Source organism: Hippopotamus amphibius, chromosome 2, assembly GCF_030028045.1.
Source record: "Hippopotamus amphibius kiboko isolate mHipAmp2 chromosome 2, mHipAmp2.hap2, whole genome shotgun sequence".
NCBI classification, from domain to species: domain Eukaryota; kingdom Metazoa; phylum Chordata; class Mammalia; order Artiodactyla; family Hippopotamidae; genus Hippopotamus; species Hippopotamus amphibius.
This window is the reverse complement of record NC_080187.1, coordinates 63,708,733-63,962,103: the sequence shown is the minus strand read 5'-3', so window position 1 is coordinate 63,962,103 and position 253,371 is coordinate 63,708,733. Positions and strand designations below refer to the sequence as shown.

Here is a 253,371-nt window from a genome sequence, read left to right as displayed (position 1 = left end):
AAAAAATCACTGAAATTATGAAAAAAACTTAATCTGTAAGGGTGTACTTTTTGAATTACCCAGCACTATTACAAGTTCTGTTTTATTTTCAATTAAAAAAAGACTTTTAAAGATCATTATTAAAATGCTTATAGTTGAATTTAGATTCAATTCTTTGCAATAAAATCAAATTGCTTACAACACAATAAAGGCCATATATGACAAGCCCATAGCTAATGTCATAGTCGTTGAAAGTGTTTTGTCTAAGATCAGGAACAAGAGAAGGATTCCCACTCTTGCCACTTTTATTCAGCATAGTAATACAAGTCCCACTCAGAGTAGTTAGGCAAAAAAAAAAAAAAAAAAAAAGAAGAAGAAGAAGTCAGAAGCATCCAGTTGGAAAGGAAGAAGTAAAATTGTCAATATTTGCAGATGACATGATATTATATATAGAAAACCCTAAAGACTCCACCAAAAATCTGTTAGAACTAATAAACAACTTAAGTAATGTTGCAGAATACAAAATCAATATACAAAAATTTGTTGCATTTCTATACACTAATAATAAAACAATCCCATTTCCAATTTCATGAAAGGAATAAAATACCTATGAATAAATTTAACCATGCAGGTGAAGGACCTGTACATTGAAAAGTATAAGACACTGATGAAAGTAACTGAAGAAGACACAAATAAATGGAAAGATATTCTGTGGCTCATAGATTAGAAGAATTATATTTTAAACTGGCCATAATATCCAAAGCAACCTACAGATTCAATTCAATCCCTAACAAAATTCCAATGGCATTTTTCACAGAAATAGAGCAAAAAAATCCTAAAATGTGTAAGGAACCACAAAAGACCCTGAATAACCAAAGAAATCTTAAGAGAGAGCAAAGCTGGAAGCATCATGCTTCCTAGTTTAAGTTATATTACAAAACTATGGTATGGTATTTGTGCAAAAATAGGTGCATTGATGAACAGAACATAATAAAGACCTCAGATATAAACCCACATATATATGGTCAACTAATTTATCACAAAGGAGCCAAGAATGCACAACGAGGAAAGGATAGACTCTTCAACAAATGGTGTTGGACACCCACACAGAAAAGGATAAAACTAGAATACTATCTCACACCATACACAAAAGTTAACTCAAAATTGAATACAGGCTTGAATGTAAGACCTGAAATCATAATACTCCTAGAAGAAAACATACACAGTAAGCTCCTGGACATTGGTCTTGGCCATGAGTTTTTGGATATGACACCAAAGCAAAGGCGTAAAAAGAAACAAGTGAGACTACATCAAACTAAAAAGCTTCAGTACAGTAAAGGAAACTATAAACAAAGTGAAAAGGCAACCAACTGAATGGGAGAAATATTTGCAAATCATATATCAGATAATGGGCTAATATCTAATTGTTATATATAAAGATCTCACACAACTCAAGAGCAAACAAACAAGCAATCTAATTAAAAATGGGCAGAAGATCTGAATAGACGTTTTTCCACAGAACACATACAGATGACCAACAGGTACAGGAAAAGATGTTCAACATCACTAATCATCAAGGAAATGTAAATCAAAACCACAATGAGATATCACTTCACACCTATTTGTATGATTATCATCAAAAGATAAATAGCAAGTGCTGGCAAGAATGTGGAGAGAAGACAACACTTGTGCAATCTTGGTGGGAATGTAAATTGGTACAGCCACTATGAAAAATAGTATGAATTTTCCTCAAAAAATTAAAATTAGGACTACCATAAGATCCAGCAATTTTACTTCTGTGTATTTATACAAAGAAAATGAAAACACTACATGCAAAAGATATATGCACTCCCATGTTTATTACAGCATTATTTCCAATAGCCAAGACATGGGAACAACCTAAGTGTCCATTGATGGGTGAATGGATAAAAAAAAATGTGATACACACACTGGAATACTGAGCCATTAAAAAAGGATATTTTGCCATTTGTGGCAACATTGATGGACTTTGAAAGCATTACGCTAAGTGAAGTAAGTTAGAGAAAGAAAACCTATGATCTCATTTATATGTGCAATCTTAAAAAAAAAAAAAAAAGCTCATAGATACAGAGACCATATTGTTGGTTGCCAGATTGGGGGTGGGGATGGGGATGGAGGTGTGGGGGTGGGAAGTAGGTGACATGAGTGAAGGGGGTCCAAAAAGTACAAATTTCAAGTTATAAATAAATAAGCCATGAGGATGTAATGTATAGCATGGTAAAGATACTTAATAATACTGTATTGTATATTTAAAAGTTGCTGAGAGTAAATCTTAAAAGTTCTCATCACAAGAAAAAAGAAAAAAAATCTGTGACTGTGTATGGTGATGGGTGTTAACTAGACTTAGAGTGATGATTGTTTTGCAATATATACAAATATTGAATAATTGAATTGTATGCCTGAAACTAATATAGTGTTCTATGTCAATTATACCGCAATAGAAAAATCCTTACATCAAGATCAGATATTGATTTTAATTTTAAGTTAAAAAAGAACTTTTTAGGATACACTTAACTCTGCCTCCCTCTTCTTACCCCAAAGAAGTGAAGAAAAATTCAGTTACATTTTATGCCTTTCATAAGATTAGAAATTTTGTTTACAGGGTAGAATATATCTTAATAAAAAAATTTAAAAAGAAAAATTTTTTTTTTTCCTGGACATTCATGTAGTTGATTCTGTGAATTTATCCTTTTTCATGGTGTGATCAAAGGAAGTTCTAGAATCTCCCTTTTCTCACATGTATGCAACTCAGCCGCCACCAGCGGTGGACATGTGTGCGAGGTGATATTGGAGACTATGGTGCTTGAATTGGGTGGAATACTGGCCAGCTGACTCTGCACTTCATTTTAATTTAAGCCTCTCTGATTCTATTTGTGCCAGAATGTCATGAAAAGTGTCTGTGTGTGTTTACCTGTGTGCAATCATGTGAAATGTTTATTAAGCACTTTTGGAAATATCATGCAGTATTGCTTTTACATTTCAAGTTCTCAGCTGTGGTCTGTTCTATCTTAGATACCAATATCTATCTTAGATATCAGTGTTAGTCCCCCAAAGTCCTACTGGGTTGGAATGGGCTGAATTGGAAAGAAATATTGTAAGCAGATAAGGTAGAGGATCTGTGGAAAAAGAAAACCAGGCATGGCTTTCTTTACATAAGAGAAGCCATTTTTGGTCCATGCCATTTTGTGACCTAAGCCTGGCCACAATACTTGCCCTTGAACAGGTCTCAGTAATTAAGAATCTTAAGGGGAAAAAAAAATGCATACTCTTATCAGGCAAGAGAAGTAACAATAGCAAAGATAATGTATCAGTTGTAAAGACTTCCAGTTCTGTTTCAATAGTAAAAATTAGCCTGAAGCAGGCAACCAACAGGTCAAACGGAAACTAAGGATGATGGTGTTGATCTTTCCTGACCCTTGGGATTTCAATCAACTAAAGCCTGGACTCTTCCTACCTCTCAAGCCCCTTCACGCATATACATATACCCTTAGCTTAAAACTTCTCCAGTTTTGCTGTTCAGGGAGACACTGCTTTGGGAAAGATCCCTGGTGTTCCACTTGCTGCAAGTTAACAACTGCTTCCTTCTCCCACTCTTTGCTTTGGTTGTGTCTTTTGGCTCAACATCCACCAAGAGGCGAACCCAGTTTTGAGGCTGACTATTCCTGTAGCTGAGATTTATGTAATTAGATGCATAATCCTTTGGTTGTTAAAACCCAGGCTTCCAAGGGCTAATTACAGAAAACACAGCTCATCAGAGAGAACCTGCAAAGATGCTGTGCAGTGTGTGTTTTATATCACACACGTGACATTTATTCTCTCTGGTGTCTGTCTTTCCATAATTGTTCTTCAGGATTTGTTGCCTGGGGGCTTATGGGAGAAATTACTCCTATTAGAAATACTATTATATTTTATTCACAGTATTCTAACTTTCAGAGGATTTAATGACAAATCTGTTCCCATTACGAGAGTAAAGTTAAATGTATTCCCAGATTTAAATAAAACATGCAGAAATACTTTACAGGGAGAAAACTGCTGAATGAGGAAGAAAAATGAACGGAGTCTTTTTTGATGTATGGAGAGCACTGAGAAAGGATTTCATTCAGTTGGGGTGAATTGATCCTTCCTCCTCTCAGGGTAGGGAATCCTGAGTGCTGCCAGGTGAGCAGGAAAACCGAAGACTTTGGTCAGGAACTGCCACCAGTGTAGTTTCACTTAGAATATACTTTCCTAGGCAGCCTGTCTGCACTTACACATGAGCGTCTACACACTTCTAAACATCAGCAGTTGATTTCTTGTCTTTTATTTGTGACTCGTGCTGATTTCAAGTTCTCTTTTATGTTTGGTGTGAACTCTGCAGACCCACAAACACACACATACACACACATGATTTGTGGGGTTTGAATCATCACAGAAATGTGCAAGATTATGCCCACACATTTTCTTTATCTTTCCTTGTTTTGATTTTTTAAAATTTTATTTTATTCTATATTGGAGTATAGTTGATTTACAATATTGTGTTAGTTTGAAGTGTGTACAGCAAAGTGATTCAGTTATACATAAATATATATCCATTCTTTTTCCAGATTCTTTTCCCATATATGTCATTACAGAATGCTAAGTAGAGTTCCCTGTGCTATACAGTAGGTCCTTGTTGGTTATCTATCACCTTTCTTATATAAAAGGGCAAAGGACTGTGGAAACAGGCGGACTGTCCCTGACCTGCGGGGATTTAGCTTGGAGGCCTCAGTGGTGCCCTTCTGAGCCCACAGCTCTAGCATCAGTCTACCTGACCAGTGCCCAGTGGATGGGCATGCTGCTAAGTAATTCACATTCATTTTCTCATGTAACCCTTAGATCAGTCCTCTGCTGGTAAGACTTCTATTATCTTATGAAACAGGAGACAAAGCTGAGGATCACAGGTATGGAGCAGCTGTCGGGGCCTCACAGGTGGGTACCAACTCCCAGGGCAGCTCTGTGGCTGGTACCTGGAACGCTCAGCAGGTTCCAGCCCTTTGTGGGGGTTTCAAACCTGTAAATTCACAATGGCTCTATGACCCACTATCATCACCATTTCACAAACAAGAAAAGTGAAGCATAAAGCCACGGAGTCTCCAAGTAAAGAAGGCAGCTGGAATGGGGTGAAAACAAGAGTCACATCAGCTGTCTGCTAGCAAGTCCCTGCTTTGCATGGTCTCTTCAACCCTCCTCACCTGGGGTTGCCCCTGTCTTGGGAGATCATGGAGTGGCCCTAGTCCCATCTAGCAATCAGTGCTGTGCACTGCACAAAGTCATCTGCCTGCAAATCTCAATCCCTCATATGCTGTTTCATCTTTGACTTGTGAAAATCCACCCTTAATGCTTGCTCAAGTAATTTACCAGCATTGTCCTTTTTGGTTTTAATTGACATCATCTACTGAGGTGCCTACTAACCCATTTTAAATGGATTTCCTGTGAACAATTGAAGAGTTTTCACAGATGACAACTTTACTGTTTCAGAGACCTGACGACCTGGGAGAAGGGGTCTCAGAGCTCAGCTGACCTGGCTTCAAAGTCTGGCTTGCTGTGTGCCTTTGGACACATCCACTAAACTCTCTGAGGTTAGTCTGTCTTTCCATTAAATGGGCAGAGTAACATTTACTTCAAAGGAATGCTGTGACTATTTATTTAGATTACACACATAGACACATAGACATACACACACACACACACACCAGACTGTCTGGTGTATAGGCTTTAAAAAATATTAGACACAATGTAAATCATTAATTTATATTTGCTTTAAAAATTAGAAATAAAATATTCAGGTTCTGGGACATGTAGAAGGCACTGGAAAAATGTCTAATAAATGAAGGTCACTCTGTTGCTTGTGGCTTTTTTCAAGGTTCTAAACACACCCTCCAAGCAAGCTTTGCTGTCAGTGTTTCCCCAGGACTGCTGATTGATGGGGTGGGTGGGACAAGTTCCTGATTCCTAGGGGCCCTGAGTAGGCATGGAGAAAGCTGGAAAGTTGGGATCAGAATCTACATTTTTGGGTCAAATTCTCAGCAGTCCCACTTGTAAACTCTGTGTCCTTGCCAAGCTATTTACATTTTCTATTCCTGTTTTTGTTTTTTACCCAGGTTGCAAAATAGAAATAATAAAATCACCTTTTCTGCTTTGTTCTCCAGCATATGATGTCCTGCTAAAAGTTAAAGTTCCTTTCATATTCTGATCACTTTGGTTGGTGCAGGAATGCCTGGAGCCTGTAACTAGGTCTCAGCACATTTGTCATGAGTCTGGTCACAGTTTTAGGAGAGTATTGATCCTAGTGATGCCACGCTCATACCTCCTTCATTTACACCTGCTGGCAGCCTCTTTAGGAAGTAGAGGAGGCCAGCAGACTTAGTTCAAAGTTATAGATCTTGAAATCCTTCTTCCTCCATGGGCCATCAGGCTTCTATCATTATACTTGGAAACTATTTATTTATTTCTTTAAGATGCCTTTTATGCCCCATCATTTTTCACTACGAACCTTTGGGAATTGTATTAAACAATCTGAATGGAAAGCAATACACATACTCACAGTATATAGAAGTTGATTCAAAATTCTTTATTCATGAATTAAATGTACTCAATTTACCTACTTAACATAAGGTCAGTTCTGTGATGATGTTTGGAATAAGATTCCTTCTCCCAGGGTGCCAGTTTTTAGTTTTATATATCTGCTGATCGTAACTCTCAAATCTCCAAGTAGGAATATACATAATAAAATGCTGACATTATAGTAGAAATGGGGTCGGTTTTTAAATTATTTTTTAATTTTTATTTTTTCCAGCTTTATTGAGATGTATTTTGACATATAACACTATATATAACCGTATATTTTTCAAAATGATTAGCATGATAAGGTTCTTTAGGATTTTTTAAAATATGAATCATTAAATGAGTTGAGAAAACAAAAACAGTCTTTTTTACAACAGTTCTCAATACAAGTAAATATTTTCTTCAAACCTAATTAGTTACTTGTCCTAACTTCTTTCCAACCAGAAAAACCATAAAATACTCACACTTTTCCTAGCATCAGTGTTAATGCTCAAGCATCATCACGGTGGTGAAGCTGGTTCTCCTCAGATTGAAGCCCACTGGATTGCTGAGCTGTTGAGAGTTGGAAACCTGCAAGTGGAGTTAGGACCACGGATTCAAATTCTGACCTACTTGCCAGAATCTGCAGGAGCTGGGGTTGAAGACCTTCACCAATCTGACTCGCACTTCCGCTCGCCACCGCCAGGGGCGCCCAGGCTGCGCAGAGCTCGCAACGCGGCGGGAGAGGGTGGGGGGTTGGGGTGGGGGTGTGGCTGTAGGCTGGGGCTCCTGGCCCGCGGGCTGCGCGGGTTCGCTGAGCCAGGAGGAGGCAGCGCCGGCAATCCGGAGAGGGAGGGAGCAGGCGGGCTCCAGCTCAGAGCTGCTGCCTGGACACCTTGGGTTTTGGGGTGGGGGAGCCCCGGCGACTGTGAACATGGACCCCGTCGCGGGAGGCTTTCTCAGGATGCTCTTTCTTTTGTCTGCCCAGCCCTGGAGTACATTAGCAGCAGGGAATACTTGTGAGTACCGCAAATTTTTTAAAACTTATACTGACAACTTAGAATTAGTGTATTTTTTTTTTTTATTGAATTTTACAAATGGAATCGCTGGCCTCTTTCTGAAAATGAGGCATTTAAAAAACATCTGAAAGTCCCAACGCTTGGGTAGGATGGTTTACAATGGTTTTTCTACTTGTCAAGTCTAATAGACAAAGCCTGTTTTGACTTTTTGTCTGTGAGCTGAATTTTGCTTGTGTGATGTTGTTTTGAATATTCATTGAGAAAGCTCAAGTTCTAGTAAAACATAAAATTAGCATGAGAATATTGAGGAGGAGAGAGACCAAGGAGAGAATAGCTGGAGATGAGGAGAAAGGAGTATGCGAATGTGCTCATTTATTTCTTTTTAGTATAAATGCATTTTGTAGGATTTGTCAGAAAGGAAATCGCTGGCCGAGCTGGCCAGGTCCTGCATTAGCGTAGTTGTTTGCAGTTGGCGCTCTGCAGAATCAGGTACCAAGAACTCCGGCTCTGCACAGGCGGGCTGGTTCCGCAGCAGAGCTCGAATGGGAAACCGGGATAGTCCCCAGAATTCCAGGAAGGATAGACCCCTCAAAAGTAGATGGCTTTTGCCTAAAGGAAAAACATAACCAGCCATTCAGGTTCATTTGCAAGTGTACATGCTTGTATATTGTGATCTGTTGTATTTCTGATTTTGTTGGTTCAGTGAAGTATTAACGTCTCAGTTCTGGACTAGCAATGTGAATCTGATCTAAAGATGCTAGCCAAATTGATTCAACTGACCTCAAGGCATTTTAATCTGGAAATCAGAAAAAGTTTTTGACATGTTATTCAGATTGAAATCTCCATCACAGGACTTTTCTTTCCTTGCGGGGGTTATAAGAAAGTCCCGCTTGTCCTCCCTCCACACCCCATACCCCTCGAGAATTTTTTGAAAATCAGATTGTAGGGGGCAGGGCAAGCTTGTATGCATTTCAAGAAAGTGCTAGTAGGCATGTTTAGAAACTGACCTTGCTGCTGGGTTTCCAGATTTAGCTGGGGTGGGGGTGGGGAACAGCTCTGCCCTCTCCGGTAAGTTTGCGCTAAAGTGAAACATATTCTGTACAAATAAAGTTACCCTTCCGGCGTTCATCCATGTATGCCCCGAGGCTGTGATAATTTTGTGCTGTCAGCATTTAGTATCAGTTCATTTACTGCCACAGTATGTGAGTCACTCCTGAAAATGAGCCTTAGTTGCCTTTAAGCAAATACTGCGCTGTGTTTCAGACACAATTTTAATTTAGCTCTGTGCACCACTGCTATGAGTTAATTAAAATGGGGCATTTACATGAAATCCGTAGGTCCTGCAGTACAGCATTTGTCCCTTTGCTAAGAAATTAAAAATGACTAGTACTAAATGATTTGCTAGTATAAAAGAATTATAGAATAATTTAGCATATTACACTGAGGTGCAATTAAAAAGTCACTGGAGGTCACTCTTAAAGGAAACATGGCTTCAAAAATCCTTGCCTTGCAAGAGAAGCAGGATGCTGTGCTGCCTTTCTTGTTTCTTTAATTGTGATTACAGGATATTGGCGAAATCAGTTGTTTTGATATTTCTTTATTTTCTGTTTGTATTTTATTCCCTGAACTCCACAGAGGTATCATGTTCTTCAGATTGAGCATCTTTTGGAAGCGTCACATGCTCTGAGGTGCTCCGTGTCTGAATATCCAGGCAGGTGTCCCTTCTGAACTGGATGTGTCTCTAAGCTCAGTTCCTCTGGGTCTCTGGCTGACTCTTCAAATGTCAATGCTAGTTTTCACTTTTCAGCCTCTGCTTTATTTAGATGTATTTAGTACTCTCATTAAAGGTTCAGTAAAATTACCCACGTAAATTTGCATTGCTAAGAACATTTTAGATACTATAGTTAGAGCCCTTGATCACCAAAAGATGGCTATTATAGTTGTTGAACTGTCAAGTATGTGTTTAAATGACTTTATAGACAAAGATTCATAGAGGCTACACAAACTGTGTTTGACAATTTTTTAAATTTTATTTATTTATTTATTATTTTGGGGGGGGTACACCAAGTTCAATCATCTGTTTTTATACACATATCCCCGTATTCCATCCCTCCCTCGACTCCCCCCCCCACCCTCCCTCAAGTCCCCCCCACCCTCCCTGTCCCAATTTGTTGGTAATCTCATTTGACAGTATCCTTTGTAATAGCAGAAGTATTGGTGAATGAATCTCATTATAGTCTAGATTAGCTAATTTGACCAACAGGGTTATTCCTTAACTCTTGAATTTTTGAGAGGTGTTTGTTTGTATGTGTATATGTATATATAAGCAAGGTATTTCAAACATGCATTTGAAATTTGTTACTACTTAGGTCAAGGTAGAGGGTTTTTTTAAGTCCTGTCCCATCATTTGAGAAATTCTAAAGAGGACTTTGCCAGCAGGATAGATTTTAGGCTATGAACAAGAAATCATGAACATCAGCATTGCTCAAGTCTATTGATGGCTAACCTTTTTTCCCAAGAAGTGTTTTAAGAACTCAAGCAATCCTTTCAGATAAGACTTTAAAACTAACAAAAATGAAATACTCTTAAGCCCTAATAAGAGAATAATGAGGACTGTATGTAAATTTTTAAAAAAGGTTAATAAAGATCCTTTCCCCAAAAGGATCCAGTGACATTTTTACTCCATTTATAGCTGGTTCTCAGGAGTAAATCAGTCAGACACGGGGGTCAACCTGGGTAAGGTTCTGGCATAAGACATCCTCTCAAGATATAGGAGTTGCTTGAAATATTTGACATATCAGAAATTATCTTTATTTTGACATGAATCTTTATAATTAACGAGAAATTTTAAGTCTGGAGGAGTCTGCATAGGGAGAGATTAATGTTTCTAAATAGCCAAAACCATGGGCTTGTTTGTTTTTGTGTTTGTTTTTCTCTATGTTCTCTGTCTTTTTGAAGATAAAACAAATTGAATGTACAGCCTCCTCCAAATTATGGCCTAGGACCTGATATTTAAAAATTGTGCACTTCTACTCGGTCTGCCTTCTAGAGCTGTTTACTTAGCCAAGATGAAAATGTTATTCTAGTTGAGTTATCCTCTTAAATGGAATGCAATAGGAAAGTTAGAGTATAGATTCCAAGTTAGAGTCCTGTTTTCCAGAAGTTGTTGTGGTCACAGTGGTTGGTTCACTCACATCCTAACGTGAGCGGCAAGTGAAAGAGGGCAGTAGCTCTCTTCCACTTGCTTTAGGATTCTCCCTGTGAATCTACTATTTCTTCAGTATTTTAGATTTTTAGTTGTTTAGAATTTTCAGGTCTTTGGGGTCAGAGCAAGAAGAGATGTAATCTGAATAAGAAAATGTCAATATTTTGATTGTGTATTTAGTGTTGTAAATCTGTCTCCTGGATCGCATGTCACTTTGAGGAGTAATGTTCACTCTTTCCTGATTAAGGAAGAACACAATGGTAAGTTAATTTACAGCTGAATTATTTTCCCGATATAAGTAAAGTATAAGCTGTAGCTAGTAGCTGCTCTCCTCCCTGACCCTACCCCCAATGAAAAGAAAAAGACTGAAGCCTGTGTTAGACATTTCAGCCACCCTTGATGGTGATTGTTTGATGTAAATGATGACATTTATAGACCCAGGGATTCAGTTTAGTGAGTATGACCCACTGGTCCGCACCTTGTTAAATCTCAGTACTTGTAATTTTCTCTAGAAGCTTCCTTTTGTTTTCTTCTCCTGTCAGAAGTATCCTTCCTGTTGTGAGGAAAAAAGATGTATTTCTGGCCCACTACCAGTGGGGCATTCAATTTGAATCACTGTTCTAGGAGTGAAAATCAGGATTTGTTTTTATCCATCACTGTCTCTTCTTATCCCTGTTAACTCCTGCATCTATATGAGAGGTCTCTGCCCTCAGTTGGGGGTTGTTGGCCAACGTGGGAAACAAACCGTGATCTTCATGTAATACCTAGTGCTTGATCTAGGCAGTATATATATTTGCACCTCAATTGAAGATTTATATCAGATCTGAATCCTTTCTTCACTGGAGCTTTGGCTTCCTTAATGTGCTAAAATGTTACTGTATCATCTTTAATGAAAGTTTATTAATATACTCTTGTAATAGAAATTATCACACAATATTATTCTTTTAAAATAAAAATAACATGCATAGAATTATAGTGAGACACTTGTATAAATTATCGTAACCCAATAACATGATAAACCTTAAGAACTTGGTATAAAAATATATGCATGCAGAATGGAGGAACTGAACACCATGCTACAGCTGCTGAGAAGTATAAAATCGTGAGAATTAAGTGAATGTCTAATAGTGTCTTTACATATGTCTCTACTTGAGGATTTTGTTGTGCAGAACTCGTCATTTCAGTGGGCACAGATTCTTTATAATTATTTGCTAAGTGTCGTTGACATACTTTATTGCTAAGTGAGCACAATCTCAAGTAATGCCATGTGTGCTAAGACAGTATAGTCCATAAAGAAGTTTTCGTCTTGGCTACTGTGGACTGAAATTCTGCTAATGTTTTAATTGGCGCAGGCTTCTGTGCCTCAGTAGTGTGCTTTGTGTTTATCTAGAGTGAGTCCAGTCCTCCAAGTTACTCAGGATTATCACTGAAAATCTACTATTTCTTTATGAATTTCCAGATCTTTGGGGAGGAAGAGGAGTTATAATCTGAATAAGAAAATGTCAATATTTTGGTTGATATTTAAATTGAATTATTTATGTCTGCCTGTTTCTGAAGGGCATTCGACCATATGTTCCTGGGTTTAGGGAGGGAGCCTCTCGGAGGATGTGGCCCTGGAGCAGGTGAGCGGGGAATCAATTCATGATGCAGTGAAAAGTGTTGGAGAAAATGAGTGTGCAATATAGAGAGAAGTATTTAGTAAGCACCGGAGCTCGGAGTTTTTGGAAAGAGTCGTCAACAAATTAGTAAACAGACACTTAAAAAAAGTCATATTTGAATAAACTTCCCAGAAATACTGAGGTCAGGATGTTTTTGAAAACTGATAAAAAACAACCACCTTTTTTCCTCCAAAAAGACTTATAAAGTCCATTGACTATCAACACGGAGTGACAGACAAGGCTAGAGCTGTGCTTTGGGGGGTCCTGAAGTTTATGCACTTTAAGCAAACAAACAAAATGACCCTAAAGACACATTTTCAGTGATCTTCCCACACCTGAAAGCATGTTCTGGGGAGAAGACTGGAGCCTAAGAATATCTGCTCCTTTGAGTTGATTTGGTAAAATAAAAAACCCAAATCATTCAAAAGTACTAAATAAAGGACATATTCACTAACAAAAATCTCAATTAACTGGGCAAATTTTAAGTTGAATATTTCCCTTTAAATCAAAATTAGAATTTGAATATAAAAATATAATTATAAAAGTATAAAAGAGTGCAGACAATTTGGAATGAATAGATCCAGGGTTTACTTGCAATTCTAATTCTAATGCTGAAAAACACATAGGAAATTAACCTCTGGATCTTCTCTCCACTTACTTTTTAGAGCTTTTAAAGGCTTTGCTTCAACTTTTAAAGTTCTTCAGGGTGCCTTCTGAAGTGTTCCCATTCATCTGTCACCTGTGGCCCACTAAGGCGTCTGTTTCATCGTGTTGAATAACTTTTAAAAACTGAATTATTTATGTCTGTCTATTTCTGAAAGGCATTAAACCATATGTCATATGTTTGTTTTCTCAGTTTGAGTTTTATGGCATAAGGTTAAAATATACATGCTAATTAAAATTATACACAACTTGTAAATACTGTAAAAACTAACACAACATTGTAAATCAACTATACTCTAATATAAAATAAAAAATTTTAAAAAAAGGTATGATAGCATGACCTTTTGACATTACGCAGGAACATTGTTTAATATGCCCACATAATTGTTTAATTATTTAGAAGAATGCACCCATGTCTGACTTGGTCATTTACTATTTGATTAGAGTTTACACACTGAAATTGATGATTTTTTTTTTCAGGTACATATGGTAACTATAAAGGTTTTACTGCCCTGTAGGACATTGATCAGTTTTTATGTAACCTAGCAATCTCATTCTAACGTTCTTCTATAAATGCCTGTAAATTCCTAGTTTCTCAAAATGCTCTTTTACTGGATTAGTCGTTAATGAATTTATAACTCTTTTGCATGCATTTGTTCTATATCTGTACGTGTTGTGTTTTTAACTTTTTGAAAATAGTAGATACCTGGTAGGTGTACACATTACCTTGTGTGATAATAAATGTGCTTAGTTTGGTTGTTGCTTTACAATAAATTTCCTTTCTGGTTCATTGGAAACTAGTTTTCAATAATAAAATAGGGAGTCTGGCTCTCCATAAAAAATAAAAATATTCCCCTTAGTTTCCAAGTATTGGGTTTTCTCAGTGTACTGATTTGAAATGGAATTGAAGCATAAAGTATTTGAAATTTTGAGTGGTTTAAAATTAGAAAGTATATAATTTTTATTTGAATATATACCCATTTAATGGACCAGTTTAAAAAATATAAACAACTCACTCCAAGGCTGTTAATCACAAATGAAAAAAAAGTTATGTCCTCTCTGGGCTATGGCTTTTATTAAGTTTTTACTCTGTAGTACTTCAGGATAAAATACATATGGCGGGTGTGTTATTTATATCTAACGCCTGAAGAGAAACATGAAAAAACGTTTGCTTTTTTAACTGGCAAATATATTTTCTGATGTGTCATTTTAGGGATATGATAAATGGTGTATCAGATATTTAAATTTATGTGTTCCTAAGTTTTATTAACATGTGGCTTTGATACCGTATCACTTGTGGTTCCATCACTTGCCTTAGTGACTGTCACCTGTGGAGAAGGAATTTTTATGCCACATGTTCAGTGGACCACTGTGAGAGGAAGGGGCTGGTGAACCTTGTTTGGAATCTGTGGCAGTGTCAATAACCTCAGAAGCCACTTAATGCTGTGGCTTAGACCTAGTGTCCCCACATGCTTGTGTCAGTATCATCTCCTTATTTGGGGTGTTCAAGACCCAACAGAAGGTTTCTCTGGGTTTTAGGAGCAAGCAGTGACATTGCTGCTTGGATGAATGCAAGAGGGACCTGCTGCCTTGAGACATGAGATCAGGTGCCACCTGCACTTCTCAAGGTTGTAATTAGTTTTTTATTTTAACATTTATAAATTTTCAGGAAACCAAAGAGCTTGAAAAAGTTAAGCTTAAATACATTATTTCTCTGAATGGTGAATTGGTGGGAGATGTGGCAGAATGATCCTTGCGTATCTACATATGTTTGTGTGTTTTAAGGGAGGCTGGTTGGGTAGAGAGAACTGCTGAAGGAATTAAAATCCACTGTCAATAGTTGAAGAGAGGCACAGATTGGATTAGGTGACAGTCCAGTTCTGTGGGATTAAGCTATTTCCTACTTGCTACCCTGCAAAACAGATAGTCTCTACTTTGGCTCTCTGACCATGTGCGCAATCAAGAAATACAACATCTGCCCTCACCCAGCTGAACCCCAGCTGAAACTATTGCCTTCACGGGTCTGAGGTGTTTTGTGGTCTAGGATATTGGTATGCAGCCACCGCTAGAACCAGCAGCACTTAAACTGCCACTGAGGCCTTCCCAGGCCCTGGTTCCTGTTAATATAGTATCAGTAGTAAGGAATGGCTGGTAGGATTTTGATTTAAAAGCCAGTAGACATGATAAAGGGAATCCAATTAGCATTGGAAAATAATTCAATAATTTGATTCAGGTCAAAGAAAGTCATTTTAAATCTAAACTTACATTGTGGAAGAAAATATGTTAAGAACCGTTAACTATTTTCATGTCTCAGATTTGGTTGATTTAAGAAAAATAATATGTGTCTATAGACAGCTGTTCAAATGTTTGGAGATTATCAAAATTAAGGATTTGTCATATAGCTTTATGTTTGTTGTGTCTGATGTTTTGATGTTTAGAAACTTGAGAATAAGGACATTGCTACACTAAAAGTATAATACAACATAAAAAGAGAAAAAGAGCTGTGTAATGTCATCAGCCTAGCTAGCTGCCGTGTGTCTGAGATTCTTAGGCTTCTCTGCAATGTTGTGTTGATTCGTGGAAGTTCTGGTAAGAAAACCTATGAGCCTTATACTACAAGGCTACAGTGATCAAGACAGTATGGTACTGGCCCAAAAACAGAAATATAGATCAATGGAGCAGGATAGAAAGACCAGAGATAAACTATGGTCAACTAATCTCTGACAAAGGAGGCAAGGAGATACAATGGAGAAAAGGCAGCCTCTTCAATAAGTGGTGCTGGGAAAACTGGACAGTTACATGTAAAGAATGAAATTAGAACACTCCTTAACACCATACACAAAAATAAACTCAAAATGGATTAAAGACCTTATGTGTAAGGCCAGTCACTATAAAACTCCTAGAGGAAAACATAGGAAGAACAGTCTTCGACGTAAATAACAGCAAGATCTTTTTTGATCAACCCCCTATAGTAATGGAAATAAAAACAAAAATAAATCAGTGGGACCTAATGAAACTTCAAAGCTTCTGCACAGCAAAGGAAACTATAAGCATGACGAAAAGACAGCCATCAGAATGGGAGAAAATGTTTGCAAACGAATCAACAGGCAAAGGATTAATCTCCATAAACAGTTCATCCAGCTCAATATCAAAAGAACAAACAACCCAATCAAAAAATGGGCAGAAGACCTAAATAGGCATTTCTCCAAAGAAGACATATGGATGGCCAAGAGGCACATGAAAAGCTGCTCAATATCACTAATTATTAGAGAAATGTAAATCAAAACTGCAATGAGGTATCACCTCACACAGGTGAGAATGGGCATCATCAGAAAATCCAGTAAATGCTGGAGAGAGTGTGGAGAAAAGGGAACCCTCTTGCACTGTTGGTGGGAATGTAAATTGATACAGCCACTATGGAGAACAGTATGGAGGTTCCTTGCAAAACTAAAAATAGAGTTAACCATATGACCCAGCAATCCCACTGCTGGGCATATACCCAGAGATCACCATAATTCAAAAAGACACATGCACTCCAACGTTCATTGCAGCACTGTTTACAATAGCCAGGACATGGACGCAACCTAAATGTCCATCAACAAACAGATGAATGGATAAGAAAGATGTGGTACATATATACAATGGAATATTACTCAGCTGTGAAAAACAATGAAACTAGGACATTTGTAGAGACATGAATGGACCTAGAGACTGTCATACAGAGTGAAGTGAGTCAGAAAGAGAAAAACAAATACTGTATATCAACACATATATGTGGAATATAGAAAAATGGTACAAATCAACCAGTTTGCAAGGCAGAAATAGAGACACGGATGTAGAGAACAAACATATGGACACCAAGTGGGGAAAGCAGGGAGGGTTGGGGGGGGGAATGAATTGGGAGATTGGGATAACAAATTGTATACCATAAATATATGCAGTTTATTGTGTTAACTGTATCTCAATAAAAGTTCTAAAAAAAAAAAAAGAAAAGAGAACCTGTGAACCTTGACATTTCAGAGCACATCTTTTTCTATGGTGTGAACTGTGCCGTCACTGCGAGGGGTTAAAAAATTGGGGGGACTGAAGGAGGAAATGTCGAATAGAGTTTAGTTAAGGTATATTTAAGAGAGTTTAAAGGAACAAATACCAAATTACTCTTTGTTTTCTTAAAGTTACAAGGAACACCCCTGAAAAAAATTCTGGCATAGAGCACAGTTGAATTGACAGATCTCAGAGTGAATTACCTATTAGAGAAAATCAGATTGTCTATTTTGAACTGTGGTGCAAGGATAAGAAAAATCATATTTTTTTCCAGCTCTTTATTTAAGTATAATTGCTTTACACTGTTGTGCCAGTTTCTGCTTTACAACAAAGTGAATCAGCCGTATTTATACACATATTCCCATATCCGTCCCTCTTGAGCCTCCCTCCCACCCTCTGTATCCTATACCTCTAGGTCATCACTGATCTTTGAGTATATCTCCATGTGTTATGCAGCAGCTTCCCGTTAGCTATTTTACATTTGGTAGTGTATATGTGTCAGTGCTACTCTCTCACTATGTCCCAGCTTCCCCTTCCCTCATCATGCCCTCAAGTTTGTCCTCTACATCTCCATCTTTATTTTTGCCATGTCACTGGGTTCATCAGTACCATTTATTCAGATTCCATGTATATATGTTAGCATACGGTATTTGGTTTTCTCTTTCTGGCTTACTTCACTCTATATGACAGACTCTAGGTCCATCCACTTCACTACAAATAATTCAATTTCATTCCTTTCTATGGCTGAGTAATATTCCATTGTATATATGTGCCACATCTTCATTCATCTGTTGATGGGCATTTAGCTTGCTTCCATGCCCTGGCTATTGTAAATAGTGCTGCAGTGAACATTGTGGTACATGTTTCTTTTTGGATTATGCTTTTCTCAAGGTACATGTCCAGTAGTGGGATTGTTGAGTTATATGGTAGTTCTATTTTTAGTTTTTTCAGGAACCTCCACACTGTTTTCCATAGTGGCTGTACCAAATTACATTTCCACTAACAGTGCAGGAGGGTTCCCTTTTCTCCACACCCTCTCCGGCATTTATTGTTTGTAGATTTGTTGATGATGGCCATTCTGACCGGTGTGAGGTGATACCTCATTGCGGCTTTGATTTGCATTTCTCTAATAATTAGAGATATTGAGCATCTTTTCATGTGTTTTTTAGCCATTTGTATGTCTTCCTTGGAGAAATGTCTGTTGAGGTCTTCTGCCCATTTTTGGATTGGGCTCTTTGTTTTTTTTGATATTGAGCTGCATGAGCTGCTTGTATATTTTGGAGATTAATCCTTTGTCCATTGCTTTGCTGGAGAATATTTTCTCCCATTCTGAGGGTTGACTTCTTGTCTTATTTATGGTTTCTTTCACTGTGCAAAAGCTTTTAAGTTTCTTTATGTCCCATTTGTTTATTTTTGTTTTTATTTTCATTATTCTAGGTGGTGAGTCAAAAGGATCTTACTTTGATGTATGTCCTAGAGTGTTCTGCCTATGTTTTCCTCTAAGAGTTTTATAGTGTCTGGCCTTACATTTAGGTCTTTAATCCATTTTGAGTTTATTTTTGTGGGTAGTGTTAGGATGTGTTCTAATTTCATTCTTTTACATGTAGCTGTCCAGTTTTCCCAGCACCACTTATTGAAGAGACTGTCTTTTCTCCATTATATATTCTTGCCTGCTTTGCCAAAGATGAGATGCCCATATGTGTGTGGGCTTACCTCTGGGCTCTCTGTTCTGTTCCATTGATCTATTTTTTCTATTTTTGCACCAGTACCATACTGCCTTGATCACTGTGGCCTTGTAGTATAGTTTGAAGTCAGGAAGCCTAATTCCACCAACTCCGTCTTTCCTTCTCAAGATTGCTTTGGCTATTCAGGGTCTTTTGCGTTTCCATACAAATTGTAAAATTTCTTGTTCTAGTTCTGTGAAAAATGCCGATGGTAATTTGATTGGGATTGCATTGAATCTGTAAATTGCTTTGGGTAAGATAGTCATTTTCACAATGTTGATTCTTCCAATCCAAGAACATGGCATGTCTCTCCATCTGTTTGTATCGTCTTTGATTTCTTTCATCAGTGTCTTATAGTTTTCTGCATACAGGTCTTTTGCCTCCTTAGGCAGGTTTATTCCTAGGTATTTTATTCTTTTGGTTGCAGTGGTAAATGGGAGAGTTTCCTTAATTTCTGTTTCTGCTCTTTCGTTGTTTGTATATAGGAATGCAAGACATTTCTGTGCATTAATTTTGTATCCTGCTACTTTACTAAATTCATCAATTAGTGCTAGCAGTTTTCTGGTAGCACCTTTAGGATTTTCTATGTATAATATCATGTCATTTGCAAAGAGTGACAGTTTTACTTCTTTTGCAATTTGGATTCCTTTTATTTCTTTTTCTTCTCTGATTGCTGTGGCTAAAACTTCCAAAACTATGTTGAATAATAATGGTGAGAGTGAGCACCCTTGTCTTGTTCCTTTTCTTAGAGGGAATGCTTTCCGTTTTTCACCATTTAGGATGATGTTGGCAGTTCGTTTCTCATATATGGCTTTTATTATGTTGAGGTAATTTCCTTCTATGCCCATTTTCTGTAGAGTTTTTATCATAAATGGATGTTGAATTTTGTCAAAAGCTTTTTCTGCATCTGTTGAGATGATCATATGGTTTTTATCCTTCAATTTGTTGATATGATGTATCACGTTGATTGATTTGCGTATATTGAAGAATCCTTGCATCCCAGGGATAAACCCCACTTGATCATGGTGTATGATTTTTTTTAATGTACTGTTGGATTCTGTTAGCTACTATTTTGTTGAGGATTTTTGCATCTATATTTATCAGTGATATTGGCCTGTAATTTTCTTTTTTTGTGACATCTTTGCCTGGTTTTGGTATCAGGGTGATGGTGGCCTCGTAGAATGAGTTTGGGAGTGTTCCTCCTTCTGCTGTATTTTGGAAGAGTTTGAGAAGGATAGGTGTTAGGTCTTCTCTAAATGTTTGATAGAATTCGCCTGTGAATCCATCTGGCCCTGGGCTTTTGTGTGTTGGGAGATTTTTAATCACATTTTCAATTTCCGTACTTGTGATTGGTCTGTTCATAGTTTCTATTTCTTCCTGGTTCAGTCTTGGAGGATTGTATTTTTCTAAGAATGTATTCATTTCTTCCAGGTTATCCAATTTATTGGCATATAGTTGCTTGTAGTAGTCTCTCATGATCTTTTGTATTTCTGCGATGTCTGTTGTTACTGCTCCTTTTTCATTTCTAATTCTGTTGATTTGTGTCTTCTCCCTTAGTTTCCTGATAAGTTTGGCTAATGATTTATCAATTTTGTTTATCTTCTCCAAGAACCAACTTTTAGTTTTCTCGATCTTTGCTATTGTTTCCTTCATTTCTTTTTCATTTATTCTTATCTAATCTTTATGATTTCTTTCCTTCTTCTCACTTTGGGGTTTTTTTGTTCTTCTTTCTCTAATTGTTTTAAGTGTAAGGTTAGGATGTTTTTTCAATATTTTTCTTGTTTCTTGAGGTAGGACTGTATTGCTATAAACTTCCCTCTTAGAACTGCTTTTGCTGCGTCCCATAGGTTTTGGGTTGTTGTGTTTTTGTTGTCATTTGTTTCTAGATATTTTTTGATTTCCTCTTTGATTTATTCAATGGTTTCTTGGTTGTTTAATAGCATATTGTTTAGCCTCCATGTGTTTGTATTTTGTATATTTTTTTTCCTATAATTGATATCTAGTCTCATGGCATTGTGGTCAGAGAAGATGCTTAATATGATTTCAATTTTCTTGAATTTCTGAGGCTTGATTTGTTACCCAAGATGTGATCTATACTGGAAAATGTTCTGTGTGCCCTTGAGAAGAAAGTGTATTCTGTAGTGTTTGGATTGGTTGGCGGATTCTTAACCACTGCGCCACCAGGGAAGTCTGACAGTGGGTTCTTAATATATATTTGTTGGGTAAGTAAAAAGGTGAATGGTTTACTTTCCCAAAACATCCAGCAAGACCCCCAGATTTGACTTTCACTGTTTTGGCTATGTCATGACTGTTCTTATCCAGCTACTGTGACAGGAAAGTGTGTGCTTCTCATGACCAGGGGTGGAGCGAGGAAGTGATTGCTACTTGATCCTTGACCAGGTCTTTTCACTGGATCACTTTGACAAGAAAGGAAAATGCAACATCCATTTAAGTAATTAGATTAACATCTATTATGAAAATCACTAGCTTTCAGGCTCTTATCTGGTTCATAGAACAGATGGTTGGTTATGTGTCTCCCTCCTTAATCAGATTTTAAACTTTCTGAAAACAGAACTACACTTCTTTGTCCCTACAGTGCTCTGCTGATGGTACTCAATAAGTACCAAATAAATGGAGTAATTAATATATTTAAAATATGCTATATTGAAAGTATATGGTAGATCTGCAGAATTCCCCTGTGTCTTTTATAAGCATTTTGGGGGTGGCCTAATAAAAATGAATTTTAATGTGACTGTCCCTGAGCTGTCTACCAGCCAGCTGATTTGTTCATGGAAGGATCCATTGGCTGATTTTGAGTGTTTTATTTTCTTTCAGTAGCAAAATGCCTGACATAATTTCTAGCCCAAGGCTTTGATAAAAAGCACGGTGCCTGTTCTAAGAGTTGCTGGGAAGCCCTGAGGGTGAAGTTGAAAAGGCCAAGTGTCAAGGGAGCTACCAAAGACCAACAAGCAACAAAGAGGAAGCCTTCCAGCAGGTGTTATTAGACAAGATGACTGTATCTAGGGAGATCTTGATCAAGTCTGATCTCAACCAGGCTCCATATTCAGCAGGAGCCTGAAATACAGGTGCCTGGAAGCATTGTGTAATTGGCATTCTCCACAAGCCTAGTTCATAGTGTCTACTCGATACTTGAAGCAACATCTAATCCAGGTGGAGAGGTTGGCTGCACATCAGGGCAAAGGACATGCAGGTTGATAGGTGGCTATTCCACTTCAGTGTAGGTGTCCGGTTGTGTCCTTGATACCCATGTAGTTAAATTCATTTGGGTCACAGCTGCCTCTGGGAGTGGGAGCCTTGAACTCTGTGTCCAGTAACCTGCAACATCAAGAGGAAGCTCCTGTTGTCCTTGCAGACTTGACCCCCCTGGTCTGGGCTGAGGGATTTCTGAGTCTGTTCATAGCTGGTCATTATTGTCAATAAATCCTGCTATTATCTTTGAGAAGTTTTATGACTTGCTAGCTCAGGGGCATGACAACATACACATGCTGTCACTTAACAAAAATCTCTATTTTCAAATGAAGGTTGTTTATATTTTCAGAATTACAAAGAAGGTCACAGTAGAGGTACAAAAATGAAGATGATTCCACTTACACTCTTTCAAACAGCATAAAACCACAAAATTCGACACGACGTACTAACATAATGAATCACACTTTCAGATAGGAAGTGGAGTGGAATGATTATGAAAGAAATGTTTGGATTAGGTTTCTCCTTCCACAGATCAATGCCAGCTGTGTGACCTTGGATAATTTGCTTATCCTTTCTGTGCCTCAGTTTCCTTGTCTCCAAAAATATAAGTAATAATTATGACCCATCTCATAGACCTGTTATGAAGATTAAATTAATTAATATATGTAAATGATGCCTGGAGCATAGTAAATTCTCAGTGAATTTTAGCAACTATAATTGCTCCTGTTGACCTCAAGTGTAAAATCAGAAATGTGGCCTTGGTCCATGATTTTGGGTAGAATAATCAAATAAGCAATTTTAGGGAAAGGCATTTATACTGGATATTTCCATCATCCAAAGTATTATCACTAATAATGCATGATTAAGACTTTTACAAATGAAGAATATTAAAAAATAAGCTTATGGCATAGAATTAGAAACTCAAATAGTACATTGATATGTTTTAGCTTTCTGTAATATTCTCTCTAAACAATAAAGGTTTTCAGATTTAGAATTTGGATTAAATTTTCACTAGCAACTTTAATCTTTAACTTCTTTCAATTTTATATATTTTTCCATTAGCTGAAAAGGACTCCCCAGATCAAGACAATATGCCCCTGAAACATATACTTCTTGTAATCTTAATCTGGCTGTTTTTTATGAAGTCTTCTAAGATATATGGTGTCTGACCATCAATATGGATCATTGGTACCCCCCAAAAAATAATAAATAAATTAAAAAAAAATATGGATCATTGGACATTTATGCTTGTGAAATGAGTTAGTGTCCAAGGCAAACATATTTTGGATGCTTTGGGATGTCGTCTCAGTTAGGATGGATATGAATATTTGGTGTGGGTCCTTGGAAAGAGAGCATTACTGTTTGATTCTGAAAGGTTAGGTTTAGCCCTATCTCTTGAATTTTCTCATGTACCCTTTTCTTCTTATCCCATCACTGACTTGTTCAGATGATCCATATCTCAGGCATTTACTGTTGTTTTCATGGTGTTCCTGTCTCTCTCCTCACCTCCTTCTGATCAGTTTTATATCCTGCTGCCAGAATAATCTTTGTAAACATCACTTACTTGACGATCTTGCTTTTCTCAGTAAAGCTTTTCAAATCTTCCCTCACATCACACACACAACCACACACACACACACACACACACTCATTTATTCCTTGAAAGGTCCCTTCTCTTCGCTGACTGCCCCTGTTCCCTCTTTTAACTGACCCTAAACGACAGCCAGCTGGTGACACTGGCATTCTTCCATCAGGAGTTTCACTTACCCCTGCCTCTACTTCTGGCACTTTCTCTTCATGTGTTGTCTCCCTGTTGAATGCAGTCATCTAGGCCTACAGATCCATTTCTGGGAAACATATGCTGACATTAGAAATAAAAACATAAAATGCATGAGGAAACCAATCACCATGAGGAAAAATCATCAGAAATAATAAACTACAGAATCAGACCAAAATAAATGTAGATATTGAAATAGATTTAGGGTATAAAATTTGCTCTGTATGCATAAAGAAATAAAATATTAGAAGAATGGAAACAAAAAGAGACTATCAAAATGATCAAGTAGAATTGAGAAAGAATAGTATCAAGAAATGAACAAATGGAATCACTGAAATAAAGAATTTAGTGGACACTGAAACAGCAGATTAGACAGGTGAAGAGAGACTCAGCAAATTAGAAGACAAATTTGAAATAAATAACCAGTATACACCATAGAGAGATTAAGAGATGGAAAATATGAAAGCTTGGTTAGGGGACAGGGTGAAGAGATTGACAAGATTTTAGTATCTGATCTGAGTTCTAGAAGGAAGAGCATGTGGGAAGAAGAAATACTTAAGAGATGATCTGTTGGAATTGCCCAGAAGTGAAGAGAGTCACCAATGTTTAGATTCTGGAAACCTGTCAAATCCCTGGCAGTACAAAGGAAAAGAAATTCCCATGCACAACAGCACTTTATATTTGAACTGTGGAACACAGAATCAAGACATGTTAAAAGCAGATAAAAGATAAGATTAACAAACGATAAAATCAGAGACAATAAGTTATAAAGTTCTGAAAAGGAATAATTACCAACCAAGAATTGTAGACTCCTTGACTTTCTCTATCAAGAATGAAGGTAGGATATAGCCATTCACTGAAAGATAAAATCCGAGAGGGTTTAAAACCACTTAACCTTCACTAAGGAAATGTTAATGGATACATTTAGGAAGAAAGAAAATTATTACAGAGGGCAGTTATGAATACTTATTTTTTAAAATTTATTTATTGGCTGCGTTGGGTCTTTGTTGTGGTGTGTGGGCCTCTCATTGCAGTGGCTTCTCTTGTTGCAGAGCATGGGCTCTAGGTATGCAGGCTTCATTAGCTGTGGCTTGCGGGCCCTAAGGCACAGGCTCAGTAGTTGTGGTGCATGGGCTTAGTTATTCCACTGCATGTGGGATCTTCCCGGTCCAGGGATCAAATCTGTATCCCCGGCAATGGCATTGGATTCTTAACCACTGTGCCACCAGGGAAGTCCATGAGTACTTATAATCTAGTAGCTAGTAAACAAATTGCAGATCTGCAGGTATAATCACATATTTGAACAATAATAAAGCTGTTATGTACAATAACAATTTATGAACTTGATAGAATTAAAAGAAAGAAGACAAGATAAATCTAACTGAACAGTTGAAAATATAGTTGGAAAAGGCTTATCAGACTTAAAGCATTCTAAAGTCCTTGCATTATTTTGTTTAGTTTTAGGCTTTGTTAAATTGTTAAGCAGAGTGCACTGTAAAATTTTAAGGGTGACCACTAAAAGAAGAGTAATAGGACATACACATTTCAAACCAGTAGAAAAAATGGAATGGTATGGGGTAGATTTCAGTCTGTTTAATAGAAAGCAAGATGAGAGGGGAGGAGAAAAAAACTTTGAGAAAAATAGACAAATAAGCATAATATGAAGTGATAAGGATATGGAGACTAGAATAGTTATTTCCAACTTTGATCTTTATGGATACGTGTGTATATATATATATATATAAAACACAATTAGAAAATATGCAGGCTTTTTCAATTACATGTGGAATATTTATATTTTTACTTAATCATAAAACAGCAGTTTCAATAAATGTAAAAGAATTAGTAACATAAAAATAAAATTTCTTAAAACTGAAAAGGAATAATGTGTCTCAATTATAAAAACTCATATTGTACTGAGTTAGGTGAATGGAAAACAGTAATTAAAAAAAAACAAACCTAGAAACATGGTCACATTTTAAACTACCAAAAATAATGATGTAGACTGATTTGCTATAAAGAAATGAGAGCTAGATTGACTTCAGCAGAGCAGTAATACCAGAAGCAAAAAAAAAAATTAGAAATAAAGTTCTGAAGGAAAATAACTTTTATACTAGAAACTATTATTTAAACCATCATAAAACATGAGTGGAGTTGAAGAGGAAGACTAAAATCTTGTTAAAATTCTTTGAGAAATAAGTAAAATTTAACCATAGACATTTATAAAGAATTGAGATTAAGTATTGCATCATAAATAGAAGGATGATCAGTAGAAAATAAATTAAATGTGATATTTTGTGTGCTTTTCAAAATTATGAAACTGATTTTCCTCCTCAGAAAAAAGTCCGGTTTTCTGTTTCATGTTTTAATATGATTGCATGTTTTCATTTATTGTTCTTTCATCTGATAGTGAGAATATTCTTGGTTAAATAAAGAAAATGTATACTTTAAAATGAGTGAATGAGGGCATTTAAACATGTGGATTTTTTTTTACCTAGTCTGTTTTTTTTATAGACTACTGTTGGCTTGTGGGAGCTTACCTGCGAAAACTGCGAAGGTTGATAAGTAGCATCGCTGGGTGTATTTGGGAGACACAATTTAATCTATGCCCTTAATATCTTACTAGTATACTTAGAAAGTTTCACCAGTTATTGTTGCTGATAAATAACTGAAACATTTTTCTGTGAGTGATTAAAATATTTGTCTATTTCTCAGATTTTTAAATAGAATGAAATTGGATCTTATGCATTTTCTGTAATCTAGAGTTCCCTTGAAGTTAACAGATTCTAATCTTTTATAAACTAATTTTGTTCTATAATCCTACATAATGCTTATATGCAGTCTTATATATAGCATAGATATAGTCAGGTTTATGGAAGAAAAGGCCATTTCCATGCCTGGTATAATTCAACAAACCCTGTGAACTTTTAATTTCTACTTGCTGCTGAATTAAAATGTTTCACCTTCTATTTGACATGAGTGCTGTACACCAGCACAGTGTGGAACGTTCGTACAGAAAGAGAAAAAAACACCCTCTTCAGATAAATTTTTAAGGAAATGTTTAGTTGTACCTAAACATTTACCTGTACCTTGTGAAAATAAAATAGGTATTTTATCTTTATATATGTATCTAATGAGATATCTGAGAATGCACTGCCTTTATTCAGTAGTAATCTAATTTTGTATTTACTTCTCAAATATACGCGCTCACATGAGCACATGCACACAACACACACACACACACACACACACACACACACATCCTAAAATGATTGGGTTTTCTACTGTTAGGACATCAGTGGCCTATACTTTTGAATAAACGTGAACAATTAAACAAAATGATTGTTTTATGGAAATTTTGGGGGCAGAGAACCGTTTTCAGTGAACTGTTGCTATTACTATTTAAATAGTTTTTAGGTAAACATTACATTAAACAGCAATGCTATATTACAGTAGTGTATGTCAGTAGATTAAACCAGAAAATGTTTACCAGGAATTGTATTAAAACTTTAAGTATCATTTGAATCCAAATTCCATAATGTAAAATTTTCCTTTTTCCCTTATATATTTTGTGCATATTCTTGGAACTCTAAAAGAAGTTACTGTCTTGTTTTTATTTTCCCCTCCAACAAAATGAGAAAAACGGTGTTTTATGGAGGGATCGTTAACAAATACCTGTGCTTTGAATAGACTGATTGTACTTGCTGCCATCAGCTTGTGGACATTGTTATGACAACTGTCCCCTATTGAATCTCTTGGTGAAAAGAAGGAAGAGAGGGAAGGAGGAAGACAAGGAAGAAGGAGAGCGTGGGGGGTGTGTGGAAGGACAAAAGGAAAGGATATCCAAATGACAAGGCAGCATGTGAATGGATTTTATCAGTAATCAGACAAGCTTTATGAATCTCCCAGTTGATTATTTAAAGCACCAAATACACATTTCTTTGCAATGATGTGTATTCTCTTTTCTCATTCTACTACAAAGCATTGAATCTTTAGCTTTGGAATATGTTATTTTATTTTAGATTTTTTCCAGTGAAAATGCCCACATTACCAAACATAGTATAAAAATTTCTTGTGTAACTTAAATTTTGTCTTAAAATTTTAACAATTGTTATAGTATTTATGGATCAAATATTTTAGTACAAGTGAAACACTCTTGTAAATATAAACGAACATCTAAACCCCTTCATGTTCATCACAGGCTTTTAAAAAATTTGTGCAGCAGTGTTTAACTATTCTACAATCATATAATACAAAGAGAAATACGTAATTTTGTCTCCAACTTTCAGTGGAGAAAATTGAGAAATTGTTGGATAAAAAATATATCTAAAATTTCAAAATAAATTATTCACTCAAAAATATTTATTAGGTACTTGCTCCATGAAACAACTTGTATAGAAGCAACATTTGTAGAAGGAAATTATGTGATTTTGACAATTACAATATTTTGATAATTCATGTGACCAATGTATGAACAGAAAAATATAAAATTGCACACTTTTTCATTGAATAAATTTGATATGTAACAGTGTGTATGTTTAAGATATACAATGTTACTTTGATACATTTATATATTGTTAATATGGATTGCTGAAGTAATATCACATTAATTATGGTATACATGATCACATTATATAATTATAGTACAATGTTATTGTCTATTCATTATACTGTTCAATAGATCTTTTGTTTGTTTTTAGCAGACAATAAACTGCATATATTTAGAGTGTACAATTTGGTATTTTTTTTCTTATTAGTACTGTATATATGGCAATCCCAATCTCCCAGTTCATTCCCCCCCAACCCTCCCTGCTTTCCCCACTTGGTGTCCATATGTTTGTTCACTACATCTGTGTCTGTTCATTAGATCTTTATGGCTTATTTACTACTTGTTACAAGTTTGTACCCTTAAACACCATCCCTTTTATCCCTGTCCCCATCCCCTAGTAACCACCATTTTATTCTGTTTCTCACAGGTTTAACTTTTTTAGATTTCACATGTAAGTGACATCATACAGCACTTGTCTTTCCCTGTCTGACTCTCTTAGCGTAATGTTGTAGCTAATGGAAGATCTCTTCCTTTCTCATGGCTGAATAACATTCTGCTGTGTGTATATACCACCTATTTTTATCCATTCATCTACTGATGGTCTTTTGGGTTGTTTCCATACCTTGGCTATTGTGAGTAATGCTGTGATAAACATGATAAACAGCATACATCTTGTCGAAGTCCTATTTTCATTTTCTTTGGATATGTATACCCAGAAGTGGAATTACTGGATTGTATGGTAGATCTACCTTTAATTTTTTGAGGAACTTCCATCTTGCTTTCTATAGTTGTTAGACTAATTTACATTCCCACCAATAGTGTGTATGGGTTCCTTTTCACACATCCTCGCCAGCATCTGTCGGACTTTGTCTTCTTGATGATAGCCATTCTAACAGGTGTGAGGTGATATTTCATTGTGATTTTGATTTGCAGTTCCATTATGATTAGTGATGTTCACATCTTTTTATGTGTCTGTTGGCCATTTTGATGCCCTTTTTGGAGAAATGTCTATTTACTTCTTCCCATTTTTAACCAGATTGTTTGCTTTTTGTTATTGAGTTGACTGAGTTCTTAATGTATTTTGGATATTAATCCCTTATTTAATAAATGGTTTGCAAAAATTTTCTCCCATTCTGTAGGTTGTCTTTTCATTTTGTTCATTAATTCTTTCTTTTGATGTGCAGAAGCTCTTGACTTTGATATAGTCCCATGTGTTGATTTTTTTCTTTTATTGTTTGTGATTTTGGCATCATGCTACTAAATTATTGCCAAGACCAGTGTCAATAAACTTCTCCCCTAATGTTTTCTTTTAGCATATTTATGGCATTAGGTCTTATGTTTAAGTCTTTGATGCATTTTCAGTTAATTTTTATGAGTGGTGTGAGATAGGGGTCTACTTTCATTATTCCGCTTTTGTTTCTCCAATTTTTCCAGCAGTATTTGTTGAAGACTTTATCCTTTCTCCATTGGGTATTCTTGGCATCCTTCTGAATACTAGTTAACCATATATGACAGGTATTCTTCGCTTCCTCTTGAATACTAGTTGACCGTATATGCCAGGGTTTAATTCTGAGCTCTCTGTTCTGTTCCAGTGGTCAATATGTCTGCTTTTCCCCCTAGTATCATACTGTTTTTCTACTATGGCTTTGTGGTATAGTTTGAAATCCAGAAGTGTGATACCTCTGGCTTTGCTCTTTTCTCTCAAGATTGCTTTGGCTGTTTGAGGTCTTCTGTGGTTCCATGCAAATTTTAGTATTGTTTCCTCTATTTCTGTGAAGAATGCCTTTGGTATATTGATGGGGATTATGTTGAATCTGTAGATGGCTTTAGAACTGTTGATATTTTAACAATATTAATTCTTTGGATCTGCGAACATTTGTTTGTGTCTTCAGTTTCTTAGATTTTGTTTGTATCTTCCCATTTGTTTCTGTCCTTGATTTCTTTCACAGTTTTGTAGTTTTAATTGTACAGATCTTTCACTTCCTTGATTAAATTTATTCCTAATATTTTATTATTTTTGATGCTATTGTGAATAGGATGGTTCTCTTTATTTCTTTCTCAGATGTGTTATCATTTGTGTAGAGGAATGAAGTTGAGTTCTGTGTGTTAACTTTGTATCCTGCCAATTTACTGAAAGTGTTAATTAATTTCAATAGTTTTTTGGCTGATTCTTTGGGATTTTCTATATATTTAATCATATCATCAGCAAATAATGACAGTTTTACTTATTTATTTCTGATTTGTATATGTTTTATTTCTTTGTCTTGCCTAATTGTTCTGGCTAGGACTTCCAGTACTATACTGAATAAGAGTAGTGAGAGTGGGCATCCTTGCCTTGTTCCTGGTCTCAGAGGAAACACTTTCCATTTCTCTCTATCAGATATAATGTTACCCTTGTATTTGCTATATATGGCCTTTATGTTGAGGTGTATTGCTTCTGTACCCAGTCTGATAAGGGTTTTTATTATGAAAGGATGTTGTTTTATGTCAAATGCTTTTTCTTTCTGTATTGATACGATTATATGATTTTTATTGTTTATTTTATTGATGTGATGTGTTGCATTTATTGATTTGCATATTTCGAACCATCCTTTCACCCTAGGGATAAATTCCACTTGGTCATTGTGTATAATTCTTTTAATGTGTTCTTGAATTTGGTTTGCTAATATTTTGTTGAGAATTTTTGCATCTATGTTTGTCGGGGATATTGGTCTACAGTTTTCTTTTCTTGTGGCATCTTTATCTGGTTTTGGTATCAAGATAATGCTGGCCTCATAGAATGAGTTTGGAAGTTTTTTTCCCCCTCAGTACTTTGAAAGAGTTTGAGGAGGATTGGTATTACTTCTCTTAATGTTTGATAGAATTATCCAGGGAAGTTATGTGGTCCTGGAGTTTTCTATGTTGGGAATTTTTTAATTACTGATTCAATCTTTTTACTCATTATTGTTCTGTTTATACTTTCTATTTCTTCTTGATTCAGTCATGGTAGGTCGTGTGTTTCTAGAAATGTATCCATTTCTTTTAGGTTGTATAATTTGTTGGCATATAATTGTTCATAGTAGTCTCTTATGATTCAATGTATTTCTGTAGTATCAGTTGTAATGTCTTCTCTTTCATTTCTAATTTATTTATTTGACTCTTCTTTTTTTTCCTTAATCTAGCTAAAGGTTTGTCAATGTCCTTTATCTTTTTGAAGAAACAGTTTATAGTTTCTATTGTTTCTCTGGTTTCTATTTCATTTGTTTGCATTCTGGTACTTACTATTTCCTTACTTCTGCTAACTTTGGGCTTAATTTTTTCTTCTTTTTCTAGTTCCTTGAGGTATAAAGTTACACTGTTTGAGATTTTTCTAACTTCTTAATATGTTTATTCCTATAAGCTTTCCACTCAGAACTGCTTTTGGTGCATCCCTTGATATGTTGTGTTTTCATTTTCATTTGTTTTGAGATATTTTGTATTTCCTTTTTGATTTCTTCTTTGACTCAGTGGTTGTTTAGAAGTGTGTTGTTTAGTTTCCACATTTGTAAATCATCTCATCTTCCTCTTGTTGTGGATTTCTAGTTTCATACCATTGTGGGCACGGAAGATAGTTGATATGATTTCAGTCTTCTTAAATTTGCTGATTTGTTTTGTGACCTGTCATATGATCCAGCTTGAAAAATGTTTCATGTGCACTTGAGAAGAATGTGTGTTCTGCTACTGTTGGATGGAATATTCTTTATATGTCTGTTAAATCTATTTGTTCCAAAGTGTGGTTCAAGTCCAACATTTCTTTGTTGATTGTCTGTCATGACAATCTATCCATTGCTGATAGTGGGGTATTGAAGTTCCTACAATTAATGCATTGTTGTTTATTTGTCCCTTAATATCTGTTCTTACATACCTATATATTTCAGTGATCAGGTTTTGGGAATGTACATATTTGTTATTATTATATCTTCTTGATGTATTGATCCCTTTACTGACCTTCTTTGTCTCTTCTTTCCTTTTTTGGCTCAAAGTGTGTTTTGTCTGACATAAGTATGGCTACGCCCACCTTCTTTTCATTTCTGTTTGCTTGGAATATCATCTTTCATCCTTTCACTTTGAGCCTATTTGCCTTTAGAGCTGAAATGAGTCTTCTGTAGGGAGCATATAGTTGGACATTGTTTTTTTAGTAATCCATCCACTCTGTGTCTTTTGATTGGTGGGTTCAATCTGTTTATATTTAGGGTGATTATTGATATGTAAGAATTTACTATTGTCATTTCATCTTTTGCCTTTTGCTTATTTTGTCTCTCTATTGTTTCTTTTTTCTTCTGTTTATAAGTTTGTGGTTTTCCATGGTGATTTGCTCACTGTCCCCCTATTTATGTTTATGTCTCTGCTCTAGATTTTTGCTTTATGGTTACCATGAGGTTTACATAAAACATCTCACAGATAAAATAGCCCCTTTTCTGCTGATGCCAGTTTATCTTCATTCATCTATAAAGGTTCATCCTTTTGCTCTTCCTTTTTTATATTTTTAATGTTAGAAATTATCTCTATGCTGTGATTTCATTAGCAAGTTATAGTGTCTATAGCTATTTTAAATGCTTTTTTTCTTTAATCTTTATATTATAGTTAAGAATTTAATACAGTATTCTAAAAAAATATTTAGAGTATTCTAATTGAGTATTTGTCATCTTGATCAAAGTTTTGTGTACTTTTGTCTTTTAGTTTCAGCCTGAAGAGCTCCTTTCAATATTTCTCATAAGGCAGCCCTTGTGGTGGTAAACTTCCTAAGCTTTAGTTTGTCTGGGAAAGGCTTTAATTTTCCATTATATCTGCAAGATAACTTTGCCAGATAGAATACTCTTGGATGGAAATTTTTATCTTTCAATATTTTGAATATGTCATTCCACTGTCTCCTGACCTGCAGAGTTTCTGCTGAGAAATCTACTGGTAGCCTAATTGGGGGTATCTTTGTAGGTTGCTGTCTTTTTTTTTTTTTTTTTCCTGGCTGCTTTTAAAATTGCTTCTTTATAATTGAATTTTGACAGCATCATTAAAATGTGTCCTAGAGGTCTTTTTGTGATGAGATAACAAGATGTCCTGTTAGCTTCGTGTATCTGTATATTCATTCCTTCCCCAGGTTTGGGAATTTCTCAGCTATTATTACTTTAAATAAACTCTTCCCCCTTCCCCCTTTCTTCTCCTTCTGGGATGTCCATTATTCTTATGTTGCCCTTTCCAGTAGAATCAGATAGTTTTCATAGGCTTCACTTTTTAAAAATCTTAGTTCTCTCTCCTCTTTCACCTGAATTATTTCTATATTTCTATCCTTGATCTTGCTAATTCTCTCTTCTGTCTGATCTGCTCTATTTCCAATGCATTGTAATGCATTCTTCATCTCATTTATTGAGTTTTTCAGCTCCAGAAATCTGTGTTATTCTTTTTTGGAAATTTAATCTCTTCGGTAATCCTTCTACTTGTTATTTTTATTCTTAATATCATTGCATTGCCTTTGTGAGTTTTCTATTGAATTTCTTCATAACAGCTATTTAAAACTCTTTGTTAGATAACAGTATTATATATCTTTGGGTTTGGTTGCTGGAAAACTGTCATTTTCTTTTTGCAATACCATACTACCATGATTCCCTTTATTTAGGTAAGACTTTTTGTTTACTTTGATTCTAAGAATTCAACAGGTTGGTAGTTAGGAGCTTTCCTGTTGTGTTCCAGAAGGTGGCGCTATGGCACAAGTTTTTGGTTTCTTTTACCAGAGTTAACTAGCGGCTTCTAAGATTGAGAACCAACACAGTTAAACAAAACAAAAGAAACAACAACAACAAAAAAAAAGCACGGTGGCTGAGTGGGGGGTGGTGGTGAGGTGTGTGTACTTAGCACTTGGGGCTTTGTGGGTGCCCATGGCCTGGTAGAGATCTCCTCACGTTGGGGTGGTGGTGGAGTCCCAGAGGTCTTTGGGTGGTCCTCTTACCTCCAGGGGCAACAGCAGAAGACACTTTCCTTCAGTTCTCTTTGTCTACTTACCTTTCATTTCTCTCTCCCCATTCACTGCAGTCTCTCCTCAGAGAGAGCAACTCGTCTCTCCAGCTGTAGCACACGTGGCTGGGCAGACTTCCACTCACTGCCTTCATCCTCCACCTCCTCTGCCAGAAAGGTTGTGCTGGCTCACTGCCAGCCCAGCAGCTGCCTTCTCTGCTGGCACCACCTCCTGCCACCAGCTCTGCTGCCACTTCCCCCGTTCTGCTACCTACTCCATGGTCCAGTCCACCCACTTTTGGTACGTGGATGGATGGATCTCTTGGATGTCTGTGTATGCTGTGCAAAAATGCCTTTTTCTTTTTTCTTTTTTTCTGGTTATGGATGTCCTAATAGTTGTAAATCAAAGGAGAGAGAGAAAAAGGAATGATTCACACTGCCATGATACTGACATCATTACAAAACTGCATATTTCATTGCTCTGTGACTATTTCAACAATTTGAGAAAAGTGTGTGGACTATTAGACTTTGCCCCTTAAATGGATATTTCAGATTTATATACAGGGAAGGCATTTTTCCCGTTAATGAGCTATGGATAGTTAAAATCTTTTTAAACTAAATATTTAAAGTAATATGAATACTACTATGAGTCAATAACTGAGTTTCCCAAATGCATCTTTCTGGGCACTAGCTTGATAGGACTTCAAATTTTTGAAAGTATGTCTTTCACACTGCCCAGCTCTCCAATTCTGGTTTCATAACCACAGAACATAATACAGATACCAGGGTTACTCACATGAAAACTGCAATTTAGTGCATACTCCTGGTGGCCACCTTGAGGATCTCTCCTGGCACAGTTGAGGTTTTCATCCACTGCAGAGATCTCTCAGCTTCTGCCCCAAGTGGTATACATTTCCTTCCTTGAAGAAAAAAATGTGCCTGCCTTAAGTCCACAAGTGAATCTTCTCACTAAATCAGAATTTCAGGGGGAGGGGTTGGGAATTGCCCTTTGGGTATCCGTGTCTGAAAAACTGCTCTATTTCTCGCCTGAATTTTATTGCACAAAATTATACAATCTTGATAAATCTAGAGATATTACTTCTAATGCATGCATGATCTAATCTTTCCATTTGTGAATTGTTTCTGAAAAATATCTGAGTGTGTTGGATTCCTAAATTTTATTAACATGCCCTGTTTAAGCAGGAACAAGAATGCCTTCTGAAATGAATGCTTCATTGGCAGTCCCTTCCTATTAGTGAGAACTCCTCTTTTCTATCTATATTTTCCTGGGTCCCACTATCATATACCTGCCCCACACCCAGCCTGGAAATTAAGACTGCATGATTTTTCTGTTAGGATGAACTTAGCTGTTTCAATGTTTCAAGCTCAATATGTGTCAGGCTTGACATATAACTTAGATATGGAGATTAAAGAAAGTTGCTCTCAGACTTGTGATCAATTTAACTCAGCAGATGTTTATCAGATGCCTACCATGTGCTAGGCACTGTGATAGAAGCTGAAGAAATAAAGATAAATAGTGGTTCTTTAAAAAAAATGTGCTGAGAAGCAAGATGATTCATTAAACTGGCACTAGTTATAATTTAGAACTACTCCCATTGTTGGGAATCTATTCCTTTTGCTGAATATAATTTTTCAGTGGCCATGGGTGAATAATAATTGGGATAATTAAAACTGATCTTTCAAACAGGTCTAAATCCTCTTGTCCTTAGTGTGCTGAAGCAGGATAATCCATGAAAAACTGGAACCATTCTCCATTCAGATATTTGATTCCTCTGAATGCTGGTAGAGTCACACAACCTTGCACAATTTAAAAACTATGAGATAGACTTGATTCTTTCAGTTGCCAGGCCAAGAGCAGGAACTAAGTTTTATAAATAGGCTCCTGAATGTATATGGGAAAAAAGCTGAAAGGTTCTCTCCTTTCTCAGTAAGTTAAGTCATAGCATTTATTTTTAAGTGAATACTCAGGGTTGTTTATAAAGAGAAAGCCCTCCTGCCCTTTTTAAAAAATAAGCTCTATTTTTTGAGCAGTTTTAGGTTTACATAAAATTGAGCAGAAAGTACAGAGATTTCCCATATACCCCCTTCCCTCACATATGCTTAGCCTCCTCCCATGCCAGGATCCTTCACCAGAATGGTATTGGTATATAAATTTATATATAAATATATGTATATTTTTAACAATTGATGGACCTACACTGACACATGATAATCACCGCAAGTCCATAGTTTATGGTTCACTCTTGGTTTTGTGCATTCTGTGGATTTGGACAAATGTTTAATGACATGTATCCAGCATTATATTATTATACAGAGTAGTTTTACTGCTCTAAAAATCCCTTGTGCTCCTCCTATTCATTCCTCTTTCCCATCTAAACACTGGCAACTAGTGATCGTTTTACTGCCTCCCTACTTTTGCTTCTTCCGGAATATCAAATAACTCGACTCATACAGTAGGTGGCCTTTTAAGACTGGCTTCTTCAAAAAAAAAAAAAAAAAAAAAGTTAGGGCTTCCTAGGTGGCGCAGTGGTTAAGAATCTGCCTGCCAATGCAGAGGTCACGGGTTCGATCCCAGCTCCAGGAAGATCCCACATGCCACGGAGCAACTAAGCCCGTGTGCCAAAAAAAAAAAAAAAAAAAAGACTGGCTTCTTTCACTTAGTAATATGCATTCAAGTTTCTTCTGTGTCTTTTCATGGCTTGGTGGACCATTTTTTTTTATTACTAACATCCCACTGTATGGATGTACCGCAGTTTATTTATCCATTCCCTACTAAAGGATGTCTTGGTTGCTTCCAAGTGTTGGCGATTAATGACTAAAGCCGATATAAACATTTTTGTGCATGTTTTTGTGTACACATAAGTTTGCAGCCCCTTTGGGTAAATACCAAGGAGTAGATATTGGATTGCATGGTAGGAATATATTTAGTTTTGTAGGAACTGGCCAGAAAGTCCTCCAAAAAGACTCCGCCATTTTGCATTCCCACCAGCAATAAATGAGAGTTCCTGTTACTCTACATCCTCGCCAGCATTTGGTGTGATTAGTGTTCCAGATTTTGACCATTTTCACAGGACTGTAATGGTATCTCACTGTTGTTTTAATTTGCATTTCTCTGAAGACGTTTGATATGGAGTATCTTTTCATAAGCTTCTTTGTCATTGGTATATATTCTTTGGTGAAATGTCTGCTAAAGTCACCTTTGGAACATTTTTTAAGTGGAGTTGTTTGTTTTCTTATTGTTGAGTTTGAGTTCTTTGAATATTTTGGATAAAAGTCCTTTGTGAGATGCACCCATCCTGTGGCTTGTGTTTTCATCCTCTTGACAGTGTCTTCTGCTGAGCAGAAATTTTTAATTTTAATAAAGTCCATCTTGTCAGTTCTTTTCTTCACGGATCATGCCTTTGTGTCTACAAACTCTTTGTGGAATACAAGTTTGTCTAGATTTGCTCCTATGTTATCTTCAAGGAGTTTTATAGTTTTGTGCTTTACAGTTAGATCTGTGATCCATTTTGAATTAATTTTTGTGAAAGGTGAAAGGTCTTTGTCTAGATTCATATTTTTACTAATGGAAGTCCATTTGTTACAGTACCATTTGTTGAAATGACTATCTTCGCCCTATTGTATTGCCTTCGCTCCTTTGTCAAAGATCAATTGACTGTATTTGTGTAGGTCTACTTCTGGGCTCTCTATTCTGTTTCACTGATCTGTTTGTCAGTTCTTTTGCCAATATCTTGTCTTGATTACTGTAGCTTTATGGTAAGTCTTGAAATCAGGTGGTGTCATTCCTACCACTTTGTTCACTTCTTCAATATTGTGTTGGCTATTCTGGGTTTGCTTGCCTCACCACATAAACTTTAGAATCAGTTTGTTGATATCCACAAAATAATTTGCTTGAATTATGATTGAAATTGCCTTGAATATATAGATCAAATTGGGAAAAACTGAAATTTTGACAGTATTGAGTATTACTTGTCCATGAACATGGAGTATCTCTCCATTTATTTAGTTCTTTCCTGATTTCATTCATCAGAGTTTAGTAGTTTTCTTCATTTAGATATCATACATATTTTGTCAGATTTATACTTAAGTATTTTATATTTTTTAGGTGCTAATGTAAATGGCATTGTTTTTCAGATTCTTAATTCCACTTGATCATTGCTGGTATGTAGAAAAACAATTGACTTTTGTATATTAACCTTATATCCTGTGGCCTTGCTATAACCACTTATTAGTTCCAGGAGTTGTTTTTTTCTGTTCTTTTGGAATTTTTACATAAATGATCTTGTCATCCATGAACAAAGACAGATTTTTTTTTCTTTTTTAATCTGTATCCCTTTTATTTCCTTTTCCTGTTTAATTACATTACTAAGACTTCCAGTAGGATGTGGAAAAGGAATGGTGAGAGAGAAAAATCTTTGCCTAGTCTTGACCTCAGTGGGAAAGCTTTGAGTTTCTCACCATTAAATGTGGTATTAGCTGTAAGGTTTTTTATAGATATTCTTTACCAAGTTGAGGAAGTTCACCTCTATTCCTAGTTTACCTGGAGATTTTACCATGGATGGGTGCTGGATTTTGTCAGATGCTTTTCTGCATCTGTTGATAGTATCATGTGATTTTTTCTTCATTAGCTTGTAGATATGATGGATTACATACACTGATTTTTGAATGTTGAACCAGCCCCGAATACCTGGGACAAATTCCACTTGTTTGCATTGTGTAATTCTTCTATTTTTTTAAAAAAATCTATTTGTTAAAATTTTTATTTTATTTTTTCTAGTTTTTTTGGCCTTGCCATGTGGCTTGTGGGATCCTAGTTTGCCAACCAGGATTGAACCCAGGTCCCCTGCAGTGGAAACATGGAGTCCTAACCCCTGGACTGCCAGGGAATCCTCTGTAATACTTCTTATACATTGTTGGATATGATTGCTAATATTTTGTTGAGGATTTTGCATCTGTGTTCATGAGAAATATTGGTTGGTATGTTTCTTTTCTTGTATTATCTGTGACTGGCTTGGGTATTATGGTAATATTGGCCTCAGAGAATAAGTTAGAAAATATTCCCTCTGCTTCTATCTCCTAAAAGGGATTGTGGAGATATGGCATGATTTTTTCGTTGAATGTTTGGCAGAATTCTCCAGTGAAGCCCTCTTTGGTGCTTTCTGTTTTGGAAGGTTATATTATTAAAATAATTATTTGAATTATTGTTTCAAATTTTTTAATAGATATTTGTCTTTCTCTGTTTGACTTACTTCACTTAGTATGATAATCTCCAGGTCCCATCCATGTTGCTGCAAATGGCATTATTTCATTCTTTTTAATGGCTGAGTAATAGCCCATTGTATATATGTACCACAACTTCTTTATCCATTCATCTGTCCTCAACAAAATACGAGCAATCTAAATCCAACAATAAATTAAAAGAATCATCCACTATGATCAAGTGGGATTTATCCCAGGGATGCAAGGATTTTTCAGTATCCGCAAATCAATGAGTGCTAGATCATATCAATAAATTAAGGAATAAAAACCATATGATCATCTCAATAGATGCAGAAAAAGCCTTTGATACAATTCAACACCTATTTATGGTAAAAACTCTCCAGAAAGTGAGCATAGAGGGAATATATCTCAACATAATAAAAGCCACATAGGACAAACCTACTGCTAACATCATACTCAACAGTGAAAAACTAAAGAATGTCCTCTAAAATCAGGAAGAAAACAAGGATGTCCACTCTCACCACTTTTTAAAAAAAATATTTATTTTATTTATTGGCTGCATTGGATCTTCGTTGCTGCCCACAGGCTTTCTCTGGCTGCAGCAAGTGGGGGCTACCCTTCCTTGTGGTGTGCAGCCTTCTCATTACAGTGGCTTCTCTTGTTGCAGAGCACAGGCTCTAGGCACACAGGCTTCAGTAGTTGTGGCACGTGGGCCCAATAGTTGTGAGTAGTGGGCTCTAGAGCCCAGGTTCAGTAGTTGTGGCACATGGGTTTAGTTGCTCCACGGCATGAGGGATCTTCCCGGCCCAGGGACCAAACCCGTGTCCCCTGCATTGGCAAGTGGATTCTTAACCACTGTGCCACCAGGGAAGCCCTCTCACCACTTTTATTCAACATAGTTTTGGAAGTCCTAGCCACGGCAAACAGAGAAGAAAAAGGAAAGGAATCCAAATTGGAAAAGAAAAAATAAAACTGTCATTGTTTGCAGATAACATGATACTTATACATAGAAAATCCTAAAGATGCTACCAGCAAACTACTAGAGCTCATCAGTGAATTCAGTAAAGTTGCATTTTCTTTGTTGAAGAATTTTTAATCTAGTTCAGAACATAATGCATACTGAAAAGATGCCATTTAAATACAGTTGTGTACAAACTGGATTTGAAAGTTCTAAAGAAACTAAGACCATGCATCACCAGTGAGCTGTAGTAGTCCAGAGAGGTCTGTCTGGGACTGTTTTTTATTTGTGGAGAGGGGTAAATTTAAGTAGTTTTAGGGAGAGGTCCAGGGCCTGGAAAACACTTAGATAGTGTCACTTAGATTGAGAGGATTAAGACAACTATGTTTTCCCCAGATATGGGAAGTTCCAAATTTCTAAGATTTTACCTGGAGAAAATATATATATAAAATTTGTAAAAACAGAAGCTGAAATATCGTTTCATAATTTCAGTCTAAAGCTGTTCTGTTGGCAGGACAAATAATAAGCTATTGATTAAAGTGATGTTGCAACAGGTACAAATACTGAGACAAGCTTTGAGCATTTTATAAATATGAATTTATTATATAAATATGCACACAAGGATGTTCCTAGCACTCTGATCTGAATCATGCGTAAATCATGAACAATTATAGTGTGTTTGTATATTCTATAAGACACATTACAATGGATCATCAGTTTCCCTTTACAGTTCCTAAGCTTTTCTGAGAACCTGACCCTGAGTACCTTTGAACTTCTGAAGTAGTAAGTGCATTTCAAAATTGAGATTATTTCATAGAGTAATTTCTTATTAATATGAATGGTTATTATGAAGAGAAATAAACTTACTTTAGCCTATTTAACTTTAATATTATCTGTCTATTTCATTTGTTCATTCTTATAAGTTTGTTACTTGTACTCACCTCATTTTCCCCCAAGTGGTAAATAGTTGTACTTTTCAGTTGTTTTGCCATCTAATTTATTAAAAACAATTATTTATGAATAATTCTTGTAGCTTTGAAGCATTTCAGCATTCCTCTTTTTTGGGAGGATAGAAATAGTATTTATCAGACTATTGATAAGAATAATACTAAGTGAAAATCAAATATTTTTTGATGATTCCAGAAAAAGAAAATTAAATTGCGTCTTAACAATTTTGGCTCCAGGAAATGTAGTATAAAATATAGATATTTTAGATTGAAAGCAATCGCTAAGGAGATTTTGAATGGCATTTGAGACTTCACCTTACTTGAATGTAATTTAGTTAGAAACACAGTGAATGCATAGAAAACACTGTCCAAATACAGAGCCACTCTTTTCCAAGTACCTTATTGGACACGGTCCCATTTTTTTGATCACATGCATTCCTTTTTTTTTTTATTTTTTTTATTTTTAATTTTATTTATTTATTTATTATTTTTTGGGGGGTACACCAAGTTCAATCATCTGTTCTTATACACATATCCCCATATTCCCTCCCTCCCTCGACTACCCCCCCACCCTCCCTCGAGTCCCCCGCATCCTCCCTGTCCCAGTCCTCTAAGGCATCTTCCATCCTCAAGTTGAACTCCCTTTGTTATACAACAACTTCCCACTGGCTATCTGTTTTACAGTTGGTAGTATATATATGTCTGTGCTACTCTCTCGCTTCATCTCAGCTTCCCCTTCACCCCCCGCCCCCTCCCAAACCTCAAGTTCTCCAGTCCATTCTCTGCATCTGCGTCCTTATTCTTGTCACTGAGTTCATCAGTAACATTTTTAGATTCCATATATGTGAGTTGGCATACAATATTTGTCTTTCTCTTTCTGACTTACTTCACTCTGTATGACAGACTCTAGGTCTATCCACCTCATGACATATAGCTCCATCTCATCCCTTTTTATAGCTGAGTAATATTCCATTGTATATATATGCCACATCTTCTGTATCCATTCATTTGTTGATGGGCATTTAGGTTGCTTCCATGCCCTGGCTATTGTAAATAGTGCTGCAATAAACATTATGGTACATGTTTCTTTTGGGATTATGGTTTTCTCTGGGTATATGCCCAGCAGTGGGATTACTGGATCATATGGTAATTCTATTTGTAGCTTTTTAAGGAACCTCCAAATTGTTTTTCATAGTGGCTGTACCAACTTACAGTCCCACCAACAGTGCAGGAGAGTTCCCTTTTCTCCACACTCTCTCCAACATTTGTTGTTTCCAGATTTTGTGATGATGGCCATTCTGATCGGTGTGAGGTGATACCTCATTGTGGCTTTGACTTGCATTTCTCTGATGATGAGTGATGTTGAGCATCTTTTCATGTGTTTGTTGGCCATCTGTATGTCTTCTTTGGAGAAGTGTCTATTTAGGTCTTCCGCCCATTTGTGGATTGGGTTATTTGCTCTTTTGGTATTAAGCTTCATGAGCTGCTTGTATATTTTGGAGGTTAATCCTTTGTCCGTTGTTTCATAGGCGACTATTTTTTCCCATTCTGAGGGTTGCCTTCTAGTCTTGTTTATGGTTTCTTTCACTGTGCAAAAGCTTTTAAGTTTCATGAGGTCCCATTTGTTTACTCTTGATTTTATTTCCATGATTCTAGGAGGTGGGTCAAAAAGGATCTTGCTTTGATGTATGTCATAGAGTGTTCTGCCTATGTTTTCCTCTAGGAGTTTGATAGTGTCTGGCCTTTCATGTAGGTCTTTAATCCATTTGGAGTTTATTTTTGTGTATGGTGTTAGGAAGTGTTCTAATTTCATTCTTTGACATGTTGCTGTCCAATTTTCCCAGCACCACTTATTGAAGAGGCTGTCTTTTGTCCATTGTATATTCGTGCCTCCTTTGTCAAAGATAAGGTGCCCATATGTGTTTGGGCTTACTTCTGAGTTCTCTATGTATTCCATTGGTCTTCCTTTCTATTTTTGTGCCAGTACCATACTGTCTTGATCACTATGGCCTTTAGTATAGTTTGAAGTCAGGAAGCCTAATTCCACCAACTCCATTTTTCCTTCTCAAGATTGCTTTGGCTATTCGGGGTCTTTTGCGTTTCCATACAAATCATAAGATTTCTTGCTCTAGTTCTGTGAAGAATGCCGATGGTAATTTGATCGGGGTTGCATTGAATCTGTAAATTGCTTTGGGTAGTACAGTCATTTTCACTATTTTGATCACATGCATTCTTAAATTTGACTGTGTGGAAGTGAATTGGAACAACCAATTAGGGTTGTAAAGAAAATTATCACTTTAAAAATTGTTTCTCAAAAGCAATGATAATATCATAGAAGCAATTACGCCTTATTCTTTTTTTTTAAAGACTAAGATTCATATGCCTTCTCTTGAGCAAAGAATAAAAAAATGAGAATATGGCTTGGAATGTTAAATGCTGCCTTCTATATCTCTCTATAGGGAAAATGTCCTTAGAGAGTATTTTGAAGAAGCTTCTGTGATGACTTGTCTTACCATAGTGAGAATAATAAAAACACTTTTATTAGTTGTGTGATTCCCTTTGTCCAGTTGTGTCATTCAGCTGTGCGACATCCTCATTGTACAGAAGAGGTAACTGAGGCTTAGTCAGGGCCAGTGACTTCCCAAGAGTAGGCAACTTGGTAAATGCCATGCCCACACCTTGTCTGGCTCCAGAATCTACACTTGGTCCTCATTAAGTTTCCAATCCCAGTAAGGACAGACCCCAGAATGGTGAAATGAGAAAGATGTGAGCAGAGGGGACTGAGTGGGGAGCATCTGGGGAGACTCAGAAAGGAAGCCATGCTGGGGTGGAGTGAGGGAAGAGCTGGGAAAGGAGTAGCCTTCCCAAGTTAAACAGTTGATGGAGATTATCTTCACTTGCCCTCAACCAGCTCTGTGACTTTGAGGAAGTTACTTAGATCCCTGGGACACCTTTACCTAAAGGGGGGAATGATGCAGGCTGAGTCTGCTCAACAGGCTGTCACCCCTGAGAAACCGTCACGTTAACATGCGAGGTAGCACAGCTGACTGGGGATTGTGGATGATCCCAATCTTCTGGAATTTTCTGAAAGGCTAATAATGACCCAGTAATATCTCACTAGCTTTGTACTTGCAGTGCACACACTCACCACGGGTGCCTCTTTGCTCTTCCTTATGCCACAGACTCTTCTGGCACTTTGCTGAAGCTGTGACCCCTTCTCAGAGCAATACTTGTAAATGCATAAAATGTATACATCAGGTTACAAAGTAAATAGTTATATTGAAATGCTGATATCAATATACTAGAAACTGAAAGGAATGTCTTCTTAGTTACTAGCGCGTTAAATAACAAGATCTAGTGGTGAGATTAATAAATACTGTTATTTTGAAGTAAGGATATCTGTGATAATGATTGCTATTAAAGTATCGGTAACTTATGTTGGTAACAAAACAGGGGCGCTGGTGAATATAGTCTGGTTTGTCTACGTTTGTGACTGAAGAATATGTTGAATTTTAGCTAGAGGCTAGTGAAAATAAAGATGTAATTTTTTTTCTATTCATCTCAATGGATCCCCTAAATCATATTTGCACTGCATGTTAAGAACCCCTGAGCTGTGTGGTCCACTGCTTCAAGTTCTGTGAAAAATCCTCCCGGGCTTTTGATTGAACTTCTAATGAATCTTTAGATCAAACTAGGGAAAACCAGTATCTTAAAACTACTGTCTTCCTATTTACAGTCATTTTAGTCTGAACTTAATGTCGTTTTTCTTTAATGTCTTTCAATATAATTTTTGTAATAATCTCCATAAATGTCTTGCAAATTCTGTAAGATTCATTCTTAGATACTTTATATGTTTTGCTACTATTTGCTATTCTATTTAATTTATTTTCTAACTGTGGATAAGTTGAGAAATACTATCAGCTTTTGTATAATGAATTATTAAGCTAGTCAGTGACGTTCAGAGTTTCTGTCTGCATAATCATATCATCTGGAAACAGTAACAGTTACTTCTTTCCACCCAATTTTGTGCTTTTAATTTTAAAATTTTCTCTTAGATACTGATAGGACTTTCAGTGCAATGTTCAATAGACAGTGGTGCCTATAAAAGTGTTCTTTCTGATTTTCAAGGAAATACTTTTAATATTTTCCTGTTGAGGAGTGATGTGCTGGAACCAATTTTTAGCAGCTAGCAAGAGCCAATCATTAACTTTTCATGAATTTTGCATGAAAATTCAATCATTAAAATTAAATTATGTAAACATAATTAAGTGAATCCCATTAAAAACAAAAGTAATACATTCTGAAATGTATCACCACTTCCTACTTTACTTTATGGCATCTTATTGTTATCTATGCTCTTGAGGTTATTTACATACCTTGTGTCTGTGGGGTGAAAATAACTATATAATGATGTGATATGTGCATTCTCTTTCCAACTTCATGGTCTGTGACATTACGTTGATAGCTTTGAATTGGCCACAGTACAAGTATTTATGCCATGGAAACTGGCAAATGCTACCAATCAGAGTTTTTATTTTCCTTAGGAGCCTGTTGTTAAACATTTACTAACACACCACTGATCAAGAGTGATGTTTGCCACAGGCTCTATCTAGCATTTTCCTAGCCTGTTAACTAAAAAGAAAGGAAATTAAGGAAGAAAAGGTGGGAGGGTGGGAGGGAAATAGGAAGGAAAGGAAAGGAACGAAAGGGGAAGGAAGACGAGAGGAAGAGAAGACAGGAAAGCTGTAATCAGTGTGTTAACCTGAACGTGGTGTTTTCCCCGCAGATAGCTGTGATGCTCCTCTGGCATCCTCCTTGCCCCGGGCTTCCTTCAGCAGCTCCTCAGAGCTGTCCAGCAGCCACGGCCCTGGCTTTGCAAGTCTTAATCGCAGAGACGGTGAGTCTGCAACTGTCTTCTTGTTAATCCATCCTGATTCAGAGAGAAAATTACTTTCATTTTTAGTCCATATTCATTCTTACAGCTCAAAAATTAATTATGTTGAGTTTAATGAAATTGAAGAAGACAGAAGGTTAATCATATTATCATCTGCTAGCTTTCTTCTTGCTTGCCATCAGTGTTTTTTGTTTGTTTTGATATCTTTCTTCCCTTTTGATTGTCAGCAAATGCTCATCAATAAGATTAAGGAGAAGGGAATCTTTGGAGTCTAGATTATTTCCAATGTTATCATTCCTTTTTAGTTTTAGGACTGGCTATAAAAGAGTGACTAGTCAAGTGTGCTGGTCATGAATAACTAAAACAACACATAAGAAACCAATGCTGCAGCCTCTGGGGAAAACTGAACAGGCCACTGCATGATGTTTGTGAGATGTGAAGCTGCCAAGGGATGTGATGGGAAAATGACTCCATCCCAGGACTTGGCCTGGGAGGAGACCAGGTTGAAGGCTGCTACTGAAAGTAAAGATTCCCTTCCTATTAGTGGGAAGAGAGTTAATGAGTTACTTTTGGGAGAGATATTAATCCATTTTTGCTGCTTAAATGTCATTGAGTAAATTACCTTTTCTATCGCACAAATAATAATTCAGTGGATTAAAAAAGTGAAAACATACACTTAAAATTCAAATATTTTACTACTTTTTTAAGGGATAGATTTTTTTAAATGAAAGATTAATTCAGAAAGTAAAAGTTAAAGTTAACTGTGTCGCATGTAAATGCAGTGTTGTAAATTCTGGAGATACTTCTAAGGAACTGAGTGTTTTTCTCCCTTTCTTTGACATTTCTAAGATGAGAGGATAAGTCTAGCTTGAATTTTACTGTGTCCTTAAGAATCAAATTCGGGAACCTAGTAAGTGATCAACTAGATTGGCAGGGAAGAGTAAGAACACAGGTGAAGAAATTCAGTGAGCTCAGGGTGGGAAGACATGTTCATTAACTGTCAACCTTCATGGTCTTTTCCCAGGAAAAAGGTTTTTGTGGCCAGATATTTACTCCTCAATGCATCATTCATAATCGTTTTTAGCACCCTGGTAAAAATATATTCTCACTGAAGCCAGATTTCAATGAGATCAATTAAATTATCAAATTACCCATTTTTAGTCTGATGGTTACACTAATATCAGCTTAACATTTAAACTTTCCAGTGGTTGCCCTAAAGTTGTAAAAATTAAATAAGCCATATTTAATTAGTTTAAAGAAACCCAAGGGCCTTGTGTGTTGTGTTTCTAATTTGCATGTGTAGAATATCTTTAGGATTCAGGTCTCCAGTGCAGTCAGTATGGTGGCACTGGGAAGTTTATAAATGTTAGAAGGGAAAATCCTGTAGTTTAAGATGAACTTATTTCTATTATATTTAATTTAGAAAACTAATAACTCAGAATATTATAAGCCATCATTATAAAATGGTAAGTACAAAGCTTATCTTCTATATTTAAACTACTCTCTTTGCAAATTTAAATTAATTATTTTAAGGGAGTGGCAATCAACTGATGAGGTTTCTTTGTTAACGGTTGTTGCTACTCTGATTGCATATAGTGTACATTTCACTAGGTATGCCTAGATATTACCATCTGATTTCAGACCCATTTCTAAAGTGTGCTTTAGATAGCACAACTTATCAATATTCCTTCTGGAGGATTATCTATGTGTGTTTTCTGATAAAAGCCAGCATCCCAGAGCCTTTGTTAGCATTTCCATTGCCTTGGTAAATGCTGGAGAACATATGAGTTCACTTTAGGTGATTATGATGTAAAATGTGGATAGTATAAAATATGGGTGACTGTAATGAGGGTGGTGATTCTTCATATATAATAGTTTTAGCATTTTTGAATATTTTTTGTATGATCTAGTGATGAAAATCATGTTAGACTCCCATTTTAACCATAAAAGGTTAAAATTTTAACCATTATATGGTTAAAATAATGGTTAGAATGGTTATAATGGTTAAAGTTTCTTTGGTCTATGTTGTGGTGTTTGGAAGTTTTAAAGAAGGTGGTCTCTCTTACATCCCTAATTTCTTATTTTGCCCAGAAATCATTGAGCTTCTAGAATGTTCATTAAGAATTAGAAATGTCTCAAATATCACAGCTTCCACTAAGAACTTTATATGTAATAGTTGATCACTTCATCTGCCTGATACATAAAGATAGTGAGAGAATAGTCCATACATAATTTTTGATTGTATGCGTGTATATATATAAATTTGACCCACCGTATAAACCTCCAAAGCCAAATAATTCAAACTTTAAGGCCATTTATGATTTTAAAGTACTTCACTGATTCAACACATACCAAATATTAATGAATTGATTAGAATTTATTGCACATTTCATGTTTTCTCTTTTACATGTTTTTTACTTACACAGTTTATTTATGTATTTATTTTGTTTTCTATTAATTTATGAAAAGTAGTAAAATATTTCTTAGGAAAGACTTTGCAATAAATAGGAGAAAGAGGTCTATGAAGGATATTGAGGGGGATGAGTGGAGAAGTTAGGGGAGATCCATGTATTTCTAGGGACAGGCTGGCCAAAGCAGAGAGATGGGGACCAGAGGCTTTGAAAACCATGATTCCTGAGCATGTTACCACCTATTTGCCAGTGTTTTCTGTGAGCTCCCTAATGGAAGTGTTGGTTATTGTAGAGACAGTAATGGGTTAGTGTCATCACGCAACATTGGACTAAGTGCTCCTGGAGTTTCTTTTTGAAATCTCTAGTCTGGTTCCTCTAGTATTCCCATTCTGAAGTCTGAGGTTGGGTTCCAGATAATACATTTAACAGAGTGTCCACTCTGATGTCATACACCTTATCTTTTTATACAAAGAAACATAAATTACTGGAAATGCCTGAATGTTTAATTTTTCAAAACTGATAGATTTTTTAAAGAGTAAAACACACATACATTTATTCATAGACCTATTCAAGAAAATTGATGCCGTTAGATAAAAATGTAAAGCTCTTGAAGCTTTACATCTTCACAGTCAGATTGGGTTTGACTGTTCATATTGGTTGAATTTGTTTCAATCAATATTAAATTGATATTTCCTAGAATTGCAAGCTGCCAATATTTATCATATAAAAATCAAGATTGCTGAAATCTGTGTATTCTAAACAAGAACATGCTGTAATATTAACTTCACTTTTTTCTTCTCAAAAATCCCCTAAAGAAACTTTATCCCGTTTATCCAGGTTTATTCAGACAAAAGTTAAAAAACCAAAACCAAAACTAAGAAATTATCTTAGAGTAAACCATGCTTGACTTTCACTCTACATCTTGTAGGTGAAAATAGCCTTTTGTTTTTACAATTATTGTTACTCTAGATGACCCTTCGTCAAACTGGCTTTAGCATTTCAGATCCTGCTTTCCAACTCTGGATACCATGTTCTCTTTAGTCACATGACCTGTACATGCAGGCGTGGTGGTAGTCTGGCCAGAAGCTAATTGAAATTGATTAGTATATACACATTTTGTTCTCCTTTTTGGATCCCCCAAAATGCTTGCATAAACAACCATTCCCAGAAAGAGGCACCACTCCATTCATGGTCCAGATGCTGAAAATCAGGCCCTTTAAGGCAGCAAGCCACTCAGCGCAAATGAGACTGCTTTAAATTTAACCTGATCAAAAATGACATTTCAGATTACTATATTGTGTATTGCAAACAGAAAGTAGATGGAGACAAGCTGAACTGACTGGATGTTTTCTTTTCTCTTTGTAATTCTTCACCTTTCCCATACTGAGACATTGATCATATTTCCTCAAAACAGACTTATGTGTTGATGGAGCCAGGAAAGATTTTGTCCAATGCTTCCAACTAGCTGAGCATATTAGAAACAATTCTCAGCATTAAGATTCTTATTTCTCACTTTAGGAAGTATATTTACTAGTAAAAGTTAATGCTATAGGTTTTCTTAGAAAATAGACACATGATTAGATTAGGAGAAAATGCTTAGACCTGGGCGTTAGATACTGAATGTTTTCTTATAACCTGGCACATCTGATTATTTGGACTCTGCAATATCCCAAATAAGATATGATGTAAGTTCACTGTTTTTTACCAAGAAATGTTAAAAAAAAAAAGGAAAGAGTGAATAATGATTTAAAATATCTAGAAGTATGTCAACTCCTGATATAAATCAGAAAATTATTGAATACATCAAAAATGTTTGATGCAAATCTTTTAATAATAAACTTTCCCCTCATATTTTTTCATAAAATCAGATTTCTCCAATATTCCTCTCTTTTATTCACAGGCTAGGAGCCTGGTAGAACTGGTCAGTATTCCCAAATAGTAGTATGAGAATTCAGATTCCAGTAAAAGGGCTTGCAAACCAGATTTTTGTAACAGCATATGAATGTACTGGGAAATTTTTGCCTTTGGATGTCAGACCTTTCATTCTGTTTATCTGTGCTTCCTAAAAGTTTTTAGACCTATTAGGGCCAAAACACGTTCTTTTTTTTTAAGCCACCGTTTTTTTTATGATTCTTTTTAACAAATGATCGTGCAGATGCAACTGTGGGTGTTGAGTGCAGTGGACAGGCCATATGTAATAGCGTCTATGTAAAATATGCCTATGTACTAAAGCACAGTGCACTGTCTTGGCAACCATTCAACTTTATTAAATTATGGCATGATGGCGGCATATGAGAGGAGAAGCCCTCACATCCCAGGGTTCGTGCAGACCCTGCCATAGTCATCATATGGAATCACACAGAACTCAGCTGTTTTGATTCTCCCAGGGTCCTTTTCAAGGTCTGGAGTCTCCAGGTTCCCTCCATAGAGCACTTTAGGGTGCTAGATGAGACAAACCAGAACAAACCAAATGCGTTTTCAGTGTTGTCAACCACCTTCAGGGAGGCAGTGTTGTCATTTCTCTCTACCAGGTAGCCCAAGTGATAGCAGTACCCCCAGAATAAGGCCATCTGCAGTCTCTTTTGGATTCAGTAGCCTCTTTTGAGTGGGTGAGTGTCTTCCAGGGTTGCTCATATTTCTTTGTTTCTGCTTCTTTCCAAGACAGTATCTGGGTTTACAGGTGGGTTCCTGCCCTCATGGAGCTGGATGGTGGAAGGGGTTCCCCATGTGGGGTCTCGGCTCCCTGCTCTCTGCTGAGGGGAGTTTGTCTGCTTTTAACACTGAGGATTACTAGGCACCTGCTCCTGTAACCTGGGGCAGATATTCATCTTGGTAAGATCATGTTCCCAGGGAACAGGTCATCTTCCTTTCCGGAATCTTTCCGATGTCACTTCTTGCATCCCTGAAGCCTGACCGTGAGTCTCGTTTGGTTTCCAGCCTGAGCACCTTGGTTACAGGTTTAATTTGCCTTTGCCAAGTTGACCTTCTGTTCAGATCCAGTCAGACTCTCATCTAACTTCCATGCCTCCTTTTGTTGGCCTTTGGGGAATCTGGGTCACCAAGCCAAGAGGAAAAAGACCATCAGATGGTTCTGTCCTGGCAGTTTAGCCCAGAAGTAACCCCTCACTTCCACTCGGAGCTTGTTGGCCAGAGCTGGTCACATAGCCCAGGGGTCCCCAACCGCCCAGGGTCACGGACCAGTAGCGGTCTGTGGCCTGTTAGGAACTGGGCCACAGAGAGCAGGAGGTGAGTGGTGGGCGAGCGAGTGACGCTTCCTCTGCTGCTCCCCGTAGCTCGCATTACCACCTGAACCATCCCCCCGCCCCCAGTGGAAAAATTGCCTTCCAAGAAAACCATCCCTGGTGCCAAAAAAGTTGGGGACCGCTGACATAGCCCCACCCAACCACGAGAGGGTGTGGAACGTGCAGTCCTCCAAGTGACAGGAAGGTAGAAAAACGGAAATAATTGGCAACGATTGGTAAAGACTGCACAGCCCCCTACAAGGTGATCTCCCCAAATTCCAAATGGAAGCCAGGAGAGCCCCCTACAAGGTGATCTCCCAAAATTCCAAATGGAAGTCAGGAGAAAGCCTTTCCCCAGCTTGCTTATTCCTCTCACTTTTCTGATCCCCCTGAGACTTCGTTCCTGAGCGAGGTGTCTGAATCACCCTCCCACCACCTTTTACCCTTCCTTCATTTCCTCTCTTTCCCCCAGTCCTCTGGGTTCCCATCTCTTCTTCCTGCTGAAGAGGGAGACGTCACACGTCCTCTTTCCTATTTTTGGAGTTGGTCTTTGCCCTCCCTGGCTCCTCCTGGGCATCATGGGATGATGATCAATGGCTAACAGGATTTACTGGAGGAGAGGAATGAAAAACACAACAGTTTTTCTTTGCAAAATTATGTCTGTGTTTATAATCTGCACAGTAAGTATCTCATGGTGGCCACAATTTTGCCGTAGTATTTTTCACCAAGAGTAAGTACTGCCTATAACATACTTGGTAACTTCCCAAAAGGTGTGTGGAAGCCCTTCTAAGCACTATCCAAATTCTAAAATAGTTGTCTAGCAAATTCTACTCTGTTCTTTTCCAAAAGAACATGTAGTAAATACCTCACTCATGACTGAATAAAATGTGTGACCAAGCTTATTTGTTCATCTCCTGTGAAATCTCCATGTTTACAAGAGATGCAGCTTTGAGATCTGGTCTAATTCTATAAAAGCATCATTGTGCATCATTCAGAGGCCCCCTGAGTTATTCATCATTATATCATGCATAATATACAAAAATATTCATGAAAGTTATTTATTTAACAGTATGTATCCTTGACATACACCATGGTATCTTTGTTTACTCCACTTTTAATAAATATTATTGGCATCCCTATGGAGGTATATTTTGTTCCATCACCTCATTCTTTGTCCCATACCGTTACTCATCCAACACAATTACATCGGCATCTTGTAGGGATATTCCTTTTTTTTTTGTTTGGAGTCACTGATATAAGACACACCAAGTGAGGTGAACTTCAGTCTTGCCAAAGGGGTGATGTTCAATTAGCAACCTTCCATGAGGCACCTGAAATCACTCATGATACATGGATCCTATGTTAAATCAAAGCACACAGGAGTCCTGAACTTCTGGTTTACCTTGTGGCACAGAGACTGGTCCAGGAAGACCATAGCCAGTGACAAAGGCTAATGGAATATCTCAGTGGACCCTCTGGTCAGCTGCTCCCACCTTTGCTTTGAACATTAATGAAGAGCTTTTGGACTCGGGGCTGGCTGGAAGATGGTATTTCAGAGGTTCCCTATTCTTTCTGTCCTGGGATCCTGGCAGTGGACTCTTCCCTTGTTGCCATGTTTCCTCCAGGTAAATCCAGTGGAGCAGGCTTTGCTGCGACACATAATAGTGCCATACTTTGCTGGGGATGAATGCCTACCCACCCCCCAAAAATGCGCCTTTGTCAGTAGTATTTGCATTTTGTGATGCTTAGACTTCATCCTTTTTGCATTCTCATTTTACTGCTCTATTTTGGGTAACAGGTGGTCTGTACATATCTCTTTTTAGCCAGGGCTTTTACAGTGTGCTTACAAATTGTGATGAATTCAGCTACATAACATCCCTAAAGAAAATATAAGTTTTACTATCAAAGCCTTTTTCCAAAGGCTTCTGGCTGAGTGAGCAGTGAAGTATGGTTGGATAACTTCGTTCTCATGGTTTTATTTCTGAGCATCTCACCTTTGCATTTCCTGACATGATCCTACACTGCATTTAATTAAAAAGAAAAAGGAGCCATTGCCTTAAGAAGAGTAACGGGGTGTCCCTGGGAAGTGGTGGAGGCCTTGGGACAGAGTGCCTGGCCTCCTGTCCTTCTAGGCATCCTGGATTCCCCACTGTTCTATATATATCAGAGGGAGATGCTGCTATTCTGAGTGGCCTCAAGGATGATCTGGAATCATATCTGTTCTGAATAACTCAGGGGGCCTCTGAATGATGCACAATGATGCTTTTATAGAATTAGACCAGATCTCAAAGCTGCATCTCTTGTAAACATGGAGATTTCACAGGAGATGAACAAAGAAGCTTGGTCACACATTTTATTCAGTCATGAGTGAGGTATTTACTACATGTTCAGATGGCTTATAGGCTTGCTGAGCAATTCTTATTTTATTTCTAAGGTGAGAAACTAGAAAAAGCATCTTTAGCCTTGTCAATACAGAACTTCAAACAAATAAGAATGCAGAGCCTGAGATCAACTCAGATCTGAATGCCTCTCTAACTGTATGTTTCTTTATAACTTAGTCAGGAATTTGTATGAGAGAAGCAAAACAAAACACACAGTAGCAATGGGTTTTTGTTTATTTTATGCAGAAAGAGCTTCAGCGATGAATGTTAAATGCTGAGGGCGTTGAAAGTTGTCCCTAGGGACACTACACACAGAACTTCAGGGAGTCACACATGAACAGTCACACTGTGCTTTTTTTCTTTAATATTACTGGCATTTAATTCGAATCACAAATTAACCAGTATACACTTATTTTTTATTTGATTTTGAATTGCCTGTTTACAAAACCATTATAGGGTATGTGTGCATTTAGTACAGGAATCTGCTTTACAATTAGGCAACTGTGTGTGATTTTTTTCCTTATGGATACACTTTTTGGAAAACTGCCTGTTCTTTCCTGCTCGGGATGCTCGCAGATTGTAGGAAGCAGAAAGAGAATCAGAGGTTACCTAGACAGGTCGAGAGGCAGGATTTCTGCATTTTTTACATCCTGATAGCCAGAAATGGTATATGTAGGTAGTCGGAATTGCTTCTTAAGAAATCAGAGCTGGAGCAAATGCTTAAATTTCCCTCAGCTGTGTAGGCGGGGTTGTGATAAAAGCATCAATATATAAAACCCAGAGATCTCTGATTGGGATGGTCAGGGAGCATCCCCAGGGCCTGCCATCCCAATCTCCCCTGTTTCCTGGGAATATCTGTCATTCCTGCTTCTCTCACCATCTCCTTGCTCACCCAGTCCCACCTGGAATCTGTAATGAGTCTTCTGAATTAAGATGCATTTAAGTGAGGAAGGAAACACACAGAGCTTTATGAGATCCCATTTGAGACAATGTAATGAAGATCTTGGAGGGAAACTTCCTTTGGTGACAATTTCAACTTAGTCACTTACTTGCTTGACATATAGATGCCCTGGAGATGGGTGGGTCTGTTCACTTCAAATTAACCTATTTGACTTTGCTCCCTTAGGTATCTTTCTGCTCTGGATCTTGTTGAAACTTGAAGAAGGCATGAGCTAATTTCCTTTTCACCTCTGAGTAATTTCTCTCTCTGCACAAAGCTGACACTATGACAGTGCATGCCCCGTGGCCACCAGGAGCAGGGGTCATTGTCATCGTGATCAGTGACCAGAATAATTAAGGCCCTAGCTGAGAGTTTCCTGTTCAACCTTTCCTCTCCCCCAAAGACACAAGTCACTGCCTGTGTCTGAGCCAACCAGCGGTGGGGGAAACAATCACACAGGGATAACTAGAGACAGAAACCTTCCAATATATCTGCCAATATATCAATATAAAATACAGTCTGGCTGTCGATAAGCAAACAATACTAAATAACTGGCAAATCACAGAGATGTGTTCTTAGAAGGGGTAGAGAATGGAAAGGGAGCTAAGCTTTAATAAAATACCCTCACCTGAACCTAAAATGATTATTATTTTCCTTGTCTGCAAAGCAGAGACTGCGATGCCCATCCTACTTCCTGGGTGCGTGGAGGTGATGTGACGTAACACTTGGAGCATCGGGGAGGGTCCTTAGCACATCACATGCTTATGACAGGTTTTGGCTTTCTTCATTTTCTCTCCTTTATCTAGTGTAAAGTGGCAGGCAAGAGGCCATTCAGTAATGAAAAGACTGCAAAGCTGCACACTGCAGGTAACCCCTCTTTCAGCATGACTGTCTCCCGTCTCGTGACAGTGTATGGGAGAGAAAGTACTAGATGCTTTAACACAGCTTCTTGTTGAATTCTCATTGCAGCCCTAAAGCATACCTGTCACACTTTGCTGGGAGGGATGTTTTGTGTTCAGTGTCCTAAACTCTGGATCCTTGTTCTGCACAAGTTGAACCCTCTGGACATGTTTTCCTTTGTATAAATTGTTACACTTTATTCAGCTAAGGGGCTGAGGTGGGAGAAAGGAAGGTGACAGTGCAAAGTCTGTGGTGTGAGCAAGGGAAGAACTGGGTAGGAGGGCAAGTGCCTTTCTTGTGAGTTAAGCACTAGTGACTCCAGAATAGTAATTACAAATCCCTGGGCTCTGTTTCAGGGGGTATTGATTCCCACATGGAAATTATGCAAGATTTGCAACATTTAATAATGCAGCCTGATCAGTTTCAGAACCACTTCTCTGTGCTGCCAGCTTGCCAGGCAGCTGCATTCAAGCGCACCCACTTTAATGTTGCTTTAGTGTACTTTGTTTTGTTTGCCATTACAGAACAGTGATCTCTGTAACTGGTCACTAAAACTGCTCCTTGCTCCCTAATGGTCCTCAGGTTATACCTGTGCATTTTCCACTTTTTCCAGGCATTAGAAAAAAGGGCATCCACCCCAGTGTTCTGCATGCATGAGCAAATGCACAGTAACTCACATCATCACCCTACAGGAGTCTGGGGATTATGCCCTGGCTGTGTTATCTGGCTGAAATGAATTGCCCCACAGCACAGGGGATTCTGCAGCTTCATTACTTTATCAGAGTACCTACTTAATCAAATAGCTTAATTTGCCTACCAGTAGCACCTCCTCACCACAGGCAAGGAATATGAAATGTTCAACGTCCGTCTGGTTACCTGCAGATGTTGAAGACTGGTTGATAGAGATGTAGCTGTATCTATGGGAGAGGCTGGTCCCAGGGCAACGTGCTGGAAACATGCTGATACTTTTTACTCTGTTGTGCTTCTGTACATGTGGTACCCTTGTTAATGATAATTCTTGGCTTCAAGAGAAATAAAAAATGACAGAGAAACGTGAAATGCAAAAAAAAATAAGTGTATCAACAGTACATTCTTTACAACTTTGATACTAACTAATATGAGTCAGAACGCAGGACATTTAGCAGTTTCTTAGAGATTTAAACTGATTCATGTAAAATTTCAAATGTAGAACTTCTAAATTTAAATGATCAGCTAAATGCCAACACCTAATGTTTGACTTATCTTGGCAATGATTATAAAATTACAGGCAGTTGCAGAGTAATGTTTCTTGAGACTATTAGTTAACCTTCAGCTAGAGCTCAGAAGGACTTCTCATTCATCAAACATTAGATGGGATCTTTGCACAAATCAGTAGAAGTAGCAGGAGGGTGTTGGGTGATGATCAATCTTGTTATTAAAGACAAGGAAAGACTGAGAAACTGTCACAGGTTGGAAGACACTAAGGAAACACGGTGACTAAATGCAACGTGGGATCATGGGTGCGATCCTGGAAGAGAAAATGGGAGTTAGTGGGAAAACTGGGGACGTCAAAATAAAGTTTGTCATTTCATTAACGTTCTACCAGTGTTAACAGCTTAGTTTTGATCAAAGTACCATGATGATGTTAGGTATTAACATTAGGAGACACTGGGTAAAAAGTAGACAGGAATTCCCTCTCCCATCTTTGCAACTCTTTTGTAAATCTGAAATTATTTCAAAATAAAAAGTTAAAAAATGCATTACAGAACAACCAAAATTGAGGCATATTTAAGATCTGGATCAAAGGAAAAGACAGTGTGCTTGTGGCCATTGAGAGGAAGTTTTGAAATATTGGAATAAAGATTTACTGCAGAAAATGAGGACATCTTAGAAAGAATTTGTAAGCTTTAGATTTTATGAAAGGTTATACATGTAGTGCTGTTAGGGGAGGACATGGTGAAGCAACACATGTGCCCACTTGCTAGTGGCACCTCCACACCCTGATGTAAGTGCTCCACTTCATTTCCCTTTGAGCTGTCTTGTAACCATGTCGCACACCTCCTGACATGCACTTGGTGGTAACAGCTTTAGTAAACAGGCCATGGATGTTAATAAGAGCCCCTAATAAGAAGATAATAAATGTTGTCTGAAATGTCAGACCTTATTATGAGAGCCTCAAATTAGGTGTCAGAACAATGGGGAAGTGTTTTTAAAAGCTAGTTTTTTTTTTTTTTTTGTATTAGGGATTGTTCACGCGACACTGTTTTCTAGACACAGACAATTAGCAAAATATCAGTTCCAGAATGCATTTCAAACCTATTTCCCAATTTTTATATTGCATAATAATTTAAATTCAGAAAATTTAAAGTGACATCTAAATCCTATTCAAAACTCATGTTTCTGTTAAACTGGAAGAACAAAATACATCAATTACACATTCATAGGTATCCCTAATTCTTTGGTTTCTCACAGGCGATGGAAAAAAACAAAGCACAGTAATTTCCACTCTGTATCTATTGTCTTGAATACCTGAGAAACTCCTTATCATTCACTTCCTCTGGGTTCTCTCGCACTCTCCTTGCTGCCTTTTTAGAACGCTCTCTCCCTGCACAGAAATCACTTTCACCTCCACCCCTCCCATGTTGCATTTCAGATTGCTCTTTGAAATGTCTGCTTCTATGAGTCTGTAAGCACCTTGAGTGTAGGGCTATGTCATAACCATCTTTGTTACCCCAGCATTCAACACTGTACTTCCTCATGTCGGGAATCTAGAAGTAAGGTTTTCTAGCTCTACCGTGGTCCAGCAAAGGGCAAGTCATACACTGAAGACAATAAAGACACTTGTTCCAAGCACCGATGGTGTTTAGCTGTCCACCTGTTACATTAAGCACTTTCACTTAGTGGGGCATCTGAATACCAGCAAGTCAGGGGTTATGAACTAAGAAACAACAATTAATATGAGCTTCATCCACTTACATTTAACTGTGTTTTTATTTTGTGTTTGTGTGTGTGTAATTATGAGGCATTATATAATGCAGAATGTGAAACTATGACTTTTATAAGTTTTATTTATGATCCCATTCTTACAGGTTAATATAGATTTCAAAGATTTCTCCATCGTTACCATTTTTCTTATCTCTATCCCCACAAAAAGGAGCTGGTGGCTGGTCTCCACTTGTGTCAGACAAGTACCAGTGGCTGCAGATTGACCTTGGAGAGAGAATGAAAGTCACTGCCGTGGCCACCCAGGGAGGATATGGGAGCTCCGACTGGGTGACCAGCTACCTCCTGATGTTCAGTGATGGCGGGAGGAACTGGAAGCAATATCGGCGAGAGGAAAGCATCTGGGTATGTGTATGTATTGAAAAGCAGTCTGTTGGAGTATGAATTATGCCAGTTACTGCGTGTTGCTGCCCATCTGTCAGATGAAGTACAAAAAGAGAGCCTCCTAAATTACGTGAAAATGTTTCCATTGAGTGTAAGCCACATGTGACATTCCAGAATGCACTGTCCACGGCTAACTTATGAAATAAGTAAAACAATTTTATAATGTAGAGAAATATTGAAAATGTCTTCCCATTATTCCTTTAAATAGTGTAAAGTCTAAGGAATAAATGTCACATACAGCTGATTTTATTTTTGTTTAATAACAAGCACAATAGTTTATATTGCCTCAGCATTTTTTAATAAAGCAAATTCATTTTCTCGATGCCCTCTGATAGAAAGACCCTGAACATTTAAAAATAGATGTAATGGAGAGTCTCTCTATGGAGGACTTGTTGACGGCTGTGTTGAGTTCATGCTCCAGTAGGAACTTGGGCACCATGTGGCCCCTTGTAATTGTGGGCAGTAGATCCCCAGGATTCTTTGGAATCACAACTACTTTATTTTATATCACTGACATAGTTTCTACTTCTGATTACATATCCATGTTTCTTTTAGAAGAATTAAATTTTGTTTGCTTAACTTTTGGAACATTAAAATATATGTAATTTATTACATATTTAGCACTTCATATCTTTAAATCACAGTGTGCTCTGAATGAGACGCTCTAAAGGTAGAGTGTTAGAAAGATCTGCACAGGGTTTGCAGTTGGCTGATGGGGCAACTAATGGAGGGGTGTGGCCTGAAGATTTGTCAGGTGGAGAAGAAATTACTTTTTTCTTTTTATTAAAAATATAATTTAGATGATTGCCAGGAGCTGGGAGAATGGAGGAGTGGACTGTAAATGTTTTAATGGGGACAAAGTTTCAGTTTGAGAAGATGAACAAGTTCTGGAGATGGAGGGTGGTGGTGTTTGCACAACAGTGTGAATGTTAATGTCCAGAATTGTACACTTAAAAGTGGCTAAAGTGCTAAACTTTTTGTTATGTATACCTTACCACAATAAAAAATACACAGTGTATCTTCCATTTAATTTAGGCTAAGGATATTGTATAACTTAAAAGTTTTTTTTCTTAATTGTCAGTGTAAGAAGAAAATTGTCAGCTAAAAAGCTGTTATGTCAGCACATAGCTTATCTATTGGGTAACAAATTGCTCTCATTTAAATTTCCTTAGAACTCTGTTGTGGTCTACTTAATTTCTTATCCCTGGAGCTATTATTAGTTTGTCAATAAATGTTGATGTAAATTGAATCAAGAAGAACTAGTTAGTTGTTTAACACTAGATAAAAGAACAAAGTGGGATGGGATATGTGAGTTTTTAGGGCTGGCTAACCTGAAGTTTCCAAACAAGCAGTTGCCATGTGTATGATCAGAAGCAGATATTAATGTTACACTCATTCTAAGAACACCAAGTCCAAACCAAGGTTAAGTTCTTGCTTAACAGAGAGTAAGTTAAAGCTTAATGAAGCATCTACCTATATAGAGAACTTTTGTTTAAAATTAAATATTATTTTTCAAAATTAGGTAACTAATAGTTAATGTCTTCTCATTCTTCGTGGTATTAATTAAGGTTCATATTTCCCCCCCACCCCAACCTCATTTAATTGAGCAACTGTAAAAATTCTTGTTTTTCAGTTAAGCAGGTTGGAGAGGAATCATATGTAAGCATTACCATCTGCTGATTTCTTTAAAGGTCAGGCACCCTGGGGAAGTAGGGTCAAGAATAGGGGCATTATTAATCCTAGATCATGCAGGTGAGGACAGAAGTGGATCCTTCAATCCTATCCATCTTATCACACAGTAAGGATGGGAAAAGTGGCCTGCCTTACACTCTTGCTGAGCTTGCATCCCTCCCTGCATCCCCAGCACTTCATGGTATCTGGGGTCAAGCAAGTTGGTAAATATTTGCTGAATTAATGAATGAGTGGAATCTACCTTCTGGCAGGATGCCTTTCTTGAGCTCCCTGCTCTGGCTTCCCTGTAGCCCTTGGTCTTGTCTTAGTGTTCCTTGAAGCTCCAGTGCAGGTGTTTCTCCTCTCTTACATTTTGAGCTCCTTTAGGAAAGGGACTCATCCTCACATCTTCTGCATCCACCACCATGGGTTAAGTGAATTCAACTCCTACTCTGGGCCCAACTGTACACAACTGGCATTGACAGCAGTAAATCACACAAGTTGATGATTATGACACTATACTTAGTTTCTTTAAAAAGATCGGGCTGGTTTGGCTGCTTTCCAGCCTTCATAAATGTTAGCTGCTCTTAATGGTCAACGACACACCTTACCAGAGGTTCTACACCTTCTTCAGGTGGTTGTTTTATATACGAATTGCTGCTGTTAACTTGAGAGTGGATTTAATATTAAAAAAAAAAAAACTTTCTGGAGATATACTCTTTTTTTTAATAAATTTATTTCCTTATTTATTGGCTGTATTGGGTCTAGGTTCACTGCTTGCGGTGGCTTCTCTTGTTGTGGAGCATGGGCTCTAGGTGCACGGGCTTCAGTAGTTGTGGTGCATGAGCTCAGTAGTTGTGGCCCATGGGCTTAGTTGGTCTGCGGCATGTGGGATCTTCCTGGACCAGGGATTGAACCCATGTCCCCTGCATTGGCAGGTGGATCCTTAACCACTGCGCCACCAGGAAAGTCCTGAGATATTATACTCTTCATTAGTGAAAGTAGTATGTGTTCATTCATGGTACCATTTACTTAATATCCTATGACTGCTTTAACAGATTTTCATGGAATTAGTCACCTAATACAAGGCAGTTATTATGTCACAGTTCTGTAGGTCTGAAGTACAGTAGACTTGGCTGGATCATCTGCTTAGGGCATTTTTCCTGGAGGCTCTGGAGAAGACTCCTCCTTCAAAGTGTCTGGAGATTCCTGAAAACTTCTCCAGGTTCCGTGATTTGTTGGGAGGACTCACAGGACCAGTGTGTAATCATACAGTTATGATTTATCAAAGTGAAAGGACACAGAGCAAAATGAGCAAAGGAAGAGGGTGCATGGGGTGAAGCCCAGAGAAAACCAGGCCTGTTTCTATAGTCTTCTCCCAGAGAAGTCATACAGACTAGCTTAATCCCCCAGCAGTGAGTTATAGCAACCCATGTGGAATATTACCAACCAGGGGAGCTCATGTATTGGGGGCTGGTCATGTAGGCACCTTGCATGTAACAAAATTCCAGACTCCCAGAAGAGTGGCAGGTGTTGAGTATGAACCACACTGTTTGAACAAACATTAAGCACAGTGAGCTACCTTTATCATTTAGGATCTTGGGAATGGGCCAACCTTGCAAGCAGGACTTTCAGAGGGCAGCAGTCAGGACTGCCCTGCTGACTGTTCTGCATACGTGCTCACTCACTTCCTTGTGGGTGTAGGACTGAGACACTGATTCCCTCCTGCTGTCAGCTGGGGTCCAGTCTTTGCTTCTGGAGGTTTCCCACATCCCTTAGGCTTTCTGTGTGGCCTACTCTTACAACAGTGGGTCAGGTCCCTTTCATCTTTAAATCTCTTTGTGTTCTTGCTCTCCTTCTGCTGCATCTCTGATTTCCTCTTCTTCTAGCTGGAGAAAGTTCTCTACTTTAGGGCTCATGTGGTTAGACTGGATTGACCTGGGTAACCCAGGACAGCCTTACTAATCTTAATCACATCTGCAGAGACCCTTTTGCCATGCAAAGTAACATATTCACAGGTTTCAGACATCAGGGCTTGGATATCTCTGAGGCCATTCTGCTCACCTCACTGTATTTATACATCTCTGATTTTTTTTTTTTCTTTCTGTATTTGGTATCCTTTACTACCAAACCATTTCTCGTTGGATCTGAAGAAGTTTTCTGGAGTCAAATGAAATCATGTTGCAGGGGTATCTGAGCACTTGCTCACAGTTGGCATGTCATGGGTGGGCCCCATGAGAGGTTGCTGCCCCGCCCTCACTAGTGTGGCTCTCACCCACAGCAGTGTCCCTGGCTGGTGGCCTCACTGATGTAACCTTGACCCCCAGGAGGCCTCCTTCTACTTTTATAAGAAAGTCCAAATCAAGCACTCCTTCTCTGGCCTTAAAAGTTTAGTGGGTATTCTCCCTGTCGTAATTTTTTTAAATGACTCTTCTTGTTCTTTTGGGTCTATCTACTGTCTGTGCTAATTTTGTCTACTAGTACATGTTAACTGTTTCATTTATAATTTCAAATTCCAAAAACTCTAAGAAAAAGGTTTGTCCTAACTCCTTACTGAAAATAGACATGAGATGATGATAAGACAAAAGATCTTTACTTTTCATACTTTGGGCAAGTTGTCCATATGCTTTGCCATGTGTTTGCTATGGGATATTAATTAATATGTGAAATGTAATGTATGCCTTTCTAAATTCTCAAAATTCTAAAATTGAGACATAGCTGGCCACAAAGTCTTTGACTAAGGGATTTGAGGACTGCAGGTCCAGTCACTGAAGGTTAATTATCCAAATTGATTGATTTTTTAAAAAGAAATTATATTCTTCACTGGTGATATGTTTCACATTAATATTTTTTCTTAATGAGTGACTGCTTCCATGGCTGAACTGGATTTCTGTGTGAAAATAACCAAACAAATTAAACAAGTACTCAGATCTGTGAAATATATACCATGATGGTTTTATTTAAATGGAAATATGGGAATGAGTCTTACATGACAGAAAAGGCATCACCATCTCTTACCAAGGGATGCACTGCATCTCAGGACACGCAGAGTCTTTTGATGTGTAGAGTAAATGTCCTCTCTTGAAATGTAGTGGAAGCAGTATCACTATTTGAACAAGGTTAGAAGGGGTGTGTTTCCTATAAGATGTGAACAGTCATGGTTTACATCAGTCATTCAGTAAACTGGGTGGCTTGACAAGGCTCGATGGTGAACATCCACAGGACTTAGAAAGATGAGATTGTAAGTTCAGCCCAACTAAATCAGAAAATGGCCATAGTCTTAGGACGCTGAGGATCATAGAACAGCACTGAAGTGAGCAATGCAATGGATCGGTGATCACTGACAAAGTTCACTAATGTTTATCTTCTACTGTGTCCCTGAGAATACAGATCAGCAAACACATCAGTCTACTGTGACTCTAAGATTCATTACAAGAGTTTTGTCGGGCAGCCCTTGAGAACCAGGATTCTTACCCAAAAGCTAATGTGAGCTCTGAGCATCCCTGGGGGGCTCTGGACCAGGCCGGGGAGATGTATGGGCTCCATTCACTGTCCTGCTCTGAGTCTGGGGTCTGTGAGCATCCCTGGTGGGCAGGAAAGGTCTGTGGATGGGCAGTCTAGAGCTCTGACGGTATTCCGGCGGGTATTGGGGCTCCAGCACAATCACCGCTCTCCTAGGCCCCTATTTGGTCTTCTTGGGACCATGTAGCAAGCCTTGTCCTTCTCAGGCTACCTGCGTGCCCTGATTCTGTTTCTTCTCACTCCACATTCCAGTTGTTTGAGAACAATGGGCCAACTCTATGAAAGCCAGGCCAACACCCACCTCTCCTCTAGGGAGACAGTGGCTGATAGCGTCCACTGCAATGGTGTCCTCTGATGAAGTTCATCCGGCCCGATGACTACTGGGTCCCTGTTGGCCATGGGGCCTTTCCTCCTGCAATTCTTAGATGTTTTTTTCTTCTATTTTGTCAATATTTTGGCTTCACACTCATCTCCTTACTATTTCTTCCACTTCTCCTCTATCCTTCTATTCTTTCCTTATCTATTTTTTTCATCTATCATTAAATTTTTTTCTCCTCATTTCTCCCTTCTCTCTTCATTTCCCCCTGTATCCCCCTTCTATCTGTATTGTTAAAAATTCTAGAAAATCAACTCAAATCTGTCTAGGTAATTTGGGAATCCAACCACACTGAGAAGGGGAGGATTTAGCTGGGTCTCTGGCATGGCTGTAGTTAAGAGGCAGCCCTGCCCTGTGCCTTCTGTGGATTAGCTTCTGGCATTCATTTTCCTATACGGGTTCAAAATTCTGAGGAAACACTCACTTACCTGGCACTGATTGAGGTGAGTCTCAGATTCACCACTGTGAAGAGCTGATCTGATCAGGACAGCTCCCAGTCCACCCTGCACTAAGCACTGAAGCCCCTGGGGTGGTGAGTGGGGCCACGTAAGGACTTTATGTCCACCCTAATGGGGGGCACTTAGAAGGGAGGGATGCTGGGAGGGCCATATTATCAAATTTCCTGTTCTTTGTCTCTCTCTGTCTCTCTTTTACTCTCTCTTCATGACCTTTTGCTTTCTTTTCTATTTCTCTGGTTTCCTGTTCTTATGCCTCTTATCTTTCCACTCCTCACCTTCCCGTTTTCCCTATGAAGGAAAGTGTTGCAGAAATTGGTGCATCGAGAAACCAAGCACCACACGTGGAGGGTTGGAGAAGTCAGGTTTATTAAGCTGGTGGCCCCAGATGAGCTAACGCTCCAAAGCTCTGGGCTCTGAGCTCAGGGTGAGCTTTACTTTTATAGGGGTCAGTGCACATGGTTACAGTTAGTATTGGTAGATTGGTTACTTGGTTTATAGAGCAGGGAAGTTTCCAAACAGAAACTTCCAAGAGCAGGTGCAGAACATTCCATATTTAGTAAAATATCCTATGGTTACATTTGATTGCTAGGTCATCCTGTTTTTGTTTTTCCTTTTTGGCACAGCAAGCATATTTTACAAAAGCAGAACGAGCGTGGAGTTATTTTTAGCTGAGTGCAAGTTTCTAATTTTCCTCTTCAATTCCCCCTCTTGATGCCCCTTAAATCTTGTAAGGCATCAGTCTCTTGATCTTTTAAGCCCAGGGGCCGATAACCTCCCAGTGTTGGGAGGTGTGCAGTGGCCCTCCTATCTGCGGTGGCCTCAGCTAGGCTGTAAACTATCCTCATGAATAATGGCAAGAGGCAAGGTGAAAGAAGGCAGGTCCCAATAAGGAGTAGAACTATTTCCATATGAGTTTTGAATCCCCCTAGGTAAGAAAACCAAACTGGGATTGCTTTCTGAGATTCCATTCCTTCCAAGTCTGGACTGGGACATGAGCTGTTTTAGTCATCTTGTCAGTTATTTATTCTATAACCTTGCCCTTATCATCTATCTGTAGGCAACAATTACTGAGATTGTACTTCCCACAGACGCCCCCTTCTACAGCCAGTAAGTAATCTAGGGCTAGGCCATTCTGATAAATAGCATTACACATCTTGGTTTGTTGTCCTGTCAACAAATTAAGAGCCTTGGCCGTTTCATTAATAATGATTTCAACCACTGCCTGGAGCCAGGTAATTCTGTTAAGCATGTAAATTGGGGTTCGGTAGCCCCAAGACCCATCTTCTGCCCAAGTGGCTGGCCCATAATATTGGATTATACATTCAGGAGGCCACTCATCATTTTTTTAGTTTCCAATCTGTAGAGACCTGCGCTTCCTGGTGAGACCTCTGCCTTCATAAACTGGGACCCCTAATGATTCACCTTGGGCTAAGGGAAGTAGGAAAAAGGAGGAGCAGATAGTCCCCAATATACGTGCCCCTGACCAATTCGCTGGCAAAACTGAATATGCGTTAGCCCCACATATCCAATATAATCTTTCTGGAGCAGGCCACTGGCCTTCGGTGGACAAGTCATTCCATCTGGTCTTTAAATTGGGGAAGCTTGCTAGAGGGTGAAGATTAGGCTCTGTATAGTTTGGGCTTCCCACCAGTCAGAAGTGTGAGTAGTTGTATTATAGTGTTTTGGGCCTAGGCAAGTGAGGTTTCCTACTGGAACATTGAATAATGGGCCCCACCACGCCAGACAGTTCCTGCCGATTATGGAAGTCTTTAAATGCCAAGCCCCGACCCTGGTTGTCTTGAATGCCCCTGAATTGTTGAAGGGTCTCTGGGGATCTAATTCTTTAGCTTCCCAGGGTCATTGGTCTCCCATTTTAGTTCCTCCACACACATAGCAAGAAGTAATCATCAATGTCTGGGCTACAGTTTCTGCTAGGGCTAAGAATAGTGTTTTAGTTTTGACTGAAATAGGAGAACTGCTTTTTATCTCTTCATAAAAAGAATGGAAGAGCTTGTGTGTGGAAGCCCAGAGTGGAACAGAAATACTCTGGAAATATAACACAGTTCCCGTTGATATAAGTACCGATTTTGAGACCAGTTTTGCATTTTGAGTCTCCAGGGTTGAAGATAGTGAAATTGACAGGAGTATGCGTCCCTAATTTACAAGCGGGGTCAACAGTTTCCTCTTGAAGAAGAGCTATTTTGCTTTGCTTCTCCCAGGTTGCCCATGTGACACAGCTCCAGTGAGAGCTATAAACCCAGCGGTCACCAGAGCAGGAGGAGTGGGCTGGGGTCTGTTCACACATGTATTTGTCATTGAGCCTGTACTCCCGTTCCCACAAACCCCCGCATCCTACAGTTACCCAAGGGTTCCTGCTAACAGCAGCACACACAGCAGTGTGTACTGACACCGGACGTTCTAGATTTGTAACTTGTGTCCGATTGATCAGAAGTCCCCCTTGTTGGTGCCGGACCTCTAACCAGTTTTCACTGGGCGGAGGGCGGGGGTCAAAACAGATATATTGGCCTGCTCGTTGACAAGTAGAGTAGGTCATTTTGTTATGTTCACAGGTTCCTTGGACCTCCCCTTGGCAGGAGAAGTGAGTATGGTAACGCAAGGTCCAAGTGACCCCCTGACCTGATCTAGTCATGTGGATGCATGGAGTACACGAGGGGTCTGTTTTACTTTCCAATGTACTACAGCTCAGTAGGCTATAAATTGCTACTACATAAAACTTTTGATCCCACTTAATAATTCTATTACTTTTGGGTAAATTGTAGCCAAAACGACCCCTTATGTTTGGCCTGTAGAAAACATCAAGGCCGGTGGTGCAATCAGTCCCTACAAGGCAGGGTGTCATCGTAACCCTGACTCTCAGATGTCCCTCATCGAATTCCTCAAGCTTCCGCCATGCGTAGACCAGTCAGCCCTGGAGTGACTGGAGCAGGGCTGAAGATCTTAGACGGGACTCGGTTGTCTCCATAGGAAGACCCGAAGCGGCTGGTTTGGATGAGCTTTGGCAGTCCAGGTCCCTCGCCCTTCTAGAGGTGCTGCTCTCTTCACCCGGGTGTGGTGGATCCACGGGGTGACTCCTGTAACTTTAACAGCAGTAGGGGTTGCCAGGACGACTGTATGAGGGCCAGTCCAAACTGGCTGAAGTGGTTTCTTCCTCCAATCTTTTACCCATACCTCATCTCCTGGCTGATAGGGATGAACCCCGTTGCCCAAGGGAATGGGAGTCCTTTCTATGGTTTCTCGAGTAATACGGCGGAAGACCTTTCCCAGGGCCTGGAGGTGTCAAGACATCTCCAGGTCCGCTAGTTGTTGGGGGTTTCCCTTGAGCTTCCCTATCACTGGAGGAGGTCTCCCATATAAGATCTCAAATGGAGAATAGCCTGAGGACCTCGTGGTGCATTGGGCTCGAAGTAAGGCTAGGGGTAGCATGTCAACCCAAGATAATTGGGTCTCCCGACAGAGCTTAGCTACCATAGTCTTGAGGGTCCGATTCATGCGCTTGACTTTCCCTGAGCTTTGTGGTCTGTAAGTGGTGTGGAGCTTCCGTTTGACTCCCAATATCTTGGACAAAATCTGGACTATCTCAGACACAAAGCCTGGCCCGTTGTCAGGCCCTATGGAGAGAGGTAGTCCATATCTGGGGATTATGTCTCTTAGCAGGGCCTTGGCCACCTGTCGTGCCTATTCAGTGTGCGTGGGGTAGGCCTCAGCCCATCCCGAGTAGGTGCAGACTATCACAAGCAAATACTCATAGCCCCGGGAAGGCTTGACTTCTGTAAAGTCCACTTCTGAATCTTCAGAGGGTAATGTCCCAACCGTCTGCACCCCTGGGTTGGGCCTTGGTCTTTGGCTGGCATTGTTTCGTGCACAAGTCATGCACCTAGCACTGATCTGGGCACAAAGGGTTGGGCACTTAGGAGTGAAATAGTAGTGGCTTAGTAGACTTTCTAGTGCAGTTTTCCTTAGGTGAGTTGTCTCATGGTGTTGCTTCACCACTGGACTGCTGTAGCACTGGGGATGAAGAGTCTTTGGTCTGGAAGCTTCCACTAGCCCTTTTTTCCTTTAGTTCCTCCCTCACCTAAAGCCCATTGGTTTTCTTCTTCTTTGGTATATCTCGGGGACGGGGGCAATTCTGGTACCAAGAGGACATTAGAGATCGGCTCCGGGCCCAGTGTGGGACTCGGCTGGGTTGCCGCCTCCTTGGCTGCCTGGTCAGCCAACCAATTTCTTTTGCTGACTGGATCAGTTCCTCTTTGTAATAGATGACTGCCACCTGGGAAGACTTCCAAATTACCTCTAACAGCTGAAGGATTTCTTCTCTGTTTTTGATCCTTTTTCCCCCTGCTGTTAGTAATCCCCTTTATTTATAGATGGCTCCATGAACGTGCACAGTAGCAAAGGCACACCTTGAGTCTGTGTAGATGTTGACTCGCTTCCATCCTGCGTGCCTCAGCGCCTGGATGAGTGCCCACAGCTCAGCCCGTTGTGCCAGCCATCCCTGTGGCAAGGCCTCAGCCTTTATTATCTCATCTGTTGTCGCTGTTGCATAGCCTGTTTTGTGTTGTCCTTCCTGGATGAAACTGCTTCTGTCAGTGAACTGTTCCAGTTCTGGGTTCTGGAGGGGAGTGTCTGTCAGGTCTGGCCTGCTCGAGTAGATTTCATCTAGGACCTCTTCACAGTCGTGATCGGGGGTTCCTGCCTCCGTAGGCGTTGGATGTGGTCCCGAATTCCCAGGCGTGCCTCTCGCGGTACTGGATATTGCCTCTGCCTGACAGGAGTGGCCCCTGGCCTCAGGTCCACCACGTTGGGTGCATGGGTTTTGGCCAAACCTGGGGGCCCTTTTTCTGCCCAGACAGCAGGGAACTCTTCTAGCAGACTAGCTGGATTCGTTTGGTCTCCTTCTGAAGAATAGAGATGCCACTCATCTTCCCTGGGCACAGTCACAGCCATCATCAGAGCTGGTTGGCTCCCCAGGGTGAGGGTTGTGGGCTTCCCGGGGACAAAGGTGATCTGTGCCCCAAGCTTTATCAGCAAGTCTCTGCCCAGCAAGGGAATGGGGCACTCTGGTACGTACGGGAATTCATGAGTCACTAGGTGGCCCCCTAGCTGACATGAGCGGGCCTTGCAGCATGAGCGGGCAGTCCTGTCCTGATGATAGCTGCTGTTTGACCTGTGAGGGGAGCCACAGGTGTGGTTAGCACAGAGTGTTCAGCTCCGGTGTCCACCATAAAAGTCATTGATTGGCCCCCTACTTTCATTGCAACCATAGGCTCCCAGGGGCCCAGGATCAGGGACCCCGGTCCTCCCTATTGTGATTCTGTTCTGGCCAGGCCGATAAGGTCTTGGACGGCTGGCTCAGGCTGGTACCTTCCTCCGCTGGGTTGACTGAACTTCTTTGACCCTTCAGATGTCCTTCTGCGATGGGGGCATTCATTCTTCCAGTGTCCGGTCTCTTTGCAATAGGCGCACTGCTTGCAACGTAGTGGCGGTCTCCTCTTCGCTTCCCCTTTCCGCGGGGGAGCAGTCTGCTCTACCGGACCTGGGTTCCCCAGTGTGGCAGCCAGCAGGGACACCTTCTGCTTCATGTGCTTGTCAGCCACCTTTTGGGCTTCTTGGTCGCCATTCACAAACACCTTGTTTGCGACTTCCAGCAGCTGGGTGGCATTCATTCCAGCGAAGCCCTCAAGTTTCTGAAGCTTACAGCGGATGTCAGCATAAGACTGGGCCACGAACGCCACGTTGACCATGCACTGGTTCTCCCACGCTTCAGGGTCAAATGGGGTATAAACCCAGAACGCCTCACACAGTCTCTCATAGAACTCCATGGGTGATTCACCTGGCTTCTGGTGCATTTCTGTTGTCTTGGACATGTTGGTTGGTTTTTTGGCTCCTGCCCTCAGTCCCTGCAACAGGGCTCATCGATATTTATCAAGGGAGTCCTTCCGGTCCAGGGCGTTGAAGTCCCAGTTGGGTTGATCGTCCGGTGCAGCCCCCAGGGCCCAGGCTGCAGGATCTGCTGTACCAGCTGGTGCCTGCCCTCGGAGTCATGTCTGTGCCTCTGACAGGATCTGGCAGCATTCTTTGGTGTTGAAGAGAGTCAGGAGGAGATGGTGACAGTCATCCCAGGTAGGTTGGTGGGTGTGAAAAATGGACTCAAGGAGGTCAGTCATTGCTTGTGGCTTCTCCGAATAGGACGGGGTGTGGTGTTTGCAGTTGAGGAGGTCGGTGGTACTGAAGGGCTGATAATAAAGGACCGAGCATCCTGGCTGGATGGAGCCGTCCTCACTGACCTGGGATGGGCCTTGGGCCTCTCACAAGGCCATCTGCAGGGCTGTGGGCTGTTGAGCTGGTTGGTTGGCCAAGTGAAGTCACCACGGGCTTGGAGGGTGCTCTGGATTTGGAGATGGTGGAGACACAGATGGCGGAGAGCTGTCTGGCAAAGGGTGAGGAGGCTGAATGGAAACTGGCAGAGCAGCTGGCATATAGGGCAGAGGCACAGGGGGCTCTTCTTTGGGGTCCTCTTGGTGGATAACCTTTGCCAGCTTTTCTTTGCCTTTTCTTGGAGCCGGTTGGGCCACGAAGATCCTACACTGTCCCTGCCTATTCGCACAGAACCGAACCCAAGGAGGCAGCTGAACGGCGATTTGCAACCAGGAATCTATGTATGGAAACTGGTCAGGGTGCCTGGGGGTCCCTGTCACCACTCGGTACACAGCTCTAACTGTGGGAAGGTCTGGAGTACCCTCCGCGGGCCATCCCACCCTGAAGGTGGGCCATTCTAACTTGCACAGGGTGTGGAGCTTTCCCGAGGTCATCTTAACCTCATAGTCTCTGGAAAAACCTTTCTTAAAGTTTTTTATCATGTAAAACAGTCGGCTTAGAGGAACTTCCCCTCATGTTGACAAGTGTAAACTACCTCTTTGACCAGGGAGGAGAGGGGCGCACACGGGAAGGGCCTTGTCTTAGGGCCTGATAACCCAGGTAGTGCTGATGTTGCTGCTCCTGGAAAGCCCAGTATTCCCAGACAGCACGAGTACGGGCCTCCTTGAAGATGGCCCTGATCGTTACATGTCTCAGGGAGACAGGGCTGAAAGGAGGCGGTTTCTCGTGATGGGGGTTTGCAGAGGAATAACTTCAGGTGGGGCTCTGGAGGGGGTCTGGGGTGATTGACCCTCTTGTGGGCACTGAGGTGGAGGGAGCAAGTGTGCGTACCCCTTGCCTAAGTGTAGAGCCTGGAATCCTTGGGGAGTCAGGGGATTATGAAGGAATGGTGACAGAGGAAGGCAGCCTCGTAATGAGAATCCGAAAGGATACAAGAACACGTCAGAGTGTGCCGCTCTACACAGACTAGTGCAGGGGACCACGAGAGAGGGAGGTACAGGTCTGTCTGGCAAATAGGACAAGTCTTTCAGGGAAAACCTAATTCCTGAATAAGTCGGCTCAAAGAGTCAGCTGATGGAGGGGGAGAGTGAGCCTTAAAATTTTAAGAAAATAATCTTGGCAGAGGGTCCTAGGGCAAAAGGGCTGTTTCTAAATCAATTTCTAAATCAAATCAGTAATCAATTGTTTCCCCCTCCCTGTCTATCCCGCCCTGTGTCAGTGGCACAGAAACAAACAAGGGTGGGTGCCCCCTCAAAAGAGGAGACCATTCATGTGCCCGCCTGGCCGCGTCCCCGTGGGAAACTTAGGTGCCTCTTAGCTTTGGTGGGCTAGTGTAAACTCCTGGCTTGGATCTGACTTGCAGGGAGGGACTGGGTCCCCCAGAGACACACACTGCCCTGAGCCATATGAGGTTACCACAGAACCGCAGGTTAGGGCCCACTCAGATTCCATGGCCACCAAGGCCATGGAACCACACAATGGCCCTGGAGCGAGCACAAAGCAGGGCGCTCACTCACACACACATTCAGATCAGAGTTTATCACAGTGCCTCCCCCCTCTGGGAAGGTCCCTAATTGGTGGTCTTCTTACTGAATACCGTAGGAGGTGAGCAAGCTCCTCTTCCGTCCGGAGATGGGACCTGACTGGGTTCAGTGCCCCGGGGACTTACCTGATCCTGTGGCCATTCTTGGTGAGTTGGTCTGTCCCTCCACTGAGTCTGGTCGGGGCCCGGCCCTCCAGAGAGTCAGAGCACCAGTCCGAAAGAGAACCCAGAATACCGTCAGGTGGCACGCCTCCTCGTTCGTCTTGGAGCTCCTCCGCTCTGACTCTGCCGAGCCACGGGTCTGGCAGCTCAAGGGGCCAGAGTGGTTGGAATCTCGCTGGGGCCTCCAGAAATGTTGCAGAAATTGGTCCATTGAGAAACCAAGCACCACACGTGGAGGGTTGGAGAAGTCAGGTTTATTAAGCTGGCGGCCCCAGACGAGCTAACGCTCCAAAGCTCTGGGCCCTGAGCTCAGAGTGAGCTTTACTTTTATAGGGGTCAGTGCACATGGTTACAGTTAGTATTGGTAGATTGGTTACTTGGTTTATAGAGCAGGGAAGTTTCCAAACAGAAACTTCCAAGAGCAGGTGCAGAACATTCCATATTTAGTAAAATATCCTATGGTTACATTTGATTGCTAGGTCATCCTGTTTTTGTTTTTCCTTTTTGGCACAGGAAGCATATTTTACAAAAGCAGAACAAGGCATGGAGTTATTTTTAGCTGAGTGCAAGGTTCTAACTTTCCTCTTCAAAAGGACCTAGATTGCTGTGAGCCCTGCTACTCAACATATGACCTATGGACAAGCAGCATCACCTGCAATCTTGATAGAAATATGGAATCTCAGCCCTCTCCCCAGCCTGTTGAACAGAATCTGTATTTTAATAAGATGACCAGGTGATTCCAGTACAAGTTACGTTGTGAGAAGCACTGACTAGGATGACCCAAGTCCCATTTGTGGGAGAAATTGTTTTGTCCTTTAACTATCCTCCAGCTGCCTGGATCAGAGGGGACTGTGCCCCCTGCTCAAGGACGCAGCTTATCCCACCACATGTTAGCCTGAGCTCTTGATGCTCTCTGTAACAGGACCTCAGGAACCTTGTTCCAGTGCCCTTTTGACTGCAGCACACCCTCTTTCTCCCTGATAGTCACCAACCTAGTGGGGTGAAGCCCAGCTGTTTTCTTATTGTTATCAATGAATAACAATCAGGTGGTTAAAGTTTTTCCTGAATCTGTGCACTCTGCATTCATTAGGGGTTTATTCTTCATGTTAAAAACTCATCAGAACTCTAATTTAGAAGTTATATCCTTTATGAATTTAAGATGGATGTTGTTATACAAAATGCATTGACAACTTAGAATTTAAGTGGGTTTTTCTTCCTATGCAGGCCTTTCTGTGAAAAAGGCATTCTTCTGAGAAAGGACTGGCAAAATACATTTGAGAAAAACAAAAAAAGAAATTATTTGAAATAAACATACGTTCTATTATAAATAATTCTATTTAATAGATTTCTTTAGCTTTGAAAAAATAGGTAGCAGTAGGTCCTTAAATGATTATAAAATAGACATAGCAAATCGTTTGAAACTTTGGATCATTTCCAACCTAGAACACCAAGTAGGCTAATTAATGAGGCTAATTAATATTGTATTGAAAGATTCACAGCAATCTGATTGCTTTAAGAGAGCAACAAAGGTGACCCCAAAGATGTAGGGTAGAAAAAAGACAGGGAAATACTGGAGACATGAGGGTTGGGCTGGGGGCCTTTTGTTATATATGCACCACTTTATTTATTTAAGAGAAAGGTGTGATGCACATATGGCAAAATATTTACCTTGTTAAAATAAATCTAGATTGTTAGTACATGTATATCTGTTTTGGGGGAATGTTTGAAATATTGCATAATCAAATTAATAAAGAATATTGGATTCTGGTTTAAAAGGATTATGTTTACTTGGTTTAAAAGGATTATGTTTACTTGGTATAAATAGAAAGATCATATGCCTGTGTAGTTTCAAAATAAAGAGGGATAAGAACAATGTCAAATCATAATAAGAAAAACTGGACTCAGAGGTAAGGAGGAGCTTTTGTATGTAAGGAAGCAGACACTCTGCCAAGTGTGAAGCTCTGTTGCGGGGTATAAGGAGCTGAAATTGACAGAGATTCCTGCTAATTCAGTCATTTCAATATGTGTTGGTTTATTTCGGGTCTAGGTTAATGCATTTATTGCTAATGAGTTGATGACACAACAAAGCCAAGGCTCACATCAGGTAGGAGGTTGCAAAGAAGGGTCTGCAGAGTCTGCCTTGGCTGTCTGAGGCTTGTGCCAGCTCCAGGCTCATAGATTTCAAGTTTGGCTCTGAGACTGGGTGGTTTTGAGCAGAACAGGAGCAATACTTCAATGATTCTGTATCGATCCCTTCCATGTACTTGGCCTTGTCGGGGACATGGCCCTCTGCTTGCTAACTGTCCACCTCATTACATCGAGCTCATTGATCCCCGAGGCAGTGACTTTGTACCGTGGACAGTCTTGTTGATTGCACTTACCATCGTGGACTGCAATTGAATTTTCTGTACATGTCTCCCCCTCCTGGGCTCTGAGAACCATTAGGTCAGGGACTGATGCCCCCAGAGGGCCAGGCCTATTACAGTTTCTCAATAAGGAGTTGTTAGATTGAGTTAAGGAAAAGTTGCTATTCTCAAACAGACCTCAACCCAGATGGTTAGTTAAGTTAAAACTTAGCCAACTATGTGATGCTGCTTGTGTGATGGGAGACTTTCAGTGCCAAGTCTAAGTGTAACAAGAGGCTTAACAGTTTTTTCCCCTACAAAGGTGTACAAGGATGATGCTCTACTGAACCCAAGAGAGAGGAAGTGGTCCCATTTGCCCTGCATTGCAAGTCTCAGTGACAATAGAGGTAAACGGTGGATTTGATCTGCTGAAAACTCTCAGAGCAGCTGAAAAGGTTGAGGCAGAGAAGTGAATGGGACATCTGAGCTGTGACCACAAAATAACTGATGGGTCCCCAGAAGCCCGGGATCCTGCAACAACTACCTCTTGCCAGGGCTGGCTGCGTTCAGTGGGTGTGGAGCATCCGTCCTTCCATTTGTCAATTACAGTCCATCCCAACCCAAAACCTTCACTCAAATCCCCTTCACTCTGTATTAAAATTGCTTAGACACTCCCTTATTTTTCTACTCCTGGGATTTTTCATTTTTATTTCTCATGCATTACTTTTCTTTCATCATATTTATTCATCTCATGCCTTTTTCACATCAATTCTGACATCGGGCACTATGGCTTGTTTATACCTGTATCCTTTGTACCTACTTTATTGCCTTGCAAAAGTAACGATTTTGCTCATTTGAATTGCCACGTGTTGTTGGGTTCAGAGGGAGGGATGTGGTGGCAAGTAGAATTTTAAATAGTTAGCAAGATAAACAGCAACCCTTGAGACATCTTACAAATTATAATTTTACTTTTCATAGAATGAAGTTGTTGCAGAAGGGGTGCTATTAGAGATATATGGAACTTAGGATATATTTTATGAAAAAGGTAAAACTTAAAACAGTAATATGAACAGCGTATGGCAGAGTTGTGGGGGAAAGAGCTTTATAAGTAGAATTTTTTATTCATTTGGGAGAGGACAAAAATACTGTTTTTAAGCAAGAAAAGTCAATGATGGAAAAAGTAAGTTTTTGCAAGAAACATGGTGCTACGGCAGCATGCTCATTGAAAGAAAATGTTGCTGAGCCAAGTTTTTGGACGTTGGACGGCAGGGCAGCTCAGGCAGCATCTCACTAGGATTGCATGGAGATTCTTCCTCGTGATTGCAGTTCTGGCAGGTTAGCTTCACAGGATGTTGTACTAATAGTGGGTCTTATAGGGAATGGCAGTCAAAGTCCACATAAATATAGAGAATGCACAGATAAGGTGTGTACTTAAGGCTCTTCATGGGTGATCTCCTGGGTCTGTAGTTTTGACATAAAAAAGTGGTTTGGGACCAGACTAATTGGGATCTTGAGAAAATGGCCCACAGTAGGGCTTCCTAGGTGGTGCAGTGGTTGAGAGTCCGCCTGCCAATGCAGGAGACACGGGTTCGACCCCCTGCTCCAGGAAGATCCCACATGCCGCGGAGCAACAAAGCCCGTGTGCCAAAAAAAAAAAAAAAAAAGAAAAGAAAATGGCCCACAGTAGAGGTGGAGTATTTGGAACACTGCTGTGTTCACAGCTCTTGGTATCTCCTAAAGTTTCTGCACACTGCAGTCCCATGCCACTTACAGTTAGAACAATTTTCTGCCTTTGAGGCAGACCACATTTTATAAATTTATGTAGCCAAAAGCAATAATGAAATTGTAAAATTTTGCAAAAGAGAAAGACATGCTTTGAGTATTTTTTTAATATTAATATCACAGTATCAAAACTCTGAAGTGATGATAATTTCTGATCAGCAAACCTCAAACTTTCAGAGCAGTTAAGGTTAGGGCAGCAGTTGAGAAGCTAGATACTGTTTAAGCATGTTTAAAGGTCTCAGAGGGAAATATTGGTTTAGACCAGGGGCCAGACACCTTCTTTGTAAAAGGACAGATAATAAATATTTTTGGTTTTGTGGACCATACAGCCTCTGTTGTGACTGCTCAACTATGCTGTTTTGTGAAAGTAGTCAGAGGCAAAATGTAAATGAATGAGTGTGGCAGTGTTCCAATAAAACTTTATTTACAAAGTCACACAGCCAGCTGGTTCTGCGTTTAGGTTGCTTAACCCTGGTCTAGTCCATTTTGTATCCATTTAAGCTGTGACGTAGGGATCCAGTATGAAGAAATGAAAATTACAGCATCAGTGTGACACAGTGTAACCTCTTACACTTGATCTCCACAAAACCTTTGCTAATACTCTTGCTTAGGACAGTACTTTTCAAATTGTGTCCTAGAAAAACTTTTTTTTCATTTTAAATGTATGCATGTAATATGATGTCTTTCAGAATAAGATATAAATACTACACATCTGATCTATGACATCATTACATAACATTCAGCATAAAATAAGGTTAAAAAGAGAATCAATTTAAAGAAAAATATTAACTCAATAAGAAGTGTTATACTGAGTGCTTAGTGAGTGCCTGGCACTACTTCGTGTCCTTTATACATATTTATTAAACACATCCTCATGACAGACCTCTTATGCCCAGTTTACCGAAAAAGAACACAGAGGCATGAAGAGTTAAGTTCACTATCCTCAAATCACAGAGCTAGTTAGTGATGTAACAGGGGTTTGAACCCCAGCTGTCTGGCTGCAGGACCCACACTCAAACCACCTCACCACAGTACAGAGGATTCATGTTGGAGGTGAATAAAATGATGATGCAGGATGGGGATCCTCTTCCTTAGGGCATGGGAAGCAGGCAATTGCAGACAGTGCTGGTAGGAGCATAAAATTGGTATATGTCTAAAACAGGATCTTGAAGGGATGTTTGTACACCTGTGTTTATCACAGCATTATACACGTCCTTGGAGGACAATTTTTATAAACTTAAGTGTTCAAAAGCACCCACTGTTTAGAGCTCTGAAGATGACAGTCCAAAAGAAGCAATGCTTTTTTTTTTTTTTTGATCTTTATTGGAGTATAATAGCGTTACACTGTTGTGCCAGTTTCCACTGTACAACAAAGTGAATCAGCTGTATTTATACATGTATCCCCATATCCTCTCCCTCTTGAGCCTCCCTCCCAAGCATCCCTCCTACCCTCCCTGTCCCGCCTCTCTAAGTCATCAACAATCATCGAGTTGAGCTCCCTGTGTTAGGCACTTGCTTCCCACTAGCTATCTATTTTACTTTTGGCAGTATATAAATGTCAATACTACTCTTTCACTTTGTTCCAGCTCCTCCTTGCCCACCTCCCCATGTCCTCAAGTCTGTTCTCTACATCGGCGTCTTTATTCTTCCTCTACCACTGAGTTCATCAATACCACTTTTTTTAGATTCCATATATATGTGTTAGCATATGGTATTTGTTCTTCTCTTTCTGACTTCACTCTGTATGAGACTCTAGGTCCATCCACCTCACTACAAATAACTCAATTTCATTCCCTTTTATGGCTGAGTAATATTCCATTATATATATGTGCCACATCTTCTTTATCCATTCATCTGTCAGTGGACATTTAGGTTGCTTCCATGCCCTGGCTATTGTAAATAAATGCTGCAATGAATATTGTGGTACATGTGTCTTTTTGAATTATGGTTTTCTCCAGGTATATGCCCAGTAGTGGGATTGCTGGGTCATTTGGTAGTTCTATTTTTAGTTTTTTAAGGAATCTCCATACTGTTTTCCATAGTGGCTGTATCATTCCCACCAACAGTGCAGGAGGGTTCCCTTTTCTCCACAGCCTCTCCAGCACTTATTGTTCAATACTTTTAAGTCCCTTCAGTATATTGTCTACACCAAGTAACAATTCCACTTCTAGAAGTTAGTCCTGCAGGAACACGCAGAGATGAACAGAAAGTACCTGTGAGAAAATAAGTGCATTGTTTACAGTCGTGATACAGTTTTCTGTCAGTAGGAGAACACATAAATAAATTATGATACTCCATTTTATGGACTAATATAATAAGTAACTTGTTCCTTTGAAAACAATGAGGTTAATTAATTAATCTATCTACCTAGCTCTTTATTTATTTGAGGTAACATTGGTTTAAAACATTATATATGTTTCATGTGTACAACATTTTCAAATACACTTATTGATAATGAGCTTTAAGAAACATTTTTTTTACAGCAAGGAAAAGGGATATATTTATTGTTTCCATTAGAAATATCCAAGATGAACATATGCATATATGTGCATGTAAATATATATAGACTATTTCTGGAAGCATACAAGATAAATTATTAATAACATTTCTCATTCTGGGTAAAAATATGCAGTGAGTATGCAATGAATGCTATTTTTAAACTACATACATATATTGCTCTTCAATTAAATACCAGATTTTGAAAGGATTAAAGGAAAAAAACGAAATACAAAATAGTTTTTTAATTGTGGTAAAAAAATAACATTAAATTTACCATCCTTACCATTTTTAAGCGTACAGTTCAGTGGTGTTAAGTATGTTCACATTGTTGTGGAATAGCTCTCTAGAACGTTCTCAACTTGTAAAACAAACAAACCCTCTAAACACAAATTTCCCTCCCCATCCCCACAGCCCTTAGCAGCCACCTCTCTACTATCTGTTTCAATGATTTTGACTACCTTAGATACTTCATATTAGTGGAATCTTACAGTATTTGTCCTTTTGTGATGATTTATTTCAAGTAATGTAATGTTGTTGAGGTTTATCTGTATTATAGCACGTCAAAATTTCCTTCTTTTTAGGGCTGCATAATATTCCATTGTACATATATACCAGGTTTTATCAATTGCTGTGGTCTGAATGTTTGTATCCCACCAGAATTCATATGTTGAAATCCTAACCCCTTAAGGTAGTAGGTAGTTGGTGGTAGGTAGTATGTAGTTGGTGGTAGGTAGTAGGTAGTAGGTAGTAGTTAGGGGGTTTTGGGAAGTGCCTAAGTCTTCCACCGAGAAAGGGCTTAATGACTCATAAAGAGCTCCAGAGAGATCCCTACCAGATTCTGACATGAGAGAATACAGCAAAAGTCTGAGACCCAGGAGAGGACCCTCACCCAACCTTACTGGTACCCTGATCTGAGACTGTCAGCCTCCAGAACTGTGAGCAGTAAATTTCTGTTGTTTATAAATCACCCAGTCCGTGGTATTTTGTTATATCAACTTGAATGGACTAAGACATCTATTCATCCATCTATGGGCACTTGGGTTGTTTCTGCCTGTTGGCTGTTGTGAATAATGCTGTGATAAACATGGCTGTACAAATATCCCTTCAAGATCTAGATTTCAATTGTTTTGGACATATACCCAGAAGTGGAATTGCTGGAGCTTATGCTAATTCTGTTTTTACTTTTTTGAGGAAACTTCATATTGTTTTTTATAGTGGATGCACCATTTTGCATTTCCATAAGGGTTCCAGTTTCTCTGCATCCTCCCCTAAATAGTGTTTTTATTTGGTTCCCTTACCCACTGAAATACCCTCAAGATATGTGGGGAGGTGCAATCCACATGGACCCTGAGTGCCTGTGTGCTCTTGCTGAATAGGCTAAGAGTGAAGGCTCTGGCTGCATTTTATCCAGGCCATTCTCAGGGTGTGTTAGAGAAACAGCAGTCCTGAGAGATGAGAGGCCACCTCCCCAAGACAAAGAGCAGTTTTGCATCTTCTCACTATAAGAGTAGTGAATCCCCCAGGCGTGGTGCTCAGTCCCCTAAAGCAGCCCACTGCCTGCAGCATCATCCATCCTAGACCCTTTGCATTACCTGTAGCACATAGGGAGGCTCATAGGAAACTGAGCCAGTATTCACTAAGCCATGCCTCTGCCATGTGAACAGCTTCCAAAATGATGCTGTTTCCCAGGTGCCTTTCTGGGTGACCGTGAACTACATGATGCTCAGTCTCTCTATGCCAGTGTTTGGAATGCTTTCAGTTATTGTCTTATCTCTTTCATGGTGCTTTTGTGCTGAAGTTTGCCCCCAAATTATACCCTCGACATAAATTATGTCAAATAGAAGATCTATGTGCTAATCGCCAGAAGTCATATCATTTATATGGCCTTTTCATTAAACATAAAAATATAAAAATATGCTCATTACTTATTTGAGATTTTCAGCTCAAATGGGGATTTAGAATTGGGTTTCCTTCATGTAGATAAATTCTAAGTCATTTCCACAGTGAATATATTTCTAATATGGGCTTTTAGATGATGTGGATAAGAATAAGTACTGTTTCAACTTAAGGAAAACCTTTTTAGGTGACTTTCTTCTTTTAAAAAAATTATTTTATTGAAATATAGTTAATTTACAATGTTGTGTTTGTTTCTGCTGTACAGCAGAGTGATTCAGTTTTACATATACACACGTTCTTTTTCATATTCTTTTCCATTATTTTTTATCACAGGATACTGAATATAGTTCCCTGTGGTATAAAGTAGGACCTGTTGTCTATCTATAACAGTTTGCATCTGCTAATCCCAAACTCCCAATCCATCCCTCCTCCACCCCTCCTCCCTCCTGGCAACTGCAAAACTGTTCTCTATGTCTGTGAGTCTGCTTCTGTTTCCTAGATAAATTCATTTGTGTTGTATTTTAGATTCCACATATGAGTGATAGCATATGATATTTATTTTTCTCTATCTCACTTATTTCACTTAATATGATAATCTCTAAATCCATCCATGTTGCTGCAAATGGCATTATTTCATTCTTTTTTTATGGCTGAATAGTATTCCATTGTGTATGTGTACCACATCTTTATCAATTCATCTGTTGATAGACATTTAGCTGGTTTCCATGTCTTGGCTATTGTAAATAGTGCTACAATAAACATTGGGGTGCACATATCTTTTCTAATTATAGTGTTCTGTGGATACATGCCCAGGAGGGGATTGCAAAATCGTATGGCAACTCCATTTTTAGTTTTTTGAGGAACCTCCATACTGTTTTCCATAGTGGCTGTACCAATTTACATTCCCACCAACAGTGTGAGAGGGTTCCCTTTTCTCCACACCCTCTCCAGCATTTGTTATTTATAGACTTTTTAATGATGGCCATTCTGACTGGTGTGAGGTAGTACCTCATTGTAGTTTTGATTTGCATTTCTCTAATAATTAGCAATGTTGAGCATCTTTTCACCTGCCTGTTGGCTATTTGTTTTCTTTGGAGAAATGTCTATTTAGGTCTTCTGCCCATTTTTCAATTGGGTTGTTCCTTTGTTTGTTATTGAGTTGTATGAGCTGTTTGTATATGTTGGAAATTAAGGCCTTGTTGGTTGCATCATTTGCAAATATTTTCTCCCAGTCCATATGTTGTCTTTACATTTTGTTTATAGTTTCCTTTGCTATACAAAAACTTGTAAGTTTGATTAGGTCCCACTTGTTTATTTTTGCTTTTATTTCTATTGCCTTGGGAGACTCATCTAAGAAAACATTGGTATGATTTAAGTCAGAGAATGTTTTGCCTGTGTTCTTTTCTAAGAGTTTTATGGTGAGGTGACTTTCTTCTGACTTATAAAAGGATAAGCCCTCTTTGGGATTATATTACAGAGTTTTGGATTTAGGGTGCATCTGTCTGCCATGCACCCTAAATACCTATCAGGTGAGACCCAGACCTGAAGCACATGACTCATCTTCCATCATATTCCCAGTTACCCTGTGGTGTGCTTGAAATTCTCTGCTTATTTTATTGGCATAATCCGCCTTTCACTTTGTCCTCGAGGAGGAATCAGTTAAGAGCTAAAGAAGAGCAGTTTTGAAAAAGAGTCGAAGATCGGGGCATTTTTCTAGGAGGAACTGTGAGTAAGAAAGAAGAAAGGCAGGCAGTGGAAATACCAGAACTTAGCCTCACACTACATCAGTGAACAGGAGAGAGAAGTTCAAAATAAATCACTTTTGATGTGCATTAGACAAGTGAATTTTATTTGGATTTAAACTCCTGTCTTCTCTTTTGTGTTTTTTAATGTTCTTAATCTTTCAGCCGGAGTGGCCTACTTCCTTTCAGAGCTTTGAACATTTTAATGATTCAGTATCCTTCTTTTTTAGCAGAGAGTGAAGAGAAAAATTACATGAGCAGTGGAAAGAGACCCCTGAGGAGGTCTTGTGTACGCTGCCACAAAAGCTTTATTAGCTGAAGTTCCCATTGATGGAAAATTCAGACATAGGAAAAGCTCTTACATTTTGTAAGAAAATTTGAGAGTTACCAAAAAATTTCTTCAGAATGCAATGCAAAATTACTGTGGCAACACTTTTCATCCGTATAACCCCAGGTAATAATAAGTGAAATGGTCAGTGAATTATATTGCCAATAGGTTTTCTATCCTTAGATTAAATAAATAAATAAATAAATACATGAATCAATTATTTAAGGAACCTGACAGTGATATCCAGGGTCTTGAAAAACCTGCCTGTCAGACACTCCAGGGCACCTTTAAACTGAAAGGAATTAAATCTATCCCTGTATTAGTTTCCTAGGGCTGCTCTAACAAAATACCAGAAAATGGGGGGCTTAAAACAACAGAAATTTATTCTTTCATAATTCTGGAGGCTAGAGGTCCAAAATCAATCTTGGCAGGGCATAGGCAGGGCAGGGGTCTCTGGAGAATCTCTTCCAGGCTGTTCTCTTAGTTTATCATAATGTCAGTAATTCTTTGTGTTCTTTGGCTTCTCATTAGTCACTGCCTCCATTGTCATGTGGCAGTCTCCTTCTGTGTCTTTATTTCATCTTCCCTCTGTGTATGTCTCTTATCTTCTTATAAGGACTCAGGTCACATTGGATTAGGGTCCACTGTCATGACCTCATCTTAATTTGATGACTTCTGCAAAGGCCAGATTTCCAAATAAGTTCACATTCACAGGTTCTGGAGTGGGAACTCCAATATATCTCAACATGAACATGACAATGGCCTGGAAGGACAGAAGTGGCTGTAGTCAAACGATGCTTATTGAAAAGCAAAAGAGGTACTTTCTCATTTTGTTTGTTGTGCCTACTTTTTGTAAGGGAAGAGGAGGATTAATCTGGAATTGACAAGAAATTGATAAGAAATGTTTCTGGACCCCATGACAAATGGAATGTGAGAAAATGAGCAAATGGCATTCCTGAGCGCTACAAGGAGTGGGATCTAGAAAGGGAAGCTGGAGTTTGAGTCAAGGTGAGGAACCCTGGTTTATAACATTTACTGAGTGTTTATTGTGAGCCAGGCACGCTTGTAAGCATCTCAGGTGTGTGATATTATTTAATCTTTCTCCATGAGTGTCTTCATTTTACAGATGAAGAATCTGAGGCTCACAGTTACACAATGGTCGATTTCTTTGTTACTCTGGAATATTCTAAGATATGATTGACGTAGCCATTTATTATTCTGTTTTATTATTATTATTGTCATTATTTATTACCTGCAGTGAGGTATATTCCAAGAGCACACAGAAGAAAGGGAGGAAGACTTTACAATGCAATCGTGTTCTTGGTGCGGCAGAGGCAAGTCTGGGTAACCTGAGGGCTGGGTTTAGGAGGTGAGGGTGCACCCAGGAATAGTGGTCAGAAAAGGCCTGGATAATTGCGGACCTCAGGATTCTGAATGGACATCTATGGGATGTGGTTTTTCTGCATTCCCAGGCAAGATTGTGGCTCTGTTCTTAGAGGTCTGCCATCTTTGTTCAAGGTTCCAAATAAAAACAAAGAGGCTGAATTGTTCAGTCCTGCTGTGAATTCCATCTCCTTACTGGGAGTGAGATGTACACTAGACACAGATATTCCTGTGTTCAGTGTTGCACAAAATGCATTCCCTGCCTCATAAAGGGGTGTGGACATATTCATCTCAGGACCTGGGGCATCTTGGTTCAGGGAAATGAGAAACAGCAGTTCTAGGCTGGGCTTTGCTTTTCTGCACTCTTGTCTGGACACAACCTCTCTGAGCATCAGTTTTTCCTGCGTCTTTGTCATTTACTGGTCCTTTCCTCAGTCTTAGGAAGCCCTCAAGATGCATCAAGATGTGTATTATTCCCTAAATCAATCTGAACCCAATGCCTGGTCCTCAGGAACTACCCTAGTCCAAGAATCAACAAAGGAAGGGGAGGAAGGATGGAAGGAGGATGCAGGAGAGAGGTGTATAGGTAAGGGTCCTAGCTCAGCTGTCACCTGCAGAACAGAAGCAAGTTGCCTTGATTGTTCACACCTCACTTTACCCGCATCCAGGTTAGAACCTGGAAAGCTTGACTAGATTCAGTTCTCTCTATTAAAAAGTTATTAGGTCATTTTCAAATTTCATTTTAATTTATTTTTTCATTTAAACTTACTTTGCAGTCGAGTTTAATTGGGTTTTGCTTTCTGCTTTTTTCTTCTGATTTTGGCTTTATTACTTTCAAATAATACTTTTCTTTCAGTCACCATTTTCTTCTTAGTAATGCCAGTTTACGTTGTTTGCTGAGGGCTGATTTTGTTACCTTCACTCCTGTTTTGTGTACTTGGCAGCCCCCTGAGATGATCTGTTTACCACACTGTGTTCCCAACAGGCAATCTCCTGGGAGACTTTCTGTTACCCATTTTCAGTGGGAAGCAGTTCCAGTCAGTACTGGCTCATCACAGCTGGGTAATATATGCATCCAAATCATAAGGGGTGGGAGGATGTGGACTCTGAGCGTTTATCTTGATTGAATCATGGGTGTGCAACTTTCCATCTTTTAGCTCTTTATTTGGATTAATGATTCAGAGTTCATTACCTGAAGAGAAAAAAAGTGGTTGTGCTGACAAGAGGTAGGGAAGATGGTGGGCATTTTGAGACTCTCACTGTGTGAAGTTGATGATGATATATTCCCTGGTAAGGAATGAGAAATTCTGCCATGTGTCCTGCCACCACGTGACACCAGAGTGCAGTTGTCACTGATATGAAATTGAGGATGGGCGTGGTGGCAGCCTTGCAGAGTGCCCAGGAAGTCTGTACCCATGGCCAGGATGAGTGGAGTTTCCCCTTGCCACAGGGAGTTCATATGCAAGAAATCTTGTGTTTCTCATTGTGTCTGTCTGGGTTTCGTTGATGACATTCACATAAATGAAACTGCACTTTTGGTTAAATTTTTATTGTTGTAAAATATACATAACATATAATTTACCCATTCAAGTATTTTTTTATACTTTATTTATTTATTTATTTATTTATTTATTTATATTATTTATTGGCTGCATTGGGTCTTTGTTGCTGTGTGCGGGCTTTCTGTAGCTGTGGAGAGCAGGGGCTACTCTTCATTGCAGTGCACCAGCTTCTTATTGTTGTGGCTTCTCTTGTTGCGGAGCACGGGCTCTAGGCATGCGGGCTTCAGTAGTTGCGGTGTGTGGGCTCAGTAGTTGTGGCTCACAGGCTATAGAGCACAGGCTTAGTAGTTGTGGCCCACAGGCTTAATTGCTCCATGGCCTGTAGGATCTTCCCGGACCAGGGCTCGAACCTGTGTCCCCTGCATTGGCAGGTGGATTCTTAACCACTGAGCCACCAGGGAAGCTCCCATTCAAGTATGTTAAGTGGCATTAAGTACATTCACATTGTTGTATCACTGTCACCCCACTATTCATCTTCAGAATTTTTTAAGAGAGGTAAAACAAGTAGTATTTTTTTTACAATTTGTACAATTTTTTTTACAATTTTTACAACCAAAATTTTTATACAGTTTTTAAATGTTACATTCCATTTACAGTTATTACAGAATACTGGCTATATTCTTCGTGTCGTACAATACATCCTTGTAGCCTATCTCACACCCAGTAGTTTGTACCTCCCACTCCCTACTCCTATTTCCCCTCCCCCACACTGGTAAGCCCTAGTTTGTTCCCTATATCTGTGAGTCTTTTTCTTTTTTGTTATGTTCACTAGTTTGTTGTAGGTTTTAGATTCCACGTGGAAGTGATATCATACAGTGTTTGTCTTTCTCTGTCTGACTTATTTCATTCAGCATAATGCTCTCCAGGTCCATCCATCAGAACTTCTTTCATCTTTCCAAACTGAAACTTGCTGCCCATTAAAAACTAACTCCCCATTTCCTCTTCCTCTCCAGGCTCTGGCAATCACCATTTTACTGGCTTTATAAATTTGAATACATACCTCATATAAGTGGAATCATAATTTTTGTCCCTTTGTAACTAGCTTATCTCAGTGTAGCCTTCTCAAGGGTCATTCATGTTGTGGCATGTGTCAGAATTTCCTTCCTTTTAAGGCTGAATAATATTCCAGTGCATGCATATCCCAGATTTTTTTTAATCATTCATCTTTTGGTAGATATTTGGATTGTTTCCACTTTGGGGCCATGGTGCATAATGTTGCTGTGAACACGAGTGTGCAAATATCTCCTTGAGACCGTACTTTCAGGATATATACCCAGAAGTGAAATTACTGGATCATATGGTGATTCTGTTTTTAATTTTTTGAAGAACTTCCATAACTGTCTTGCACAGTGGGTGCACTGTTTTACATTCCTGCCAGCAGTACATGAAGTTCCAATACATCCTTGCCTACACATCTTATTTTCCATTAAAAATAAAAAAATAGCCATCCTAAAGGGTGTGAAGTAGTATCTTATTGTGGTTTTGATTTGTATTTCCCTAATGAATGTCTTTTTCTGTGCTTATTGGGCATTTGTGTATCTTCTTTAGATAAATATTTATTGCAGTATTTTGTGCATTTTAAAAACAGATTGATTTTTTGTTGTTGTCAAGATGTACAAAGTTCTTTATATAGTCTGGATATGAATCCCTTATCATATATATGATTTGCAGATATTTTCTGTTGGTCCATTGGTTGTCGTTTTCACTCTGTTGATAATGTTTTTTTGATCTATAAAAGGTTTAAATTCTGTTTTTATGTTTTTATGTTTTTTCTTTTTCAGTGTAAACATATATAGCTATATGTTATGTTGTTACCTATTTTGACTTATGTTGTCTGTGCTTTTGGTTTCATATCCAAGAAATCATTGCCAAATCCAATGTGATGAAATTTTTGTCCTATGTTTTTTTCCTAAGTGTTTTATAGTTTTAGGTCTTATATTTGGAACTTTGATCCATTTTGAGTTAATTTTTGTATGTGGTGTAAGGTAGGGGTCCGATTTTATTCCTTTGTATGTGAATATCCAGTTTTCCCAGCACCATTTGTTGAAGAGACCATCCTTCTCCATTGAATAGTCCTGGTACCCTTGTTGAAAATGATTTGTAGATCACTTTGTGAAACATTGACATCTTAAAAATATTAAGTTTTCTAATCCACGAACACAGTGGTTTTCCATTTATTTGTCTCTAATTTCTTTTAGCAATGTTTTGTGGTTTTCAGTGTACAAGTCTTTTGCCTTCTTGACTAAGCTTATTCCAAAATATTTTATTCTTTTTGATAATGTTGTAAATGATATTGCTTTCTTAAAATTTTATATTTGGATTGTTCCTTACTAGTGTATTAATTTGGAACTGACTTTTGTGTATTGATTTTGTATCCTGCAACATGGTTCCCTGATTAGTTCTAACAAATTTTTTTTTGGTGGCGCGGGGGGAGTCTTTAGGGTTTTCTACTTATAAAATCATGCTGTCTGCAGAGATAACTTTACTTCTTACTTTCCAATTTGGATATCTTTCATGCCTAATTTCTCTGGCTAGGACTTCCAGTGTTATTTTGAATAGAAGTGACATCCTTGTCTCATTCCTGATCTTAGAGGAAATGTTTTCAACCTTCCACCAAAAAGTATCATGTTCAGTATGGGTTTTTCATATATGGCTTTTTATTATGTGGAAGTAGTTTCTTCTGTTCTTAGTCTCTTGAGTGCTTTTATCATGTAAGTGTGCTGACTGTCGTCAAATGCTATTTCTGCATCAATTGAGATTTCCTCCTTCATTTCATTAATATGGTATATGGCATTGCTTGTTTTCTGTATATTGAACCAACTTTGCATTCCAGAAATAAATCCCACTTGGTCATAGTGTATAATCCTTTTAATGTGCTGCTAAATTTGATTTACCAGTATTTGGTTTTTGCATCATTGTTTATAAGGGATGTTGGTCTGCAGTTGCCTTTTCTTGTAGTGTCTATGTGGCTTTGGTATCAGAGAAATGTGGCCTCAGAATGAATTAGAGAGTGTTCCCTCTCTAATTTTTTTGTAGGAGTTTAAGAGAATTGGTGTTCATCCTTCTAATAACTTAGTTCTTCTAAATATTTGGTAGAATTAACCCATGAAGTCATCAGGTCCAAGGCTTTTCTTTGCCAGAAAACTTTTGGTTACCAATTAAATCTCTTTACTAAGTCTAATCAAATTTTCTGGGTTTTTTTGGTTTAGTTTTGGTAAGTTTTGTGTTTCTAGAAATTCATCCATTTCACTTGGATTATCCAGTTTTTTTAGTGTACAGTTGTTCATAGTAATTTCTTATAATCCTTTTATTTCTGTTAAATGTGTAGTAATGTGCTTGTCTTTATTTCTGCTTTCAGTTATTTGAATCTTCTTTTTTTTTTTTCTTTTCCTTAGTCAGTCTAGCTAAAGATTTGTCAATTTTGTTGAGTTTCAAAGAAGAACTCTTGGTTTCATGGATTTTTTGTATAGTTTTTCTAGTCTCTGTTTATCTCTGCTCTGGTCTTTATTGTTTCCTTCCTTCTTTGAGCTTTCAATTTAATTTGTTCTTCTTTTTCTAGTTCCTTAAAGTGTAAGGTTAGGTTGCTGATTACGAGGTGTTTCTTCTTTTTCTTTTTCTATTTTCTCTTTAAGAACTTTTATTGAGATACAATTGACGTACAATAAACTGCATATATTTAAAGTGTACAGTTTGATTTGTTTTTTCTTATTAGTGTTTCTTCTTTTTCAATGTAAACATTTATATTATATTTTCCTCTAAGTACTACTTCCCCTGCATCCCATGAGTTTTGGTAAGTTGTGCTTTCATTTTCATTTTCATTTTCATTTCATTGTTTTCTTGATTTCCTTTAGTTCTTTGTTCGTGTTTTCCTTTAACCTTTTGAGCATGTATAAGAGAGTTGTTCTAAAATCTTTTTCTAGTAACTCCAAAACCTGTGTTTCTTGAGGGATGGTTTCTGGATATTCATTTTGTTCCTTTGAATGAGCTGAGTTTTACTGTTTCTTTGTATGCCTTGTGATTTTTTGTTGAAAACTGTTTTTAAAAAACAGCCACCTCTTCCAGTCTTTTTTATACTGGCCCTATGCAAGGGAAGAATCAGCCTGGTGATTTATAATCAGCCTGGTGTGAAGTCTTGGGGTCTTTTCAGGCCTGTGTTGTCTCTGGACCAGTGCATGTGTTTTTCCCCCAGTTCTCCCATTTATACATCTACTTTTAAATGTCTTACTTTTTCTAAGAGTCTTACTTTGCTTACTGTAGGGGCCTTAGCTGTTCTGTTGTACCCCTCAATCAGTAATCTCTTGTCCTCGGCGTCTGTGGGTCTATAGTTACCTTTGCAACAGTTTTTACAAATCATACCTGCTGTTTCCCGTGGTTCCCTTATTCTGAGATCTGAGCCACTTTTGTTTGTCTGAACTCTGAGTTAGGTGTCAAAAGACCAATTCCTTAGGCAACCCACAGACAGGTCAGAACATTGCGAATCAGTCTGCTCTCTCTCAGGTTTGCAGAAGGGGCTGGGGATCTGGATGCTGAAAAATGACTAAAAAATGCCACAAGATTCCTACCCTTTTAAATGTGGTGTCTTTTTGATTGCTGGCTTGCTTGGATGTTGTAGATCTTTAACTCATTTCCATAGTCTGTTTCTGGTTGTTTACTTAACGCTTCTGTAGAGGATGAGACCTTCGGTGTCTTTATCTATCCTCTTGCTGACATCATTTGCCATCATTTTAAAAATCAGTTCTTTAACCTAGCAGATATATTTTAAAATGTGCTGAGGTGTACAGTTTAGTATTTTGTAATTTTGTTTGCTTTTTCCATATTTTTAAAATGAAAATAAAAACAGGAACATATTCTAGTCACTTCTGGAGGAAAAGAATCTTGATTCTGCCAACCAGTTATGTGTGATGTCTAAAAGGGCCTTTTAAACTGCATGTGGACAATATCACTTTCTACAGAGAACCAATTGGCCTGGTATAACTGAAGATGCTTCCCCTCAAAGACAGCTCTGCTCCCTCTGCTGAGGGTGGTGTCAGTTTCTCCAGATGCTGCTGGAAATGGAACGCTGCAGGCCTGGACACCCCACCGAAATAAAGGGTACTGACAATGCTCCCTGGCCAATACTTGTTCAAGAAGTGAGAGAAGTGCTGTAAATATAAAAACATGCCAGTTTCTAAGGCAGCCTTCACTCCACACAGGAAGTATGTCTCCAGGATTTGATTTGATAATAAATTAGTTATCACAGTTAGATGCCAGCAGTGACCCCCTGCTCCTTTAATGACTTTATCTAATGTCTCCCTGTTGACCCACCCAGGCCTTGTCTTATCCTGTTTCCTGCTGTCATTGGCTCTGCACATCCTCTAAGCCCTCCCCTGCCCCAGCATCTCCTCCCTCTAGGTGCACTTCTGGTAACCTACACTTACCAGTTTCTATCAGATATTTCCTGAGGACCATCTGGATGTGATCCTAACAACCTGGGCTGAGTGATGCCACTTTGTGGACTCACTAAATGACACATTTCTGTGGGTCACGTCCTCCCAGCCCAGGGGCCCTAACAAGCAACAGCCTGAAGCTGCTGGCAAATGCTGGGAGGAGCCGTAGGTACCACAGGGAGCCGCCCAGGACAGCATCTCAGGGGTCCTTGCCTAGGGCTCATCCCAGGAGACCCTCCCAAGGAGGGGAAGACAGGGCTCTGCCCATGAGGAAGGAGGGACAGCGCACCTCTCTGACCTCAGGCTGGAGAAGGACGAGGGCTCAGGACTGTGGAAGACTGCAGGGTGCTCGCCCCCCTCCCTGAGAGCCGTGGTGAGCTGCATCCAGGCAGGGAGGTGAGACCCTGCTCACTGCCTCTCCCTCGGGAATGGGGTCACTGCTACTGGGAACTCTACCCCCACCCTGATTTCATTGTGGCTGGTTAGAAAGAAGGGAAAACAAACAAAACCAAAACCAAAACCTGACTGTGCACCAGAAGATCAATGAACCTACATCTGCATGTAGCACATTCTAAGGATTGGTCTAATTCCAAATGAAATGATCTCTATTTTAACACATTACTGATTGCTAATTTTCTTCATTTCAGATACAGTCTATAACAATAGACTGCCATTCTGTGTTCTGAAACAAACCCCCCAGCCTTGCCTCCCACCCCTGTGGGACCTGGGCGGGGGGTGGGGTGGGTGGGGAGGCATCTTCCCCAGAGAAGGTGGGCGTATTCCCCCCTCCTCCGTACCTCCCTGGGTGCCCCCTTGCTGGGGACTGCGGTCTCCCTTTCTTACTCTGACACTCAGGGCCCCTCACAGTGTGGCCCTGACCCAGCTCAGGAGACTCTGCTTATCACCCTGTTTCCTAAACTTCAGCCAAGTTCCACCCAACATCCTGCTTGTCTGGAGAGGGCACCACCTTCTTCCAAGTCTGGGCCTTTGCGTGGAGGTTTGCTCTACCGGAAGTGCCCCCACCCTCATGGCAATGTTTAAATTCCTCGTTATTAAAATTGCAAATCTGCAGCCTTCTCCTTCTTAGGCATTGCCTGATTTCCCAGCAAACGTGTCTGCTGCGGTTCCCTGCAGAATCGCATCAGGTCAGGGACCGAGTGGTGCTAGTTGTGGTTCCTGCATCCCAGCCTGCGCATCCCTGAGAGCACAGCTCCGTCTCATTGGTCTCCACCTTGGATGTTTCCTCACCAGTTAGTCTTCGTAGACGTTGTGACTGACGTATTTTCTACATTTCCAGGTGTAAGCAGATGCTATCTCCTAAGATAACTTTTTTAAAAGAAGTGATTCATGGTGTATAGAAGTATTGTAGTTTAACCAATGGTGGGGGGCAGGGCTGACAGAAGTTTCTTCTCATTATTCCTAAAACCAGCTCACCAGAGTGATATTTAAAGACAAAGGCAGCTATGCTAATTTTTGCAGAATAATTTTTAATTCACGAATCCATTCATTCTAAGACTGAGATAAGCATATGGCTAATACATCTACAAGCAAATTTTTACGACCCTGAGACATTATGATGCACTTAAATCCTCTTAGAACAGGTTGAAATTGAAGCTGCATTGAGGACTTCTGAACTGCTGATACTATGATATACCATAGTTCTATAGTTCATCTAATTTAATAAAATGAGATTCGAAAATCACATTCAAAACTGAGCAAAAGCCAAACTAACTCTTTTCATATTAATTAAATGATAATAGTGAGAAGTATGATTGTCCCTTTCATAAAACATACCAAAATTATGTTACATTATATTCACTTAGTACAAGATGTCTTTAAAAAATGGATTGTAAGCACTAAACAATCTGAGGGAGACACCTGCATAGTTTTCATTGCGTACTTGCCTGTGCATGACTGACATCCTGACGGCTTGTAATTCATGTTTTAAAAAATTATTCAGCATTTTAAAAGGATATCGTGGAAGGATGGCTTCTTATGCCTGAATCACCTGTTGTGCAAGATGCTCACTCTAGTGCATTTTACACAGTAGGGTTCTATTAGTCATAAACCATGGTTGATGGTCACGAGCACCAGTATAAGTGGGGGGAATAAAAATAAAGATGGGGCCTGAGAAGCTGAGCTACTGGGAGCCAGCGTCCAGGAAACAGACGCTCTAACAGCTTATGAGAGCCAACAGAACCTTCTAGACAGCCTGTGTAGGAAATGATCTAGCTTTCGCAAACTGCATATATTTGAAATTACAATTCCATCTGCTGCCAGTATCATTGTAAATGGGGGAGTAAGTCATCCTTGTAGGCTCTTTAAGGATCACTGCAATATTTCTGCAAAAGAAATGAAAGGCTTTATTATACCCACAGGTCTTAGAGGAGGAGGCAGGGCACACCTCACCATGCAGTGGCCACCTAGCAGGGGACGGGTCGAGAGAGAGTAAGGACCTTGAGCAAGTCTGGGTGGAGCAGAAACAAAGGTTTGAGGAGATTTCATTCTTTCTTGGAATGTCTAGGTCACAGTCAAGGAAGGGCAGAAAGGAAATCTTGTGGCAGGAACCAGCCTCAGCACACTGGGGCACCTGATCCCCTGGGCAGGAGCTCACAGCCTGTTTGTGTTGAGGTAGCAGGAAAATAGAAAATTAAAAAAAAAAAATTTACAATCCAGTCATCTTCATTCTTTATTCTCATTTTCAACCTTATTTTCTGAAATATATAGTCCTTAGTTCTCTGAAAGTTAGGGAGAAAAAACAGGCTTCCTGTTAGTTAATGGTGATGCGGCATTGAAACATTGGACATCCCGCTGAGGTTTCCATGGTGTCCGCTGGGCTCAGGAACACCCAGTTCCTGGCACTTTTCAGACTCCTCAGTGCATCCGTTGTTGTTTAAAAGAAAAGAATACCTCGTCTTTCTGTTTTTGTTCCTTCTGTCACTGCTTTCATTCTACCTTGCCTCATTCTACAAACTGCGGGCCATGGAACTCTTGTATAGTTTTTCATCGTGTGTAAAAATACCAGTACATTTTCCCTCCTTGCTGAGGGTAGTCAGGGCAATCACTCTCACCTCTATTTTGCAAAACAAATGTAGGTTCATAGAGATTAAGGGATTTACCCAAAGTTGGAATCACAACAGGTCAAGAACTCTGTTAGTTCTTCTGACTTAAAAAAATATTGTTTTCTCCACAAATCCATCACTGCCTCACTAAGTTTATACATGCAGCAAACATGGGCAGAAGGCTTCTAGGTGTGGGCATTCATCACTTCCTCCAGGGAGAAAGCCCAAGAGCAGCAGTGCTGAGGGTTCTCACTGCCCTCAATCTCCCCCTTACTCCCCTGAGTTGAGGTGGGGCCCTGTGGGCAGCTCATATGGTGCCCCAGGGCTCCCCTAATGGGTCCAGCATTGAAGCCAGGACATAGACCCCATGGGGTCTGTAAACTTCTTGCTGGTTTGCATGAGGATGACAGCTCAACTCAGTGATGGGACAGGCAGAGACTGTACAGAAGCAGAGAGGAGGTCAGCTGCTCCTCTGTGCTTAACTGAACCTTTGAGAAACAGGCATGGAACCAAAAATGCTATCCTTGTATCAGGACACCTACCACGCTTATGCCACTTTCAATACATAGTATACTCAAAACCACAAACTAAAAGCTTCTTCAAGGCAGGATGACAGGAGAATTCTATCTTTGACTATTACTACAATATTTGTAGGGAATATTTAAAATGAAAAAAAGTAGTCGAAGTATTTTTCTTAAAATCACCTCATATGCAGCTATAAAAATCCTTAAGAAAAATAGCACAGGATAGAAATATAATAGAAACTGCACACATTCATGAATTTATCTGCCTCCTAACAAGCCCAACTTGTGAAGTGTGGAGCATTTTATATGTTAGAGGCGTAATTATAAATCGCTAAAATACCCACTTGATCACACTGCAATACATTTTTATTGCTTTACTTGAATGCTCACTTAAGATTTTTCTCTGAAATGTACTCAGAGCAGAGACAGTTATACAATAAAAGTGAGAAATTGTAAGAGCGTAACACTGTCTTAGAAATAGTCCATGTAGAAACCACTTACCCAGGGACAGTCTTTCCACATGTTTTATGTTCTATCCACAGAGCCAGCCCAGGGCAGAATAGTAAGGCGGTCAAAGAAATGTTTCATCATTTCCCTCTTAACTACACAGATATCAACATTTTCTCCCACTCTTTCTGTGTCAGCTGCACTCAGGTAAGAATAAAGGAGGTGAAAATGAAAGCTCTGCCTCTGTCTCCCATCCTCTACAGAGCCTTACAGGGCACCTGCTGGCAACTGTGGTTCAAATGATATTGTTGGATGAATAAACGGATGAGAGACCCTGACTTAAAAGAATGGCACAAAGGGTAGTTCCATATCAGAAAGATGCTTCTTAAAATGGAAAAGTCTTAGATTCACAGTAAATCAATATTTCAATGCCATGGTGGCCCCTTAGACACTATGGGGAGGAATAGAAGGGACATTTTGAGAGACACTGACCATTTCTAGTATATTTCAAATCACACCTCCTAGTTGGCCCAGTGATTACAAATTTGGTGCTGTTCATCACATAGTCCTCCTTTATAGTTCATCTTCTGTAGACCTTTATGCATCTGCAGTGGCCTGTAGTAGTCAGGTGTTTGGTTTAAATCGTCATTTCTGTTATCTTGCTTTTTTAGCATTTTCATGAATGAGATAAATCTTCCCTTTTATTTATTTGTAAAGGATACATTATCTTACGTTGTACCTTTGTATTTCTGAAATTTTATAGCTAAGACGTGATAAAAATATGGGAAGATCTGCTAAACTTAAATGGGGAGTTTTCTTCTAAAACTTCAGTCTAGTGTCTGTGAAATAATCCAGAAGAGAAGTAATCGCAAGCAGTTTTCTTTATAAACCAGGGAACATCAGTGAACGCTTCCTTGCATTTCAACCAGTCAGACGGATTGAATTCATGTTTATTTGGTGAGAGTGATTATGTTGTTGAGATGGTTAAGTGGGGTGATCTAAGCCAAGTGCTTGGCTCAGGGCTTCATTTATGGGAAGCACTCCACAAACACACAACATCATCATTATTATTTCATGAATACCTTGATAATGTATTTTCTCCTCTCTTGGATTCTTCTCTCTTGGATAGTTCTAAAGTTAGCACAATATTTTTTTTAATTATTGTAAATTTCATTAAATTTTGGAAATTGATAATCTTTTGTTGCCTGGTGGTAAAATACCATCAGATTCTGATTTGAAATGATGCATAGAAAAACTCCTCTCTCATACAGTTAAGAAGTGATTAGTTAGCAGTGTGCAAAACATTCAGGTAGAAATAGTGCCTCCAGGAATCTCTCTTTCAGAATTCCTCAGATAAGGGCAAACTCCCTAATCCCTCATACATACCAACACGCTCACGTTATTGTAGCATGGTTTGTCATCCTAGTTTGGAAGGAAACTAGGATGGAGGAAAGAAATATGTAGGAAGATGCAATCTAACTTAAGTAGAACTGCTTTAAAAAAAAGTGACTCTGTGATACTAGCCCATTAAAAGCTCCCTTGGAAACCTCTGCCGTCCCCAGGATCAAATGTGCATCATTCAGTGGCTATTTCGTTATCTCAGTCCAGTGTCTGTCATCCTAGGCACATGCTCCATCGTCACCTTAATTTCTTTGCTCTGCCCAGATCAGAAACTGCAAGATGTTAGGAAACCAAAAGTGCAGCCCCACCAGAAATGGGTAACCCCCCTGCCAAATGTTTGGTTAGGTGGTACTATCTATCAGAGCCGGACAGACATGAAGCTAATCACGAGAGAAGAGTTTCTGCTGTATGTTAATGCCACCTTCGCTGGAACAATGTGCCCTCTTTAGCTTTTCCACATGTCTAATCATTAGGGACTTGTCTAGCTACACCAAAAAACAAAAACAAAACCCCTACAACTCCTAGAAGTTTATCAATATCAGAAGGGTAGATCATTTTAAGTCCATTCGGTATATCATCATGCAGCTATTAAAACAAATGAGGAAGACTGAGATGTTCTGACATGGAAAGATCTATAGGGCTTGAGTGGTTTAAATGGAAACAGGAGGTTGGAAAATAATTTGCAAAATACGATTCCATTTCTGTTAAAAGGCATGAAGACAACTCATGAGTGTTTGCACAAATTAAAAATATGTATAACTACGATATTGAAGGACTAGAAACACATCCATTGATGGGGACCCTTGGGAAGAGGGTGGGCAGGTGGGTAAGAGATGATTTACATGTTTTACTCTGTATACTTAGCCTTGGAATATTTTATAAGAATGCATTGATGTCTACAAAGTAAATAATAAGAGCAGATACTTAGCACTTACTACTGTGCCTGGCACTGTTGTTCACAGCACGCTTCTGAAGTGAGTACTGTAATCACTTTACAGATGGGAAAACCAAGGCACAAATGGGCTAAGAAAATTGTCCAAGATCTCCCATTTAGTGATTGAAAGTAAGGTAAACAGATTTGATAAATAGCATAAAGAGGGTTAGATCACAGGAGCTCTAAGATCTCCTGAGTGATCGTATCTCTAAGGGCTAAGAGGCTGGGCTGTGGATTCACGTGGCCCTGGTAAGAATCCAGCTCTGAAACTGGCTAGTTGTTCACCTGGGGCAGGTAAGAGTCCCTCTGAGCTGGTTTCCTTATCTGTGTGAGGTAGAGTAGGCACTACCTCACAAGATTGTAAGTGGGAAGAGCCAGTGGTGAGGACACACGGGGAGGAATGCCTAGTGTGGGGACCCACCTGGAACCCCACAGTTGGTATGGAGATTATTTTAAGCACAAAACATTTGGGAATCAACAGATGTAGAAAGAGTTTCTCTTATTTCACTAAAAGCAGACACTTCTGAGAAATGAGACTGCTGTGATTCCCTCTTCAAGGCAGGTCTGCTCCCAGGAGAGAAATCAAGAGTAAACCTACCACAAATCCCTTCTCTGGGGAGGTTCGAGTAGAAGGAAAGACCACTTGAACCTGCAGACACAAAATAATCACAGAATTTCTTATCTTTAGTTTATTCTTCTAAAAACCCATTTGTCTTCCCTAAAGAAACCTTTTCATTCTTTCCATAGAAGTCCTTTCTTTCACTTTCCTTTTCTCTACTAAGTTAGATATATAAACCACTAACTTTAACCATTGTTACTGCTTTTGTTAGCTCCCATATACATGAATAAACTTTTTCTCCTGTTAAATTATCTTTTGTCACTTTAATTTTCAGACTCTCAATTACTAAACCTAAGAGGGCAGAAGAAAAGTCTGCTTCCTGACGCTAGCAATTGATTGGTGAATAGTACCGTCATTGCCTGTGACTCTAAAATCACAAGATCATAGATGAATCTGTATATTTAAAGAGTCCAAAACATACTCTGAGGTCAAAAATAAGATCATCAAAGGATTCTGAAGTATTGATATAAACATTTTGAAATGAAAAAGATCTGGCTGTACACATAACATAGTACAGGTTACTTCAGTTCCACAAAATTTGATGCATGTAGAAATTTTACTGCAGAAACAAACTCAAAGACTGAAAGCACATGAATAGAATATAGTATAGCAAAATTTAGAGCTGAGCAAATGTGACATATAGTTTATGAGATGCATGCTATTTATTATGTCACAAGTAATTAAAAATGAATTGTAATCAGTTCATAAAAGTAACTTCAATTGATCCTGCTTCTAAATGTTTAAAGCAAAAATAAGCTTCTGATCTGCTCTTCTGAAGATTAACTGTGACCATGGTAGATCTTTTTCAGTTTCCCTTTTGGAAGAGAAAAGGGGAGGGTGACTCCAGGTGACAGGGACTGGAGTCTGGTGGGCCCAGCACACTTCCCTGTTGGGAAGAGGAATGAGGAAGTATTTGCAAACATTTCCCCCAGTGCTTGGGACCTAGGCTGGAGCTTCCCTAGAACCTTGTTCATGATAAGAAGGATCTCATGGCAGAGGGATGGTGGCTGCTGCGCCTACACTGGAAACCTGATGCCTGCCCTGTCTCAAAATGTGGAGTTTCCTACCAGAAAATCTGAAAAGAAAGGATTTATGTTTGTGGGAAACAGTAAATGCAGACGTAAAAGACAATTTTAATAAATCATAAAAATGGTTAAGGTTGGTGCTGGGGGAACGAGTGGCTTTTGCATTCTTTAAGCTTTTCTGTACTATTTGAATTTCGAGCCAAGCGTGTCTATGTCTATTACTTATTTTTTAATTTAATTTTTTTTTAAAAAACAGGGACTTTCTGACTAGTGAGACCACAGACTACATTTTTTCATTGTTATTTTCTATCAAAAAAATAATGCAATACATACCATTTTTAAAAAGGAAATGAAGAATTTCCAATCATGCATCAATAAAAAATGAGTAAAAACATATAAAGTAGCAGATCAATGTTAAAATATATAAATTTTTGCATAGTGACTTGAATTAAATAGATTATTTAGTCACAGACCTTTTCTTTTTTCTTTCTTTTCTTCTTTTTTTTGGGGGGGGGGGCACCTTGTGGCATGAAGGATCTTAGCTCCCCTACCAAGGGAATGAACCCACGCCCCCTACAGTGGAAGCACGGAGTCAACCACTGGACTGCCAGGGAAGTCCCCAGTCATAGACCTTTTCATACACATTCTCTAATAAGTCTTCTCGGAGATAAACTTTAATCTTTCCAATCAGAACCAGAACTTTGGGGTGTCTGAGATTTTGCCCTATTTGCAGCAAGTTAGCCTGCCATGTTCATGGATGTGGGTAGAAGACAGAAGACTTATGGGTCAGAAACAAAGGACTCTATTACTTACTTGGTTACTCAGAAACCACCTCAGGCAGCATGGGCATCAGAATATTTGCCTTGGTTCTCCTTGACCCTGAGTCACACAGGGGCTGTGTCAGTAGGCCCAGATGGATGCCTGCACACACAGTGGGTTATATATTACAAGAGTTCAGGGAATCAGAATCTTTTGGAAGGCAAGCATGCTTGCCTTTTGCTCTGCAAGAAGACATTATCTTACAAGGGTGTTTGCTATATAAACATCCTTGGAAAGATAGCTGGGAATAAAGGGCAGTTGGTGCTTTCTCTTTGTAAGATGTGCAGAAATGTGACTCCGACCTACACGCAGCCTTTTACCTTTCTTTTTTTTTTTTTTTTTTTTTATTATTTTATTTTATTTTTTTGGGGGGTACACCAGGTTCAATCAACTGTTTTTATACACATATCCCCATATTCCCTCCCTTCCTTGACGCCCCCACCTCGATTCCCCCCCACCCTCCCTGCCCCAGTCCTCTAAGGCATCTTCCATCCTCGAGTTGGACTCCCTTTGTTATACAACAACTTCCCACTGACTATTTTACAGTTGGTAGTATATATATGTCTGTACTACTCTCCCGCTTCTTCTCAGTTTCCCCTTCACCCCCCGCCCCCTCCCATACCTCGAGTTCTCCAGTCCATTCCCTGTATCTGCTTCCCTGTTCTTGTCACTGAGTTCATCAGTACCATTTTTAGATTCCGTATATGTGAGTTAGCATGCAATATTTGTCTTTCTCTTTCTGACTTACTTCACTCTGTATGACAGATTGTAGTTCTATCCACCTCATTACATATAGCTCCATCTCATCCCTTTTTATAGCTGAGTAATATTCCATTGTATATATATGCCACATCTTCTGTATCCATTCATTTGTTGATGGGCATTTAGGTTGCTTCCATGTCCTGGCTATTGTAAAGAGTGCTGCAATAAACATTATGGTACAAGTTTCTTTTGGGATTATGGTTTTCTTTGGGTATATGCCCAGGAGTGGGATGACTGGATCATATGGTAGTTCTATTTGTAGTTTTTTAAGGAACCTCCAAATTGTTTTCCATAGTGGCTGTACCAACTTACAGTCCCACCAACAGTGCAGGAGAGTTCCCTTTTCTCCACACCCTCTCCAACATTTGTTGTTTCCAGACTTTGTGATGATGGCCATTCTGATTGGTGTGAGGTGATACCTCATTGTGGCTTTGACTTGCATTTCTCTGATGATGAGTGATGTTGAGCATCTTTTCATGTGTTTGTTGGCCATCTGTATGTCTTCTTTGGAGAAATGTCTATTTAGGTCTTCTGCCCATTTGTGGATTGGGTTATTTGCTTTTTTGGTATGAAGCTGCATGAGCTGCTTGTATATTTTGGAGGTTAATCCTTTGTCCGTTGTTTCATAGGCAATTATTTTTTCCCATTCTGAAGGTTGCCTTTTAGTCTTGTTTATGGTTTCCTTTGCTGTGCAAAAGCTTTTAAGTTTCATGAGGTCCCATTCGTTTATTCTTGATTTTATTTCCATGATTCTAGGAGGTGGGTCAAAAAGGATGTTGCTTTGATGTATGTCAAAGAGTGTTCTGCCTATGTTTTCCTCTAGGAGTTTGATAGTGTCTGGCCTTACATGTAGGTCTTTAATCCATTTGGAGTTTATTTTTGTGTATGGTGTTAGGAAGTGTTCTAATTTCATTCTTTTACATGTTGCTGTCCAATGTTCCCAGCACCACTTATTGAACAGGCTGTCTTTTTTCCATTGTATACTCGTGCCTCCTTTGTCAAAGATAAGGTGCCCATATGTGTTTGGGCTTACTTGTGAGCTCTCTATTCTGTTCCATTGATCTTCCTTTCTATTTTTGTGCCAGTACCATACTGTCTTGATCACTATGGCCTTGTAGTATAGTTTGAAGTCAGGAAGCCTGATTCCACCAACTCCATTTTTCCTTCTCAAGATTGCTTTGGCTATTCGGGGTCTTTTGCGTTTCCATACAAATCGTAAGATGTCTTGCTCTAGTTCTGTGAAAAATGCCATTGGCAATCTGATCGGGATTGCATTAAATCTGTAAATTGCTTTGGGTAGTACAGTCATTTTCACGATGTTGATTCTTCCAATCCAGGAACATGGTATATCCCTCCATCTGTTTATGTCATCTTTGATTTCTTTCATCAATGTCTTAAAGTTTTCTGCATACAGATCTTTTGCCTCCTTAGGCAGGTTTATTCCTAGGTATTTGATTCTTTTGGTTGCAATGGTGAATGGGAGAGTTTCCTTAATTTCTCTTTCTGCTCTTCCGTTGTTAGTGTATAGGAATGCAAGAGATTTCTGTGCATTAATTTTGTATCCTGCTACTTTACTAAACTCATCAATGAGTGCTAGCAGTTTTCTGGTAGAGTCTTTAGGGTTTTCTATATATAGTATCATGTCATCTGCAAAGAGTGATAATTCTACTTCTTCTTTTCCAATTTGGATTCCTTTAATTTCTTTTTCTTCTCTGATTGCTGTGGCTAACACTTCCAAAACTATGTTGAATAACAGTGGTGAGAGTGGACACCCTTGTCTTGTTCCTGTTCTTAGAGGGAATTCTTCCAGTTTTTCTCCATTGAGAACAATGTTGGCTTTTGGTTTGTCATATATGGCTTTTATGATGTTGAGGTAATTTCCTTCTATGCCCATTTTCTGGAGAGCTTTTATCATAAATGGATGTTGAACTTTGTCAAAAGCTTTTTCTGCATCTATTGAAATGATCATATGGTTCTTATCCTTCAATTTGTTGATATGATGTATCACGTTGATTGATTTGCGTATATTGAAGAATCCTTGCATCCCAGGGATAAACCCCACTTGATCGTGGTGTATGATTTTTTTAATGTGCTGTTGCAGTCTGTTAGCTAGTATTTTGTTGAGGATTTTTGCATCTATATTCATCAGTGATATTGGTCTGTAGTTTTCTTTTTTTGTGACATCTTTGCCTGGTTTTGGTATCAGGGTGATGGTAGCCTCATAGAATGAGTTTGGGAGTGCTCCGCCTTCTGCAATATTTTGGAAGAGTTTGAGAAGGATAGGTGTTAACTCTTCTCGAAATGTTTGATAGAATTCGCCTGTGAATCCATCTGGTCCTGGGCTTTTGTGTGTTGGGAGATTTTTAATCACTGCCTCAATTTCTGTACTTGTGATTGGTCTGTTCATGGTTTCTATTTCTTCCTGGTTCAGTCTTGGAAGATTGTATTTTTCTAAGAATGTATCCATTTCTTCCAGGTTATCCAATTGATTGGCATATAGTTGCTTGTAGTAGTCTCTCATGATGTTTTGTATTTCTGAGGTGTCCGTTGTGACTTCTCCTTTTTCATTTCTAATTCTGTTGATTTGCATCTTCTCCCTTTTTTTCTTGATGAGTCTGGCTAATGGTTTATCAATTTTGTTAATCTTCTCAAAGAACCAGCTTTTAGTTTCATTTATTTTTCTTATGGTTTCTTTCCTTTCTTTTTCATTTATTTCTGCTCTGATCTTTACGATTTCTTTCCTTCTGCTCACTTTGGGGTTTCTTTGTTCTTCTTTCTCTAGTTGTTTGAGGTGTAAGGTTAGGTTGTTTATTCGATCATTTTCTTGTTTCTTAAGGTAGGACTGTATTGCTATAAACTTCCCTCTTAGAACTGCTTTTGCTGCGTCCCATAGGTTTTGGGTTGTTGTGTTTTCGTTGTCATTTGTTTCTAGATACTTTTTGATTTCCTCTTTGATTTCTGTAGTGATTCCTTGGTTGTTTAAGAGTGAATTGTTTAGCCTCCATGTGTTTGTATTTTTTGCAGTTTTTTTCCTGTAATTGATATCTAGTCTCATGGCGTTGTGGTCTGAGAAGATGCTTGATATGATTTCAATTTTCTTGAATTTGCTGAGGTTTGATTTGTGACCCAAGATGTGATCTATCCTGGAAAATGTTCCGTGTGCACTTGAGAAGAAAGTGTAGTCTGTCGTTTTTGGATGGAATGTCCTATAAATATCAATTAAGTTGAGGTGGTCAAATGTGTCATTTAAAGCTTGTGTGTCTTTATTTATTTTCTGTTTGGATGATCTGTCCATTGATGTAAGTGGGGTGTTCAAGTCTCCCACTATAATTGTGTTACTGTCGATGTCCCCTTTTATAGCTGTTAGCATTTGCCTTATGTATTGAGGTGCTCCTATATTGGGGGCATAGATATTTACCATTGTGATATGTTCTTCTTGGATGGATCCCTTGATCATTATGTAGTGCCCTTCCTTGTCTCTTTTAATAGTCTTTACTTTCAAGTCTAATTTGTCTGATATGAGTATTGCTACTCCAGCTTTCTTTTGACTTCCATTTGCATGGAATATCTTTTTCCATCCCTTCACTTTCAGTCTATATGTATCCCTTGGTCTGAAGTGGGTTTCTTGTAGGCAGCATATAGAAGGGTCTTGTTTTTGTATCCATTCAGCCAGTCTGTGTCTTTTGGTTGGAGCATTTAATCCATTGACATTTAAAGTGATTATTGACATGTGTGTTCCAATTACCATTTTCTTAATTGTTTTGGGTTTGTATTTGTAGGTGTTTTCCTTTTCTTGTGTTTCCTACTTAGAGAAGTTCCTTTAGCACTTGTTGTAAGGCTGGTTTTGTGGTGCTGAATTCTCTTAACTTTTGCTTGTCTGGAAAGCTTTTGATTTCTCCCTCAAATCTGAATGAGATTCTTGCTGGGTAAAGTATTCTTGGCTGTAGGTTTCTCTCTTTCAGGACTTTCAGTATATCCTGCCATTCCCTTCTGGCCTGCAGAGTTTCTGTAGAAAGGTCAGCTGTTATCCTGATGGGTTTTCCCTTATATGTTGTTTGTTGCTTTTCTCTTGCTGCTTTTAATATTTTTTCTTTGTGTTGAATTGTCGTTAGTTTGATTAATATGTGTCTTGGTGTATTTCTCCTTGGGTTTATTCTGTATGGGACTCTCTGTGCTTCTTGGACTTGCTTAATTATTTCCTTTCCCATGTTGGGGAAGTTTTCCACTATAACCTCTTCAAATATTTTCACAGACCCTTTCTTGTTTTCTTCTTCTTCTGGGATGCCTATAATTCGAATGTTGGTACGTTTAAGGTTATCACTGAGGTCTCTGAGGCTGTCTTCTAGTCTTTTTATTTTTTTATCTTTTTCCTGCTCTGTGGCGTTTATTTCTTCCATTCTATCTTCCAACTCACTTATTCGTTCTTCTGCCTCAGTCATTCTGCTGGTTAGAGCATCTAGAGTATTTTTAATTTCAGTTATTTTGTTATCCATTGCTGTTTGTTTTTCTGAGTTCTTATGAACTGTTTCTTGTACTTTCTCTAATTTGTTATCGAGATTTTGTATCATTTTTACTATCATTACTCTAAATTCTTTTTCAGGCATTTTTCCTATTTCCTCCTCATTTATTTGGTCTTGTGGGTTTTTTTCCTGCTCCTTTGCCTGCATGGTGTTTCTTTGTTTCCTCATGGTTGTCCAAGCTTTTGGGGTTGCTTGTCCTGGTGATAGAGGTGTTTATAGAAGACTGTCCAAGCCTCAGACTAATGTCCAAGTATTGGATTTGATGAATATTCAGTAGCGTGGTCCATGAAGCAGCAGCAGCAGCTTCCTCTGGCAGCTCCTTAGGACTGCAGACTCTTAGGCGCTCCCTGAGAACTCTCTGCTGGTGTTGGAGCGTTGCCTGCAGTGGTAGGGGGCAGCTGTGGCTCACCAAGGAGACAGGTACACTGGTGGCAGGGGTTCTCGGAAGTGCTCATTGGTGTGAGTCCTCGCAGAGTCCACCATCAGCCCCAGCAAAGAGCCTGTAAGCTCCAGTGCTGGGTAGTCTCAGGCCAAAAAAACCTACCTTTCTTATGAAATGGCAATTCTACATTGCAAAGGACTGATTTCACATTTACTTTAACTTAGTTTTCAAATACATATTTCTCTATCCTATTCTAAGATTAACTCCTTTTGTGTAGGAGTTAATTTTGAACTAATAGTGTGAATCATATGACACTAATCATCTTGGTTTAACAGTATTGCTGACTCAAATTTAAAATGCTGGGAAAAAAGCATCTCTATTTTGTCACTAAAACTAACAAAACAGCTTTAAATATACAATTAGTTTAAAAACAGCTATTTGATCTTGACGTATTTTTAAATATATTTGGCTAAATCCTATTTAACACTTCCTTTAAAAAAACAGAATTGTGACAAACACTAAAAGCACTTATTATTTTTTGCATAAATAATAGCAAAATCTTGTGGTAGTGAGTATGTTTCTTGTATAAACACAGTGTAGGATACATCTAAATATTCTGATTTGAGAAGAAAATTTTGAATGGAGGAATTTTTCATTCCACTGCTGCAGGATTGTCTACTTTTCCGGAATATTAAAATGGACAGTGGCCTCTTGAAAGAAGCTACAAATCCATACAGACTGTCTCAGAAGGATTTCGTTGTTCAGTGGCTTTCACTCTCCCTCATAAATTATTTTAAAATGGAGTTTTTGTTCAGGATGGCTATCATTAGTGTGAAATTTATTTTCCAGTTTTATTGAGATGTAATTACCATGATATTGTGTAAGCTTAAAGTGTACAACATTAATGATCTGATATATGTATATACTGTGACATGATTACCACAGTAAGTTTAGTTAACAAACATCACCTCATATAGTTACAGATTTTTTTTTTCTGGTGACAAGAAGTGTGAAGTTTAATGCTTACCTGGTTCTCTTCTTTTGAACTTTGAATCTAAGAATTAATCCTACCACACATAGCCTATACTAGTCTACCAAAATCTAACAGTGAAGACATTAACACGTTTATTTATTTGTATGTTTTATTGAGCACACGATAATAATCTCATTCCTAAAAGCAATGAAATCACCAAAAGAGCCAACTCTTGAGAAAGCCCTGTAGAGTTGCCTTGTTACTAGATAAAGTCCTTGGAATGTGTAAACATATTGTGTCATGAGTCTTCCTGTGACCTGTGACTGTTACTTAAAAGTGTGGTTGTGCAGAAAAGATCTCCTATTAGTCTGAAAGGCCCATGTGTGACAGATGGAAAGGACAGATGTGGTGTTAAGAGCTTGTTGTGTGCGATTCTGATGGAGGTAACTTGCGTCTCCTGGCTGCATTCTGCTCTGGGTTCTTTGCCTCTGGCAGTTCTCCTTGGCGGGTCCTGTTTTGGGGTACCGCAGGCCACTCTCAGGCTCCGTGATTCACTGGGAGGACTCACAGGACTCAGTATAGGGTTTATTCATGGCTGTGTGATTTATTACAGCAAAAGGATACAAAGCACAATCAGCAAAGAGAAAAGTCAGATGGGCCAAAGTCTGGAGGAAACCAGGGGCAAACTCCCCAGGGTCCTCTCCCCATGGAGTCACACAGGACGTGCTTAAGTCCTCCAGCCATGAGGACAACATGTGTGAAATGTGGCCAACCAGGGAAGCTAGCCCCAGCCTAGGAGCCCAGGCGTTTATGGGGAGTGGTCATGAAGGCACCCTCTCCTTGGCACAGGTCAGAATCCCAGTTTCCAGAAGAAAAGCGAGTGTTCAGCATCAAGCACATTGTTCAAACAGCTTAGGCAGCAGTTAGCCACTCTCATCAATTCTGGGAGTGGTGACAGCCCTCCCCAAATCCAGGTTCTCAGACACCAGCAGGCCTTTCTCAGGATGCCAACTCAGGATGTTATCACTGTTCTATACAGGTCCATGGATTTTCTCTTTTATTTCTGATGTTTCATCTCCCTTTTCTTCAGTCTTTCTTCCCTTAGAGCTTTCCTTCAATCTCATAGTCTGTTATTTAAATAACATGACCTGGTTTAACACCCTTAGTTTCTTACATGAAAACACCAACATGATCCTGTGCTGAGGTGGACAGAACACACCAAGTCCTCCCAAAGCTCTGGAGGCTCTGCTTCCAAGGAGGGCACAACCGAGGCCCTTATTCATTCGTTAGCTAAGAAATGGTCATTCCCTGGCTAGGCTTTTAATTTGTCACATTTCAAAAATAAGTGGTGCCCAAGAGTGGGAAATTACCCTGAGCTCTTAAGAGTGATGAACTCGTAGAAGACACTGCTGCACCAGTCCTGTCTACAGGGAAGAACAAGGAGCCTGCACTAAAGAGGATGGAAAGGCCTAGAATAGCAGATTGGCCCTGAAAATGGAGTCAATTCACAAGTGTCTGTTAGACACAGATGGTGTGGGAGGTGGTTTAAGGAAGGTCAGAGTTAACTAGGAGGCACCATCATGGTCCTTCTCAGCTACATACTCTTTTGGGAATTCAACTGGCAAACACAGTTAAACTTGAAAAATTCCTAAATTGCAACAATGGCACCGAGTGCCTTCTACTTGCAAGAACTAGAGTGGTCAGTGATGATCTCTGAAGAAATTTATTTTTTAAAATATTTATTTATTTGGTCGTGCTGGGTCTTAGCTGCAGCATGCTAACTCTTAGTTGCATAATCCCAAAAGAAACTTGTACCATAATGTTTATTGCAGCACTATTTACAATAGCCAGGACATGGAAGCAACCGAAATGCCCATCAACAAATGAATGGATAAAGAAGATGTGGCATATATACACAATGGAATATTACTCAGCTATAAAAAGGGATGAGATGGAGCTATATGTAATGAGGTGGATAGAACTACAGTCTGTCATACAGAGTGAAGTAAGTCAGAAAGAGAAGGACAAATATTGTATGCTAACTCACATATACGGAATCTAAAAATGGTACTGATGAACTCAGTGACAAGAACAAGGACGCAGATACAGAGAATGGACTGGAGAACTCGAGGTATGGGAGGGGGCGGAGGGTGAAGGGGAAACTGAGACGAAGCGAGAGAGTAGCCCAGACATATATATACTAGCAACTGTAAAATAGATAGCCAGTGGGAAGTTGTTGTATAACAAAGGGAGTCCAACTCGAGGATGGAAGATGCCTTAGAGGACTGGGGTGGGGAGGGTGGGGGGGACTCGAGGGTGGGGGAGTCAAGGAAGGGAGGGAATACGGGGATATGTGTATAAAAACAGATGATTGAACCTGGTGTACCCCCAAAAAATAATAAAAATAAATAAATAAAATAAAATAAAATAAAATATTTATTTATTTGGTTGTGCCAGGTCTTAGTTGCAGCATGCAAACTCTTAGTTGCGGCACGTGGGATCTAGTTCCCTGACCAGGGATCAAACTTGAGTCCCCTGCATTGGGAGCATGGAGTCTTAGCTACTGGACCACCAGGGAAGTCCCTCTGAAGAAATTTAAACTACTCTGGAAATAAGGCAGACTTAGACAGTGATGGATAACACAGCATCAGCATAACATCCAAGAGAACCTGAGAGTTGTGAGTATAATGGATTGTGGCTCCTTAGAGCCATAGTGGACTCACTGGTCCGAGTTACTCTGCAATCCCACCACAGGCCAACCCAGAAGCTAGGAGTACCATTTTGCTCGGGCAACAGTAATAAAATACCACATCCAGATGGTTTAAACAACAGAAAATCTATGTTCTCACAGTTCTGGTGCCTAGAAGTCCCAGGTCCAGGTGCTAATAGGGTTGGTTTCTGCTGAGGCCTGTCTCCTTGGCTGACAAAAGGCTGTCTTCTTGCTGTGTCCACACAGGGTCTTTCCTCCGTGTGCACACTTCCCTGGTGCCTCTCTGCATCCGGATTTCCTCTTCTCGTAAGGATACCAGTCAGATTTGATTAGGACCCAGCCTAATGACCTCATTTTACCTTAATTACCTCTTAAAGGAACCTTTCTTTAAATACAATCACATTCTGAGGTACTGGGGGTTAGGACTTCAACATAGCAGTAAGTTAAAGGAATTCCCTACCCTTTGAAGTAGTTTAATGTTGAACTAAACACATATTGGTATCACTTTAAGTCAGTGGAACTTCTTAATGAGAAATCTTCCTAAATGTTCTACAAATCACCCAAATTGCATATGACTATTTTCAACATATATAGGAGGCCACTGGGTTAGTTCTATTCTCCCAACAGTCTCAAAATGGTCTAGACTCACAGTTAAATACTTTATTTAATTCCTTTAATTTCATTAATTTATCTAATTCCTGGAAGCTGCTGATGGAATATGCGCACGACCCAACACTCACCTGAGGCATTCTTTATAACACGACACTTCATTTCATTCTTTTGTGTTACTCTTGAAGTTCAGAAGCTAATTCATTTGTCAAAACTAAATTTGTGTGCATGTATCAAATGACATATACTTTTATTTGTGGTGTTCTAGCACTGGTTTCAACAACCATGCACTGATTTTGAGATGGGCTGGGACCTGGGACTCTTTGCTGCAGTGCTGCCGTGCTGCAGTGCTACAGTGCTTGTACCTGGACACACCTCTCCTCAAGCAACAAAACACAAAGAAACTGTATGGGACTGAAAATAACTAGGCGCATACCCAGTTGGGGCACATTCTGGACAAAAGATACAAAGAGACCAAGAAACCCATCTGCCACTTTCGAAGAGCCCAGAGGGTTGGGAGCAAGGGTTGGGAGCAAGAGTAGGGTACTGCACGTGCCTGCTGCACACACCACCACCTGTGGGGTGGGCAAACCACCTAAGCCACCCCTCTGGCCCAACCCCTGACATGCGCCTACCCTCACCCCATATAAGGAACAAGCTCACTGCCCTGGCTTAGGGAGTGAGCAAGCAAGGGAACCTGTCACTTGTTCTCAGCCCCCAGCCCTGTGCATAAGGGGCCCCAATAAAGCCTCGCCCGCATTTCTTGTCTGGCCTCTGATCAACTTCTATTGAATAAGGAGGCCAGGAACCCTGGTTGGTAACAATTTTAAAGTTTGATCTTGATGTCTTTGGAAATATTTTTTGTGTGACTTTTCCTCCATTTTCAACCTCTTTGCCAGCAAAAAATATGTTTCCAAATGTCTTCTAAAATGTTTTCTTCCTGATCATTTAGAAAGATTGGGAAAGGAAGACTATTGAGAAACTTGAGCTATACTTTTTCTACATAGGAAGGGTGAGCTGTCTTCCATCCTAGAGTAATAATATTTCAAGCAGGAGGAAGAAAAATGTAAAAGCCTGTAACTTAGTGTGTGAAAAATACTTTATTTCAGTATTTCTGTACTGCTCACGCTGCAGCTCTCTAAACAATACAGATAACAAAAGCAGGTCAATTAAAAGCAGCATCTAGGACCCAGTTTCACATATGTGTATTTGCCCTGGTTTTGGATTATTTCAGGGCCAGGTGCTATGAGTCTCTGTGTGGTGTAGCTGTGCTCAGCCATGGGGCAGGTAGGTTTCCTCTTGCTGTAGGAGAAGGTGGTGGGACACACGGAGATGGTTGTCTCTTTTTTGCTTTGACTCTCATAACTTGCTCCCACCAAGAGGCTGTAAACCAAAACTAAGTGTGTACTTTTTCCAACACGTTGACCACAATTTGAGATTTTCATGACAGAATTTTTATATTACATAAATACCTGGAAAGCAAATGTTTTAAGTGCGCTTTAGGTAGATGTTTGCTTATTTTAATCAAGTAAAAGGAGAGATTATTCTTTTACTTTCTGGAACATGTTGAGGTAAACTTACCTCACAAGCGAAGACTTTAGCGTTCACCTGGTAGAAAGCACCCCCATCTGGATAAACTGAGGTCTCAAAGAGTGAGTGATTCACTCCAGGTCACATATTTGGTATCACAAACAGTGTTACTGAATTTTCAGTTCACTTGATAAAACTAAAGTGAAAAGAGGATACTTTCCTTAATTTTATTCATGTATAAATATTGTAGTATTTTGCAGCTCAAGAAAATATTAAAATAATTAACAAGAACATTTGCTTTAACACAATTGATAACAACTTTTTCATGGACTAATTATAGGAAATAATTTTAGTATACTTTTTCATGGTCCTTGAGACTCTGGAAATAATGAGGACAAAGTATTATTTCTGATGATAGTGCTTATTACTATTTCCACATTATTTATGAATAAGCTGAGAGTTGGGAAGATAAAATGTTTTATCTAAGAGCTTCATGGTCTAGCAACCACAAAGGCCAGAATTAGAACTTGGGGATTCTTGTGTGCCCTTTTAATCCCAACAACATCCTACCTCTCATTCAGAGATGGTAAAATATGATTAACAGTGTGCTTGAATTATGAATCCCTGATTTCCTAGTGGCACAGAGTAGAGACAATCTTCATTTATTTTTAATGAGTTGAGAACTATTTCTATAAGCAGTGCCTCTCACATTTGGAAATAACAAATTGATGTAAAAGTGTTTCTTGAGACACAAATATTTCAAACTTAAAATGATGACTGTATTATAGGCATCTTGAAGGTCATTCAGCACAGCATTGTGATGACTCATTACACCAGAGACCTTGTCCCTACACGAGCCTCATACCAATCCTTTCTCACGGTTATTTAGGTGCCAGTAATGTGATCACTACAGAAACTAAATGAGGACTTGGCAGTTTTTTGGAAATGTCATCAATTTCTAAATAAATTATTTTGGAAATACATTTATAGGATGTTATTGGACCCCAAGCCACAGACTCCAGTCACTTTCACACTTAGCTAAAGAACATACTTTTGGAAATGGAAACTTTATCAAACAATGTTGGTTCCTAATACTGGATAAAATGTTCAATTGTGATGCCCTTAAGTTACTGAATATTGAATCTACATCAAACTAAAGTGGTTCTGGTGATCAATAGTGGGAAGAGTTTTGTTGTTTTTTTTTTATATATATAGTTAACAGAAGAATGCTATAAAGAAAATGGTTAGATTATAAGCATATAAAATCCCTTACACTAACTCATCAAAATTCCAAGAGAGTCTGATTCCTACTTTACACACAAAAATGCTGGATTCCCCGAGGTCATAGAGGTAACAAGATGGAGAAAGATTTTGTGGAAGCTGGTTACCACGTGTTAACTCTGCATAGGACTGCCTCATCCACTGTTGAAACTCTGAACCTAGAGCAGGGCTGCTGAGGAAGCACCAGTGGCTGTTCGCTTCCATTGAGGACTTTTCTTCCTATTCTGCGAGCTTCATTTTTTCATTTGTTAGGACAAGGCAAGAGTGCGCCTTTGTTCCTTACATTCTGTGCTCAGCCTGTACATTTATGTCTGTTCTGGAAACACCAGTGCAAAATTATATAATCCAAATAATAGAACATGCCACATTTTTTAAAGATAAACATTAGCTTAGTAAAAATATATGAGATCATTTCAGTAATAAGCCCCAAATGTTAGAGTAGCATGCTAGTAGAGATCCCTCCTACTCCAAACTCATTTCATTTAAATTTCTGTGTCTTTAAAGAAATGTATCATTTATATACATCATTTATATTCAAAGGAACTATTGATAGTTCTGCCTAGGACAAAAATCATGTAATTTCTTAAAATTAGAATGAAGATAATCACATAGGGGTACATATATGTATACATATGTGCGTGCATTTCAAATATTTGATTATGATTAAAATCACATATAATGAATGTTTTATATGCATAACTTGGAAGTTGTAGTGTGTGTTCTTAATCTTCTGTATTCGTAGACTATTAACTTTGATTATTCTCACTTGAAGTATTTCTCTTTTTTTGGCACACGGGCTTAGTTGCTCCGCGGCATGTGGGATCTTCCTGGAGCTGGGATCGAACCCGTGACCTCTGCATTGTCAGGCAGATTCTTAACCACTGCGCCACCTAGGAAGCCCTGAAGTATTTCTTAAAGAGTATTCTGTCTTAAATTTCATTAAAACAAAAAGAAATTCCTTTTACTCTAGGGCATTGTCATCACACCAAGCTGAAGTACAGTTTTCAGAATTTGTATTCAATAAACAAAGTACTTCAGAAAGAAGTAATAATACATAAGGAAAATAAAACAATTTAAATATCATTCCTAGGAAATAATTTCATTATATGGTTTATGCTGATGTTTACAATTTTTGTCAGCCACACTAAAATAAATATCAACTTTACTTTTTACCTTGAATTATAACGTTGAAACTGCAGTGAATGTAGGAGGCGATGTTCCTCTCCTGACTGTTTATCTGGGTGTCTTGGACATTGAACCTGAGATAAAATGTAAAGAACGGGGTACAGAGTCTGACAGATGAACTGTTTCTTCCAGATGCACCAGTAATAACCAAAACACCAGCCATGGCCACATTCACAGCAGCCACCACTCCTGGAGCATTTACCTCCAGGTGGGCAGTGGGTGGGTTACATGTCAAACATTATCTCACTTAATTAGTACTCCAACCTTTAGAGTAGGTTGTACCAAACTGGTTTTACAGACAAAGGAACTGTGACTTGCAACAGATAGTACCAGCTTAAGATCATGCCCTGGTCAGTGATGGAGCTGGGAAAATGCTGCTTCTACCCACGTCAGCCTGGGGTCCAGTATAAAGACAAGGAGTGGACACTCTTGAGTTATTCTTTGGAGCATAGGGACAATGAAAAGAGTTTACCTGATCTTGGCATAACAGTTGTTAACACTTGAAAGAAAAGATGATGTAGGTCAAAGATTCCACTTTCACTGAACAAGAGAAATGATTGAGTGCCTCCATGGTGGTGCTTCATTCATGAACCAAGAAGAAGTACTATATAATGTCTGGAACATGCACTCTCATTACATTTGAGTTTTCAATTTTTTTTTTTTTTTTAGTTCCATCTGTTTATATCAAGGAAATCTCCCTGGTGGTCATGATTCACAAACTCGTTTACAAATTTGGCTTGGTTTGGTCTGGTTGTTCAACCTGGCTTAGCATTTCACCAAGCTAGGTAATAAGGCGGGTGCCATTTTTGGTAGAATTAAGAAGAGTCTTGCTCCTAGGCTGTTTGTATTCACTGCATGGCATGTAGCTGGGTTTGTCCCTCTAGAGCAAGTGAGCATGAGAAATCATCGAGACCTTTGGTTCCCTAATTTTATTACTATTCAATGGAGGACTATTATGTGAACACCTTTGGCTTCTGGATAATAAAAGTCTGTGCAGTAAAAGTGTGTAGAACTTGAAGGTGACCCCCAAATATACTGCATTTTCTGTTTTCACTGTGGATTCCAAAAAAATTGGTGAAATTTAGATAGTTTTTACTTTTGAAAGTAGATTTCCAAAGAGACACACATACTTGAGTGCTTACTCTTTGTTTTCAGAACTTGAACTGGTCAGGTCCGTGGATGGGGCAGCATTTTCTATTAAGATACTGTGCTACAGTTAGGAACACCTTAGGTGGTTATGGCTTCCCTAGAGCACTGACTACCTGGGAAAATTGGTTAAGAATATGATGAAGAATCAACGGAACTGGGTTTAAAAAGGGATACAGGAGGAGGAGAGGGAGGAGGAGGAGGGAGGTGGCAGCGCAAGTCGGGGGAGGGGAGCAGGAGCAGGAGGGGGATGGACAGGAGAAGGCTCCTGGGTGGCCTGGAGCTCCTGCTCCTCCGGGCGCTGCCCAGCCTCCTGTCAGCCAGGGCTGAACTCCTGCAAGATAAGGAAACCTGCGGGGGTAACCAGCTATTAAAGCTGCATCTGTGACACAGGACACTGCTGTGCACAGCCTCAGTGCTGCAACTACTGTGAACTCTGGCGGTTCTGGCTCTTGTGGACCATCATCACCATCCTGAGCTGCTGCAGCGTCTGCCACCACCGCGAGCCAAGCACCGCCTGCAGGCTCCACGGCGGCAGCATGCAATCAGCCTGATCGCCTACCGGGAAGCCCTCAATGACTCAGCGCTGCCATTTTATTTCCGGTTTTCGCCAAACTATTTACCACCTCCTTATGAGGAAGTGGTGAACCGACCTCCAACTCCTCCCCTACCACGCGGTGCCTTCCAGCTCCAGCAGCAGCAGCTGCCTGCACAGTGTGGCCCTACAGGCGGCAGTCCCCCCAGGCGCCGATCCCACCAGGGGCTCCCAGGGGGCGCAGGGCAGCTTTGTCCGGAACCAGCAGAAGCAGCACACGACCCCCGAGCATCGCTGACCCTGAGCCCTCCGACGTGTCAGCAGACCCAGCAGCCACCAAAGCTCCTGGGGTGGAGCCCAGCGGCTCTGTGGCTGGCCTGGGGGAGGTGGACCCCGGGGTTTTCCTGGACAAGGATTCCGAATGTGTGAGGAGGAGCTGCTGAAAGAGTACAGCTCCGAGCAGGGCAGCGCCCTCCCTGACAGCAAAGACAAGACGCCCGGCAGACATCGCTGCTTCACGGGTGACTCGGGCCCCCATGACGACCACCTCAAAGAGTTCAACGCGCTCATCGACGACGCTCTGGACGGGCCCCTGGACTTCGGCGACAGCTGCCATGTGCGGGCCCCTGGCGACGAGGAGGAAGGGCTGTGCCAGCCCTCTGAGGAGCAGGCCCGGGAGCCCGGGCACCCGCACCTGCCGTGGCAGCCTGCCTGCCTCCTGCTGAACACCTTCAAGGAGCAGGACTCCCCAGACTCCCAGAGCAGCAGCTCCCCCAGCTAGAGCAGGTCCCGCCTGCACCCGAGAACTTGGTGATGCAACCAGAATAGGGGAGAACCATGAGAGAAGCATGAAATAACTGTTCCTTTTCTCCCCTCTGCTCCTGTGTTTTTGTGCATCTCCAGGTACAGTTTGGGGTGTGGAGGCCTCGCCCCCCACAGAAGCTCAGTGTCATGGACAGCCAAGAAGCTTTCCTGTGACTCGTTCCTCATACCCCACCCTGTCCCCCTTTACCTCTTTCCGAGTCATGTCTCACTGCCTGCTTGGGTCAGAGAGAGGTGTGTTTCAGAAGCCCCCAAGGAGGGGATGAGACTGTGCCCTGAGGTGACTCTTGGTGATGGCGTGGATTTATGTTCTGGTGTTAGTTTATGAGAACCTCACTGCGTCTCACTCTGGGAGAGGTGGCAGGTCTCAGCCCTGCGTGAACCCACAGAGGCCCAGGGATTGTCGCCCCTCGCTGCCAGTGCCTGTGGAGCCGGAATTGGGCTCCTCCTGTGGGAGGATGAGAGCTGACCAGCAGTTGCGTGGAGGGTTGGTAAGGGGCTTGTGCTCTTAAATTCCAGGTGATGAGATCGAGGTGTGACGATGGATCCTGGAGGGGCCCCTTCCCAGCAGGTTCTGGCCGGCCGTGGACTGGTTCGAGTGTGGAAGTTTACACCTGCCTTCTCTTTGGTTTTTTCCTTTAACAACAACAACAACAACAACAGAAGCAAGCTGAAAACAAGAACTTGACCAGTGGGCAGGCAAGAATTCTGTTTTGGAAAAGGGAAGTTTGTGGCTTTTTCCCAACTTGGCCTTCAAAGAGTCCTGGCTACAGCTGAGCCAGAAGACGTTTTGTGTGCAGGCTTGGGGCGGGGTGCTATCTCTGGAACTTCCGTGGGTGAGCAGGAGGCCCTGCACCGGGCAGCGGATAGAGGTGCAGCTTTCCGCATCTCTGCCCTTTGATCTGTGCCCACGGGTGACCAGTACCCTCCCTCATCCCAAGCACGTGTCTGCCCGCCTTCACGTCTCACTGTTCTCTACGAACAAACGAGGAGGCTGTGGATCCTGAGAAGGGACAGTTCTGCAGCCTGACTCTCACACAGTATTTTCTCTTGATACTGAATAAGTTGTTGTTGTTGTTGTTGTTGTTGTTGTTTTTCAAACTGACCACTTGGAAAAATTGCCTTGGTTGTCTGTGGTTTTCATGCCCTTTCCCTGCTCTGCGCCCCCTTGAGTGGGGTAAATAATTTTGTGACCTATGTAAAGAGTCTAAGTGGCCCAGGTAGGAAGGTGAAGGCAGCCATCCTGAAAGACCACAGGATCCTATTACTGTAGTTTGGCTTCAAAAACCAGTTGAGCTTTGATAGGAATAATCTGAATGGAGAAAGCAAACTGCCGAAACTAACATTCCCTGTCCAGCCCTGTTCATATGAAGAGTTTGGTTTTTCCCCCACTCGTGAACGATGATATTCAGACTAGGCATTGACGTTATGGTAAGAAAGGTAGGTATATATATGTATATATATGAATACACACGTATATATGTGTATGTGTATATATACACATACACACAAAATAGACAATTCCAGGGTTGTGAGGTGAACGAGTGTCTGTGTTTGGAGTCCACAAAACCAAAATCCGTGTTGAACAAAGGGTAGTCTGTATATGATGACTTTTTGGATAACCTGTGTCTGCTGTGTGTGAGCCCCCAGCCCTGTTTTCCTGTGAATATACTTTGAACGGCAGCCACTCTGCTCACGTTACCCACACGTTTGGAGCAGGCGCAGCCCTCTCAAGGTAATTTATTTTATGCCTTTACTGTTTACTAAGCAAATGTCTGACTGTGCACTCGGGTGTACTCGGCAGCTGTCAAAGGCAGTCCCCACATTTGCCAGAGTTACTGTGCTCCAAGTCGAGGTTTTACTCTGCCCATCGCTGCAATTTGCACATAGCTCCGTGGACACCCGGAGGCCTGTGTTCTGTTCCCTGTAAATGGAAACATGCTCTGAGCCAGTCGGCCTCCCTCAGCTGCTCCTGGCCCTCGGCTTAGCCCCTGGGGGTGTCCACAACCGCTCGGGACAGAAGGCCAAGGTGGAACCTCAGACAGAAGCTGGACTGGATCTTCAGTGTCAAGCTCAGACTGGCTGTGGCCCAGACATCAGTCCTGCCCAGAATTGCCAGGAGGGTTTGGCAGCCACCACAGTGCTGTAGGGCTTGCCTTCCTCTGCTGAGGTCCAGCGCGTGGCTGTTGCGTGGCGAGAATGGGCAGGAGTGTACCAGCAGCCCTCAGGTGCCTTTCCTGCTACCTTTTGTTTTGTTTTGTTTTTGTTTTGTTTTGTTTTTTTAATCCCCAAAAACTCACTGAAGTGTCTCAAAGGAGATCAAGTTTTACCAAAACGAACCCTGCTTGAGTTAACTGGTCAGAGGGATGGATTCTGGCCCTCTCAGGATTCCTCCTCCAGTCAGAGTGAGGAACTGGGCCACGTGTTTACTGCTGGGTTCACTGCAGTGTCCGAAAGGCACAAGAAGAAGAAAACTCAGCAGGTGGAGCTGGGCTCAAGTCCAGCGTCACAGTCTGGCCCCTGCAACACGAGGCTGCCCTGCACGACGGAAGTAGGGAGCTGAAGTTCTCGTGAGGGGACCGGGGAGATTTAGGGAGTCCGGTGTACCAGGTGAATGAGAAAAAAGGGGTTGGTCGAGCATTTGGTGCTACAGTTGGAAGATTTGCAAGTGCTAACATGTTCCCCTGTGAGACACATCACCCTTTGTCAGTTACTGTGGATACGTGTATTTTAAGCAATAAGATTCAGCTGGTCAGACTTTTCTGGGCAGTGTTGGTGACGCACTTCCTGTGCTGTGATTGTTCTGAGGACAGAGTGGGTCTAACCACTGTGAGAAGCCCAAATAAAATCGATCCCCGCCCTGCAAGAAAAGGGGGGCGGATACAGAGTTTCAAGCACAGAAGCTGGGCTTTGTGGCTCTAAAATGCTCAGCGGGAAAAGAGCTGCTGGAAATCCTGGTCTGTAGGAGGCTGTTGCAGGCCCCAGGGTTATGAGAGAGGGGAGCCCTGCATTTGAATGTGTTACCAAACCCAGGTTGGGTCCACTTGCCCACGTGCAGTAAAGGCAACCTACTGACTCAGGGTTGTGGAAAGTGCAGTGTTTATTGCAGGGCGCCAAGTAAAGAGTCCAGGTAGCTAGTGCTTCAGAAGTGCTTAAAAGGCCCCAAATCCCTGATGACTTTCAGGAGAAGATTTTTAAAGATGGGTTAAGGGAGGGGGGCTGTGGGGTATGTGATCAGCTCATGGACATTCTTCTGATTGGTTGGTGGTGAGGCAGTCGGGAGTCAACATCATCAACCTTCTGGTTCCAAACGGTCTGGAGACTATGTGCTTGTGGGCAGCATACAGTTAACTTCTTCCACCTGGTGGGGGTCTCAGTCTCTGCAAAACAGCTCAAAGGACATGGCTCAGAATATTATCTGTAGCCCTTGAGAGGAACTAAAGATCCTTGAATTTGTTTAATGGCTGAACTGTTATTGCTTTTTTCTTTTGTTTAATTGTTTTTGTTTCTGCATTTTCTCACTTCTCTGATTAAATTTACTCTTTGAAACTCGGGGAAGGCCTAGGAAGCTAAAGTTTCTCTACAGACAGGATGCAAGTGAAGGACCTGGTGCAGGGTTCTGGGTTTCTCTTCCCAGAAATCCCCACAGGGTCCTGCTTGATTATAGATGGACTTTGGAGGCAGAGACAACAGGAGTTGTTTACAGATGACTTGCGATGATCTTTCAACCTGTCCTAAAACTTCCTGGATAATGATGTACAGTTGTAAATATTTACTAATATTAGCAAGACAGTAGGGGTGAGGGGGATGTGGATTCGATAATAGGGGGTAACTGAATTAATTTCATCTGAAACCACCTATCATTTTTCCATGTGAAAGTACAGAACACTTTAGTAAACACTATTAAAGATAGGTTTGCCAGGATGGGTGGAGAGGCTGCATAGGAATGCACTCCCTGTGTGTTGGAGTTTGTGCTGTGTTTTTAAAATTTTTCTCACTTATAAGTTTTCCCTTTTTAAAATGATTAAATTATTAGTAACATATCTATAATTGATGTGTATATGTACAGCAACATCATGCATTCTTTGGTTTCCCTTTTTGCTGATATTTACATTAAAAAGAACACCATGAAAAATAAGTCACACTTCTTATAACAGTCTCCTTTGCTCTCGGCTGGCCCCTTCTAGCATGAAGCCAGATGCCCATGACTGAGAAAGCACCTCTCTCTTGTTGTTGGTGACACTGGTGTGTTTCCCCCAAGCACCCCCTAAATGCTGATGACTTGGGGCAGCCTGAAAACACACAGTGAACACTGGGAAATCCAAAGCTCCAGGATTTTGTCCTGCCCATGTTGGATAATAGCTGTCCAGCCGCCACAGAATCTTTTCACTTTCTCAGGCTTGAGTTTTGCATTTATAAGTTAAGGGTTTTGAACTAGAACGCTGGTTCCCCCCTAGCTCTCAGATTTTAGGGTCTAGGATTCTTATTGCACATCCTAGAAGTTACCATTGTCTTTGATCTCCCTGGATGGTAGGTTGTTTGTGAGTGTCTTGACTGCTTGGAGATTAGGAAGTGATATAGGGGCTGAGCAACTTTCTAAAAACAAGTCTTCGAAAGTAGCAGGTTTATAGCTGGTTTAATGGTGTCATTGAAACTTAAACTACCATGCAAATAAGGAAAATTTAGATGATGGTGACTAATTCAGGCATTGAAGAGAGGTTGTCACATCCTCTTAACTGTTAGCAGAGTTTCTCGAAAGCAGGCAGCCATTTGCATATTAACGAAGTGAAGCATTGATTGCTCATTAGTGTGTGAGTGTGGAAGACTAATCTGCAGACACATTGATCTCTTTCTCAATTTTATCCCAGGGTTTTCCAGGAAACACAAATGCAGACAGTGTGGTGCACTACAGACTCCAGCCTCCCTTCGAAGCCAGGTTCCTGCGCTTCCTCCCCTTAACCTGGAACCCCAAGGGCAAGATCGGGATGCGGATTGAAGTGTATGGATGTGCATACAGTAAGTGGTGGTTATTCCCCGACTGAAATCCATGACGGTGTGATGTGTTCTGAACACCAAATTGAAAACTGAAGTTGACTTTTCCAACCTTTTAAATATCTGTGCATGTAGAACTGGTTTATGGAAAGTCTTGATAATATTACAGTTATTTTAAGGTTGAATTCAGAGAAGGACCTGAGCAGAGCCTTAGAATCTTAGATTCCCAGAGGTTAGCCGAGTACCTGTTTTATAGCGGGCACTTCATAAAGTGAACAGAGTTCAGATCAAGAACAGTTATTTATGGTGATTGATGGTGCTGTCTTCTGACCCTGAATGAGCCTCCTGTGGGAACACAGGTGAGTGCTGGTGTCCCTGTGTTCCCTGTTCCCCATGGTGACTCACTTCTTCCTCTGCTTGCATCGCTGTGGAACCTTCTTTCGAACATCATTTATGGTTAAGTCTTACCTCTTTTCTCTGCTGATGATAAAAGTAAAAAAGCTGGCAGCCAGTGTGAGCATAGCCATGGGCATAAAAGCATTCGATGAAATATATGGGGGATCAGCTCTACAGCTGCCATTTGAAGGTACAGAATATAGTGGTATTTCTTAAATTAACACAAAATGAAACAATTAACTTAAAAAATAATCTTCTAGAAAACTGGAGAATAACCCAAAGAATAAGTTGGATGAGAACATCTTGGGTTTTTGGTTATACCTCATTCCATACCTGATCACAGCATTGACTTTGCAGAAAAGTGTAATCATAGGATCTACCATATACAGGATATTTAATGCGTCAGATCCTACCTCCTACAGAGATTTTCTCATTCAACTCCCCCACCAACCAGATGAATTCAGGATAGTAGTAACCTCACTGCTTCAGAGAAAGAAGAAACTGAACCTTGGAGAAATTAAGATGTTTGCTGGAGCTATTACATATTGGATCTAAGATTTAAAACTGCCTTTTTCCCTTATTTTGTTTTCTTAACTACCATACCATTCGGTATTGATTTGTTTATTCCCTCACTTGTCATATACAGATTTATTTGCAGAGAACTGTATTGGATGTGGGGGACGCTTCTAAAATTATGTCTTTGTCAGGATTTTATGAGAAGTCATAAAATTGTACAAAACAAATATGAAATATTGTAACATGCACATGGGGCATGGGGAATAGAGTGGTCAGCCAGTTGGGCTGGCAAAGAACCTTTCCAGCAGTCGATTTTCAAAGTAAAGGGCCTGGGTAGTGAGACAGGAGGTAGGGATGGTGCTTGAAGGAGGAAACAGCGTGCATAAATTGTGGGAGCAGGAATTTAGTGTTCTCAGGGTACAGGGATGGCGGTGGACATGAGCTGTTGAATAGCAATGGTATCATTTCCACTTTGGTAACCTCGCAGACAGTGGGTGCTTCTGGAGGTGAGTCTCGCCCAAGCAACCCATCGCACATTCAAGGGTCAATTTCAGCCTCTGTTTCATACCCCTTCCTAATGATGTATTCCACTTTGGCTCTGCTTCCTAACCCTGCCTCTGGTCTCTGGTATTTATGAGTCCATGGAACATTTAGCACAGGTGGTGTTGCAGTGCCATCAGCCTGTTTTCCCTCTCGCCATTGATCATTTCCTCCCATCTTTTTGTTTCTGGGATCTGTAGGTGTGCTCACTGCTGCAGTGGCTAGGACGCCTGATATTTAGAGTTTCTCTTTGATCCCATGAAATTAGCGTCTCCTCCCATTACTCTGGAAACGACTTCAGGTTTACTGACTTCAAAGCAGAATGTGCTCTTTGATGGAGATTTGCCGTTGGCTTGATGTTCTTCATAAGGAGATATTACTCTAGTTTCTTGGGTTAGAGGTCAGTACCAGGAATATCAAAGCTGATTGTCTGGTCCCCGGAAGGGCCAGTTGGCTGTGCAGCTCTCATGGAACCTGTGTGCATCCTGAATTCAGCAAACACGAGCTGTTGGGCACGAGGGGCTCCTCGCGTAAAAATGCAGACAGAAAATAATTACCACTATTTGTAAAACAACACAAAATACATTCTTCAATAATAGTGGCTCTGTTTTGTCTTCATTCTTATTATTAATAATTATTCAAGTGTAGCACTTTGCATTTTTATTTTTGGCAGTAATTTAATATGATATGGTTTATAGCTCAAAGTGATAATTATTATCATTTTTTCATGTGTACTTCCACTGCTCTGTTGATAGTGAGAAAATGTCCAAATTGCTTATCTTGGCATTTAATGCCTCTGAGATGCAACTTCTTTTTCCGGTTTCATCTTTTTACATTTCATTTACAATGATATTTACTATTCCTATAAACATTGCATATTTTCATAGCTTCCTGGCTTGACATATATATTTTCACTAACTGAAAAGCCCTTCCCCCATTTCTAGGGTAGAATTGGAGTGTGTGGGGTCTTCTTAGAGTTCCTGCTGACCTGCACACCAAGGCCAGTGTCTGCCACGGCGTTCCTCACTTTCCCTCATCCCGCCCCTCTCTCGCAGTCCCATCCATCCAATATCAGCATTCCCTATGTGCTTGTTCTAGGCTTTGTATTCCACTCTAAAAGGGTCTTTGAGTTTTCATCCATTTTCTTAAGTTTTCAACAACATTTACATACTGTCTGATCAATTCAAAGTTGACATCCTTGACACAGGCCTTTAAAGCCCCAGACATCTGATAATTCTCCTTAGGTTCACCCTCATTTCTTTAACGAGATTGTTAGTCCTCTTTTGGGTCTCTTCTGTCCCTTCTTTTCTGCCATCTGCTTGGACTCCCTGTGTTTACGCTGTGTCATTCTCAAGTGTCCCCTTGTCATATTGTGTTGTATTAGCCCCACTATTGTAATGTAATTTTATGTTTATCACTGTGTTTGTTGTTTGAATAAGAGAGGGAAGGAAGGAAGAGAGGAAGGGAGGAATGTAGAAAGGAGAGAAGGAGTGCATGAATTATTAGAAGCATGGAATAGAGAGGCACAGAATGGTGAGCCCGTGGGGGTCTACCAGTCATCCATGTGGCACTTCAGTCCTGTGTCAAATCAGGCATTGAAAATCAGATGGGTTAGGAGAGAAGAGAAGAAAATAATAGAACATGTAATTGTCTATTTTAAAATCTTCTGTTTATTTTACAAAATACATTGACTGTGGCAGTGAAGAAAGTTTTATATAACAACTTCACCATGTGTCAGTACTTACAAACCTATTGTTACATTCTATAAAAATAAAGGATGTGTATTTTGAAACATTTATGGAGACTATTGAGAGAAAAGTCTGCATATGGAACTTCCTTCTGTTCAGTACTGGTTCTGCTCTAAGTAGATTTCAGTTTAGAAAATGCATTAATAGGAATAGAAGAACGTAGGATGAAAGGAGAAGCAATCATCATGACAAAGAAAAACTCTGGAAGTTAATAATGGTCTTTAGTCATATGAGAGAATGCTGCTCTGTGTTATCCGTTCCAATTATGGAAAAAGTAGAAAATACTCAAACTAGATTAGAAAAAGTCATAGTTCAATACGTGTTTATAGAACTTTTACCCCATGCACGGCACCCTGTTGAGTAAAATTACTAAGTCACAATTTCTGTCCTCCAGTTACTAAGGAGCTAGTGCAGGTGAGGTCTACTCTTTGTAGACCAAGTAAATTTGGGCGTGGGTTTCTCATTCTCAAGTTATGTTCAAGTATAAATAGAAGATAGATTTTTATCTAAGGGTAAAAATGATACATTTTGCTAACCTTTGTTAATATAAACTTAGGGTTTTATCTGATATTAAGTAGAAAAATATCAAAGTTAAAATAATATTAACCCTAAAATCATATGAGACAGAACAGCCTTCTCATATTTTTGTATATAATAGACATCTGTTTAGTGCTATTTTAATTTATTTAATTTCAATTAAAGTTATTACACAATTCCTCACTGGTTTATTTTTAATCACCTCCTAAATTATTACTTATAAAGGAATATATCTAAGGCTTTTGCCGAAAGTAAATATTGAAAGACATACCAATACATATCTAATAAAGTGCAGCAGAACAAGCAAAGTGGGTTATAATAACTAAATTAGTCTAAAGGAACAATAACTTCTAGGCATTTAAAATATTATAATTTGTTACCAGAATTTTAAGCCTGACATGACCTGTGATGTTTGAAAAACCTCGGAGTTGGACAATAGGACCAATTACTGAGAAAACGGAATCTCTTATCAGGAACATAGTTCTTTCACAAGTACATAAAACTTAATGAGTCCTGAATTGCTGTCTTGATCTGATTACCCCACCCTTTAACCTGCTCTTCTAGTTTTCCTTGTTTTGGCTAGTGATTCTGTCATTCACAGGAACTTATACTAGACACATGGGAGTCACTTTTGACACATGTGTCCCTACACATCTAAAGAATATCAGCTTATGAATATGCTATCTTCAGATTTTACCCTAAGTCATTTCAAATCTCTCCAACTCAACTCACCCACATAATGCAACCCTAGACTTGTCAACAAACTCTCTTCTTTGCATAATTGGTTTACTTGGCTTGAAATGCTTCTTCCCAAGTTTTTCACCTGCCTGTTTGCATCCGTTCATTCAGGTCTCCATTTAAATGTCTCTTCCTCAGAGATGTATTCCCTGATCACTAGTCCAAATTTGGTTCCTCCAGTTTCCTCTGAATTTGTTAAGTGGCTGGCTGGTCAGCCTGTCAGTGCTTTACCCCAAACAGCATTGAGCTCTCAGGCTGGCTGCAGTGTTGGCCTTCCCTTATTGCTTGTCACGGAGTTAGCTGTTGTTGACAGTGTTCCTTGGGATGGAACGTGCTGTGTGCCTGGCTCCCCAGCCCTGGTAGAAGTTCAGTACCAGGGGGCTGGGGGTGGAGCAGCCTCTAGCTGAAAGAACACAGATTCCCACTGTCCTTAATGAGGTTCAGTAGATTTTCTTGAATCTATTCTTCTAGGTTTGTTGGAAGTCTGTGGTCAGTTTCCAGTGTCCTTCCGTTGTTACCCTTAACACTTTTTCCCCAGTTTTGTCATTGCTTTTGGGAGGTAGGATTTGCCAGGCTTCTCATTCAACCATTTTAGAAGTCTCACCCTTTCAGTTATTTTTTAAAGGCATTTAAAACCTACATAATAATTTCCTTGTAAATTCTGGTATTCTTCGTTCCTTTGCATTGATCCATATTTCCATGCACCCTTTTCTTTCTGCCTCAAAGACTTCCTTTCACATTGCTTGTAATGTGGATCTGTGGCTGAGAAATCCTTTCAACTTTTGTATGTCTGAAAAAAGTTATTTCACCTTCATTTTTGTAAGTTGTTTTCACGCAATATGGAATTCTAGGGTGACGTTTTTTCATTTAATACTTTCAAACTGTTGCTCTGCTGTTTTTTCACTTGCTTTCTTTCTGATTAGAAATCTGCGGCCATCTGTGTCTATGTTTCTATGAGTGTGACATACCTTTTTTCTCTAGTTGAACAATTTGTTTCTGATGTTCTTTGGTTTTGTCTTATTCTGTTTTTGGTGTGTGTGTTTGGAGTTCATTGGGCTATTTGGGTCAGTGGGTGTATAGTTTTCATTAGATTTGGAAAGTTTCATTCATTGTTTCTTCAAATATTTTTTCTAACCTTCCCCATCTCCTTCTTAAGGGACTCAGTAACCACATATGTGAGTTGAAGCACATATTAGGTTGCTTGACTTTGTTTTGTCACACACCTCACTGATGTTTTATTTATTTTCTTAAATTATTATTTTTCCCTTTATTTCCTTTCAGAATATTTCTATTGCTATCTTCAAGTTCACTAATTTCTTCTTCGGCAGTGTTTAACTTGCCAGTAATTCCACACAGTATATTTTTTCACCTCAAACACTGAAATTTTCACATTTTAGTACCTTATGTGTATCTGTTTGACTTTTTGAACATATGGATGGCTGTTATAATAACTACCTTATTGTCTTTCTTTGCTAATAACAATCTGTGTCAATTCTGTGTAAGTTTCAATTGGCTTTATTTCCCCTCAATATGAGTCATACTTGCCAACTTTTTTGTATGCCTGGAAATTTTTGATTAGATGCCAGACATTTTGGTTTTTAGCTTTTTGGATATTTTTATATTCTTATGTGCTTGAGCTTTGTTCAAGGATACATTAAATTGAAGGGGATGTGATCCTTTTAGGTCTTGCTTTTAAAATTTGTTAACCCACACCAGAGCAGTGTTTAGTCTAGGGCTCACTACTGAGGCAAGACCCTTCTGAGTACTCTACCCAAGGACAGTGAACTATGAGGTTTTCATTCTGGATAATATATGAATGGGCACTATTCCCCAACTCCAAGTGCATGTTAGCAGTATTTCCCAATTAATCATTCCAGATGATTCTTTTCCCAGCCCTATGAGTTTCCTTATTTGCATGCACTGATCAGTGCTTTGCTGAAAGCTCAGGAGGGGTATGAGGGGTGTGTTGCAGATCACCAGTGTTCTCTATGTTCATCTTTTCCTCTCCAACCTCTGCCTGTGGACTCCAGGTGCTTTGCTCTTAGCAGGCTCTTGACTCTGTCTCCTCTGCTCAGGGAATCTTCTGGGCTTTGCCCCAGTTCCTCCTTCCTGTCTCTGAGCTGGAAACTCTCTAAAGGCAGTGCCCCAAGATGTTGTAGGGCTCATCTTGTCTGTCTCTCTTCTCTCCAGCATCACTCTCCTTTATTGGTTGATGTCAAATATCTTGAAAACTATTGTTTTATGTTATGTCCTCTTTTTTTTTTTTTTTTTTCTTGGTCGTTTCAAACGTGAGAGTAAATCTGGTCCCTGTTACTCCATCTTGGTCAGAAACAGAAGTCATAAATGGCAGTTTTAATTGCTGTTGCACCTCCTTTTCTTTGCCCAGTGCTCTAACAAAAATCATGTAGCTAATGCCCATTGTGGATTTGCCATGTTTCAGGCACTGCTGTACACACTGTATAGATACTAAGTTGTTTAATAATTGTTTTAGTGCTGTGTGGTAGAGACTTATTTATCCTTTTACAGTTGAGGAAACTGAAGCACAGAGAGGTTAAGTGAGTTTTCCACTAAGTATTCAAACCCTTACAGGACAACTCCACAGTCCTTCTCTGAGCTACTACTCTGTGTTATGAAGAGCTGTTTGTGGGAACAAATCCAGAGGCTGTAAATATATCAACACAAATGTAGTCTCACTGCTGGTAAAATGGATTTCCTGCCCTAATTGGCAAGTATGTGTGGGGTTTACTTTAATAATATCGTTGGTGATACAGTTATCAAAATATAGCCTCAGTTAATAAAACTAATGATTATAAATTTAAATCATGTAAAATTGGAAAAACACTTTCTCCTTTCAACTAAGTATCATGTTTCCTCCTAGTCTTTTTAGAATGTAGGTTCTGCACTCTTACAGTAGGGGAAACTACTGCTTCCTATTTCAATGCATAATAAGTGACTTCTATGTCAAGTACCCCAATTATTTAAATAGTTGAATTACATACAAGAACATTTTTCATGAGGATTTCTTGTAAAAGTTGAGTATGGTGCTAAGTGGTAATTTAATGCATTATTTTGGTGGTTTCATTCAAATAAATATAATAGATTATTTGTATTAATTGTGGAGATATAAAATTTTATTTGCTCTTACAATAGTCCAATAGCAAAAATCTTACTCTAGTGAACTGATGGAAACAAGGTCACCTTAGCATTCATTACCAGTGACCTCTGAGACTAGAAAGTTGGCTTCTCTAGATCACACAGTGGTCAAGGAATCCTCTACTTAGCGGAGATTAAACTCAAGGAGGACCATCTGTGCCTCTCTCCCATCCACACTTGGAGAGCTCACTGCTGATGACCTACTGAGCAAAATGCTCTCTATCCCAAAATATGAGTATTTTTTAAAAATTTACATTTTTTATCTATTGCTTTTACAAATCATGTTCAAGCACTTAGTGCTAATTTTTTTTAATTGTATTTACTGACTTGCCAATTTGTTTTCAGATATTCAGGTTAATTTATGAACCTTTGTTAGTATGTGGCATTTTATAAAATGGATTCTCTTTGATGAGGCCTATAATTGTTTCCAATCTAAACATTCTTGTTATAAATCATCTTGTGATAATATATATTCTTGTTTATTGTGTGGGCTTAACTGGAGGCTTCTTGATTAACAGTGCAGCCTATTTTTCGAACCATGGTGGTCTACTTCCCAATGACTATGTGTAAATTTTATGTGAAGGGTATTTTGTGATGGTATGGTACCTAGATTACTTTGATTCTTTGCCTTCTTTCTTTCCAAATACTTTCACCAGAGAAGAGCCTTTCTTTCTGCTACTTCCATCCTGAGCTATAAGCTATTTCCTTGTCACTGTAGTTTCCTAACAATGCACCATAAGACACTAGGATGTTACAGGTGCAGTATGTTTTTTCATGATCGTAGAAATGAGAAAGCAAGAGAAGAACTGTTAGCTCCAGTAGGGCCAGGCCATGTCTGGACATGTTTTAGCCCAGCGTCCAGCAGAGTTTGTGATACTTAGAAGGTGCTACATCAATATCGACTGAAAATAAAACTGTACTTGTGGAATGGATGGAAATTAGATTGTGGTTGGGGTTGGGAGAGAGGGAAGAAGGAAAGAAAATGGTCTTTTAGTAACAAAACTATATTGCAATAAAGCAAAATCCTTGCCAAAGTAGAATTTGAAGCTATGGAAGACTGTCTATATAGAAACCAATCTTTTATATTAATCATAGAAAAATATAACCAGGAGCAGAAGTATTGACCTTTTCTTTACCTTATAAAATGTATACTCAAGAAAAGCAACAAGGTGTATTGAATTATGCAACAGGAAGGTCAACAAAAATAATGAAATTTGTGATTTCTTATATGAAATAGGGTTTTCGATTTTTCAGTCATAGAAAGATTGCAGAATGTCTGGTTGTGAGCTCATTCTTACCGCTTAACCATCAGAACCATCAGAAACCAGTCACAGTAATCATCGCTGGATGGTTCTGTAGATTGGAGGACAGCAAGCTTCTGTAAAGGACTGGCCAGCAAATATTTTAGGCTTTGCAGGCACATGTGCACTCTGCCACCTATTCTTTGTTTTTAAGCTTGCTTTTAAATATATCTTTAAAAATTAGCTCGTAGGACTGTATAATAACAGGCTGCAGAGTGATGTGAATGATTTTAGATAAAGGGAAGCTTAACATTCCAGACTTCTAAAGACAGTTTCTGAATTTTATCTTTTTTAACCTCTTGAATTGAGCTTAATTTTATTACCATGTAAGATTTTAGTTAAAATCTCAGGACTATTACAAGATATATTATTTTTAAGTGGTTTTGCTTTACTTGGTTGGCTGCATATCTATATTATAATTTAGTCACTTTAGGCTTTAAAAACTCTGTCAAAATACATGTTGAATCTGCCTCATAAGATATAATTTGATTACTCACATCTGGTTAATTGTTCTAGGTACAAGTGTTATTGATCACATTAGAAAGAAAGTCAAAACATTAGGACAAAAGAGTTTTTTTAAAGCTATTCTTTTGTATTTCTATCACCTAATAAATTTTTTATGACTCCATTGTGCCTGAGGGGAATATTCCAGGAAATATAATTTAGGTGCTTCAGAGCAGTGGTTCTCAAAATATAGTCACAGACCAACAGCATCAACATCACTAAGGGACTTGTTAGAAATGCAAATTCTCAGGTCCCACCCCAAACCTGATTAGTCTGAATGCTGAGATGGGGCCCAGCAATCTGTGTTTAACAAACACTCCAGGAGATTCTGATGTCTAGAAGATCAGTATTACTATTACAAAGCACAACAACAACAGGGAGGATGAGGACAAAAATTATTTGATCAAAAAAATCCTGGCAAAACCATTTACGGAAAAAAATTTATTAGCTAACTGCAATAATAAGTCTTAATTATTCTCATTGCCTTTCAGTAACACATAAACTATACTGCAAAAATGTGAAAGCATTGAAATTCTTTATTATCAAGTTTTCATTAGTTTATTATCATCTAATACTCTAAGGGACATCATTTGAATTTGACAGATTTATGTTTTTATCAAGCATGTTTATTAGAAAATGAATAATTTTTTGCTTACACGACGTAGACAGAGTGCAGTGTTTGTATATTTTACACTGAGTCAAACTTCTGAATTTTCAAAAAGTAGGTGCATAAAATGGATGATTCTTCTAAGTTATGAACATTAAGAGTTTTCTGGAAATATTTTAGTTAATTTGAATAAAATGCAGGTCCAAGTATACATTAGTCACAACTTTTTGTGAATTTAAATAAACGATATCCTATCATTGTCTTGAAAGATGTCAGCTTCATATTTTATTGGCTTTCTCTTGGACCTTCATTTATGACAAATTTATTATTAAAGAACAATTATATCTTTTCTTTTTACTTGTGAAATAGGAAAAATATGAGTTTTTTCTGGGTAATAAAAATGCCTTTGTGTATGTCTTGTTCTGTCTTCAGTTGGTTTGACTCTTTTATACTAATGATAAAATATAACTACTTAATATAAACTGAATGCAAGTGACCTTGATAGATAGGACACTGTCAGAAAGTTGAGAGAACATGGCCGTAGTGTAGCAGTGGACTGCTGCAGCAGAACAATCTTTATAATATGCTTCAGGTACAACAGAAAATAAGTGTGCACTTTTGTGCTGTCACTAGGCCAAAATGTTTGGAAAAAAAATACATCCCTGTTTACTGAAGACACTTTAATATGACTTTACAGTAGTATTTAGTATGTCTGGTGTTTTTATGTGTCTTTTATGGCCAGACAAAAGTATATTAAAGTGACTGCTTATGTAGGAACATTTATATTGAGTGGCACTGGTATTTTACCTCTTGCCAGTGTGTGAGAACTATTATAAATTTTCAGAAAAAAGGAATGTTGAATGACTGTTAAATATACACGGAGACTGTATTCAAGGGAGATTGACTTCAACTTTTTCCCTGATCTTTATTATTTACAAGATGAAAATAGGCCAATAAAAGACAGTAACAATTAGAATTATTCAGTGAAAGTATTTCTAGATGGTACATTTTGGGGGAAATGGCACAAAAGGCTAAGAGTAGAATTTAGGTATACCAACTACCAGTATCGAAAGAAAATTGACAATAGCATTTTTCCCCCTATATAAAACAAACCAGAGATATACTATGTATGTATATGTGTGTGTTGACTTAACACATTTCAGTGCACTAATAAGAATATATGATATTTAGACTACTTTTTAATGTCTTCCACTGTAGGATCTGAGATGGTTCATTTTGATGGGAAAAGTTCCTTGCTATACACATCTAATCAGAAATCCATGAATCCAACTAAGGAAGTTATTTCTTTGAAATTTAAAACCAGAGAGAACGATGGGATTCTACTCCACAGAGAAGGACCAAATGGCAAATACATCACCCTGGAGTTAGTTAAAGGAAAACTCATCTTATTTTTCAATTCAGGTAAAAAACTATAAGGTGGTGTTTTTGGAAATACTATTTAAATGAAAGTATCTTTTTTTTCTCTTCACATTCTTATTGGAGTATAATTGCTTTACATTGTTGTGCCAGTTTCTGCTGTACAACAAGGTGAATCCGCTGTATTTATACATATATCCCCGTATCCCCTCTCTCTTGAGCCTCCCTCCCACCATCCCTATCCCATCCCTCTAGCTTGTCACCAAGCATTGAGTTGACCTCCCTGTGTTATGCAGCAGCTTCCCACTAGCCATCCATTTTACATTTGCTAGTGTATCTATGTCAGTGCTACCCTCTCACTTGGTCCCAGGTCCTCCCTGCGCACCCCCTCCCCCACCGTGTCCTCAAGTTCATTCTCTATGTCTACGTAGTGAAGTGGATGTACCTAAAGTTTGTCATACAGAGTGAAGTAAGTCAGAAAGAGAAAAACAAATACCGTATGCTAACACACATATATGGAATCTAAAAAAACAGTACTGATGAACCTAATGGCAGGGCAAGAAGAAAGTAACTTTTTATGATGAATTTTTTCACAGTTAAGTAGTTAACTTAAAACCAGAGTACTTTTGGATGTGAGGGTGTTCTGGCTGCGACATTTGTCACCCCATTGATCTCCAGGGTTGATTCGGCTGATCTGGCTGGCTAGGCAGGCGTCCCCTTCCTCCCTCAGCACTCCACGTGCGTCTCTCCTGAAGCTGTGGGCTCCGTCAGAGAGGGACTTCCCCAATAGAGGAGGACCATTCTTTGGTCAAGGGTATACAGGTAGCTGTGCTACCCTGCTAGAACCTCCAAATAGGCTCTCAAGGTCCATTTGTAGGCAAGTGTAGGGTAGTCAAGCTTCCAAGACTCCAGACACACCCAAATGAGGCACTGCATGTGACAGTTTGCTTTTCTTTAAATTAAAAAAAGAAATTCTTTTGAAAAAAGAAACCAGACCCTATAAATAGTTACTCTGAAGACCAGAATTGTCCAGGCATATGGAAACATGGTCACCAACAATTGAGCTATACTAAGAACAGCATGTGTGTATCCTGAGTATGCTTTTATGTAAAAAATTTTATAGGTTGATAATTGTATATGATCAGTTAGCAGATGCTCAGTAAATAACCTGATAATATCATAAAGACAAGAGTGGCTTATTGTAAATTTTTGAAGTAGTCCTATGAATGAGGTCCTAGGAAGAAAATATTTTCAAGAAAAATGAAAATTCAGTGCATAATAATAATAAAACAAGTAAGACGCAATATGTTATTCAAGATCAAAAGAAAATTGTATTTAAGATTAAGATAAAAGCAGCTGACCAGTTCTTGGGATAAAGGGATGTCAGGAAAGTGTAATTGTGAGGACTAGCTAAACTTCAAACTATTGTAGAAATCATGGTATTGAACTGGATGGAACGGTGCATTTACCCTTCCTCTCTTTCCAGGTGATGCTAACCTGCCCTCCCCTGATGCCCTTACACTGGGCAGCCTGCTGGATGACCAGCACTGGCATTCTGTCCTCATTGAGCTCCTCAATGCAGATGTCAACTTCACCGTGGACACCCACACTCATCATTTTCGGGCAAAGGGAGAGTCCAGCTATGTGGATCTTGATGATAAGGTGTGAAAATGACTTTTGAAGTATTACAGATTTTATCATTTAAATGCAAAGTAACCTTCTAGAGAAAATACTACTACATAGAGAAATTCCTTTTCTTAGTAATTCAGAATTCTGGTAAAATATTTCCTATGAGTGATAATTGCACAGTGGGAGATGCATGCTCGAGCTTTTGAGACATTTTATCCCTTGCAGATGTTAGTCTTCACATGAGAGTAAATAGTCATTAAATTTAGGAATCTATACATGAAGAGCTACCAGTTCAACAGGGAACATTTTTAAATGCATTTGTTTGCTCAGTTCTTCTGTATTCCATCTGGTGTTTGGCTGTGAATATTACTTTGGAGATTTCTTTGTGTTTTAGGGAAATCCTAAATAGAAATAGCTACCTAGGATAACCTGGAGAAATAATCAACATGTATTCCAACCTGGTTTTTTAAAGTAACAAGAAAGCCAAATGCACACAACTCAGAATCCTGCTTCCTGGGATTTTTCAATGCCTAATGACATTTGCAGCATGCTGCCTATGTTTGTCTAACCTGTACTGAAATGCAGCTTATTTTCTGCTAGTTCTGCTCAGCACATCTATCTATCAGCAAGCAAGATTTCCTCATTCATTTGGTATGAGTGGCCTCAGCAGCGGAGACCAGCTGGAGATTCTGATATTGAGTGATATTATTCGTGGCTTTGTTATTCTAACCTATCAGAGTCATGGCAAAGACCAGGACCTTACAGTCTGTTTTATAAAGTAGAATATCATCGCAGTAGGCTGCATTGTCACACAAATCAAGATTTACCATGGGCATAAGGATGCAGTATTCTTCATCAACAAAAATGACAAAGCCATATGAGTAGCAAATTGTAAGAAGGGTAGTTAACTTATTTGTCTAAATATAATAAATAAAACACTGGTAAATCTGTGTATAAAGCTTCACTTGAAATTAACATGCTAATGTAAAATAATGCCAAATAGATTTGAGACAATTACCACTATACCTGCTAATCATACACATTCAGGCAGATAATCAGAAAATCATTAAACAATATTATTTATGTCATTTGTTTCTTTCTAAGATCAGCTTCGGAGGGATTCCTGAACATGGAAAATCAGTGGCATTCCCACATAAAAACTTTCATGGCTGCTTTGAAAATCTCTATTATAAGGGAGTGGATATCATTGATTTGTCTAAGAAACACAAACCACAGATCCTCATCATGGTAAGAAAGTCTATATGCAAGTTCAAGAGAAAAGAGAGCTGCAATTTGTTTGATTGATTCAGCTTTAAAAAATACCTGGAGGCAGGGAAGGTACAAGTCATATGCTTGGTTATCCCTATATGTCTTTGGGGGATTGGTTCTAGGACCCCACACCCACCCACCTTTGAAAACCAAAATCCGAAGATGCTCAAATTCCTTTTATAAAATGGCATAGTGTTTGTGAATAATCTAGACACATCCTCCCGTCTACTTTATTTTTTAAAATATTTATTTATTTATTTGGTTGTGCTGGGTCTTAGTTGCAGCAGGTGGGATCCTTAGTTGTGGCTCCAGGGCTCCTTAGTTGTGGCATGCGAACTCTTAGTTGCAACATATATGTGTGATCTAGTTCCCTGACCAGGGATCTAACCCAGATCCCCTGCACTGGTAGAACAGAGTGTTATCCACTGCACCCCCAGAGACATCCCACTCCCATTTACTTTAAATCAACTCTAACACAATGTAACTGCTATGTAAATAGTTGTAAATACAATGCAAATGATATGTGACTAGTTTTCAGTGCAGGGAAAATTCAAGTTTTGCTTTTTGGAACTTTCTGGAATTTGTTTCTAAACGTTCTCCTGATTGGTTGAATACGAGGACGCAGAACCTAGGGATACGAAGAGCTTACTGTATTTTTTAGTTTGTGTTTGGTTTAATTTTTATATAGGTGTGGAAACAGATGAATAACTTCACAAAGATGTTAATGTGCAATCATATTAAGGCTTTTGAATTCAGTGTCTTTCGTTTTGATTGGTTTTCTCTTCCTTCTTTCTCTTCTCTCCATGTGGCTGCAGTCCCTCCATCAAGTTGGGATGTTACTAAGCTAGCATTTGTCTTTCCTTGTTTGCTCCCTAATAATGGGGTGCTCTATAGATAGGTAGACTTATACTCACACGTGTTTATGAATTTATATGCTTCCCCATTTGGCATTGCTTACCAAAAAAAATCATTTTATATAAGCTTTTCTCCATCTTGATTTTCTGATTCAGCAGTACCTTATAGGAATACTTTTCAGTGATCAGGAGTAGTTCTACATTAGAATGTCTATGTCACTAACCATTAGAAAAATGTACCATTATTTATCTAGTCATTTCCTACTCAGCGCATCTGCTTTCTCTCTGCTTTTTTACCACTATAAGCTGACAGTGGTACCTGTGTTTGCAGATACTGGAGGCTTTCCTTTTGATGAGATAAAGTTTCAGAAGTAGAATTTCTTGGTCAAAACTTTTATGCAGTTTTACATTTTAATAAATGTTGTTGGATTGCCTTCCAAAAAGGTGTAACATGACACTTTCCACCAGCAATGTATGATAGAGCCCTTCCATCACATCTCAGCCAGCCACACATTCTTCATCTCTTAGACTCTTGCCAGCTCAAGGAACATGAACTAATATCTCAGTGATTGTTACCTCATGCTTATGTGACTATTGGTGAATTAAGCAATCTTTTTACCTGTTTCTTGTCTATTTGGAGTTGCTTTTCTGATCATTGTTCATTCTTATTCTTTTGCCTCTTTTATTTTATTTCTTTACATTTTGGTCAGTTTACAAGAGGGTTTAATATTTGATAGATAACCCTTTGTCATTCATGGTCCATATATATTTTTTTTAGATTTATCACTCACATTTAATATTATATGATATATTGAGTATATAACTTTTTATTTGTATATGATCAGTATGTCTGTATATTTCTTTATAGCTTTAGAATGTCTCTAAAACCGTGGTCCCATGGATTTTCCTGTAAGAATTTTTCATTGGTTTTATTAATTAATTAATTAATTAATTTTAATTAAAAATTGTCTTTGAAGTGTGTTCTTTATGTGATGTGTGATAAGGATTAATTTTTCTATTCGGCCTTATCAGTATCCATTTGTTCATACACTATTTAGCATCTAATGCAATCTTTATCCCACGTGGTTGAATCATAACTTTCAATACATACTAACTTTACATACATTCTCAGATCTTTTTGTGGGTTTCTTATTCTGTTCCACTGTTATGTCTGTTCCTATAACGGTAACACACTGACTTGATTACAGTGACTTCATGGTATGCTTTGCTATTTGGTGAGTTAACTTCCATCTCACTGTTTTTCTTTGCATAATATATTTCGGAGAGAAAGGAGAAGGCCAACGTTTGGGCATGTATTCTTCCATCTGAAATTTATGAAAAATTTTCAATCCCAGGGAAAATTCTTTTAAGAGCTTAGTAGGAATTACGTTGTCCTTCCCATCCTAACACTATGATTAAAAATAGTTTGTTCCACGGACTTCCCTGGTGGCGCAGTGGTTAAGAATCCACCTGCCAATGCAGGGGACACAGGTTGGAGTCCTGGTCCAGGAAGATCCCACATGCCATGGAGCAACTAACCCCATGTGCCACAACTACTGAGCCTGTGCTCTAGAGACCTCAAGCCACAACTACTGAAGCCCGTGCTCCTAGAGCCGGTGCTCCACAAGAAGAGAAGCCACCACAATGAGGAGCCCGTGCACCACAAGGAAGAGTAGCCCCCCACTCGCCACAACTAGAGAAAGCCTGTGTGCAGCAACGAAGACCCAGTGCAGCCATAAATAAATAAATAAATTTATTAAAAAAAAAATAGTTTGTTCCTGGAGCAATACAAATATCCTAGGGATTAAAAATGTATTTAAAAACCGAATTATATAAAAACAAAAACCACCTGCTAGGCAGGTCAGATCTTAGGCTTGCTGTTCACCTGAGTGATTTGACTTGTGAGAGTTTCGGGGACAAGACTAGCCTACCTGTGGCAGGATCAGCCTGGCCACATCCTTTTCTTCAGACACACGAAAGCACATCTCTTACCTAGAGTGAGATGTATCTGTCACCTGAATGACACACTTATAATCATATTTACATAACCAAGGCAAGTACAAGAAAGTTCTTGGAGTAAGTTATGCTTGGTGCTAAACTTCACACTGGATAAAAACATCTAGCACCTCAAGGAAAGAAAACTGTCTCTTCTACCGTTGTATCCCACACCCAGCATTAGGCCTGGGAAAGATGTGGCTCAAGATTCCTTTGCAGATGCTGAGAAATGGAGAAGATGGACAATTCCTAAGAGACTCAGAAATAGGTTTGCCCGGCTGAACAGTGCTTTGAGGGACCTATTAGGTAAATCTGGATTTAAGTTTGATGGGGTAGCCTAATGTTTAAAGTCCTAGATTGTTGAATCATTGATAAGAAATTCTGTAAGTCTTGGAAAATTGGTTGTCAATGAAATGGAAGCATTCCTCCTGCGCCTACCTAAAGCCTCTTTCACTGCATTCACAGGGAAATGTGTCCTTCTCCTGCTCACACCCTCAAACTGTCCCCGTGACTTTTCTGAGCTCCAGGAGTTACTTGGCTTTGCTAGGCACCTCCGGAGAGGACAAAGTGTCTGTCATCTTCCAATTTCGAACGTGGAACAGAGCAGGGCTGTTGCTGACCAGTCAGTTTCGACACAAATCAGGAGCTATCATCCTAGTTCTTAATGATGGGAAACTCAAGCTGAGTCTCTCCCAGCCTGGACATCCAGCGAGGGACGTCACCGCAGGTAATAAACACCCTCCCTGAGGCAATGCATAGGCATTTGCCATGACTGTACCTCCTTCCACGTAAACCTAAGATGAGTGATCTCTAAAATAAATGAATGACTGAATCCGTGACATATTCATAATCCTATTAGAGGGAACTAGATTCTTTTTTCCTTCAAAATAGGTAACTGACTCCAGGTCGTTGGTGTGTTGGTCGATGTGACACGAGTTTACCTACATCAAAAAATAATTATAGAAAAGCTTAAAAATAAATGATTATACTTACGGTTACCAAAGGGGAAAGAAGTGGAGGGGTAAATTAGGAATTTGAGATTAACAGGTACACACTACTATATATATTGGGTTGGCCAAAAATTTCTTTTGGGTTCTTCCATAACACTACGGAAAAACCTGAAAGAACTTTCTGACCAACCCAATAAAATAGATAATCAACAAGGACCTACGTATACCACAGGGAACTATACTCAATATTTTGTAATAACCTATAAAGGAAAAGAATCTGAAAATGAATAGATATATATGTATAACTGAATCACTTTGCTGTATACCAGAAACTAACATGGCATTATAAATCAACTATGTTTCAATAAAAAAAAAATTAAAAAACAAAAGATTATAAGTTTGTGGTTAGTAACTAGAAGTAAACTTGAAATGCTAGGAGACATTAGCCTAATCCTAAGTAGTCTTGAGAAAATGGACTTATTTGAACTGTCTCTCTAAGCCTATTTACACATTGATTTTCAAAATATTGTAAGTTATTTTTCCCTCTTATGTCAGAGCCACTGCTTCCTTTGGGGGCTGTTTGTTTTTAATAAGGTCTCTTACAACCAGGTGGATATTCTGTAGTTTTCTGAGAAGAACTTGTTTATTTCTAGACTCCTTTCTAGAGTTATGTTAGATTTGAACTTGGGGGACTACTTTGCATTTAAAACTGATGAAATTTAAACATAGGCAGACGCACAGCATGTCATTCCCTGAATGTTCAATGTGAGAGGAATATCTTGCCTGACCTATGGTTTATTAGTCTTGGATTGAAAAGATGGGAATAAAAATTAAATTTTCCTTTTTTATAAATAAAAACATATGTGACTGTCAGCATGCAAATATACTGAGTTGATAGTGTCAACTCAGATTCAGTAAGTTGCCTAAATCTTGGTTTTGGATAGATTTATAATTTACATGTAATATGAACATGTAATATGAAGGGATAGCTTTTTGCTGTTGTTTCATGTGGGTACACATCACCCTTCCTCCCAATACACATATATATTAGGTATTGAATTTTTTGTAAGCTGGCACAGAAACATCACATAAATATTTTATTGCACCAATTTTTAAGGTTTTATAGTGTAGTATACTATTTTTCAGAAGCAAACCAGAGGTAAATTTCTCATGCTGCTTGCTGCTTGCTTTAGCAGCATTTGAAGGGGAATCTTTTACACATTTGAAATCAGTGAAAAGTAGAACAGGCTGCAGTTTTTTTTTCACTTTAAATCTTTTATCAAGTACTCAACGGTGTTCCACACTGAAACTTAAATTTCATTAAATGACAATGAAAATACATCTTTTGGCCTATTTCCAGGTTTTATATTCTTTTTCCTAATAGTCATCTCAAGAGAGTTCTGAAGAGATTGAGAAATGTGCCAAAGGTGTATAATCTGATGCATGTGTGTTCATGCAGCTGGGCCAAGGGAGAAGGTCATGGAAATAGAGGAAAAGTGGGAGCGACAGAGGAAAAGGGAGAAAATGAGTGTGCATGTTCTACCGATGGGGTGACCTTTACGTAAGAAAAGACACAATTCCACAATTCCAAATTGTCTCTACTGCAGTGGTCAACATCCCCTGTTATTAGAATAAATTACTTGACATGAGCAAGTGAGAGGGGTGCATAAGAGGACTCCCCTCCCACCCAAGCTTCCAAATCTGCCCCTGCTCCTTTGATAAGCAGCCCACTTGTTCACCTGAAGCCTCAGGGTCCTCATATTTAAAATGACACTAATACAAGTTATGGTGAGAATCCAGGGATATGATGTATATAAACACTTAGCACAGTTGTGTTAATCAGTAATAACACAGCAACTTTTAGTTATAAATATTTCAACACTAGTCCCACAACCATGGCAACCCCCTCCCCCACCAGACTGAGGCCTTTCAAGGAGCTGGAGGGGTGTGGTAGAATTAATATCATCTTCATAGTAGCACAGATCAAAAATACAAAATCTATTCTCTGGTCTCCATCCATCCTTTGACAATTATGTTGCCTGGGAAACAGGCTGTCCTTTCATCAGAAGTGGGACAAGTTGAAACCACACTAAAGAAAAACAAAGGATGAAAATTATAATGGATAGATATAGAAAATGAATATAAATGCCTGCATTTTATTTTTAAATTAGAATGACCAATTTTACTAAGAACAGTCTTTTATTATATAGGCGAATGGCATCTATTACAGATTCAAGGAGATGTTCTGGAGTGCTTTCTGCAAGTTCTCCCATGCAATAACTCTATATGCTAGATAGGTAGGTAGGTAGACAGGGAGAGGAAAAGAGAGATGGTTGGGGAAGGGGGAGAGGAGGAGAGAGAGGGAGAGAGAGAGAGATGGAGAGAGAGACAAGAAATAAAATATTTCACAAAATAAAACTAAATATTGGGTTTTAATGACAGATTTCAAGTGAATGTAGTTATCATACTTACAGGTATACTATGTAACCTTTAAAAGAAAACCAATAATGATAAGACTGAAAGGAACATTTAGAGTTTTATTTTGTTTGGTTTTGGTTTTTTGTTTTTTTGGGTCATTCATTTTAGCTCTAGGGTTACAGAAATTCTTTCAAAAGTTTATTTCAGGTTCAGTTTCATGAAATATGTTATAAGTGTCTAACTTAAATCCTCCATATTCTAGTTTTCAGCTTTTCTCATGATCTTTCATGAACCAGTGTTGAGTCTTTGAAAATGTTCCTGGCTTCACAAATAGAAAACCGAAAGCAAGCCTCTAGCACTTGTATTGTCTGCACGTGGTGTAGTACCTAGTGACCTTTAAACTCTACCTTCCGTGAAAGTGAGAAAGTGTGGGGAAGTATCATAACTAATATGTAACAGGCCGAGAAAAAGTTACAACTGTTTTCACAACAGGATGTTTGACCTTCTGGGTCACGTTAGAAACATTTCCCGCTCAGGTGGGTCTTGAGTCCCCATCAAAGTCACTAATGAGAAATCAGGCAGAAAAAAAAAAGCTAGTTTGAAGAACATTTGAGGGACATGGATTTACATGGTCAATTGGACTGTAAATACCAAAACGTGGTATTAAATTAGATAGGACTGGTTAACTTTCTACCAGAAATATGATCATATTTTGTTTGGGGCTAACATCCCCACTGGGTTCTAACATAACTTCTGATTCCCACAGGTTGACTTCTAAGCTTATAGAGCTGTAAACAGTCTGTACCTTTATCATTCATAAAATGTACTAGTTAAATATATTGGGACATTCTGGAAGATGCTCAGAGTCATACAGGCTCACCGGCATGCATAGGCACGGCATCAAAAAATCAATCAGTCATCCCACTGTTGTTTTTCAGTGAGTGAAAGTATTCCTTTATGACCCTCTTCCAAGAGGAAGAGAGTCATTAAAGATTCCAGTTATTCCCTAACCCCACCCCCACCCCCGCCAGTTGAAACATGCATCTCTGGGGACTGCTGTGGGCGTTGCAGTGACCTCCTGTGGAGCGAACAAATCCCTTGCTCATTTTGGCCAATGGCATGTGAGCAGAAGTGACCTGTGCCACATCTGAGTAGAAGCTGCCAACTTCATAGCAAGATTCTGCCAAGTGCTGTTTTCTCTTAAGTCGTGAGACAGGGATGGGGGGCATTAGCCTTGGTCCTGCAGAATAAACGCCTGGATCACAGAGGACAGAGACCCAGCTGGCAGCCGGCAGAGCGAGAAACAAATCCTAGTTGTTACTTATTGAAACTTGGCAGTCCTTTGTGTCCACAAAATAACTTATTAGAAACTAACAAACACAAATTGTCTGGGTGAGTGTATTGGAACACCTACTGCTTATTGATTTATCTGCATAACACAGCATTGGGTTTTCATTCAATAGAAGACCCAGCTGGTAGTCTGTAGGATATGCTAGAATCATGCCCAGTTGGTAACCGGTCAAAGATTCAACTAACTGACCATTCTCAACTCCATCACTTGTAGAAAATATAGGTATTTCATCTCACAGATTCAAGAGACAGTCACTGCTTTTGAAGGGACTGATAATAGTTTTAAAAAATGATAATGTAACAATTGCTGGAATATACTGTATCAAATCTGGAAAAAACAGAAAATGTAAAAATGACATAAAATGAAAAAAACAATTCCCTCATCCAAAAATTAAGGTTAATACTTAAGAATATTTCCTGCCACTCTTTTGCATGTTTATTCAATGCTTGAGTATGTACACACACACAACACACACTATAATGTAATGCTTTTATAACTTTACATTTTGTTCTATGAATTTTCATGTTTTGTTAATACTTAAATTGTTATTTTTAAAGACTGACAGTATTTTTTTTCTAAATAGTCTACTAAGATTATTATAGATAATGACAATATATGAAAGTAAGAAAAAGTTTTTATTTTTATAACTTACATTTTTGGAAAATACCTGTACTTCTCAACATCTCAAACTGTATCTGAAGGTGGGGTCTGGCTGCTCACAGCTCACAAGCCAATAAAGAGGCCAGGTTGGTGGAAAGGAAACTTTGCTTTATTTTGGATGCCGGCAACCGGTGGAGGGGGGAAAGGGCTGATGCCTGTCCAAAGGCCGACTCCCACCCACTGGCAATCAGCGGGCAAGAGCTTTCATAGACAGAAGGAGGGGGCTACATGCAGAAACCATACAGTCAGCTCTGACAGTCATCTTGAAGTTGGTCATCGGTGGTCTGACCAGCATCATCTTGATTGTTTTAAGTACAGTTAATCTTCAGTTCCAGGGTCCGTTTGTTTCCATTTCTTTGAGGCCAGTTCCCGGAATTGTGGCAGCTAATGTCATGGCTACAGCCTGGTCATCATGTAGTTAACTTTTTCCACCTGGTGAGGGTTTCGGTATCTATAACACAGCTCACAGGATATGGTTCAGAAATTATCTATAGACCTGGAGAAGGAACTAAAGGCCCTTGACCAGGCTTAATGATTAAACTATTATTATTTGGTTTCCTTTGACTGTTTTCCTTTGTCTCTGCATTTTCTCACATCTCTGATTAAACTTATTCTTTGGCTAAAGTTTTTCCACAGATAAAAGGCAGGCTGAGGACATGGAGGGGGCAAGGACCATAGGGTCCTGCTCCGTTTCAAAACTATTAATGAACTAGATGAGACAGAAATATGCTTGATGCCATATAATTGGAAATATTTTATCATTCCATGGGGTCACTCTTAGAAATTTTATTCTGTTAAGGCCTTAAGACTAGAAGAAACCAATGCTGTGCTTTCCAAGGCAGAATGTTTGGGCAATCCACTCTTGTGGATTCATTCTAATTTCTTTCTTTGCTCTTCTATTCTTTTCTATCTGCACCTTTCTGACTAAATTGAGTGATAAGAAAGTGAAATACACCCCTGGCAGTGTGCACAGAGGCCAAAATATTCCTAATTGAACATAAGACTTTTTGCTATTACATAAACAAGTACCAGATAGGCCAGTCTATGACTGTGATGGATCAGACACAGGGACCCTCTGCAGCCACAAAATTGACTCAACAAGCCCCTCTTCTGACTGACATGGGTAGCACCTTCCTCTAGAGAAGCATGACCAGGATACCACATCACCTAATTGCCTACTTAGAACCCCCCTGCAGCCAAGCCCACATCTATCCTACATCTCTCTGTCTCTCTGTGTCCTCCATGGTGCATTCTGCATTGCCCAGCCAGCTAAATGAGCTAGGTGGGCTTCAGGTGAGTTCTTGATGGTCTGTGGCAGGTGGTCCAAAGTATGCATCATATTGTTTTCAAGTACTTGCTCTGTTTAGAGGCATCTATAAAGTTTATAGGAATCTCTTTTAACCTGTTTTGTTTACTTTCAGGTGCTGGATTAAATGATGGGCAGTGGCATTCTGTGTCCTTATCTGCAAAAGGGAATCACTTGAATGTGATGGTGGATGGTGAGGCAGCCTCCATGGCTCATTCCCTGCTTGGGCACATTGATTCAGGTGATACCTATTATTTGGGGGGTAAGTAAAAGGAACTGACCTATATTGGCAATCAAACCATCTTTATCTTTCCAGCTCCTACCTTCTAACCCATGTTGTTAAGTGAAAATTAATACCAAAGAATGATTCTTCTCTTTCAGTTATAGTCATTGGGAATGTTGAGTGGACAAAGATGATAAATTATGATCTACAATGCAAGTCTACTAGATGGCTTTGTTTAAAAGTGCACGTAGTAAGATTGGCTTTAAATCGGCACTTGTTTTCAACTATGGCTGCACGTTGCAATCAGCTGGAAAGCTTCAAAATGCTGACGCTTGGCTGTATCCTCAGAAATACTGATTTAACTGGTCCTGAGACCTGGACAACAGGTTTCTTGAATGCTCTCTGGGTGATTTTATGTGCAGACAATATTGGGGGTCATTGCTTCCATCTCTTACCTTTAATACCTTGCCGGAGGGAACTTTCCTAATGCCAAATGACTCTTGTAACCTTTCCTTTAGATTTTATGTGCCAAGTTTATTGCTGCATGTGGATATTCTTCTTCTGTCTGTTGGCTTCTCTTCTGCCTGGAGCCTGGTCACTCAAAGTGTGGTGCATGAACCAGCAGCATCAGCATCACCCAGAAGCCTCTTAGAAATGCAGATGCACCATCCCTGACCTTCTGAACCAGAATCTGTATTTCACCCAGGTCCCCATGTGGTCTGTTACACTTTAAAATTTAAGAAACATTCTATTCCCACTGCCTATTCAGAAGGGCATCATTATATACAATAGGGGAAGAGATTAATTTAATGGCTATTAATATCTCACTTATTGCTTAGTGATGGATTTTACCAAGATAGTACCAGGCCATCTCCCGGGGACCGTAGTAAATGGGTGTTTGCCTGCTTAGTGGACCTTGATTGAGTCCATCCAGGATCTTTTCCACTAGGGAGGGGGACCTTCTGAGGGTAATAAATCTCCATCCCTGTGGCATTCAAGTGAAAAATCCTTAGCCACTGGAAGCTTAGAACTGTCAATAGTAAGACTTATTTTTAGTCTTGGCTTGCAGCCCTCTCTGACATTATTGCTGCTTTGCATTTTATACTTTTTTTTTCTAAAATAAATTTGGAATCATGGTGGAGATAGCTTGATAGCCCAACAAGAAAGTATAAAATTCTCCCTTAAGAATTGACAATAAGCACATCAACCATGAATCATGTTGTTTAATCTTTCAAGTCCCTAAAGCAACCTTCACAGTGAAAGGTGGAATTGTGCCAGCAGCTTTAAAAGATCGGATTGTTTGCTTTCCTTGCTTGCTAAATGTGATGCATTTGTGACCCAGATGCTCTTTTAAACCTTTACACTTATGATGGATTTTATAGTTCTGGAAAGGAACAAATTCCTCCAAAACTAAATGAAGAATTTATCCAAGAGTTATAATTTAGAAGTTAAAATATTTTGAAGCACTAAAAAATATAGAAAGAACAATCTGTGCTCTAGTACTTAATGACACAAGATAAAATACCTTTAACATTTTGTATTAAAAATTTTTTTAAAAAATACTTTTTGAATCATCTTTTCTATTGAACCTTCTACGTACTCAGCATGTGGAATGTACACTACATAGAAATAGGTACTTTCCATAAATATTTACATACTGATGTTACATGAGTCAGTTGTTACCATGAAATAGATCATTTGCACACGTTTTAGAAAGACTGCTAGTGTCTTGTAAAAGAATATGTGTGGGTGCACCCCCTCATCTACGAAATTAACCACAACACTTTTGAAGCTTCCCTTGCTCCTCCAGACTCTCACTCCCCTAATTATTACCCTACTTTTTAAAAATCAATCTTTGTATTGCTTTTCTTTATAATCTATCATCTATGTAGGCAACTTTAAACAATAAATTGTCTTGTGTTGCCTTGCTTTAAACTTTATGAATAGAATAATTCTGCATTCATTCTTCTGTGACTTGCTTTTTTTAGTTCTTCATTAGTTTTTGAGATCTAGCCATGTGGATATGAATAGCTAAAGTTAATTAATTTTCATGGCTGTATGGTTTTTGATGCATATTATATCATATTTTACTCATTTATTTCACCATTTTATGTTGATAAGACATTTTGATTGTGCCCATTTTTTATTATACAAATGCTATAAATATTGGTACAGCTGCTAAGAACCATTTTGCCAGTGATTTTTAAATTTTCCTTATGCACAAACTATCAGATTTTCATAATAAGGACAGTCAGTTTAGTGAAACAACAGTTGGTGCTGTGGTTTCAGTGGCAGGCCCCAGTGGTTAAGGTGAATTAATGCTCAAGAACCCACAGCTGTCACGTGGTTGTGCACATAGACCCAGCCTTTGCCTTCATTAACATCTATGAAAGGACCCTAGAGATCTAGACGAAATGTATTGAAAAAAGTATAATGAGCTTTTCCTAAGTATTTTTATAAAATTGTGTTGATGTGCAGGAAAAATGTCTTGTTAATATAGTTTCCAAGAAGAAACAGTGTCGCTAAGATGAGTGGAATTACAACGTTTAAACATCCCATGAGACAGTTTAATGACTTTTCTTCATTACAGCTTTCCTGTTTTTCTGATGTAACTCTGTGTTGGCACTGAGTGGCAAAAATAGAACTTGCAATCACAGCACTTTCTTCCTAACTAATGTATAAATTTAGAGTGACCTCTATATGCATAGCTATAAATATCTAGTTGACTAACGAATTTAGTCAAGTGTACATCTTATACCAATATACCAGCATCTTTTTTTCCTAGAGAAAGAATATATACTATTTTAAAAATTCAAGTAATGCCTTTGCCAGACTAAAACAAACAAAACCAAACACACTAGTTTACTGATGTTCAATAAAAAGGTGGATACTATTTTTACTCAAGGGAAACCAGGAGAGGAAGGTCTAGGACCAATGGGCATGGAGTTCTGATTCTCAATAGATTCATTACATTCACAAGTTTTATGCACATGTAGAATCCTTGCTCAGGGCCCCTTTGTCTCCATAATCCACTGGACTTTACAGTCCTGTTCTGAGTAAAGTAGGGCAGGTCAGCTACAGCTTGAGTGGAAGTTCTACCCTGAAAACTCCAATGTCTGGGTGATTTATTCAATCCAAAGAGTAGCTTATGTCAGTATCTCTTTACTTATCTTCTTTTTTTTTTTTTTTGAGTTGTGAATTGAGTTTATTTGGGGCAAAATTAGGACTGCAACCTGGGAGACAGCATCTCAGATAACACTGAGAAACTGTTCCAAAGAGGCAGGGGAAAGTTAGTATATATGTATTCCTGGTAAAGGAGGAGTACATGCAATCAAACACATTTTTTTGTAGGGGCTTCAGCTAGTCACGAGGAACAGACCTCACCATGTAGGGATTTAGTGCTTTTCTAGATATGAGGGAATGCAAGGGTTGGGCTCATAAAATCAGTTCCGGAAAACATCTTAACTATCTAAAGACCTGTTCTGCCCATCCTCCAAAGCACAGAGTGCCTCATTCCCGGTCTCCACCCTGAATTCCCTTCAAGGGATGTGGAAGGTCAGCAACAGTAGCAGCACAATGTAATTTAGTCCTTGTGCAGGCCGATGGGAAGTTCCAGTTTACATTTGACGGGGCCCCCTCATGGTCATAAATTCGCCCATGTTCTGGGAGGCATTTCATGACCATTTCGTCCCACCGTGCTAGGAAGGCTCATTCCCAGGTCTGATGAAGATCTCGCCGATAGGCCACTCAGTGTGCCAGTACTGGGCTAGGTCTTTGTAACAAAAGTCAGTCTTTACTTATCTTCTTGATTAGTGTCTGTCAGTACCAGAATATGTATGATGTTGACATGGAAGTGAACTTCATCCGATCCATGCTCTGTAGCAATATTTGGACTAATAAAGTTAGTGTTCCTGGGTCTTCTAGGTGAAAGCCAGTTCATGATATTTGATTTTTCAAGGAAAACAGTACCCCGTGTTTTGAAATACTCCTTGACCAGGTTTCCTTCCCATTACTCTTTTTTTCTGATGGATAGTCATCATTATATGGTCAATCAAATTTGTTGCAATGCTTCATCGTAAATGCAGACTAGTACGGCTTGCAATTACTGTTAGGGTGACTGTATAACTTCAGGATACTTTGGCAAATGAAGGAGATGATGTCAGAGATTACTGCAGGACAGCAGCATAAATCAGGACTCTCTGGCCACCTGGAAGTCTCTGTTCTGTCTTGGCCTGGCAGTCTCAGAGCACAGCTTTCTTACCATGAGAAGGGTCATCTATAAAATAGCAGCATTTTTTAAATGTCCCATGAGAGCTCTGTGATCTAGATATCTCATTTTCCTTTTCTGCCTTTTCTTAGTCTGAGCTTTTTTGTAATTTGTCTTCCAAATGCAGTTTCACTATAGTATATTGTACACAGATTTTTGGTGTCTGCTATTAAGGGTAGTAGAAAGTTAAGCTCTTAATAAATTCCCTTTTATGGAATCTTTGTACTACTCAATAGCATACTTGCACTGCAGAATTGAGGAATATTAAGTTATGTTCAAAATCCCCCGAGTGTCCTGTGAAACATTAGCAGGCCAGTAAGCCTATGACAAATCTAATGAGAACCCATTCTGGTGCAGTGACATAAGTGTTAATTTATCTGTCATCCTCAGAAGTACTTAAACTTCTGAGTCCCTCGATCATAATGGATATCTTTCATTAATTTAGCAATAACTTTTCACTGTCCACTTCACTCTCCATCCCAAATCAGGTCATTGGTGAATGACCCGCTGCCATTTTACCACCAGGGCTTCGGGGGCAGCCATCTGTATGGACAGATACGTATCTCCTGCCCTGTGCTTCTCTTGGGCTGTGGTACCCTACTTCTTTTTTTTTTTAAATTAATTTATTATTTTTTTGGGGGGGTACACTAAGTTCAATCATCTGGGTTTTTTTTGTTGTTTTTTGTTTTTATTAACATTTGCTCAATTCATTTCCATGGTTGATATTTATTTATTTATTTATTTTATTTATTGACCTTTATGTCATACCTGAAGAACTGAGCACTCAGTGGTTTGACATTTCCTTCCTTAAAGTTTCACTTTCAGAAAGTTTTCCTCTTGACAACTGGATATAGTTTCGTTTTGTCCTAACAGATATAGTTAGATACTGCATTGTATTTTGAATAAGTTTGAGGCTAGTGATCCAGAGAAAAAGAAAACAGAAAAGGGATAACAGTGATTTCACAAAGCTATTTATTAGCTTAATGTTTCCTATGTTTTATCCTAACATTCTTAGTTACTAAGTGCGGTAGGTAGAAGTCACCTATAAGATATAAAGATATACCAGGTTTCTTTCAAATATATCCAACCCTTCAGAAATTCTCTTGCAAATTAAAATGTGTGCATTTTCACATAAGACAAGAAAATGGTAAAGGAAAGCTGTAGAGTTAAACAGTTCTTTATAATATAACATTAAATTTGAAATGTCAAAATCCCTTTGAGGTTAATTTATGAGGTTTCATTGTGCCTTTAATGGTTTCAACCTGATGCAGGCCTTGGCTTGTTTTGAATTCTATTTGTCAGAAATACAAAGCATTAAAGCCTCAGTCGCTGAAAGAAAAGTACAGATAAACTGTGTGTATTTTATGAAAATTCTTAGGTAGAAAGCTAGCATCCATTATGCAGGAACAAGAAGAGGTTCTGTCTTCAGTTCTTGCTCTTTGAAAGTACACTAGCGATTTCAAGACAAAACTACAAAGAGAGATGACTGAAAAACACATAAGTACAATGAGTAAAATCTTTATAAAATTACTTATTCCTTTTGATTTAAAAAATAAGAATCTTATCAAATAACCTCAAAACCCAGGCTGTAAATATTAACATAAGAATTTCTTAACATTTAAATGATTGGAAAATACAATGCAAAAAGATGAATAATTATGACATTGTATCTAAACAGTTAAAACAGTTCTGGAAATGATATAAATGAAACAATTTTATAAGGCAAAACATAAATAAAATAGGTAAATTTCATATGAAACAAAATTTACTTGACAATTTTTAGGAATTAAAACAATGTTAATTATTAAAAATGTTGTGCTTCTTTCATATTTGCAGATGAAAATAAAGTATTCAATTCAGTAAATGCTTTGAGCTTTTGTCCTATGTGGACTGTCAGCTGATTTCCCTAGGAAGCTGCCTCTGCATGAGAGACCTATATGTGAGTGGTTTAGTGGGGGTAGTTCTTGGGAATACCACCTGGAAGGTTGAAAGGGCAGCTGGGACGGACAGAGAGACAAGCTGAACTGCAGCGGAGTTGCAAAAGAAGCCTCTGAAGACCCCAAGGGGGATTCTGAAGCAGGGATGCCCTTCAGGGAGGTCCCAGTTGAGAAAATGGGTCTTGGCCACTGCACTGCATCACTCCATTGTATCCTTGGGCACTGCTGTCCCTGGGGAGGGGCACAACCTTGTGAGAGCCAGCTCCCTTCAGCCTGGTGGATCCTGTGGAGAACCTCAGCCTTGAATAGGGGGAATAATGGGGTCTGGGCTCTGTACAACAGGTTTCCCCAAATTATTGCCTTTTACAGAAGCATGTCACAATTAGAGCATCCTCTTACCCTAACTTTCCCCTTCCTCTCCTACATTGCCAATCTTGCAGTAGCAAAGCTAAGAACCCATGATTCCTTTTGGAGACAACTAAAGGGAGGGTAGGATGACACTCAAAACTCTGGTGACTTTTCACTTGGAGAAGGTTGTTCTAGATCCCATCTTGCTTTGATTTTGATTTCAAAGCCATGTCCTTGCTCATAATCATTATAAGAGCATTGTCTCTTGAGAAACCCAAGAGGATAAAACAAAACCACTCTATAGGAATTATGGTTGTTAATGTACAGCAAACCAAGTAATGGCTGTAGCAGAACTTGTACAATTTAACTCTTATTATTATTGAAATTAATCAAAGCTCATTTTTTCTGTGTTGCTTATTTTTCTCCAGAATTTGCAATGCCATATCATGAGATTTTATTAATTTGTCTGTGTGTTAATGTTAAAAGATATTTGACTAAAGTGCCTAATTAAAAAAGTAAATGTAAATTGCTATTAGACTTCTGAGACCAGTTATCAAAAGTGCTTTAAAATATGCCTGTGCGTGCACACACATGCACGTACAGAGTGAATATTTAACAGTTTTACGTGAATGGAGGGTACCAGGTCAATTCTCAATTTAAAATTATGTTTCAAGGATTTTAAATTTAGCAAGTCTTATTATGCCTGTAACTTTTTTTCTGATTCTACTGGCATATGCCTTTAGTGCATCTAGCTTAACATTATGCTAAAAGGAGTGATTTCTTGAGTATGCCTTCAAAAAAGAAATCAAACTGCTTAAATTAAATGTGCAGAACTCTATTTGTCAGGTTTCACATCTTCCTTTCCTCTCATCTCTCCATTAACCTGGCTTTAGTTATTATTTCAATACCAACAAATTTTGTTCTTGTCCGCTCTCCACCACCCTATCCATGGGTAATGTGACCTTCCCAACTGGTATAGGAAGTCTAATCTTCAGGTATCTGCGAACAAGGGGAGGCAGCAATTTTTGCATATGAGAAATAATGTACAACATTTTTTTCATAACTGTTTATTTTCTCCTCTGTGTGTCTCCATGTTCATTCAGGCTGTCCCGACAACAGCTCTGACCCTGGATGTGCAAATCCCCTGGGTGGATTTCAGGGCTGCCTGAGGCTCATCTCTATTGGTGACAAAGCGGTGGATCCCATCTCCATACAGCAGGGGGCGGTAGGGAGTTTCCGTGACCTCCAGATAGACACCTGTGGCCTCACAGACAGGTAGACAATCTCACATCAGCATGCCTGTTTTCAATTTTTTTGATAGCAGATTAAAAACAAATGAACCACTGGAAAAGAGCATCTTCTTGCCCTTTCTCCATTCCCGATATCCATCCCATAGGGAAAAATTATGTTTACATTGAAAACAAAAATGACAGACTTTAAATCTTTCCAGTGATATTTTCTTAGAAGACACCCACACTCTCATGGATTTTCCTTGTGTATACCTCCAAGCTACTTAATTCACACAGAATACTATTGATGCTGTTATAATTATTGATGAGTGTATACTTTAAAAAATTCAAACATTACACAAAACAGATTAGAATATTCTAAAGAGATTGTTGAGGACCCGGAAATCAAAATTCTATGTGGTCAGCTGCATTCACCTTACACTCCCTATTCTACAGGAAAAATGAAAAATGACTCTTCCTTTGAGAAAAGTTGGAGCTTTAGGGATTTACTGTTGTAAACACAGTAAAGATTGGAGAGAATTCAGTTACCACATACTGAGCATAATACCACTTCACTGAAGAAGATAAGAGAGGCAAAGCTTTAAAACAATAGCGTATTAAAATTGCCAAGTATTGCAACTTTACTGAAGTTATTTGTTGGTCATGCTTTCTGACTTTTAAGTAATTTTGTCTAAAAGGGATGGCTTAACCATCACGCATAAGTATTTTCTGTGTCTGGTATGTCTGACTTCTCTGCAGTAGGCGTGCATAAAATTTGTGTTGAATAAATGTGTGCAGTCCGGACATCCTCACACATCCATACACGGAGTACCTTTCCAAAGTTCAAACTGTGCAGAGCCCTTTGTGGAGTAAATCTAATCCAAATTTAACCCTAATTGAAATTCCCTGTCATGTCCAATTAACTACAAGTTACAGTGCAATTTAGTAATGTATGAGAAGATCATAAACTCCCAGTATGTAAAATATGAACTTGAAAGTACTTGATTTCTTTCATGCACGTGTCCATGGCCATATGTTCACATTCTATTCATTTGCAGAGGAAAAAAGTGATTTAAAGAATTTAGACACAGCTCTCAATCCTGATTTTCAGATTATAAAAAAAAAAATTGGCATAGAAACTGTAACATCATCTGTAAGTTATCATTGCAGCCAGTTCTGGAATCCTGAAACTTGGTCTTGGGAGAGGGTTAAAGATGTTCTTTTGGAGGTACAGTGCAGCCCCTCAGCCATGGGAATGGCTTTTATTGGGTTGGGAGGGTGGGAAGTCACAGCTCACTGCCAGTAGCGTGGTTGTCACTTCAGTCAGGAAGCTCACAGAAAGTTATTTCAGTGCCTCGAGAATGCCATCACAACATATGTTGTAATCACAATAATTATCTCACATAAAGGTTGCCTCTTTGTACATAAAAAACAAAACAAAAACCAACTTGTGTGTATGTGTGACCAAAATAGAAACAAAAAAAATTTCCCACATCACATTTTGAAAAGATTTTCAGTTATATGTACCAATCTATGGAGACATCTGGGGTAGTAAGTTATCTTCTATACAACTGAGGTTCATGGCAACTCTGTAAGTGGGTATAAAAATAGCTCTTGGCAATTTGGATGGCTTATATAGTCACTAATTGTAATTTTTTATGGTTCAACATCTAAAGACATGTCCTTATTCTCCATTCTTCTTGATACTAAAAAATGTTCATTTTTCCTCAGCCCTTTAGTCCATACCTACTAACTGCATGTCCAATGCACCATGAAATAGATTCACTTAAAAGCTCAGCAAAGCAGACACCCACTCCTGGGCTATCTTCAGGCACTGTGCACTGTGCCCAGCCATCCACCCAGCCCACTACCCTGCCTGCCCAGAGCAAGTCCTAATGTGCTCAAGTGAAGCTGAGATTTATTATTAAAATGCAGCTAGCTTTGTAACTTCTATCCATCGGGCACAGGAATTAATAATTCATCATACATAGCAGCATTTGTCACACTGCAAATGCTGAAAAGATGTTTGAAATCTGAGGGGTACTTAGGAAGCTTTCCTGAGCCACACAAGGACTCATGTGCATGGTGCTCTGTCTTCCCGTGGCTTGGATAACACTTTACAGGGAAGGTGGCCCAGTCCTTTGGGGAGGGGATAACAGTGAGGGAGGATCGTGTCTTATACCCTTTCGGTTTTGAACATTAGGGTTACATGTCACGTAACTCAGGCTACACGGCCCTTTTCAGGTTCCTTTTAGGCCCAGATCTTCGCTATCTGGAGCACCCCCAGCCGTACATGGTGCTGATGGGGTCACTTTTCCTGCTTCCACTGCCTTGGCCCAACATTAATCTTCCAGATGCTAAATGCAACATTGTGCATCATACATCTTGGTTTATTTTTTAATAGAAAAGAACACATTTAAAAGAAAACTAATTACCACAAACTTAAAAGTTCTTGTTTATGAAAAAAAGCTTATCCCGAAACATTTTTAGGTAACCTATGATATTCTTTATCATAGAACAGTCATTTTCATTCTACTAAAAAAGTATGGAATCTATTCAAGTGTGATTTTAGGGAGTTCCAGCATGTCAAAAAGAAAGGCAAGAAGCTGCTTTGTTCAAATGAGGGGTAAAGGGGATGGACCCTGCCAGGGTCAAGCCACCCCTTTAGTCCCAAGAGGTTCTATGGAACACCATCTGAAATGCCACCACTCCCGATACTCTGTGACTTTGCTGTAGGCTGTCCATTTCTTCCACTCTTATTGTAAGGAAACCTCTTCAGAAAGATAAATAAGTTGGACACCATTTATTCCACATGTGAATCCTACTGGCACAAACTGATTTTGAAATTCACAATCTTAAGGTTGACAAACTGTTCTGAAATTTGTCAGAAATTAAAAATAAGCATTTGCAGGAAAAATTTCAAAAAATCTAGTATATATCTTTTTTTTTTTTAAGTAAAAGTGAATTTGCCGATTTCCAGTTCTTACTGACAGCTGAGATTTTTCCATATTTTTCCAAAGAAAGCCAAAATAGTTCCTTTGGTTAGATCTACTGGAATTTCAGTGTCTGGGAGTGCAATTTGTGCTGTATTAAAGGAGAAAAAAAATCATAAAATAGCCAGGTGCTCCCTTTCATCTTTTGTTTTTCCTATTTTCCTCTTAATGATGTTTGTTTTACCTTTTCTGATTTGCAGATCAGTCACTGTGGGGGAGAAGAATGGGATGAAATAGGGGGTGTATGTTGCTCTCTGTGCATTTCTGTGTGTTCATACTGTACTATCTTCTAAGCAAAGATCTTGTCATTGGTGTGAATCTCTCTTGTTCTTAATACAATTTGTGGTAGTTCGTTATGGCAGTAATAGAAAAAAATACAACACATATAAAAGTATGTATAAATTTATAAATCTATACACATACATATTTTCTTTTTATAAGATGAGATTTTGAATGAATTTTAGTTTTATATACTTGCCTGTATTGATTGCATCCCTTACAGTGAACATTTCTTAATTAATACACTTTATTTTTTAGAGCAGTTTTAGGTTTGCCGAGAGCATGGAGAGTTCCCCTTTATCTCCTCTCTTCCCAGTCTCCCCACACACAGTTTCTGTATTATTAACATTTTGCATTAGTGTTGTACATTTATTACAATTGATGAACCTACATTGATATATTTTTATCAACCAAAGTCCATAGTTTGCATTAAAGTTCACTCTTTGTGTTAAACAGTTCTGTGGGGTTTTACAAATGCATAGTGTTATGTCTTCACTGTTACAGTATTGTATAGAATAGTTTCACTGCCCTAAAAGTCTTCCATGCTTCACCTGTTCAATCCTCCCTCCCTTTCCCCAACTCCTGGCTTGAAAATCACTCATCATTTTACTTTCTCATGGTTTTGCCATTTTCAGGATGTCATATAATTGGAATCATGCACTGTGTAGCCTTTCACGTAGTAATATACATTTAAGGTTCTTCCATGTCTTTTGTGCCTGGACAGCTCATTTGTTTTTAGTGCTAAATAATATTCTGTACCACAAATTTATCCATTCACTTACTAAAGGACGTCTTGGTTGCTTCCAGGTTTTGGCAGTTAATAAAGCTGCTGTAAACATTTATGTGTAGATTTTTGTGTGGAAGTACATTTTCAACTCATCTGAGTAAATACCGAGGAACACAATTGCTGGATCATTTAGTAAGATGTTTAGTTTTGTGAGATACTGTCAAACTCTCTTCCATTTGGCATTCCCACCAGCAATGAATGGGAGTTCCTGTTGTTCCTCATCCTTGTCAGTATTTGATGTTGTCAGGGTTTTGGAGTTTTGCTCTCCTATTAGGTCTATAGTTTTATCTCATTGCTTTAATTTGCATTTCTCTACTGCAATATGATGCTGGGAATCTTTTTATATTTTTGTTTGCAATCTTGATACCTCCTTTGGTCATGTGTCTGTTCAGATCTTTTGTCCTGGTTTTTAATTGCTTATTTCCTTATTGTTGAATTTTAAGAGTTCTTCCTATATTTTAGATACGAATCTTTTGTTAGATATGTGTTTTGTAAAAGTTACCCACTAGTTTATAGCTAATCTTTTCATTCTCTTAGTGTCATTCATAGAAAAGAAGTTTTTCATTGAACTGAAGTCCAAATTATCATTTTTCTTTTGTAGACTGTATCTGAAAACTCATTGCCAAACTCAGATCTTCTCCTGTGTTATATTCTGAGAGTTTGTTTTGCATTTTACATTTAAAAATTCTAAGATCTAGATTGAGTTCATTTTTGAGAAGGATGTAAAGTCTGTATTATTATTATTATTTTTGCATGTGGAGGCCCAGTTGTTCCAGCAGCATTTGTTGAAAAGACTGTCCTTTCTCCTGTGAGTCGCCTTTGCTTCTTTGTTAAAGATGAATTGATTACATTTGTGTGAGTTTGTTTCTGGGCTTTCTATTCTGTGCTATTAGAATCTATTTGTTCTTTTGCCAGTGCCACACTGTCTTGATTTCTATAGCCACACTGTCTTATTTCTTGATAATTAAAGTTAGGTAGTGTCAGTGCTTTGACTTTTTTATTCTTCAGTATTTTTTTGGGTCTTTTGCCTTTCCACATAAACTTTAGGATCGGTTTGTTGATATCCAAAAAACTACTTGCAGGGATTTTGACTGAGATTCCCTTGAATTATAGATCAAATTGGGAATAACTGAAATCTTGACAGTTTTGAGTCTTACTCTCCATGAACATGGAATATCTCCACTTATTTAGATTTTCTTTGTTATCCTTCATCAGAGTTTTGTAATTTTCCTCATATAAATCTTGTATATGTTTTGTTAGATTTATATCTAAGTATTCTATTTTTTGGATAGTGCTAATGGAAGTGCTGTGTTTTTCATTTTAAATTTCAGTTGTTCATTTATAAGAAAGAATCCTGCAGCTTTGCTATCATCACTTACTAGTTTCAGAATTTTTTTTGTCGATTACTTGAGATTTTCTACATAGACAGTCATGTCATTTGTGAACAAGTATGGCTTTATTTCTTTCTTCCCAATACGTGTATCCTTTATTCCTTTTCTTGTCTTATTGCATTAGCTAAGACTTCCAGTATGATGCTTGAATAAGAGTGGTGAGAGTAAATCTTTGCTTTGTTCACATACTTATGGGAAAGCGTCTAGTTTCTCTCCATTAAATATAATGCTGTTGTAGCATTTTGGAGAGTTATTTTTTTTTTAATCAAGTTGAGGAAGTTCTTCTCTATTACTAGTTTGCCAAGGGTTTTTGTTTGGTTTTTTGTTTTTGCTTTTCTTTTATCGTAAATCAGTGTTAGATTTTTGTCAAATACTTTTTCTGCACTTATTGATGTGACCATATGGTTTTTCTTCTTTAGCCTGTTTATGGGATAGATTACATTAATTTTCAAAATATTTTTTTCAATATTGGAGCAACCTTGCATACCTGTAATAAATTCCACTTGATTATGTGGTTTATATATATATAAATTTTTATACATTTTGGGATTCAGTTTGCTATTATTTTGTTGAGGATAGCATTCATTTTTGATAATGAAAAAATTAACATTCTTTCGATTAAAAAATTTAACCTTATAAACAAACATTAAAGCCTTATATTCAGTTTTAAAAAGTGAGATGTAACAATGTCCATGAGACATAGTGGTTATTTGGTTTACCTGAGTGAATTTGTGGTTTATTCAGTTACATGGGGGAAAAATAATAATAAAGCCCTCAGCCTTAAGTGAGCTCTAAATCTAATTTCTAGAGTCATCATCAGTCAGACTTAAAGTAGATGATATTCAGAACCCCTGGCACTGTAATGTTATATGGATAAAGAGTTTCTTCTTTTTCCTGCTTTTCTTCCTTCTCTTTAAAATCTTTCCTTATGTACTGAGTCAACATGGCAACATATTACTATGTGGTATGCATACATCAGTAAGCTTTGACTGCACAATAAATTATCCTTAAAACTTACTAGCTGAAAACAACAACTGTTTATTTATGTCACAATTCTGTATTTGCTGCCAGGCTTTTTCATGCATCTGTGGTTGCCTGGGGGATCAACTGGCAGCTGGATGACTTATAGTTGCCTCACTCACATGTCCTGTGGTTTGAACCCACAGGGGTGACTAGACCACCTGAACAAGCCCAGGTTTCTTCGTGGGGTTGTGCTTTCAGGGTTCAAAGCTCAGCAAGAGAGCAAGCCCACTGCCCAAGCACTCTTCTAGCCTCTGCTGTGTCAGTTTGCTAATGCCTTATTGATCCAAGCAGGTCATATGCCCAACCCACATTCAAGGTGGAGAAGTAAGCTATAGCTTTTGATGGAAGTATCTATAGGTCACATTGCAAGAATGTGGAAGCAGGGATGGGAAATGTGCTATCTGTGGCCATTGCAAAAAATTTATATCCCTGGTCATGTATGAAATTAATCTTGCCTTATTTGTGAAAAAGCAAAAAAACCAAACACATTTTCCAGGGTAATGAGATGTGTAGAAAATTTGTCTGTCACAAGTACATGACAATTGGCAGCATCTAATGGATTTTTAGTCTATGATTGATATATTTGGAAACCTTGATTACAAACCCAACAATTTTTGTTCATGTTGTTTTTGGTCAAGTCGCTGTCATTATCTGTCTTTCATTACAAGATATTAATATTAAGATACACATATATCATGACCAAATGTGGGAAATAGTGCTGTGTCTGTCTTCTTCTAGGTGTTTGCCCAGCTATTGTGAACACGGGGGTGAATGTTCCCAGTCCTGGGACACCTTCTCCTGCGACTGCGCACACACTGGTTACACAGGTGCAACCTGCCATTCCTGTAAGCCTCACACTTCACCTGTTCTCCTTTCTGTTCTGATTTCCATGTAGTTCTGTTTTTCTTTGCATTATTTTGTGTATATGTGCATGTCTGTGCAACCATGTGCTAGAAAGCAACAACAAAAACTAATTACTTTAGACACTAATTTTTGTCTGGCTTATTTTTAATCAACTTTATTTCCTAATAATGATAAGGCAGCTTACAGAAATATATATATCATAGGATAGAAAAAAATAGTAGGGAAAGGAAAATAAGTATAAGAAAATAAACAACATATAAATAAAATCCAGAATACATGATGTTATATCTTGTTCTCTTCCTCAAGTTGGACCCAATTTTAGTTCTCAGGTCCTGTCTGCCAAAGTAACAAGGATGAGTTACCAGACTCCCAACATTTATAAAATTAAACATGCAGAGTCTCAGAAGAAGCGCTGGATGGTGCTAACGTTGTAGGGTTTCTAGACATCAGTGAGAAGCCTGGTAAATGCTCAGGTCCCTGCCATCTCGATGTTCTCTGATGATGGTGGTGGTGGTGGTGGTGGTGATGGTGGTTAACATACTGGAATTTACCATGCACTTGCCTGGTTCTAGTTCTCTGCATGTTTCAACTCCTTTAATCCTTGAAACAACTCTAGGAGGTAAATGTATTATTATCTACATTTTACATTTGAGGAACGAATGATGCTAAGTTGTTTACCCAAGGTCATGCTCTTGATCACCTCTCAGTAGTGTTTCTTCTGTCTAGACCACCAGTCTGTTTTCTGAAGAATTCTTCTCTCAGCTTTAAAGTTAACAAAGCTTTATTGACCACTAATCCACTAGCTACTAGAAGCTCGTGACAAAGCCACTGAAATGCCTTCGGTTTTCTAACTATTGGCTCTTGTATATGTTTTTCTTTTAGTTTTTCCTATTTTTGTATCACTGCTGACATTTTTGAATCCCTTCTCTTGTAGTAGCCCTCTCTCTGGGTCTTTAGAGAGAGAGAGAGCATGATTTGAAAATTCATAAGTCTTACCATGTTCAATCCCTGCTACTGGGAGAATACATTACACTCTTAAGAACTCTTCCCTGTGAATTATTTAATTTTGTTTCCACATATGGGATAAAGGCAGCACTTGGATTGACTTAAATTTGTCCTTATGGGAAGTGAATCCCAGGGAGGCAAGCATTGGTGTTGGGGTAAGAACCCTGGGTCTGCGGTCCTGAGGGTTCCACAGAAGAGCCCAAAGCCTCTTGGAAGACAAAGGGAGGTGACCCATGCCCTAAACATCCCATAAGTTCAACGAGAGAGCAATTCCATCTGCAATTCTATTTACTATAATAGTGCCAGGTAATAATATGCCAGGGTAACTCTTCATTTGAAAAGAGCTGGACATCTGGGAAACCTGAGGCTCAGTGACTTGGCCAAGTGACAGTTAGGAATGGGGTGAGTTCTTCCTTAGAGTGTCTTCCATCATACTTAGCCAGGTGTCTTATACAAAACAGATACCTACTGAATATTAATGATTAAGGATTGATGGCTAAAATGCAATTGGTAACTGTGATCTAAATAGCATTCCAAATAACTCTGATTTTAAAACTAACATATATATATGTATGCATATATATGTACATATATCTATATGTTATACATATGTGAGGTCTTTTGCTTATGGCCCATGATTTGGTCTAATAATTGAATTGACTTTATTGGGATTCTTTAATTGATAACCCACATGAAGATGAGATATTGCCAAATCAACATACGTGATCACAAGGCCATTATTTTGGGGTCTAAGTACACAATTAATACATGTGTACATTCATGTTTAAAGTACTCTTTCTCCTAGTCATTCCTCCTCTACCCTTGTTTCCTAGGCAATCCCAGCCCCAACCCAAACACAAACACTGCTATCAATTTGCATGTATCCCTTTGGACACTTTTCTAGGCAGTTATGAGCATGTGTATGTACTTATAGAAATGTAAACACGAGTGGCCAAAACGCAAGCATTGCAGGAAAGCAATCCATATTATCTCTGTGTCCATCAGTGTAGATGGTAGTAGCTGTGCCATTGATTCGAGACAATCTAATTTGATACATTTGACACTTGACCATATTTGGCAAAATATGTAAAATCTCTGGGCAAAAAACATTCCCTTCATCTTCTTATTCTGTGAGATGAGAGGAAAACAACCCCTCGACGCCCCCCAGGTTTTTCTTAATTATTTGAAAGAGGCAAAGTTAGATATATAGATAATCCAGTCACTGTAGCATGGCATGAAGCCACATCGTACTAAGATCACTCTATTTTGTGGGTCTTGTCTGACCACCACCTGAGTCTGTCTGTGTGGATGACGAATCAGATTGTTAGAGGCGGCTTAAAGATCCAGTCCAACACTATGCCAGAATCAGTACTGTACAGTGCTGTCCCAGCAGCCATTGCTTTTCAGGTTTTTGAAGGGTTTTTCCTGTCAAGGCAACGAGTGATGCACATGAGAGGTGTTACTCAGTTGATCATTCATTTAAATGTATCTTGAATATTAATTGAGCCCATCATCTGCAGATGCTAATCACTTGCCTTGTACATAGCAAAACATTTATTATACATATAGAAAATTGTGAATTAGCATAAATTGAAACTACAAAGAGGCATTTCATATATATATTATATATATTTCTTTGAATTTCAGTTTTCTTGAATAATCATTTGCAAAGCATTTAAGGGCTCTTTTTTTTACAAACTTTAAGAACTGACTGAAGAAGAGTTGCTGATTTGTGAAATTCATCTCATCAAAAAAATGCATTTCACATGTAAATTGTTTTAAGTAAACAAAGAGTATAATTACTGGGTAATTTTAAAAAATTGCATGATTATTAGATAATAACAGATCATTTAGGGAGATTAAGCCAATGCACTTCAGATGCTTAATATGGTGACGCAAACAAGAATTAGACTAGAGTAAATCCAGTTATCATGATTTGGAAAAGAACTCTGTGTTTCTAGACCATGCAGTATTCAGATCCACACGTCCCATAGTGATACTTCCTAAAATCTTTCACCGTGTGCCTCAGAATCTTCACACTACCTGGCTGAAGCAGGGGAACACTCCTCTAGAGAAAAAGTCCCTGAGAGCAATGCAGAATGAGGATTCATCCCGTGGTAGCCCCTGTCTGAGATCTGTGTTCTTTGCAGCTCTCTACGAGCAGTCCTGTGAAGCCCACAGGCACAGAGGAAACTCTTCAGGGCTCTACTATATCGACTCAGATGGAAGTGGCCCGCTGGGACCATCCCTTGTATATTGCAACGTGACAGGTATGCTAATAAGCTATTTTAATGACAGTTAAACTTAGGTAAATACTTGCTGTGTGTGAAAAACCCAGATGGGGAAAGTAGGGTTTACCTACTGGCAGCTTTATTTAGATGTGCATTTTGATTGTAATTGTAATATGATTGCTCACAAGTATTAACATAATGTTCTAAAATAGTTACAACATGGCAATTAAAAGTTATGTCATTATTTTCCTGGAAATGTTCATTCCCTGTGCAGAATTAACGATAAATCTTTGCTTATTAATCTAAAACACAAAAGGATTTACTTTCTTCGTTTATGTCAATAAATGCCAAAGACTTAGGAGAATATTCACATTTTAATTTTATGAAAACATCCATTTGTATTCTTTGAACCTGTAATCATGTGCGTTTATCTAGGAGATAATAAATGTTTCTAAAGTGAATACACTTCATGTAATAATATTATTTATGTGCAAATGTATACATAATGTTTCATTTTTCCAAGAAACCTAATTATATATTAAAGGATTTGTTTATGACACCTTTAATTCTTTGAAACTTTTTAATTTAACATCTCTGCCTACAAGTGTAGGAGTGCAAAGGACCAAAGCACCCACTGTAAAATGACAACTGTCCTGATGGAATTGATATGAATTCTTTATACCTCTTCTCTTCCTGCATCTACCTATCCCTTTACCTGTAACTTTACCTCCACGCTCACATAACATTTCACCAATAAAAAAGACGATGAAACCTCCTTAAGAAAACTTTCTGTTACTCTAGCAATGTAGACTTAACAGGTACTTCAACAACCACAGAAGCTGACACTTCAAATTCTGAGATAATGATCAGAAAAAAATCAAATATAGATGGTTCTAAGGTAACTGTAACTTAGTTGTAATTTGGTTTCTCTGTTATTATGGCTCTGTCACACTGACAGTGTTGCAAGTCTCACAAGGAAGAAGTTATTTATGGGTAAATTGATGATGATGGTTTGTAAATAGCTTACAAACCTGATGCAGGTTGTTTTTGTTTTGTTTTTTTAATTTTCAAGGACCTATTGAGGTGACCACTGTTTTTCTTTTTTTTTCTTTTTTCCTTTTTTTTTTCCAGATCTTTATTGGAGTATAATTGCTTTACACTGTTGTGCCAGTTTCTGCTGTACAATAAAGTGAATCAGCTGTATTTATACATATACCCCCATATACACTCCCTCTTGAGCCTCCCTTCCATCTTGCCTATCCCACCCCTCCAGGTCATCACCAATCATTGAGTTGATCTCCCTGTGTTATGCAGCAGCTTCCCACTAGCTACCTATTTTACATTTGGTGGTATCTATATGTTAATGCTACTCACTCACTACATCCCAGCTTCCCCTTCCCAACCCCCTGTGTCTGCAAGTCCATTCTCTACATCTGCATCTTTATTCTTACCCTGCCACTGGGTTCATCAGCACCATTTTTTAGATTCCATATATATGCGTTAGCATATGGTATTTGTTTTTCTCTTCCTGGATCACTTCACTCTATATGACAGACTCTAGGTCCATCCACCTCACTACAAATAACTCAATTTTGTTCCTTTTTATGGCTGAGTAGTATCCCATTGTATATATGTGCCACATCTTCCCCATCCATTTATCTGTTGTTGGACACTTAGGTTGCTTCCATGTCCTGGCTATTGAAAATAGTGCTGCAATGAACATTCTGGTATGTGTAACTTTTTGAATTATGGTTTTCTCCAGGTATGTGCATGATAGTGGGATTGCTGGGTCATATGGTAGTTCTAGTTTTACTTTTTTAAGGAACCTCATACTGTTCTCCGTAGTGGCTGTATCAACCTACATTCCCACCAACAGTGCGGGAGAGTTCCCTTTTCTCTGCAGCCTCTCCAGCATTTATTGTTTCTAGATTTCTTGATAATGGCCATTCTGACCAGTGTGAGGTGATACTTCATTGTGGCTTTGATTTGCATTTCTCTAATGATTGGTGATGCTCAACATCATCTTTTCATGCATTTGTTAGCCATCTGTATGTCTTCTTTGGAGAAATGTCTATTGAGGTCTTCCACCCATTTGTGGATTGGGTTGTTTGGTTTTTTGATATTGAGCTGCCTGAGCTACTTGTATATTTTGGAGATTAATCCTTTGTCAGTTGCTTCGCTGGCAAATATTTTCTCCCACTGTGAGGGTTGTCTTCTTTTTTTTTTTTAATTTTATTTATTTATTTATTATTTTTGGGGGGTACACCAAGTTCAATCAACTGTTTCTATACACATATCCCCGTATTCCCTCCCTTCCTTGACTCCCCCCTGCCTCGAGTCCCCCCCACCCTCCCGCCCCAGTCGTCTAAGGCATCTTCCATCCTCGAGTTGAACTCCCTTTGTTATACAACAACTTCCCACTGACTATCTATTTTACAGTTGGTAGTATATATACGTCTGTGCTACTCTCTCGCTTCGTCTCAGCTTCCCCTTCACCCCCCGCCCCCTCCCAAACCTCGAGTTCTCCAGTCCATTCTCTGTATCTGCGTCCTTGTTCTTGTCACTGAGTTCATCAGTACCATTTTTAGATTCTGTATATGTGAGTTAGCACACAATATTTGTCTTTCTCTTTCTGACTTACTTCACTCTTCTTGTCTTGTTTATGGTTTCTCTTGCTATGCAAAAGCTTTTGTTTCATTAGGTCCCATTTGTTTATTTTTGTTTTTATTTCCATTATTCTAGGAGGTGGGTCAAAAAGGATCTTGCTTTGCTATATGTCATAAAGTGTTCTGCCTATGTTTTCCTCTAAGAGTTTTGTAATGTCTGGTTTTACATTTAGATCTTTAATCCATTTTGAGTTTATTTCTGTGTATAGTGTCAGGAAGTGTTCTAATTTCATTCTTTTACATGTAGCTGTCCAATTTTCCCAGCACCACTTATTGAAGAGGCTGTCTTTTCTCCATTGTATATTCTTGCCTCCTTTGTAAAAGATAAGGTGCCCATATGTGCGTGGGTTTATCTCTGGGCTCTCTATTGTGTTCCATTCATCTATATTTCTGTTTTTGTGCCAGTACCATACTGTCTTGATCACTGTAGCTTTGTAGTATAGTCTGAAGTCAGGGAGCCTGATTCCTCCAGCTCCATCTTTCCTTCTCAAGATTGCTTTGATTATTCAGGGTCTTTTGCATTTCCATACAAATTGTAAAATTTCTTGTTCTAGTTCTGTGAAAAATGCCATTGGTAATTTGATAAGGATTGCGTTGAATCTGGAGATTGCTTTGGGTAGTATAGTCATTTTCACAATGTTGATTCTTCCAATCCAAGAACATGGTTTGTCTCTCCATCTGTTTGTATCATCTTTGACTTCTTTCATCAACGTCTTATAGTTTTGTGCATACAGGTCTTTTGCTTCCTTAGGTAGGTTTATTCCAGGGTATTTTATTCTTTTTGTTGCAGCAGTAAATGGCAGTGTTTCCTTAATTTCTCTTTCTGATTTTTCATTGTTAGTGTATAGGAGTGCAAGAGATTTCTGTGCATTAATTTTGTATCCTGCTACTTTACTAAATTCATCAATTAGCACTATTAGTTTTCTGATAGCATCTTTAGCATTCTCTGTGTATAATATCATGTCATTTGCAAAGAGTGACAGTTTTACTTCTTTTCCAATTTGGGTTCCTTTTATTTCTTTTTTTCCTCTGATTGCTATGGCTGAAACTTCCAAAACTATGTTGAATAATAGTGGTGAGAGTGGGCACCCTTGTCTTAGTCCTCTTCTCAGAGGGAGTGCTTTCAGTTTTTCACCATTGAGAATGATGTTGGCTGTTGGTTTGTTGTATATGACTTTCATTATGTTGAGATAATTACCTTCTATGCCCACTTTCTGAAGAGTTTTTTATCATAAATGGGTGTTGACTTTTGGCAAAAGCTTTTACTGCATCTGTTGAGATTATCATATGGTTTTATCTTTCAATTTGTTAATATGATGTATCATATTGATTGATATGCATATATTGAAGAATCCTTGCATTCTAAGGATAAACCCCACTTGATCATGGTGTATGATCTTTTTAATGTGCTGTTGAATTCTGTTTACTAGTATTTTATTGAGGATCTTTGCATCTGTATTCATTAGTGATATTGCCCTTTAATCTTTTTTTGTGTGTGATGTCTTTGGTTTTGGTATTAGGGTAATGGTGGCTTCATAGACTGAGTTTGAGGGTATTCTTCCTTCTGCTATATTTTGGAAGAGTTTGAGAAGGATAGGTATTAGCTCTTCTCGAAATGTTTAATAGACTTTGCCTTGAAGCCATCTGGTCCTGGGCTTTTGCTTTTTGGAAGACTTTTAATCATAGTGCTTGTGATTGGTCTGTTCATATTTGCTATTCTTTCTGATTGTCTTGGAGATTGTACTTTTCTAAGAATTTATCCATTTCTGCCAGGTTCTCCAATTTATTGGCATATAGTTGCTTGTAGTAGTCTCTCATGATACTCTGTATTTCTGTGGTGTCAGTTGTTACTTCTCCTTTTGCATTTCTAATTCTGTTGATTTGCATCTTCTCCCTTTTTTTTCTGATGAGTCTGGCTAATGTTTTATCAATTTTGTTTATCTTCTCAAAGAAGCAGCTTTTGATTTTATTGATCTTTGCTGTTGTTTCCTTCATTTCTTTTTCATTTGTTTCTGATCTGATCTTTATAACTTCTTTCCTTCTGAGAATTTTGGTTTTTTTTTTTTTTTTTTTTTGTTCTTCTTTCTCTAATTGTTTTAGGTGTAACGTTAGGGTGTTTATTTGAGATTTTTCTTGTTTCTTGAGGTACGATTGTATTGCTATAAACTTGCTTCATAGAACTATTTTTGCTCCACCCCATAGGCTTTGGGTCATTGTGTTTTCTTTCTTTCTTTTTTTTTTTTATTTAAGAACTTTTATTGAGATAAAATTGACATACTGGGTCATTGTGTTCTCACTGTCGTTTGTTTCTAGGTTTTTTTCTTTATTTCCTCTTTGATTTCTTCAGTGATCTTTTGGTTTTTTAATAGCATACTGTTTATCCTCCATGTGTTTATATTTTTTTTACAGTTTTTTTTCCTGTAATTGATATCTACTCTCATGGCATTGTGGTCAGAAAAGATGCTTGATACAATTTCAATTTTCTTAAATTTGCCAAGGCTTAATTTGTGACCCATGATGTGATCTATCCTGGAGAATATTCCATGTGCGAAGAAAGTGTATTCTGTAGTTTTTGAGTGGAATGTCCTATACATATCAATTAGGTCCATCTGCTCTAATGTGTCATTTAAAGCTTGCATTTCCTTATTTATTTTCTGTTTGGATGATCTGTAAATTGGTGTAAGTGGGGTGTTAAAATCTCCTGCTATTATTGTGTTACTGTTGATTTCCCCATTTTTGGTTTGCCTTATGTATTGAGGTGCTCCTATGTTGGGTGCATAGATATTTACAATTGTTATATCTTCTTCTTGGATTGATCTCTTAATCATTATGTAGTGTCCTTCCTTGTCTTTATTTTAAAGTCTAATTTGTCTGATATGAGTATTGGTACTCCAGCTTTCTTTTGACTTCCATTTGCTTGGAATATCTTTTTCCATCCCCTCACTTTCAGTCTGTATGTGTCCCTAGGTCTGAAATGGGTCTCTTGTAGACAACATATATGCAGGTTTTGTTTTTGTATCCATTCAGCAGTCTATGTCTTTTGGTTGGAGCATTTAATCTATTTACATTTCAGGTAATTATTGATATGTATATTCCTATTACCATTTTCTTAATTGTTTTGGGTTTGTTTTTGTAGGTATTTTCATTCTCTTATGTTTCCTGCCTAGAGAAGTTCCTTTAGCAATTGTTGTAAAGCTGGTTTGGTGGTATCTGTGAGCTTAGTATGACCTTAGGTAATCTGTGTGCTGATGGGTATAAATGGAAATATAAAAAGAAAAACAAAAAAAATAAAATAAAATAAAAATACATTAAAGAAAAAGAAGAAAATAAGATGAGGAAAAGAACTCAGCACAACAGAAAAGACAACTAGAAATAGAACAAAAAATGTTATGAGACACGAAGATCCAATAAGTGTAAAATAGTAATTAAAAACAAAAAAAATGCCAGAACCAACAACAGAATAAATTGAAAGAAAACAATTAATGATAATAATTCTGTTTCCTTGGGATCTCAGCTCTGAGTGTCCTTGTACATGCCAAGAGGCCCTCCTCTGCATCTGGGTTGAATTCTGGACCTGCTTTGTGCCCTGTGGGGTCCACTTTGGCTCTGATCTGGCCCAATTCCTGTTTGTGCTTACTCCCAAAGTCCACAGCTGCCAGACCTAGACCTTTTTCATTTGTGGGAACATTCATTGTCTACTCAGATATTCCAAAAACACAGGGTCTACCTAGCTGATTGCGGGGATTTAATCTGCAGCTTGTACAGCTGATGGAAAGATTTTTTATTCTCTTACTTAGTCTCCCCATCCCTGGCATTCAGCTTTGGTTTTGTCCCTGCTTCTGTGTGTGGTCCAGCCACAGGAGTCTGGTTCTCAGGCTGCCTTGGAGCTCTTGGGTCTGCCTCAGTGAGGGCTTCCTTTATTGTTCATCTGCAGGCACCAGGCATGTAGGGAGAGAAAGACTTTGATAGTGGCTCCTCTCCCTATGTGTGTCTCAGCAGTAGCCCCTTGTTTGGATTGCGGGAGCCTTGGTGGCAATGCCAATTGCACAGGGAAGCCGGCAGGCATGGGTGTAGGACATCTGGCCCTAGTGAGGGTCTTTCCTGGCTCCTGGTGTAAGGTGCATGAAGGCCAGCCCTCAGGGAGATGTTTGTATTACTCTGCTACTGGTGGAGCTTCCTTTATTGTTCGTCTGCAGGAGCTGGCATGTGGGGAGAGAGAGGGTACAATAGTGGCTCCTCCGCCTTTGTGTGAGTCATCAGTAGCACGATGCTTGGATCCTGCGAACCCCAGCAGTGGCACCAACTGCACAGGGAAGCTGGCAGGCACGGGTGTAGGAGGAATGGCTCTAGAGATGGCCCCCCTGGCCAGACATTTTTGGCTTTCTGCATCAGGCACACTAGGGCCAGCCCTTGGGGGCTTTTTCTGTTACTTGTCACCTGGCACTCTACAGTCAGGCCTGGAAGGGGCTTCCTTTATTGTTTGTTGTGGGCACTGAGAGAGAGGCTACAATGGTGTCTCCTCTGCGTGTGTGTGACTCAGCAGTAGCACCCTGCTTCCACAGCAGCCCAGTCTTCCCCAGTAGGCATTCCCTGCTGTGGATTTTTTCCCTCCCTTCCCTTCAGTCCATCTCCCCACAGCCAACAGCAGTTCTCACCCTGGGCCTGTTCTCTGGTCCCCACACTCCAGCTCCCAGAACCCCTGCACTCCTGTGAACACATGTCTCAGTTCAGGGCATGCAGGGCCGCAGTATAGACCATCTGTGTGTTTCTCACTCTTTCCCATCTGCCACAGATTGGCCGCTTCACCCTCTTTGGACAGCCCCAAATGCCTCCCTTCTGTCCCAATTGAATTCCCCATCAGAGAGGGGGTTTCCCCATCAGATAAGGGGTGGGGGGTTCCCCGAATTTGGAAATCTCTCCCCTGCTTCAGCTCCCCCAGCCCCAGGGTGCAGGTCCCATCCCTTTTTTTCTCCTCCTCTTTTCTCCTTTCTTTTTGTTATCCTATCCAGTTATGAGGGATCATAGTCCTTTCCAGTGTCCAAGGTCTTCTGCTACTGTTCACCTGGTCTTCTGTGAGAATTGTTGCATCTATAGATGTATTCCTGATGCATCTGTGGAGAGAGATGAACTCCATGTCCTTCTACTCTGCTGCTGTCTTTCTCCAACCACTCCTGGTGCAGTTTTTATACCTCCTACCATTTCATACATGGAAGAAAATCTGAGCATTTTTGGCAGTGATTAATCTATGATTTCATCTGAATTCAGTCAAATATATCTTCCAGTCCCAAAACTACCCCCAAAGTTGGTACAGAAAATGGAAGAATTCACAGGGCATTGCACTGGGTGTGAATATAACTGTTTTGGGGCTTTGGGCTAAACATTTTATTGTAAATACTGACCAAAATATTGCAGTGTGATGACAGAGTTAAATACATCAACTTACCTTACTGAAAGATGTGTTATCAGTGAAATATGTGAGGAAAGAGCCCAGGGGATTTTTCTAGATATACTGGACTCCAGTGGTTTATAACAGGCCTTCAATTGATTCAATTTCTGCTTTGATTTGCTTTCATTACCATGGCTCAAGCAAATGCTGAGAACAAAGAAAGCTAAATAAAGATACCAGCATTCCAATAATATTTTTCCCTTTTGTCAATTAGACTCTTAATTATCCACAGAAGTCTAAGACATGTTAAAGATTTTCATATATATTATCTTGAATTACAACGGTGAGTCAAAAATTATCTGCATTCCGGTTATATTAAAACTTCTGTTGGCCGCACTGTCTTATCAGCACTTTCTCTTCAAGGCTACAGTCTCCCCAGTCACTGCTGTGCAGGTGTGAACATGTTACATCAGTTCATTTGTAACTGCAATGCAAGCAAAAATGGATGCCCCACTTGTGATTTGCACAAAAGAAGAGCAGCGTGCAGGGATTCGTTTTTTGTGGTCTGAGGGTGTACCTGGTGCCATTATTTATCGAAGACTTTGTGTGCAATATGGAGAAAGTGTTTTGTCGTGAAGAAGTGTGTATGAATGGATAGAGAAATTCAAGGAAGGTCACACAAGTGTTAGCCATCAAGAAGGAGCTGGATTCACTTCTGATGAAAAAGTGAAGGCAGCAGTGCATTCTTGGCTTGCAGCTCAGCCTAAAACATTTTTTCATGAGGGAATACGAAAGCTTGTTGACAGGTGGACAAAGCGTATTGAAAAGCAAGGAGATTATGTCGAAAAATGATGCATTTGTCTTTTCTAAAAGTTAATTAAAATAAATTCTACAGCCAGAGTGTGGATAAATTTTGACTCACCCTCATAATCCTATGAGCAGAGTTCCATATACACTGAAAAATTCCAAGATTCATAGAAAAGTGGAAATAATCCCAACTGGCACGTTGCAAGATGAGTAAAGTTTCAATGACCAAAGCTATTTTGTTGATAGTTAACTATTTGCAGGTTTGGTAAGGCTGAGGTCAAGTTTATAAGGAAAGATACTTACTGCCAAGAGGAATAACCGAGAGCTGATTGCCTGATCCGCAGTTTATGGTTGTAGTAAAAGGAAAGTATTTTAATCATCATCGTGAACGTGTGGTCTAGGCCACCATGAAGCTTTCCTTGTGCATATTTATAAAACTCCTTTGGAATATGTAACTGTCTCAAAAGTGTTTTGTTTTAACACTAATTTGATACAATAGCTGATGTATTTTGATTCCCTGCAATTGCTGTTGCCTTTTCAGAGTGAACCTTGGCCCCCACCACCAGAGAGAAGGGGAGTTATCATCACAGTGCAAAGACACATAAAAATAGATGCTCAGCTTTTGATTTCAGTTAACTTGGGATAATACCTGATTATATACAGGCAGGTTTTTCTTGCATTAGAGATGAGAAGGAACCTCTAAATAAGGGAGGGAAAAGGCGAAATCTACTGATTAACCCTCCTGGTTGATTTCTATACATGATGGCCTTGAAAACTATCTGCTGAGGATGTGAATCCTTCCCTTCCCCAGGGTGACCTGAAGAAATGTTTAAGTAAAGGCTCACAACTGAAGAGCTGTAAAAAAGTTTCTGACAACATTGAGCACGTGTACTCAGTGCCTGCCCTGTGCCAGGCGCAGCTGTGGCCACAGCAGAGAGTGGATCTGAACACCTCCCTTCAGTGTGTTTGGGGTGGAGAACCAGACTTTGACTGAAGCGAATCAAATATGTGGTATTTTGGAAGGCAGCGGGTGTTGTGAAGCAGAACCAAGCAGGGAACAGGGGCACAGACTGTGGAAGGATGGGTTAGAGTTTTAAATAGAGGGATCAGGAAAGGACTCAATTGGAAAGTGACATTTGCACTGATCACATCAAAGAAGCAGCCTTGAGAAAACCTGAGGTGGAGCCTTCAAGGGGAGGGAGAAGGCAAGTGCAAAAGGCCTGGAGCCACGGGGAGCCTGTCACGGGAGGCAGATGTGGGTGGAAGGACCAGAAGGTGGCCTTTCCTCAAGTCATGTGGCTGGAAAGGGGCCGGCCCATGATTCGCACTGGCCATGCAGATTGGGCCTTTAGCCATCATGGTGCACCAAAAGGAAGCAAGGAGACCATTTAGGACGTTGCTGCAGTAACTGAGCCAAGATGGTGGTGGGGAGCAGGCTGGGAACAGAAGAGGAGAGAGAAGGGTCAAGGTGGAACCAGTGGACTGGATGTTTGTGGACAGAAAGAGAGGTATCAAGCAGGGCTCCTGAGTTTGGATCCGAGCCCTGGAAGGAGGGTACAGAGAGTACCTGCAGAGATGGAGAATTCTTGGGAAGGACCATGTTTGTAAGGGAAGACCAGGATTCCAGTTGTGACTATATGAAGTTTGGGTTGCCTGTTGGTCATTTGGTTAGATAGTGGTGATCTCTTTGTTATAAAAACAAGTGTAATGTATCTTCTTGAATCCTACTGAGTAGTTATAACATCCTTGGCAGTACAGACTTTTAAAAATATAATTTGGAATGTGACTTTACAAATGAATTTAACTGGACTAAAGGGCTCCTGTTTGCTTTACTGTCACTAGTGGGCACTGTTCAGCAGGATAGGGCTTTTCCAGGTCCCTACGTATTTGGCCTCTGAGGGGAAGCTCTGCTTTCTGCAGACGGATTCTGGGGCAGCGTCCCTGGAGAGTCTGTATTATTATCCAGCTTCTCTAGCAATGCTTATGTGCACATGGGTTTAGAAATCATTGTCATATAGCTAAGGATCTTTGATTTTAGTGAGCACAGCCTATTCTATCGTCAAAAAAAATTAAAATGGAAAGGGAACAAAGGGCATCACAGAATGGAGAAATAAAACCAATGCAGATGTAAAATTTTGGTGCCACTGTTCATTTCACGGTCCAAGCAATTATCCTATTGTTCCTATTTATGTAGGTTGCTGTGGGTGAGGTTTAATGATCCATCACTGAATCCCTGTAGCTCTGATGCATCCACAAATGCAATAGGAATGGTTCACATATATTAAGATAAAGTATAAGACATTAATTCTCTAAGTTAAGTATCTTCTAGACTCTCTAACTTAAACTTGGAAAGTTTTAAGAGCTGTAAGTTGTGTGTGTGTGTGTGTGTGTTTGTGTAGGGATACATGAAGATTGTTACTAATAATTTAGTGATTTATATTGATGTGTAAATGTCTGTTATTAAAGCATACTTAATAACTATATATCTTCATAGTACATTGCAAATGAACAAACATTACGTACAGATTATTGTAACACAATGCCTTTTGGGTAATTAAAGGTTTTTAGAGAAGTTTATAATTGCCTAGCTCTTATGTAAAACTCCTAAAATTAGTATATTTTTGTTCTATGTGAAAAGATCAATGTTCAAGGGGTTTCATCATTATGACTTAGATGGAACGTCAAATGGATCATCACACACACACACACACACACACACACACACCCCGTGGAGAGCAGGAGTTAAATTATTTCAGCAAAGATTTCTAAATAATATTAAATACCAAGGATTTTATTAAACTCAAAGCCATAAGGAAAGCAATGTGCTGAAGACAAAGAAACACACAGGCCAATCCAAAGACCAAGGAATACCTCCAGCAGCTATGCAACAAAATATTTAATTAAAAAATTTAAAAATCCAGATTGTTCCTGGGAAAAATCCAAGGAATGAACCAAAGTTACAGCTAAATGTTCCTTACTGACGACTCAGGGGTCACATGTTGCGCCCTCTGACAAATCTGCTTATTGATAGAGGAAGGTCTTAGGGTCCTGATTCTGTTCTTCCAAGCTGGAAGTATTTCCACTATGAAAATTTTGCCTTCTCCTTGATGCTGCAATGCCTGTGGACAATTAAACATTCTCTAATTATTTAAAAACAAAAACAAAAACAAGTACTAACACTTGGAAAAATATACAGAAAACAAAATTCTAGACCAATGGTTAAAATAATGTCCTTGGTAATAACCTTCAAAAATGTAGTACTAGGACTCACCCTGCATGTATTTTTTAGTAACTTTAGTACTGAGACAACCAAAACAAGACAAAAAAGTAAGCTCTTTTGAAGGAACTGCTTGTGAAATTTGTTGACAGACCTATTCTCTTTCTAAACAGAAGAAACAAAACATAATTTCTCAGATGACAGAATGTAGAAGGCCGATGACTACCCACTGAGAAAGGTAGAGCAGTTTGTGCCCACCCTAAACCCAGGGTAGTTGTTTGCTATTTGCATAGTTGTGAGGTTCAGAAACTGGTTCTCAGACATTGTATTGGGAGGATGATTGTCGCAGAAAGAAAATGGATTGTAGTCAGAACAGTGACTCAACTTCTGGTCCATAAGAATCCTCTGGAGGCTTGATGAGCAAGCTGACGACTGGGTCTGTTGCATCCCTGCCCACTCTACCTTCAGATCTTGATTTACTGACTCAGCAAGTTAATAATCCAGCACTTTTTACTCATTATGGAAACCAAGCAATTGTGTTTCTTTTCTTTTTGTTTTTTTATTGAGGTATTTGTATCTATTTTTTCCCCTTATAGTGTATTACAAAATATTGATTATAGTTCCCTGTGCTATATAGTAGGTTCCTTGTTGGTTATCTATTTTATATATAGTAGTATGTATATGTTGAATCTAAAAAACAATAATACAGATGAACTTACATACAAAACAGAAATAGACCCACAGACATAGAAAACAAACTTATGGTGACCAAAGGGGAAAGGGAGGGGAAGATAAATTAGGAGTTTGGGATTAAAATATATGCAACTGTGTTTCTTAAACAGCCTTTTTCTTGTGTCAGGCCTCCAGCACTGTGGTTTAGTAAAGGGCAGTCAGTCCAACTGCCTTACACGTAACTCACATTGTTTTTTTTAAAGTTCTCTATAGAATGGGTGCTGATAAACCTATACTGCTACGTGTTTTACATTTGTTTATTTGTATAGATTTTCTTTCTCTCACCTCTCTCTTGTTAGAATTCCTGTCTCAGCATAATCAAACAGCTCCCATTTCAATTATCCATTCAATTCATGAATTCATTCAATCATTCTGTACACTTAGTTTATACTACAAACTTCCAGGCATTGTGCTATATTTGAGGACTGAAAGGGAAGTTAACTGCTTTCATAGACCTTCTGACTAGTGAGGTAGACAGATGTTAATTCAACTAACTAAAAATGTTATGAATATTATGTTTCACATTTCTATTTTAAGTAGACATTAATGCTTGTTGGAAGTTTGTCAGAGAGGCAGTGAGTGTACACTGGAGAGTTTCTTTCATGAGTAAAAGCATAGCTGCTGCAGCATATATATTCTTTGCTTGTAAAGAGTTGGGGCTTCATTCTTCTCTGCTTTGCTCTTGAAAACCGAGACTGGCAGGAAGCATGGCATCATTGTATATTCATCATGTGTGGCAAGTTTTGTCTGGAAATAGAGTTTCTTACAGAAAATTCTATATTGTCGAAATATTAGGATTTCTAAGAAAAAAGAGAGAAGAGCTGCTTTTTGATGAATGTCATACACCATGAACCTGCATCTCTTTTATCCTGGCTTTTGCCTGAAAACAACTCTTGCCACCCCCACTGGGGGGACATTTTCTGGCCAGCCTCCTGCAGCTTCTGAATGCAATTCCTCAAACAGGCAGCTTATTGAGGTTGGTGATGCAGAATTTCTGGGGCAGGTCCTGTCACTGTGCCCAAAGGGAAAAAAGACAAATGCTTCAGGAAATTTATTTTCCTGCTTTTCTGTCAGCCACACCATCTGCCCTGGCCTTATGGGTGGACAAAGTGAATGGTCTTGATGAACAATAAAAACATAGATGTTCAGAGAGCAGCTCCACCAGCAGCATGCTTGGTTCATTGCCTTAGCATTCAGAGGTGGCTAGAACAATAGCATTCAGTCTTTAGATGCTGCCTGGTCCTCTTTGCGCACTTACCGAAGACGGAATTGGAGGCTCAGAGGAATTTTTTTTTCACTTTTCCAAGACCGTAGATTATAACCCGTATCTCTTATTGACGATGACCCTATACTCTGTCCATATCTAATTTTATAAGTGCATGTATAATATACTCTCTGAGGAAATTATTTTGCTCTTGTGTTGTGTGGTAGGCTGACACACAAAGAGAGGCACTAACACTACCTCCCGAAAACTGAGCTCTTATGAGTCAAGCACACATATGTGTTGCCTCAAGACAATATACATTATGTTGAGTAAGTGTCCGTTCATGTTAAATAAAACATGCCTACCCTTATGAATGAGCAGACACACAAAACTGTATTCTGCGTGACCTAGTAAGTGAAAAGAACACCCTCTGAAATCCTAGGAAGAAGGCTGTGAAGTAGCTACATTCCCTTGAGGGTAACCAGTTGTATCTTACAGCAGTTTCTTGTGTTCCAAATATTAAAATAAGTCATGAAAAGCCTCAAGTCCCCATAACTGTAGCAAGAAGGGCAGCCTTTATAAGGGTCCTCATACAGATATCGATCAGGAGGGACCACAGGTGTGGGGCCGGGATGAGTGCCACCTCTGGGCTCTCCCGGGGCCGGAGGCTGTCTGCTTAGAGCTGTCATCTCTCCCCTTCAAGAAAACACACACACCCAGTCATCCTTCGCTTTGGCAAACAGATGACATGGCAGGGCCCAGGGCCTCTGAGATCTAGGGCAGGGCCAGGTGAGAGCTGACCATTGTCTTCCTCAGAGCACCCACTGGACATTCAGAGCAGCACGGTTGGCCATTACCAGCACTATGGGCACATAAATACCCAGGAGCTAGTTCTATTTTCTTTTGGAGTTTTTTCCTTGGAAACATAGTAGAGGGCTCAGATGGGTAAGGTACTCTGGGAAGGTTACAGGCCTCAGCTCTCTTTGAGAACTTTACCTATTCAGAAAGCTCAGTGACTCACACTGGGTTGCTTAGAAATGTGTGGCAAAGTTACATAGTTTCGTGACGTTGGGCAAGTGAGTTTTTCTTGACTTCCATTTCCTTACCTGTGTGGTGAGAGGGTTGGACTGGGTAAAAGGTGACAGCCAGTGGTAACAGTGTTTATGGATAGTAACACAGTGGGAGAAATTCTGAGAAGGCTGTCCTGGGTCTCTCTTATAGTATTATTATCTTTGTGGGTTCAGGAATGGCAGCTAGTATTTACATCAGTCTGTCCTTATTTATCATCCTGAGTGCATCTTCTTGACCAGTCATTTCTCTGGAGATAGATGGCATATTGCCCTCTCAGTCTTCTCACAACGTGTACCCTCTTCCCATCAGAAGAAACAGAGGCAGCTGCCTTCATTTCCAAAGAGGTGGTATTTGAACACAAATTAGACTTCATTTCAGACATCTGTGGGAGAAAGGATTTTTGCCTTCACTTTCTTCGAGGTCCATTTCCATATGATGAATGATGGACCCACTAACCATAAAGGCATCAGGTTTTTCGTGATAAAGTCTTTTTTTCCTGCTTTTTTCTCAGGGAGATGGAAATGACCATAGCAGATATGCTTTCAATGTATATTTACCTGAATGTGTAAATAAAGATCTGGCTCTTTTTCCATCCAACCACTTGTTTTGCTATGAAAGACTCCTTGTATAGCTCAAAGGTCTATTATAAAGTGTAGGAAGTGTTGCCAATTGCAAAGTGGATATAAATTGGCAAAATAAACAGAAACTGGGCGATGATATGATAAGTCAGTGTCATTATTTATATCCTGCTTACCAAACCAAGCCAGCAAGTTAACTTGGCTGCAGGTTCATTTGTCTGAGCAAATGGTTGACCAGGTGCCACCAATGGTCTCCCTACTCATGTGCAGAAGAAAGGCTCCAGTGAGTTGGATGAACATGTTCTGGTGGGGTCTAATTCAATGATAGTTCAAAATTCCTGTTTAAATTTGCCCATTATTAAAATTAATTACCTAAGATCTAAAATTGTGCTTCAGACTACCATGAATAACAGCTAAGTATTTTTCCATCATGCTGGTCACTTGAATTCCTTAGTGTGTCTCCTCGTGCTTGAAAGCTAAGATTGCGTGGCATGTCAAAAGTTCCTTTCTACTCATAGTTTTGAAATCTATGAAAATAATATGTTGTGGAATATAAGGGAAACATAATGTGTCTTTCTTGGGGTCTTTTATATAATATTTCTAGAAAGGGCAATCATTTGAAGTATTTTTTCAGAAGGGCAGTTTTGAGGTTCTTTTCAACCTTTCCCTTCACTCCACTTGAAAAGATTTCTATTATTACACCTTAACCATGCAAGACCATAAATCTATCATACTGACCACTAGCCTATATGAACTATTCAGGCACATCATTTTTCTTTGTGCCCTAAGCCATGAAAGTAAATGACACAATGGCATTGGAATTGATGAACTCCTAAGCCTAACACAGTCTTCCGCCAGGCTCCCTGTACCCTCATTTCATTTGATGGAAGAAACCCTGAGGGTGAATGGGAGTAGGTAATTACCAAAAATAATGCCAGACCCGTTTAAGTAATTTTCCAGGAAAATGTTGAAATATAAAATGTCTAGTGAAAACATGATTAAGGGGGAAACAAAATCTATGGATTTCAAGTTGCCATAGGAACACTCAGCCCCCATTAGTGAGCAGAGAGGCAGGTGATCTGTTAAGTCTGTTTCCTAATTGAATATAAAACTACATTAGTCATGCTGACTCACAGTTTGTTCCTGCTCTTGCTAGTTTTTGCATATTTTATGATGTTCTTTTCCATAGGCTTTCAACGTTTTTTTCATAGCCCTTGGGGTTCTTTTCACTGGCTTTCTGGATGTATTTGATGTGCTAAGGGTTTGCGAGCACCAGCATAGCTGTAGGTTTTTCCTAGACCCAAAGTCCCAGGGCAGGAAAGGAGCATAGACCAGCGGGGACCCCTCAGTGAGTTCCATGCATCATCGTTTTGATTTTTGAACCTAGCTCATGTATTAGCTATTTAAAAATAATAAAAAATAAACGCCACAAGACTGTTTCCTGCCCCTGTAATATGGAAAGGTTGTGTGGGTACTGTTCATTTTATTAAATACATATTACAGAGGAAGTTATATGATGTGACATTATAAATATAGTTGAATTAAGGTAGCTTGAACTCAGTCTTTTAGTCACTGAGCCACGGGCCTTTCATACTGTGGGAGCTTCTGTACATTCATGGTGGGAGGTTAAATTTTGGGGAAGATAAAAGGAGTCATGGTGTTTTTCTTCTGCTATAAACATTGTGGAGCATGCATTGTTTTTTAAATCTCTTTTAAAAATATAGGTAATCAGTGTAATAGAAATATGCCAGAATTTTCTGGTGGAGGGAGGAAAAATCAGCTTTAAATCTGTTTCACCATTTGAAATTTATTCACATTTAGATTTCTTCCTACTGTTTATAACATACAACTTCCTCTGATCTTTTTCCAGAAGAATATCAAAGAACTATTTTAATACTGCAAACTGTATTGGTCTTCCAGGTTTTAGATATGTAGGAAAGAGGTTTAGACTTATAAATTACATGAAAAGTTAAAATTAAAATCAAATTATATGGATAAAAATATAGTAATCAGTGTAATAGAAATATGCCAGAATTTTCCAGCATGTAGCTATGATTACTGCTAGGAATTGTTATATTATGAGGGTGAGTCAAAAATTATCCATACTCTGGCCGTAGCATTTATTTTAATTAACTTTTAGAAAAGACAAATACATCATTTTTAGACATGTAATCTCCTTGCTTTTCAATACACTTTGTCCATGTACCAACAATCTTTCGTATTCCCTCATTAAAAAATATTTTAGGCTGAGCTGCGAGCCACCAATGCACCACTGTCTTCACTTCATCAAGAGTGAATTATCCTCGTCGGGCTGCTTTCAGGGGACCAAACAGGTGAAAGTCCAATGGAGCAAGATAAGGACTATAGGGAAGATGATTTAACACCTCAAAACGAAGTTTTTGCAGAGTGTCAACAGTGTGGGCAGAAGTGTGCAGTTGTGCATTGTCATGCAAGATCACAACACCCTTGGAGAGCAGTCCTCTGCATTTAATCTGAAGTTTAGGCTTTAGCTCTTCTATGAGCATCTCACTGTAATGAGCACTGTTGATTGTTAAACTTTTTCCTGATAATGTTCCAATACTGGCCCTCAAGAATCCCAGAAAACTATAAGCATCAATTTTCCAGCTGATGGTTGACTTTTGAACTTTCTCTTCATTAATGATTGAGGATGTTTCCATTCCATACTCTGCTGTTTACTCTCAGGCTCATAGTGATGAATCTGTGTCTCGCCACCAGTAATGATTCTCTTTAAGAAACTTTCACCTTCCTTACAGTATCGGTCCAAATTTTGTTTGCAGATATCCAAATGCTTCTGTTTATGCTCTTCCGTGAGTTGTTTAGGTATCCATCTGGCACAAACTTTTTGAAACCCAAGTCTGTTGTGGATTACTTCATTTTGAGATGTTAAACCATCCTCCCTATAGTCCTGATCTTGCTCCGTCAGACTTTCATCTGTTTGGTCCCCTGAAAGCAGCCCTATGTAGATGAAGATTCACTTCTGATGAAGAAGTGAAGACAGCAGGACATTTGTGGCTCAATGCTCAGCCTAAAACATCTCTTAATGAGAGAATATGAAAGCTTGTTGACAGATGGACAGAGTATATTGAAAAGTAAGGAGATTATGTCTAAAAATGATGTATTTGTCTTTTCTAAAAGTTAATTAAAATAAATGCTACAGCCAGAGTGTGGATAATTTTTGACTCACCCTCGTAGATACTCCAAGGCACTGTGCTTATTAGTGCTTGCCATTGAACGAGTTGCTTACACACTATCCGTCAATTTTTGTCTAAAATACTTATTTTGTATTATTTTGCATGATCATGTGGGCTGCTTGTTCCTCAGATGTGTCTTTTGATTATCAGAGCAAAAGATGCTCAGTCAGATGAGGAATATGCTTGTTAAAAAGATAAATATATACACAATAACCTTTGGCTTTCCTCTTATAGTAATGGAAAGAAAAAATAGAGGCCAAAAAGTTCTGTTTATAACTTTGAGTATTATAACAGAGAATTTTAAAAATTGGCCCCCTTGCTAACACATATATATGGAATATAAAAAAATGGTACTGATGAACCTAGTGGCAGGGCAAGAATAAAGATGCAGATGTTGAGGATGGCCTTGAGGACACGGGGTGGGGGTGGGGGAAGCTAGGATGAGGTGAGAAAGTAGCACTGACATACATACACTACAAAATGGAAAACAGATGGCTAGTGGGAAGCTGCTGCTTAGCACAGGGAGATCAACTGGATGATTGGTAATGACCTAGGGGTGGAGTAGGGAGGGCGGGAGGGAGGCTCAAGAGGAAGGGGATATGGGGATATATGTATACATATAGCTGATTCACTTTGTTGTACAGAAGAAACTAACACAGCATTGTAAAGCAATTATACTCCAACAAAGATTCAAAAAAAAACAAAAAGAAATTGGCCCCCTGACAATGTTGACTATAATAAAGTGATGCAAATTTCAATAAAGAGAATCCCTACTGTTAATGTTTTAAGAAATCCACTGATTGATTCTAATTTCAAAGAGATCTGATGGCTACAAAAATAAAAACCTTAATTCAGATAGAATATGCTTCTGATTTTCATATTTATGTTTAATGATTCCTTCCTCATCACAGTCTCCTTTCTCCCTCCCAACCCCCTCTTCTGCCCATCAGACACGGCATGGACCTCAATGCAGCACAATGGCTCACATTTGGTCAGGGTCAAAAGCTCAAATGGAGAAAGCCCCCATCCTGTGTTTTTCAAGTACACAGCCAGCATGGACCAGCTTCAGGCTATAATTGACCATGCAGACCACTGCCAACAGGAACTGACTTTCCACTGCAAGAAGTCAAGGCTTTCAGCTCCCAACGGTGAGTAATCAGACTACTCAGACATCGTGGGCTATAGTCTGCACAGGTCACAGCGGCCTGCCACAGATGCATGAGAATCTGTGCCCGTAGTGCCCAGGTCGCAATCTGCAAATGACAGGAGCACCAAAGTCTTTGCTAAAAGACAGGAATGACCTGAAGTTTCTTCCCAGACTTAACTGGGCAACGGAGCAGTAAAAACCTCCTGACGAGGCCCCTGGAATGCTCAGTGCTCATCCACCAGGAAGGGCAGGGACATCTTAATTCTGTTTTATCTTGGGAAGGATTGCTAACAACAACATGGCTTAGTTATCTGGAGGTGATTATTCAGTGAGATTCTTTTTTATAGACTGAGTGCAATTAGTGTCTTGGCTAATTATCAATTAGTGAGCAATGTTGGTATCACCAGCTCTTTCACACAACATAAGTGCTAATAGTTTACTTTTCATATCTTTTCTTCTTTTGAAATTCTTATCTTTGGTTTTATATTTTCTTCCTTTGAAATAGCTCATTTTGTTGGAATGTGCACCCTCACTCCCTTCATGAAACGGCTTGGTTTTCTGGAGAATGACCTGCCCCTTCTCTGATCAGGCATCTGGGGAGTGGAATGAGCAGAGGGTGGCAGACAGGTCCTCTGAGTTCAAGCTCCTAGCCTGTCACTCAGCAGCTATTGGACTTAGGAAATCATTTGATCTTTTTGAGTCTTCAGAGCTGAGACACTAACCTTGCCAGAACTTAATTGCACCACATCTGTAAATGGTATGAAGTAAATGCCACTAATTTGCATCTCTCCAGTTTATTGAATTTATAGTTAGTGCTAGCGGGTTTACTCCTTACTGTTAGTTGATTGCTGCCAAATAGATCGCTGAACTAAAGTTGTATGCTCCCAGAAGAATGAGAATGCTGCCTCCAGGAGAATAAATTATTGTTATGGGTTGTCTAACCAGGGAAAACAAGGCAAAGACAGAGTAGTATTGGAACCAACCACTGACAAAGGCATAAAACAAAACTACCTAGTGAGTCAGGGAGCAAACTCATACATACTAGCATATGGTCTATTCCAGAACCTGGACATGGCCCAGATCTGCAAAGGATTCCCGCCTGGAGGGCCAGTGTCTGCCTATCGATTTGCGTGTGGTTACTGAATTGTTAGCCCTTCAATATAAATATATAAAACAGCAACGACAGCAACAAATACATGTATTTAAACAAGTATTTAACTGGGGCTAGGGGAGAAGATCGAAAGAGAAAAGACATAAACTTGATAAACTGCTAAAGAAACAAAATAAGGGACTGCATTATCTATACATGCTCAAGTTATTTACATTTCTTATATGCTGCTACTAGAGAACTTTTAGTACAAACTATTTAAATAAATTCAATTCAGACCTATATATTTCCAGAAATGCTTAATTAAGTTTGAGATGAGGTAGGCAAATAGGGTAGCCTGATACACCTTAAAATTTTTTGCATGGATTTACTTGGTATTATCAATAGACACAAATGGGTGTGCAGAGCTTTGATGCTATTCTTGTGTGGAAGGAGTGAAAACGACAAAGCCTGGGTCCCTCACTGGAAGGTTGCAATGTGAAAACAGTACCAGGGGACTTGCAAGGTGGGGAACAAGTAGCTTAGGAATTTTATAGGATAGATTGGGGAATATCCGTCAAAGTTTAGTTTTCTCTCAAGAATTTTCCACTGTTCAAATTCTCAGAAGTTATCAGGAGACTGAAGTGGTGGTAATCTCGAGAGGAGATGTAGCAAGTCTGGGGCCTCAGTGCAGCAGCTCTTGTGTCAGTTTTGATTTCCAAGAGGGCCGCGGAGGAGCAGGGGGCCTAGGATCTCACTAGGGTTCTGAAACATTTTTCCTTCAGCATCTTTAAGGTCTCTGTGTTACAGATAGTTTCAGGGGATATGATTATGGGTGGCTAAAGAGGAAGTTATATAACAGTAAGTGCTGATTTTAGGAAACCATTCGGTCACCATACTGTGAATGCTTAAGGTCATTGAGGATTGTAGCTGTGGCTGGAGAGAAGGACAGTGAACCGGTGGACTAAGATAAGTGAGGAAGTGGAGCCATGCACCCTGGTCACTGATATCGCTCCTGTTCCTTTTCATTTCAGCCTCTAATCCTTCTTCACGTTATTCCTAATTATTTCTTATGCAAATTCTCTAAGTGACTCAAAGGAATCTTGAATGGGGCCACGTGCATTTCATATCTTTAAAAATACTTAATGGTTCTTATTTTAGAGAGAAAAATGTAAACACACAGTTGGGCATTTGCATATAATGATTTCTTTGCTCTTCAGTCGATGAAAGATGTTGAATAATTATATTTTTAAAATGGAATTTTGAAAAATGTCTATTAAATATCTATTAAATATTAAGCTAAAAAGATCTTCGACCCCCTAGAGATGTTTTCAACACATTATAAAAAAAGATGGTTGATATTGATTTCTTGGTACACATCTCACCCACTGGGCCTGTGGTGCATGGTAATGAATGCAGTCGATGTGTTTACCAGCTGAGAGGTTGTCAGCAGAAGCAGAAGTCTCATTGAACAGGGAGCCATAATGAGCAGTGGCAATTGTAAGTTAGGGAGAAGCTGTTTCAGATTCTTGATGGGGGTCGATGGGGGCAAGTTAAGAGTTTGAAAGAGCACATGGAAATGGACAGGCACCTTTGCAGAAATGATGTCACTTCCAGTTCCCCTCCTGCCCTGATTCTCTGTTTACTAGGGACTGTTTCCCTTCCACCCTCCCACGTGTGTCATCTTTTCTGATCATCCCCCACCGCCCAGGTGCACTGTAATCCCACACTGGGGCCACAGCAGCATCTTTAGCATAAATGAGCAGTTCTGAAGAGCTGAGGCAGCCTCTGGCCCTGTCACTTAATTATGCATTGCACTGAGGAGGAGGGGTTGTGCTGCAGAACTGAGCTGTAGTTGTCTCGGACTTGTCCAAACTGAAGGCTCACCTCAGACATGAAGAAGGCTTATCAGTGCCATTTCTTTAGCTTCCAAATACAGAGCAACCCATTCAGTATAAGAAGAAGCACATGTCTCCAAGAAACTGTCAAGACATGCTAGGAAGTGCCAGTGTTTTTAGCTAATAAATGAAGTGAAAGAAATCCACATTTTGCATAACAGTAAACGTTCTAATGGCATTTTAGGATCTCAAACAGATTTTAGATTCAGTGTATAAATCACTCTGGTTTTTATTTTGATGATAATTCCTTCTTGAATGTTATTTCCAAAGAAATTATGTAAGTGAAGTCTTCAAGAGAAATTTGTAAATACGTGCTTGAATGAGTTAGGGACTACTTGCTCATTTACTGATAAAAGAAAAAATTTGGTGACAATGTAAATCTTGACATTAAAATATATATCTTTAAACAGTTGGGGGTCCTCTTAAAAATGGTCCTATTGCAGAGTTAAAATATGCTCACTTCTAAAATAGTCTCTCTATGTTTTAAATAGAGGGAAGTAAAGGAACTATATTGGGGAGGCAGGTAGTGGGGGGCAAAGTAGGTGTCACCTTTCTCATACTTGTCTTTCAGATGGAACCCCAGTGAGCTGGTGGGTTGGAAGAACCAATGAAACACACACTTACTGGGGAGGTTCTCTGCCTGATGCTCAAAAATGTACTTGTGGATTAGAGGGGAACTGCATTGATTCTCAATATTACTGCAACTGTGATGCTGACCGGAATGAATGGTGATTTCCATATAATTTCCCTGTGCAAACTGTAATTTTTTTATTGCTTAAACTATGTGGCTTAGGCAGACATTGGACACAACAGTATAATATAGAGAAAAAATTAAAGTATTCCCTAGCAAGTTAAAAGTATAAGCTGTGATGTATATGATATCATTAATCTGAAGCCTAAAATATTAGGTTGCTATTTTTGTTTACCTGTGAATGACGAATCATGTCCATTTTATTTTTCTAGTAAGACAAAATAGGAATTAATGTTTCCCATTCACTGAAAGTGAGCAGGTAGACTTCTTAAAGTTAAGTTAATCCAGTTAATAAATGACCAACCCAAGGCTGACCCAGGGCTGTTCGCTGACCTTCCTAATTTCCAGTTGTTTTCTTAAATGGCCACATAGGGGAAACCAGACAAGGCCTTGAGTCCATACAAAACTCTCCATGCAGCTGGAGGTCTCAGAAGGCTACAAACCTAAAGAAAAGGTAGACAAGGACAAATTGTCCAGTTAGCACACTGGGTAGAAAAAAAATAGCTCCCTGACAACTCATGTCTACAGACTTGCCCTCACATAGATTTGGAGCCCAAATATGTATAACTTGGATGGTCCTTGAATTAAGTTAACGTGGCTACAGGTTGGTAGCACCAGTGGCTCATCATAGGATTACATGAGATTCTCACTGGAGGCTTGCCCTCCCCCTTCATGCAAGCCTCACAGGATTCCCACAGATAAAATGCCATCAAACGTGAGCTCACAATCAGGGCTATACAACACCAGAGGACAGAAGTGGGAGGCAGGAGAAACCACAAAGTGTAGATCAGGTGCCTAAAAATCTCAGATCATGGATACATTCAAAACATAAGATAAAATAAATATGTGAGCTGCTCTAAAAATCAAAACTGGAATTGAAACATGAGAAAGCAATCAGATCCTGTTAACAAAGACACTTGTAATTTACAAAAGGACCAAACAAATGTTTAGAAATGAAAATATTAGCCAATGATAATATTACCCAGTTTAAGACTTGCTGGATCAGATATTAGCCACAAGTGATCAGAAAACTGGTGAAATGGAAAATGTGTGTAAATAAATGACACAGAACAGAGAGAAGCAAAATGGGATCTTGGAAAGCAGCAACATAGAAGATTAAATATGTGTCTGATTAAAGTTTCAGAAGAGAAGATTTGAGATATTTAAGAAGAGGTAATATTTAAATAGCAAAGAAATTTCCAGCTTTGAGAAAACTTTAGACTACCAAGCAGGATAAATAAAAGTAGATCCATATCTAGACACACCATAGTGAAATCAAAGAACACTAAAGAGAATGTTAAAAGGAACAGAGATGAAAGCAAGACTCTTGAAAGAAAAGACAGCCAGCCCGTTGACCTCCCCTGAACAGCCCAGTACTCAGTCCACAGAGGGCAGAGAACGACCCTCACAGGGCAGAAGTGAAGTAACTGTCAAACTCCCAGTGTTTACCCAGCTGATATTTTAAAAAGTGGAATAAAATTAAAATCCAGATAAACAGACACTGAAGAAATTTACCACCAGCAGACTCCACATGAGAGATTTTGATTTTTAAGAATCGTTTTCAAAATGAAAGAAATTGATCTTATAAGGAAGGTTTCAGAGGCAGGAAGAAATATTGAGGGAAAAAAACTGTAAACTCAGAGTTTAAAAAGGAAAAGAAGTAAATACTAGACACTGATGACACGTAACTGTATGTATGAAGCTGAAACACAAGAAGGCAGTCAGATTCTATTAACAAAGGTGATTGTGGTTTACAAAAGAACTAAAAGATAGTTTAGAAATAAAAATATTATTGAAATTTAAAACTTGTTTTGTAAATACTTATTAGAATTAAATTGCTTAAAATATTTGCTTAAAATTTAATTGTAACCTCTAAAGAATAGAAACAAAGCATGTAATATTCAAATCAGTAGAGGGAAGTAAGAAAAAATGGGATTTTAAAAATTTAGTTAATACAAAAGAAGACAGAAAGTGAGATTTTAGAAGAGAAAGCAACAAGTATAAGATAAAAATGTGTGAGTAATCATGCACAATAAGTGTGACAAAAATAACCATTTAAATCCAGATATCATATTGAATTAAAAACATATATAGCATTTGTAAACCTAGACATATTGGAAGCAAAGTGCTAAAAAAAAAAAAATTACCAGGCAAATATCAAAAATGTAAGTAAAATTTTTAAGTTTTAATATAGACAAAGATCAGTATTACTATATGATATTGTTTAATTTCACCAGAAAGAAATGAACAATGCTAAAGTTGTATGCTTCTAATAAAAATGACTCAAAATGTATACAGGAAAAAAGCTGACAAAACTGCAAGAAGAAATTTATAAATCAACCATAATAAAAAAAGGTTTAAACATACATCTGTTGTAATTAGTAATCAAATGAACAAAAAGTAGTAAGAATATAGAATATTTCCAAGTGAGATTAACAACTTGATTTGTTGGGAACATAAAATTGTAGAATACATAATTTTCTCAAGTACATGTGGTGCATTTTTGCAAACTGATTTCCCCAATATTCCATAAAGCAAAACTTAGAAAAATTTACAGTAGTTGTTATCCCATGGACAATTTCTCTGATTACAGTGCAGTTAGGTGAGAAATGAATAATACAAAGATAAAAAATATATACATGAGGCTATTCAAAACCACAGTTGGAAAGATTGGAAACAAGGAAATAAAGATACATTACTCATAGAAAATATAGTTGTCAACAAAGAAAACCTAAGAGAATATACAGAAATATTATTGAAAGTAATGAGAGTTTAGTGAGGTTACTTACTGAACCTTAGAATAACTGGATTCTTATCAAAAATGTGCGACTATAATAAAATATTATAAAGACCACTTGCAAAAGCAACAGAAATTATAGTACCTTGGAATAAAGATAACAAAAATATGCAATACTTTTATAAAAAAGACATCATAAAACTTTATTATGAAAATACAAGGAGACCTAAATAAATGGAGACATCACACCACTGCCACAAATAGGAAAACTAAGCATCTCTCCTCCAAATAATTTTCTTGATTCCATTTAATTCCAAACAAATGCTAAACATTTGTTTATTTTGGGGGGTAGTGACAAACTGGTTCTAAAATTTATTTGGAAAAGAATGGTACATGAATAGCGAAGACAATTCTGAAAATGGAAACAAGGTGGAGAGACCAGCCCTACCAGTCGTGAGGAAGTCTTACAATGCTGCAGTAATTAATACACTGTGAGTTTGCCAAAGGGATGAGCCAGTAGAACAGCGAAACCCAATAAAGAGCTTTCAAAATGTGTAATTCTGGGTGATGAAAATTATGTTGTCCCCAGTCCCTTAAAGGTGACCCAATATTTCTCCCCTGCAGCTTTCCCAACAACTCAAAGTAGTCAAAGTTTTGTTATATCTCAAAAAAGTCTCCTAAAAAAAAAAAAAAACCAGTAAGAATACTTTCTAGAGTATTACAAACTAAAACCAAAAAGGTGGATTTGGAAGTTCTCTTACTGAATGTCTAAAACTGTTTGTGAGAGATTCTCATACCTAGATATTCATGCAGTCTTTACAGATTTGGGGGAAAAATTGAGAAACAAGAAGAAAACTGAGATATAAATATATATTATGCAGTTTAGAGTGAGTCTGATGACCATGATATATAATATCTTACATACAGCATGGACAGTTGGGAATGACCTGTATAATAAAGAATTTTTAAGTAAGAGGTGTTTAAAATATTTTTAGGTTCAGGAAGGTACTTTGTATACAACAAAATGAAAAAGAAACTTTCTGATGCTATCTGCCTTAACGCACACTTACATGCATTATGATTTTTTTTTTTTTAGATTTTTTTCAGGGCTGTGAATGCATTGTCAATGTTAAAAACAAAATTAAGGTGTAGCTTTTTCCTATATTAGAAAGTGTAGCTTTAAAAAGTTTCCTTAAAATGCAAAGATCCTCAATGAAGAATTAATGTACATACATGTTTTCCTCTAAGATGCTCTACCAAAATAGCAATCACAGGAATTAAAATACTGATTTTAGAGAGTAGCATAGACATATATACACTACTAACTGTAAAATAGCTAGTGGAAAGTTGCTATATAACAAAGGAAGATCAACTTGATGATGGGTGATGCCTTAGAGGGCCAGGACAGGGAGGGTGGGAGGGAGTCTCGGGAGGGAGGGGATATGGGGATATACTTATCAATTCACTTTGGTGTACCTCAAAAACTGGTACGAGAGTGTAAAGCAATTATATTCCAATAAAGAGCTTAAAAATAAAATAAAATAAAATACTGATTTGTAATATTTACTGATATTTAATACCAGGAATTAATTTGGTGTGCTATCCTTGTGTTTATAACAAAATAAGTTTCCAGACTGACCCCTCCCCCCCCAATCCAGTGGTACCTTCTAGCTTGTGACTACCGTACCCAACAAAGCCAGGTGTTTTGTGTTTGGGATGAAGCCTGTGTGCTTCTAACAGCAGGAGTAGCAGGGGCTTCACCAGATAAAGCCATGTTGTTTGTCAATCTGATTTTTTCAAGCAATCTGATTTTTAAAAATTGTTCCTTAAATTTTAGGGCATTTAGTTCATATTTTTTATATCTTACCATACGTACTGCCAGTCACTCTGTTCAAATTTTTAAACAAAATAAAAATCTTACTAATTTTCTATTTTCTAACTTAAATGAATATTTTGATATCTAACAGAATTGGAATGATTAACTATTAAGTTAGGAAGATTTTTCTGCAGCAAAGCTGTCAGGTTGAACCATATGAAATAGCTGATTTTTTGACCTCTGAAAGTGGCAGTTTCAAATGTTTCAACTTGTATATATAGGAGTGAGTTGTGGGTTGGTAATTATTAGGAATTAAAACTTACTAGGTTCTACACAGAACAATAAATTAGACAAACAAGCATCTGTTCATAAATCAGAAGTACATATATAATTGAAGTATGCAATGAAAAATATGAACAGCTTACAAGGTGTAGAAAATCTTCCTACTTTGTCCAGAGAGGACGTTGGAGGTACAGCCAGCTTACCTGCCAGCACCTCTGGCTCCTGTTCCAGTCCTTATTGTATTGAACCATAGATATTAATATGTCCCCAAATAGTCACCTACATGATGAAATTGCAGTGGCCAAAACGTTTCTTAGTGAACACGTTCAATAAAGTTTTTCTTGAAAATGAAAAATGTCTTATTTTTACTTAAAACCGAACAAACTTTTTGGCCAACCCAATATTATTATTATTGTTGTTGTTTTTTATTTAAAACACCCAGTAGGTTTCTGGGGGGCATTGATGGTGTGTTTTATGTTCACATCCCCAACACACAGGGCCTGGCAAATAGAAGATGTGTGATAAGTGTTTGTCGAATGAATGGATGGTGACAGTCATTGGCAAAGCACTTTCCCATGCGTTAGCCCATTTATTAATTTTAAGAATACATTATATCATACCTTCATCATGGTTTTAAATCAGTATTTTGTTTTGATTTTGTTTTTAAATTTGTGGCTTCAACAAATAAGGAAATGCCTCATAACTATAGTAGGAATTTCTGAAACTTTAGTGAAAAAAAAAGTCCAAGAATTGAAAACCTAAATCTTGTCAGTCAGTGGTTTTGTTTTTTGTCTTTTTTTTTTTTTTTAATGAAGGCAGATTGCATTTGCCTCTGTAAATTCTACATCTAAGTATTACACAGTGGCTGAATTGGACAGAACAATGAGCTGCTTAATTGCATTGAAATGTAATCTCATGTCTGTACCCTTGACCATGATTTTGGACCTGCCTGCTTTCTTCTCTATGGTCACTTAGATGAACAGAGGTCTCTGGTCCTCAGAAGACCTCAGTCAGTATATTAGTATGTTTGTAATTGCTCAGATGGGCTGTTTGATTTCCCTATTGTTATATATTTACAAATTTCGCTTAATACCTCTTGAACTGCAGTAAAAGGCTATTACTTTTCTGTACATTATTCAGAATAATGTTAAAGTTGTTGTATTTGTTTTCTAGGACCAGCGACACTGTAGTCCTTTCCCATAAGAAGCACCTGCCAGTCACTCAGGTTGTGATGACAGACACAGGGCGACCACATTCTGAAATGGCTTATACCCTGGGGCCTCTGCTCTGCTTGGGGGACAGTAAGTAGTGGCAAGAGGAACTGTCTTGACCCTTGCTAATACATTTCAATGTTTTATGAGAAATCTAGCTGCCTGGGTTCATGAAAACACTGCCTATACTGATAATCTGTACTTCGTTAGGAATGCATTAACTTTACAAAATAAGTATATGTTGTTAATGTAATTGAGAAAAGCCATATTACCTCTGGATTATGTAGAGGTATCTTTTATATGACATTTACATCAGACTATGCTGCAAAGACTCATGGAATCATCTGAAATATCATACCACTTGTTCAGCAAACATCTAGTACATGTCTAATAAGTACATGGCACTTTGCTGAATGCTGAGATGCCTGAAATTGGTAAGATGAGAAAATGAGAGGACAGAACCCATCAAGTGTATCTAGTCATTAATGCCTTCCAGCAATTCTGAATTTTTACACAGGAAGCCTCGATACTCGTAACTCCACTTACCCCTCCAACTGCATCTGGATTTCTTGTGTATCCTTCATGCCCTCAAAATAACTGAAATAAAATATGTATGTTATATCTTCAATTTTCCTCTTTCTACTCTCTCTTGAATATCAGCTCTTCTCCTCCTCCTCCCCAGAAACTGCTTTTTCCAGGTCACTAGTGAGACATCAGCGTTGCTAAATCCAGTTCTTATTCTCTGATATCATCTGAACTGACTTGTCAGCAACTTTGGATTCCTCCCATGATTCAAAATTTCTTTAATTCACTTTCTTTACGTGGTGGCCAGCATACCACAAAATTCTGGTTTTCCTATCCTCCTCTCCCCAACCTTCCTTTATCTCACCAACGGGATAATTTTGGGGTTCCCCAGGGCTCTATCCTCTGCTCTCTCTCCTCTCTGCTCTCCACTGGTGACCTTTTCCCATCATCTCATGGCTTGAAATACCTCATGGGCTTCAGTGACCCCTGTGCCTGTACCTATACCCAGTCTTCCTGAACTCCCAACTCCTGCATCTGATTGGCTATCCTGTACTTCTTCATTCCAGTTGGCATTTCAAACTCAACTTGTCAAAAAAAATGAGAAAAGAAAAAGAAAACATTTCCACACCAACCTTCCTCAAATCAATATATGGCAACTTCATTCTTCCTGTTGCTTCTTAGACTGAAAACATTACAGTTACTCATAACTTGTCTTTAACTTCTCATAACCCACATCTAATTCATTAGCAAATCTTCTTGGTTCTAACTTCAAAAATGGATCCAGAATTTACCTCCATTACCACCTGTACCTGGACTGTTGCTGTGGCCCCCTAACTGGCCTACCTGTTGCTGTCTCTGCCCACTTAGCTGATACTCCACACAAAAGCTAGAGGGATAAAATCAGGTCATGTCAGTCCTCTGCCCCAGACTCTCTACTGGCACTCATCTCAGAGGAGAGGCCAAAGTACAATGTCCACCAAGGCCACAGTGGTCATGTTGCCCTCTGAGCCAGACAGGACCACAGTGGGGTCTGTGGAACCACAACCCTCCCTGGGGCCCCATAGGAGGTGTTGCCATGTGAGGAAATTCTGGCATTTCTGAACCTTGCTATTGGAAAAAAAGAGTTTCCTATTTCAGATAATAAAAATACTGAGATGCAGAAAAACAGTCAAAATGTAGAAAGCATAGGAACGTGCCTTGACTTGATGATAATATAGTTATTTTTCTCACTCATGACATAAAAATGCAAACCACAGTTCTCTGTCTGGATAAGATGAAGTAAGTACCACCCACCCCATCTCTTTCACTGAATTCACCAATAAAACCTGGACAGAATGCATGAAGCAGTTATCTCAGGACTCTGGAAAGCAAATAGCAGCAGCAAAGAGAAAGCAGAATTCACCATTTTCTCCCCCTCTGGCATCTCAGCCACTAGGTCACAGAAGGAGAGAGTTCCAGGAAAAGTCCTCTAGTCCTGGTTGAAGGAGGGGACAGGGCACTCCTAACTATCAGAGAGTGCAGGAATCTCACTTCCCCCCTTATCTCTGTATTCTGAGGTTCCAGTTCCCAGGCAGCCCATGGCAATAGTGGTAGAGGCTGCCTCAGGAGCACACAAGAGCTGTGGCTCCAAGAAAAAGGGTCTTCTGATCTGAACAGGGCAGCTCTAACTCTAAGACAGTGGCAGACTCTTGTTACTTTTTTCTTTCTATGTTCACCCATCACATGGCAACAGACATAGGTACAGGTGCAGAAGTGAATAGGAAAGCACAATAAATCAGGCTAAATGAAGCCCAAGTTTTCTGATTGTGTGATTGAAAAGGCAAGCCACAGGGAACTGGAAAGTATCTGGAAGAGCGCAGAGAGGGAAGACTTCTGGAGAGTGATGCCATAAGTTGTCTGAAGTCCTGGGTTCACCTCAGAGCTAAACATGCCTGGATCTGGTCCTAATTATAGACTGAAGAAGCTGAAAACTGAACTAGAAGGCTACCATCCAGGACTCAGACTGGGCACCGGATGATGCAAAAGCGAGGCAGATCTGAACAGTACTGCAAAACTTTGAAAACTAAACTGCCATAGGAGCCATGGACCATGGAGGGCAGGTTGGAATGTGTGACCAGATGCTAACCAGGCCAGCTGCCTGCAAAATAAGAAAGATATCAACATGCTCCTTGAATTTAAACAAAGCCCATAATTTGTTAATATAATATTTTAAATATCTAGGAAATAATCCAAAATTACTTAGCAAACTTAGAGCCAGAAAAATCTAAGTTTGCATAAGAAAATGTTATCAACAGACACCAATGACACAGAGGTTAGAGTTAACTGATAAAGACTTTAAAACAGCTATTACACAAAAACTCTAAAAAATAATAGTAAATGATTTTGAAACAAATATAAAAAAAGAAAGTTTCAGCAATATATATCAAGGAGAGCTAAATGGAAACTTTAGAAATAAGAAGTATATTAATGGAAATTAAAAATGCACTGAATGGGCTAAATAGCAGATTTGAGATGAAACAGTCAATGACACTGAAGATAGACAAATAGGAAGTATCCAGTATGAACAAGAGAACAAAAAAAGATTGGAAAAAAAATGAACACAGCCTCAAGGACTTGTAGGTTAATAAAAGATATAACATTCATGTAATTGAATTTCCAGAAGAAGAGAGGAAAGAGTGTCAGTGCTGAGAAAATATTTGAAAAAAATAATGGCTGAAAACTTTCCAAGTCTGGCAAAAGAGAGACTTAAGTTGAAAAAACTTGAAATAGGATAAACTCAAAGAAATTCACATCTGGACATATCATAATCAAACTGCTGAAAACCAAAATCAATGAGAAATTTTTTGAAATCAGCCAGAGAGAATAAAGATGCATTGCCTATAGGGGAACACCAATTCAAATGACAATAAGTTTATCATCAGAAATGTGGAGGCCAGAAGGAAGTGACAAGACATTTCTCGAGTGCTGAAAGTAAAGAATTGTCAGTCCAGAATTTTATGTTCAGCAAAAATATCTTTCAGGAATGAAGGGGAAATTTGGAAAAATTTCAAATGAAAGAAAACTGAAAGCATTCATCTCCTGAAGACATACTTTAAAAGAATTTCTAAAGGAAGTTTTTTTAGATAGAAAGGAAATGACATTAGAAAGAAATTTGAAACTTCGGGAATAAAAGACCAACATTAGAATTGGTAAATAGCTGGGCAAATTTAATAGATTATTCTCCTATTGAGTTATTTTAAATATATCTGAGGACTGGAAGCAAAAAATACAACATTATTTCACAGGATTTTTATCTTATGTAGATGTAATACACGTGGCAACAACAACATAAACAGGAGTAGCTAAAGGGAAAAATTTGTTGTCAAGGTTTTTACAAATCACTTGAAGTGGTTAAAACATAGATTCTAAGCAGACTAAGAAAGGTAAGTATATATATTGTGTAATCCCTAAAAGAACCAATTAAGGAACTGCTATAGGCAGATACAAACAGAATACTGAAAAATGTTTAAATAACCCAAAAGTAGACACAAAAAGGGAAACAGAAGAACAAAAAACTAGAACAAATAGAAAAAAAAAATAATATAATGATAGAGAACTAGCATATCAATATTTATATGTAATGTAAGTGGTCTAAATAAATCAATTAAAAGACAAATTGTTATGACAACTATATACTGTCAATAAGAAATTCAATTCAAGTATAATGACATAAAAGAAAATGATGGAGAAAGATATACTACACAAACATGAATTTAAAGAAAGATGGAGTTTCTATAATAAAAACTTTGCTTGGAAGCAAAGAAAATTTATATAAAAAAGGACCGAGAAGACCTAAGAATCTTAAATGTGTATGCAAATAACTGAGCTTCAAAATACAGAAAGCAAAACTTGACAGGATGGAAAGGAGAAATAGAGAAATTCATAATTATAATTAAAGAGTCCAATGCTCCTCTCTCATTAACCTATGGAACTAATAAAGGGAAAATCAATAAGGATATAGAAGACCTGAATGTCACCAGAAGCCAACTGAATCTAACTGACATTTATAGAACACTCTACCAACAGTAAAATATACATTCTTTTCAAATGCACATGAATCTTTAACCCAGAAACAGCATATTTTGTGTCATAAAACAAACTTCAGCAAATATTAAATAATTTAAATCATACAAAATCTATTCTCTGACATAGTTGAATTAAATTAAAAATAAAAAAGATAGTGAGAAAGTCTCCAAATACTTAGAAATTAAACACCAAACTGTTAAATAATACCTGAGTCAAGGAGAAGATCTAAATAGATATGATAAAATATATTAAACTGAATGAAAATGAAAATACAGCATATCAAAATTGGTGATATTCAGTTATAGCAATGCTTAGAGGGATATTTATAGCAATAAATGCTTATATTATGAAAGAAAACAATTCATAATGTAGCTTTCACTAAAAGAAACTAGAAATAGAAGAGAAAAATAAACCTAAAATAAGCAGAAGGAAATAATAAAGACAAGAATAGAAATCAGTTAAATTAAAAGCAGAACACAGATATCTATAAAAACAAAACAAAATCTTTTAAAATATTAATAAAATTGATAAATCTCTAGCAAAACTATTCAAAAAAAGAGAAGATAAAAATTACCAACATGAGAAATGCGAGTTGGGATAATACTACAGACCCCTCCAACATGGAAAGCATAATAAAAGTACATTACAAACAATTTTTCACTATTAATTTTACAACGTAGATGAAATGAACCAATTCCTTGAAAACCACTAACAACCAAAACATACTCAAGATAAAATATATAACTGGAATAGACCTAATAGTACTAATGGAATTGAATTTGTAATTAAAAACCTTCTGAAAAAGAAATCCAGACCAAGATATATTCGTTGGTGAATTCTACCAAAGAGATAATACCATATCTACACAATCTCTTCCATAAAATTAGAAGAGGAAGTTCTTTCAAACATTTTAAGGAGAACATTGATCTAATGTCCAAACTAGACAAAGTGTGCAAAAAATGATAACTAATGATAATGTTATCACCAACATAGATACAAAAATCCTCAACAAAACATTAGCATATAATCCAGGAATGCTTAAAAGAATACACCACCAACAACAGTTTATCCCAGGATGCAAGGCTGATTCAGTACTTCGAAATCAATCAATGTGATCTACCATATTAACAGTGCAAGGAAGAAAACTCACGCCAGATGCTTTTTCTGTATCAATTAGTATGAACATTATAATTTGAATTATTATGATGACAAATTCAACTTGATAATTTATATCATAATAACATTTATAATAAAATTCTTAGCAAACTAGGTATAAAAGGAAATTTCTTCAGCCTAATAAGATGGTATCTACACAAAACAGCTAGCATCATAATTGTTAGTGAAAAACCGAATGCTTTCCCCCTAAGACTGGGAACAAGATAAGGATATCCAACCTCACCACTTCTATGCAACAACTTTTATCATACAGGAAGTCCTAGCCAGGGCAATAATGTAAGAAAGAAAATAAGTGCATGCAATCTGGAAAGCAAGAAAGAAAACTCTATTCACAAAAGATCACCTACCTAGAAAATCACAAGGAATGTATAAAATAAAACAAAACAAAACAAAAATACCCAAAAACAAAAACCCTACTAGATCTTATAAGTGAGCTTAACAAGATTACATGATACAAGGTCAACATAGACAAATCAGTCATATATGCTAGCTATGTACAGTTGGAAACCAAAATTTATAAGACAATTTTCAATAGCTCCAAAGAATATAATAGTTAGGTATACCTATAACAAAAACATGTATAAGATCTGTGCACCAAAAAAATGACTAAATACTGAAGAAAGGAATCAAAAAATTAAATAAAGGGAGAGATATACTATGTCCATGGATTGAAAGTCTCAACATAGGAAAGATGTCAGTTCTCAAAGTTGAATACACACTTCATCAAAGAGGATTTAAGAGTGGCAAATAAGCACATGAAAGAATGTTCAACATCATTAGCTATTAGGGAAAGCAAATTAAAACCACATTGAGATACACTGCACACCAATTTGAATTGCTAAAATAAAAATTATATATACTAACAATACCGAGATATGAAACAACTGTCTCTCTCATACATTGTTAATAGGAATTAAAAATGGTACAGCCACTCTGGAAAACTATATGGCAGCGTCTTATAAGGTTAAGCATATACTTACTATATGACCCAGGAATTATGATCCTGGGAATTTACCCTAGAGAAATGAAAACATATATTCACACAAAACTTTAACACAAATGTTTATAGCAGCTCTGTTTGTAACTGGCTAAATCTGGAAACAACCCTAGTGTTCTTAAATGTGGACAAATGAACTGTAGCACATTCATAAGATGGGATACTACAGAGCAGTAAAAAGGAATAGATGTTGACATGCAACAGCTAGAATTAATCTTGAAGGCTGTACATTGAGTGAAAGAAGCTGATCTCAAAGAGGTGCATACTGGATGACTCCATTTATATGCTGTTTGGAAAAGACAAAACTATAGGGACAGAGACTAGTTCATGATTTCCAGGGCTAAGGAGCAGGTGGAGGGTGTGGCTCTAAAGAAATAGCAAGAGGGAGTTTTGGGGGATGATGGAACTGTCCTTTATTCTGATTTTGATGGTGGTTCTGCAAATCCATGCATGTATTAAAATTTATATAATTGTATGTCCCTAAAAGTCAACTTTATGATAATTCAAAAAATAATATTGTTTAAAAAAAAAAAAAAAACACAGGCCATTTCAAAAGCGTTTATCCCTCCACTCAGTTGCAATCATGTACAGATTATTAATCCTCAAAAGAATCACTATTTGGACATTCACGTCATAGCTACATGTTCAGAAGAACCCCAAATAAAGGCTTGTATGGATAAATAATGCATTGAGTGGTAAAAATGCTAGAAATATAAAAGATAATTGTTAGTTGTTGTGCTTCATTCTTTTCACTGTCTTTTTTTTTTTTTTTTTGTAAACAGATTCATTTTGGAATTCAGCTTTCTTCAATACTGAGACTTCGTACCTTCATTTCCCTACGTTCCGAGGAGAGCTTAGTGCTGACGTGTCTTTCTTTTTTAAGACCACAGCTTCTTCAGGGGTGTTTGTAGAGAACCTGGGGATCACAGACTTCATCAGGCTGGAGCTGCGAGGTGAGTTGCCCACCCTGCACAAAAGCCACTGAGTACTCAGTAGTTAGCAATAACCTCGTTAGTAACCTAATTCCTGATATATTGCTATGCTTCCTTTGTCAGTTGTATTTCTTATGAAATGCTAAAATTCTATGATTTTAAATAATTATTTTTAATAGAAAGTAAAACAGTGATTCACAAAACATACAACAGTCTATACAGTTCCTTGTTGTCTTCATTCTATGAGCAATCAGAGTATTAAACCAAACTGGTCAAATAACTGCCCACTAAATCACAAAATTATGTTATTTAACTGACTATTCACATGGTTTATGTATGTAGGCAAAGCTTATTTTCTTACTGTGTGAATTTCATATTGTACTTTTAAAAATATATAAAGATATAAACCACTTTTAAATAAACTCATATCTATGAAGGCAGATAAAATGTTAGTTTTATTTCTGTAGGTAAATATCTCTGTTGCTTAGGGCTTAGCAAGGTGAATCGTAAACTCTAAGAAAAAATGTGTTAAAATCAGCTTTGCTTTTTTTTTTTTTTTTTTTCCCAAACCAACTCAGAATGACATTTGTCTGTATCAATATCATGGTCTTCTTTCATAAGGAACATGTCATGGTGCTTTTTTCATGTCTACTCAAGACCAAATTTTCTCCCTTGTGAATGAACGTGACCAACTCGCATATCTTTATTTCCAGCCCCTGCAGAAGTGACCTTTTCCTTTGATGTGGGGAATGGGCCTTGTGAGGTCACGGTGCAGTCCCTCACTCCCTTTAATGACAACCGATGGCACCACGTGAGGGCAGAACGGAACGTTAAAGAATCATCCCTTCAAGTGGATCAGCTCCCCAGCAAGACCCAACCTGCCCCAGCTGACGGGCACTCCCGCTTGCAGCTCAACAGCCAGCTCTTTGTGGGTGAGTGCTGCTGGCAGCTTGTAACCAAGCTGCACTGTGAGTGCAGAGGTGGATTGAGAGAAAATCACAGCTACAACAGTAGTGATAATAGTAATTGCCATAATGACTGCTATCAGCGCTGGTGGGAGGTGGAGATACTGAATAAAATCCTCTGAATTGAGAAGGAACTTTGAGACTGAAAATCGAAGCAGGAGACTCCGTAAAGTGCAATTACGAAGTTTGTTGTGGGTAACTTACATCCAGGGGACGATGAACCAGAGGCATTCACAGCTGCACTTCATGCCATGGAAAGGGGTCCTGGGGGATTAAAAGAAGCCAAAGCTAAAAACAGAACCTGACTACCAAGTGAGAAGCACTCATGATTGGAAACTGGGATTTTTTCCTCCCCAAGGGGTCTCATGACCACCTGCATCAGCAAAAGTCACTCTTCCAATTTTCATATTAGATGAAGGCAAGGGTAAAGGTTGATAGGGAATTCATCTGGCTGGAATACATTCCTTGTGAGTAGACTAAAGCTCAGTCACCTAGAAAGAGGAGCAGGTGGGACTGCAGGCCTAATATAGAGCTGACAAAATGGAGTCAGTGTGGTCCAGCCACACAGACACTATGTACCAAGAGCTCATTTAATATGAATATCTCTGCTATAGATTATTGTACCCAATTTACAGATGAGATCATGGAGGTTCAGAGACATCGAAGGCCTTAACCGCAGAAACCCAACTGGAAGGGAAATCCAAACTCGTGTTGGACTGATTTCCGAGCTTGTACTCAATATCATAGATGATTTATGTCTTTTCCAATCACTTTTTATCCATACTATTTATAAAACAATTAGCAATTTTTATTCATTTCTCTCATTTCATTTCTCAGTGTAGTTAGAGAACCAACCCTGTAATTGGGACAAAATCCTCCAGTGTCCCCTCAAAAACAGGCCATAGGAGACCAGGTAGGTTCAGGCAGCCTTGTGTGACTGGGCACAGCAGTACTTTCCACAGCCTGGCTCCTGGTTCCTCTCAGTCCTGCACCCCCTCTGCTGCTTTTTTATTGGCTCATTATTCTGCTGTCCGTTCTTTAAAGATTAAAGCTCTGGGTAGTGGGAGTCTCCCCTCTAATTTACTTGCTTATTTTTTATTATTGTTTGCTTTTCCCAAAGGGAGAAATAAGTTTTGCTACATTACTTTTTAGACAACTCTATTCTAATTTGGTTACTAATTAGGTTAACGAAGTAACTCTCACTTGGTCTTCTCTCATGTATTTTAAAGTAAATAAGGACATGGTTGATACTATGTATAAAGTAGACAACTAATGAGAACATACTGTATAGCACAGAGAACTCTACTTAATGTACTGTGGTGACCTAAATGGGAAGGAAATCCAAAAAAGAGGGGATATATGTATATGCATACCTGATTCATTTCACTGTACAGTAGAAACTAACATTGTAAAGCAACTATACTTCAATAAAAATTAATTAAAAAAAGGACACAGTCCAATTAAAAATTAATATAAATCACAAATTAGCACACAGTCTGCTTTGCCGGAAGATACCTACTGCTGTGTCCAGGGACTAATGCTATTTTAATGAATTTAAGTGTGCGTGTGTGTGTGTGTGTGTGTGTGTGTGTGTGTAGCCCCTGGCACCATAAAACTCAGCTTCAGGCACAGTTAGTTCTTACTGAGTTGAGGCTTCCTTTCAAGTTATCAAAATGAGAATCAAATTAAACAATTTGATTGTTTTCTGATTTATAATCCTGGGGATTAATTGATGAAATTTCTAGGAAGAAAGTTTGGATAGAAATCTACCTAGAACTAGTGTTTCCACTATGGTTATGTTTCTAAAGTCTGAGGAGTTAGTTGAAAATTCAGATTTGGGGCACCTGCCCCAGGCCTGCTGAATTATAATCTTTTGGAATAAATCCAAAATCTGTTTTTAGCAAGCACTCGAAGTGACTCCTGTGCTCTCATATTTATTATGCTCACATGAGAAATGATAGAAATATATATAGAGAGATATTATTTGGTTAATGTTATACCACCTGACCTCAGAGCTGCCAGGATGGAATGTGAGAGGCCTGAGGTCCTAAATTTTGGTTTTACCCCTTGTGCCTTCTTTATCTTTGTTTTCACCTCAGCTCCTTTTCACAGCTTTATTAGTGAGAGCTCTTCTAAGAATTAGTATTGTATATATGTATGTATATATATAAATGTATAATACATATTGTACAAATATATATACAAATTATATATACAAATTAAAATATATATTATATTAAATACATATACAAATTCATATATTACAAATCTATAATATATATTACATCACAGAGATTTTCAACTATGTAACCTTTATTATACATGTCATTGTAAATTTAAACTTTAAAAAGTATCAGTGGTCTTTATTTTGCTCTTTAAGAAAGGAACAAATGTAAAATTGTAAGTCTTTCTCAATATAAGTTGAAGAAGTATTTTTAGAATAAATATTTACCAAGTTCAACTTAAAAAAAAATTTTATTAATGGTTTATTCAGAGCTATTTGATCATTCTTAACATTCGATCACAGCCTACGTTTTCAGAATTACATTTGTTCATAAACCTTTGGACAAGATGACTTTTTTGTCGTGTGGCCTCAGTTCAAAGTGGAGATGAACTCCTGAATAAGACACCCAGGAACGTGTTTGCATTTGCAGTGTTTCCCTTGTAGGTGGAACAGCAAGCAGACAGAGAGGCTTCCTGGGATGCATTCGGTCTCTGAGGTTGAACGGGCTGGCCCTGGATCTGGAAGAAAGAGCCACGATGACACCGGGAGTGGAGCCAGGGTGTCCAGGACACTGCAGCAGCTATGGACACCTGTGTCTCAATGGAGGGAGGTGTAGAGAAAAACGCAGAGGGATTGCATGTGACTGCACCTTCTCTGCATATGATGGGCCATTCTGCAGGAGTGGTGAGTGTGACCAAGGAGCAGCTTACAGGGAAAGGATGGAACATTTGAACCCTTGAAGACATTTCTGGCATTTGACACTGTAAAGAAAGGATAGGACAGGTGTCTGTAATTAGCTGAAATAGAATTGTTTCTGTCACAAATGCCTCCATTTCACTTGGGAGGAGGTATGATTCTATTCTTGAGAAAGCCACTGACTGCTTCTGTTAGATCTGATGTCATCCTCTCTGAATTTCTCAGAGGGTCATCAATGCAACACCTTGAAGAGAGCAATAACCTTTAACTATATGTTTACACCAGACATTTAATTTTCTGTAAATCTAAGATGAAGCTTTTTGGAGGTAATAATAAAACATTGTTACTCAATTTTGGGTTACAGGAATATGGAGAGATTATATTTTTATTTATACTTTATGGTTTTTCATCTTAAATTTTTAAATTAAAAAACAACAAAGCATACCATTATTATTTTCTCTTTTGAGATATTTAAGTATATTTAAGGATATTCTTTATAGAAATATACATAAAACAAGACACGTGCACTTACATATTGCTAATACAACCAAATCTGCGTGTCATTCCAGAAATTTCTGCCTATTTTGGAGCTGGCTCCTCAGTGATTTACAATTTTCAAGAACATTACAATGACACCTTCAGTAAGAACTCCAGCTCCTTTGTGGCTTTATTTCATGAGGATCTGACACTGATGGGAGAAATGGTCACACTGAGCTTCCGGACCACAGGGACACCCAGCTTACTGCTCTATGTGAGCTCCTTCTACGAGGAATACCTTTCAGTTATCCTTACCCCGAACGGTGAGTATCTTTACCATAAGAAAAAGAAGACTGATTTAGGAGAAATCAGGACCATAGGGAAGGGGCCCTTTCAGTGCTAAACTGCAAACAAGGAAACACAAATACATGCCCTGTGACACACATGTTATTAGAGTTGGTTTGTTTTCATTATAACCCCAAATGTGTCTCACTAAAGTTAACATTTCAGTGATTAAATTAAGATGCCTTTCTTCTGTAAATGTCTGATCATTTCATGTGTTTGATGTTCAAGTGTGTTCCTTGTTATTGGTAGGGAGTCTTTCCTTTGCATGTGAATAAATGTGTCACAGTTCATTTTGAAAGAAGATATCTCTTTTATACATGGAAAATATTTCCTCCTTCTTGTAAGGAAAGTAAAGAAGTGCATTAAACCATATAAAAGCCAATTTCCATGAGCATCAGATAAATATGATTGTTCTTTACCCATCAGTGTTTGGGAAGTCAGTTATGCCCTATCTACATACAAAGAAAAGTGGGAAGAGAATTATCTAACCAATGGTCACCAGTAAGAGAACAGAACCAAGACTTTGCCAGTTAGAGAGCGAAACCCAGCTTTAACCTTTTCTCATGGAGAATAAAGGGAGAAACTTAACTTCTGGAAAAGATTTCTACGATCACTGACTGCTGGAATCTATTACAGGTGGTACCAGAGGTACAGGTAGAGGGTGCCTCTGTGAAAAAGAGTGGTGTGTGGATTGGAAGATTTGGATATTGTAGCAAATCACTCACTTCTTTCTTTTTGCTGCTTCTTGATTATGGCAGAAACACTAGAAAACATTTCTGGTTGTGCAAAAAAAAAATATGTGAATGTCAGTGATACATTAAAATGCATTAAAATAAGTCACATTAAAAGAAGTTATGCTTATAGAAACTGGATGTTCATATAATATTGCTTGAGGTTTTACCATTTAATAATATGAATACCACATGAATAATTAGCTTCTGGCCTAGCTTGGCATTTTCACATGCTTAACTTAGACTTTTTCCTCTGGTTAAGGAAAATGGAAGAACTTGGAAAAAGACTATTCGGTCTTGACTTTTAAGACTGTGTAATTGGATTCTGAGTTTGGCCCCAGAACATCACATAAATGATTACTAGTCCAGGAAAGGTGACTATCATGCACTCAAGTAAATGCTCCATAGAGCCAAGTTATATTAAATTTTTTTTAAATGTGCCATAGAACCTGCATTGACAGTTTTTATAAAATTCTATTTTAGTTAAAAAATGTCGTTTTTCTCTTCTTTAGGAAGTTTGCAGGTCAGGTATAAGCTAGACAGACACCGAGAACCTGATATTTTTAACTTTGGTTTTAAAAACCTGGCTGATGGGCAGCTTCACCAGGTGAAGATTAACAGAGAAGCAGCAGTGGTCTTTGTCGAGGTAAGGCTGTGAATTCAACAACAGCAACAGTAATCAAAATTGTGATGTTCAGAATGTATGACTTAAAGTGAAAATTTGATAATCCTAAAAAAAGAAATACACATTTGGCACTCTCCTTCCATAAGTCTTACTAGGTCAGGAAATGTAGTCAAGGTGTTTTGTTTTGTTTAGCAATGTTTGTTTGTTTAGCAACAAACTGTCAAAATTATTATTAATATTTGACCATTTAAAATACCAAGCTGTCCTCATTGGTTTTACTTTATTTGGTTGGGAAATATTGCCTAGTTTATCATACTGACTAGTGGAGATATTCCAGTGGGAACTTATTCCCATTGGAATACAAAAGAACAAATGCTACGGAAATTTAAACACAAGGGAAAAAGCAAGATCTTGCTTAAAGTGGGAATACATTTTGAAAAACATTGGAGTCTTTAAATTATGCATTGTCACTGGGTTTTGAAGAATAATCTTTTATATTGAATCTATATGAATAATACATTTTGTCTGCTCATGTTACAAATTTCTTCTAAATAAGTAAAAACTTTGAGGTTCAAAGTAGCTCTTGCATCTCTTTGTGGATTGTACCAATTATAGATATTTAAATCATGAAGACAAATGTAGGGGAAAGGGATAGATAATGAGGCAGAGTGGAATTTGAGGTGTTATAAAAATTGTTTATAAAATACTTTTCTCCTTTAACCTTTGTGATAGCAGGAACATATGGCTTATTTTTTTTATCATTTTTCATGGTCTTCCTTTGATTCCCATCCTCTTATCTTCAAAACTGCCTGCTATTTTGATGTTTACATCTTGTGGAACATTTAATAGGTTAACCAGAATGTAAGGAGACAAGTCATCCTGTCTTCAGGGACAGAATTCAATGCTGTCAAATCTCTCATGTTGGGGACAATTTTAGGTAAGTATAAGAAAAAGGGTCCCCCTCCCCCCACCCGCCCCATGACTGCGATCAGAAGAGTTAGGTTGCAAACACAGGAAGCATCCATCATGCTGAGAGAAGCTGCTTGACATATTCATGGTTTCCCAGTGAGTGACAAGCAAGGGAGAAGCTTGTACTCTTGTCTGAGTGCATGTGTAATCACGAGTAAGTGCTGCTTGCGAGTTGAACAAGGGCGTTCCTTGAAAAATGCCTCCACACTTACCCTCTCACTCGGCAAACAAGCATAATGAAACTTTGCATTTTTCCAACAATTCAGGAAAGACAAAATCAAAGCACGTAGTAAGTTCACAAATTCTATAGTAATCAGGGGTCAACTGCAGAAATCATTTTAATGATAAATCTAGATTTATATTTAAGGAAAGAAGAGAAAAGGCTGTTTATTTTCTCTTATCAAACTAATAAGCTTTGGGCTGAGGCAAAATGTGTTCATTGCTCCCAGCTACTCTTGGAAAATCACAGCCTAAGTATCCACAGGCATCCTTTATGGCTGCTAGCTATTCTCTATAAAAATGCCGAAGTAAAAGCATACTTTACTATTTATAGGTCAAACTCTTGATGCCTTTTTTTCTTCTTGTCACCAAGAATTACACTGAAATAAAAACAAATATTGAAAGGTATTTCTTCTTTTTGATTATATGTAAGCTGTATGTTTTATTGATATTTAAATGTTATCTAGGGGAAATCCTCTTGTGGCATGTTTATTATTCCTGCTCATAAGGCTTGTTACTCATAAGGCTATGTTTTGTCCTAAATAACCGATGGGAACTTACTAGGTGTTCGGCCATTTCTGCACTGATTCTTTCCATCATTTCTTCTACCCCACATATATATTACATCACAAACTTGAGAATGTTAGAAAAGGCACATGAATGGATGGTCAAAATATGTAGAGAAACACAGTAACTATTAAAACTCTCAAGTCCTTCAAACAGATGAAGGGCAATGAAATGATGACTTCTTATTTTTCAGGCAGAGGAAATGTTATGAACCCTAGTGCTCTCCAAGGGTGCTCTTGTAAATGTTAATAACAAAAGTGTAATATTTAGATGCTGCAGCCTGACTGGTAAACAGCCCAACTGTTAAATAGGCAGATTAAGCCAGTGCTCTTTCACTGGTAAGAATATAATTTTAGCGTGGTATAGTGAAGAACAACTTCAGGCTGAAGCAGTGGTGGTCCTGCATTGTAATCATGCCTTAAAGGTGGATAAAGTGTCTGGCCTTGGGACTTCCCTGGTGGCACAGTGGTTAAGACTCCGTGCTCCCAGTGCAGGGGCTGGGGTTCAATCCCTGGTCAGGGAACTAGATCCCACATGCATGCTGCAACTAAGAGTTTGCATACCACAACTAAGAGTTCGCATGCCACAACTAAGGAGTGTGCTGCAACTAAGGAGCTGAAGAGCTGCAACTAAGGAGCCCAACTGCTGCAACTAAGACCCAGCACAACCAAATAAGTAAATAAAATAAATATTTTTTTTAAAAAAAAGGGTGATTAAAAAAAAAAAAGAATCTGGCCTTGTGTGGCCTTGATGATGTCTTAACAGAGAGGCAGTTTATGCTGAGGTCCTTTCCTGTGGTTCATTTTCCTAGTAGCACTCCCCACATGTGGGATAGTAATGGTACTGTTAACACAGAAATAAAAATGAGAACCTTTGGTTCCCATCAAGTGCTGGGAGAGCTTTATACCTGTCACGGCTCATTGTAGAGGTGAGTGTTCCAGTCTTCAGTGTGGATGCTTCCCAGGCATTTCTGACATGCTTGTTTTCATGATATTGGTAGATTTTTTGAAATTTTATTTAAAGTAGTGGCATAATTTTAAAAGAATTGGAAAAAAAAACAAAGAAAAACACCAAAAAAAAAAAAAAAAGAATTGGAAAAACAATTCAAAGGAATTAACTGCTCCCTCAGTTTTTGCCCATGAGAATAAAAGTATATGTTTAAGTAGAGATTATGAAATTCCTAAAAGTTCAAAGACGTTGATTTTTGGAGAACAGTGAGATAGAACCCTGTCCTTGGCTGTCAGCTCAGCAGTTGTAATTGTTTTTAATATCCAAATGGATAAGAATTTGCTCCCTTTTTATCTGATATTGAGCTCTTCTCTCTGGTTCAACTGATCTTGGTTAGAGCAGAGTGAGTAATTGATCACCCAAGGGGTATGCAAGCCTCAGAGCCGCATTTCTGTCAAGTGGGTGCAAGCTGTGTGTGGAATGAGGGTTCTATCTGACACAAATCTCATCCCTCCTCCATTGCCAGAACAGAAGTCTATGTGCACCCTTTTCCCAGCCCAGAGGACAGATATGGTCAGTAAACAAAACAAACACAGGCCACGCACCCCCACATGCTCTCAATGACTCCAGCATCTGACAGGAGACATGAGGCCTGTTCAGAAATGTCCATGACCCAAAGTATCAATAGCAAGTTGCCATCAGTAACTGTGAAATTGACAAAGGAATATTTTTAAGGACAGTTTAGCTTCAAATGTATGATCTATAAAGAAATAGGCAATAGATTATGGAAATTGACTTAATCGCTAAACTGCATTATATGAAGGGGATCGTTTTAATAAAAAAGAATAATAAATTTCATTGTATAAATTTTTATTTTCCTTTGAGTTAATATATAGAGGACACTAGCATGGAACTGAAGATGTTAAAGTTTTTTGTTTTGTTTTGTTTTTTTTATTATTATTTTTTTGGGGGTACACCAAGTTCAATCATCTGTGATGTTAAAGTTTTTATTCAAGGATGATATATTCAAAAGCATCTCTCTCAGGCCACAAAAATTAAAGTTGAAACTCAGCAATGAAGTTTATAGCCTGAAGCAATTGAATCTAATAAAATTATAAATATTCATTTCATCTGTACCTAGAGGTATATATCTTGATCAAAGGCTAATAAAACTTTTCATGTTTTGGATAACTTTATTTTAGGATGGCTTCTGTTCTGCTGCCACTCTCAAATCAGTTACTGAGTATAAGAGGACTACAGTTTTGTGTTCAGATTTGGCGAGTATAAGCAGAACTTCCTTTCACTAACTTATAGTATTGGGTTGGCCAAAAAATTCTTTTGCTAAGTGAATACGTTGTTCAATAAAATTCTTGGTGAAAATGAAAAATGTGTCTTTTATTTTTACTTAAAGCCAAATGAACTTTTTGGCCAGCCCAATAAAACAGACCAACAGACTGGCTAATAAGGAGCTATTAATTTCCCAAAGAAAGTTGTCTGAAGCTATGACAAGTTATCTGGTACTTACTTTTTGTTAGCTGTTTTGACTCACTGAGTTATCTATTCATTCAGAAACGTCTGGTGGTCCCTAGTATGTGCTTATATTTCATTGGACGTTTTGAATGCCTCGTAGCAAAATGCATACTGTACCTGCCCTCAAAGCACTTGTGGTAGAATACAAAATATAAACAATAAAATATTGTTCTAATGATTAACTAGTCTAGTTAGTCATTATTTTTATTTACCTTAATGTGCTATGGAAAAATGGTCCAGCATCATCTTCTAATTAACATGCTCTTGTTCTTTCCATTCTTTGATGATCTTATTAGTGATAACCAATCTGGTTAAGTTTTCCCAATTGCTATAAAATAATTTTAGTATAATCCTACTTTGAATGTAAATCTTTAGATTTCTAGTGGGCTATGTAGTTTTGACGTTGATAGGAGTTATACTTCTAAAGTAGGAGAGCTTTAAAATACTGAGTAAGGTGCCCTAGCATTTTTGCTAAGTTTTGTTTCTCTAAAGATTTTTTTTTATAATTGGTATTCTATTCATTTTTTTGTGCATTAAAAAAACAACCAAAATAACAAACCCAAAATATCAAAGCAAAGCAAAAATCTGTTTTTGAAGTGTGCATACTAAAAATACATCTTCCTGTCTCTTCCGGGGGAGAATATAATTCAAATCAATATAGTCATGTGAATAAACCTTGGTTTAGGCCAGTTATCTGTGTGGGAAAGAAAATCCACTGAAGGTTGTATGTTGAAATGGAGCTCCATATATGATAATTGGGTAATAAATAATTCATGGAAATTACCTACTGAGATTTGCATAGAGAGACTAGAGTTTAGATATTAAAAACTCCATTGACTTACGTGACACATTAGTTTTTCCTATGCTCTGCCTCTCATTTAGAAGAAAGTCACATAGAAATACACAAAGAGTTTATAAAATTTCAGGAATATGAATATAAATGCAAAAATCCTCAACAAATATTAGCAAATCTAATGCAATAACATATAAAAATTATTATATGTCATGACCAAGTAAGATTTATCCTAGGAATTTAAGGTTGGCTCAACAGATAAAAATCAATGTAATAGACCATGTTAATAGATTAAAGAACAAAAAAAAACACATGATCACCTCAATAGAGACAGAAAAAGCATTTGAAAAAATCCAGCACGCTTTCATAATAAGAACACTGAACAAATAAGGAATGAAAGGAACTTCCTCACGTGGGCATCTGCAAAAACCCCACCCCTAATATCACACTTAATGGTGAAATAATGGAAGTCTTCTACTAAGATCAGTAATGAGATGAGGATGTCCACTCTTACCACTCTTGTTCAAGACTAGTGCAGGTTTGAATGAGAGCTATTAGTCAAGGAAAGGACTAAAAAGTATCTAGATAAAAAAGAAGAAGTAAAATTATCTCTTTGTCAAGGATAGGATCTCATAGGGAATCCATGAGAAAACCTATTAGAGCTAATAAACAGTTTTGGCAAGGATACAAGATTAACACAAAAAAATTTACTGTATTTCTATATACTAGCAATGAAAAATACAAGAATAAAATGAAGAATGAAATATAAATTCTGTTTACACTAGTGTCAAAAAGAATCAAATACTTTGGAATAACTTTAACAAAAGAAGTGCAAGACACGTACACCAAAAACAACAAAACATTGTTGGAAGGAATTATGTAAGAATTACATAAGTAAAGATATCTGAGTTCATAGATTGAAAGACTCAACGTTGGTAAGATTCAGTGCTCCCAAGTTGATCTATAGATTCAATACAGTTTCTGTCAAAATGCAAATGGCATTTTTTTGCAGAAACTGACAAGATGACTCCAAAATTCATATGGAAATGCAAGACAGTCTTGAAAAGAAGAACGAATTTAGAGGTCTCACCCTTCATGATTTCAAAAATTAGTACAAAGCTACAGTAGTCAAGACTCTGTGGTATTGGCATAAGATAGACATATGGATCAGTGGAGTAGATTGAGAGTCAAGTAAAACTACGTATTTATGGTCAGTTGACTTTTAACATTGGTACCAGGACCATTCAATGGAGAAAAAATAATCTCTTCAACAAATGGTCCTGGCCCAACTGGATATCCACAAGTTTGAAAAGTCAGGTTGGAGCCCTACCTAACACCATACACCTTGGATTAGGCAACAGTTTTTAAGAGACGGTTTTTCAAAAGCCTTGGGTTAGATCATGGATTCTCAAAAGCACAAGCAACAAAGAAAAGTTGATAATTTGAATCTCATCAAAATTAAACACTTTTGTAATTCAAAAGGACCCTGTCAAGAAAGTGAAAAGACAACCCACAAAAATGAGGAAAAATATTTGCCAGTCACATATCGGATACGGAATTTTTATACAGAATATATAAAGAACTCATAACTAAACAGTAAAAAGACATAACCCAATTTAAAAATGGCCAAAGAATCTGAGTAGACATTTCTTCAAAGAAGATATACAAATACGAACATGAAAAGATGTTCAAAATCATTAGTCACCAGGGAGCTGCAAATCAAAACCACTAAGATACTGTTTCACATCCAATAGGATGGCTATGATCAAAAAGACAGACAGTCACAGGTGTCATCCGGATGTGGAGAAACTGGAACTCTTGTGCATCGCTGGTGAGAATGTAAGATTGTGCAGCTGCTATGGAAAAACAGTTTGGCAGTTCCTTAAACCGTTAAACATAGTTACCAGGTGACCCAGAAATTCCACCCCTCGGTATATACCCAAGAGATTTGAATACATATATCCACACACAAAAGTTGTACACAAATTTTCAGGGCAGTGTTATTCATAATAACTAAAAATTGGGAACAACCCCAGTGTCTTTCAACTAAGGAGTAGATAAAACTGGTATACAATGGAATATTAGCCATAAAAAGGAATGAAGTACTCATACGTGGGACCAAGTGGATGAACCTTGAGAACATTATGCTAAATGAAAGAAGATAAACACAAAGACCACATACTGTATGATTTATGTGAAGCATCCAGAATAGGCAAATCCATAGAAACAGAAAGTAGTTTGGTTTTCCAGGGGCTTGGGGGAGGTCGGAGTGGGGAGTGACCGCTAATAGGTACAGGGTTTCTTTCAGAGTGTTAGATTCTGCAGTTACATACTGGGAATTGTTTTACCACTCTGTAAAAAATCCACTGAATTGTACACTTTAAAAGGGTGAGTTTTATGGGATGTGAGTTGTATCTCAATAATAAGAAAAAAATCCATTAGAGATTTGTTTCTTTTGCTCATGCCTTTTCTGCACATGTACCTGGGAGAGTTGGAACACTGAGTCATAATTGGACATTTATTCTAGAGTGTGAATGAGTTTATTCAAGAACAAGGTTTGATGGGAAATAGAGGAGAACTGAAAGGATCCAGTGTTAGGACCTTTGAGATGGAATGAGGGCACATCAAGAGGAGGCTGGACAAGCCTAGTCACAATTAGAAAAGGGCTGATGAGCCAAAAGCAGCAAACGTAAAATTCTGACAGTATTTCCTTCTCATGTGAAAGGATGGCAGAGGCTATTCAAATGTTATTGTAGGAAGAGTTGATATAATTTACTAAAGATTATTCTTCCAGTAAATACCTGCTGGGTGTGCTTGATAAAGTGCTTAGGGTCCCAAATTACCCCTGATTTCTTCCCAAGTATTGGCTGCAAGTGCCAGGGATAGTTTGGTGTGGTAGGGGTGGGGTGCAGGGAGGGGGGAATAATTCACTTCTTTCTGACTCTCAAAATCAGGTCCCTCCAACCCTGAATTGTTGGAAAGACAGACTGAAAAAGTCTGCCTAGCATGATTCTCTAATTATGTCATTTATTTAGCTAGCATAAAGGAAGTTCACTCTGTTGTTTTATCAACTCCAAAATAAATAGGTTGATATTTATATTCAGTCTAGCCAATTTCACTCACCAAAATGTTTTTAACATTCATCCACATTGTTGCATGCAATAGTAGTTCACTAGCTTTCTTTGCTAGATAGTCTTTTGTTGCATGAGTCTACCACAGTTTGTGAATGGGCAGCTGGATTGCTTGCAGTTTGGGGCTGTTAATCTCCTGTATTAGCTTTATAGTTGTACTTCTTTTTATTATTTTTTTTTATCAGTTACTCTTAAGATTATTCATTCTTGCTTTATTACATACTACTTTGAATGTACACTTCCAAAACTCTGTAAAAACCTTATTTTTATTTCCATTTTACTTCCTCTTCCACCCTTTTTGCCATTGTTGTCATGTATTTTACTTTTACATATTTTTTCCTCAAGACATTATCATTGCTGTTGTTTTAAACAGTCAATAAATTCACTTCAGATATCCACATATTTACCTTTTCTGATGCTCTTCATTGCTTCCTGCAATTCCATGGACCACTCACTTTGTTTCCTGATCCTTGCTTGCAGATGAGAGTCTCAGGGAATCTTGGAAATGCTCCTTTTGTTGTTTCAGTGTTTACTGCCAGCGACTTTCAGAAGCACTGCTCATTACGGCTAGCAAAAAGCTCTTCACACATGTTTAAATTCTTTGTTTCTTCCTTTTCCTTGTGGACCTTCTGTTAACATGCTTGTTCCTCACAAAACCATAAATCATCTCATTTCTCTTGTTGAAATGCATGGCCTTGGCAGTATATTTTAAAGGCAACACTAGCCAATACCTAAGACAGCTGAGAATGTTTATGTCCCAAATTGTTGGAAATTTGATGGTGCTCTCAAGATTCGGTACCATAGACATTTTTTAAGAGAAAAAAATAGATTAAATCTGTTTTATCCAGAGTGATTAAGGGGTTCTACTCAAAATTACAGTGGAAGTGAATTTTATCCTCAGCCCTTAGCTCACTCTTTCCTAAATGTGACTCTGCTTCACATCCACCCTCAAACCACTTTCCCTTCCCCTTCTCACCTAGCATGAAACTGCACCTGATTTCTCCTTACTTTCTGTTGATGCCTGTGTTCTCAAGCTAGAGGTTTATCAGACATTTTCATACTGATGTGTAAATTTCTAATAACGCACTAAGTATTCCCCTAAGGTTTCCCTCACCTTTGTTTTTTCTTTACACTTTAAAAGGGAGAAAATTTTTGAGCCAAAAGGAAGGAACCTTAATGATGGGATTTCAAGAGTCAGCTAATAGGGAAGGTAGATTTGCACTCGTCTTTTTAAGCACAGTTCTGTATATTCGGATGCTGGCTTTGTGGACCTAGTTCTGGGAAGTGGCAGCTTGGACCCTAACACTTGCCTCCACTCTCAATTCAACTTTCTTGTGCCCCTGAACCCAGGAACTGTAGGGCCAGCCCAGCAGGCAAGAGGGGTCAGGAAAGTGTGAATGAGAGAGCTGGTGTAGGGGTTTGACCTCTGGACTGGAAGAGGACATGGCAGAGTCTTAGGGTGGTGTGTGAAGCCTGTGGCTCCTGGGGAAAGCTTGCCTTGCAGAGAACTCAGGACCTCCAAAGGGAAAGTCAACACTGCTCCACATAACGGTCCCCATCTTCATTGCTCCTCCTGGAGCTGAGAAAGGGCTGGATCATCGGGCCACATCCTCCTCACCATGGTGAGAGTGAGGGTGAGAGACCTCTTCCTATGGTTTATAAGAGTCAGACAGTCTGGCTGCAAGTCTGCTGCTGGCTATGGGGGCAGAGAAGCCACACTGTCCACAGTGTAAAGACCTGTGTATTGTATAACATCCCCAATCACGGAGTCCCAGCAAGCAGTCCCAATAAATAAATAAGTAAATGATGATGCCACCACTAAGGTAATCTAAAAGCAAGAGTGGGGGTAAGGAAAGAAGAGAAAACAGCAAATAAAATTTCCTGCATCAAAACAGAGCTACTGAAGAAGACAGAAAACAACGAGGATGAAACCTGGCACTCGAGATTTTAATAAAGTCACACACACAGACACAAACACAAACTCTGGGAATTAAAATGAATATGACTTTTCAGAATTTCACTGGGTGATCTCAAGGAGAGAATCATCACTGATTATCCTTAAATGGTGGCATGGAGTATCAAATAATAGATGAACTGTCTCAAACTACACAGCAAAAAGATTAAGAGATAGAAATTAAGAGGGAAAATAAAAGAGATTTGGAAGCTAAATCTAGAAAACCTAATATGATTAATTAGAGATCCAAAAGAGAACTAGAAGCAAAGAAAATAATTATGTATTAAAAAATTTCTCTGAGCTAAAGGAAAACCTGAGTTGCAGGTTTGAAAGGACTCATTTATTCTGATGAGAAAAGACATACATCTGGGGAAATTCTGAGAAAATCCCTGAATTACAAAACTATAGAGAAAAATCCCCCAGACTTTCTAGACAGCAGTTATTACAATGAAAAATAATGATATTGACATCAGTATCCAACTTCTCATTTGCAACAATAGAATAAAAATGATAGAATGATAGAGTTATACTGCTAAGAAGAATGGCTGCACCTCAAGCATCTAATATATAACTTATCTGACAAGGTTAAAAAAGTTATTTTGGATAACAAGGAAAGATTAAGATTAAATATTAATCAAGCATCCCATCTGAAGAAAATACTAGAGAATTACTCCGATCAAAAAAATGAATCAAAACCATGAGCTCAGGATGGGAAAATGACAAGAAATTATGAGCACCAAACCTTTAAATGTATATTTATACCCACACATACAAGCATAACATAGTCAGTTACAGCTACATGATTAATGATAGGTTATTCGGGTACATGTAAATCCACCCATACACATTCACATCTACAAATCCACATATATGTGTAAATGTTAAGCACAGAGTCTTGAAATACAGGAAAATATAATGTAGTAAGATATACTACTGATGTTTCTTTCTTTAGTAATAGCCCTATCTACAGACATGAAGCTAGGTTATCTTTAAAAGATAAATTCCACACAGTTGGTCTAATTCATTATGATAAATGTCTGCCCTAGATTCCTTCTGTTACCCTTGCCTGGTAGTGCTCAGGTCAGACTTAGACCAGGAAAGCTAATGTTTGCCCAACAGCTAAAACTTCTATTTTACCTGTAATTTTCTTTTTTCAGTATATTAGGCTTGCGAAAGTCCTATGTTACTATTGCAGTGTCTACGATTTTATTTCTTCTTGACATTCAAGTAAACATAAGCAAGGGTGCCTTTCTTTAAGAAATAGATATTATCTGAATGCAAAATTTTAAAAGTAAAGTCATCTTTAAAGTATCCTTTTAACTGATAATTCTTTAGTTGGGTTTTGCCAAGCTCATTTTACTTCAGTGTACTTAAGAATCTACCTGGAATTTCATATGCATAAAGCTCTTTTATGTCTCATAAAATGTGTCAGAGAGATGTTTATTATGATTATAACAATGCAAATACATGCCCCTAATTTTAGTTTTTAGAGGTCTTTGCCATAGCAAACATTTACTTTTGCAACTTTAAAATCATGAACAGAATTTTGTAAGCCCAAGTAACTCCCAACACATTTGCTGAAAATCTCAAAGTTAGGCCATTTTTCTTAAAGGTACAAGCTCTTTTCCAAGCTAGAAGAAATAAGGATACAAAGTATTTGGCCTTCAGGAATTATAGACTGAAATAGTGAGATGAAGTTTAATAGGAAAAAAGGTGAGACCTGTAATAAGATTCAGGAAAACCACCCCATGAGTTTGTATGGGATGCAAAACTCAACCTCTTCTCTCTTAGGGTCTATGGCTGGACCTGAGAATTAAATTGACATAAAACAGATTAACAGGGGGGAAAGCATATAGATTTTTAAAGGTACATAGGAGTCCCTATAGGAAAATGAAGACCCAAAAAGCAGATAGGCCCAAATGTTTATATATGAGGTTGAACAGAGAGTGGTGATTGTAAAAAAGTAACTAAAATGTATAAGGAGACTAAAGGAAGAGAGGGATTATTTTAACAAGGTTTGTATGTACAGATTTCTCTGGGCTGGACTCCTCATCTCTGGTCATAAGAAGGTATCTTTCCTCCTGGTACAAAAAGGGCAGCTTGGGCTTCCTAGGTGGCGCAGTGGTTGAGCATCTGCCTGCCAGTGCAGGGGACATGGGTTCGATCCCTGCTCCAGGAAGATACCACACGCCATGGAGCAACTAAGCCCATGAGCCACCACTATTGAGCCTGCGCTTTAGAGCCCGTGAGCCACAACTACTGAGAGCACCTGCTGCAAATACTGAAGCCCACGCACCTAGAGCCCATGCTCCCCAACAAGAGTAGCCCCCACACACTGCAACTAAAAAGGCCTGCGCACAGCAAAAAAAAGACCCAACACAGCCAATAAAATAATAAATAAATAAATTTATTTTTTAAAAAAAGGGTAGCTTTCCCATGAGAGTTTTATCTCTTGCCTTCAGGAACAGAAAGGGGATGTCAATGTCCTTGTACCTGCTGTTTTTCAAGAAAATGAACCTTATGCCAAAGTGGCATATTTGGGGGTGGCATATTCTGCTACCCTTTAAATAGAAGCTTCAGGGCATGTTGCTTAACTTTAGTGAGGATGAGGATGTGTTTAGTTACCATAACATTCAGTAAATCTAAGTGGCATAAGGTGGCAGCCAACTACGGACATGCATTTTTAGCTGGAGCCAGTGCAAGTAATCTTTTTATCACAGGGTTGGTCCTCTGAATTGGTAAATTCTTGGTAGCTGTTTATGATTGTTTGAAAAATAACAGGCCATGAGCCTTTCTACACAGGGTGAAGTGGGAGGGAGTTTGACAGTAGATGCCAAAGGAGCCTCACAGGGATGTGGTTTCCTCTGGGGGGGGGGGGGGGGGGGGACAGGGACGCTTCCCTGACTGACACATTTAAACTTGAAGTCTACTACTGAAGGCCTTTGGTCAGATTTGCTGCCTACTGAGCAAGCGCACCGTGGCATGTAATCATCGCTGAAATGAACAAATTGCTGTTACGCTCTCCTGTGTCAATCGCTGTTCTTCTTTGGTCTTAATAACCAACTTCTGTCAGTTTGGGGTGAGGGTGGTGATCAGGATGGGTTGATGGGGGCAAAAGCCTTGATTTACGGAAAGGGGACAGAGACCACTTTTGTGAAGAGGGGGAAAGGAAGTGGGGTGCGGAGTTCCCAGGGCAGCACTCGCCTTTACGGAGAGGCCCCGTCTGTGCGGCTCAGAACAGTCAGCCTGACTGACGTGTTCATTGAAAGGTAACTGCAGAAGGAATTCCCAGAACGCTGCTGTCCCCCAGCCCAGGAGACCTAGATTACTAACCATCTAGATTACTGGCCACAAATCCTGTTAAAAATATTCTGAAAAATGCGGTGGCGGAGGATTTCATTGGTCCGTACCGCGCGACTGCATCCAAGGAAGCTTCACTTTGCTTACGCGGAGAGGGAGCACCCCCAGGGCGACAACCAAGGCCGCAAGGTACCGGTTCTGGTTCTAGCCTAACGAAGAAAGGACGAAGGGCTCCTCGGAGGGAGGTTCAGTTCATCCCTGCTGCGCAGATGCAGGCTCTCCCTGCGTCCCCGCCAGGCACCCTGAGCCCTAACGGTGTGTCCCACTCTGCCCGCAGAGCTCCCCGGCGCGGACCGCGACACGCTGCGGGCTGGCGCGCGCGGCTTCACCGGCTGCCTCTCGGCCGTGCGCTTCGGTCCCGCCGCCCCGCTGAAGGCGGCGCTGCGCCTCGGCCGGCCCGCCCGCGTCGCCGTCCGCGGAAACGTGGCCGCCGCGTCCGGCTGCGCGGAGGGGGCGGGGCCCGGAGTCCCAGCGCGGGAGGCGACCCGTCCGCTCGCTGGCGGTGCAGGTGCGTGGCCCTCCGCCCGCGGTCGCGCCCGGCGTCCGCGGTCTTCCACCCCGTCTCCCTCCCGGAGGTTTCCGAAAGTTCTCTGTTCGTTCACTTTCCCGTCACGGCGTCTTTCCATTCTCGGTTCTTCAAGTTCATTTCTGTCACTACATTGTCTGCTCTTCTTTCAAGTTTTGTGGATTTCTCAAAAGTTCTCCTTTCCACTCTCCTCTGTTCTTCCTTTTTCTACCGTAGGTCGTTCTGGACCAACAGATGAGGGAGAGCCTTTAGTTAATGCGGACAGAAGTGACTCCGCGGTAATCGGAGGTAACTGGGCCGCGAATGACCTCGTCCTTGGCCTTGTTGTCAGTGTTAGCAAAGTCCAAAGAATATCTGTGAGAATTCGTGCTGATTGTGAGGTCAAGGGCAGGCCCACATACATTTGCTCATGTTCTTGACGTGACTGTACCAAATTCAGCTCCTTTGGAGATACTTAGGAGAAGGAACTGATGGCTCCACTGAAACATTTTTTAAAGTATGGTTGCCAAACTACAGAATAATAAGAGGATTTTCATTTGAATACAGCCATTAGTATCTCTCAGGATATATACATATTTAAGATGCATTTACTTTTGCTTCTCTGATTGAAAATAGCCATGGACCTCTCAGTCCCTTAGCCTAAAACTTTTAAAAATAAGATAAGAAATAAAACATATTGCGAGAAGCACCTAAACTATGCAAATTGTCATTTTCCTAAACAAAAAGATATAAAACTGTGTCTGGCATCAAGCTTATCTTAGAATGGAGAGACAGATAGATAGATGATAGATAGAGATATCTATCAAATAAATCCATTCATATATATATGTGTGTATATATATACATATATATATATGAAGAGGTAAAAGTAATTGCATCTTAAATATCTTCTGATATATCCTCTGAAACAAAATTTATCCAGGTCTGACTCAAAAAATTAATATTCAATTCTCCCTCCTTGTCATTCAAAGAACATTTTAATTTGTTTAATTATATTATTTGAGATGTGAGTCCATTGCAAACTCTGCTTGCTGAGTAGAAGTAAACTGCTCTCCATTCCTTGCTACCTTTAAGTGAGGTAATTACTCCTAGAGCTGGGTGATAGGACTGGGGGTCCACTGTTCAGGCCCGCTGCACACCTGCTGGGATTGGGTCTGTTCATTTCGCTTGCATCCGTCTAGACACCAGTTTTCTCCAGACAATGAGGAAAGTATTCAGACATTTTAAAGTGCTGACTAAATCTATGTAAGAATGTTAACATTTCCATTTCTGTCTCAACTACTTTTATTTTTGTAGTAAGTGAGAAATATGACCTCCATTTTATAACTCCAAGAACAAATAAAAACCATTAATGTTATTTGTAATGCATATCTAAAAGGAATAACTTTTGCTAAAATTTAAATTGTCTTAATCCTGTCATTCTAATTTATTTTTAATGAGAAGACTTCACTATAATGCCAAAGCTAAGTGAAAATGAATCAACTTAAATGTGATTAATATTTACAAAGTAGGAATCCAAGTTCAAAATTTTGCCAATTATCATAGTTTTTCTAGAGAGACCAGAGGTAATAATCAAATTGATGATAGAACAAAGATGTGGTCCTTAGAGTTTTATTGCTTTTGCTAAATATCAATGGCTAGGACTTCCTAGGTGGCGCAGTGGGTAAGAATCTGCCTGCCAATGCAGGGGACATGGGTTCGATCCCTGCCCCAGGAAGATACCACATGCCGTGGAGCAACTAAGCCCGTGCGCCACAACTATCGAGCCTGCGCTCTAGAGCCCATGAGCCACAACTGTTGAGCCCTTGTGCTGCAACTACTGAAGCCCTCGTGCCTAGAGCCCGTGCTCTGCAACAAGAGAGTCAACCGCAATGAGAAGCCGGTGCACCACAATGAAGAGTAGCCCCCGCCCACCGCAACTAGAGAAAGCCCGTGTGCAGCAACAAAGACCCAACACTGCCAATAAAATAAATAAATAAATTTTTCAAATATCAATGGCTAGATGTAGTGTCATTCCCCTGAGAAATCCTACTTGGTTCCTGATACATGGGATGAAGAATGAGCGTACAGAAGGTCTTAGGGACAGAATGGCTCAGTTTAGTAGGCCCTACAATTCACTTGAACCTGCCTTCCATCTGTGTGGTGGCTGGTTGCTGCATGGTTTGTCAGTTACTGAGTATATACATCTCCAGTGTATTGTTCCAGAAAAAATTAGCAGACTTTTTTCTAATTGATCACAGACTGCACCCACATGTGACATATTTGATCTGTTTAAAGGATTATCCCAATAGGTGGATTTCTCCATGTTCTGCATTTTGCATCATTATTACCTCCTCTTGTAGGAAAAACCAACCTAAGCAATATTCAAACCTGGTAAATCAGAGATCACAGGGGGTTTCTTGCTGAGGGTTCCATATTGTAGATGGGCAGGTAGATGCATAGAGAAAGAGACAGATGTGTAGATAGACAGAGACACAGGCAGACATGAGCACTTGTCAAAAATACCTTTTCACCGGAGTTGCTGATATGAAGGTTATGGAAGGCATCGGATGCATTATTCAAATTATCGCAGTCAGATGGAGGTGGAGATAGACTTACTCTAGGATCCCACCAAACCTCACGAAACAAAAACAAGCTAGAGTTAGAGGTGATCAATCACATACAGAAAACCCTGGATGTATGGGTGGGTCAGTGTAGTGGTGACAGTTATCATGTAATCAAGTGGCTTGATCACTGTTATTGAGAGTTACTGGTCCCTGACACTAAAATTGGATATGATATAGCTCTTAAAGTCCTACAGCTAAACATAAAAATAATTTTGTTGTTTTTTCCCAAGTGAGATGCAAAATATATTGAATGTAATGAATATTCTACTTATGAATATTTAAGAATATTCACAAAATAATAAATATGCTACTTCCTCTCAGCTAAGGAGAAGTCTGGGTTCTTGATAGCATGTCCAGGAATCTCTGTGACCAGTTATACCCAACCAAGCTTTGAGTCTGTTGGGCTCCAATGTACTGCTTATGTCTGTCCCAGAGTATAATGAAGAACCATCATTTTGCAATATAAATTTTGATTTATGTAACTAAGGAGCAACATGTGTTTGCATAGATTTGTTAATTGGAAATATTAATTAATGCCTGTGTCAATCATCTTAAAACAACATTGACTAGTGAATGCTTCTTTTGCCTGTTTCAGAATGGATTGGATATTCATTCTTCACTAATGTTATATAGCTTGAGTAAACATTTCTATGGCTTAGCTTGACAGTCTCAACCCTGATGGTGCATTAAAATAATCTAAGGAGCTTTTACAATAATGCTGACACCTAGGCTTCCCACCAAAAGATTCTGAGTTATTGTCTGCTATGCAGCCAAGGTTGAGAACCACTGGCAAAGCTAATGTCTTCAATACTTAAAACATTTCCAATAAGAGTAATGTTTTCCTTTTAATGTTATTAATATTTCTACAAAATTTTATAATATAATATATTAGTTATCTATTGCTGCATGACAAATTACCACCTATTTAGCAGCTTAACGCAATTTCACGCGCATTATCCTTCAGTTTCTGTGGGTCAGGAATTTGGTCACATCTCAACTAGGTCCTCTGCTTAGGGTCTCACAATGCTGAAATCAAGGTGTCTTATCTGGAGCCTTGGGCTGGGATCTCATCTGAAGGTTCCACTGGGGAAGGAGCCACTTCCTCACTTGTGTGATTATTGGCTGTCTTGCAGCTGTAGGACTGACAGCTTCTGAATTTTGGCTGGCTCCTGGGCAGAGGCTTTCCTTAGCACTTAGAGGCCATCTGCAGTTTCTTGTCATGTGGTGTTTCCCAGCATGGCTCTTACCACCTTATAGCCAGCAAGAAGAAAGAGACTCTAGCAAGAGAGATGCTACAGTCCTATGTAACATAATCATATAATCATGTACAAATACTCAGGTACGGCCCATCACCTTTGTCATATTGTATTGGTTAGAAGAAAGTCATGGGGGATCACACAAGGGTGTGAACCCCCCAGAGGCAGCAATCACTTAAGAGTCTGTTGGTCTCAGAGAGATAGATGGGATACATACTACATTACTGTAGTTCAACTGTATATCAGCATCAAAATTTAATCAAATTTTCATTAATATACACATAAGCATTTAATCACTCTCTGGTGGGGCTATACACTCTATACTTTTAAAATAATAAATACCTGCTTATTCAATTAGCATGAAGTGTAGGCATGACCTAAGAGGCCCCATTACGATTCTGCATTTTAACGTGAAGTCATTAACTGAAATCCAGTCATGATATGTCTTTAGGATTAAGCCATAAAACCTCTGTGTCTAAAGTTTGCATGGACTTAGAAGTAAACAATGTTATAATACCACTTGGTTTCAAATTTTGTGATGACAAATGATGCTACAGTAGATTCTAGTTAGGCTGATGTTTACAGTTTATAATCTGACTTTGTATTTTCTTTTCTTTCCAGGTGTGATAGCAGTTGTGATATTTATCTTGCTCTGCATCACTGCCATTGCTATACGTATTTATCAACAGAGATGGCTTTACCAAAAAAATGAATCGAATATCCCCAAAACTGGAGACAATGCTGAGACTGCTCTGAAAAGTGAGCTCAACATGCAAAGTACAGTCAGTGAAAGCCAGAAAGAGTATTTCTTCTGATCAGCAGGAGTGGTTTACTTATTACTGTGATGATGTGACCTTCTTGCGAAGCCAGAGCTCCCAGGGGATGAAAGCCCCCTCTTATCCTGGGACAGGCAGTGGGTGTGCAGCGCCATGAGCTTGCTCACACGTGGTCGCTGGAGGCTCCGCTCAGTGCTCCTTCTTGATCTATTTATGTAACAGTGACTTAGGTGTGCTTATTAAACTGTTTGGCAGTTTCTGACTGTTCTGACCTGACCTTCTGAAATTGAAATGTACTTTGCATAATTACTTTGGGTTTTAAGTGAGAATAAAGATTTGAGCTGTGGCCCTACTCTCTTAAAAATTCAACACAGAAGTTTATAAAAGTCAAAGTTGGATTCGAATGTGTGCCGTTACATGGAAACCTGTGTTTTGCTTCCTTTATCAATCACCTGCTGACATTTATAAACCAGGAAGTGCTTTTCAGATGGACTTCAGCTGCATTTCCATATTCCTCTGAAGCAGAGCCCAGTGGCCAAAATGCATTAGAAACCTGAAAAAAAATTTTTTTTGGCTGGTTGTTTTTACTATTTCTCTCAACTCAGTTTAATACATTTTTTTTGATGAAATGAGTGTTGAACGTCAGCTATGAAATTCTAGTGTTAAGTTCAGAGTTCAGTTATGGAACAGAGAGACTTCATAGGTAGAAAAATGTGTAAAGGATTTCAATCTGTGATAATTTGCTTATTTTTCTTTGTAATTTGTCATTATACTGTTTGTAAATTGTAATAATGATCACCTAATGATCTCACAAAAATGTATATTTTCTAACTAAACTTGTGCCCATATATAAACTCCATATTTAACATTGGAAATGTATCCTCCATCCATATCTGAATGAAATATAATCCTAAATTTATTTCCTTTATCTATGGGGTGATTAGATCACTTTTCTTTGTAGTCCTGTGATTTTTTTTCTGAAGGTTATAACAATAATCCTTTGAAGTGAAATCACATTTTACAGGAAGAAGTAACGTTTTAAGCTAAATGTCTCCATTTCCCTTTCTAAATTTTGAGCTGATCTAAGCAAAACATTCCCTGAGTTACTGTATCACCTTGTTACTATTTGGAATATCAGTGAAAGGATGCTTATGTTAAGGGAAGATACAGGTTATATAAATTAAACTAAATTTGTCATTCCAGTCAAGATTCTAGGACCTTGAGATTCGTTTCCAGTGGAGAACCCAAAATCAAATAGTTCATTTTAAGTAGGGTATATTTGAATACTAGGGGAGCAAAAAGTTCATATTAACTATGGGGATTGATCCAATAACTACTTTTGTGGCAGTGGTCATTAGATAATTGCATGGAGTCACCATTTGCACTAAAAAGTCAGTTATAATAATTTAAAAAAAAATGCACTGTCTTCTCTATATCCCACCTGCCAAATGCCTGCCAGGTACTTACTGTGACCACAACAAGACTCTTTGGAATTATATGCGTTTCGCTTTGAGTATATACCTTCTTTTCTGTGTTGTTTTTAAAGAATGGGGAAAGATATCCTTTATATTGTCTTTTCTCAAAAATTTTTTTCTTATGGTTTTGTGTTAATTTTCTATAAAGTGTAGCAAACTACCACAAATTTACTGACTTATCACAACACACATTTATTATCTCACAGTTTCTGTGGGTCTGGAGCTGGACATGAATTCACTGAGATTTCTACAAGGTTTCAATCAAGAATCTGCCATGGCTGTGTTTTCAGCTGGAAACTCAGCTAGGGAGGAATTTGCCCCCTTGCTCCCATAATTACTGATACTATTCCCTTCCTTACTGCTGGAGGATTTATGGAAGCTAGCTTCTTCAAAGCTAGCAGAGGAGAGAGAGAGATTCTAGAGCAAATCTCCTGTCAAGAGGGAGTCCTATATAATGTAATGTGATCATGGGAATGACATCCCATCCCATTTGCCATATTCTTTTGATTAGAAACTAGTCACAGGTCTCACCCCTACTCTAGAGGAGAGATTATGTAAGGACTTGAACCAGCAGGCTAAGATTATGGGGACCCCTTTAAAGTCCATCTACCATAATACTGCAGCTATATTCACATTTCTTTAAATAAATGATGAAAAAAAATTAGGATCTCAATATAGCTATATATAAAGGACCTACTGCTATATGTAGTTTTTTCCCAAAGGTCTGTGCAGTTTGGGGAAGGATTCAACACAAAAATTATAGGCTCTATTAAATGCATAGCTGAGTGTAAACATGATTAAATCACTGTAACTTTAAAAAGTGGTCACCTTATGTTCCAAAAGAATGCATCACTTTGGTACCTGAAATTTTACACATTTATAGATAATGAAAACCACTGCACTCTGCTCTCTTTTCTAAAGGGAAAACTTTAAAATATTTTTACCAAATTTCAGTGATGCATCATCCACTTTCCCTGACTGATTTGTAAATTTTTCCTGCTTATTTGTTAATAAAATAACACTTTTGAATTAAATTAGGAAAATATTTTTAAGAGAAGTTGAAAGAAATTTGAATTATGAAATATTGTTTCTCCCCTAAAATATTAAAAATGTGCAAATGTATACATTCTCTAGTGGTGTGAATATTACTTTATTGTATGTATAGGGAATACTGTGATCTGTTAATATTATTTATGATGGTATTTAAATTATCATATAAAAAGTGAAACACAAAGTAGTTCATATTTACTGACTACTGCAAGTTAAAATACATATAAATATAGATATTTAAAGCTTTCCCAGAGAACAATAAGTTAACAACCAGTAAGTTATTTGTTGATTTTTTTACTACTCAAAACTGGTTAAACATGATTTTCACCAGACAGTTGAGTTTCTAGAGCACTAATTACATATACAAATTCCAGTTGCAAATAGCATCCTTCTATGACATAAAAGTTCAAAGGTGATAATTCCTCAAGTTTTATTTTCAAATAGAAAAGGAAAGTAGCATATAATTAACACTCATTATTGGGACTAGAACTTAAGAATTTCTGTTTACTTCATTATGAAGTGAACCCCTCCTCCCACTACCTCCCCAGTATTATTTAGTAATGTAGAAAGACATATGGGGGCATTTATATTCTGTTTGTCTAAATAAACACTACTTTTGGAGTTTTTTTTCACTTTCCTATAGAACATTTGGTAGATAATAGCTTTCAATGGATTTTAAAAAATAAAATATGACGCTCATAGTCCTTGCCTTGAAAGAAGACAAATGTGATTGAAGCACTTTCCATCTAGAGTAAATTAAATCTGACTATGCAGTTGGATTATCAAACCATTCTTTAAACAAAAGAGATGAAATGGATATATGTTAAATAGAAACATGTTTATTGGGTTATTTAATCTACTGTTTTGCAATTCACATACAGAAACGCGCAAGTCCCTCCATGCCCTCCATAGATCCTGGCTGTCTCTTTCCCTTTTTAAGTGTGGCTTATGGTAAGTGGCAACGTGGAAGAAAGAGTGGAAAAGAAAGTGATAGACATGAAATGGGCTGCACACGAAGTGGAGGGGTAATGGATTTGGTGTTTATGTGTACTCACAGCCACTTTGAAGCTCATGGGCTCATTTACAGTTGAGGGATAATTAATAGATTTTGTGCACATTGAAAATAACTTATGACTTTAGCTGAATAAAATATTATTAATGATAGATCTCTGGGCTACCTAAACCTATATACAACTCTTATCACTATCTGAGAGGATGAGAGAATTCATAAACAGTGGTTCAGCAAATTTAAGCTCAGAGAATCAAGTTTTTATTTTAAAAAAAAATTCTTATTCTCAGAATCTTAAAGATTGTCTGTTGGCAGGAGCATTAAATATCCTGCCATCCAATCCTTACCTCTCCCTTCACAGGCCTTCTAAGCAAGTCTAAGATGCTTCTTCCATTTTTTAATAGTTAAGTCCGGCTACCTAAGCGTTGTTTTGCCATACAAGTTCTCAGGGTGCAGCTCTTGCTACTTGCTGTTGAAAGTTTCATCAGAACAGCTATTAACATGTGGTGTAAGTTCAGTACAAGCATGGGTAGTGTTTCAGCAAGATAGGTGTGTGTATGACCAAGGTATGTGGCAGGATTTATCATATATAGATCATATTGCTGGGAAAATAAGCTGAAGTGCTACTTCCTATGAAACCTCTGTTTCAGAATTACTAGTAACGCTATACATTTGTCAACCTTTGATTATGACTGAAGAATGATGTACATTCACTTTATTGTATTATTATTTGTGTTAAAAGTGTTACCAAATGTAAGTTTGTGTTCCCAATGCACACTGAGGCCAAACAAACCCAAGTTTTGGAGGAGAGAACATTTTATTGCAGGGTCATGCAAGGAGATGGGTGGCGCATGCCCCCAAAACCCCCAACTCCCTGAGGGGTTTCAGCAAAGCATTTTTAAAGGCCAAGTGAGGAAGGGGCATGGTTAGTTGTTACAAACTTTTTGGTGTTGGAATCTTTTGTTCCTGCAGCTGTCCACATAGGTCAGGTCATGATGTTCCTATAAATATCTAACAAGACATATGTTATCCTCTGTTCTGCAACTTTTTATCTCTATATAAATGGAGAAGTGTTATACTCTTAAAAGTCAAAGCCTTGAGAATACAGGCTATCCTGTATATTTCAGGCTACAGGCAACATTCTTTTACAAAAGGTGCAGAGCCAACATGACTAAGCACAGATAACAGAGCACAAAGGTTAAAGTAAAAGGAAGAGATCTAATATGGAATCAGATTTGTTCTTCTCTATTACAAAAGGATGAGATGCTGGATTCAGAGTTTATTGTTGACTTTGTAAATACAAATGCTGTCAGGTCTAAACTTGCCTTTAGATTCGAAAAATGAAATTTTATAATCTACCTAACATCTAAGAAATTTCTTAACATCTATAACTAAATGTAGCACTTTGCATCACTAATCTTTGACTTTAATTCTTAAAACCAACCAATAAGATACAATGTTTATAATTATCCTGTCTTTGCAGATCAGAAACCTGCAGCACAAAGGCCTTCCTTGCTTACATAAGTGTCATGCAGATAATTAATTACTGATAGAAACAGTGGAATGCAGGTTCTGACACTTCTAATAGCTGACTTGCTCCCATTTTCTGCAACAAGTAAATATAAACCATGGCTAGATTTCTCTTTTGTTTCAATCTTTGTAGATATGATTTCTATGTTTAAAAATATGAAATTCAAACTGTTCTGCCTAGGAACACACTCACACTGACACACACAAACACACGCAAGATTTCCTATCTACTGGTGCCAGATTTATTCTTTGACTGTTTCCGGAAATGTTTAATGTGTATAGAGAAATACCTGTGTTTTCTTTAGTGCTCAATATTTTAAGCATATATGAATCTATCAAATGGAATTTTTCTGAACATTTTATACCTCCACATTGTACAAATTAGCTGGTAAATATTAGCTTTATAAATAAAATTACTTTAAAATATTGACTTTATAAATAAAATCAGGCTGACTAAAAACCATCATCAAATTACCTTAAACATTTTATTGGTTAAAATGTTTAATATGTCAGTTTCTCCTAAATTTTTCAATTTACCTTAAAACCAGCAAAAAGGACACTGAAATTATGAAAGTGATTACAAAAATATTTGTAACACTTATACCCAACCTATTACAAAACCATTGATGATGTGATTTACATTCATTTGTATTGTTTTCAATGTTTCTACTTTGCTGAGGCTATAGCAATACTTATGCTCATACCTTCTAGGGGATTTAACAATTTGCTTCACCTAGAATAAAAATACATTCTCTCAGACCAGCCAGGGTGCAAGCTTTCAGCTGCCAGCCAAAGATTCTTGGCTGGGACATGTACTGGCTGTATCTTCCAGTGTCTGTGAATAGACTGTGAATTCATTATTTTGCCATGCTGTTTTACCTGATATCTATTTGGTTATTTTATATGATTTTCAGAACCACTGTTTTGGGGGCAAAAAATACTTTTAAAAAAACCTCATCATAATTCCATTTGTTCAGCCTTTCTTACTTTTACACATATGCCTATAACAATTCCTTAAATACAGAGATAAACTAAATTAAGCAGAAAATTTATTGATTGGTAATCTAATTCTAATTAGAATTATTCCTACAATAATTTTGAGTAACAACTATATTTTATCTCCATCATATCAAGCTTCCATTAAATGGATCTTTACAGTCTCAACTGGTTTTGAAGATCTATAATTAGTATGATAATTGGTATTCTCTCTTGCCTGATTAAATTGAGTCAAATGGAGTCACCTGACTCCATCATTCTTCCAGAATTATTCCAGACTTTTTTCTGTAAACAATCCTTGCTTTCTGTCTGCAACAGGATGTTCCATAATATCTTGCTTTACTCTGTCCCAAAACATGAAATTAGCTACCCTCAAGGAGTTATCTTTCCATTTAGTCAAGTATTCGAAACCCAAATAGAAACAATATGAGAATGTTTCTCATGCATACTGCTGGAAGCAGGATTTCTGAGCCATTTTAGAGACAAGGTTGGAAAGAATATTTTAAGGTAATCAATTAAAAGTAATATACCCAATTTAAGGCTAATGATGCACATATATTTTTCCAACAAAAAGTTAACTTAACCAACCCACAAGAAGGGCTTAGCACAGCCCCTTGCCCATAGTACATGCCATTATACTTTACTGCTTTTGTTGAGTCAGTTGATACATTGCGGATCTCATATATATCAAGTAAGCTGAAATGGAAATTAAAATGATTATTTGGCTATTTTCTCAACATGAACTGTGGATCCAAATATTTTAGGCCCTAATGGGGAAACTGTATCAACTGAAAGTAACCAGTTAATTGCCATTTTATCTCCATGCTGGCAATATTTGGGCCATTATACCTATGAGTATAGAGAAGTCATAGAAGTAATACAATGGACTATTACTCAGCCATAAAAAGAAACAAAATTGGGTCAAATATCGTATACCAACGCATGTATGTGGAATCTAGAAAAATGGTACAGATGAACCCATTTGCAGGGCAGGAATAGAGATGCAGATGTAAGGAAAAGACATTTGGACACGGTGGGGGGTGGAGTGGGATGAACAGCGAGCCTGGGATTGACATATGTGCACTGCCATGTGTAAAACAGATGTCTAGTGGGAACCCGCTCTATAGTGCAGGGAGCTCCGCTCGGTGCTCTGTGGTGACCTAGATGGATGGGATGGGGTGTGGGGTGGGAGGGAGGTCCAAGATGGAGGGGATATATGTATACATATAGATGATTGACTTCATTGTACAACAGAAACTAACACAACTTTGTATATCCTAATTAAAAAAAAGAGAGAGAGAGAGATGTCGTGCTTTGCATCAGGAGAAACTCACAGTTACAAGAGCAAGGACACCTGAGGGCCAGGCCCTGATTGCCACCCACATTTGGGGGCTGCATACCAGGATCAGATTTTTAAGCTGCATGACTACTGAAGCACCAACCTTTCCCTTGTATGCAAATGCAGGCAATCAACCTAGAATTCAATACCCAGATTTTGAAAAAGGAGGGCAAAGTAAAGATATTTTGGATAAACAAGAAAAATGAGCGTCTGCCCCATTAAAAGCCTCACTAGTGAAATTTTAATTAATTGCACTGCCCAATAGAAATTTCTATGAGGATAGAAAAGTGGGTACCAGCCACATGTGGCTATTGAGCATGCGAAATATGGCTACTCTTGTAAGCAGCTTTTCCAGGAAACTGCCCTCAGCAGGAAGCCCCTTACCTTACCACTTTAGCAAAGCTATATTGTAACTGACTTTTAACTAGTCACCCCCATGCTCTACTTATCTCTGGCGTGAGCACACTTTTCAAATCTTTTATCACACAATACCTTGCCTAACTTGTCAGTACTTTCTGTAGGTCAAAAGAAGTAGGAATGAAGAATAAATATTAACAGATGACCAGATCTCTACCCTAGCTTCTCCTTTAGTAACCTCAGGAACAAATTGTGTGACCGAGCTATGTGAACAAGATATCACCTAAAAGAAGTTCACAAGTCCACCAGCCTGCATGCAGTGAGGGATGGTGGTGACTGACCCCCTGTCTCAATGATTAAGTAAGATTACTTCACTCCTTTCCTTTAAAACTTTCATGGCTGAGCAGACTCTTCAGAGGTGGTTTTCTGGAAACACTGATTCCACCATCTCCCCAGATTGCCGGCATTCTGATTAAAGACAACTTTCCTTTCCACCAGTGTTTACGAGTTTGATTTTGTAAGCAGCAAGCAGTAGGACCCGATTCATTTGATAACACTCTGACTTAGGAACAAAATTTTAATTTTGTTTGAAGTTAATTACTTTAAATTTAAATAACCACATGTGGCTAATGATTACCATACTGGGGATGGCAACAAAAGATGTAAAACAAGTACAAAGAAAGCATTCCTAGGAAATGTAAGGTCTGAGATGCAAGAAAGAATGAAGTGCACAAAGAGTTAAATAAGTGAATAAGTCAGAATAAGAACTGAATATAGAAAATAACAATAATAATAATGTTCTTGTAGAATTTTTAAAAAGAATGAATATGTCAATAAGATGGTGAATCTATGTTCAGATAAACTGTAACTATTAATAACATGGTAATTACATATGATTCAACTTAATTTGTTCTAGATTCTTACATTGTTAAGGAAGAGGGTAAGGGCATGATTTAAAGAGAGAGACTCTGCTTTAGAAGATCAGTAGTGAGCGTAAAGGGCACGGCTGGGAGAAAATTGTCTCAGTATTCTGCGTTCAGCCCTCTGTATTTAGGTGTAGACAGCTGCCCCTGGCAACTCTAACTATACACTATACAGCAACCCTTTTTTTCTTTTTTTTTCAGGGATTAGGGGCTCAGGAAGCAGAGTCACATGAGGCATTTATATAAAGGCTATCCTTTGTACCTCATTCTTTCTTCCCACCTGAGCAGTAGGATGTTACAGAGTGTTTGGACTGTGTGGCCCTTTCTCTTAGATAAAGTATCCCAGGCAGGAAGAGGACCCCAGACATCAGTAGTCAAAATTTTTTCACAAAAATTCTAAATCTTGGTGGGCTCAAGTTCTACACTTATTCAAGGAACAAGTACTTCCAATGTAACACAATATTTCAGATTAAAGAAACATATTTGTGATAGTAAAGCCAGACAAAGATAGCATAAAAGACAGGTTTAGATGGTGGGTCATTGAAGGCTGTACCTATGGAAAGGATGTTGAATCTTGTCAATTCTTTTTCTGCAACAACTAAGCTGATCATGTGGTTTTTGTCCTTCATTCTGATAATGCAGTGTGTTATACTGATTGATTTTCAGATGTTAAATCATTCTTGTATTCCAGGAATAAACCTTCCTTGGTCAAGGTGTATAATCCTTTCAACATGTTGTTGAATTTGGGTTGCTGGTATTTTGTTGAGGGTTTTGCATCAATATTCATCAGGGCTATTGGTCTGTAATTTTCTCTTTTTGTAGTTTCTTTATCTGGCTTTGGTAATACTGGCCTCATGGATTAAGCTTGGAAGTGTTCCCTCCTGTTCAATTATTTTTGAAAGAATTTCAAGAGGATTAGTGGTAATTCTTCTTTAATTGTTTGGTGGAATTCTCCAGTGAAGCCATCTGGTCCTGAGCTTTTCTTTGTTGAGACATTTTTGATTACTGATTTAATCTCCTTATGAGTTATTGGTCTTTGTAGAATTTCTAGTTCTTCATGATTCATTCTTGGTAAATTGTGAGTTTCTAGGAATTTTTCCATTTCTTCTAGGTTACCCAATTTGTTAGTATACAAATTTTCGTAGTATTCTCTTACATTCCTTTTTATGTCTATGGCATCAGTTGTAATGTTCCCTTTTATATATCTGATTATATTTATTTGAATCTTCTCTGTTTTTTTCTTATATAAGCTAGCTGAAAACTTGTTGATCTTTTCAAAAATTTCGTATTGTTGAAAATTTCTGTCATGTTACAACATGGATAAATCTTGAGGGCACTATGATAAGTGATATAAGCCAGCTACAAAAAGATGAACATTGTATGCTTCCATGTATATGAGTATTTAAATTCAAAAGTATTTAAATTCCTAGAAACGGAAATTATAATGGTAGTTACCACGGCCTGGGGGGAGGGGGAAATAGGGAATTTTTCAATTGGTATAGAGTTTCAGTTTTGTAAGATATAAAAGTTCTAGAGATCTGTTTCACAGCAAGGTGAATATACTTACTACTGGATCTGAATGGTACACTTAAAAATTGTTATGATAGGATATTTTATGTTGTGTGATTTTTACCACAATTAACACATGCACATACCCCAGCGAAAGCCTATTCTCTCTAGCCAAAAGACCCAGGAAGGGGCAGCCTACAAGATAGAAAACTTCTAGACAAGACCTGCTGTACTCCAGACAACACCACAGAAAAATCTATAGTTCCATCCTCAAACATGCTACCAAAGGTCAAGTGGGGATCCTAGACTTCTACCCTCATAAAACCGCAATGAATTACCCCAATTCATGCTCCCACCACTGTAGTGTCAGAGACGTTTGACTAAGCAGTCACGACTTTCATCCCCGCCTGGTGGTGTCATGGAAAACACATAGGAGGCTGGATTTTCACAGCCACCCAGCAGTAGTATGGTGCCCCTACAGGGGTGATGGCAGAAGAGGCCTGGTGGATAGTCAGGACTTCCCCTACCCACCCAAGGTAACAAGGCCACTCCCTGCTCCCAACAGTGTTGTTGAAGGCCAGGGGGAGGAGAAGTCACAAGATATTTCTACCTGTCATAGCCAGGGAGGTATTGCAGAGACCCTAGTGTGGAGTCAAAAACCCCACCCCTGCCTAGGAGTAACAAGGGGGGTTACTCATGGGGGGTCAAGGTAAGCTGAGGGGAAGCCCTTCTACCCACCTGGCAGAACTAAGCTTGTATTCTCCACTTCCTCTATAGAATTGGTGTCAAAATAAGCTAGCTAAAACAGGAGGTTTAAAGAAGATGCAGATTCTCATAAATACCCCAAATGTTCAGTTTCAGTAGAAAATCATTCATCATACCAAGAATAAGGGAAGATCCCAAACTGAATGAGAAAAACAATCAATAGATCCCAGGATCAGGGCGGCAGAGATATTAGAATTATCTGACAAAGATGTTGTCATTTATTAAAAAGCTTCAATAAGTGATTACGAGCAAGTAAATTTGACTGTTCTGTGTTGATGTGTAAATATTTTTGAGTTTATTCTATTTGGAGTTTGTTAAGCTTATTGGACATGTAGATTATTTTTTTAACCAAATTTGATGAGTTTTAGCCATTATTTCTTTTTTTTTTAATCCAGGTTCAAAGTTATTTATTTGAGAAAGATGCTCTTTATAAATCTTTTTCTCTGCATTAGAAAAGAAAATTGCCATCTGAAAGACAAATACTTTACAGAAGTATTTATTCTACATGTAGTTAAGATTATTGACTTTCCTTGATCTCAATCTTGCCATATGCATAGGAGGAAAACAAAAAGCGATAATGGATATACTCCATGCCAGCACATCCAATTATCTAATAAGTTCTGTCAATTCTACCCCATAATACAGCTTTCATTTGTTTTCCTTTCTTTGCACCCTCATTGTATTTTGCTTGGATTTTTAAAAAAATTAATTGGAGTACAGTTGATTTACAATGTTGTGTTAGTTTCAGGTGTACAACAAAGTGAACCAGTTATGCATATGCATATATCCACTCTTTTTTAGATTATTTTCCCATATAGGCCATTACAGAGTATTGAGTAGAGTTCCCTGTGCTATACAGTATGTCCTTATTAGTTGTCTATTTTACACATGGTAGTGTGTATATGTCATTCCCAATCTCCCCCCTTTCTACCTCAATAAGCATAAGTTTATTTTCTACATCTATGACTTTATTTTTATTTTGTAAATAAGTCCAGTACCCTTTTTTCCCTAAGATTCCACATATAAGTGATAGCACACAATATTTGTCTTTCAGTGTCTTACTTCACTCAGTATGACAATCTCTAGGTCTATCCATGTTGCTGCAAATGACATTATCTCATTCTTCTTTATGGCTGAGTAATATTACATTGTATACATGTACCACATCTTCTTTAACCATTTCTCTGCCGATGGATATTTAGGTTGCTTCCATGTCCTGGTTATTGTAAATAGTGCTGCAATGAACACTGGGGTGCATATATCTTTTCGAATTATGGTTTTCTCTGGATATATGCCCAGGAGTGGGACTGCTGGATCATATCGTAGCTCTATTTTTAGTTTTTTAAGGACCTTCCATACTGTTCTCCATAGTGACTGTACTAATTTATATCCCACTAATGGTGGAGGAGGGTTCCCTTTTCTCCACACCCTCTCTGAGCCATTAATTCTTCAATAAATTTTTTCTGTACCTTCTTTTTTTTCTCTTGCTGGAATTCTTATTATGCATATGTTAGTATATTTAATGGTATCCTACATCTTTCTGAGGCCTTTTTCATTCTTATTCATTCTTTCTTCTTTTAGCTCCTTAGATTAGATAATCCCACTTGACCTATCTTCAAGTTCAATTATTCTTTCTTCTTCCAGTTGAAATCCATTATTAAATTTTCTTAGTGAGATTTTAATTGTAGTGAGAATTTCTATTTGTTCTTATTTATAATTACTATGTCCTTATTGATTTATCAATTTGGTGAGATATTACCCTCATACTTTCCTTCAATTCTTTTAAAGTGATTTGCTTAGTTTACAAACTTTGGATGTATTTATAATAGCTGATTGAATATTTTTATCTACTAATTCCCAAAACTAGGTCATATCAGGAGATTTTCTGTCATTGACTGTTTTCCAGTTTCTCTGCATATCTCATAATCTTTTGCTGACAACTGAACCCTACAGATAATATGTTGTAACAAGTCTGGTATCAAATCCTTTACTCTTCCATGAATTTCTTATTGTTGCCAGGTTTCTGTTGTTATTATTGTTGCTTCTCTCATTGATGCTTATTTATCTACGTACTTTTCTGGATTCATTATACAGATTCTATATTCCCTGGAGTGTCTATATTCCCTGGCCTGTGAGTTCTCTTCTCAGTTTTTAAAAAAGTTTTTGTTTTTATTTTTAGGCCAATATCTTAGGGGCCACTGCTTGTTAGTATAATTTATTGGTCAGCCAAAGATCTATAAGATTTCCTCAAATTCCTTACTTGTATGTCTTCCACTCTTTGACAAGGAAATCTATGCGATAAAGCTTGCCTTCAAACTTCAAGCAGTTTACAAGAGAGCCTTAGCTTTCACTTCTTCCTTGTGCAGGGCCTCAAGGTTGAATGACTGGTTTCTTCTCTTTTCCCAGGTCTCTACTGGGCATACACACAGTATTGCACATGTACCCAGATTTTTAGATACTCAGGGATATATGGAGATTTTAATAGTTCTTATGATTGTCTTCTTTTCCAGAACTTCCTTTAAAAATCCCGGCTAGGCTCTTGTTTGCTCCAACTGAGATAATAGACTTAAGCTGCTTCAGTGTCTCCAAAAGATTTCTATGGTTTTGGAAATACACTGGGGATACGGCATATCCTTCCTTGTTTCCCTTTCACTTTCGATCTGAGCTCTGAGTTTAATCAAATAGTTCCAAAAGCCTGGAAATAGAGATTTTCCATAAAGCTAGACATTAAGAGAAAATTTTGACTGTGCCATTGGGGATATTTTAAATGAAGCTCCAAAATAGCTCAGTCCTCTCCATTGGCTGTGAGACTGTCAATGACTATCATGCCACTGAGCTGGGGTAGGGTGTGAGGATGGGAGCTAAGACACTCCAAATACTTACCAAGGTTCAGTAGTTTCTGTTGGATAGGTGGTTTTCAGTTTGTTCTGTGGCTTGATTAATTTTCAGAGCTCAAAAATAGTTAAATTTAAATGTCTCGCTTGTGTTTTGTTGTTTTTTCACAGAAGCGCAGTTCGCCAAAGTCCTCACTCTGCCATTTAGGAAACATGCTTGTGTTTGTGGTTGGACTAGGTCAGTGGTCCTCCTGCAGTGTTCCCACAAGCTGCTCTGGTTCTCCTGGTTTCTGATAGATTGTGATCTTGACAAAACTACTCTGCTACTAATATTGAAAAGAATGATATTTTCCTATAGGAAAAAATACATTTCCTCTGTTAGGTTTAATTTTGTTATGCTTTTGGCATTTAACATCACCTGTTATTTAATATCAGCTGGCATCTGATCTAGCACAAATTATGTATTAGAGGTACTCTTGGTTTACTCTATCAACAATTCATGTACCCTTCAAGAATTTTTTTAGAGGTGGTGAGCAGGGCCTGCAATATAATTCATTATTTTATTCCCTTGAGCACGTATCTTAATAATTTGTATTTAGTGGAAGTTCTGTTGGTAAAGAACTATATGTAGAAGCAGAACAAGGTAGTTAGAATTCATTGTAGTAGGTAGAATCAATAGATACTTTCCAGCTGAATGAAGTATGCAGACAAAATACAGTGAGGCATAGCTTGAATTCAAGTCATCACAACAGGTATGGTTTCAAAAATTAATAATAAATTCTGTGCATTCATAAACATATTGGCCCAGGTTATTGGCTATAAAGACTCCTGAAGCTGGAAGGTTCCTGGGGTATCCAATGTGGGGATTCCAAGGCATGATTTGGAGGGATCCTTTCGTTCAGCAAGCTATTGAGAACCCTCATGAAAATAAGGTGACTAAAGAGACATGGAAACCACCTGAAATGATGGTAAATATAGCACAGCAGGAATGGCAGAAATGTAGGAACAGAACCAGAAAGCAGACCAAGAAGCCTGAGAAACTCCAATGATTATTTCCATCTTTACTCATCCACTTCTTTCAAAATACCTGGCATCTTTTTCTTACTGTCATCTGTTCTGCAAAGATTCTTCAGAATCTTTATGCTGCTGCTGATTTTGAAAGTTCATGCCCCACTGAAAGAGAGAAAGACATCCCACTTCTGGAGCTGAGGTCTACCTACATTCTTTTCTGATAGATTACTGGCTGTCCAAGCCAGAGAAGAAGAGGCAGAACAAGGCAGGTGCTTGGTAATTCAACGCTGCCCATCCACAGGGTGAAAATATTTCCTGCCCTTTGTTTCCCAAATTGTGCCAATTCATTCTTTTTTTCTCATAAACAGGTGACAGCTGCTTTGTTTCCCTTCCCTCCAATTCAGTGTCTCATAATTACTGGTAGGGAATGTATGTTTTAAATTTGGTCTGTAAAATATGATTCATAATAACCATTTTCTGTTGCAAACTGAATTGTGTCCATGTGGCTGTGACTCTGACCACCATCAAAGGAATGGTCACTTTGCCTTTCTAGACCTCATTATTATTATTGACTTGGGCTTATTTACATAATGAGTTTAAAATCATTTAAACGTAAGTTTGTCTGATCAATTTCCTGGTCACAAAGCACTGCTCATTTAGAACAAAGCTTTTCTGTTGGAAGGCTTTATGATTCTTTCTTAGTCATCAGTCGAACACATTATTTTCTTCCCAAAATACTGTAGGTATCCATACAAAGGCATGCTCTCATGCATCTCTTCTATTTCTTGGTTTTAGCATATGCAGAATGATTAGTAACTCAGTACTGAAGAGAGTAAGCAAAGCACAATTTTACACTAGTGCCCCCCTTCACTCCCAGAACATGTGTTAATTATTCTGATTTTTAAAAAATCCTATAATATGTCTTCTGAACACAGGACCTAGACATCGGTGATAAAACCCTGGGGAATGAAAGGACTCCTCATTGTGAGGCCATCATGTGGTCTGCATGCACATGAATTTTTCATGCAACATCACCTGCAGTTTAGAGCTGTACTATGCATACGTATTGGTACATTGCTGCTAATATTCTCTGCACACTGAAGTTCAATCTCTAGTTTTCTTTATTCAGCATGAGAATGTTATGCTGGGAAAAACTGCATGGTGCCTTCCTTCGGAAGACTGATATCTAAAGGAGTTAGAATTTTCTTCCATGACAGTGACCAGACCTACAAGCAGAAGCTCTTCTGATGTGCCATCTGGAATTGTTCAAACATCTGTCATCTAAAGGGACCCCAGGAGCTTCTCACAGATTTTGGAGGGTCTCTGTGGAAGGCTTCATACCCTGCAGGCACCAGCCTGTCATCTATAATGCCTGGTGGGCAGGCAGACGAGACCCACTCAATATCACACCTGTTCTCTGCTGCACTGGCCACCTGCTGATACCTCAGCCAAGGGATACATGAGGAAAGGCAGTACAGAGGGCAGCAGATTCCGCATGGCATCCTAATTAGGTTCACTCATGAGCATTTCTGAGATGTGGGCTGTGTGGGGAAAATGTGTGCCTCAGTGGAAAAGTGTTCACTGTCTGCATAGGACAACTTTCTGGGTAATATGATGCTGACTCTATAGGAGCTATTTTACAGCTCTGCAAGTTGTAGGTAACTGTCACCAATGTAGAATAATTCTTGCCTGTGGACATGCAAATGAAATGTCTGGAGGGACAGCCGTCTTATGAAGAAACTGTTTTGCCTCTATTTGTGCATTCTGCTTGGTTCTTCCATTTAATTGAGTTAAACAAAATCTTTACTGCATGTTTATTTTACATGTTTATGAGAATCATGATTTTCTCCTTTTTGTAAAATTATCTTTAATAACTGCCATGAGTGATGTCACCAAGATGGAGATAAAGGTTGTTCCTGACCTCACTCCCCCTTGTAAGAAGAGCAACTAACAACTATTCATGAACAAGGTATGACTGAGAGAATTCTAGAATACGGGAATGAGGCTGAAGCACCCCCTGCAACAAAGAGACCAAGACAGACTGTGTTAGAAAGTTAAGAGGAACACTGACTGCATTGCCCCTCTCACAGGATAGGGCAGCACCACACAGAGAGGTCTACCCTGAGGCTTTTGTTCCTCTAGTGGGAAAAGAGAGTCCAGGGGGGTCAATCAGCACCCCTAGCATTGTGGGTTGCTTCGTGGGTGTCCCTACTCTGGTTTCACCCCATGGGGATTGTAGGGGATTTGCAGAGTTCAACCACTGGGAATCTGACTGTGACAGAGAAAGGGGGTAGGCGCTTACAATAACCAGCATATGGATCTTGGCAGAATGAGTCCATACCTGCAGTGCCCAAGTAATAATCCCAACAAGAGGCTTTGCTAATCTGCAGAGTCAACTTGGTGGCAGACTCTGACCAGAGAACTCATTGGGGTGCAGAACTGCCTGTTTCGGGTCTTCAAAGGAGGAATTTTGCCAGCCCTGGAGCCTGGTTTGCCCATGCTCTGGCAAGGAGCTGAGTCATAGCCCCACCCCTAAGGAGAGTGTCTCCTGGCCCCATCTGGCCAGAAGGGCTGGCAAGAGCCTCTGGAAGCTGTGTAATCAGCAATGCAAAAGCCAAGAAGTGGGTAGGCAGTGTTGATTAATCCCAGAATAAAGCCAGTACTAGGTATGGAGGGTTCTGTGGCTATAACCAGGAAGGGAGATTAATTCATAGCCAAGGCTGAGGGTAGCTCTTGGCCCCTCCCAAATAGGACAGGCCTGGAGTGCCCTTGTCCATCCTGCCCAGGGAAGGAAACTGAGATACAGCCCCACTTGCTGTGGAGAGTGTCTCGTGGACCCATCTGATCAGAAAGGCAGGTGAGAACACCTGAAAGCTGCATAAGTCAGCAACACTCAAGCCCAGAGACATGCAGGCAGAGCTGATAACGGGCAGACCAAAGCCAGTGGCCCTGTTCCATCAGGGAACTTGGGGCATGGATTGGCTTGAGATAAGATAACAAAAAGCTTCACCAGCTTTGGAGGTGCTTCTCCCATTGATTTTATTTATTTGATCTTATCCTTTTTTTTCTTGATGAGTCTAGCTAAAGGTTTATCAGTTTTGTTTATCTTTTCAGATTTTTGTTACATTATCTTTTCTGAGTTTTTTTTGTTTTGTTTTTTTTAGTCTATTATGCTCTATTTATTATTTCTTTCCTTCTACTAACTTTAGGTTTTGTTTGTTCCTTTTCTAGTTCTTTTAGGAGTAAGATTAGATTGTTTATGTGAGATTTTTCTCATTTCCTGAGGTAGGCCAGTATCACTGTAAACTTTACTCTCCTCCTTTTGCTATGTCCCATAGGTTTTGGATTGTCTTGTTTTTGTTTTCATCTGTCTCCAGGTGTTCGTTGATTTTTTCTTTTATTTCTTTGGTGACCCAATGATTGTTTACTAGCATATTGTTTAGCTTCCATGTGTTTGTGTGTTTTTAGTTTGTTTTTTTTTTCTTGTAATTGATTTTTAGTCTCATAGCATTATGGTCAGAAAACATACTTGATATGATTTCAATCTTCTTAAATTTACTTTAATTTACTGAGACTTGTTTTGCGACCTAGCATATGACCTATCCTGGAGAATGTTTTGTATATATTTGAAAAGAATGTGTATATTCTGCTGCTTTTCTATGAAAATTCTACTTTTATCTATTAAGTCTATTTGGTCTAATGTGTCATTTAAGGCCAGTGTTTCCATATTGATTTTCTGTCTGGCCGATCTATCCATTGATGTAAGTGGGGTGATAAAGTTCCTATTGTGTGTTATTGTGTTACCGTCAGTTTCTACCATTATGTATGTTATTTATTTGCCGTGTGTATTTAGGTGCTCCTGTGTTGCATACATGTTTATTTTCAATTGCTATGTCTTTTTGGATTGATCCCTTTATCAATATGCAATGTCCTTCTTTTTCTCTTGTTACAATTTTTGTTTAAAAGTCTATTTTTTCTGATATAAGTATTGCTACACTGGCTTTCTTTTTCTTTTTTCATGGACTATTTTTTTCCATCCTTTCAATTTCAGTCTGTGTGTGTCTTTAGAGCTGAATTTAGTCTCTTGTAGGCACTATATATATGGGTCTTGTTTTTGTATCTATTCAGCTACCATGTTTTTTGATTGGAGCATGTAGTCTATTTACATTTAAAGTAATTATTGATACATATGTACTTATTGCCATTTTAATAATTATTTGGGAATTGTTTTGCAGTCTTATTTGTTCCTTTCTTCTTCTTTTGCTCTCCCCCTTTGTGATTTAAAGACTCTCCTTAGTATTATGTTTGATTCCTTTCTCATTTTTGTGTATGTATCTAGTATAGATTTTTAGTGTGTGGTTACCATGAGGTTTATATATAGTAATCTACATATGTATACATGTGCTTATTTTAATCTACTGATCTCTTAAGTCTGAATGTATTTTAACAACCCTGCATTTTTACTACTCCCTTCCAATATTTAATGTTTTTGACATCATATTTTGCATCTTTTTGTTTTGTGCATCCCTTAACTATTTATTGTGGATATAGATGATTTGACTATTTTGTCTTTTTAGTTTTATAAGTGGCTAATCTACTACCTTTACTGTATAATTACTTTTACCAATTAGATTTTTCTTTTTGTAGTTTTCTTATTTCTTGTTGTGGCCTTCCTTTTCCACTTAAAGAAGTCCCTTTAACATTTCTTATAAAGCTGGTTTCATGGTGCTTTTTAGTTTTTGCTTGCTCGTAAAACTCTTGATCTCTTCTTCAAATCTGAGTGATAGACTTGCCAGATAGAGTATTCTTGGTTGTAGGTTTTTCCCTTTCATCATTTCAAATATATTGTGCTGTTCCCTTCTGGCCTGTAGAGTTTTTGCTGTAAGTCAGTTGATAGTCTTATGGGAGTCCCCTTCTATGTAGCTAGTTGCTTTTCCCTGACTGCTTTTTAAACTATTATTATTTAAAATTTTTTTTTATTGAAATAGAGTTGATTTACAATGTTATGTTCCCTTACTGCTTTTAATATTCTCTCTTTATCTTTAATTTTTGCCATTTTAATTAAAATGAATCTTGTTGTGCTCCTCTTTGTGTTGATCATGTTTCAGACTCTCTGTGCTTACTGGACCCAGATGTCAGTTTAGTTAGTGATGTTTTCAGCCAATATGTCTTCAAAAATATTCTCTGCCCCTTTCTCTCTCTTTTCTCCTTCTGGGACCCCTATAATATGAATATCAGTATACTCAGTGTTGTCTCAGAAGTCACTAAACCTGTCATAATTTTTTTTAAGAACTTTCATTGAGATACAGCTAACAGACAATAAACTGCATATATTTAGAGTGTACAATTTGGTATCTCAATCTCCCAATTCATTTCCCCCCAGCCCTTCCTGCTTTCCCCACTTGGTGTCCATATGTTTGTTCTCTACATCTTTGTCTCTATTTCCACCTTGCAAACAGGTTGATTTGTACCGTTTTTCTATATTCTGCATATATGTGTTAATATACGATATTTGTTTTTCTCTTTCTGACTCACTTCACACTGTATGACAGTCTCTAGGTCCATCCATGTCTCTAAAAATGTCCCGGTTTCATTGCTTTTTACAGCTGAGTAATATTCCATTGTATATATGTACCACATCTTCTTTATCCATTCCTCTGTTGATGGACATTTAGGTTGATCCATGACCTGGCTATTGAAAATAGTGGTGCAATGAACATTGGAGTGTATGTGTCATTTTGCATTATGGTGTTCTCTGAGTATATGCCCAGGAATGGGATTGCTGGGTCATATGGTAACACTATTTTTAGTTTTGCAAGGAACCTCCATACTGTTCTCCATAGTCGCTGTATCAATTTACATTCCCACCAGCAATGCAGGAGTATTCCCTTTTCTCCACACCCTCTCCAGCATTTACTGTTTGTAGATTTTCTGATGATGCCCATTCTAACTGGTGTGAGGTGATACCTCACTGTACTTTTGATTTGCATTTCTCTAATAATGAGTGATGTTGAACAGCTTTTCATGTGCCTCTTGGCCATCCGCATGTCTTCTTTGGAGAAATGCCTATTTAGGTCTTCTGTCCATTTTTTGATTGGGTTGTTTGTTTTTTTGATATTGAGCTGGATGAACTGTTTATATATTTTGGAGATTAATCCTTTGTCTGTTGATTCCTTTGCAAATATTTTCTCCCATTCTGAAGGTTGTCTTTTTGTCTTGCTTATAGTTTCCTTTGCTGTGCAGAAGCTTTGAAGTTTCATTAGGTCCCATTTATTTATTTTTGTTTTTATTTCCATTACTCTAGGGGTGGATCAAAAAAGATCTTGCTGTGATTTACATCGAAGAGTGTTCTTCCTATGTTTTCCTCTAGGAGTTTTATACTGTCTGGCCTTACATTTAGGTCTTTAATCCATTTTGAGTTTATTTTTGTGTATGGTGTTAGGGAGTGTTCTAATTTCATTCTTTTACATGTAGCTGTCCAGTTTTCCCAGCACCACTTACTGAAGAGGCTGCCTTTTCTCCATTGTATATCCTTGCCTCCTTTGTCATAGATTAGTTGACCATAGTTTATCTCTGGGCTTTCTATCCTGCTCCATTGATCTATATTTCTCTTTTTGTGCCAGTACCATACTGCCTTGATTACTGTAGCCTTGTAGTATAACTTGAAGTCAGGGAGCCTGATTCCACCTACTCCATGTTTCCTTCTCAAGATTGCTTTGGCTATTCGGGGTCTTTTGCATTTCCATACAAATCGTAGAATTTCTTGTTCTAGTTCTGTGACAAATGCCATTGGTAATTTGATTGGGATTGCATTGAATCTGTAAATTGCTTTGGGTAGTATAGTCATTTTCACAATGTTGATTCTTCCAATCCAAGAACATGGTATGTCCCTCCATCTGTTTTTGTTGTCTTTGATTTCTTTCATTAGTGTCTTATAGTTTTCTGAGTACAGTCTTAACCTGCCATAATTTTTTAAAAATTCTTTTTTCTGTTCAGCTTGAGTAATTTCCCTTCTTAGCCATTTCACTGTAGTTACTTCTTTACATAATTTCTTTCTGCTAGTCTTCAGGTTGCTCTCATTGATAGTTTCTTTGTAAATAGTTGTAATTTTGTTGTTCCCATGGGAGGAGATAAGCTCATGGTCTTCCTACTGTGTCGGCTTGGCCTCTCCTATCCTTCTGCAATATCTTCTTTGATGCAATAAATAAAATACAGTTTTCATTGTGGATATACTCATTCTCTATGTAAATATAACAAAATTTAAAGTATTTCCTTGTTAGTCGGGTTTCGAAAGTTTTTGGAATTTATGAATTTCTAAGCAGATTATTTATAGTTTCTGTTTAGTGCTATTCTATACTTACAGGGCACTATAAAATTTGCATTATTTGGGTGAGGGAAAGCAGTATCTAAACAATAAATCAGATTTAGAAGTAAAGATAACATACACATTTCTTAGTAGCATAGTGCCCTGGTTAGCTATTGGACTGGGTCATGAGTTATGGAATGCATTTAACTGGCTGTGTTAAATACAGCTTGGCCTACTTTACTTGTTAATGAATGTTTTGTATTCCAACATCTTAAATACTTTCTCTACTCCTGGAGCGTGCATTGTAAAGGACTGTAATTTCTAATTAAGCTCTCAAATATTAGCCATTCTTATAAATCATTTATAGTTTGCCTGTTGGATGAAATCTGGATTAATGAGATTTTAGGGAAAGTCTTGAAACCCTTGAATAATACTATTACCAGTCATCTGAAATGTGGTTTATGCCAACAGAGATGCTAAACTCTAAGTGATAATACTCACAGCAAGTCCAGAATAACTTGGTCACCAAATTCTGGTTTTCATATTAGATTCTTGCTGCTCCAAATTTTCTTTGCTGTGTCCCCTTCATGTAATGTCAGAGGCTCTCAGTGCCATTTGAGAATCTTTTCATGTAGCTATACTCTCTCTGTGGGTAATTCCGCTGCCTCTCAATAAATTCAGTTTGAACTTCTCCAGACAAGTGTATACATTTGTATGTCAAAAAGAGATCTTAAAATATAAAAGCACCCGAATGAACTCTTGGATTCCTCCTTCCTCTGTCCTGTCTTCCTCAATAGGTTCTACATCAGTCAACACCACTGCTAGCTACAGAATTACTCCACTCCAAGATTCACATCATTCTTCTTTTGCCTCAAGTGTCTGGCTCACTGTTGCTCTCAGGTCCTAGAATGTGCATGGCACATAGGAGATGTTCACACCTCTGTCACTGAAGCATTGGATGGGACATAGTCCCTGGAAAGGCAGGAGAGATGAGGGTCTTGCACTCCATGGTGGGACATGATAGGACTGTCCTTTGATTTGAGATGAAATGTTTCTTTTTAAAAATGTTGGAAAAAGGGAGAGGAAGGTAAGGGCACACATAGATGTGTTATTGTGCTACTGAAAAGGCAACAAAGTCTTTTCTCAGTGAAGTGTGGACCAAGGACAGCTCATGTAGATAAAAGTGACTTTAGGTTGGGATAGCTGAAAAAATTAAACAATACATCAAAGTGTATTCTATGCTAATAGGGGATAGAGCTTACTAGAGCAACATAGTAGGATTGCTGGGCACTTTTGAGTGCTCGTTTAAGATGACTGTGAATTAATTACAGTGATGTTACTCAGCTCTTCTAATTTTATCCAGCTACCTGGAGCTACCTGGAGCTGGCATGAGGTAGTTGTCCAAGTTCATTTTGATAGAAACTTGCAGAGTGAGTTTGAAAGAAGAATGAGGGATGAGGAGCAAGCCTGCCCTTTGCTGATTTTACTGTTGACCAGTCAGCCTTATTGTAACTGAGTGGAAGTCTACATTTTCACTAACTTAAAATCATACTTCACATATTTTTATTTTCCTCTGCAGAGTACTGCATCTTCCATAAATGCCTATTATAGACTATAATATTTAGATTATGAAACATTCAATAATAATTGATAAGGGACCATATCAGGGTTCATGCTGATCATTAGGGCCTTAGCAATGAATCCTATCAACTTGGCTTTTAATTGGCTGGGTGCTTGCTTTTCTGCTTTTGAATAGTTATTAGAGTAAGGGAATACGGCATATCAAGGTGTACTAATAAGCAGCTCTGTTGTAATAAACCACTTACACACCTGAGGGCTTACAACAATAAACATTTATTTCTTGCTATCTACTTGGCAGTGGCTATGGGTCTGCTCTTCACATGTGTTTTTCCTCTGACCCACTCATTCTCCTGCCTCCAGGTCCCAGGTACTCACAGCCACCAGCCACTGCATGGGAAGATTTCAAAGTGACCCAGTTTATTGTCTGTTCACCTGTGCACAGTCTTGGAAGACCTTGTCTGCCCACACATGGAACAGGAGGTAGATCTAGATCAGCCTTTCCCCATTCATGCAACCACTTTACCATACGCAGTGGTGAGGGAGGGGAATTTGCAAAAGTGTATAAGCATCTTGCAACTCCCCTGGAACTGTGCTAAATCAACATTCAGTGAGGCACTGCCACATCCAATGGACGTTTCTTTGATCTTACCTGGTCTCTCTGCTGCATTTAATAATTAGATCCCTGTTTCATTCTTCTTAAAATTTTCATTTTATGACATCATTTTATATGACAGCACTCTCTCCAGATTTCCTCTTCTTTTCTAGTCTCTCCTTTTCAAGACACCTACAGCCTTCTTTTTCCTCTGTTTTCTATCTTCAGCCTTCACAGATACTCTGAGCCACCAGATTTATAGCTGAACTTTCAGTCACCATTTCTCTGTTGATAACAATAAAATTATCTATCATCTATCTATCTATCTATCTATCTATCTACTATCCATCTATCCAGATTTCATTCCTAAGCTGCAAAGCCACATCCCTTATTCTTTTATTGAACAGGTACTTTTGAAGCATTAACCAATAGTAACTGTAGTGAGCACTGGGGCTAGAACTGGGAACAAAACAAAACCTCTCACCTTATGAGCCTTACATTTCTGTAAGGGGAATAATACAAATTTAAATAAACAAATGTATAACATGTCAGATAGGTATACATGCTTTCAGGAAAAATTAAGCAGGATAAGATGTACTGGACAGAGTATAGTGGGATGGGAAGTGAGGCTTGTCATTCAATTTGGGGTGGTCAGCAGAGATCTAATCCCTGTAGAGCATCGTATAATGGTAAGGAGCACCTTAAGAATTAGAATTGCTCTTACCTTTGTTAGGCAGTTCAGCATCCCAGATCCTGAGTATGGAAATTTTATGACAGTGAGGTGAATAAAATCACAAAATGGCAACAATTTATTCTGTGATTCAGCAGGCATAGCACAAGTGATCAACCTTTGTTTCAATATTAAGATACTTAGAGAATCATCATTTTACCATGTAATAATAAATACACTAGTCTAGCATTGATATGTACACCAAAGTTGAATACACATAAAATTATACATATTATTTAATGCTGTGTAGAGCAAAAACATCATAATTATTTAATAAGTAAATTATAAACATTACCTAGCTAGTCCCAATAGCGTGACTTTCAGGTTGTGCAGATAAACAATACTTTTTATTTCAAACTAAGCTCCTGTATTAGTCAGGTGAGCAACAGGAAACCAAGGAAGATTCTTCAAGGAATGTTTATTTACAAAGAACCTAATTGCAAAGTGTGGTCACGTTTTGGGGAAGCCACAAAAGACAGTGCAGGGAGACCCAAGGCTTGCAGCAGTAAAGCTGCCACGACCCCTAGTCAGAAGGCACATATGGAGAGATTACCAGAATCTGGAAAGGGGAGGAGTCCATAGAACAGGCGACCTTGAGTATAACAGTGACCTTCTGTCTTGGGACACAGCCTGAGACAACCACACAGAGAGAGAACTAGGAAAATGACACATACCTCTCTGTGTTCTCCTGACAGAGCTCCC

At 38.6% G+C, this 253,371-nt stretch overlaps 1 protein-coding gene and 1 pseudogene across 2 annotated transcripts; both read left to right on the top strand.

The window, feature by feature from the left end:
* Nucleotides 1–59,492: 59,492 nt before the first annotated feature.
* LOC130845066 (contactin-associated protein-like 3) lies at nt 59,493–227,893 on the top strand. Of its 2 annotated transcripts, none has more exons than XM_057721666.1 (22): nt 59,493–59,633; nt 122,918–123,065; nt 134,300–134,503; nt 135,945–136,120; nt 137,192–137,335; nt 140,671–140,932; nt 147,006–147,152; nt 154,769–154,940; nt 162,106–162,212; nt 165,387–165,506; nt 185,291–185,488; nt 189,044–189,200; nt 195,232–195,359; nt 202,815–202,985; nt 203,678–203,896; nt 206,598–206,837; nt 207,419–207,649; nt 208,915–209,048; nt 209,877–209,964; nt 222,776–222,997; nt 223,241–223,312; nt 227,508–227,893. In XM_057721666.1, the coding sequence occupies exons 1-22, from the start codon at nt 59,508–59,510 to the stop codon at nt 227,699–227,701; spliced, it is 3,660 nt and encodes a 1,219-aa protein (XP_057577649.1). In that variant the 5' UTR covers nt 59,493–59,507; the 3' UTR covers nt 227,702–227,893. The 2 variants fall into 2 exon arrangements, with proteins under 2 accessions (XP_057577649.1, XP_057577650.1); XM_057721667.1 differs by having other exon boundaries at nt 222,776–223,006.
* LOC130845067 (WW domain binding protein 1-like) lies at nt 116,943–118,008 on the top strand (annotated as a pseudogene).
* Nucleotides 227,894–253,371: the final 25,478 nt, after the last annotated feature.

Bases quoted from the DNA above. Each gene is read 5' to 3' on its own strand.
- LOC130845066 (XM_057721667.1), top strand. From the start codon at position 59,508: ATGAAAGTCACTGCCGTGGCCACCCAGGGAGGATATGGGAGCTCCGAC. The intron at 136,121-137,191 runs GTGTGAAAATGA...TTTCTTTCTAAG, and splicing joins ATGTGGATCTTGATGATAAG to ATCAGCTTCGGAGGGATTCC. The intron at 209,049-209,876 runs GTAAGGCTGTGA...AACATTTAATAG, and splicing joins CAGCAGTGGTCTTTGTCGAG to GTTAACCAGAATGTAAGGAG.